General features: G+C 49.8%; 4 protein-coding genes across 20 annotated transcripts; 2 read left to right on the top strand and 2 right to left on the bottom strand.

The window, feature by feature from the left end:
* The first annotated feature begins 12,332 nt into the window (after window positions 1–12,332).
* SMIM29 (small integral membrane protein 29) lies at window positions 12,333–15,758 on the top strand. 5 transcript variants are annotated; one of them, XM_037000773.2, is made up of 5 exons: window positions 12,333–13,255; window positions 14,272–14,455; window positions 14,630–14,655; window positions 14,977–15,082; window positions 15,166–15,303. In XM_037000773.2, the coding sequence occupies exons 2-5, from the start codon at window positions 14,345–14,347 to the stop codon at window positions 15,211–15,213; spliced, it is 291 nt and encodes a 96-aa protein (XP_036856668.1). In that variant the 5' UTR covers window positions 12,333–13,255; window positions 14,272–14,344; the 3' UTR covers window positions 15,214–15,303. The 5 variants fall into 5 exon arrangements, with proteins under 5 accessions (XP_036856668.1, XP_017500021.1, XP_017500017.1 ...); XM_017644532.3 differs by having other exon boundaries at window positions 12,748–13,255; window positions 14,272–14,395; window positions 15,268–15,758; XM_017644528.3 differs by having other exon boundaries at window positions 12,869–13,255; window positions 15,268–15,758.
* Window positions 15,759–16,986: 1,228 nt separating this feature from the next.
* On the bottom strand, window positions 16,987–25,089 carry HMGA1 (high mobility group AT-hook 1). Of its 7 annotated transcripts, none has more exons than XM_037000751.2 (8): window positions 24,936–25,089; window positions 24,586–24,696; window positions 23,558–23,624; window positions 22,426–22,524; window positions 21,168–21,346; window positions 19,243–19,326; window positions 18,618–18,668; window positions 16,987–17,285 (listed from the first exon to the last, which is right to left on the bottom strand). In XM_037000751.2, the coding sequence occupies exons 5-8, from the start codon at window positions 21,300–21,302 to the stop codon at window positions 17,232–17,234; spliced, it is 324 nt and encodes a 107-aa protein (XP_036856646.1). In that variant the 5' UTR covers window positions 21,303–21,346; window positions 22,426–22,524; window positions 23,558–23,624; window positions 24,586–24,696; window positions 24,936–25,089; the 3' UTR covers window positions 16,987–17,231. The 7 variants fall into 7 exon arrangements, with proteins under 7 accessions (XP_036856646.1, XP_073080226.1, XP_036856645.1 ...); XM_073224125.1 differs by having other exon boundaries at window positions 23,558–23,657; XM_037000750.2 differs by lacking the exon at window positions 22,426–22,524.
* GRM4 (glutamate metabotropic receptor 4) lies at window positions 23,994–237,845 on the top strand. 7 transcript variants are annotated; one of them, XM_037000766.2, is made up of 12 exons: window positions 115,192–115,286; window positions 127,402–128,297; window positions 166,931–167,147; window positions 193,149–193,284; window positions 196,299–196,453; window positions 198,616–198,756; window positions 212,168–212,368; window positions 212,613–212,749; window positions 215,765–216,700; window positions 227,843–228,089; window positions 229,457–229,508; window positions 233,947–237,845. In XM_037000766.2, the coding sequence occupies exons 2-11, from the start codon at window positions 127,779–127,781 to the stop codon at window positions 229,504–229,506; spliced, it is 2,739 nt and encodes a 912-aa protein (XP_036856661.1). In that variant the 5' UTR covers window positions 115,192–115,286; window positions 127,402–127,778; the 3' UTR covers window positions 229,507–229,508; window positions 233,947–237,845. The 7 variants fall into 7 exon arrangements, with proteins under 7 accessions (XP_073080223.1, XP_036856663.1, XP_036856661.1 ...); XM_037000767.2 differs by lacking the exon at window positions 229,457–229,508 and having other exon boundaries at window positions 227,843–227,875; window positions 227,954–228,089; XM_073224122.1 differs by lacking the exons at window positions 115,192–115,286; window positions 229,457–229,508 and adding an exon at window positions 23,994–24,085.
* Window positions 40,916–41,592, bottom strand: DPRX (divergent-paired related homeobox). The gene is given in 2 exon segments (XM_073224304.1): window positions 40,916–41,109; window positions 41,112–41,592. Coding segments are annotated over 2 exon segments (675 nt in total).
* Window positions 237,846–284,074: the final 46,229 nt, after the last annotated feature.

Consider the following 284,074-nt stretch of genomic DNA (forward strand, 5'->3'; position numbering starts at 1 on the left):
TTAATGTAAAGTTACAGTAACTAAAACAACGTGGTAACTGGGAATAGCTAAGTAGAAAGAGAAATAAATTAAGAAATACAACAAGGGAGCAAGAAACAGACCTATGCATATGTTGGAATGTGGTAAAAGCCAGGCAACATGCACCTGAATGGGGAAAGGGTGGCTTCTTCAGTAAGTTGTGTTGGAACAATTGACTAGCCAAGAGGAAAAATATAAAATTAGATCCCTACTTCATACCATGCAAAAAAATTAATTCACAAATGTATAAAATGAGCCATAAAACTTTTAGAGGAAAATACAAAAGTAATACATCAAAGGTCACACGGGTAATAAATTGTAGTCAAAGTTGAAGGGTCTGACACCAGGACTGCTCTCACCCACACTTTAGAATGTAAGATGGACCAGAGAAAGCAGAAACTGAAGGTGAGGAGGTAGTGAATGAGGGCTAGATTTGCATCTGGTCCCCAAACACCTCACATGAAGGGTTGCCATGGAGGCAGAGGGAGGGACTTCCTCATGACGTATCACCATCACTAAGTCAATAGGTTGAGCACTGATGATGTACCAAGACACTGCCAGGTGTCTGTGTGAGCGGTATACCATCAGGAACTGAAAAAAGCACTGAAAGTGAAGAGGTGGTCCTGATACTTGGGTAGAAATATCTGTAAAAATGGTTATCCCATATCACCTCACACCAGTTAGGATGGCCAACATTGAAAAGAATAGGAACAAAAAACGCTGGCAAAGGTGTGAAGAAAGGGGACCCTCCTGCACTGTTGGTGCGAATGTAAACTAGTTTAACTGTTGCAGAAAGCAATATGGAGGTTCCTCAAGAAACTAAAAATAGAAATACCATTTGGCCCAGGAATTCCAATCCTAGGAATTGACCCAAAGAATATAATTTCTCAGATTCAAAAAGACCAAGAGGGGCATGGGGAGAGCTGTGCAACACAGAGAAGACAAGTAGTGATTCTACAGGATCTTACTACGCTGATGGACAGTGACTAATGGAGTTTGTGGGGGGGACTTGGTGATGGGGGGAGTCTAGTAAACATAACGTTCCTCGTGTAATTGTACATTAATGATACTAAAAAAAAAAAGACATATGCACCCCTATGTTTATCGCAGCAATATTTACAATAGCCAAGATATGGAAGCAACCCTAGTGTTCATCAGTAGATGGATAGATAAAGAAGATGTGGTACATGCACACAATGGAATACTATTCAGCCATAAACAAATCCTACCATTTGCAACAACATGGATGGAGCTGGAGGATATTGTGCTCAGTGAAATAAGTCAGGCGGAGAAAGACAAGTGCCAAATGATTTCCTCATTTGTGGAGTATAACAACGAAGCAAAACTGAAAGAACAAAACAGCAGCAGATTCAGACTCCAAGAAGGGACTAGCGGTTACCAAAGGGAGGGGTGAGGGAGGGTGGGTGGGGAGAGAGGGAGAAAGATATGAGGGGTATCATAATTAGTGCACACAGTGTGTGGGGGGTTATGGGGAAGGCAGTGTAGCACAGAGAAGACAGGTAGGGACTCTGTGGCATCTTAGTACACTGATAGACAGTGACTGCAGTGGGGTATGGGGGGACTCGGTAATAAGGGTGAATGTGTGAACCACATTGTTTTTCTTGTGAAACCTTCATAAAAGTATATATCAATGATACCTTAATAAAAAAAATGGTTATCCCACTCTGGCCACAAAACTATTGAGCCAGTGCCAGATGTAACTCCATGTCCATTAATGTCCACTCATTCATTCACCATTATTTACTCCATCGTTCTTGTCCCCATGTTCTTCCACTACAGCCCAGAATTAATTCCCAGCCCTGCAGTCATCCAACCATTACTATTCCCTCCTGTGCAAGAGCTGAGCCTGTCCAGAGAAAAGCACATGCCGTGAGGTCACCATGGGCTCACGCCTCCCCTCCACTAAGCGTCCACTGTTGCTCATCAATAGCCAGTGACTACCACATTGACAAGTCCAAAGGCCATTTGTCTTCTCATCTGATTTTACTAACTCTCCCTCCCCCATGGTGTCCCTGAAAGCACTGCTCCTACCTACAGCTTTCAGAGTGAAGTTTCAGCTCCTTAGAGGGGTACCAAGTATCTTGTGATTTGGCCCCTGCCTACCTCTGCAGACTTTTCTTGCCACGTGCATAGCCTTTCTTTTCCCCTAGCTTCATAGAACTTTTTGCACTTCTCCAAATGCATCAAATAGCACTGCACTACTTAAATTCACAGGTGTTATGCCCCACTGCAGGAAAGATCTCCAAGATGCTATCCCCTAGGCAGAATGTGCGACTCCTGCACATGCCTCCACTGTGAAAGCACCTTCTGAAGGCAGGGAGAATCTCTCTGTTCTTGGTATCCAACTCTCAGCTGGGTTCAGAACAGGTACCTAGGAACTGCAGGTTTGAGGGGGAGCCAAATGGCATTCGGGGAATGTCCACAAAGAATGCATGCCTAGTGTCCCCTGTTCTCTCATCACTCCTCTCCTCACCACACACCTTTCCCCAAACTGGAAGGAAGCAAATGCAGGACTGCCCTCAGGGACCTTTGCAGCAGGTGGAGGGGGCAGGGGAGCACCATAGTTAAAAGTCTCTTCCCTTTGGGTGTGAGGGTGATGTTCAACAGCACGGCACCCACGACCCATCGGAACAAACACCAATGGAGCCTGTCCCCCAAGGCCCCTTCCCCAGCTTTCTCTTCCTGCCTTTAGTTTGGGGGTGGGAGGGGAAGAAAAGAACGTGCTTTTTCAGGGGGAGGAAACTCCCAGTTCATACCACTCCCCTTATCGCTCAGCCCAGGATCCTGAGAACTTCCCCAGGGGCTACTAGAAAGCTGGTCACTTCCTGCCAGGCTCTGACACAGGCAAGGAAGCCAAGTGGAGGCTGAGAGTGGAGAAGGGAGGGACAGTTGGAGGGACCTGCAGACTGGGGGGTGGAGTGTAGGGGAATTTGTTTTCTTTGAGGAAACTTGATTTGAGGATGCTGAGTAGACTGACTGCAACAGCTAATATTTGACTCACTCGTGGTTTCCAGTTTACCAAGTACTGTCCCATCAGTTCAGACATTATCTTGAGCACTTACTGTCTGTACAGGGCCAGGGGCGAGGGCCTTGACCTTTCCAAGTACTTCTAGAGGCAGGTATTTTGATCCCCCCTTCATCGTTGGGGGAGTTGAATGAAGCCTGGAGATGATGAGGGCAAAGGGGAAAATAAGTTGGATGTGGGTCAGTTTCAGAGGGTGAGAGAAAGCGAGGGGGAGGCAAATACCTTGCAAGGCAGGCCTCTGGTGCTGAGTTCCCTCCTACCACCCCTTCCCTCTGCTGCATCTTTAGAACCACTTAGTCCCTCCCCACACGTTCCTTCAGGATATGCAGGCCCCACAGGGAACACCTCATGGGCCCCCAGCTGCTAGCCTTACCCTGACCTGCTTTGGAAGGAGGGTGAGCCTCCCCTTGGTTATAGAGAAATTACCTGTGTGGAAGGGGGCCACTGCAGGTTGGGGGCTTTGGGGAAAACCACCATGGAGGAACCTGGGCTAAGTCAGGGCTGGCAGGGGGCTGTGTTGGATTGTTCCTGGAACTCCTTGTACTACCCACAGTGACCCTTATGTGGAGGGAGCCCCAAAACAACAAAAGAGCTGGCCTTGCTCTGAGGCCCCATGCCTTACCTTCTCAGACCTCCAGTGACATCACAATGGCAGGAATGGGAGCCATGGGGCTCCTCTCTGCTTCAGCCTTAATGACCTGTACATCAGAATCCTGTGAGGGCCCAGGCTGACCCAGCTCCACTGGCCATGTCTCCTCAGAAGCTCTTCCTCCTCCCTCTTTCTGGAGCTGCTCCCCTGCTCTACCCTCTTGAAAGAGACTGGAGGAGGTTAAAGAACAACTGGAGTCCAGGTGCACCCCTATGTTTATCACAGCACTATTTACAATAGCCAAGAAATGGAAGCAACCTAAATGTCCATCAGCAGATGAATGGATAAAGAAGATGTGGTACATATACACAATGGAATATTACTCAGCCATAAGAAAAAAACAGATCCTACCATTTGCAACAACATGGTTGGAGCTAGAGGGTATTATGCTCAGTGAAATAAGCCAGGTGGAGAAAGACAAGTAGCAAATGATTTCATTCATATGTGGAGTATAAGAACAAAGAAAAGCTGAAGGAACAAAACAGCAGAATCACAGAACCCAAGAATGGACTAACGGTTACCAAAGGGAAAGGGACTGGGCAGGAGGGGTGGGAAGGGAGGGATAAGGGTGGGGAAAGAGAAAGAGGGCCTTATGATTAGCATGTATAATGTGGGGGGGGGGCATAGGGAGGGATGTGTAACACAGAGAAGACAAGTAGTGATTCTACAGCATCTTACTACACTGATGGACAGTGACTGTAATGGGGTTTGTGGGGGGCACTTGGTGAAGGGGGGAGTCTAGTAACCATAATGTTCTTCATGTAATTGTAGATTAATGATAATAAAATGAAAAAAAAAAAGAACAACTGGAGTCAAGGTGTGGAAGTGGGAAAACATAGGGGCTGCACACAGAGCACCAAGTAATTTCCAAAAAAATTAGTGAGAATATATAGGAGAAAGCCTGGAAGGAAGCACCCTCCAAAACTGGGATTACTCTTTTCTTCTTTGTGACTTTGTATACTTCCAACTCTTGATTGTAACTTATTTTTGCAATCAGAAAGAAAGTAGTCCTTTACACTTATGGAGCATTTTATTATTTACCTAACATTCATTGCATATGTTTTATTTCTTTCAATCAACAATAATATTATTTATGAGGTAGGTATTAGTTACATTTTGGATTTAGGGACTTTGAGATTCCGAGGTGTTGAGTGACTTAACTGAAGGCACAGAGTATGAGTCATGTGGTCAGGGCACTTTGGGTCAGGCTGGCAAGGTTGAGCCTATGCAATATGATGGTGGCCAACAAGATTCTGCTACAGTCTTGATTCCTCTTTGGGTGTCTCCCCTTCCAACCATGGGTGTTGGCCCATTGTCTCACCTGTCATTAACTCCATTAACTCATTGATAAAATATATACTGAGAATGCGATGGGTGCTCCATTATTTTAAAGGCATTCTTTATTCATTGTATTTTTTAAAGTTTTATTGAAATATAATTACAACAAGCTGCACATATTTAAAGTATACAATTTGATAAGACTTGATGTATGTGTTCATATGAAACTATCACAACCAAAGTAATAGGCTTATCCATCACCCCTAAACAGTTCTTTGTGTCTCTTTGTGATCCCTCCTGACCCTCACATCTTCATCCTCAAGCCAATACTAATCTCCTTTCTGTCACTATAGATTAATTTGCATTTCCCAGTTGTATAGAACATAGAATCATACATCATAAAATTTATATATGTTCTATGGTATTGATTCAAGTCGATAAATTTTGCATATAGATACTCAATTGTTCCAGCACCATTTGCTGAAAAAGCTATCCTTCTGTTCTTAGTTTGCTGAGTCCTTTTATCATGATGGGGTGACAAATTTTTGTCAGATGCTTTTCTCCATCTATTGAGATGATCATGTGGTAGTTTTCCTTTGTCCTATTCATGTGATGTATGACATTCATTTTCCTATGTTGAAACCCTTGCATTTGTAGGATAAATTCAATTTGGTCATGGTGCCAATTTTTCATGTGCCATTGGTTTGGTTTATGAGTACTTTGTTGATATCTATATTCATAAGGAATATCAGTCTATACTTTTCTAAAGGAATATTCCTCTGGCTTTGGTATCAGGATAATGCTGGCTTCGTAGAATACGTTAGAAAGTGTTCCCCTCCTCTTATTTTTTTGGGAGAGTTGGAATAAGGTTGTTCTTCTTTAAATGTTTGGTAGAATTGGCCAGTAAAGCCTTTAGGCTTGGATTTTCTTTGTTGGAAGATTTTGATTACAGATTACTGATCCAGTCTCCTTAGTTATTATAAGTCTGCTGAGAGTTTCTATTTCTTGAGTCAGTTTTGACAATTTCTGTGCTTTTATGAATTTATCCATTTCATTCAGACTATCTTGTTGGCATACAAGTATTCATGGCATTCTCTTATCATTTTTTAATTTCTTTAAATCAGTAGTAATGTTCCCACTTTCATGTCTGATTTTAGTTTATTTGTATCTCCTGCTTTTTAGTCTAACTAAGGTTTTGTCAGTTTTATCTTTTCAAAAAACCAACTTTGGTTTCATTGATTCTGTTTTTTTTTTTTTAATTCCCTATGTCATTTATCTCATGTGTTCTAATCTTTATTATTTCCTAAGCTCTACTGGCTTTGGGTTTAATTTGCTCTTTTTCTAACTCCTTTAGGTGTAAAGACATGTTAATTTAAGATCTTCTAATTTAATGCAGGCTTTTACAACTATAAATTTCCCTCTGAGTACTGCTTTTATACTCAGGGATGTAGATCCCACAAGTTTTGGCATGTCTTCTAATTTCCCTAGTCGTTTCTTCTTGGATCCATTCTTTTCCTTTATCTCTTATAACAGTTTTTGACTTAAAACCTGTTTTGTCTGAAATCAGCATCTCCCCCCTAGCTCTCCTTTGGTCACACTTTCCACTGAATATCTTTTTCCATCCTTTCACTTTCAACTTATTTGGGTCTTTGGATCTAAAGTGAGTCTCTTACAAGCAATATATACTTGGATTTTTTTCTTCAACATTTGGACCATTAAGTATAGAGTTCAGTGGCATTAAGTACATTGTGCAACCATCACCCATTTCCATCTCTGGAATTTTTTGTCTTCCCAAACTGAGTCTCCATACTCTTTAAGCAATAACTCTCCATTTCCCCTCACCCCACAGCCACTGGCAGCGGCCATTCTACTTTCTGTCTCTATGAATTTAAATACTCTAGGCAAGTTATAAAATGAAGTCATACAGTATTTGTCATTTTGTGACTGGTTTCTTTCATTTAGCATATCTTCAAGGTTCCATCCATTTCATGGATGTGTCAAAATTTCATTCCTTTTTAAGGCTGAATAATATTTCATTGTATGTGTACATGTACATATTTTGTTTATCCATTTATCTGTTGATGAGCACTTGGGTTCTTCTAACTTTTGACTGTTGTGAATAATGCTACTCGTAACATAAGTGTACAAATATCTGTTCAAGTTTCTGCTTTCAGTTTTTTGAGTATATACTCAGAAGTAGAATTACTAGGTCATATGGTAATTCTATTTTTAATTTTTGAGAACCTGCTGTACTTTTTTCTGTAGTAGCTGCACCATTTATATTCCCATTGTAGTACACAAGAATTCCCATTTCTCTACATTCTCACCAACATTTGTTATTTTGTTTTGTTTTGTTTTAAATAATAACCATTCTAAGTGTGTAAAGTGGTATCTCATTGTGATTTTGATTTGCATTTCTTTCATGTTTAGTCATGTTGAGCATCTTTTCATGTACCTACTGGCCATTTGTATATCTTTAGAAAAATGTCTATTCAAATTCTTAGATCACTTTATATCCATTCTGCCAATCTGTCTTGTGTGTGTGTGGTAAAATGTACACAAAATTTACCATTTTAACAATTTTTATGTATACAATTCAGTGGCATTGTACATTCATAATGTTGTGCAGTCATCACCAATATCTGTCTTTTAATGGGTAAGTTTAATCCATTTACATTTAAAGTGATTACTGATATTCAAGGACTTATTTTTACAATGGTGTTTTCTGTATGTCAGATCTCTTTTATTCCTTGATCCTTTCAATACTGCCCTCTTTTGTGTTTGATTTTTTTCCTATTGTACCATTTTGATTTCCTCTTCATTTCATTTTATGTATATTTTTTAGTTGTTTTCTTAGTGGTTATCATAGGGATTAGCTGATTTATCATCAGAAACCAGTACGATGATACATTTAAAGTACTGATGGGGGGGTGGGAGGGGACACAAAAAAACTGTCAACTAAGAATTCTATATACAGAAAAACGTCCTTCAATTAAGAAGTTAAAACATTCTCAGATAAGCAAAAACTCATGAAATTTGTTCCCAGTCGACCTGCCCTACAAGAATGTTAAAGGAAATCCTTCAGACTGAAAGAAAAAGGCACTAGATGATAACTCAAAATCACATAAAGAAAAAAGAACATGGAAAAGGTAACTACAAAGTAAATATAAAAAGTAGTAGTATTGTATTTTTGATATATAACTCATCTTTCTTGTTCTTACATGATTTAAAAGACAGATGCATGACACAGTAATTATAATCTATGTTAACATGCACTGCAATATATAAAGATAAATTCGTAACAATAACAACATAAAGGGGGAGTACAGAATTGGGTATGAAGAATTAATGTATACTATTGATGCTAAAATGGTATCAATTCAACTTAGATTGTTATAAATTTATCTGTTTATTCTTAAGTGCCCTGTTAATTTGTGTCTTTCCATGTATTCTCCATTTCAACTAAGTTGTTGAATTTATTGGTGTAAAGTTGTTCCTAATATTTCCCTACTGTTCTTTTATTATCTCTGGAATCTGTTGTGATGTTACCTCTCTCATTCCTGATATTGGTAATCTGTTATTTTCCTTTTTCCTGATTAGTCTGGCTAGAGGTTTATGTATTTTGTTGATCTTAAGAAGCAGTTTTTGGTTTCAATAGTTTTCTTTTTCTTTTTTCTATTTCATGGATTTCCACCTTGATGTTTATTACTTTCTTCTGCATATTTTGGTTTCAGGTAGAAGCTGAGGTCATTGACATGAGATCTTTTCATTTAGTGCTATAAATTTCTCTAATAGAGACATCCCACAAATTTTACAAATTGTTTTCATTTTCATTCAGTTCAAAACATTTATTATTCTTTGATCCAGAGGTGTATTATTCATTTTCTAGACATCTGGGGATTTTTCCAAGGATCTTTCTGTTACTGATTTCTAATAAAATTCCTGTGATCAGAGACTATGCTTTGTACATTTTATTGAGACTTGTCTTATATCTTGATAAATGTTCTATGTGCACTTGAAAATATGTATTCTGCTATTGTTAGGTGGAGTATTCTATAAATGTCAATCAGATCAAGTTGGCTGATAGTGTTGTTCAAGCCTACTATGTCCTGGCTGATTATTTGTCTACTTGTTTTATCAATTACTGAGAGAGTGGTATTGAAATTTCTGACTACAATTATGATTATTTTTTCTTGCAATTCTCTGTTTTGGTTTCATATATTTTGAAGTTGTCTTAACTGGGCCCATGAACATTTAGGATTATATCCTTGATTAAGTAACCCTGTTGTCATTATGAGCTGACCTTCGTTATCCCTGGTAATATTCCCTATTCTGAAATCAGTTTTGTCTGATACCATTATAAGCCTTCCCAGCTTTCTTATGACTAGTAAAACATGGTGTGCCTTCTTCCATCTTTTTGCTTTTAACCTGTTTAAGTCTTTATATTCAAAGTACATTTTTTGTGGGCAGCATATAACTGGGTCTTGCCTTTTTATCCACTCTGACAATCTCTGCCTTTTAACTGGGTTGTTTAGACTATTTACATTTAGTGTGATATAGTTAGATTTCAGCTTATCCTATTTGTTTTCTAGTTGTCTCATCTATTCTTTGCTCCCCTTTTCTTTTTTGTCTGCATTCTTGGGGATTACTTTAATATTTTTTATTTCACTTTGTCTCTTTCATTGCTTTATTAGCTGTAACTGTTGTTAGTTGCTTTAGGGTGTATAGTATATATATTTTTACCTTACCACTGTTCAACCTTTAGGTGATATTATACAACTTCAAGTGTATTTGAACCTTACAATAGTATATTCCCATTTCTTGTCCAGCTTTTATGTAATTGGTATAATACATTTTACTTTTATATATGTTAACTTTAATTCTTTGAAATTTGGGATTTGTTTTATGGTACAGAATACAGTCTATCTTGGTAAATGTTCTGGCTGGCAAACCCCACAATACATTATTGTTTTTTAAACACAATTACCTTTTTAAAAGATATAAGTAGTAAAAAATTATATATTTATTAATGTAGTTACCATTGCTAGATCTCTTCATTCATTTGGATAGGTCCATATTTTTATGTTATACCATTTTCTTTTTGCCTGAAGATCTTCCTTTAATATTTTTTGTAGTGCAGCTTTGCTAGTGGTAAGTTTTTTCAGTTTTTATATATCTGAAGATGTCTTTATTTCACCTGTTTTTGAAAGATATGTTGCCAAATATTCTAGATTGGGAGTTTTTCTTTCAGTGTTTTAAAGATACTGCTTCCCTGTCTTTTCATTTGTTTTGGGTCAAAATCTGATGTCATTCTTAACTTTGCTCCTCTGTACATAACACCTTTTAAGATTTTCTCTTTGCCACTGATTTTGAGCAATTTGAGTATGATGTGCCTTGGTGTGACTTTCTTCACATTTCTTGTGCCTCTTGGATCTGTGAGTTTATAGTCTTCATTAAATTTGGAAAGCTGTTGGCCATTACTATTCAAATATTTTGTCCCCTCCTTCTTTCCTCTCCATCTGGGCCTCTAATTACCCATAAATTAAGCCACTTGAAATTATCCCACAAATCAATGATGCTCTTGTAATTACGAGAAAAAAAAATCTAGTTTTTTAATTTCATTTTGAATAGTTTCTATTGCTATGCCTTCATGTTCACTTTTTTTTTCCTGCAATATCTAAGCTGTAATTAATCTCATCCAGTGTATTTTTCTCCTCAGATATTAGAGTTTTCATCTCTAGAAATTCAATTTGGGTTTTTTTTTTAATCTTCCTTGTCTCTCAACTTTTTGAGCACATGGTGGTTATAACTTTTAATGTCCTCTTTAGATCTAACATCTGTGTCATTTCAGGATCAAATTTCAATTGATTATTTCCTCTGTAGGTTGTGTTTTCCTGCTTCTTTGCCTGCCTATTTTTTATGGATACATTTTTTAATGGATGCCACTCAATCTGAATGTAACCTTGTTGAGGCTGGATATTTTGGCATTCCTACAAAATCCTCTTGAGCTTTATTCTGGAATGAATTTACATTACTTGTCAACAATTTGATCTATTCAAGTGTGGCTTTTATGATTTGTTTGGTGGGCCAGAGCAGGGCGACATAAGGATGAGCAAGGCATTAGTAGAGGTAGATACATAAGCCCAGCCACTTAACCATAGAAGCATGGATAAGGGGACAGTCAAAACTTGACCAGAGTGTCACAGTGCAGCCAGCCTCAGCCCTGCCCTATCTCTCTCCTTCCTGGGGTGGCAGTGGTACAAAGAGGGCTGGAATGTTCCCTGGGTGGGCTTCAGGATGCCCTCATGGAAACTGAAGTGTCCTTACAGGAACACACCCGGCTTAAATGCAGCCCTAGAGCTGCTGCCAGCACAGAGCTGTCCAGGTAGAGGGGCCCACATGTCTTCCCATTCTGCCTTCCTTTGCTAATCACACAAAGGGCCTTGGGAAGTCATCGCATTGCTCAGGACCTCAGCTGACTCATTTGTTAATTGGGGCCATCCTACCTGCCCTGCCCAGCTCAGAATGGTATTCTATCCTAAGAGTGATAGAAGTAAAAATATGCTGAGTTTCTGGCACTGAGACTCTGGCATTTCCCACACATTGGCCCAGCCAGTGAGACTACTAGGCTGGCTCCTAGAAGGCCCTCAAAACATGGTCAGAAGCCCTGAAGTTGGGGACAGAAGTCAGGTGTGTACACAGTCAAGGGGGCTTGTATTCTAACTCCTATCACTTGATCCCCACTTCCTTGCAAGATGAGGCAGGGGATGTGGCCTCTTCCCTCTGCCCTCAACTCTGATACAAGCCTGGGATGAGCAGTCTTCCTACTCTCCAGACTTCAAAGCCTGAAAATAAGAAATTGACCTGGAGCCTCCAGGTCTAGGAGTTTTCAGTCATTCCTTTCTCTTTATCTCTGATTCCCGATGACAGTCAGTGGTGGTGTCTGAAGCCAAGAGGCCAGGGTTTCCACCTGCCCCCTGGTTCCCAGTTGCGTCATCTGCAGCAGACCTGCCCTCATCCAACCTTCTCTGGAAGGACCTGAGGAAACTGACGCCAGACCAGAGCCCGTGGCTCAACCATGTCCATGCCATTAGCTGCTTCTGGCAAGAATTAGGTGACCCAGGTCATCCACGTATCTCCAGTAGCACCCTAGGACCCAGAAGGGCCTTAGCCTGCTTCAGCTGCCACAACCTTCACATTCTAAGGTAGCTTCCATCACCTGCCAGTCTGGAATTTTCCCAATTGCATGTAATTTTTGCACAGAGGAAGGTCTGGTACAAAACTATACACATCTATGTATAAGTACACACATAGTCAAGGTAATTGTAGGTTCACATACAATTATAAGAAATAATAAAGATTCCTTGTACACTTTGCCTACTTTGCCCAATGCTAACTTGCGCAAAACTAGTATAGTATCACAACCAGGATACTGACATTGGTAAACTCACCACTCTTAACTTCAGTTTCTCCAGGAGGTGTGCTACATTTTAATCATCACACCACGAAAGCGTCGACCCACTTGTGTGTACCTAGTTAGCAAGTTACCTGTGACCTAGGGGGACTTTAACGCAGGGCATGCTGTGTGCTAAGCTCCTTATCCATGTAATCATTTAATCTTCACAGCAGCCTGTTTTACAGGCGTTAAATACTGAGGCGCAGAGAAGGTGGATGGGCTGGTGGGCTGGTGGGCAGGTGGTCCAATGGCTGGGCAGGAGCTAACCCAGTCCTGCCAACTCTACTCTCTGAGCACAGCCCAGAAGGCCAATCTGCGCTAGGAGGCTTGGAGTGGAATCCTGTGGGCCGGAGGCCGGATCCTGCCGTGGAGGCTGGGACGGCCAGTTGCCACATGCCAGGGCTAAATGTTACGTCGTGGCTTGGCCCTTTACCTGGGTTCCAACCTTACGGGCAAAAGAGGACAACGCTGGGCCGGTTCCCGCAATCTGAGCCCTGGGGAACTCTGGGAAGCCGCGCGCGCCCCGCCTCCCCACGCGCTCTCCTCCCCCCGCTGTGCAGCCCTCTGCTGCCCCCTGCCGTCGCGAAATAGACCTTGCAACCCGGGCCGTCACTGCCACCGCACCGCCCGCCTCCAGATTTGCAACTCGGGAAGTCTCCGGGCAGGCCGCCTTCCACCACTGGATTGGCTGCACCCGAGCGCTGAGGCCCCGCCCATCTCCCCGGGTCCTTTGATCACGCGCCTGCTGGCTCTTCCGGGGCCCGGGAGCCAACGGAGGGCGTTCCTGCTCCGGCTGCAGCGGCGGGAGGTAAGGTATGGCCGGGTCGGATGGGCTGCGGAGTGCCTGCACGGGTCCACGCCTCGGGGTGCCGGGATTCCAAGATTTCCGAGCCCCCCAAGGTCCCCTCCCGCGACCCGAGCCTCACAGCACCGTGGGAACTACGTTCCGCCCGCTGTTGCGGGTCGGCATCCTAGGAGCGGCTTGACAGTCTGGGCATGTCCCCTAGACTGTGGGGCGCTTTGCATGTGACTAGCCAAGCCCGGTGCCACCACGGACACCGGGACAGGAGCTCATATTTTGCCCTCTGATGGAGACCTGGGCGAACTAGGTCAGGGACCTTGGATCTGCATGCAGCCGCCAGTGGACAATCTCCTTACATCTGTCGATGGGAACTGACTTTCTCCATCTTCGCCTGTCAGCCCAAGCCAGGAGGGGAGGGACCTGGGCGGAGCCCCGGGTGGCGATCAGAAGGTGACATCACCTCGATACAATACAGCCCTGCCCACTTGTGTGTACCTTGGCACGAGGCCAATGGGGGAGAAGGTGACCAGGCTACATACCTGCAGTGACACCAGGGACAAGGAGGGCACAGGGCTTATAGCCTGAAGTGTGGAGATTGTACCAGAACTGGGGCTGACTCCTCCAAATGCTCCTACCTCACCTCCTAGGCCACTGTGCAGGACCCGCATATGTTTACCTCAGGCAGCACAGTGCCCCAAGAAGTTGGGTAGGAGCTAGAAACCTGCACCTAACCTGTTTCCAGGAGTTGAGATCTGCACATGTTTGGCCAGCACCGGAGCTGGGCCCCACACTGATCTGGGGATAGGACCTGGGCAAGACTCAGGCCCTGGGTCTGAGCCTCCCCACAGTACCCTGTACATTCAGGATTTGCTGAGAGTCACTGGAGGCTTAAACCCAGCACATTGACATGGAAGATCCCTGTCCCGGTGTCTTAAGTTTCCATACATCACCAGCCTTTGGGTGTGACACAGAGGCTGGATGTCACCCTGGGTAAAATCAGTAATCTCTCTTCTCCTCCCCAGGGAGCCCAGTGGAGGCGCCCTCCCGAGGCACCGCTGCCCATGCTGACTACCTGGCTCTCCAGCGGCCGATGCCATGAGTAACACCACAGTGCCCAGTGCCCCCCAGACCAACAGTGACTCCATGGTGGGCTATGTGTTGGGGCCTTTCCTCCTCATCACCCTGGTCGGGGCAGTGGTGGCTGTGGTAAGGAGCCCCACATATACACTCACACCTTGGCTAAGGCAGGGCTGGGTGGGCCTGGCCCAGCCTGTGCATATCATCTCAGCGGTCCTGCTATTATGGGAGTGGATGGTGTAGAGGTGGGTCCCTCTTGCTTGTGGGCTCAGCAGCCTCCACAGTGCTGTGTCTCTGTTTCAGATAATGTATGTCCAGAAGAAAAAGCGGTGAGTGTCCTTCCCCCAGTCCTTTCCCCTGCATCGTTTAAATTTCTTCCCATAGGATCAGTTCTCTGCATACGTGATACTGCCTCAGCCATCTGTATAACAAGTCTGAAACTCTATACACACCCTCATTAGGTTTGCCTGCCCAGACCCAGCCTACCCACTGGAGAGAGGCCCATTATAGAACCAGGCATATGTTAGAACCCTGGTGTGCTCTGAAAAGCGCTCACTGGAGGTGGCCCTGCCTGGGGGAGTGGAGACAGGGTAGTCAGATGTTTGAAGGGAGTGGGCCTCCTGGCTTGAGCCCCCTACCGTGCTCCCCAGGGTGGACCGACTTCGCCATCACCTGCTGCCCATGTACAGCTATGACCCTGCAGAGGAGCTGCACGAGGCTGAGCAGGAGCTGCTCTCTGATGTGGGAGACCCCAAGGTGAGCACTCTGGGAACAGGGAGAATCAGCAGAGGCAGTTTTCCCTGTTCTCACCGTCACTCACCCAACACCTCCGCCCTCAGCCTCCTCATCTGGCAGTGACTAGAGTGCCGCACCTCCCCCAAGGCTGAGTGCACTCCCAGGGGCCAGAGCCCAGCCCTGAGCTCTCTCACCAAACCCCACAGGTGGTACACAGCTGGCAGAGTGGCTACCAGCACAAGCGGATACCCTTGCTGGATGTCAAGACGTGACCAGACCCCCTTGCCCTGGTCTTCAGAACCATGGGATTCTGGACTGCCCAGGGCCCTGTGGCCTGCTGCTTCCCTCCCGCTGCTCTCACCCAGCTTCTCTTCTGGGTACTGGGTCTCCCATCCCTCTTTCCACCCATCCCCAGAAGCTCCCTTCTCCTAGGCTCCTGCATAGCAGCCAGCCTCCAACATCAAAGCACCCCCCCACACACACCCTGGACCTTCAGCTTTGTGGAGTGAACCTACCTACACAGTCCCAGGCACAGGACAGGGGAAGGTGGCTGGGAGATGGACCTTTCCCTTTCCTCAGTCCCCTTTCTTAGCCCCTACTCCCCCACTCACTTTGCTTCAGAGCTGTTCCCACGGTGACAGGGCCTGATGTACAGTATTCAGTATACATATTTTATAAATAAAATGTTTTGTGGCTAGGGGTGTGGCTGATTTCTTCAAGAAGGGCCTGAATTACCTTCCCTTAAGCTGACTCCAAGTGCTTTTTCTCCCTCCCCCTCCAGGCAGAGCACCTCCAAAGTGGCCCCCTCCCGCTAGATCCTTGGTTTCCACCCTTACCTACCCCAGGCACCCACCACAGAAAGACTCAGGTCCAGAAAAGGATACTTTTTTTATTCAAGTAACTGCAAAAGGAAACCAGACAGGGGGGGCCCCAGGCTGGGACAAATAATGGCAACCTCCTCCCAGGCAGAATGGGGAGGTGACCCCTACACCCTAGACGGTTGACATAGGCCCCCCCTCACTCTGCTGCAGCATCCTAGGGGCAAGGCCCCACCTTCCCTGGGACTGGGGTAGTCGGTAACCCAGCCTGCTTTGCCCCAGGCCCCTTCCCCTAAGAGCATCTCTGAGGAGGAGGAATGGGCAGAACAGGAGGCAATGAGGATGAACGTTTGGCGCTGGTTAGCAGCAGCAATGACTGATGTCTAAGAATGGAAACATTGAACAAAAACAACACAACTGTCCAGAGGTAGTTTGTGAACAGAGGAAAGATGGAACCAGAACCTTGGGGGGTGGGGAGGAGCAGAAGGTTGGGAGTGGGCAAGGCTAGCTCCTTGTTGCTTGTGCCCCATGTGAGGAAAGGAGAAACAGGCCTAGAGGAAGCAGATAGGGTTGAGGAGTGGCGCCAGCCCACCTTGGGTGGCTACCACAAAGAACCTGGGCCTCCTGGCCTCACCTGGATAAAAGGATACTGCATTTCCATCATTGCAATAGATTTCCAGGCTGAGGGAAAGGTGGGCTGGAGCCCATTTAGAGCAGTAGGGGGCTCAAACACCTCCTGCCTTCCTTTCTTTGCTCCACAGAGGGGTGTCAACCTAGTGTGGGTATTAGGCAAGGTGGGGAAGGAAGGAAAGTGGGTGTGAGCCACACCTGGCAAGAGATGGGCTAGTTGGGAGCATACTGGGGCTAAACACCCCTCTCCATTGGCCACACCTGCTGCCAGTGGGGTTGGGGGAGGCATATCAGGACAAGATGGGGCTTGGACCCCTTTTAAGGCCAGGGGGCCCTCCTAGGCCCCTTAATGGGAAGCCAGGGGGAAGAGGAGGGGGGAGAAGAGACCCTCAAACCAAGAGCCCAGTCAGCAATGTCCCCACCACCAAGGGAATGGGGTGGCAATAGGTGCAGAGGGCGACTTGCCAGGAGGTCAGCTTTAACCTGGAGGGCAAGTGTGTGCACATGGAGGAGGCATCGCTGGAAATGGACCAAAGAGAAACTGCTCCCCACTGGCCCCGAGGGCCCTGCAGCAGTTGGTGTGCTGTGTAGTGTGGAGGTGAGGGCACAGGTGGGTGGTGGTGACGAGTGGGCCTGGGGGAAGGGGCGGGGGCAGTGGGAGCGGAGCTGTCCAGTCCCAGAAGGAAACTGCTCCTTGATGAGGGTGCAGGCGGCACGAGTGGTCACTGCTCCTCCTCTGAGGACTCCTGCGAGATGCCCTCTTCTTCCTCCTTCTCCTGCCAAGGAGTGGGGCCATCAGCAGGAGTGCCCACTGCCGACCCTTCCTCCTCTACCCGCCCTCCACCCTGAGTTGTTGGGGGCCATGGGGCACAAGGCCAGGCTCGCCCCCACCCCTCCCTGCAAGTCCTGGCTCTCCAGAAGGGGGATGAGTCAGGGCTGAGTGTGTGGGTGACTCAGCAACCTCCACAGCCCAGTTTCATTCATAAAAAAGAGTAATTTAAAGGGAGGGAAAAAAACCACACACATGCTGCTCTCACACTAAGCCAGGCCCCTTGGCCCCTGGGCTCATGGCTGGGGTACTGGGCAGAGCCCAGTGCAGTACTGAGCCCCAGGAAGTGACAGGCGCCTCACAGGGGAGGAGGGGAGAGGCCAGGAGAGGACATGGGAAGGCTGCAGGGTGCATGAGCACCGCCCTGGTGGGTACAGGGGAACCAGGTGGCCTTGGCCTGCAGGGGCAGCTGCTGGGTTGTGGAGTGAGCTGACCCCAGGCCAGGGCGGGGAGGAAAGGGAAGTGTGTGCCGCCGGGGCTCACTCACTGGGCGGGAATGTTGGGACACCACATGGGGCCCCCGTGCCAGGCACAAACTCCAAAACAACTTGTTTCCTGTTACTCACTCCTGGGGCCTGGCCAGCACCCCCTATCCCCCCTCACCCTGGTGGTGGCTCAGCTCGAGGAATGAAAGCCTCAGGGAGTTCAGGGAGCAGGTTGGGGGCAGGACAGGGCCAGGAGGAAGGCTGGGGTAGCCCTACTAGATAGAGTGCATCCCCCAGAGGCAGTCCCCTGAAGCAGCCCACCTACTTCCAACTATGAGCTCTTTGGAGGTCCAGAAGAGGATGCGGCCTCCCTGTGAGATCACAACTCAATGACTGCCCCTCCCTCCCCCCCACAAGCTGAGGTCCTTCGCTGTTGCTTCCTCCCTCCCCTCCCCAAGATCAAGGACAAACTTCACCCCTTCCCAGTGCGGCATCCTTTCCTAATTTGTATTAGGAAGGCAGACTAGATGACCTCCAAGTCTGCTCGGAAGTTCTGAATCTGTCCACAGGAAAGAGAGGTAGGGAACCCTTCCAACTAGGCCAAGGGGTCTTGTCTGGTTGTACCTGGGACCACTTATTTATCATGGACACAGCCCTTTAAAAGCCCTTAGCTAGATGCCAGAAGCCCGGGTGCTGCGCAAATCCCTTCCCCTCTATGCCTGAGTGAAGCTGGATGGCCCACCATAGAGCCATTTTTCCACAGTGGGTGCATAGAGCAGGGCTGCCCATTAACACCATCCCCAGACCCATTAACACCCGCAGAAAAGCCAAGCAGCCTCCACCCCTTCACCTACCAGTTTTTTGGGTCTGCCCCTCGGTTTCCTCTCTGGAGTTGTGGTGGTTTTCTAGATGGTCAGAGAAAAAAACCCCACTGAGTCAAAAATGTACCCAGTGGTGCTCATCCAATGCCCAGTGCCCCAGTTGGTGAGGGCAAGCAGGGAGGCAGGCCCACCCGAGTCCAGCTGGTGATGACTGGCTAGCCACACTGCGCCCCCCCAACATACACACACGCCCCCCACTCCCTCCTCCACCCATGACTCAGAGGATATGAGTCGTGTCTTAGAAAAAAATAAAAAACAAAACTTCTCTGACAGGCTGATGCCACTGTGAATTGGGCCTTCCCTGCTTATCCCACCCCCTCAAGGTCCAGGGGGCTGTGGAATAAACGCACACTCTCCACCCAGGGCCCTCCTCACTCTTCCCAGCTGCCTTTCTTCAGGCCACGGAAGCTGTATGTAGAACTTCTCACTTGATTTCCCCATTGTTCTGGGCAGAACGAAGGCTCCAGAAGTGAGCTATCAGTCATCACCCCACTTTCCCCAATTAGCGAAGACCCATCACTAGCTGTCTGCCAGGGGAATGGGCCACAGAATCAAGACAAGCCAGCCCCTTCCCAGACCTCCCCACCTCCAGCCTCACCCGAGTCTTGGCAGCGCCCTTGTTTTTGCTCCCCTTTGGTCGGCCCCGAGGTCTCTTCAGTGTTGGCACTTCACTGGGCTCCTTCTGCAAAGACAGATGGGCAATCAGGAACACAGATGCCACTTGTCCCACCCCTTTCACGAAACAGCCCTCTGCTCTTCACCCCACTGGGGTGAAGTCAGCAAGCCATCACTGCTCCCCAGGAACCCACAGGAGCCTTGGCAGGCAAACTGTCAGGATTCAAGCTCTTAGCTTGACCATCTCTAGCAAAGCCCTGCCCCTTGCTTCCCTGTGACAACAAAATGACTAGAGGCCGGAAGACCCCTGGGACAAGTGTCACAGGGTAGAAAGACACCATCAGGCAGCTCTGCCACTGATGAGCACTAAGATCTGGGGCAAGACATTTATTTAATGCTTGAGCCCGTTTCCGCATCTGTACATGGTGACAGGACTTACCTTGCAGGGTTATCATGAAAATTAAATGAAGAATGTTTAAGTGTCCAGCACAGGGCCATGACCATGGTCTACCCCCTCCAATGACACGCTGGTGACTACGGGGGATGCAGATGAGGGGAAAGGAACTCCCTCCCACAGAGGGAGCCTCCAGCCTCTACCTGCAAACTGGACTCTCCCTCCAGGCTGCCTCCCAGGGAGAATTATTATTCCCAGATTTCAGAACCCAAGATCCCTGCCATTGTTGCCACTGAAATTTTAGGAAGCCCGGGTAAGAATAAAAAGCTGCTGGATAACGCATAGAAGGTGGGCAATAAAGGCACCTCAACTACGGGTTTCCAGGGTGTGGCTGCCCATGAGCCCTTTATAACCCTGGTCCAATAAGCCTACACCCCTTCTCTGACACCCCCCACCACTGACCCCAGCTGACAGGGAAGGGAGGCAGCCAAGGAAACCAGACTAAGGGAAGGATGAGTCCCTCCACACACACTGTGGGTCCTGAAACAATCAGATGAATTGCACCCTCACTTGACTCTGCGTGGCTCACATCTCTTGAAGTCAGTACAGCCCACTCTCTCCCTCTCAGATGGGGAAAAGCCTGAGGCCTCACCTGTAATAGCCTGCCTACTGGTAAAGGTCAAGAGTGGACCTCAATTCCTCTCCCCTTCCCAGGAAAGGGAAGTGACTGGGAGTGAAGGGCCTTACCAGCAGCTGCCCCTCTGAGGGAAACCCAGGTCCTCTGCCACCTAACAGGTGCTGCACAGCCCAATAGGCCATGTTCCCTAGGGTGCCCACAGTGCCAAGCTGGCCTTCCGACCCCATGAGACCTGATGAGGGGACAGCACCAAGGTTCTGAGGGTCACTCTGCCACCAACTCTCTGCCACTTTCAACCTCTTGGGATTTCCTTTTACAGAGCCAGGAGCAAAGCACAGCCCAAGGCAACTAAGTGAGGACCAGGAACAGGTGCTGGCCCAGAATTTTTTGCTACTGGTCTGGGATGAGGAAGTACAGAAACGGACAGTAAGTATTTAGAAGCTTCTACAGTAAGTTGATAGTAATGTTATATGCAATGGATGTAACAAAATCCCCAGGCCTGTATGTATATATGTATTTCATGTTTCTGTAATTCACCTTTATTGCACTTTAGAAATGCACTGTCCATGATGGACTAGAAATAAAGGGTGGATGGTTTACCACAGTGTAAGCACTGGTCTGCAGGACCACAGGGTCCCTTCCTGCTTGTATTTGCTAGCATGGAGTTCTTCAGCGTCCACTTCTCTCCCAGAGCCTCAGTAGGAACTGACAGGGTCAGTGTGTGCAGGGTAGGTGGGCTTATCTGGAGAGGACACATACATACCGCACTCTGCATAATGATTCTGCACCCCTCATTCCTGTTTTCACCTGCTGAGATGCCTGTCACCTCCCTAGCCCAAAGGGATAAATAAACCAAGGCAAAGATTTTAACACCCACCTGACTCCCTACCAGCGCTGTCCCGGGACTCACCGGAGGCTGCTTGCGCGGCCTGCCCCGCCCTCGCTTCTCTGTGCCGTCCTTTTCCTGCTTGGAGGCCAAGGGCTGGCTGGACTTTGAGCTTGACTCGCTCATCTTCCCTTCTCTGTGGAGCAGGTGGAGGAGCAATGGCTAGGATGCTGGGAGGCGGCAGGAAAAAAATTGTTTTAAACGAAACATTCTGCTTCAGCCACCTCTGACCCCCTCACCACCCAAGCAGTGCAGGAAACTGCTTGTTCCCAGGGGAGCCCAGGTTTCCCACCCTGCCCGGGGTTGAGGGGGTGGTCTGCCCAGGCCCAGCACGCTGCCACAGGGCGGGGCTGGGCCGTTGGCCCTAATCAGCTCCTTATCTCCAGCTCAGAAGGGTTCTTTGTTGTCCAGCCACCCCCACAGGGCCCAGGACCAAGAGGCACAGCCAGCTCAGACCATGGCTCTGTGGGTGAGGTAAAGGTGTGGGTGTGGCAGAGGTCCTCACACTGCCAGGGGCCCATCCGTCCAGCCAGTTGCCCCTTCTCTTTAAGAGAAACCAAGGCTGGGTAGCTCACAGAGAGGAAAGGTAAGCAGAGAAAATGACACCTGACAGTCATGGGCATCGATCCCCAGCCCACCTCACCACAGTACTGCCTATCTGCCAAGGCCCAAGCTATAAGGGCCAACAGTGACAATCCACACCCACCACTGGGCCAGGGTTGGTGCCCACCCTCATCAGTTCTGCCCTTTGCTCCCTCCTTAAGTAAAGCCTCGGGGATTCAAAGATGGAGACAATTTGGGAAGGGGGAAGATGGCAGAAACTGCAACAGGTGAGGTGGGGAGGAAAAGGAACCCAAAGCTAAAAGGTGGGTCTCCTCTTTCCCTCACCCCCACCCTGCCCTGCTACAGTCAGCTGAGATCCTTCTCTTTGATGCCTGTTTACAGGAGTAGTAGAGATTTCTCTGAGATGGACCCTTCTAACAGAGGCTAGCCAGCCCCCTGGAGCCCAGGCAAGGACCGACCCTAAAAGCTTCTTGATTTTTTCCAGCATCTTCCCTCTTTTTAGAGGCCTGGTTGGGTTTCAAAACTCTCCAAATTTTAAGTTTTCCTAAAACCTCCTGCTCCAAGGAACACCTGCACCCTGTATTTCAGAGCCTCTTCTAGAGACTTACAAAGGACAATGAGGATCCCCCGGTCTCCATCCCTGTTCTCCCACTTATTGTCCCAAAGTTACAGACATAGACATGACCTGGGAGACCCAAAGCTCCACACATCCTTGGTAACCAATCCCTGGCTGTCCTTGGCAAAAGGTGGGCCCAAGTGGTTCCATTTCTGAAAGCCCATCAATCTGTAAAATGGGATAATGATAAGGTATCTGCCACAACTACCTGTCCAGACTGCTGCATGGATCAAACCAGACACATTAAAAATGCTTAAACAGTGGGAAATCTTAGGTCAAAACAAGGACCAGAACATTTGAAAATTTTCTTTCCCCTTTTCAGATTTTTAGACAATTTCCAATTCTAACCTAATAACAGAAAAAACACATTTTTGCAAACTTGTGACTTGGAGAGCCTGAGATACTATCCTCAAGCACTTAAGTGCTCCAGACCACAGGACTTTGGTAATTATTCTATTTTATATTTCAGACTGGAAGACCCTTTTATATAAGGTGGCTGGTGATTTATCCCACTCCATCATTAGTGGCTTGGCCTGTTCTGTAATTACAGCCAGTGATTAGAATCTTATATTATACCACAGGTTCCCCTTCAAACTAAACATCAAAATTAATCAGCTAAATGAGCGCTGACCTCACATGAGGTCTGCCAGAGGCGTCTTCAGAGAGGGTTCTAGCCGGTGGAAGCCAGCCCCTAATCCCAGAAAGCATGGGCCCAGCTTGCCTGGGGATCCTGGTGGGTCTCCCCAAAAGTTCTTGGATCATCTAGTGCTTCTCCCCACCTCTTGCTGTTGGGGACCCTGTAATAAGGCCTCTACAAACTGAATGAAGAAGGTCTGAGGCTCTCGCTGGTGAGACCAACAAATGCTTGTCTCTTCCACCTGTTTCTGAACATCGGTGAGGCCTTGCTTGGGGAAGCCAAGTTTAAGGCCCGACCTCAATCCTTCAGTTTGTAATAAGCCCTACTGGGCCTCAAGCTTGTCCCCTCCTTACACCGTGCATGCAACGTGTGCCCCAAAACTGCTTAAAGAACCTACAATAATGACCTTTAAAAATAATCACGCGGCTCCTTGTTTCAAAAAAAAAAAAGAAAAAGTAGCCCAGAGAGGCCTGGTGAGTTGCCCAAGGTCACACAGCAAGTTAGTGAGCAGGGAAGAATAGGTTCCTAGAACCTTGAAGCCCTCCACTTTGCTTGATAACCCACCTGGAGTCTGGTTAGGTCCCTGTCGCACCCTGCTCCAGACCCGACCGCAGGGTGACTCTGCAAGTGTCTGCGCCGGGCGGTTGCAGGTTAGCTGGCGGGACTAGGGGGCCAAGAGCACGCAGGGGGAGGGGCGCAAGCCGCTCCTACAGGCGCGGGAAACCAGTGCACCCCGACCGCATGCACCGCCACGCGGGTGCACCCGGCCCCACTTCCTGCCAGAGGGGGCACCCAAGCCCGCCTTGGGGCAGGAAACCTGGTGTGCGCGCGGGCGCGGGGGAGAGGAAGAAAGCCACCTCCCTCTTTGCCTTCCCCGCAAAATAAAGCCCCGGAAAAAAAAAAATAGAAACGGGGAGTTAAGGCGACTAGTTCCAACAGAGCCCAGCAAAGCAGAGAAACCAGTTTGAGGGGGCGGAGGGCAGGCCCGGCCCTGGGGGCTGAAGAAGCACGGGCCCGGCCAGAACTGGGGTCGGAGTGAAGACCTAAACCCAGGCCCGCGACTCGGCCTCATCTGCGGAGGGGGCAGCAAGAGTAAGGCCGAGCGGCGGTAGAGCCCAATTGCGGGGTTCCTGCCCATCCCCCTTACTTCTAGAACTTCCCTAGGCTGCGGGGAGCGCCCGATCCCCCACTCTCCCGCTGCGCCGCAGCCGGCTACTCTCCCCGTCCCCACGCCCCGGGCCCGGACTCGGGTTGGGGCGGGAGCAGTGGCCGCGCGAGGTGCACCGGGCTCTGCCGGGTGCACAACTCGCGCTCGCCGCAACCGCGCACCCCCTCCCCCACCGCGCGCCTTTCCCAGGTCCCCGCCCCCCGCAAGGCGCCCGCGGCGCGGGGGAAGGGGTGCGGACGCCCTCCCGGCTCTGCCGGGCCCCACTGCCCGCCCCCGCGCCGCGCGGCCCTCCCCTGCCGGCGGCTCGCACAGCCCGGCCTGGGAATAAAGCCGGAGGCGCGCGCTGCAGCCCCGAGCGGCGAGCAGGCGGGGGTGCGGGCGCCCCCTCCACCGCCGCGGGCCCCGGGCCCCGGGGACGACTCACCGCGAGCTCGGCCGCCGGCCTGCAGTGCGCGCTCCGGGCTGCCGGGACCGACGGTGCTGGGCGCTGAGGACCGGCCTGGCTCCGCCGCCGCCGCTGGTAGCAAATGCGGATCTGAAACCGGGAGAGAGCAGAGGCGCTCAGAGACCGCCGACGCCTCGTGCTCACCGCCCAGGCCCCCGCGGGTATTTATATGTCACATCCAGGCGGGGGGACAATAATATTCCCTCTCCCCCGGAGAATGGCGAGGGGCAGGAAGCTAGGCACGGCCCGTGCGCGGCCTCAATAAATAAATAATTTAATTAAATGATAGATATAAAAAGAAGAAGCCACCGGAGGGGCCGCGAACTCACGCCTTCTTGGAGCCGCGCCAGGTCCAGAAATAGCCCGGGCTCGGAGTCCCAATTAGAGGAGCGCAGCCCCGGCTCAGGGGAGCTTAAAAAGAGCGACCCAGGGGCAGGGGGGACGGGCCCGCCCGCGCCAGCCGTGTCACTGAGAGGGCGGAGCCATGCAAATGAGCCCGGGGATTTAAAAGGGCGGCCGTCCGCCAGCCGCCGCCGCCGGTCGGGTGGGTATTGCCTGCTGGCAGGGTCTTCTAGTTGCCGGGATCCTGGGGGCCTGGCTTGGGAACCCGAAGCGACGTCCCACTCCCCACTGTCCCGGGCCGGGAGACATAGGAAAGGTGCAGAGGGATCACCAAGGAGCTTTTCGCATCTGGGAGGGCATTCTTACTGCCGGGAATGGGGTTCTCCCGGAGTCACCTCTACGGGCCTTTTGGATGTGTAGGCCTGACCCCCACCCAGCGGGATGTGGGCGGGCGTTCGTGCCTGCTGGGGTCCTCGCGGGCGTGAGGGGGTGGAGAGAAACGCGCCTGTTAGGAGAATTCCGCGGCCTACCCGTCGCCCCCTTCGCCCAGTTACTCGGCTCACATGTTTCCCCTGGGCGGACAGGTGTCAGCATATGCATTTGAGTGCCAACCTGCGTGTGGCTGGCTGGTGAAATACAGGTCTTGTGAAATTAAAACGTGAAACTTGCGGAATTGTTTTAATTCATTAATGGCTGCGAGCGAACCATAAGGTGCTGCCTGCGCCTGCAAGCGAAACCAACGATGGGCTCGTTTGCAGGTAAACCGCAGGGAAAATTCATTCCTTAGGTGACCTGGACGGTATTTGGAGACGCGGTCCCACTTCGTGGCCTCCTCCGCTTTGACTTTAAAAAAAATAAGAAAACGTAAGCCAGTGGTTGCCTGGAAGCACTTTGAGGGCAGGGACCGAGTCTACGCACGCCACACCCGCCCAGCGCCTGGCTCAACAAAGACTTGTTGCACGACAGAGAAGGAAGCCAAAGTGGGATGATGGCGGGGAGGGCGGTGGAAGAAAGGGCGCTGTCGAGAGGCGCACCCTGCAGGCCGGGCCCGGGGCCTTCGCGGGCGCACCTTCCCGCCCCTGATCCCGAGGCGGCCTTCCACACCTCCCGTGATGCAGGGAATTGCAATGTGGCCCAGTGACACACGGCAGTGACTCATGTTTTTCTTAGCTCCCCTTCTTCCTTCCCGATCAGCCGAGGCCCCGGCCCAGCCCCCTCCTCAGGGGGCGAGCTGGCGGAGAATGGGGGACGCCAGGAAAACCCTGAGCCCAGAGTGGAGGCGGGGTGGGGAACCAGAGGGGCCGGGCCTCCTAGTTTCAGGAATGTCTCAGGAATGTTTCCGGTGGGGGTGGGGAGCAGAGCCGGGAGTGGGCCCAGCCCCCACCTAGGGCAGCGGGCTGGCGCTGGGGCCGGGGGCAGCACGTGCTCGGCCGGACTGGGGCGGGGCAGCCTGGGCGGGAAGGTGCTGGGGGCCTGAAGAGCGGGTTCTTAGAGGAGGGCGCGGGCCTGCGGACGGCCGGGCCAAGGGTGGGCCGTGAGCCTGCCTTCCGCGCGCTGGCTCCCCGCCCCGCGCCCAGGTGAAACGCTGTTCCCGAGAAGCCCCAGGCCGCCCCTGGAGGGGAGAAAAAGTCACCAAAGGGCGGCCTGGAGGGAGAGAACGGCGGAGGGGGAATACAAGGGAGCGGCTGTGAGAGGGGCGGCCTGCTCCTTTGTCTGGAGCGGGTGGGTGGGGGTGGGGCAGGGTGGAGGGCGCGCTGCTCCCCACATCTTTGTGCCCTGTGGGCTGAGCGCGCGCTTAGTAGGCCGCAAGTGGAGTTGGCCGGAAGGCGTTGGGTTGCTAACTTGAGAACCTTTGCAGCGTTGAGTGGAAGAAGGATCCTTCAGCTCCTACCCTACTCCCCTTAGGGCAAGACCCTTGCCAGCTATCCAGAGGCCCTACTTCTGGGCCAGGGTCAGCCCTCGCAGAGCCATGTGCCCCTTAGACACAGCCCTCCCCAAGGCCGCCTAGGTTTCCAGGCCTGAGCTCTGGGGCAGACTGCCAGGGAGGCATGGGGAGGGTCGTTATAGGCCCCTGCTCTGGACGCAGCTGACCTCAGGGCAGCTCTCCTTGCGCTGGTGTGGCCTGTGGCTGTCCCTGAAAAGGAGGTGGGGAAGGGAAAGAGACTTCTGCCTCTAAGTGGGCTTGGGAAAACTTGGTCAACTTTTTGGCCCACTTCTGACAGGCTTTCTTAATCTTATTTTTCCTACTCTTATTTTCCTCTTGTCCTGATTTCCTCACCGTCTTGTTTTTTACCTTGTATTATATGTGTATTTTTATAAACCACCTCAAACCTCTCTGGAAAGAGGCAGGTATAAAAAAATTTGTAGGCAAATACAGTAGCTTGTTCCTCTCCTGGATTACCCACGCCCTTGAAATCCAAATAATTCTACCCACTGACCCCCACCTCTGTGCTTTCTGGATTGCAAATGCCCTAAATTCATTTTTTTTCCTTTTTTCTTCTTTCAGTAAGTATTTACTAAGCAGAAGGATGAGTAGTAGGGAATAAAAAGATGAATAAGACATAGTCCTTGCCCCAGCAGATTTCACGTCTAAAAGCATCAGAACCAGGAAGACACCAGAGAAAGCTGAACAACAATTGGGGTGATGCCATGAGGCAAAAAGCATTCATTTGTGCATTATTTATTGAGGGCCTGCTATGTACCAAGAACTAGTCCAAACTCTTGGAGTACAATCAGTGAACAAGTCAAGTTCCTGGTACTCATGAAACTTAGACTAGGGAGTCAGATGCTTGAAGAGAGAGTTAGTAGGTGCTGTAAGGAGAAGAGGATGGGAGCTCTGAGTAGTCGGGGAAGTCCCCTGGAGGAGATGGGCTTGAGTAGACCTTGATGAGATTTGGATAGGTGGGTGCCTGGATGCAGGGCTATAGGCAGCAGGCAGGGAGAAGGAGTTGTTCTAGACCTGGGACATCAACCAGGCTGGTCAAGGCCTGCTTGGTACCAGGGAACTGAGCATGTCAGAACCAGTCTTCCCATAGGAAGCATTTTCTTACTGTCAGAGTTGGGTTACACAGTTTCCACAAGGACAACCCAGTGAACTTAAATGAACCCAACAGGAATGTTCAGGAAATCGGGAGTTTAGGTCAACTTTAGTCTTCAGGACAGCTGAAGGCTAAGCTCATTTTCATCTGGGCTGTTGAAGTTCTTCCTGATGTGTTAGTCCCTTTCCTGCCTTGCTAAGTGGAGCATCAGGAGCCTGACAGTCTCCCAGTTGTAGCTTGGAAATGGTAGAGGTTAGTTGGGGTGTCCTACAGCATTCCATGGGGATTCATGTCTCACTACAAATTTCTATTCAGCATATTTGCTTATCAGTTTCCCTCTTCTCAGTCAACTGCAGCTCTTGGAAGAGTAGAGGGCAGGGCCAGTGTGAAGGTTCCATTTAGTGGTTGGGTTAGTCAAGGTCTTCCAAAAAGCATAGGGATAAGGTCTGACAGTGTTCTGTGTGTCCAGCTCTATATGGAAAGTATAGATGGAAGGAGGTGAGCAGAAGAGAAAGAGAAATTGTTTAACCTCTTGCTCAAATCAGGATATTTTTAAGGGTAAACCTGTTACTGATGAAAGCTGTAATACAGAAAATGCACAGATCCTGTGTTCAGCTCTGCAGTTTTATTAGGTGAACATGTGTCACCAGCCACCCAGATCAAGAAATATTTCCAGCCCCCTCTATGTAACCACCATCCCAACTTACAGTGTTCTTCAGTTCCACCTTTTATGTGCATTGTTTGGGTGGAATCACATGTTTCATACTCTCCTGGGCTAATTTCCTTTGCTCAACATTATGGCTGAGATTCACCTGTGTTGTTGCGTGTGGCTGCAGAATGTTCATTCTCATTGCTGCATAGTTGTGTGATGTGAATGTACCACAGTTCATACATCCATTCTGTTGAAGGGCATTTGGGTAGTTTCTGGTTTGGGGCTATTATAAATAACGCTGCTGTGAATGTTCTAGCATATGTCTTGGTGAGTGGTTGTGCAAATTTCTGCTGGGTACACACCTAGGAGAGGAATTCCTGGATCATAGGATGTGTATGCCCAGCTATTACAGACAAGGAGGACACTTAAGAGTAAAAGGGAGTATTATTAGTAGTTATAACCAGACAGTGGACATGGACCTGACCTGGCCCATTTCAACTGGGATTGACCCAGGACCATATCAACCAGATTGACCCAGCCAAGCCAAATATAGGGTCATCCTGGGGCAATGTTTGCCCACTCTCCTAGAGAGTCACCCAGCTGCTAGTGCATCTGGTCATCTGGCACAATCAGGCCTAGACTGGGAGGAGGACCTCTTCTACTTGCAACTTTTGAGGGAAAACCTCTCCACTGAATAATAGGGCCCATGAGGCAGACACCTCTCTGCTGCGCTAACCTGAGCCAGTCACCCACCTGGCATGGCCCCAGGACACCATGGACTTGATCAGCCTCCTTCGTCAGGGCTGAAAGTTATAAAGCCCAGCTCCTCTTCAACCTTGGAAAAACCTGACTTGATGAGCACATACTAAATACATATGTGCTCTCAGGTCCCTTAACACCCCTACCAGGTTAGTAATGCTCTTCCCCCATTTTACAGGTGTTAAAACTGAAGCCCAGGGAGGTTAAATAGCTTGGGATTTTGCCCCCTTTCCCCTGCTATTCCCAGCCTTTGTGGGCATTCTGCCTTTCCCCAGCCTGGCCTTATAGATCCCTCCAGGCGCACTGGGGATGTGGCCTTAAGCTAGGTAAGCTACATCCCCTGTTTTCAAGGGGTGTACTTTGGGGTTGGGGGAGGGGAGACAGAGAAATATATGACAATTTCACAGTGTGGTACCTGCTGTGAGGGGGCTTGGGGAACAGAGGGCAGGGGCCCAGTGTGTGTGTGTGTGGAACATCCCAGGAGGCCCCAGAAACCGGCAGGTGGGACAGCATAGCATCTGATTTGGGAATGGGCTTGGGGCTGTGACAGACATGGTAAACTGGCGTTCAGCTCCATTCCCCACAGTTCTTTGAAGCTACAGTTTTGGATGTGAATTAGGTCCCACCAAAGACTGAAATTTAGAGGCAGGAAGCAAGAGAGGGAAGCAGGCTGAGTGGGCTGTGGAGACATGGGGCTTTCATAGCAGGTACAGCATCTATCTAGTCACCAGCTTCATAGGAGTCAAAAGGCAGATAAAGTGACAGAGGGACGTCCTGCCCCTGGATTACAGCTCGGCCCTTCAGGTGGGGTCTCCTGATTCCCCATCTCCCTGATCAGGACTGAGGCAGGCAGTTCAGTTGTATTGTTCCAGGATACCCAGCCTAGAGCCGGCTCCTCCAGTTCTTCCAACGGTTTTGTAACACCCGACTCCATTTTAAATCTCTTCCACCTAAAATAAGGAATGTCCTTCCTCTGCTCAAAATCCTCCAGGGGCTCCCATCTCACACAGAATAACAACCAAGACCTCACAGCGGCTCATAAGGTTCTGCAGTCTGCCCCGCTTCCCCCCAGCTCCATGTCATCTCCTACCTGTCGGATGTACATGCCATACCAGCCACACCAGCCTACTGGATGTTCTGCTGTTCTGCAGACCTGTCAGGCATGAACTCACCTCAGGGCCTTTGTACTTGCCACTCCCTCTGCCTGACATGCTCATCCCATAGAAAGCCTCAGGGTTTGCTCTCTCACTGCCTTCAGGTCCCTGTTCAATACCACCTGTACACATTATTTACAGTTACATGGCTCCCCTGTAATCCCTCGCTCACTTTACTGTGCTTTTTCCCCCCAGTATAGCATGTACTTCTAACATACTATATATAATTAGCTTTTCTACTAAACTATTATCAATAAAAGTGGTACATAGTGTCTCCTGTACGGTTCTCTCCACTAGGGGAGGGAATTTTATCTGTTGTGTTCACTGGGGTATCCCCAGGGTCTAGCACAGTGTCCAAGCTTTAAAAAATGTGTTGAATGAAGAATGATTAGCCAAAGTGATTTGTTATCAGCAAAGGCCAGGCTCCAGGGCATTGGGCTGGGGGTAGAGTATCTGTCTCCAAACCTCAAGGCACCGAAGGGCAAGGAGTCCAGCAGATCGTCATGTGGGAGGGAGAAGTTGGCCTGGCCTGAGACAGGGCTTCTGCACCTTAGAGAGACGCCTGGTTTTTGTCTCACTGTTAAAATCAGGATACCATCACCATCACGTGCTCTTTTGTGCACAGACTCATTTCTAGCAGGCATTACCTTTAGATTTGATAGTTTGCCCCCAGTCATGGGAATTTTTTTTTTTTTTTCCCTTGGTCTCAGGTTTAGTCAGGAGCTGCTGGTGGCCACCTAACAACCATTTTGGCCCTTTGGGGTGGACTGGCTGGGTTGCTTGTTGGTGACTGGGTGGTGGTGGCAGGTCACCAGTGTGCTCCAAGTGAGTTAAGACTTACACATTGCATGTAACAAAATAGTTTCCCTTTGGTCTAAAGAACTATCTGACCATATCCAGTGCTAGACTGCAGGTAAAAGGCCCCCAAACAGGAATGGCTGAAAACACATGCCCTTTAAAACTGTGCACACTATGAAAGCCCCATCCATGTGAGCCAGTGAAGGAAGTATTAGAGTGGTGACTATGGGCCTATGACCTGTTCTTTAGGGGCTGGGATGTGTTATGTCTGGTTTGAGACCCTAGGCTGGGTTTGTCTCCCCAGGCCACTTGAGGGAGTCCATGTCAGTTCATTAACCAGCTCAAGTCCGGTAGCTTTGGCCACTTGCTCCCATGTGCCTTTTGGGATAGGCCCCAAGGTTTCAGGTGATTTTCATATAGTTTCTGACTTCTTTTTCTCTTGTTTCTATTCCTTGCCTGCTTTCCAAGCTGAGTAAACAGTGGCCCATGGGGTCTTCAAGAGAGACTGTCCTCCACAATTAGCTGTGGGAAGGCTTCCTCTTACCCAAGTCTGGGCTGGTTCCTTCTGCGGCTCCAAGGGGGAGATGTGCCATGGGTCCCACAGTGCAGTCCCCACCCCTCCCCCCAGGCAGCCCTGGACTCTCACTCTGAACCTTTCTTAGGGTTGAGAATGTGGTCCTGGGGTCTCCATACTTACTGGAAGTGGGCAGGAGAAGGTGCTGCCTGCCTAATCCCAGAAGTCCGTGGGACGCCTGGACTGGACTCGCAGCACCACCGGCCGTGGGCCAGAGGGCAGAGACAGAAAGGAAAGCAGGGTGGAGGTCGAAGGGCGGGGGCCCGGGCTGAGGAGGTGGGCTGGGTGGGGGGAGGAGCCGACACCAGGCGGGGGATTTGCTGGAATCCTCCAGGGCTTTTGTTTTGTTCTCCACACCGGCGAGCCTCGCACCAGGACCTAAGGGGGCCTTGGTTCCCAGCAAAAGTTTGGTGAATGGGTGGATGAATGAGAGCGAAACGGGCTGGGGGAAGGGCGGAGGAAGTGGGTGGCTGGGGGAAGGGGAGAGAAGCGAAGTGGGGGATGGGAGGCCGCCCCTGGCGGGAGAGCGCGGGACGAGGAGGAGGAGGGAGGCGGGCGGGGCACGGAGAGCCTGCGAGTCGGGAATCTGGCTCGGAAGAGATGGCGGCGGGGAGGGCCCCAGCCGTCTCCTCCCCACCAACCTGGCTTAAACCTGCGCACCCATTCTCTAGGCCCTCCCCCAACCCCTAAATCCCAGGGGACCTAGATCCCCCAAGGCCTAGTCTCACTGAATTGAGTGGGCAGCTTCTTTGTCTTTACTTTCTTGGAGCCCAGCCACTATTGGGTAGATGGCCCCCTGGGACTAGAATACCTGAGTGACCCTGAGAGGTGGGTAGTGTCACTGATGACGAACGCTGGCTTGGACAGCCCCATTCCACCTGTCACCCCCACCCATCTCTGAGGTCTGGATGTTGGGGAGTACAGCTCCTGGCACCTGGGCAGCCGTGGAGGATCTAGGGCGGGTCTCTAGGGGTAGAGGGGTGAGCCAGTAAGCAGAAAACCCAGGGGCTTGCCCTGCTGGTAGCTGCCAGTGACTCCTGCGGAAAGCAATCGCGCTTGATGTGGGCAGTGCCAGGCAAGGGCCTGACAGCCAGGTTTCTGGGTCACTATACAGGGTGCCCTGCCAATTCCCAGGCCTTGGGAGTTGGGTGAGGAGGGGGCTGAATTCCAAGCTCAGACCTTGCCATTCCTCCTCTAGGCACTAATCCACCTGCTCGCATCCCCATTTCCAGCCTTCCTGGGGCCTGGGGCTCCCAAGGAAGGGCTGATTGTTGATCCCTGAACTTCCCTTGGGGTTGCGGGCCTGCCATAGTCTATCCGCCCTGGAGGTGCAGTGTGTAAAGATGATCCAGAAGTCCTCGGAGAGCAACCCTTTATCTTATGGCCCTGTCTCCACCCCCTGCTCCCTGGGCTCTCTCCACAGTCCTATAGTGTCATATTCTAGCAGTTTGCCCTTGTGGGAAGGGGCTTTGGGAGCAAGATGGCTTTTGTGGGCAGAAATCCCTTTCCTACTCCCAAAGAGGGACTTCACCTTGCCAGTATGGTGAGATTGGTACCTGGTGGTCCCCCACTTCAACATTGGCTTGAGTTCCACTAAAAACTAGCTTGGTCCCCTAGAAGTCTCCAATGCTTTTCTCTCAAGAGCTCAAATTATCCCTTATAGTCAGTAAAACTGAGGTCCAAACAGGTTAAATATTTTGCTATAGCAAGGGATAGAAAGGTTGGAAGATGGGAGGGCCTGGAAGTGGGAGGCTAGATTGCATGTTGGGGGTGGAGGGAATGTGACTCTGAGACTGGGAAGCGGTGCCCTGGCCACTGCTAGACAGCTGGAGGGGGTGTGGACAAAAATAACATTTAAGTATTTGGAGGGCATATTACTCCTATCCACACAGGAAGGATCATGTCCCATTTCCTAGATGAGGAAACTGGGGCTCAGCAAGGTCAGGTGACTTGCCGCGGCCAGTGACAGAGCTGGGACTCAGAATATCTTCAGGCCTCAATTCTCTGACTCCTGCCCCACCCCTACCCAACTCTCCGTACTCCCTTACCCTGCTCTACTTCTTTTTATTCCATAGCACTTATCTGACATCTACTCCCTGCTGCCTATTACATGGGGCCACTAGGCACGGAGTGGTGACTGAGTACTTAAAGTGTGGCAAGCGTGAATTGAGATGTGTTAGTACAAACTGCTCGCTGGATTTCCAAATCCTAGTACCAAATCCGAAAGCCCCTTCCGCAGATACTAGATACTAGATACTTCCGCAGTTACCAGATACTTTTTGTATATTGATTACATGTTGAAATGATAATATTTGGGCATACTGAATTAAATAAAATACATTATTAATTTCATGTATCCTTTTTACCATTTTAATATAGCTACCAGAAAATCTAACATGTGCCTCCCATGCTATTTCTACCAGACAGTGTCAGTCTAGATCATTCATTTATTGTTTATTGTCTCCCCCCACCCTTTACCCGAATGTCAGCTCTTGGAGGATAGGAGTCAACATGTTTTGTTCACAGTCAAATCCTAGGTTTTTAGAGCCTCGTGCTGGTTTTCATTTTAAGTGTTTAGTAAATATTTGTTTGACTTGAGCCCATCTGATTTCAGATCAATCTCAGAGGGTTAGGAGAATATCCTGTGGGAAGGGATCTTTCATTCCTGTAGGACCTCAAGTTGTCCTCTCCTGCCACTCCACAGGACTCCCCAAGGTGCCCCGGTCGACTTCCAAAGGCCCTTCTCAAACCCTTCGCCCACCGAGTGGGGGGAAATGGGTTTGGGGTCTGGATGCAAATGAACGATGCTGGGGCAGGGACCAGACGGTAAGGACGCTGGGGCCCTGGATAAGGCTCCTCGTCCTGCGCCACCCCGCCCCACAGCCCCTGTGCGCCCACCCTCCGGGAGTCGGCACCTGTGAGCGGGCCTGGAGGGCCCTCTGCCTGGGTGGGCCGGGGCTGTGCGTGCTGTCTGCGGGTAGGGTGTTGGGGGTGTGTCTGGCTCAGGCTCACACAAGGTCACTGTGTCAAAGGAGCGTTCCCAACACTTTCTCTTTCCCTGCGATTCTATTGAGGCTCCGAAAGCCCCTTCCGCAGGGACTTCCCTCCGCGCCTGACTCACGCTGCCTCCTGCGTGTGACTCAGGCCGGGCGCAGCGCCAGCCCTGCTCTCCCCGCCTCCCGGCCTTGCCCCCGAGCCTGCCGCAGGGGTGGAGGGACAGGCCGGCGACAGGAGGCGGAGCGTGCAGGGAAGGGGTGCCTGGGGCAGAGATGCAGGCGTAAGGGCCGCAGAGAGGGGTTGTGTGCGGGAGCAAACGGGATCCGAGGGCCACAGGGGTACAAAGAGAGTTGCAGAGAACCTGAGTTTGGGGGAGGGGTATGCAAAGTCCGAGAGCCATTTGTAGGAAGGGCTGAGAGAAATTAGACCGACTGAAAGAGGGAGACAAGAAGCCTCAGAGAATGGGAGGCGAGATAGATAACGTGCAGGAGGAGAGAGACACAGCAGAGAGTGAGCCAAAAGCCCTCCCGAAGGCCAAGGAAGAGACCAGTGACCAGTGAGAGGAAGGGAGGAGGCAGGAGCAGCCAGTCCCTCCAACACCTGGGGGACGGCCGCCTGCCCTGGGAGGCTGTGCTGAGGGACCATGGCCTCTGAGCCTTGCTGTCCTCTCCCAGCAACACCGTACCAGCTCTGTGAGAGCCGGCAATCTACTTCATGTCTCTGAGTCTCAATCTCCGCATCTGCATAATGGAAGGTGGTGGTGGTGGTGGCAAATAATACTGCTTCTTGGGTTTGTTAATCTCCTTCATCTGCCCCTCCCCCTGCCTATCCAGCCCTGCTCTGACCGCTCTGTGCCTGGGAGGCCGGCCTGTGCCGTGGAGACCCCTTGCCAAATAGCTTTCTGTTGGCAGCACCCACTGGAAGTCGATCTGATGGAAGGAGAGAAGTCTGGGCACTCCTTCCACTGCCCTGGCCCTGGTTTGGTCCCTGGTCTGGCTGCAGCTGTGTCCCTCCATGATAGCATCTTCCCTTGTTCTTTCAGCCCTGGGAGTCACAATGACTCTGGCCATTGCTGGTCCCAGTGCCACACCATCCCTTGTCCATTCCTTCACCCTGCCAGCCATTCTGTAAAGAACCCCTCTATTAAAGCCCCTTGAACCCCCTGGGTTGGGTTCCATTTCCCTCCAGGCCCTGACTGCTACACTGCAGGATGCTTGCTAAATGGTCAGCACATCACTGGGCAGCCAGTAAATCGTAGCTCTTATCATTATCCTGCACCTTCCTTCCAACGGCAGGGGGTGGGCAGGGATGATAACCCTCAGCAGAGTGATATGCAGCATTAAAAAGCACTTGGATGCCTATTAGGTCTTGAAATGACAGTCTGTGAAGCAGGTGTGGGGTTATTAGTTTCACTTATATGAGAAACATGAGGTTCATGCATATAAGAAGCAATATAGTACAGTAAGTCTTGACAGTGGGCTGTTTCCTGTGGGCAGGTGATAGGCCAGGTCAGGGAGGGGGCAGCTATGAATAACAATAATAAAAGCACTAGCTAAGATTGTGTTAGTGCTTCCCAAGCACCAGACACAGTTCTGATATAGTCTTATTGACTCATCTAATTCCTACAACAGCCCAGTGAGGTGGCTGCTATCCTTACTGCCATTCTACAGTTGGGGTAACTGAGGCACAGAGAGGTTGAGTAACTTCCAAGGCCACACAAGGCTGGGTTGGAACATAATCTGTCTCCAGATCTACCACTCTAAACATCTCTTAGGTACTCCCTTGGGTACCTTAGAGAGAGGCAAGCAGGGAGCACACCTGTATTCCAGGCAGAGGAGACAGGATACGCAGACCATTGGAGGGGAAAGAGCTTTTGTAGTGGATTTCAGAAATAACCAGCCATTCTGTAGCACTGGTATAGGGTAGGGAAAGGAAGCAGAATTGACAAGGGAGTAAATGGAAGGGGACGTTGGGGCACCCACCTGTCAGCCAGGGGCATGGACTTTATTCTGAAGGTAGCGGGGAGCCATGGAAAGTTTTTATCAGGGGTGAGACAGGTTGGTATTTAAGAAAGGATTGCTTTAAAATGCCAGGGAGGTAACTGCTTTTCTCCTATCAAATGACAAAGAGCTTTAAAATGGTTCTCCGTGCTGGCAATGTTTCAGTGCACTCAGTGCTCTCACAGGTAGCTGATGGGAATGAGTTGGGGTTGACCTTTCTGGAAAGCAGCTGAGCCACATGTAGTACCTGAGGAGGGCACAGCCCTTTGACCTGCTAATCACATTTCTAGGAACTTCTTCCCCGGCATAATTACAAAAGGGGTCAGAGATTTATGTCCCAGAATCTGAAATTCATTCCATCATTAATCATCATCATCATCATCATCATAGTAAAAGGAAATAATGTAAATGTCCAACAGGAGGAAATTGCTAAAACAAACTAAGGGTGAAGTACCATTGAATGTTTTATAGCAATTAATATAATTTTTTCAAAGAAAGTAAAGCATTCAGAAATGCTAAAGACTCCTAAAACTCTTAGAGATAATAACTGATTTCATTATGGCTACAAGATACAAGATTTACACAAAAAAATCAGCTGTATTTCCATATGTTAGCAATGAAGAAATGGAAATAAATTAAAAAGACATACTATTTATGATAGCTCCAGAAAGAAAGAGATACATGGGTATGAATCTAACAAGATAAATACAGGATGTCAATGCTGAAAACTATGAAAGGTTGGTCAAATAAATCAAAGATGTAAATAAATGGAGAAACATACCATGTTCATAGATGGGAAGACAGCATAGTAAAGATGTCATTTCTCTCCACACTGATTGTACTCATTTTCTAGGGCTGCTGTAACAAAATACAAACTGGGTGGCTTAAAACAGCAGAAATATATTGTCTCATTGTTCTGGAGGCTAGAGGTCTGAAATCAAGGTGTCAGCAGAGCCATGCTCTCTCTGAAGTCTTTAGGGGAGGATTTCTCCTTGCCTCTTTCAACCTCTGGTGATTTGCCCTCAATCCTTGGTGCTCCTTGGCTTGCAGCTGCAGCACTTCAGGGCAGGCTCTGTTGTCACATGGTGTCTTGTTTGTGTGTCTGAATCACTTATAAGGATTTCTGTTACATTGGATTAAGGACCCACCCTATTCCAGTATGACCTCACCTTAACTAATTACATCTACAATATCCCTATATCCAAATAAAGTCACATTCTGAGGTGATTTATTGGTCCCAGGACCTCAAAATATTTTTTTGGAAGACAATTCAACCCATAAAACTGATCTTTAGATTTAACATGATTCCAATAAAGTCCCAGCAGGAATTTTTATAGACATAGATGAACTGATTCTAAAATCTATATGCAAAGCCAAAGGAACTAGAATAACAAAAGCAACTTTGAAAAAGAATAATAAAGTGGGAGGAAGTATGTTATCTGGTTTTAGGACTTAAAACAACAGGATTTGCAACACTAATCAAGAGTGTGGTGCTGTCAGAGGAATAGACCTACAGATTAAAGAGAGTCCAGAAATAGACCCACGCAAATATGGCCAGTTGATTTTGACAAAGGTGCAAAAACAATTCAATGGAGTATGGATAGTTTTTTCAGCAAATGGTGCTGGACCAGCTGGATACCTATACACAAAAAAATTGAACCTAAACCTCACACATTACACTAAAATTAACTCAAAATTAATCATAGGTCTAAATGTAAAACCTAAAGCTATAAAATGTCTAGAAGAAAATATAGGAGAAAATCTTCAGTACCTGGGGTTAATCAAAGTTCTTGGGAAAAATAAAAACAACAACCCTGATCCGTGAAAGAAAAAAATTGATGTATCAGACTTTACCAGTTTATCAATTTCATCAACAGTGTCTGTGAAAGATACTGGTAAGAGAATGACCAGACAAGCTATAGGCTGAGAGACAATATATACAGATCACATATTTGACACAAGTTATTAAGTACAGCTCCATCTATAATTAACAAAAAGCAAAAGCAACTCAAATTAAGAGAGTGGATAAGTGAACTGTGGTTCATTTATGGAATACTACTCCACAATAAAAATAAACACGCTCTTCTAAATTGAAGTATAATTGACATACAATATCCTATTAGTTTCAGGTGTATATCATAGTGATTTGGTATTTTTATACATTACAAAATGATCCCCATGATAAATCTAGTTACTGTACAAAGTTATTACAATATTATTGACTAAATTCCCTATACTCTACATTACACCCTCATGACTTATTTGATTCTATAAAATTTGTACTGGAAATTTGTACTTATTAATCCCCTTCACCTATTTCACCCATTCACTGTTCCCCACTCTGGTAACCATCAATTTGTTCTCTACCTATGAGTCTGTTTCTGTTTTGTGTGTTCATTTGTTCTGTTTTTTTTGGATTCCTCATATAAGTGAAATTATATAGTACTTGCCTTTGTCTGACTTATTTCACTTAGCATGATACCTCAAGGGCTATCCATGTTGTCACAAATGGCAAGATTCCATTCCTTTTTATGGCTGAGTAATATTCCATTGTATATATACACATCTTTTTATACATTCATCTATTGATGGACACATGTTACTTTCATATCTTGGTAATTGTAAATAATGCTGCAGTGAACATAGGGGTGCATATATCTATTTGAATTGATGTTTTGATTTTTGTTTTATTTTTTTGAGGAACCTCCATACTGTTTCCATAGTAGCTGACCAGTTTACATTCCCACAAACAGTATATGAAGGTTCCCTTTTCTCCTCATCCTTGCCAACACTTGCTTTTTGTTTTTTTAATAATAGCCAATATGACAGCTATTAGGTGATACCTCACTGAGGTTTTTATTTGTATTTCCCTAATGATTAGTGATATTGAGCATCTTTTCATGTGCCTATTGGCCATATGTATGTCTTTGGGAAAATATCTATTCAATTCTTCTGCCCATATTTAAATAACTTTTTTATATTAAGTGTGTAAGTTATTTTTATATTTTGGCTATTAACCCCTTATCAGGTGTATGATTTGCAGATATCTTCTCACATTCAGTAGATTGCCTTTTAATTTTGTTAATGGTTTCTTTCACTGTGCAGAAGCTTTTTAGTTTGATGTAATCCTATTTGTTTATTTTAGCTTATGTTGAGGTGCGTTCCTTCTATATCCACTTTGTTGAGAGTTTTTATCATAAGTGAATGTTGAGTTTTCTCAAATGCTTTTTTATCCTCTGTTTTGTTAATGTTGTGTATCATGTTGATTGACTAACATATGTTGAACCATCCTTGCCTCCTTGGAATAAATACCACTTAATTGTGATTGTGATATATGATCCTTTTAATGTATTATTGAATTCGGCTTGCTAATATTTTGTTGAGAATTTTTTCATCTATGTTCTTCAGGGATATTGGTCTGTAATTCTTTCCTTTTTTTTTGGTGGTGTCTTTGTCTGATTTTGGTATCAGGGTAATGTTTGCCTAATAAAATGAGTTTGAAAGCATCCCTTCCTCTTCAATATTTCATAGTAATTTGAGAATAGCTCCTCTTTTTAAAAAAAACTTTTTCTCCAGCTTTATTGAGATATAATTGACACATAAAGTTGTATAAATTTAAGGTGTACAATGTGTCGATCTGATACATTTATGTGTTATAAGATGATTACCTCCTTACCTAATCCATCCTTTCATGTAATTGTTGTTCTTTGTGGTGTACATCACATGGCATTTCAGTCCTGTGTGTTCTAATGAACCTATATACCCAGGTAACTGTCATCTTAGGTAAGTCGTGAATCCTTCCTATGATTCAAATACATTGCTTAATGCCTCTCCACTCAAGCTACTGGTCTGCCTTTTGACACTACAGGTTAACTTTTTCTGCTCTAGGAATTCATATAAACAGAATCATTTAATGTGTAGTTTGTTTTCGTTGACTCAGTGCTCCTGAAATGCATGCATGTTGTGTACATCTTTTGCTTTCTTCCTGTGTGTTGTTAAAAAACATCCCTTCTATGGGAGTCATTACAAGTCATTGCTGTGTTATAGGACCTTGTGTCTGGCTTTTTGCTAAATTCTTTGTGGAGATGAAGAGCCAAAAGAATCAGAATTGAAGCTTGTGGAAAAACCTGGGATTCCCGGATGGGATGGAGGCGGTATATGTTAGGATCTTGACAACAGCCAAAATGGTCCCAACAGAATGGTCTGTGGGACCCTTAACGTTGGGGCAGATGCTGGGTTGGAAAGAAGGTGTTGGATGATCTGTAACCAGAGATGCAGGGTAGGCGCTGTTAAGGCATCTGGAAGGTGAATCCATGTTCTTCTTGAAGGAGCTGGTCTTGACTCCTGCCTCAGCTAATTGCTGTTGTTCAGCTTCTTGTTTTTGCTGAATATGCTTATATCTGCCCTTCTTGAGTTTTGCTCTATGATTCTTGAACCAAACCTGTAGTACTCTTGGGTGTATGTCCATTTGGGAGGCCATTTCTTTCTCAAGGCTGGAGGTGGGGTGTGGGTTCTTATTGAATGGAACCCTTAGATCTGCCAGTTGTTTCTCAGTAAATATTGTTCATTTCCTTTGTGGATGCTTCTGCTTTGCTGGTGTTAGCACCTCTGCATAGCTGCATCCACCACAGCACCCGAGCTGGTCTTCAGGGAGGCCCCCTGGGTCTGGCATCCTGTGATCTAGATGTGTTCCTGTGCTCTGGTGCAGTGACCAGAACTGCTCTTCTTGTTGGTACAATTGCATGAAGCTGTCTGGAGCTGGATTTTGGAGTTTTTAAAATTAGTGCTTCAATTTCATTACTTTTAATCAGATTTTCTATTTCTTGTGATTCAGTGTTGGAAGGTTGTGGAAAAAACCTGGGATTCCAGGATGGGATGGAGGCAGTATATGTTGGATCTTGACAGCAGCCAAGGAATTTATCCATTTATTCTAGGTTTTCCAATTTGTTGGCTCATAAAAGTAGTAGACTCTTATGATCCTCAGTATTTCTGTGATGTCAGTTGTTGACTTCTCTTTCATTTTTTATTTTATTTATTTGGGCCCTCTCTCTTTTTCCTTGATTAATCTGGCTAGATGTTTGTCGACTTTATCTTTTCATTGAACCAGATTTTAGTTTCATTGATATTTTCTTTGTTATTTTAGTCTCTCATTTATTTCCATTCTGACCTTTATTATTTCCTTCCTTCCACTAACTTTGGACTTTGTTCTTCTTTTTCTTGTTCTTTTAGGTGTAAAGTTTTCTAGTTCTTAAGAATATTTATTTAGATTTTTCTTGTATCTTGAGGTAGGACTTTATGACTATGAACTTCCCTCTTAGAACTAGAGGGAAGTTCATAGTGTCCCATAGATTTTGGAATGTTGTGTTTCCATTTTCATTTGTTTCAAGATATTTTTTAAAATTTCCACTTAGATTTCTTCAGTGACCAATTAGTTGTTTATTAGCATTAGTTTCCATTTGTTTGTGTATTTTCCCAGTTTTCTTCTTGTAATTAATTTCATATTATTGTGTTTGGTAAAAAGCTTGATATGATTTCAGTCTTCTTGAATTTATTGAGATTTGTTTTGTGACCTAACTTATGATCTATTCTGGAGAATGTTCCATGTATACCCGAGAAGAATGTGCATTCAGCAGTTTTTGGGTGAAATGTTCTTATATATCTATTAAGTCCATCTGGTCTACTGTGTTGTTTAAGACCAATATTTCCTTATTGATTTTCTGTCTGGATGATCTAGCTATTAATATAAGCATGGTCTTAAAGTCCCCTACTATTATTGCGTTTCTGTCAATTTATCCCTTTGTGTCTGTAAATATGATGCTTCTAAAGAATGAACTCTTGCTACACATAACCATGTGGTTGAAAGAAGCCAGTTTCAAAGGATACCTGTTGTATGGTGCAATTTACATAACATTCTAGGAAAGAGAACACAGTGGTGATGAGACAGATCAGTGGTTCCCAGGGCTTAGGGGTGGGGGAAGGTGAGTCTATAAGGGGATAGCAAGAGGCAGGTTTTTGGGGATGATGGAACTATTCTGAATTTTGACTGTCGTGGTTACAAGTACCTGTATATGTAAAATTCGTAGACCTGCACACCAAGAGTCACTATTACTGTGTGATAGTTTTAAAAACCAACTATATCCACTTAGACAACTATGTGATAAAGGAAGTACAGTACACTGCTAATGGGAGGATCTAGGTAGTGAGTATGAGTGGTCACTGAACAACTCTTAGTTTTGCTATCTTTTTGAAAATTTTCTTAATAAAATCTTGGGAAAAAAATATATCCAGAATGATCCTAAGCTTGTTTTTAAAATCTGTTTATTTATCTATCTACACATATTTGTGTAGGAAGAAACTAAAGGCATCATACCAATATATGAACAGTGGGAATCTCTCTGAGGATGAAATTCTGGGTGATTAAAATGATCTTTTTATATATTTCTTTATTTTTTATAACAACCACATATTATTTTATTTAAGGAGAGTATAGGCTATAGCTTATTTTAAATGTTTTTTTTTTCACTTACGCGTGCCATCCATGCTTATTTTAAAGTTCAAATGGTACAGAGATAACCCCACAGGACAAGTCCCTCATATTCACTCCCAACACTGTTAACATTCTGCATCTATCCTTAATCCTAAAATCAGGTTCATTTCTTTCATATTATGTCATTTTTAAAAAGTAAGCAGCCCAAACATATCCCATCTTTATTTTCCAATTACTACTACCTAATGATAAAAGTTTTATATTTACAAGGAAGAAAATGGCCTCTATACCATAGGTTCAAGGTACAGGACCTGCAGTGCAAAAAAGGTGTAGTAATTTTTCCTGATTCTAAGAAATGAGCCTCCTCAAAAGAGCTTGTCTCCTGGAAACATGAGATCACCCTTCTTTGTTATTTTAAAAGATATAACCATAAATATTTATTTCCTATTTCTTTGGAACTTAGATCAAAACTGGAATGCTCTTCTGTTGTGAGTTTGTGTGTTTGATCACCCCAGTTATGATTCCTCTTTGGGCCTCAGCTTTCTATGCTGTATTATTTTTATAATGAAGGACAAACAAAAGTAATAATAAAACCTGTTACTGGGCATCAGTGTGGAGGGGGCTGCAAAGACTGCTGGTTGTCTCACATGCCCTGTTTCCCCTTCTTCCTGAGTACTGAACTTCTATATTTTTAGCTTAGCACATAGTCATCCCCAAAAGGCCTTTTCCTTGTCTCTCTTGCTAGATGTGGTCGGTGGAAAATAAGCAAAAGGTTTTTAAAGGGAAGGGATGTTTTATTTTGCTCCAGTTACTCCTTTCTAATAGCTAGAATGTGGACATGATGGCTGGAGCACAGACAGCTGTTTTAGACCATGAGGAAACTTTTGGAATTTGCAAAATTCCAAAAGCAACAAGACAGAAAGATCCTGGGTTCCTGACACTGTGGTGTACCATGCTAACCCTAGGTGCCTGCCTCTGGATTTCTTAAATGTGAGAGAGAAATACACTTCGCAGGTATTTGGGGATTTTTGTTATTTGCAGCTCTATAAGAGGCAGGAGATCAGTGAGAAGGCTGTTTAAGTAACTGAAGGGAGAAACGATGAGGGTCCGAATTATGGCAAGAGGTAGATTTAAGAGACATTTGTCTGGGACATTCCAAGTTCCCATGTCTGAGGGACTTGAATGGGGCTGCTGATTGCATTGATCTGGAGTTCAGCAGAAAGGTCTGAACTGGGGAAAACATACACTGAGGGCAATGATGATGCCCATAATCACACAACCAGGAGAGGGGGGAGCCATGAGTGGGTATTAGTTATCTATGGATGAGTAAGAAATCACTCCAAAACTTAGTGAGTGGAAGTCAGGGGTCTATAATTCCTTAGCTGGGTAGTTCCAGCTTAGGGTCTGTCATGAGATTGCAGTGAAGTTGTTAACCAGGACGTCTCTCATCTGGCTTGATGGGGGCTGGAGGAGCTCATTCACATGGCTGCTGACCTGTGCCTCTAATAAGTTCCAGCAAGGGCAGTTGGGATGATTAAGAACAAAATTCTGTCTACAGGGCACATGGCCCCCAGTAAGTGCACATTAAATGTCAGCTGGTGGGAATAGGGTCAGAGAGACTGAGCTTCAAGGCCCTGCTCTGCCGCTTGTTGGCTGTGGTTCCTCAGCCTCCTCGGCCATGGGACAGGATGCTAATATCTTACAGGGTTGGTGTGAAGATCAAAAGGGAAAATACATGTAAAACACCTGAGCTGGTGCCTGATACATCACAATTGCCCCCAAAAAGCTTTATTGCACTTAATTTCGCTGCTCAGAATTCTCCAGGGGCTTCCATGCCTCCATCTAGCCTTGCCAGCTGATTTTGCAGCCCTCCCCCAGGGCCCGGCCTCAGTCTCTCTGCATCCCTGCTCCCTCCACTCACAGGCCTCCCATCAGCCCTTTCCTTCTGTTCCTCTCTTCCCAACGCCTTTTCTGGTGGGAGCGCCCAGTGGGCCTCGCCCTCCTCTGCATCTCTCAGGGCATGCCCTTCCCTTGTTCCTGTGCCTGGCATTGTGCTGGGCTCAGCCTTGTGGGTAGGGTTGGGGAAGAGCCACACTGGAACCATATCAGTGGTGGCAGTAGCTAACTCAGCTGAGATGGAGGGCCCCAGCGGGGCTAACTCTGCTGCCTGGGGCAGCCCTGGGGGGTTGGGGTGCTGCTCTGGAAAGGCTGCTGGGAGAAGTGAGCCTGAACTGAGAGGTGTGTGGTAACCTCTGCCCCCTCCAGAATGTCAAGCCAGCAGTGGGTGGCATTTGTGTCTTTTTCAACTGCACACTGTAGGTGCTTATAGTTGCTTTTGAATTTAATTGGGAGGATGGTCTTTTGAGGATTTGAGAAGTGATAAAGTCCCTGCCTTTCCTCAAATGCTCCTCACCACGTCAACGTGCTTGAAACCCCCTGCTCCCTCTCCCCCACAACACACATACCTTAGAATCATGTTTGGCTTATAAGCCAGTGTCTCCATAAAGCTCCCATTCCAATCTGCATCCAGCGTGTTTCGTGAGCAGGTAGCAGAGCAGCCCATCAGCCCCGAGGAGTTGATCTGACAAACCACCCATCATCCACAGTCCAAGTCACACTGTGAGACTATGGAGTGTGTCGCCTGGCTCTGCTCCTCCTCCGGGTCTCCCCCAGCTCCCAGGTCACCTCCTGGTGGTCCGGACTCCCCTCTGAGTAACTCCACCCCCAAAGTTGTGCAGCCTCCCCTTGTCAAAACTTACTCCTCTGAGGGCCATCCTCAGGACCCTGCTGGGGCTTCCCATGTGGCAAATGTGCAGCAGAATAAGCTCCCATAGGAGCCTTGAGGGGAAGTGGCCCCTGTCTCCATCCCTTTCCCCTATGTGTTACCCTAGAAGAAATGCAGGGGTCTGCCCCTCAAGTTTCTCCCATGGAATGTAGGAGCAGCTGTGCTGGAGCAGAGGTAGGTGGTGTCCCACGGCCACAGAGCTCAAAGCTGGGAGGGACCCCAATAAGCCAATGGTCTAGTCGTCTGCTGTTGGGCAGGCAACATATTATTATCCATGGTTTGGGGTGAGGAAAACCCCTAACTGAGCTATTTACCCCATCCCCCTGGATAAGTTCAGCTCTCTGTCATGGGAAAGCACTTCCCATCCAGGCTTTTGCACCAAATGGTCTTAAAAAAACTTCTAGGAGAGAGGGAGGTGTTCAGTACTGGAGCAAGGTTCAGGATGCCTCAACCTGAAACCTAACTCAAATGGCTTCAACAATGAAGAAATTTCTGCTCTCTTGTAACAAAGTGGCCAGAGGTGAAATGGTTTCAGGGCTGGGTAATTGAGTGGCTCAGTACCATCACCAAAGACTAAGGCTGTTTCAACTCTCATCTCTGCCGTGGCACGTCAGCCACGTTTTTCCTCATGTCACAATATGGCTGCCTGTCACCAAGCATTATGTTTAGATATGACAACATACAGTGAAAGAAGAGAAAAACTTTCCTGGAAGTTGCCAACAATTCATCTTCATGTCTTAGTGGCCATAATTATACTATTGCTCATTTAAAATCCAGTATTAGTGGTGTTAGAAGACAATTGACTCTCCATGGGTCTCTCATGTTTCTGTACATGTCTCAAGGAGGTTTTTGTAGTGAACAGCTTTAGAAGATGGTGTTTTCCTCCAGACCATAGGGCAGGTTTGTTTAGATCCCATTTTAAAAGATTCAGTTTCTCTAAGCTCAGGTTCCTCTCCTGTAACACAATGTGCTGCAATCACATGGCTATACCTCGCTGCAAAGGGGCCTGGGAAATGTAGTCTTTAGCCAGACAAGCATATGCTCAGCTGAAATTTCCCTTTCTATGGAAGAAGGAAGAATGGATATTGGGGTAATGGCATCTCTGCCATAGTTACTCCAAGGGTTCTGGTAGGAAGTCAGGAGGAATGGTGCTGGAGAGGCAACAATAGGGGCTGCACAGTAGGGTTGATGCCTTGGCCCCGTCTTACAGATGGGGAAATAAGTCCAGGTGCAGGCGGTGAAAGGACCAGGTCTGGAGCCCAAGTGTGCTGGCTTCCAACTCCAGGCTTCCCGGTCATTTCCCTGCCAGCACAGGTCAGGTGCTTGGGAGCCCTCTCTCCCCTGGCTTCCGTGAGTCCTCTCCCCTGCTGTTGGTCCTGTCTTTGGTCTCTCTTTTATCTCCTCCGGCACCTTCTCCTCCCAGCCTGTCGCTGCCGGAGCTCCCAGGCCCAGAGTTCCCACTCGCACCTGTGTGTGTTCACCTAACCTGTGCCCTTAGATAGCAACTCCTCATCATGACGCCCTCACTCTTGTCTTTTGAACCACTCTTTGTGCTCTGGACTTGTATATTCAGCTGTCCCCCAACACCCCCATTTGGAGGCACTACAATCCAAAACTGAACCCGTGATGTCACCCACAAATTTGCTTCCCTTCAACTCTGGTCGGTCTCAATACCACTCCACCCTCCAGCTAGTAGTCCTGGCATCTTTGATACCTTCCTCTATCTCCTCTAACACATCCACCCCACCTCCATGCCACTGCATCTGGATCATTGTTGAGACCTCCTCCTGCCTCCCTGAAGCCATCCTGGCTTGCCCCCAGCTATTCTTTGCCAACTTAATATGGAGTGCGACCACACTGTTCTTATTTTTAAAACCTTCAATGGATCACCGTTGCTTTCAGGACAAAGATCAAAATTCTTTTTGTGGTGTGACAGAGACACTTGCCCCTGTTCATTATCCGTTCTCTTGTTTAGAAAGAGAACCCTCTTTATAGCTGGGCACAAAGCCATTTAAATAAAGACTCTATTTCCCAGCCTCCTTTGTAGCTAGGTGAGACCAAGTGATTAAATCCTGACCAGTTGGATGGAGGTAGGTGTTGTGTTCTCTTGTGGGGCAGGGGGGCTTCTTTTACCCTTTCCTTTTTCCTGCTGACAAGAATGCAGACATGATGACTGACACCTAAGCAGCCATCTTGGACCATGAGGAAGAAGCCAATGCTGAGGTTGGTGGAGCAACAAGACAGAAGGGTCCTGGTCCCTGACACTGTGATGTCTACCTTTGCACTTTTCTTTGGAAAACAAAAGAAATGTGATCTAGGTTAAGTTACTTTTTTTGGGTTTTCTCAGCCCAACCAAATCTTGCCCCATTCACATGGTCCCTGCTGCCAAGCCTTAGCTTATGGCCCTTCTTTCTCATTCTACTGTAGCCAAAATGCTAGAGTTGAGTTTCTCCTACACACCTTGACTTGAAGCTCTGCCTTGACCCAGGGCCTTTGCACATACCCTCCTGTCTGCCTGGTGCACCCTCTTTCCCTGGCAATCTCCAGCTCACCTGTCAAGCCTCAGCTGGGATGTTGCTCACTCAGAGAAGCCTTCCCTGACTGCATACCTGGAATATTCAATGCCCAGAGCAGATAATGTTTTTTGGTGTTTTCTTTTTTAGGGAGAGCAAGGCAGAGGCTTTTATGTAGAGAGAAAGTGAGAGGACAGAGCTCCTGGCTCAGGCCAGGAGGAGACAAGAGAGTCCTGGGGTGGTGTGTTCTCTAGGGGTTTTATAGGCAGTTGAGAGACAAAGGGCTAGGGATGTACACTTGCTAAGGGCCCCAAAATGTTTATCTTTGAAGAGACATTAAGTTTCTTATTAGTCTTCCGGACTATTTACAAGAATTTTACTGCTCTGATTTCCTCCCAGGATAGCAGCTTCCTGGTCTGGGACCATATCACTCAAGACTGCCTGCTTTGATCCCAAGGTGGGCTGAGTTATTGTCTATTTGTTTAAGAGTGTGTTAAGAAAGTTACGTTTTAACAAATTAGGTTTTAAAATGCAATCTAATTTTCAAGATGGCATCCTTCCAGTTTTTGCTACATTGTTTTGGGCTTGCTTGCTACATTGCCCAGGTTGCAAATCATTCATTTAGGGCTGGAGGAAGAAAAGCAACACCTGGATAAAGTTAGAAAAATAAGCTGGGCCAGCAGGCTAAAGCAAATCTCACAATGGATTGATTATCTTGCTTTTTTTCTGGAGGACCTCACCCTACTCTGTCTAAGCCCAAGGTCTACAGATGTAGACCCTAGCTGCTGCTAAGGGAAAGGGGGCGATGACTGCTCTGGCTGCTTCATGCTGAGAGGGAACGAAGTAAGGAGTACAGTTAGGTCTCCATCAGTGGTTGGTCGAGGGGGCCTCGGAAGGTGGGCACTTTTATGTGGGGTTCCATTTCCATCACCATTTGCAGTTTTTATTTTATTTTTATTAATTTTATTATTATTATTATTATTTTGGTATCATTAATGTACAACTACATGAGGAACATTATGTTTACTAGACTCCCCCATCACCAAGTCCCCCTCACATACCCCATTACAGTCACTGTCCATCAGTGTAGCAAGATGCTGTAAAATCACTACTTGTTTTCTCTGTGTTGCACAGCCATCCCTGTGGCCCACCCCCACATCCCCACATTATACATGCTAATACTAATGCTCCCTTCCCCCCACCCCCTGCCCCCCCCCGACTCCCTGCCCTTATCCCTTCCTTTCCACCCATCCTCCCCAGTGAGTGAAATCATTTGATACTTGTCTTTTTCTGCCTGCCTTATTTCACTGAGCATAATACCCTCTAACTCCATCCATGTTGTTGCAAATGGTAGAATTTGTTTTCTTCTTATGGCTGAATAATATTCCATTGTGTATATGTACCACATCTTCTTTATCCATTCATGTACTGATGGACACTTAGGTTGCTTCCATTTCTTGGCTATTGTGAATAGTGCTGCGATAAACATGGGGGTGCACATGTCTTTTTCAAACTGGGCTGCTGCATTCTTAGGGTAAATTCCTAGGATTGGAATTCCTGGGTCAAATGATATTTCTATTTTTAGCTTTTTGAGGAACCTCCATACTGCTTTCCACAATGGTTGAACTAGTTTACATTCCCACCAGAAGTGTAGGAGGGTTCTCCTTTCTCCACAACCTCACCAACATTTGTTGTTGTTTGTCTTTTGGATGGTGGCAATCCTTACTGGTGTGAGGTGATATCTCATTGTGGTTTTAATTTGCATTTCTCTGATAACTAGTGATGTGGAGCATCTTTTCATGTGTCTGTTGGCCATCTGAATTTCTTCTTTGGAGAACTGTCTGTTCAGATCCTCTGCCCATTTTTTAATTGGATTATTTGCTTTTTGTTTGTTGAGGTACATGAGCTCTTTATATATTTTGGATGTCAACCCTTTATCGGATCTGTCATTTATGAATATATTCTCCCATACTGTAGGATGCTTTTTTGTTCTATTGGTGGTGTCCTTTGCTGTACAGAAGCTTTGCAGTTTGGTGTAGTCCCACTTGTTCATTTTGCTTTTGTTTCCCTTGCCCAGGGAGATATGTTCATGAAGAAGTTGCTCATGTTTATGTCCAAGAGATTTTTGCCTGGGTTTTTTTCTAAGAGTTTTATGGTTTCATGACATACATTCAGGTCTTTGATCTATTTCGAATTTACTTTTGTGTATGGGGTTAGACAGTGATCCAGTTTCATTTTCTTGCATGTAGCTTTCCAGTTTTGCCAACACCAGTTCTTGAAGAGGCTGTCATTTCCCCATTGTATGTCCATGGCTCCTTTATTGTATATTCATTGACCATATATGTTCGGATTAATATCTGGACTCTCTATCCTGTTCCACTGGTCTGTGGGTCTGTTCTTATGCCAGTACCAAATTGTCTTGATTACTGTGACTTTGTAGTAGAGCTTGAAGTTGGGGAGCGAGATCCCCCTGCTTTATTCTTCCTTCTCAGAATTGCTTTGTCTATTCAGGGTTCTTTGTGGTTCCATATGAATTTCAAAACTATTTGTTCCAGTTCGTTGAAGAATGCTGTTGCTATTTTGATAGGGATTGCATTGAATCTGTATATTGCTTTAGGCAGGATGGCCATTTTGACAATATTAATTCTTCCTAGCCAAGAGCATGGGATGAGTTTCCATTTGTTAGTGTCCTCTTTAATTTCTCTTAAGAGTGTCTTGTAGTTTTCAGGGTATAGGTCTTTAACTTCCGTGGTTAGGTTTATTCCTAGGTATTTTATTCTTTTTGATGCAGTTGTGAATGGAGTTGTTTTCCTGATTTCTCTTTCTGATAGCCCATCGTTAGTGTATAGGAAAGCAACAGATTTCTGTGTCTTAATTTTGTATCTTGCAACTTTGCTGAATTCCGTTATTAGTTCTAGTAGTTTTGGAGTGGAGCCTTAGGGTTTTTTATGTACAATATCATGTCATCAGCAAATAGTGACAGTTTGACTTCTTCTTTACCAATCTGGATGCCTTGTATTTCTTTGTTTTGTCTGATTACCATGGCTAGGACCTCCAGTACTATGTTGAATAACAGTGGGGAGAGTGGGCAACCCTGTCTTGTTCCTGATCTTAGATGAAAAGCTTTCAGCTTCTTGCTGTTAAGGATAATGTTGGCTATGGGTTTGTCATATATGGCCTTTATTATGTTGAGGTACCTGCCCTCTATACCCATTTGGTTGAGAGTTTTTATCATGAATGGATGTTGAATTTTGTAGAATGCTTTTTTAGTGTCTATGGAGATCATCATCCATTTGCAGTTTTATGGCTTCAAAAAGATTTAGAAAAACAGCTCCATATCGTAGTATTCCATGGGACTTCTGGGGCTGACATAGCTTGGACTTGCTTTCGGAGGGCCTGGAGTGAATCAGTGACATTTTATGAATAATTTGGAATATGCACATAATACACAACTTTAATTATAGCACAGGTCCCACCCTGTGCTGTTAAGATGTCTAGTGCCATTCTATTTTGTGTAACTGCTTGGTGCATTAGTTTAACTTTTAATGTTAAGGCCGTCTGAGTAAAATTGGTTAAGATTTGATATACCAAATTACATCTCCTAAACCAAGAGATGGTATAAAAATGGAGGCTAGGTGATCATACCAATGATAAACACTCCTAGTCCATTGATGTTGGAGGCTTGGGAAGATTGCAGGGTATGGAATATTTTTAACCCAACATCCTTTCAACTATGAAGAAGTTCAGTTACTACACTTATTTAGTTCACTCATTTTTAACAACCATGCTAGATTACTTACAAAACCTTCACTAAACATGTCAAAGCTAAGCCTCTCTTTAAGCATTTTTTCTTTTGAAAGATTTAAGCCAGGATGTATTGCAGAATAATAATTTGTCTCAGGGAGTCTAGTTTAAAAACCTCCCAATTTTTGAGGATAATGATGAACCCAATAAGTAGAATAGATTTCCAATAAAAGGATTTAATAAACCAGTTTTATGTTGATAGTAGTTCACAGGACTTTTGACCATTTTCCTTCCTTGTGGTAAAATTAATTTAGTTGCATAACCTTATTATATTGTATACTTCTCTCAGGGGCCAAGCCTCTCTAATCAGAGAGTTTGTATTGAGGCCAGGCTTGTGTGTACAAGATAAGGCACTTCTTTCAGGGTTTGGGGATCAAATTGCTCCCAGTTCCTCAGAATGCATGCCTGAGGCATGTCTGGCTTTAAACCTGAAGAGGAAGCTCCCACCTAAAGAGAAAGACAGATGTGTGACACCTGATCGACCTTTCTCTGTGAGGGTGTTGCCTCGCCTTGGAGCTTGGGTGACAGTGGTCAATCACCTCCTCTGTCGGGCCTACTGGACTTAACCACTCCTTACCGGCGTGGCCTGTACCCTGCCTTGATTTCCCTCTTGCTTTCCCAGTCAGCAAGAGTTGCCTCAGAGCTCTGGATTTAGTGGGACCTTACCAGTGTGCGCAGATAGTGTTTTTTTTAAATACCCTTCCTCTATATATTACTCTGAATAATATTCATGACATGAATAGTAATAGTGGCCAATAAAAAATGCAGTAAAAATGTCCTTTTATTGAATTTCCTATGTTTAATCATAATAAAAGATAAAGTAAACCAATGCTATAATATTAAGAAATTACAAAGTAATGGATGAATATTTTAATTAATTAATGTATTTTTTGGATAAAAGGGAAAAATGTATATCTACATCTATTGTAGTAATGAATGATAACATTACATATTCTACTTTTCAGCCTTCTGCAAATTTGTCAGTGACTTTGTCAAAATTGATCTTCACATATTTATGTTCAAGAAATAGCTTAGGCAGATTTGTCTATCCTCGATCATAATTGACCAAAGAATATTTTTTATTACTTTTTATGTGGAAATGCTTTTTTCACACATGAGGCAGTAGATACACAAATAGTTAGGAAGCCTTAAGAATAAATTTGGCAGAAATTCAGAAAAAAATCCGTTTCACATAAATACTGGAAATCATAGTACTGTCCATGTCTGTTTTCTCAGGATTGATTCTAGCAGCTTACGAATATTGTCCCTGTAAAAAAATTTTAAACAAATAACAACTTCAAGTGGTCACATAAAATTATGCTACCCATGTTTACTTTGAACCCACTGTTTAAATGAAGAACAGTAGAGCAGAGAATTGAGACCCAACATTCCTGTGAAGTGAGGGTGAATGATTCCATATCCACATGACCTCGGGTTGAGTGTTGAGTAGCCAGAGTGGCTAAATGATTGGGAATTCTCCCAATTAACTTCCAAGTAGAACATACTGATTCTTAAAGGATAAGTGATTAAAATGTGCTAATTTGAAGCTTATATGTATTTTATTAAAAGTCAATAGTAACTGAAACTGTTAAAGTCTTAAGCCAAGCAAAGAATTTGGTGGGGAGGACATTTTTTAGAATTGCTGGTAGGTGGTGATAATAAAAAGCAGACTGACTTTCAGTGGGTTCTTATTGTTTTAAAATGTGTTGCCGAGGACACCCCGTCTTGCCTGCATCAGGAGGGACACTCCCACTGCCCGGCCGCGTGCTCTGCAGGCCTTCCTTGGCACTGACTCCCTGCATTTCCCTTTGAGGCATTCAACTCAGTTCTGAGTGTGTCTGTGTCGTGACTTTTTGTTGTCTATTCACCGCTAGACTGTCTGCTCCCTGCGGGACATCACTGTCCTGCTCACGGCTGTCCTCAGCTCTCTTCCCCTGAGTACTGGTACCCACTAGGCCCTCAGTACACAGAATGAATGTAGGCCAAGAACCTGGTGCAGAGTCCATACTCAGTAAAGGTTACCTACAGTCACTATTATCTGCAGCACGTTTTCAGTCTGAAATGATACGAACGTTCGAAGGCCACCACATTCAACATCAGCAAAATGCTGCCTGAATTTCGAAGCATGAATTTTATCTTCCCCAACAGTCCCTCCTGGAGGGCAGCAGCCACATCTCATTCATCTGTTTGAGCCCCAACAGAAGGCTTGGCACAAAATAGTAGTTGATAAATATTCCATGACCAGAGCTTATTGAGCAGCATCCTCTACAAACCAGGAATTTTCTTTCCTGAAAATGATTTCTAACGGTCACAGCTCTCCAGAGTCACGATCCTCATTTTACAGATGAGGACAGTGAGACACAGCAAGCCTGGACGATCTGCCTAAGATCACACATCCTCTAGGCGCAGAAACGGCCCCACTCCAGGTCGCTTTCCTACAGCGGGTGTGTGGTGTGGGGGACGTGCCTCCAGCTCAAAGTCAGCACCGGGTGGGGGTGGGGGGGCCTATCCTCGGACGGAGCATCCTCTGGCTGCGGGAGCCTGGGCTTCAGGTTAGGCACGTGCCAGGTGCCTGGGATGGCTCCGGGCCAAGCACAATGTCAGCACCTCTGCCCTTCCACGGAGTTGCGGTGTCCAGATGCGGCGGGAGAGGCCTGGGGTGGGGGTGGGGGTGGTGGCAGACTTGAGCTCCAGGGCAAGGCATGGAATCCCTCCAGGCTGTGGAGAATGGCTGTTGAGAGGGGCAACCCCATAAATATTAGAAATATTGAGCAAGTCTGGTCCCGAGCTGGACAGAGGCAGAGCTCGATGGCAATGCTCACTATTTCTCCAACATGTTCTAGTCCCTCCAACCCTACCCTATTTACCATTCAGGAGGAGAAAGGGCCCCAACAGGCACTGCAGGGAGGGCACGCTGCAGAGCTGACGGGGGCACCACCAGGACCCCGGCACGCTGGTGCATCCAGCCTCCAGGTCGCCCTGGAACGGGGCTGTCCCTAGGCTTCCTCCACGAGGTCGTCCCGGTGGCAGCACCGCCTCCCCCAACTCCTGCCCTGCCCGCTGCCCACCACTCTGCTCCCGGGTGAACTCGGGACCGGGTGCGGACTGGGCGCAGAACGGGGATTGGGCCTGCGGCAGTGGGCGACTCGGAGCGCGAAGGAGAAGCGTGGCCCGGATGCGTCAGGGTTTAGGTGTCTCAGGCGGTGTTCTGGCGCCACCTTGTGGTTGTGATCGGCGTTGGCGCGCCTACTCTGAAAGGGACTGCTGGCGCCGGGCGCGTGGACTGGGGGCTGCCCAATTGAGGCTGTTGGGTTGTGATGCAGGGAGGGGCCCCTAATCCCTGTTTCTGGATGTGGAGGGAAAACCAAGGTTCTGAGGGCCCTGTTCTGACCAGGGAGGCAGAGGGGAGGGGAGGACCCTCGTTGGGGTACAGGAGGAGAAAAACAGCTCTGTATGCACATTATGGCTCTCTTGACCACGGGCTGAATCCCATAGCCTTTCCAAATGTTTAACTGTGGCCCAGGCGAGATAAGCTGGCATGGTGATGGCAGTGTCCACTTTCTCCTGATCACTGAGGATGTATCGGTGGGGAGAGCTGGGGTCACAGCTCAGGTCCGGGACCAGAACCCCAAGTGTGACTCTGGGACAGAGACAAGTTCCCTGGGCCAGCCTTGTTTACCTGTGGGACCTCTGGCCCCAAGGCAGCTTAGGTGTCAGCAATGCAGTGTCCGCCCATTGCCCTGAGACACCTCCGGGTCGCGCAGCCAGGGGTGGTGGGACAGCGGGGTGGGGAGCTGGGCCCTGGAGGACTCCGCAGGGCCCTCACCAGCTGCCCCGGCTGCTCTGGTCTGCTTGGAGGGAGGAGCAGTCTGGAAAGACCCTGAGGAGAGGGTGTGGGCATCTGTTCTGCAGGCTAAAGGCTCCCTGCCCCGGAAGTCGTTCCTCTAGCCCACCTCGCCGGCTGGACTTGCAGCCCCTGCCTCACACTTTCCATCCTAGTAGCACTCACCTGTGCTTCTTTGCACGCTGGCTTATGTGACCTCATGCCTTCTGGGCACACTCTTCTCTCCACTCTTTATTTCCTTCCTCAATCAAAAGAAAAACTTAGAAAAAAATTTCTCAGGCAGGATTTGTGTGTAAATTTGTATGAAATTTTAAAAATTAAAGAAAAATAATTGTCAGTCAGTATACAAACTGGGCAGAAGCCCAAGCCTAGCTGTGAGGAAAGGCCGTGTATTGCCGTCAGCAGAAGGCTTCCAGGGAAGTCCACCCAAGCAGAGCCTCTGGTCGTGGTCTGTCTTCAGCTTTCCCCAGAGGGGACACACCCTTCTGGAGGAGTCGCTGAGGAAGGTCATGGGTGAGCTCTGAAAACCTGGGGCTTCCTGCTGGTCTGTGGTGAGCCCTGCATCTGGGTGTCCAGCAGGAATGTGGGGAAGCAGGCTCTCCTGGATTTCTACTGCTCAGTTCCTAGTGGTCAATGCATAAGGTCCCCAGCAGTCCTGGGGGTCTGGGCATGAGGGGTGAGAGGAATCTCATTAGCAAATGATCATTAGCAGGTGGGAGTTGGGGGCAGGCCGCCCTTTTTTGTACATCATATTTTCTATTATCAGCACTTAATATTTTATCTAGGGAAGTAGAGACTCTGTTTTATTTATTGTAAAAGACAGCAGAGGTGTTTTGCTGTGGTCTGGCTGCCCTCTCTGCCTGATGCTCACTGTGACCCTGAGCTCTCCCATCTCCACACTTCCAGGCATCCCTTCCTCTGCTGTGGTGGACTTCCCTTTCCTGTATTCTACCTCATCTTTAGTTTACCCCTTCCTATTGGTGGAAAACATCCTCTAACTGAGAAGGGCTGATGGGAGGGAAACCTTTTAAAACAAGGCAGGTCCCCAAATGTATTTTAGCCTCACATTTGATTGCTAGTTTGGCTGGCAGTAAAAAGTGGGAGGTCACTTTTCTTCAGAATGTTGAAGCAATGATGCTTTGTCTTGTTTCTCATGTTGCTATTGAGCAGTCTGAAGTTATTCTAGCTCCTGACCCTTTGTAGGAAAGTGTGACCTATTTTTTCCCTCACCGGAAGATTGTAGGATATCTGTTTCTGAAATGTCATGGTGATGGGCTCTGGTGAGGGTCTATTTTTACCCACTGTATTGGCACCTGCTGGGCCATTTTAGTCTGGAGACTCCTGTCCTTCAGTTCAGAGAAATGTTCTTGAATGCTTGCTCTTTTTTTTTTTCTCAAAACAGCTTTATTGAGATATAATTCACATACCATGCAACACCCATTTAAAGCATTCAACTCAATGACTGACTTTTGTATATTCACAGAGTTGTGCAACCATCACCACAATCAATTTTTAGAACATTTTCATTACTCTGAAAAAGAAACCCCACACCTCTTACCTTTGACTGTCACCCTTCCTGTTTCCCCATTTTCTTCAGCTCCAGGGAACCACTGATCTACTTCCTGTTGTTACAGATTTGCTTATTCTGGACATTTCACAGAAATGGTACCATACAATATGTGGTCCTTTGTGTCTGGCTTTTTACAGTTGGCATATGTTTGTTTTCTAGGTTCATCATATTGTAGCATGAACTGGTATTTCATTTTTTCTTATGGCTGGATAGTATTCCATTACATGGATATGCAACATTTTATTTATCCATCTGTCATTTGAGGGACATTTGAGTTGTTTCCACTTTTTGAGTGAATAATTTTTGTCCTCCATTTTCTGTTTTTTTTCTGCTCTCTCCTTTGCATTTCCTGCAGTTTAAATGTTGACATTTCTGAATGGGCCTTCAATTTGGGTCAAAGGAGAAAAAAAACGGAGAAAGACGTTAAGCAGAGAGAAGGGGTAGCCTGCCCTCTTCTGTTTGGCAAAGACATGTGTTGACCATGAGTGGGCACAGGGGCCTCACAGAGTCCCACCCCACGGGTAAAGGGGTCCCCGCAGCACGAGGAGCTGGGGTTGGAAGGAACTGTCCAAGAAGGCACCCCTCTGGCAGGTGCCAGGTAGTGGGGAGACTCCCAAAGCACCCCTGAAGAAAGCTCACACATGCTCAGGACAGAGTAATGTCCTTTGGGACTACACGGTCTTAGCACACCATACTGTACCCATAAGGAGAAGAGACTTCCATCTCTTCTGCTCATTCCTCCCCGCTAATGCTCTGTTGGAACAGGAGGAACAGGGCTGTTCAAATGACAGGGGAAAGTCACTTGCTGACCACGGAGTCTCCCCTCCAGGGACTGGGACACTTGCTAGGTCCCTCTTCTTGCAGGCATCCTGCCCAGGTCACCTTGCAGCTCTTTTCTTGATTGGCCTGGGGATGGCAGGGAAGAAGGTAGTGGTCATGGGCAGGGGCCACTGAAAGGGAAAAGGCACAATGTTCTGTCTTTGCACGTGAGATCCCCCTCTGCCCATGGCCCTTTCACAGAGGCTCCTGGGTGGTTAGTGGAAGGGGTGGTAGCAGGCCTGTTTGCCTGGGGAGCAACTTGAGAACAAAGGGGCACTTCGCTCCTGAATTTCCCAGTTCTGTGGCTTTAGCTATAAGGAGAAAAAGGGAGGTCCCTCTTGACGGCCTAGGCCTCAAGCAGGGCTTCTCACTCTCCAAAATGTACGTAAGTCCCTGGGATCTTGCCTGAAATTTTGCATCTCTAACAGATTCCCAGATGATGCTAATGCTGCTGGTCTGTGGACCCCACTTTGAGAAGCAAAGCTTTAGGTAATATTGATGGGAGAGGCAGGGCACTCTGGGAAGAGCAGATATTATGTCAATTAATCCCCAAGATAAACAGGATAGAATTTCTTTCTCTCAAATATCGGTGAGACCAGAGGTGACCTGTCCAGGGCCGGTAGGTCAGCGCCACAATCATGAGGGACCCAGGTTCCTTCTCTTCTGTTGTTCTATCATCCTTAACATGAAGTTAAGGGTCACACAGCCACGGGGTGGCAAAACTGTGGGAACCCCGGTCTCCTGGCTCTAAGTCCCACATTCTCTGATTGACCCCATGTGACAAGAGATGGGTGGCCATCTGGGGTGTGCATCCACTAAGAGTATGCTGGGTGGGGTAGGTTTTCCAGCAGGAAACCAGGAGCAGGTAACCTCCAGGGATCCAGGCAGTGCTGGCAAGGCTTGTGGTCAGTTGGTGACAGTTGAGTCCTTGGGACCTTGGGGATAGGGTAATCAGAGAAACAGGGGTGGAAAATGGTGGCCTTTGTAATGTCTTGCTGCCACTCTCCCTGCTCTGCCTGGCATCTCTACATGATCGTAGTGGCCTTTGTTTTGCTTTGTGTTACAAATTTTGAAATATTTGAATCATTCAGAAAAGTAGAGAAAACGATATAATTACAACCCTCCAACAAGGTTATTTTCTTTAAAATATTTTGGCTTATTTTTTTAATCATAATTAATTTTTTTATTATCATTAATCTACAATTACATGAAGAACATTATGTTTACTAGGCTCCCCCCTTCACCAAATTCCCCCCACAAACCCCATTACAGTCACTGTCCATCAGCATAGTAAGATGCTGTAGAATCACTACTTGTCTTCTCTGTGTTACGCATCCCTCCCTATGCCCCCACCACATTATAAATGCTAATCGTAAGGCCCCCTTTCTTTTTCCCCGCCCTTATCCCTCCCTTCCCACCCATCCTCCCTAGTCCCTTTCCCTTTGGTAACTGTTAGTCCATTCTTGGGTTCTGTGATTCTGCTGCTGTTTTGTTCCTTCAGGTTTTCTTTGTTCTTATACTCCACATATGAATGAAATCATTTGCTACTTGTCTTTCTCCACCTGGCTTATTTCACTGAGCATAATACCCTCTAGCTCCATACATGTTGTTGCAAATGGTAGGATCTGTTTTTTTCTTATGGCTGAGTAATATTCCATTGTGTATATGTACCACATCTTCTTTATCCATTAATCTACTGATGGACACTTAGGTTGCTTCCATTTCTTGGCTATTGTAAATAGTGCTGTGATAAACATAGGGGTGCATCTGTCTTTTTCAAACTGGGCTGCTGCATTCTTAGGGTAAATTCCTACAAGTGGAATTCCTGGGTCAAATGCTATTTCTATTTTGAACTTTTTGAGGAACCTCCATACTGCTTTCCACAATGGTTGAACTAATTTGCATTCCCACCAGCTGTAGGAGGGTTCCCCTTTCTCCACAACCTTGCCAACATTTTTTGTTGTTTGTCTTTTGGATGGTAGCCATCCTTACTGGTGTGAGGTGATATCTCATTGTGGTTTTAATTTGCATTTCTCTGATGACAAGTGATGTGGAGCATCTTTTCATGTGTCTGTTGGCCATCTGAATTTCTTCTTTGGAGAACTGTCTGTTCAGCTCCTCTGCCCATTTTTTAATTGGATTATTTGCTTTTTATTTGTTAAGGTGCATGAGCTCTTTATATATTTTGGATGTCAACCCTTTATTGTATCTGTGATATATGAATATATTCTCCCATACACTAGGTACCTTTTTGTTTTACTGATGGTGTCCTTTGCTGTACAGAAGGTTTCCAGCTTGATATAGTCCCACTTGTTCATTTTTGCTTTTGTTTCCCTTGCCTGGGGAGATATGTTCATGAAGAAGTCACTCATGTTTATGTCCAAGAGATTTTTGCCTATGTTTTTTTCTAAGAGTTTTATGATTTCATGACATACATTCAGGTCTTTGATTCATTTCAAATTTACATTTGTGTATGGGGTTAGACAGTGATCCCATTTCATTCTCTTACATGTAGCTGTCCAGTTTTGCCAGCACCATCTGTTGAAGAGACTGTCATTTCCCCATTGTATGTCCATGGCTCCTTTATTGTGTATTACCATATATGTTTGGGTTAATGTCTGGAGTCTCTATTCTGTTCCACTGGTCTGTGGGTCTGTTCTTGTACCAGTACCAAATTATCTTGATTACTGTGGCTTTGTAGTATAGCTTGAAGTTGGGGAGTGAGATCCCCCCCACTTTATTCTTCCTTCTCAGGATTGCTTTGGCTATTCTGTGTCTTTGTTGTTTCCATATGAATTTTTGAACTATTTGTTCTAGTTCTTGAAGAATGTTGTTGGTAATTTGATAGGGATTGCATCAAATCTGTATATTGCTTTGGGAAGGATGGCCATTTTGATGATATTAATTCTTCCTAGCCAAGAGCATGGGATGAGTTTCCACTTGTTAGTGTCCTCTTTAATTTCTCTTTAGAGTGTCTTATAGTTTTCAGGGTATAGGTCTTTCACTTCCTTGGTTAGGTTTATTCCTAAGTATTTTATTCTTTTTGATGCAATGGTGAATGGAATTGTTTTCCTGATTTCTCTTTCTATTACTTCATCGTTAGTGTATAGGAAAGCCACAGATTTCTGTGTGTTAATTTTGTATCCTGCAACTTTGCTGTATTCCGATATCAGTTCTAATAGTTTTGGAGTGGAGTCTTTAAGGTTTTTAATGTACAATATCATGTCATCTGCAAATAGTGACAGTTTAACTTCTTCTTTACCAATCTGGATTCCTTGAATTTCTTTGTTTTGTTTAATTGCTGTGGCTAGGACGTCCTGTACTATGTTGAATAACAGTGGGGAGAGTGGGCATCCCTGTCTTGTTCCTGATCTCAGAGGAAAAGCTTTTAGCTTTTCACTGTTCAGTATGATGTTGGCTGTAGGTTTATCATATATGGCCTTTATTATGTTGAGGTACCTTCCCTCTATACCCATTTTATTGAGAGTTTTTATTATGAATGGGTGTTGAATTTTGTCAAATGCTTTTTCAGCATCTATGGAGATGATCATGTGGTTTTTGTCTTTCTTTTTGTTGATGTGGTGGATGATGTTGATGGATTTTCGAATGTTGTACTATCCTTGCATCCCTGGGATGAATCCCACTTGGTCATGGTGTATGATCCTTTTGATGTTTTTTTTAATTCAGTTTGCTAATATTTTGTTGAGTATTTTTACAACTACATTCATCAGGAATATTGGTCTGTAATTTTCTTTTTTGGTGGGGTCTTTGCCTGGTTTTGGCATTAGGGTGATGTTGGCTTCATAGAATGAGTTTGGGAGTATTCCCTCCTCTTCTATTTTTTGGAAAACTTTAAGGAGAATGGGTATTATATCTTCTCTGTATGTCTGATAAAATTCCGAGGTAAATCCATCTGGCCAGGGGGTTTTGTTCTTGGGTAGTTTTTTGATTACCGTTTCAATTTCTTTGCTGGTAATTGGTTTGTTTAGATTTTGTGTTTCTTCCTTGGTCAGTCTTGGAAGGTTGTATTTTTCTAGGAAGTTGTCCATTTCTTCTAGGTTTTCCAGCTTGTTAGCATATAGGTTTTTATAGTAGTCTCTAATAATTCTTTGTATTTCTGTTGGGTCCATTGTGATTTTTCCTTTCTCGTTTCTGATTCTGTTAATGTGTGTTGATTCTCTTTTTCTCTTAATAACTCTGGCTAGAGGCTTATCTATTTTGTTTATTTTCTTGAAGAACCAGCTCTTGGTTTCATTGATTTTTTTCTATTGTTTCATTCTTCTCAATTTTGTTTATTTCTTCTCTGATCTTTATTATGTCCCTCCTGCTGACTTTAGGCCTCATTTGTTCTTCTTTTTCCAATTTTGATAATTGTGATGTCAGACCATTCATTTGGGTTTGTTCTTCCTTCTTCAAGTGTGCCTGGATTGCTAAATACTTTCCTCTTAAGACTGCTTTCACTGTGTCCCACAGTAGTTGGGGCTTTGTGTTGTTGTTGTCATTTGTTTCCATATATTGCTGGATCTCCGTTTTAATTTGGTCATTGATCCATTGATTATTTAGGAGCATGTTGTTAAGCCTCCATGTGTTTGTGAGCCTTTTTGCTTTCTTTGTACAATTTATTTCTAGTTTTATACCTTTGTAGTCTGAAAAGTTGGTTGGTAGAATTTCAATCTTTTTGAATTTATTGAGGCTCTTTTTGTGGCCTAGTATGTGGTCTATTCTGGAGAATGTTCCATGTGCACTTGAGAAGAATGTGTATCCTGTTGCTTTTGGGTGTAGAGTTCTATAGATGTCTATTAGGTCCATCTGTTCTAGTGTGTTGTTCAGTGCCTCTGTGTCCTTACTTATTTTCTGTCTGGTGGATCTGTCCTTTGGAGTGAATGGTGTGTTGAAGTCTCCTAAAATGAATGCATTGCATTCTATGTCATCCTTTAGTTCTGTTAGTATTTGTTTCATATATGCTGGTGCTCCTGTGTTGGATGCATATATATTTATAATGGTTATATCCTCTTGTTGGACTGAGCCCTTTATCATTATGTAATGTCCTTTTTATCTCTTGTTACTTTCTTTGTTTTGAAGTCTATTTTGTCTGATACTAGTACTGCAACACCTGCTTTTTTCTCCCTATTGTTTGTATGAAATATCTTTTTCCATCCCTTGACGTTTAGTCTGTGCATGTCTTTGGGTTTGAGGTGAGTCTTTTGTAAGCAGCATATAGATGGGTCTTGTTTTTTTATCCATTCAGTGACTCTATGTCTTTTGATTGGTGCTTTCAGTCCATTTACATTTAGGGTGATTATCGATAGGTATGTACTTATTGCCATTTCAGGCTTTAGATTAGTGGTTACCAAAGGTTCCAGGTTACTTTCCTTACTATCTAAGAGTCTAACTTAACTCACTTAATATGCTGTTACAAACACAATCTAAAGGTTCTTTTCTATTTCTCCTCCTTTTTCTTCCTCCTTCTTTCTTTATATATTAGGTATCAAATTCTGTACTTTTTGTCTATCCCTTGATTGACTTTGGGGGTAGTTAATTTAATTTTGCATTTGCTTTGTAATTATCTGTTCTACTTTCTTTACCATGATTTCTTTACCTCTGGTGACAGCTATTCAACCTTAGGAACACTTCCATCTATACAGTCCCTCCAAAATACACTGTAGAGATGGTTTGTGGGAGGTAAATTCTCTCAGCTTTTGCTTATCTGGAAATTGTTTAATCCCTCCTTTAAATTTAGATGATAATCTTACTGGATAAAGTAATCTTGGTTCCAGGCCCTTCTGCTTCATGGCATTAAATACATCATGCCACTCCCTTCTGGCCTGTAAGGTTTCTGCTGAGAAGTCTGATGTTAGCCTGACGGGCTTTCCTTTGTATGTGATCATATTTCTGTCTCTGGCTGCTTTTAACAGTCTGTCCTTATCCTTGATCTTTTCCATTTTAATTACTATGTGTCTTGTGTTGTCTTCCTTGGGTCCCTTGTGTTGGGAGATCTGTGGATCTCCATGACCTGAGAGATTATCTCCTTCCTCAGATTGGCGAAGTTTTCAGCAACTACCTCCTCAAAGACACTTTCTATCCTTTTCTCTCTCTCTTCCTTCTGGTATCCCTATAATGCAAATATTGTTCCGCTTGGATTGGTCACACAGTTCTCTCAATATTCTTTCATTCTTAGAGATCCTTTTTTCTCTCTGTGCTTCAGCTTCTTTGTATTCCTCTTCTCTAGTTTCTATTTCAGTTATCGTCTCCTCCACTGTATCCAACCTGCTTTTTTTTTTTTTTTTGAGAGGGCATCTCTCATATTTATTAATCAAATGGTTGTTAACAACAATAAAATTCAGTATAGGGGGGTCAATGCTCAATGCACAATCATTAATCCATCTCAAGCCTAATTCTCGTCAGTCTCCAATCTTCTGAAGCATAACGAACAAGTTCTTACATGGTGAACGAATTCTTACATAGTGAATAAATTCTTACATGGTGAACAGTACAAGGGCATTTATCACAGAAACTTTCGGTTTTGATCATGCATTATGACCTATAAACAATCAGGTCAAATATGAATATTCGTTTGATTTTTGTACTTGATTTATATGTTGATCCCACATTTCTCCTATTATTATTATTATTATTTTTATTTTTAATAAAATGCTGAAGTGGTAGGTAGATGCAAGATAAAGGTAGAAAACATAGTTCAGTGCTGTAAGAGGGCAAATGTAGATGATCAGATGATCAGGTGTGTGCCTATGGACTAAGTATTAATCCAGGCTAGACAAGGGCAGCAAGACATCCACGGATGCAGAAGATTTCTCTCAAAGCAGGGGGGGTGAGGTTCTGTGCCTCACCTCTGTTGATCCCCAAATTCTCACCTGATGGCCCCCCTGCGACTGTGCCTGTCTTAGGTTGTTCCTCCCTTGAGGAATCTTACCCGTCTCTGGCTAACCAGTCATCTTCCGGGGCCATACAGGGAAATGTCAAGTTGGTAAGTGAGAGAGAAACCATATTGTTTGAAAAGGTTAGCTTTTTACTTCTTTGCAGATTTATGCCCTGTGGCTTCTATGCCCAGCACTTGTCTCGAGGTATCTTTACCACCTGGAGGAATTATGATACTCGGTAAATTCGATATGAGGCACGAATTCTATTTAAGGGTTGTAATTAGGAAGGAAGAAGAAAAACTATAGATGTAGCATATGAAGGAAACATGGGAGGATTGATTATTTCTTTGACATATCTTCTTGTATAGTACCTTAAGTATGTATAGGTTTTAAACTACTAACTAATTTGCACACACATATTAACATAATAGGAATACGGTGACATAAACAAAGCAAATCTATAATTACGATCCATCTCCAGTGAAGCCAAGAAAACCATTTAGGCACCCTAGGCATTTGTGAAAATTTATCTATGATATGATGGATATTGTCCAACTGTACTTGAACCATCAGACAAATTAAAGCAGCCCATTTCTGGGATCTGTTCACATCCCATATGTTCTTTTAACCATAGATAGTCTATAGTCATGAGATTTTGGAGTGCTACACCTTGCACCCCTCCCAACTCCTGGTTGAGTTCCAACAGTACAGATCCGGTCAAATTCATTGTCTCACTGTATGCACATGCCAGCCTAGACATCTCCCTCCTCATTCCTATGGCAGGTCCAGGAGACGGTGGGCTGGATGCAGCCACAACCGCAGCATCGTCCGGATACCTGTGGAGGCTTTTTGATGATCATTCCCCGGCACAAGTCCTCCCGAGAGTGCTGATGCCGGAAGCTCCTCCTCATATCGTATCTTAGTTCATTTTCTGGGTAGCCAAGCTAGGCCTTGATCTTCTGCATAGAAACAAACAGACCCTTTGCCCACACTTTGACATGCCCTCTAAACCACTGTGCAGAACTCATTGGAGGTCAGCACACAGTAACTGCTTTTTTTTTTTTTTTAATTCAGAGAAAGGAATATTATCAGAAAAGAGTACCTCCATAGCTGATCATCTGACACCCTTTAAGTGATCAACATTAAGGATATTTAAAGCATGCGTTGATCTTTGATTTACCAATAGTTTTATCCTATCAAGGAGTAATCCCCCTTTTCTTTCTTTCTTTCTTTCTTTCTTTCTTTCTTTCTTTTTTTTTTAATTTTTAATCTATACCTACATGAAGAATACTATGTTTACTATGCTCTCCCCTATTCTCAGGTCCCCCCTAACAACCACATTACGATTACTGTCCATCAGCTTAGCAAAATGTTGTAGAGTCACTACTTGTCCTCTCTGTGTTGTGCAGCCCACCCTCCCCTTTCTCCCTCCCCCCGATGCATGCTAATCTTAATACCCCCCTTCTTCTTCTCCCCCCCTTATCCCTCCCTGCCCACCCATCCTCCCCAGTTCCTTTCCCTTTGGTACCTGTTAGTCCATTTTTGGGTTCTGTAATTCCACTCCTGTTTTGTTCCTTCAGTTTTTCCTTTGTTCCTATACTCCTCAGATGAGTGAAATCATTTGGTATTTCTCTTTCTCCACTTGGCTTATTTCACTGAGCATAATACTCTCCAGCTCCATCCATGTTGCTGCAAATGGTTGGATTTTTCCACTTCTTATGGCTGAGTAGTATTCCATTGTGTATATGTACCACATCTTCTTTATCCATTCATCTACCGATGGACATTTAGGTTGCTTCCAATTCTTGGCTATTGTAAATAGTGCTGCGATAAACATAGGGGTGCATCTGTCTTTCTCAAACTTGATTGCTGCGTTCTTAGGGTAAATTCCTAGGAGTGGAATTCCTGGGTCAAATGGTAGGTCTGTTTTGAGCATTTTGACGCACCTCCATACTGCTTTCTACAATGGTTGAACTAATTTACATTCCCACCGGCAGTGTAGGAGGGTTCCCCTTTCTCCACAGCCTCGCCAACATTTGTTGTTGTTTGTCTTTTGGATGGCAGCTATCCTTACTGGTGTGAGGTGATACCTCATTGTAGTTTTAGTTTGCATTTCTCTGATAATTAGCAATGTGGAGCATCTTTTCATGTGTCTGTTGGCCATCTGTATTTCTTTTTTAGAGAACTGTCTGTTCAGTTCCTCTGCCCACTTTTTAATTGGGTTATTTGTTTTTTGTTTGTTGAGGCGTGTGAGCTCTTTATATATTCTGGACGTCAAGCCTTTATCGGATCTGTCATTTTCCAACATATTCTCCCATACTGTAGGGTTCCTTTTTGCTCTATTGATGGTATCTTTAGCTGTACAGAAGCTTTTCAGCTTAATGTAGTCCCACTTGCTCATTTTTGCTGTTGTTTTCCTTGCCCGGGGAGATATGTTCAAGAAGAGGTCACTCATGTTTATGTCTAAGAGGTTTTTGCCTATGTTTTTTTCCAAGAGTTTAATGGTTTCATGACTTACATTCAGGTCTTTGATCCATTTTGAGTTTACCTTTGTATATGGGGTTAGACAATGGTCCAGTTTCATTCTCCTACATGTAGCTGTCCAGTTTTGCCAGCACCATCTGTTGAAGAGACTGTCATTTTGCCATTGTATGTCCATGGCTCCTTTATCAAATATTAATTGACCATATATGTTTGGGTTAATTTCTGGAGTCTCTAATCTGTTCCACTGGTCTGTGGCTCTGTTCTTGTGCCAGTACCAAATTGTCTTGAGTACTATGGCTTTGTAGTAGAGCTTGAAGTCAGGGAGTGAGATCCCCCCTACTTTATTCTTCTTTTTCAGGATTGCTTTGGCTATTCGGGGTCTTTGGTGTTTCCATATGAATTTTTGAATTATTTGTTCCAGTTCATTGAAGAATGTTGCTGGTAATTTGAGAGGGATTGCATCAAATCTGTATATTGCTTTGGGCAGGATGGCCATTTTGACGATATTAATTCTTCCTAGCCATGAGCATGGGATGAGTTTCCATTTATTAGTGTCCCCTTTAATTTCTCTTAAGAGTGACTTGTAGTTTTCAGAGTATAAGTCTTTCACTTCTTTGATTAGGTTTATTCCTAGGTATTTTATTCTTTTTGATGCAATGGTGAATGGAATTGTGTTCCTGATTTCTCTTTCTATTGAGTCATTGTTAGTGTATAGGAAAGCCACAGATTTCTGTGTGTTAATTTTATATCCTGCAACTTTGCTGTATTCCGATATCAGTTCTAGTAGTTTTGGAGTGGAGTCTTTAGGGTTTTTTATGTACAGTATCATATCATCTGCAAATAGTGACAGTTTAACTTCTTTACCAATCTGGATTCCTTGTATTTCTTTGTTTTGTCTGATTGCCGTGGCTAGGACCTCCAGTACTATGTTAAATAACAGTGGGGAGAGTGGGCATCCCTGTCTGGTTCCCGATCTCAGAGGAAATGCTTTCAGCTTCTCGCTGTTCAGTATAATGTTGGCTGTGGGTTTATCATATATGGCCTTTATTATGTTGAGGTACTTGCCCTCTATTCCCATTTTGCTGAGAGTTTTTATCATGAATGGATGTTGAATTTTTTAAAACGCTTTTTCAGCATCTATGGAGATGATCATGTGGTTTTTGTCTTTCTTTTTGTTGATGTGATGGATGATGTTGATGGATTTTCGAATGTTGTACCATCCTTGCATCCCTGGGATGAATCCCACTTGGTCATGGTGTATGATCCTTTTGATGTATTTTTGAATTCAGTTTGCTAATATTTTGTTGAGTATTTCTACATCTACATTCATCAGGGATATTGGTCTGTAATTTTCTTTTTTGGTGGGGTCTTTGCCTGGTTTTGGTATTAGGGTGATGTTGGCCTTCGTAGAATGAGTTTGGGAGTATTCCCTCTTCTTCTATTTTTTGGAACACTTTGAGGAGAATGGGTATTATGTCTTCTCTGTGTGTCTGATAAAATTCCAAGGTAAATCCGTCCGGCCCCGGGGTTTTGTTCTTGGGTAGTTTTTTGATTACCGTTTCAATTTCTTTGCTCGTAATTGGTTTGTTTAACTTTTGTGTTTCTTCCTTGGTCAGTCTTGGGAGGTTGTATTTTTCTAGGAAGTTGTCCATTTCTTCTAGGTTTTCCAGCTTGTTGGCATATAGGTTTTAATAGTAGTCTTTAATAATTCTTTGTATTTTTGTGGAGTCTGTCGTGATTTTTCCATTCTTATTTCTGATTATGTTGATTTGTGTTGATTCTCTTTTTCTCTTAAAAAGTTGGGCTAGAGGCTTATCTATTTTGTTTATTTTCTCAAAGAACCGGCTCTTGGTTTCGTTGATTTTTGCTACTGTTTTATTCTTCTCAATTTTGTTTATTTCTTCTCTGATCTTTATTATGTCCCTCCTTCTGCTGACTTTAGGCCTCATTTGTTCTTCTTTTTCCAGTTTTGATAATTGTGATGTTAGACTATTCATTTGGGATTGTTCTTCCTTCTTCAAGTGTGCCTGGATTGCTATATACTTTCCTCTTAAGACTGCTTTCGCTGCGTCCCAGAGAAGTTGGGCCTTAGTGTTGTTGTTGTCATTTGTTTCTATATATTCCTTGATCTCTATTTTGATTTGTTCATTGATCCATTGATTATTTAGTAGCATGTTGTTAAGCCTCCATGTGTTTGTGAGCCTTTTTGTTTTCTTTGTAGAATTTATTTCTACTTTTATACCTTTGTGGTCTGAAAAATTGGTTGGTAGAATTTCAATATTTTGGATTTTGCTGAGGCTTTTTTTGTGGGCTAGTATGTGGTCTATTCAGCAGAATGTTCCATGTGCACTTGAGAAGAATGTATATCCTGTTGCTTTTGGATGTAGAGTTCTATAGATGTCTATTAGGTCCATCTGTTCTAGGGTGTTGTTCAGTGCCTCTGTGTCCTTACTTATTTTCTGCCCGGTGGATCTATCCTTCGGGGTGAGTGGTGTGTTGAAGTCTCCTACAATGAATGCATTGCAGTCTATTTCCCTCTTTAGTTCTGTTAGTATTTGCTTCACATATGCTGGTGCTCCTGTATTGGGTGCATATATATTTAGAATGGTTATATCCTCTTGTTGGACTGAGCCCTTTATCATTATGTAGTGTCCTTCTTTATCTCTTGTTACTTTCTTTGTTTTGAAGTCTATTTTGTCTGATATTAGTACTGCAACCCCTGCTTTCTTCTCACTGTTGTTTGCCTGAAGTATGTTTTTCCATCCCTTGACGTTTAGTCTGTGCATGTCTTTGGGTTTGAGGTGAGTCTTTTGTAAGCAGCATATAGATGGGTCTTGTTTTTTTATCCATTCAGTGACTCTATGTCTTTTGATTGGTGCATTAAGTCCATTTACATTTAGGGTGACTATTGAGAGATATGTACTTATTGCCATTGCAGGCTTTAGATTCGTGGTTACCAAAGGTTCAAGGTTAGCTTCTTTAGTATCTTACTGCCTAACTTAGCTGGCTTATTGAGCTGTTATATACACTGTCTGGAGATTCTTTTCTTCTCTCCCTTCTTATTCCTCCTCCTCCCTTCTTCATATGTTGTATGTTTTGTTCTGTGCTCTTTTTAGGGGTGCTCCCATCTAGAGCAGTCCCTGTAGGATGCCCTGTAGAGGTGGTTTGTGGAAGCAAATTCCCTCAGCTTTTGATTGTCTGGGAATTGTTTAATCCCGCCATCATATTTAAATGATAGTTGTGCTGGATACAGTATCCTTGGTTCAAGGCCCTTCTGTTTCATTGCATTAAGTATATCATGCCATTCTCTTCTGGCCTGTAGGGTTTCTGTCAAGAAGTCTGATGTTAGCCTGATGGGTTTTCCTTTATAGGTGACCTTTTTCTCTCTAGCTGCCTTTAAAACTCTTTCCTTGTCCTTGATCCTTGCCATTTTAATTACTATGTGTCTTGGTGTTGTTTTCCTAGGATCCTTTCTGTTGGGGGTTCTGTGTAATTCCATGGTCTGTTCGATTATTTCCTCCCCCAGTTTGGGGAAGTTTTCAGCAATTATTTCTTCAAAGAGACTTTCTATCCCTTTTCCTCTTTCTTCTTCTTCTGGTACCCCTGTAATATGAATATTATTCCTTTTGGTTTGGTCACATAGTTCTCTTAGTGTTGTTTCATTCCTGGAGATCCTTTTATCTCTCTCTATGTCAGCTTCTATACGTTCCTGTTCTCTGGCTTCTATTCCTTCAATGGCCTCTTGCATCTTATCCATTCTGCTTATAAATCCTTCCAGGGATTGTTTCACTTCTGTGATCTCCTTCCTGACATCTGTGATCTCCCTCTGGACTTCATCCCATTGCTCTTGCATTTTTCTCTGCATCTCTGTCAGCATGTTCATGATTTTTATTTTGAATTCTTTTTCAGGAGGACTGGTTAGGTCTGTCTCCTTCTCAGGTGTTGTCTCTGTGATCTTTGTCTGCCTGTAGTTTTGCCTTTTCATGGTGATAGAGATAGTTTGCAGAGCTGGTACAAGTGACCGCTGGAAGAGCTTCCCTTCTTGTTGGTTTGTGGCCTTCCTCTCCTGGGAGAATAGCGACCTCTAGTGGCTTGTGCTGGGCAGCTGTGTGCAGACAGGGCTTCTGCTTCCTGCCTGGCTGCTATGGGGTTTATCTCCGCTGTTGCTGTGGGCGTGGCCTGGCTGGGGCTGCTCCTCCAAAATGGTGGAGCCCTGTTGGAGGGGGAGCGGCTGGGAGGCTATTTATCTCCCTAAGGGGCCTCTGTGCTCCCTGCTGCCCAGGGGGTCCAACCTGCTTTTAATACCCTCCATCGTCCTCTTCAACGATTGGATCTCCAACCTGAATTCATTCCTGAGTTCTTGGATGTCTTTCCCTACCTCCATTAGAATTTTGATGATTTTTATTTTGAACTCCCTTTCAGGAAGAGTCACGAGGTCCATATCATTTAAATCTTTCTCGAGAGTTGTATTAATAATTTTACTCTGGACACGATTCCTTTGGCGTTTCATGTTTGTATATGGCGCCCTCTAGTGTCCAGAAGCTCTATTCTGGAGCTGCTGAGCCCCTGAAGCAATGTCCAGGGTCGCAGGGAAGCGGTACTGATGCCTGGGGGTAGGAAAGAGCTGTTCCCCACCTCCCGGCTGCTGTGCCTGTCTCCACTGCCTGAGCCAGTGGGCCGGTCACAGAGGTATAGGTTTTTGTCCCAGAGCAGCCGGATATGGATCCCTGCTTTCCACAAGTGGCTGGAATCCCAGTCTCCCCAGGAACTCTGCCTGTATTAACTTTCCAACCCGGTAGTCATGTGAGTCTCATGAAAGCACCATGAAATGTAGGTTTGTGCTCCCAGAGCAGATCTCCAGAGCTAGGTACTCAGTAGTCCCAAACCTTCCACTCCCTCCCTGCTCTATTTCTCTTCCTCCCACTGGTGAGCTGGGGTTGTGGAAGGGCTCGATCCTGCGGAGCCACTGCTCTGGTACGTTACCCCGTTTGCTGAGGTCTGCTCTTTTCTCCAGGTGTGTGCAGTCTGACACCATCCTCTTTCCTGTTGCTCTCTCAGGATTAGCTGGGCCAACTATATTTTCTAACTGTATCCAGTTTTAGGAGGAAGCCTGGTCTCTCCTCTCATGTGGCCATCTTTAATCTCTCTAATTATAATTTTTTTGAAGAGAAAAAAGTCACAGAAAGAACTAGAGCCCACACCTCTTTCTCCTTTCCCTGAACTATTTTTTTTCATTCCCAAACATGTTTTAAAACTCTTACAAATAGTTATAGATCCATAATAATGAATGTAATTATTTTATGTTCTAAAATTCTACATAAATGGTATCATAATATTACAGATCACTTGGCAAATTGTTTATTTCAACATTATGCTTTTGAGACTGTCAATGCTGATCTATGCAAATCTAATCCACTCACTGTAATTTCTGTGTGTCTTTTATTTTAGGAGGACCACAATTTACCCTCCTGCTAAGAATAGTTGCTTGTAATATTTCATGATTATGATCAACACCACAGAGAACTGTCTTGAAAATGTCTCCTTGGACATACACAGAGAGTTTATCTATAGTTGTCAGCCAGAAGTGGAAATTCTGGATCATAATGTTTATGCATCTTCAACTTTATTAAGAATTGTCTAATTGTTTTCCAAAGTGGTAGCACCAATTTGCACTCCCATGAACAAAGTATATGACTCCCATTTCTTCATGTGTTCCAATGAGGCATATTCATTTTTGCCAATCTGTTGGGTGTGAAATTGTATTTCATTCTTGCTTTAATTTGCATTTCCCTAATTACTAGTGAGACTAAATAGCTTTTCATGTGGATTGGTGGCCATGGGCAACATTTCTTCTCTGAAAGGCCTGTTCAGATCTTTTGCCTAGTTTTATTTTTGAGTTATTCATCTTTTTCTTACTGACGAATAGGAGCTCCGGATACATTTGTCAGTTACACTGATCATACAGCTCAGCACAGCTCTCTTTCATCCGATCCTGGACAGGGTCTGAGAACTAGTGCTGAGATGGATTATGTCTGCCCCAGGAGCAGGAGGGAAAGCCAGGAGGGCTTTGGGTTAAAGCTACAGTGTGGGAGCCCAGTTATTAGACTAGGGAAACTTCTCATTATTACTTATTACTAGTTATTAGACTGAGGAAACTCCATCACAGACACAAGGACCAGTAATGAGGCCTGAGCAGGTCTAGACAAGTCAGGTCAGCAGGTGAGGCCCTGGCCGCCCCTCAGTCCTATTTGAATCTTCCTGAGCGAACTCTGAGAAGCCTGTGGGGGCTTTGGTCCCCCTATAATTCCTCTAATTGAAGTGTAGGATATGTGTATCCTTCAGTAAGGGATATGTGTAGGAGAGAGTCACAACAGACATGTGCTGTATTTGTGGAAGGGGTAGTGCTGAGAATGATTTTACTACATCATACAGTGTCCTCTTGAAGAGCACCAGCGAAGAAATATCTTTCCCTTTTAGTATAGGAATAGTCAACTTTCTTTTGAATAACTCTTTTGTGTCTATGTTTTGGATCCTGTGATGTTGTGACTTCCATTTTGCCCTGGCTACCAGGAAACTCAGAGCCAAGTCCAGTGACCCCCTAGAGCAACAGGGTACAAGATAAGGCCATGTTGTGGGTGCTGAACTTATTCATGGTTTCACCTTATCTTTCCGGCCTTTATTTTTACTTTACCCCAATTTTGCCTCTTGTTTGATTTAAAAGATCTTATTTTGTGGGTACTTAAAATCCTTTGGAATGAGAAAAATTAACAATATTCCCCTCTTTTTGCCAGTATTGTCTTGGGGTATAATCAGGTCAGGGATTTGGAACGGGGCCGGAGCTGAGAGTGGGTGAAGGATAGGCCACTGGGAGAGCCTCAGAAAGAGAGGGGACAGGCCATTATACAGCAGTGGGACTGTTACCAAAACACCTGGGCTTGGAAAGTGTTGCATTTCTGTATTTTTTCAAAATAAAATTGGCTCAGAGCCACCACCTATCTGGCTGGTAGGACAATCAGTAACAGCTGTAATTGTATCTCTCTCTGCATTACTCTGGCTCATGTGAGAATCTTGTTTCCCTGGTCCTGGGAAAATGAGGGAAGGTCTGGGTTCTTGTCTTCGTCCCCTCTGCTGTGAGGCCTGGTTATTGTCCATGCATCAAGTACAGCCCTTCTGGGAGGTCCTCACAGGCTTGGGCTTGACTATGTAGCATGTGGCCATTGCTCGAAATGCCCTATTCTGTCCTGCCTTTTATTTCCATGACACACACGTTTGTTCTGGACTGTCTTCAAGGATGTTTGTATACTGAACAGTCTTAGAAGATACAATGTTTCTATAGCAGAGGGCAGGTTTGTTCACTGTTCAATATAATAATGTCTCTTTCCAGGGCAAAGGTTGGGCAGGTTGGCTTATAAGTTCCTTATAAAAAATTTGGCTTCCCTAAGCTTGGGCTCCTCAGCCGTGATGCAGACCCACTGTGTGCTTTGCATCCACCTGGCCTGCTGTACACCCCACCCGCCAAGGGACTTGTGGGCAGGAGGACCAATGCAGATGAGAGGCAGGCTGCCTGCTGTGCTGTGAGTAAGAAAGTCCTTTGTCTCTGGCCGGGAGCTTCCTGTCTTCTGCCAACACCTTTGAAACTGTGGCAGGTTACCTTGTTAGCTTGCTAGTGGGCAAATTCTCAGACTCTTCAGAGCCTTTCCTAGGGTCCTAATTAATGCAGTCTGTGGTGGCCCTTTGATGTGCCTTGTGGCTGCTCCAATATATTTAAAAAGTATTTTAAAATTGTGGTTTAAAACAAAAACATATAACATAAAAATTACCGTCTTAACTTTTTCCAGCATCCTTGGACCATACTCCCTAAGCTTGGAGAAGCCTGACTGTCCAAGGTAGAAGGCAGAAACCTACTTCCCAGTCTCCTTCCCAACTAGAGCACTGACTGACCAGCCTGGGCCCATCGGACACTCGAGAGAGGCTGCGATTCACAGGAAGACAGTGGTGGCCGGCGAGGAGGGTGCCGGCAGCCCCTTTCCGGAGAAGGCAGTGGCGAGTTAGTCTCTGGCCCCTGGGATGCGGTTGTGAGTGGCCGAGGCTCCGGCGCTCAGCTGGACTTTTTTGTCTTCATAATTTATTAATAATTGGAAAAGCTGTGTTGAAATGTTCTACTTTGATAATGGATCTTCTAACTTTTCTCTATTCTGTCCATATTTTGCTTCATATATTTGGAAGCTATCTAATTAGGTGTTTAGAGCTGTTTTATCTTTGAACCAATTTGACTGCCTGTATCCCTGATCATGGTTTTTTGTTTTTATCTTAAAACAGATCTTACCTGATATTAATAAAGGTATGCTAAATTATTTTGGGGAGATGTTAATACTTGACTGTTATATGCTTTTCCATCTTTTACTTTCAAACTTTCTGTGTCTCATGGCTTTGATGTGTCTTGTAAACAGTATGTACCAGGATTTTAAAAATCGCGTATGTAGCTTATCAGAGTGTACAGTTAGGCAATGTATTAACTTCCTTGAATAACGCAAGAAAGATCATAGAGCACTTTGATACTGGTCATCCTCTCCTGACTGACTTATTTTTGTTCTGTATTTTAGGTATGCATTTTTTGTTTTGCATACTCAAATTCCACCTTATTATTATTTTATATCATAGGGTTTGTTTGGGTTTCCGCGCATGTCCACCATTTGATTTGCTCACTATTTCTCATGCATTTCAGACTTTCCTTCTGGGCTCATTTTCCTTCCTCCTGAAGAACATCCTTAGTGTAGGTCTGATAGTGGGGTAATTCCCAGTTTGTCTTGTTTGGAACTTTTAAACAGTTATAATATATAACACATATATAGGAAAGTGCATAAGACAAAAGTGGACAGAATCTTTATAAAATGCACATGCAAGTGCTTTGTAAAATGCACAAACTTAACTATCCCTTAATGCTAATCATACCCTTGCTTTTCTTTATAGTTCTACCTACATGTACATCTAATAGAGATAATTTTACCTTTTTTATTTTTTTTATTTTGATATCATTAATGTACAATTACTTGAATAACATTATGGTTACTAGACTTCCCCTATTATCAAGTCCCCTCCACATACCCCATTACAGTCACTGTCCATCAGCACAGTAAGATGCTATAGAACCATCACTTGTCTTCGCTATATATCCTGCCTTTCCCATGTCCCCCACCCCAATACATTATGTGTGCTAATTGTAATGCCCCATTTCCCCCCTTGTCCCTCCCTTCCCACCCATCCTCCCCAGTCCCTTTCCCTTTGGTAACTGTTAGTCCATTTTTGGGTTCTATGAGCCTGCTGCTGTTTTGTTCCTTCAGTTTTTTTCTTTGTTCTTACACTCCACAGATGAGTGAAATCATTTGATACTTGTCTTTCTCTGCCTGGCTTATTTCACTGAGTATAATACCCTCTAGTTTTGCCTATTTTTGAACCTTGCACAGGTGGACTCACACTGCACGTACTCGTGTGTGTGTTTTTCTCTTAGCATTATGTTTGTACAGTTCTTCTAAGTCGTTGTAAGTTGCAATTCACTCATTTTATTGCTGCATTGTATTTGATTATGATTAAATAATCAAATGTATTTGGTTATTATATTTAATATGCCATAATTTATTTGTCTAGTCCCCTGCTGGGGAAGTCGCCTACTATCCCTGTGCTTCAGGTGCCTCACCTGTAAAATGGTACCCACCTCTTAGGGTGGCTGTGAAGATTAAATGAGCCAATACATGTAAAAGAGAACAGTGGCCAGGACCTGGGAGGCAATGTATATATATATACCTGCTATTATTATTACCCCAACTCCACTCCTACCTGCCCTTCCCCCTTCCCACCTAGGTCTGTATGAACAGGACTCTAGGAAATCCAGAGAAATCACTTGCATCAAGGGCCCAGAGGAGAGGCCCAGCTATGGGCAGGAACACTGGGAATTCCTCTTTGAGGGTGGGGGTACCTGGGGGAAGGGGAGTCTGGCATCGCATCCCCTGGCTGGACATCTACTTCCTCAGGGGCCAGGATGGTCTCCCCCCATGCTCACCTGAGTGGGAGAAAGGAGTGGGCAGAGGGTGGGAGGGGCGGGGGCAGCAGCAGGCAGGGCTGGGATGAGTGAGTCTCCCAAGTGGACCCTACAGGAGGGTCAGGGCCATTTTGCTGGTCTCCCCAAGGAGGACTGGCCTCTGGACAAGGGACTCTCAGCAACAGGAGCAGTGGGGTAGGACCAGGTGGGCATTGAGAGGTGGCAAATGGGTGGAGCCAACAAAGTGGCACTGCACAGGCAGGAGGCCCAACCAGGCTCCTGCAGCCCACATGCACCCGTGAGAGGCCCAGCTCACACACCGGCCACACAGAAGGGAGATGCTGACCCCCAAGGAAGTGACTGTGCTGGGAGTCAGTGAAACATAGAGTGCCCCCTACCCCCTCACTGGTGAGAGGCAGGAAGAGGGAGCATTTGATCAGCTGTGAAGTGGAGTTTAAGTGGGCACTAAATAGGATTGGGCTTTTTGGTATTTGAAAATCACTAGAAAATCACAAGATGGTGGGAAGGGATGAGAAAGGAAGGGAAAGAGAGACTGAGGGCTGGGCTGGGGGGAAAATGTGTTAGAGTCCCGCTGAGCTGAGCTGAGCTGAGCCTCAGGAACTGGTGACCAGCACAGCCTCCCCAACGGTGCCCATTTGGCAGGGGGCCCTCAGCGGGGGTGGCAGAGGAACCAGGGGATGAGCGGCCCCTGAGGTGAAGCTGAACCCCCTGCCCTTGCTGGACATGGCATGGTGACTGCTGATGTGGGACACAGTGTTTGCCTGGGCCCAGGACCCCACCCAGGAAGTCCTATCCTGGGGGCCTCTAGACGGAGCCAGCTGGGCACGTGGCTGTGTACCGACCCTCCTTCCCACCTGCCCTCTGTAGGGTCAGGATCAGGTCAGGGTCAGTTGACAGCAAAGGGGCCTTGGAGACGCAGAGGAACAAAGCCCCTGGACTTTCAGTGGAGGTGGGGGGCCCTGGCTGAGGACACCCATCAGAAGGCAGCGGTGTGATTCCCCTTCCCATTGCTTTCGTGAGGACTTTTAATTTAAGCCTCCAGTTTGCTGAGTGAATGAAGGTGGACCCTTTTCAGGAACTCTGTACATCTGGTGGAAAATGCTTCCAAAGACCACCTTCTGAGCCTCAGCTTCCTCACCTATAAATGGGTAATGAAAAGGTAGTTGTGAGGGATAATGAAATGGTGTAGGGGTCTAGCACAGTGCCTGGGACCCATTAGGTGCTAATATATGGCAGGTTGTTTTCTACTTCCTCCTTTCACACCTGCCCCCATTCCTAGCATCTTTATAAAGGAACTAGTAAAAGGAGGAAAGACTAAAAGGGGTGTGGGAGCGCCCTCTGCTGGCCAATGGTGGTCAGAGGCCAAGTTGGAAACTTCCAAGGCTGGAAGAAGGGCAGCACCCACCTTCCAAGAAACTGATCAGTCTCCCAGCATGGGGCCAGCTGACAGAACTGTCCCATGTACTATCCTGAGATCCTTCATGGGGAGGAGGGAGCAGCTTCCATCTCTGTAAGGAGGGGTATCATAGCCGCCCATGCACATCTGTAAAGAGCAGGGACACTGCCCCCAAACCCGGCACTTGCACTCTGAGGGGTTCCTGGCTGCTGACACTTGCTGCAGGTGTGGTTGGAGGAAGGGTGCTTAGGAGGTGAGGAAGGAAGCTCCAGGAAGGACTGGAACTCCAAGTCACCTGGTGTCTTGCCAATGGGTTTCAGCCCCAGGCGAGTTCACTATGGATTCAATGTGACCAAAGAAATGACAGGAGAATGTTCTTCGGGTGAAAGGATTATACCCAACTTTATTTCCATGGTGGCAGGTCAATCACTAGAATCCTGTCCACTCAGAATCCCACCTACTCAGCGTGAGTCTGCGTGCAGCAAGTCGGTCTCTGCCTCCGGGCCTCTCCACGCCCACAGCTGTCCCAGTCTCTGTCCTCGGCACTGCCACCACTCCAGTCTTGTCTCTGCTCTCCTGCAGCCGTGCCACTCAGTGTTGCCCAGAGTACTGGGAGGAGGTCTCCATACAGAGTCAATAACAACGCATTGCCCACACGTGCCCAGGGAGCTAGCCGACCAAGGCCAGGTGAGAATCCTGGCCACAGGTGCCTTCACTTCATCCACAGCGGGTCTCAGGCCTGCTGCTTCCCTCTCTGGTTGTTTTCTGCCCCATTGACTAGATGGCTCTGCCTCAGCCGCTGGGCATAACTGTTCTCAATTACAGTGTTCAACCTCCCACTCTATCCTTGGCAGCCCGGTGACAGAGAGATTTGCATTGCCACCTGACAGCTACTTTTCAGAGAGGTTGAGTGACTTGGCCCAGGCTAAGCTCTGTGATTGTCTCACCCCCACGGTCCCGGCTCCAAGGGCCATGTTTTTCATGCTGCCTCTTATGGAGGGCCTCCTCTCTGCTCATGGCCCACTGCCCACTGCCCACCCTGGACGTCAGCCCTGCTGAGTTACTCCTCCTAGCTGCTCAGTTTGTCTTCTGTCCTCTTTGCTTTGCAAACATGAGGACTTTGACTGGCAGGAAGAGAAACCCCTTTCAGTTGGAGCAGAGAGGAACTGTGGGTGGGAGCCGGGAGGCAGACAGCCAGGCTTCAGGAAGGGAGTTCATTTCTCCCTTCTTCTTCTGTATGGACATGTGGAATTTCCTTCCCACGCAGGCCACGGGGCTGTAAACATCCCATTTCAGGAGTTACAGGTCCAGGCACACTGTGACAGTCAACCTCTCTTTTTCTTTTGTCCACGTTCCTGGGAGAAAACTTTGGTCTGGGTGTAAGTCTGCTGGGGCAGGGGGCAGGTAAGACAGCCCCAGCGTACCCTCCACAACAGGCTTCTCCGAGATCTGGAAGGCTGAGCCCTTGGTGTCTGCCAGGCAGCTCCCACTCACCCCCTGCACCCAGCTGCCCTCACTCCATCTGGGCCTGAGGTTAGTGCTCCTCCTCTGGATTCCCAGGGTATCCTGGGTTCGTCCTGCACAGTGGACAATGTCTACTCAGAAACCCCCTTAGCTAGTGTCTTGCCAATGGGTTTCAGCCCCAGGCAAGTTCACTATGGATTCAGGGTGACCAAAGAAATAACAGTAGAATGTTCTTGGGGTGAAAAGAGTTATACCCAACTTTATTTCCATGGTGGCAGGTCAATCACTAGAATTCTGTCCGCTCAGAGTGAGTCTGCATGCAGCAAGCCAGTCTCTGCCTCTGGGCCTCTCTGCCTGCACAGCCGCCCTCTGTGCCTCTGTCCTCGGCACTGCCACCACTCCAGCCTCTGCTCTGCTCTCCTGCAGCCTTGCAGCCATGCCACCGTGTCGCCCAGAGTACTGGGCAGGGCTCTTTATATAGAAAGTCAATAATGATGCATTGCCCACATGTGTGTAGTGAGCTAGCCAACCAGGGCCAGGTGAGAATTTGTGGAACCTTCATTTTATCCACACCTAGGAATTTCCCCATAACATATATAGCAGCCACATTCTTATATGACCTCAAACCCCTGGCCAGAGTTGGCAGGTTTTGGAGGAGGCACCTGATCCAGATTGGGCCCATCAAATTACTTGAACCCTGGCCAGAGCTAACTGGATCCAGGCTGAGACTACAACCCTTCTTTGTGGATTTTTGAAGTTGGGGTCCATGCAGAAATCAATTGCTTTTTCATGTGAAAAACAGCAAGCATTCAAACTCAAAAGCTCTTGGAAGCCAGGTGGGTATGACACCTGTGGTTTCTTTCTTCCTTTTCAGGTGATATCCTGATTGTCTTTTGGGAAGTGCTCCCCTCTCCGCCCTGTGGTCTTTTAGGACTGGCAGACATAGAGGTGGGCCCATCAATGGGCTGGTCCAATCAGAGTCCCTCCATGGGTCTGGAGCTTGTGCCAAAACACAGAGGGAGCTGAGGTGGGGTGGGGGAAGGGCACTCAGTTGAGAGCTACACAGGGAGCTACATGGCCCCAAGATGGGGATCCCAAAGCCCCTACTTCCTATTCTATCCTCCCCGAGATCTGGTAAATCAACTGTGTTTTCTTCCATTTTTTTCCAATTCTAAGAGCCAGGAATTTCCAGTGAGTTCTGAGTTTCTTTCTGTTTTCCAAAGCCCATCCCACTCCCACTGTTTATTTTGAAAAAATTTTGAAGTTGCAAACCTGGAAGAACAATGCAATGACATTCCTACTCCCTTCACTTAGATTCACTACCTGGTAATATTTTGCCACATTTGTTTAAAAACACACTCAGATTTTCTTTTTCTTTCTGAATCATTTGCAAACAACACTTCATCCCCAAATCCTTCAGCAGATTCTCCTGAGAATAAGGACATCCTCCTCCAGAGCTATAACACCATTATCACATGATCCAGTTGTACAGAGTTGCTTACATTATGCATTGTTGCACAATGAATCACCTAAAAACTTAGTGGCTAGAAACAACAATTATTTTATTTTTTATCTTGGTTCTGTGGGTCAGCAAGTCTCAGTTGGGTGGCTGTCACTCAGGATGTCTCGTGTGGTTGTAGTCAGATGGTGGCTGAGGCCGGAGCCATCCAAGTTTTCCTTGTGCACACGGCTGGTGGTTGAGACTGCCTGTTGGCTGGAACTTCAGATGGAGCTGTAGGCCAGAACACCTTTGGGAGGCCTCTCCATGTGTCTTGGGCTTCCTTACAGCATGGTAGCTGGGTTCCAAGAGTCAGGGTCCCAAGTGGTAGGCAGTGGAAGCAGACAGGTTCTTCAGGCCTGGTCCCCCAAACTGCATGGCATCCCTTCCACCACATGCTATTGGTCAAGCACTCACCGAGCCCAGATTTAGGGGCAGGACAGAGCCCCATCTCTTGATTGGAGGAGTGTGAAAGAGTTTGAGGGCTATGTTTTAAAACTACCACACAAACCCATAAATTTAATATTGACACAATAATGTTACCTAAAACACAGTCTATATTTGTCTCAATAATTTAATTTATAATAATAATAATAATAATAATAATAATAATAATTATTATTATTATTTTTTGAGAGGGCATCTCTCATATTTATTGATCAAATGGTTGTTAAACAACAATAAAATTCTGTATAGGGAGGTCAATGCTCAAAGCACAATCATTAATCCATCTCAAGCCTAATTCTTGTCAGTCTCCAATCTTCTGAAGCATAATGAACAAGTTCTTACATGGTGAACGAATTCTTACATAGTGAATAAGTTCTTACATGGTGAACAGTACAAGGGCAGTCATCACAGAAACTTTCGGATTTGATCACGCATTATGAACTATAAACAATCAGGTCAAATATGAATATTCGTTTGATTTTTATACTTGATTTATATGTGGATCCCACATTTCTCCCTTTATTATTATTATTATTTTTATTTTTAATAAAATGCTGAAGTGGTAGGTAGATGCAAGATAAAGGTAGAAAACATAGTTTAGTGTTGTAAGAGAGCAATTGTAGATGATCATGTGTGTGCCTGTAGACTATGTGCTAATCCGAGCTAGACAAGGGCAATAAAACATCCACGGATGCAGAAGCTTTCTCTCAAAACAGGGGGGGGTGAGGTTCTAAGTTTCACCACTGTTGTTCCCTGGTTTCTCACCTGATGGCCCCCCTGCGACTGTGCCTGTCTTAGGTTGTTCCTCCCTTGAGGAATCTTACCCGTCTCTGGCTAAAAAGTCATCTTCCGGGGCCATACAGGGAAATGTAAAGTTGGTAAGTGAGAGAGAAGCCATATTGTTTGAAAAGGTTAGCTTTTCACTTCTTTGCAGATTTATGCCCTGTGGCTTCTATGCCCAGCACTTGTCTCGAGGTATCTTTACCACCTGGAGGAATTATGATGCTCGGTAAATTCGATATGAGGCACAAATTCTATTTAAGGGTTGTAGTTAGGAAGGAAGAAGAAAAGCTATAGATGTAGCATATGGAAGAAAACATGGGAGGATTGATTATTTCTTTGACATATCTTCTTGTAGAGTACCTTAAGCATGTGTAGGTTTTAAACTACTGACTAACTTGCACACACATATTAACATAATAGGAATACGGTGACATAAACAAAGCAAATCTATAATTACCAGCCATCTCCAGTGAAGCCAAGAAAACCAGTTAGGCACCCTAAGCATTTGTGAAAATTTGTCTATGATATGATGGATATTGTCCAACTGTACTTGAACAGTCTGAGAGAAATCAGACAAATTAAAGCAACCCATTTCTGGGATCTGTTCACATCCCATATGTTCTTTTAACTGTAGATAGTCTAGAGTTGAAAGATTTTGGAGCACTACAACTTGCACCCCTCCCAACTCCTGGTTGAGTTCCAACAGTACAGATCTGGTCAAATTCGTTGTCTCACTGTATGCACATGCCAGCCTAGACATCTCCCTCCTCATTCCAATGGCAAGTCCAGGAAATGGTGGGATAGACGCAGCCACAACTGCAGCATCGTCCGGATCCCTGTGGAGGCTTTTTGATAATCATCCCCCGGCACGAGTCCTCCAGAGAGTGCTGATGACGGAAGCTCCTCCTCATATCGTATCTTAGTTCATTTTCTGGGTATCCAAGCTAGGCCTTGATCTTCTGCATAAAAACAAACAGACCCTTTGCCCACACTTTGACATGCCCTCTATACCACTGTGTAGAACTCATTGGAGGTCAGCACAAGTAACTGCTTTTTTTAAATTTTATTAATTTTATTTTTGTAAATTTTTATTAAGAGAAAGGAATATTATCAGAAAAGAGTACCTCCATAGCCGATCATCTGACACCCTTTAAGTGATCAAAATTAAGGATATTTAAAGCATGCGTTAATCTTTGATTTACCAATAGTTTTATCTTATCAAGGAGTAATCCCCCTTTTCTTTCTTTCTTTTTTATTTATTTATTTATTTATTTATTTTTTAATCTTTAATCTACATTTACATGAAGAATACTATGTTTACTAGGCTGTCCCCTATACCAGGTCCCCCCTAAAAACCACATTACAGTCACTGTCCATCAGCAGAGCAAAATGTTGTAGAATCACTACTTGTCCTCTCTGTGTTGTACAGCCCTCCCTCCCCTTTCTCCCCCTCCCATGCATGCTAATCTTAATACCCCCTTTCTTCTCCCCCCCCCTTATCCTTCCCTGCCCACCCCTTCTCCCCAGTTCCTTTCCCTTTGGTACCTGTTAGTCCATTTTTGGATTCTGTAATTCTGCTGCTGTTTTGTTCCTTCAGTTTTTCCTTTGTTCTTATACTCCTCAGATGAGTGAAATCATTTGGTCTTTCTCTTTCTCCACTTGGCTTATTTCACTGAGCATAATACTCTCCAGCTCCATCCATGTTGCTGCAAATGGTTGGATTTTTCCACTTCTTATGGCTGAGTAGTATTCCATTGTGTATATGTACCACATCTTCTTTATCCATTCATCTACCGATGGACATTTAGGTTGCTTCCAATTCTTGGCTATTGTAAATAGTGCTGCGATAAACATAGGGGTGCATCTGTCTTTCTCAAACTTGATTGCTGCGTTCTTAGGGTAAATTCCTAGGAGTGGAATTCCTGGGTCAAATGGTAGGTCTGTTTTGAGCATTTTGATGAACCTCCATACTGCTTTCCACAATGGTTGAACTAATTTACATTCCCACCAGCAGTGTAGCAGGGTTCCCCTTTCTCCACAGCCTTGCCAACATTTGTTTTTGTTTGTCTTTTGGATGGCAGCCATCATTACTGGTGTGAGGTGATACGTCATTGTAGTTTTTTTTTTTTTTTTTTTTTTGAGAGGGCATCTCTCATATTTATTGATCAAATGATTGTTAACAACAATAAAATTCAGTATAGGGGGGTCAATGCTCAATGCACAATCATTAATCCATCTCAAGTCTAATTCTCGTCAGTCTCCAATCTTCTGAAGCATAATGAACAAGTTCTTACATGGTGAACGAATTCTTACATAGTGAATAAATTCTTACATGGTGAACAGTACAAGGGCATTCATCACAGAAACTTTCGGTTTTGATCACGCATTATGACCTATAAACAATCAGGTCAAATATGAATATTCATTTGATTTTTCTACTTGATTTATATGTTGATCCCACATTTCTCCCTTTATTATTATTATTATTTTAATTTCTAATAAAATGCTGAAGTGGTAGGTAGATGCAAGATAAAGGTAGAAAACATAGTTTAGTGCTGTAAGTGGGCAAATGTAGATGATCAGATGATCAGGTGTGTGCCTATGGACTAAGTATTAATCCAGGCTAGACAAGGGCAGCAAAACATCCACGGATGCAGAAGATTTCTCTCAAAGCAGGGGGGGTGAGGTTCTGAGCCTCACCTCTGTTGATCCCCAAATTCTCACCTGATGGTCCCCCTGCGACTGTGCCTGTCTTAGGTTGTTCCTCCCTTGAGGAATCTTACCCGTCTCTGGCTAACCAGTCATCTTCCGGGGCCATACAGGGAAATGTCAAGTTGGTAAGTGAGAGAGAAACCATATTGTTTGAAAAGGTTAGCTTTTTACTTCTTTGCAGATTTATGCCCTGTGGCTTCTATGCCCAGCACTTGTCTCGAGGTATCTTTACCACCTGGAGGAATTATGATACTCGGTAAATTCGATATGAGGCACGAATTCTATTTAAGGGTTGTAATTAGGAAGAAAGAAGAAAAGCTACAAATGTAGCATATGGAAGGAAACATAGGAGGATTGATTATTTCTTTGACATATCTTCTTGTATAGTACCTTAAGTATGTATAGGTTTTAAACTACTAACTAATTTGCACACACATATTAACATAATAGGAATATGGTGACATAAACAAAGCAAATCTATAATTACCATCCATCTCCAGTGAAGCCAAGAAAACCATTTAGGCACCCTAGGCATTTGTGAAAATTTGTCTATGATATGATGGATATTGTCCAACTGTACATGAACCATCTGAGAGAAATCAGACAAATTAAAGCAGCCCATTTCTGGGATCTGTTCACATCCCATATGTTCTTTTAACTGTAGATAGTCTATAGTCATAAGATTTTGGAGTGCTACACCTTGCACCCCTCCCAACTCCTGGTTGAGTTCCAACAGTACAGATCTGGTCAAATTCGTTGTCTCACTGTATGCACATGCCAGCCTAGACATCTCCCTCCTCATTCCTATGGCAGGTCCAGGAGACAGTGGGCTGGATGCAGCCACAACTGCAGCATCGTCTGGATCCCTGTGGAGGCTTTTTGAAGATCATCCCCTGGCACAAGTCCTCCCGAGAGTGCTGATGCCGGAAGCTCCTCCTCATATCGTATCTTAGTTCATTTTCTGGGTATCCAAGCTAGGCCTTGATCTTCTGCATAGAAACAAACAGACCCTTTGCCCACACTTTTTTTTTTTTTTTTTTTTTTGAGAGGGCATCTCTCATATTTATTGATCAAATGGTTGTTAACAACAATAAAATTCAGTATAGGGGGGTCAATGCTCAATGTACAATCATTAATCCATCTCAAGCCTAATTCTCGTCAGTCTCCAATCTTCTGAAGCATAACGAACAAGTTCTTACATGGTGAACGAATTCTTACAGAGTGAATAAATTCTTACATGGTGAACAGTACAAGGGCATTCATCACAGAAACTTTCGGTTTTGATCATGCAATATGACCTATAAACCATCAGGTCAAATATGAATATTCATTTGATTTTTGTACTTGATTTATATGTTGATCCCACATTTCTCCTATTATTATTATTATTTTTATTTTTAATAAAATGCTGAAGTGGTAGGTAGATGCAAGATAAAGGTAGAAAACATAGTTTAGTGCTGTAAGAAGGCAAATATAGATGATCAGATGATCAGGTGTGTGCCTATGGACTAAGTATTAATCCAGGCTAGACAAGGGCAGCAAGACATCCACGGATGCAGAAGATTTCTCTCAAAGCAGGGGGGGTGAGGTTCTGAGCCTCACCTCTGTTGATCCCCAAATTCTCACCTGATGGCCCCCCTGCGACTGTGCCTGTCTTAGGTTGTTCCTCCCTTGAGGAATCTTACCCGTCTCTGGCTAACCAGTCATCTTCCGGGGCCATACAGGGAAATGTAAAGTTGGTAAGTGAGAGAGAAGCCATATTGTTTGCAAAGGTTAGCTTTTTACTTCTTTGCAGATTTATGCCCTGTGGCTTCTATGCCCAGCACTTGTCTCGAGGTATCTTTACCACCTGGAGGAATTATGATACTCGGTAAATTCGATATGAGGCACGAATTCTATTTAAGGTTTGTAATTAGGAAGGAAGAAGAAAAGCTATAGATGTAGCATATGAAGGAAACTTGGGAGGATTGATTATTTCTTTGACATATCTTCTTGTATAGTACCTTAAGTATGTATAGGTTTTAAACTACTAACTAATTTGCACACACATATTAACATAATAGGAATACGGTGACATAAACAAAGCAAATCTATAATTACCAGCCATCTCCAGTGAAGCCAAGAAAACCATTTAGGCACCCTAGGCATTTGTGAAAATTTATCTATGATATGATGGATATTGTCCAACTGTACTTGAACCATCAGACAAATTAAAGCAGCCCATTTCTGGGATCTGTTCACATCCCATATGTTCTTTTAACCATAGATAGTCTATAGTCATGAGATTTTGGGGTGCTACAACTTGCACCCCTCCCAACTCCTGGTTGAGTTCCAACAGTACAGATCCAGTCAAATTTGTTGTCTCACTGTATGCACATGCCAGCCTAGACATCTCCCTCCTCCTTCTTATGGCAAGTCCAGGAGACGGTGGGCTGGATGCAGCCACAACCGCAGCATCGTCCGGATCCCTGTGGAGGCTTTTTGATGATCATCCCCCGGCACGAGTCCTCCAGAGAGTGCTGATGCCGGAAGCTCCTCCTCATATCGTATCTTAGTTCATTTTCTGGGTATCCAAGCTAGGCCTTGATCTTCTGCGTAGAAACAAACAGACCCTTTGCCCACACTTTGACATGCCCTCTATACCACTGTGCAGAACTCATTGGAGGTCAGCACACAGTAACTGCTTTTTTTTTTTTTTAATTAAGAGAAAGGAATATTATCAGAAAAGAGTACCTCCATAGCTGATCATCTGACACCCTTTAAGTGATCAACATTAAGGATATTTAAAGCATGCGTTGATCTTTGATTTACCAATAGTTTTATCCTGTTAAGGAGTAATCCCCCTTTTCTTTCTTTCTTTCTTTTTTTTTTTTAAATTTTTAATCTACACTTACCTGAAGAATACTATGTTTACTATGCTCTCCCCTATATCAGGTCCCCCCTAACAACCACATTACGGTTACTGTCCATCAGCTTAGCAAAATGTGGTAGAGTCACTACTTGTCCTCTCTGTGTTGTGCAGCCCACCCTCCCCTTTCTCCCTCCCCCCCATGCATGCTAATCTTAATACCCCCCTTCTTCTTCCCCCCCCTTATCCCTCCCTGCCCACCCATCCTCCCCAGTTCCTTTCCCTTTGGTACCTGTTAGTCCATTTTGGGGTTCTGTAATTCTGCTGCTGTTTTGTTCCTTCAGTTTTTCCTTTGTTCCTATACTCCTCAGATGAGTGAAATCATTTGGTATTTCTCTTTCTCCGCTTGGCTTATTTCACTGAGCATAATACTCTCCAGCTCCATCCATGTTGCTGCAAATGGTTGGATTTTTCCACTTCTTATGGCTGAGTAGTATTCCATTGTGTATATGTACCACATCTTCTTTATCCATTCATCTACAGATGGACATTTAGGTTGCTTCCAATTCTTGGCTATTGTAAATAGTGCTGCGATAAACATAGGAGTGCATCTGTCTTTCTCAAACTTGATTGCTGCGTTCTTAGGGTAAATTCCTAGGAGTGGAATTCCTGGGTCAAATGGTAGGTCTGTTTTGAGCATTTTGATGCACCTCCATACTGCTTTCCACAATGGTTGAACTAATTTACATTCCCACCAGCAGTGTAGCAGGGTTCCCCTTTCTCCACAGCCTCGCCAACATTTGTTGTTGTTTGTCTTTTGGATGGCAGCTATCCTTACTGGTGTGAGGTGATACCTCATTGTTGTTTTAATTTGCATTTCTCTGATAATTAGCGATGTGGAGCATCTTTTCATGTGTCTCTTGGCCATCTGTATTTCTTTTTTGGAGAACTGTCTGTTCAGTTCCTCTGCCCATTTTTTAATTGGGTTATTTGTTTTTTGTTTGTTGAGGCGTGTGAGCTCTTTATATATTCTGGACGTCAAGCCTTTATCAGATCTGTCATTTTCAAATATATTCTCCCATACTGTAGGGTTCCTTTTTGTTCTATTGATGGTGTCTTTCGCTGTACAGAAGCTTTTCAGCTTAATGTAGTCCCACTTGCTCATTTTTGCTGTTGTTTTCCTTGCCCGGGGAGATATGTTCAAGAAGAGATCACTCATGTTTATATCTAAGAGGTTTTTGCCTATGTTTTTTTCCAAGAGTTTAATGGTTTCGTGACTTACATTCAGGTCTTTGATCCATTTTGAGTTTACCTTTGTATATGGGGTTAGACAATGGTCCAGTTTCATTCTCCTACATGTAGCTGTCCAGTTTTGCCAGCACCATCTGTTGAAGAGACTGTCATTTTGCCATTGTATGTCCATGGCTCCTTTATCAAATATTAATTGACCATATATGTTTGGGTTAATTTCTGGGGTCTCTAATCTGTTCCACTGGTCTGTGGCTCTGTTCTTGTGCCAGTACCAAATTGTCTTGATTACTATGGCTTTGTAGTAGAGCTTGAAGTTGGGGAGTGAGATCCCCCCTACTTTATTCTTCTTTTTCAGGATTGCTTTGGCTATTCGGGGTCTTTGGTGTTTCCATATGAATTTTTGAATTATTTGTTCCAATTCATTGAAGAATGTTGCTGGTAATTTGAGAGGGATTGCATCAAATTTGTATATTGCTTTCGGCAGGATGGCCATTTTGACGATATTAATTCTTCCTAGCCATGAGCATGGGATGAGTTTCCATTTATTAGTGTCCCCTTTAATTTCTCTTAAGAGTGACTTGTAGTTTTCAGAGTATAAGTCTTTCACTTCCTTGGTTAGGTTTATTCCTAGGTATTTTATTCTTTTTGATGCAATGGTGAATGGAATTGTTTTCCTGATTTCTCTTTCTATTGATTCGTTGTTAGTGTATAGGAAAGCTACAGATTTCTGTGTGTTGATTTTGTATCCTGCAACTTTGCTGTATTCCGATATCAGTTCTAGTAGTTTTGGAGTGGAGTCTTTAGGGTTTTTTATGTACAGTATCATATCATCTGCAAATAGTGACAGTTTAACTTCTTCTTTACCAATCTGGATTCCTTGTATTTCTTTGTTTTGTCTGATTGCCGTGGCTAGGACCTCCAGTACTATGTTAAATAACAGTGGGGAGAGTGGGCATCCCTGTCTGGTTCCCGATCTCAGTGGAAATGCTTTCAGCTTCTCGCTGTTCAGTATAATGCTGGCTGTGGGTTTATCATATATGGCCTTTATTATGTTGAGGTACTTGCCCTCTATTCCCATTTTGCTGAGAGTTTTTATCATGAATGGATGTTGAATTTTGTCAAATGCTTTTTCAGCATCTATGGAGATGATCATGTGGTTTTTGTCTTTCTTTTTGTTGATGTGGTGGATGATGTTGATGGATTTTCGAATGTTGTACCATCCTTGCATCCCTGGGATGAACCCCACTTGGTCATGGTGTATGATCCTTTTGATATACTGTTGAATTCTGTTTGCTAATATTTTATTGAGTATTTTTGCATCTACATTCATCAGGGATATTGGTCTGTAATTTTCTTTTTTGGTGGGGTCTTTGCCTGGTTTTGGTATTAGGGTGATGTTGGCTTCATAGAATGAGTTTGGGAGTATTCCCTCTTCTTCTATTTTGTGGAACACTTTAAGGAGAATGGGTATTATGTCTTCTCTGTGTGTCTGATAAAATTCCGAGGTAAATCCGTCCGGCCCCGGGGTTTTGTTCTTGGGTAGTTTTTTGATTACTGTTTCAATTTCTTTGCTTGTAATTGGTTTGTTTAACTTTTGTGTTTCTTCCTTGGTCAGTCTTGGGAGGTTGTATTTTTCTAGGAAGTTGTCCATTTCTTCTAGGTTTTCCAGCTTGTTGGCATATAGGTTTTCATAGTAGTCTTTAATAATTCTTTGTATTTCTGTGGAGTCTGTCGTGATTTTTCCATTCTCATTTCTGATTATGTTGATTTGTGTTGACTCTCTTTTTCTCTTAATAAGTTGGGCTAGAGGCTTATCTATTTTGTTTATTTTCTCAAAGAACCAGCTCTTGGTTTCGTTGATTTTTGCTATTGTTTTATTCTTCTCAATTTTGTTTATTTCTTCTCTGATCTTTATTATGTCCCTCCTTCTGCTGACTTTAGGCCTCATTTGTTCTTCTTTTTCCAGTTTTAATAGTTGTGATGTTAGACTATTCATTTGGGATTGTTCTTCCTTCTTCAAGTGTGCTGGATTGCTATATACTTTCCTCTTAAGACTGCTTTCGCTGCATCCCACAGAAGTTGGGGCTTAGTGTTGTTGTTGTCATTTGTTTCTATATATTCCTTGATCTCTATTTTGATTTGTTCATTGATCCATTGATTATTTAGTAGCATGTTGTTAAGCCTCCATGTGTTTGTGAACCTTTTTGTTTTCTTTGTAGAATTTATTTCTACTTTCATACCTTTGTGGTCTGAAAAATTGGTTGGTAGAATTTCAATATTGTGGAATTTACTGAGGCTCTTTTTGTGAGCTAGTATGTGGTCTATTCTGGAGAATGTTCCATGTGCACTTGAGAAGAATGTATATCCTGTTGCTTTTGGATGTAAAGTTCTATAGATGTCTATTAGGTCCATCTGTTCTAGTGTGTTGTTCAGTGCCTGTGTGTCTTTATTTATTTTCTGCCCGGTGGATCTATCCTTTGGGGTGAGTGGTGTGTTGAAGTCTCCTACAATGAATGCATTGCAGTCTATTTCCCTCTTTAGTTCTGTTAGTATTTGCTTCACATATGCTGGTGCTCCTGTATTGGGTGCATATATATTTAGAATGGTTATATCCTCTTGTTGGACTAAGCCCTTTATCATTATGTAGTGTCCTTCTTTATCTCTTGTTACTTTCCTTGTTTTGAAGTCTATTTTGTCTGATATTAGTACTGCAACCCCTGCTTTCTTCTCACTGTTGTTTGCCTGAAATATGTTTTTCCATCCCTTGACTTTTAGTCTGTGCATGTCTTTGGGCTTGAGGTGAGTTTCTTGTAAGCAGCATATAGATGGGTCTTGCTTTTTTATCCATTCTATTACTCTATGTCTTTTGATTGGTGCATTAAGTCCATTTACATTTAGGGTGACTATTGAAAGATATGTACTTATTGCCATTGCAGGCTTTAGATTCGTGGTTACCAAAGGTTCAAGGTTAGCTTCTTTAGTATCTTACTGCCTAACTTAGCTCGCTTATTGAGCTGTTATATACACTGTCTGGAGAGTCTTTTCTTCTCTCCCTTCTTATTCCTCCTCCTCCATTCTTCATATGTTGTGTGTTTTGTTCTGTGCTCTTTTTAGGGGTGCTCCCATCTAGAGCAGTCCCTGTAGGATGCCCTGTAGAGGTGGTTTGTGGGAAGCAAATTCCCTCAGCTTTTGCTTGTCTGGGAATTGTTTGATCCCACCATCATATTTAAATGATAGTCGTGCTGGATACAGTATCCTTGGTTCAAGGCCCTTCTGTTTCATTGCATTAAGTATATCATGCCATTCTCTTCTGGCCTGTAGGGTTTCTGTCGAGAAGTCTGATGTTAGCCTGATTGGTTTTCCTTTATAGGTGACCTTTTTCTCTCTAGCTGCCTTTAAAACTCTTTCCTTGTCCTTGATCCTTGCCATTTTAATTATTATGTGTCTTGGTGTTGTCCTCCTTGGATCCTTTCTGTTGGGGGTTCTGTATAATTCCATGGTCTGTTCGATTATTTCCTCCCCCAGTTTGGGGAAGTTTTCAGCAATTATTTCTTCAAAGACACTTTCTATCCCTTTTCCTCTTTCTTCCTCTTCTGGTATCCCTATAATACGAATGTTTTTCCTTTTGTATTGGTCACATATTTCTCTTAGTGTTGTTTCATTCCTGGAGATCCTTTTATCTCTCTCTATGTCAGCTTCTATACGTTCCTGTTCTCTGGCTTCTATTCCTTCAATGGCCTCTTGCATCTTATCCATTCTGCTTATAAATCCTTCCAGGGATTGTTTCACTTCTGTGATCTCTTTTCTGACATCTGTGATCTCCTTCCGGACTTCATCCCACTGCTCTTGCATTTTTCTCTGCATCTCATCCCATTGCTCTTGCATTTTTTTCTGCATCTCTGTCAGCATGTTCATGATTTTTATTTTGAATTCTTTTTCAGGAAGACTGGTTAGGTCTGTCTCCTTCTCAGGTGTTGTCTCTGTGATCTTTGTCTGCCTGTAGTTTTGCCTTTTCATGGTGATAGAGATAGTTTGCAGAGCTGGTACAAGTGACCGCTGGAAGAGCTTCCCTTCTTGTTGGTTTGTAGCCTTTTCCTGGGAGAATAGCGACCTCTAGTGGCTTGTGCTGGGCAGCTGTGCGCAGACAGGGCTTCTGCTTCCTGCCCAGTTGCTTTGGGGTTTATCTCCGCTGTTGCTGTGGGCTTGGCCTGGCTGGGGCTGTTCCTCCAAAATGGTGGAGCCCCGTTGGAGGGGGAGCAGCCAGGAGACTATTTATCTCCGTAAGGGGCCTCTGTGCTCCCTGCTGCCCAGGGGGTTAGAGTGCCCAGAGATCCCCAGATTCCCTGCTTCTGGTCTAAGTGACCTGTCCTGCCCCTTTAAGATTTCCAAAAAGCACTCTCCAAACCAAAACAACAGCAGCAACAATGAGAGAGGGAACAGAAACAAAGAGAAAAAAAAAAAGGAAAAAAAAGGAAAAAACAAGCGATTTTTTTTTTTTTTTTTTTTTTTGTCCTCAGGTGCCGGTCCCAGGCACCCGCTCTCTGGTCCTGCTGCCCTGTCTCCCTAGCACCAGGGTCCCTGTCCTTTCAAGGCTTCCAAAAAGCACCCACCCACCGGTCCCGCAGGGAAGGAACGCTCAATATTCTTTGTCCTCAGGCACTGGTCCCACGCACCCGCTCACCAGTCCCGCCGCCCTGCCTCCCTAGCACCGGGGTCCCTGTCCCTTCAAGGCTTCCAAAAAGCACTCGCCAAAAAGAGAGAAAAAAAAGGGGAAAAACGCGCGATTTCTTCCGTCCTCAGGTGCTGGTCTCAGGCACCCACCCACCGGTCCCACAGGGAAAAATGCGGGATATTCTTTGTCCTCAGGTGCCGGTCCCAGGCACCCGCTCACCAGTCCCGCCGCCCTGCCTCCCTAGCACCGGGGTCCCTGTCCCTTTTAGGCTTCCAAAAAGCACTCGCAGAAAAGAGAGAAAAAAAAGGGGAAAAACGCGCGATTTCCTCTGTCCTCAAGTGCCGGTCTCAGGCACCCGCCCACCGGTCCCGCAGGGAAAAACGGGGGATATTCTTTGTCCTCAGGCGCCGGTCCCAGCCACCCGCTCACCAGTCCCGCCACCGTGCCTCCCTAGCACTGGGGTCCCCGTCCCTTCAAGACTTCCAAAAAGCGCTCGCCAAAAAGAGAAAAAAAAAAAAAGGGGAAAAACGCGCGACCTCCTCCGTCCTCAGGCACCGGTCTCAGGCACCCATCCCCAGGTCTCGCAGGGAGAAACGCGGGATATTCTTTGTCCTCCGGCGCCGTTCCCAGGCACCTCCTCACCGGTCCCGCCACCCTGCCTCCCCAGCAACGGGGGCCCGTCCCTCTAAGGCTTCCAAAAAGCGCTCGCCAAAAAAAAAAAAAAAAAAAAAAAAAACCGCTCCGGTTTCTCTCCACCCGCCGGGAGCCGGGGGGAGGGGCGCTCGGGTCCCGCCGGGCTGGGGCTTGTATCTTACCCCCTTCACAAGGCGCTGGGTTCTTGCAGGTGTGGATGTGGTCTGGATGTTGTCCTGTGTCCTGTGGTCTCTATTTTAGGAAGATTTTTCTTTGTTATATTTTCATAGCTCTATGTGTTTTTGGGAGTAGATTTCCACTGCTCTACTCACGCCGCCATCTTGGCTCCGCTTTCTTTTTGCCCACACTTTGACATGCCCTCTATACCACTGTGCAGAACTCATTGGAGGTCAGCACACAGTAACTGCTTTTTTTTTTTTTATTAACAGAAAGGAATATTATCAGAAAAGAGTACCTCCATAGCTGATCATCTGACACCCTTTAAGTGATCAACATTAAGGATATTTAAAGCATGCGTTGATCTTTGATTTACCAATAGTTTTATCCTATCAAGGAGTAATCCCCCTTTTCTTTCTTTCTTTCTTTCTTTTTTTTTTTTTTAATTTTTAATCTATACCTACATGAAGAATACTATGTTTACTATGCTCTCCCCTATTCTCAGGTCCCCCCTAACAACCACATTACGATTACTGTCCATCAGCTTAGCAAAATGTTGTAGAGTCACTACTTGTCCTCTCTGTGTTGTGCAGCCACCCTTCCCTTTCTCCCTCCCCCCGATGCATGCTAATCTTAATACCCCCCTTCTTCTTCTCCCCCCCTTATCCCTCCCTGCCCACCCATCCTCCCCAGTTCCTTTCCCTTTGGTACCTGTTAGTCCATTTTGGGGTTCTGTAATTCCACTCCTGTTTTGTTCCTTCAGTTTTTCCTTTGTTCCTATACTCCTCAGATGAGTGAAATCATTTGGTATTTCTCTTTCTCCACTTGGCTTATTTCACTGAGCATAATACTCTCCAGCTCCATCCATGTTGCTGCAAATGGTTGGATTTTTCCACTTCTTATGGCTGAGTAGTATTCCATTGTGTATATGTACCACATCTTCTTTATCCATTCATCTACCGATGGACATTTAGGTTGCTTCCAATTCTTGGCTATTGTAAATAGTGCTGCGATAAACATAGGGGTGCATCTGTCTTTCTCAAACTTGATTGCTGCGTTCTTAGGGTAAATTCCTAGGAGTGGAATTCCTGGGTCAAATGGTAGGTCTGTTTTGAGCATTTTGATGAACCTCCATACTGCTTTCTACAATGGTTGAACTAATTTACATTCCCACCAGCAGTGTAGGAGGGTTCCCCTTTCTCCACAGCCTCGCCAACATTTGTTGTTGTTTGTCTTTTGGATGGCAGCTATCCTTACTGGTGTGAGGTGATACCTCATTGTAGTTTTAGTTTGCATTTCTCTGATAATTAGCGATGTGGAGCATCTTTTCATGTGTCTGTTGGCCATCTGTATTTCTTTTTTAGAGAACTGTCTGTTCAGTTCCTCTGCCCACTTTTTAATTGGGTTATTTGTTTTTTGTTTGTTGAGGCGTGTGAGCTCTTTATATATTCTGGACGTCAAGCCTTTATCGGATCTGTCATTTTCCAACATATTCTCCCATACTGTAGGGTTCCTTTTTGTTCTATTGATGGTATCTTCTGCTGTACAGAAGCTTTTCAGCTTAATGTAGTCCCACTTGCTCATTTTTGCTGTTGTTTTCCTTGCCCGGGGAGATATGTTCAAGAAGAGGTCACTCATGTTTATGTCTAAGAGGTTTTTGCCTATGTTTTTTTCCAAGAGTTTAATGGTTTCATGACTTACATTCAGGTCTTTGATCCATTTTGAGTTTACCTTTGTATATGTGGTTAGACAATGGTCCAGTTTCATTCTCCTACATGTAGCTGTCCAGTTTTGCCAGCACCATCTGTTGAAGAGACTGTCATTTTGCCATTGTATGTCCATGGCTCCTTTATCAAATATTAATTGACCATATATGTTTGGGTTAATTTCTGGAGTCTCTAATCTGTTCCACTGGTCTGTGGCTCTGTTCTTGTGCCAGTACCAAATTGTCTTGATTACTATGGCTTTGTAGTAGAGCTTGAAGTCAGGGAGTGAGATCCCCCCTACTTTATTCTTCTTTTTCAGGATTGCTTTGGCTATTCGGGGTCTTTGGTGTTTCCATATGAATTTTTGAATTATTTGTTCCAGTTCATTGAAGAATGTTGCTGGTAATTTGAGAGGGATTGCATCAAATCTGTATATTGCTTTGGGCAGGATGGCCATTTTGACGATATTAATTCTTCCTAGCCATGAGCATGGGATGAGTTTCCATTTGTTAGTGTCCCCTTTAATTTCTCTTAAGAGTGACTTGTAGTTTTCAGGGTATAGCTCTTTCACTTCTTTGGTTAGGTTTATTCCTAGGTATTTTAATCTTTTTGATGCAATTGTGAATGGAATTGTTTTCTTGATTTCTCTTTTTATTGGTTCATTGTTAGTGTATAGGAAAGCTACAGATTTCTGTGTGTTAATTTTGTATCCTGCAACTTTGCTGTATTCCGATATCAGTTCTAGTAGTTTTGGAGTGGAGTCTTTAGGGTTTTTTATGTACAGTATCATATCATCTGCAAGTAGTGACAGTTTAACTTCTTCTTTACCAATCAGGAATCCTTGTATTTCTTTGTTTTGTCTGATTGTCGTGGCTAGGACCTCCAGTACTATGTTAAATCACAGTGGGGAGAGTGGGCATCCCTGTCTGGTTCCCGATCTCAGAGGAAATGAAAAGCTTCTCGCTGTTCAGTATAATGTTGGCTGTGGGTTTATCATATATGGCCTTTATTATGTTGAGGTACTTGCCCTCTATTCCCATTTTGCTGAGAGTTTTTATCATGAATGGATGTTGAATTTTGTCAAATGCTTTTTCAGCATCTATGGAGATGATCATGTGGTTTTTGTCTTTCTTTTTGTTGATGTGGTGGATGATGTTGGTGGATTTTCGAATGTTGTACCATCCTTGCATCCCTGGGATGAATCCCACTTGGTCATGGTGTATGATCCTTTTGATGTATTTTTGAATTCAGTTTGCTAATATTTTGTTGAGTATTTCTACATCTACATTCATCAGGGATATTGGTCTGTAATTTTCTTTTTTGGTGGGGTCTTTGCCTGGTTTTGGTATTAGGGTGATGTTGGCTTCATAGAATGAGTTTGAGAGTATTCCCTCCTCTTCTATTTTTTGGAACACTTTAAGGAGAATGGGTATTATGTCTTCTCTGTGTGTCTGATAAAATTCCGAGGTAAATCCGTCCGGCCCCGGGGTTTTGTTCTTGGGTAGTTTTTTGATTACCGTTTCAATTTCTTTGCTCGTAATTGGTTTGTTTAACTTTTGTGTTTCTTCCTTGTTCAGTCTTGGGAGGTTGTATTTTTCTAGGAAGTTGTCCATTTCTTCTAGGTTTTCCAGCTTGTTAGCATATAGGTTTTCAAAGTATTCTTTAATAATTCTTTGCATTTCTGTGTAGTCTCTTGTGATTTTTCCATTCTCATTTCTGATTATGTTGATTTGTGTTGATTCTCTATTTCTCTTAATTAGTTTGGCTAGAGGCTTATCTAGTTTGTTAATTTTCTCAAAGAACCAGCTCTTGGTTTCGTTGATTTTTGCTATTGTTTTATTCTTCTCAATTTTGTTTATTTCTTCTCTGATCTTTATTATGTCCCTCCTTCTGCTGACTTTAGGCCTCATTTGTTCTTCTTTTACCAGTTTCGATAATTGTGATGTTAGACTATTCATTTGGGATTGTTCTTCCTTCTTCAAGTGTGCCTGGATCGCTATATACTTTCCTCCTAATACTGCTTTCGCTGCATCCCACAGAAGTTGGGGCTTAGTGTTGTTGTTGTCATTTGTTTCTATATATTCCTTGATCTCTATTTTGATTTGTTCATTGATCCATTGATTATTTAGAAGCATGTTGTTAAGCCTCCATGTGTTTGTGAGCCTTTTTGTTTTCTTTGTAGAATTTATTTCTACTTTTATACCTTTGTGGTCTGAAAAATTGGTTGGTAGAATTTCAATATTTTGGAATTTACTGAGGCTCTTTTTGGGAGATAGTATGTGGTCTATTCAGCAGAATGTTCCATGTGCACTTGAGAAGAATGTATATCCTGTTGCTTTTGGATGTAGAGTTCTATTGATGTCTATTAGGTCCATCTGTTCTAGGGTGTTGTTCAGTGCCTGTGTGTCCTTACTTATTTTCTGCCTGGTGGATCTATCCTTTGCGGTGAGTGGTGTGTTGAAGTCTCCTACAATGAATGCATTGCAGTCTATTTCCCTCTTTAGTTCTTTTAGTATTTGTTTCACAAATGCTGGTGCTCCTGTATTGGGTGCATATATATTTAGAATGGTTATATCCTCTTGTTGGACTGAGCCCTTTATCATTATGTAGTGTCCTTCTTTATCTCTTGTTACTTTCCTTGTTTTGAAGTCTATTTTGTCTGATATTAGTACTGCAACCCCTGCTTTCTTCTCACTGTTGTTTGCCTGAAATATGTTTTTCCATCCCTTGACTTTTAGTCTGTGCATGTCTTTGGGCTTGAGGTGAGTTTCTTGTAAGCAGCATATAGATGGGTCTTGCTTTTTTATCCATTCTATTACTCTGTGTCTTTTGATTGGTGCATTAAGTCCATTTACATTTAGGGTGACTATTGAGAGATATGTACTTATTGCCATTGCAGGCTTTAGATTCGTGGTTACCAAAGATTCAAGGTTAGCTTCTTTAGTATCTTACTGTCTAACTTAGCTGGCTTATTGAGCTGTTATATACACTGTCTGGAGATTCTTTTCTTCTCTCCCTTCTTATTCCTCCTCCTCCCTTCTTCATATGTTGTGTGTTTTGTTCTGTGCTCTTTTTAGTGGTGCTCCCATCTAGAGCAGTCCCTGTAAGATGCCCTGTAGAGGTGGTTTGTGGGAAGCAAATTCCCTCAGCTTTTGCTTGTCTGGGAATTGTTTAATCCCGCCATCATATTTAAATGATAGTCGTGCTGGATACAGTATCCTTGGTTCAAGGCCCTTCTGTTTTATTGCATTAAATATATCATGCCATTCTCTTCTGGCCTGTAGGGTTTCTGTCGAGAAGTCTGATGTTAGCGTGATGGGTTTTCTTTTATAGGTGACCTTTTTCTCTCTAGCTGCCTGTAAAACTTTCCTTGTCCTTGATCTTTACCATTTTAATTATTATGTGTCTTGGTGTTGTCTTCCTTGGATCCTTTCTGTTGGGGGTTCTGTGTATTTCCGTGGTCTGTTCGATTATTTCCTCCCCCAGTTTGGAGAAGTTTTCAGCAGTTATTTCTTCAAAGAGACTTTATATCCCTTTTCCTCTTTCTTCTTCTTCTGGTACCCCTGTAATATGAATATTATTCCTTTTGGATTGGTCACATAGTTCTCTTACTGTTGTTTCGTTCCTGGAGATCCTTTTATCTCTCTCTCTGTCAGCTTCTATACGTTCCTGTTCTCTGGTTTCTGTTCCTTCAATGGTCTCTTGCATCTTATCCATTCTGCTTATAAATCCTTCCAGGGTTTGTTTCACTTCTGTGATCTCCTTCCTGACATCTGTGATCTCCCTCCGGACTTCATCCCATTGCTCTTGCATTTTTCTCTGCATCTCTGTCAGCATGTTCATGATTTTTATTTTGAATTCTTTTTCAGGAGGACTGGTTAGGTCTGTCTCCTTCTCAGGTGTTGTCTCTGTGATCTTTGTCTGCCTGTAGTTTTGCCTTTTCATGGTGATAGAGATAGTTTGCAGAGCTGGTACGAGTGACAGCTGGGAGAGCTTTCCTTCTTGTTGGTTTGTGGCCTTCCTCTCCTGGGAGAATAGCGACCTCTAGTGGCTTATGCTTGGCAGCTGTGTGCAGACAGGGCTTCTGCTACCTGCCTGGTTGCTATGGAGTTTATCTCTGCTGTTGCTGTGGGCCTGACCTGGCTGGGGCTGCTCCTCCAAAATGGTGGAGCCCCGTTGGAGGGGGAGAGGCCGGGAGGCTATTTATCTCTGTAAGGGGTCTCTGTGCTCCCTGTTGCCCGGGGGTTAGAGCGCCCAGAGATCCCCAGATTCCCTGCCTTTGGGCTAAGTGTCCTGTCCTGCCCCTTTAAGACTTCCAAAAAGCACTCTCCAAACCAAGACCACAACAGCAACAACGAAAGAGAGAAAAAAATAAATAAATAAATAATTTAAATTAAAAAAAAAGGGAAAAACGCGCGATTTTCTTTGTCCTCAGGCGCCGGTCTCAGGCACCCGCTCACCGGTCTTGCTGCCCTGTGTCCCTAGTATTTGGGTGCCTGTCACTTTAGGGCTTCCAAAAAGCATTCGCCAAAAAAAAAAAACAAAAAAAAAAGTCGCTCCTGTCTCTTTGTTCTCCGGCATCGTCCTCAGGCACCTGCTCACCGGTCCTGCTGCCCTGTTTCCCTAGTATCCAGGACCCCCGCATGCACTGTGTCTGTGCTCTGGTCCGGAATCCTGGGGCTGGGTGTTCAGCAGTCCTGGGCTCTCTCTCCCTCCCTGCTGACTCCTCTCCACCCGCCAGGAGCCGGGGGGAGGGGCGGTCGGGTCCCACCAGGCTGGGGCTTGTATCTTACCCCCTTCGCGAGGTGCTGGGTTCTCGCAGATGTGGATGTGGTCTGGATGTTGTCCTGTGTCCTCTGGTCTCTATTTTAGGAAGAGTTGTCTTTGTTATATTTTCATAGATGTATATGATTTTGGGAGGAGATTTCCGCTGCTCTACTCATGCCGCCATCCTGGCTCTGCCTCTAATTATTATTTTTTAAATATAAGATCCAGTCAAGTTTATGCACTGCATTTAGTAGTCATGATTCTTTGGCATCCTGGGACACTCCTCATGTATTTTGTCTTTCATGACATCATCTGAAGAGTCCAGTGTCTTGCAGAAAATATTCCAATCCATATTTATCTGATGGCTTCCTCATGAGTAGATTCAAGTTAAAACATTGTTGGTGAGAATACTACCTAGATGGTATTGTATACTTTATGCAGCACACATATACCAGTATGCAGCATCATACTGATGCTGAGCTGCATCACCTGGTTAAGGTGAGGTTCACCATTTCCCCCATGGTAAAAGTACCTTTCCTCTTTTTGTAGGTCCCAGGACTGACCATTCCAGGTCAACTTTTTAAATACTTGATAGGCCCTTTCAATATGTAGATCATTCTGTTTATTTCTAGAAAGTTTTCTTCTTTTGTGTGTGTGTGGGGTGCTATGCTTTTGTTTGATATTAATTCCCTTCTGTTTTGTTTTTCTTCTTTGGGCACTCCAATTTTGTGTATGTTGGATTATCTTTTCATTATCTTCTTTAACCACATTTTTTCTTTGACTTTTTTTTAACTGATTTTATTTTTGTTTTCTTGGCATATTTTGTTTTCTTTTAATTCCTTTTATGCTATGAATGCCTGTTATTATATTATCAGTTGAATTTAATTTCTCTTGGATAACTTAATCTTTATTTCTGAGATGACTTTTTACTCTTTTTCCAATTTCTTTCCTGATTTTTGTTAACTCCTGTTCTCTGCTTCTCATTTTTGGTCCATTTCTGTATGATGTTTTAAATTTTCTGATTTAAGCAAATGCTTCTTTAAAAATATCTAGTCTGGCCAGTTTGGAGTGTTGTGTTAAAGTTTTCCTCTACCTGGCAAAAAATGCCTGGCATTTTTTATCATTTTTAATTTTTTTCTTAGATTTGCATGGCTTTTGTCTGCTTTTTTCTGCTCAGGTTGAGATATCTATTTTCATTGATTGCCAATAACAGGTATTTGAGATTGGGTGAGAGGTTTGGGTGACTTAGTAGGTTTTTAAGTTCAGAAGTAATTTCTTCTGTTGGTAGAGTAAAGGGAAATTTAATAAACTGATGACACCCTTTTTGGCAGGGAGGGTTGATGTGTCTTTTGATTAGGTGATTCTCCTTTTTTCCATAAGACCCTTAACTCCCACAGCTTGCTCCCCCTTTCTATTACCCAGCATGCCTTGCAGAGGCACCTTTCCCTTCACAGTCACCCTCTCTCACCCAGAAGTGGTGACTTTTCAAGACAGCTACTCAGGTCCTGCAAATTCTCGAACACCTGCCTTTAAATTTCCACAGAAGCCAGCACTCTGATCCACTGGGTGTCAGACTTATTCACAGTATTTTTTCCAACAAAGCACAGCTCTCCTTCTGGGGGCAGTTTTATTTGTGTTCCTGTCTAGTCTCTTGCTGCACTCTTTTCTTTGGTTTGGAGTCTTCACCTCACCTTCTACTCCATGGGGTCCAGACTTTGTTCTGCTATTTTCAGTGTTTGTTTTTTTCCCTCAGCTTAGGTGTAGACTTAGGTTAGTATTCTGTTTCCTGCTTATGCTGAAAGCAGGGGGTATGAGTGGTTTTACTTACTCTTCTTGTTGTTCCGCATGGCTTTGGGAGGATGTGTGGAGAGAATTGGATTTGGGCAGCTGTTGTTATCGTAAGGGAACCTGGAACCCAGCTCAGGTCCGCTTACTGACTTGGCAGTGAACAAAAACAAGTTTCACACAAGTTGTCAGGTCAGTTCCTGTTATATTTTATTTTATTTTATTTTCCTTAAGCTGTCCTGGGTCATACTGTTGCTTGTAACCAAATAATCCTAGCTGCGACATCACCTGCTGCCTGGATGGAGCTGCATTGCAGGGAGAGGCAGATGTGATCTGGAGAGAGGGGACAGGAAAATCGGAGCCCTGGTTTCAAGCCACCCTGAGGCCCTGGGGGCGTTTCTGGAACTGGCCAGCTTCAAAATTCTGCATATTTACTAAAACTTTTACTGAAGCAAAAGACTTTCACGGAGCGCACACACGTCATTACCATCCAGACGAAGGACAGCACAAGCCCCTAGAAGCCCACTCATGTCCCTTTTGGTCACTGCCCCTCTCTCAAGGGTAACAAATAGTCTGACTTCTCTCATTATGGGTTATCTTGGACCTGTTTTTATTCTTTGTGGGAATGGAATCACAGAATCACACAGCATGATACTTGGGTCTGGTTTCTTTTGCTCAATATTATATCTGTGAATTTTGCCCATGTTGCTGTACAGATTCAGGATGTATTTGGACATGGATTTGACAGGACGTGGAGATCCATCCAGTGCCCTTGGGCAAACCACTTCACTTCTCCCAACTCGGTCCCTTCATTTACAAAATGAGACTGAGGATGCTAACTCCCAGCTGTTAGGGTGGCAGTTTCCATGCTGAGCTCCTTCAGAGGGCCTGGAACAGGGCTGAGGCGCTGGGGAGCCTTTTCCTTCCCTTTGTCAAGGACTGTGAGCCCCTGAGCTTGGCCAGCCCCACCTCTCTCAACCCACACACCCCTTGCCATTTGCACTTTCAAATTTGGAAACAGCTCTCTTCCAAAGTGCCCCCCCTGCCCCTGCTCTCCATTTGTCCCCTCAGTCCCCAGTCCTTGGGCCCCTGAGAGGATGTGGGTGTACTGTCAGTAAGAACACTGCATTAACAACAATGCATGATAGTGACAACCTTTTTCATTTGGACGGAGTCTTAGTTTGCACAGGCATGGCACAGGGGGTTTAATCCCACCTCTTTAAGCTCTCTGAACCTTTTTGAAGATGGGGACCACCCTATGCACCTCTCAGGGCTGTGGTGAGGAAGCCAGGGCCCTCCCACAGATTCCGATTAATTGGTTTGAGGTGCTCCTGGACACTGGGCGTTTTAAAAGCTCCCCAGGTGACTCTAATGTGCAGTAAGCTTGCCAACCACAGGCTTGGTACATAGTGGGAGCATTGGGAGGGAGGGGTGGCACTGGCTGGGAAGGCTGGGTGTGCAACTTCCTGTGGCTGGCGCCTCCTCGCTTTCCTTGCTCACCTCCTCATTGCATCCCTCCACCCCTTACTCTGCCTTCCACCCACCTAGGAATGCAGGACACCCCTCACCTGCCGCCTTTTGTCTCTAGTCAGACAGGGTCCCTCTGGATTTGGGGGGCATGAGAAGAGGACCCCCTCCCTCCCTGCTTGCAAAGCAGGTGAGCTGGGACCTGCACGAATCCGAGCACGAAGCAGCCCTGAAATAGACCCCTCGCCGCCCCCGCTGCCTCCTCCCGGAATCCGCTCAGGTGAAGAACAGCCCTTTCGATCCGGGTGTCTCTCTGGGTGTCGGAGGGAGGAGGCGCCGAGCCTTGCGAGCGGCGTAGACCCGGGCTTCGGTCCTGCTCAGTCCACGCAGACCCTCCCCCGGCCGGGCCAGAGCGTGCAGTGAGGGCGCTGGGCCACGGGGCGGCGCTAGTGGTCCGTGATGGCGCTCCCGGCCCCGCTGCTGGAAGGGAGGTCCTTTGCTGAGGCTCTCAGTCCCGTCTGTTCTCAGCCTGCAGCGCCTGGAGAGGTGGTTCTCCTTTTTTGATGGAGGTGGTGGAGTGGGGCCGAATGGGCCCCTCATCCTGAGGAAGCCGGGGCGGGAGGCTTCTCAGAGAAAAAAGTGGGCTCCCATCCCCACTCTCCTGATGCTTCTTTTTTGTCCCACACTTCCCACGTGCTTCCTGAGTTCTGCACTTGGGCAGAAGGAGGTCAGGACCACCTATCCACCTAACCATTCTTGTGTGTGTGCATCCATCTACCTACTCAGGCAGCAGGCTGGCCTGCATGAAGAGAGGGTAAAAGATGGTCCCTCCTAGTCCGGCGGAGGCAGAGCAGTGGACTGGAGGCCTGGGAATTCTGGGCTGGGAATAGAGTGGGGTTGGGGTGGGGAGGAATGGTGGGTGGTAACAGTTAAGCTGGGCCTTCTGGATGGACAAGAGGAGATCCGGCCACTCACACAGTGACAGGGAGAATGGCTGGTCCAGGCTCTAGGCATGAAGGGGGTGGGGAGGGAGGGAGAACAGGACCCCAGGCCAGGAGCTGCATGCACTGTCCCACCTGGCCATCCAGCCCAGCAGCCCTGTGAGGTGGGCTTTACCACCCCTCCTTATCAATTCGGAAACTGAGGTTGGAGAGATCATGTGACTTGTGGTCCTGCAGTGGGTGACTTGAGTGTCACAATTGGGGCTGAATGCAGGTGTGTTCTGCTCAGGAGGAAAAGACCCTAGACTTTAACCACAGAGCACATTAACCTGCAGTGTGGGGCCTGTCAGCTCACAGTCCTGTGCGCCTGACACTGGCCTCCCAGGAACGTATGGAGTCTTTCATGCCCATGGCATCTACTTTTGTGCCCTTGAGGTTCCTCCTGCTCTGTTCTCCACCCCCTCACACCAGCTCTTGGGAGAGGATCAGCTATCAGCCATGACCTCTGGAGTCTATGGGAAAAGACTTTGCCCTGGAAAGGTGTTTGGGGTCTGCCAGCAGATGGGGAAGAGCGGGCAGGGCCAAGCCAGTGCCGCTCCTTCTGTGGCTTCCAGAGGAGCTGGGGCTCAGGGGATAGTGCTCAGAGCTGGGGCTGTGCAGAGTGGGTACCAAGGACAGAAATACGACTGAGCTCTGCGGTGACACTTGTGTGCAGCCCTGGCTCCATGGGCCCCTCTCTGGGCCTCAGTCACTCATTGGTATGCTGAAGGGGTGGTGTGGATCCCTGAGGTAGTGTGGGCTGGGGAGAAGCCCAGGCATGGGGATGTAAGGGTGGCCTGGGTGCATGGAGCTGGAAGGCTGGGGAGCTTGGGTGCTCTGGGTTGGGTGTGCCACCCATTGCCTCCCCAGCCCTATTGAGAGGCCCCGTTTTCCCACACAGCCACTGCCCCATCCTGCTCCTGCCTGTCCCCCATGTCTGCAACTGTGGGGGCCTCATATCTCCCACCAGCTGGTTGGCAGTCTATTAATATTTCAGTTTGATGAATTAAAGATTCTTTCTACCCTCCTCCTTCTGATGTCCCAGGAGGGAATTAAAAGCACATCTGATCCAATCAAATGCCATTAAAATACATCCCACAAGGGTGGGAGCTGGCTGGTGTGGGCTTTTCTTTCCCAGCACCGCTTTGTCCTCTTTGGGGGCGGGTCTGGGTGAGGAGTCGGTCTTTGTGGAGTAGGTACAGGGAGCAAGAGAAGGCTGAGGGCAAGGAGGGCGGCAGGGGATGTTTGCACAAGGTCTGCTGCCTTAGAGGGGAGCAGCTTCCCCTTGTTGGCTCAGGGTTCTGGGATAGCTGAGTGTGTGGGGGTGTGGATGGCCTTCAGGCTGTGACTGCAGCCCCATGGACTGACCATGATCCCCTTTCCCCTCCATTACACGTTGGATGTTTTGTGGGTCAGCCAGCCTCCCTGGCTGGCTGTGCGCTGTGTTGACGATACCTCCGCAGTTGGAGACAGAAGCCCTGAAGATGGCACGAGTAGGATCCATGTTCCTTGAGTCTCTCCTAGTAGGAGGTCCTGGGTGTCATTTCTGGCTTTCTGTCCTGTCAGCCATCTGGGTCCCTTTAGGAGGGAGCAAATGCTGAGCTTCTTTCCAGCGTTATCCAGGAGGTTCCTAAACCAAGGATTGGGTTTGTGAGTGGGAGATTGACAGAGGGACCCGGCAGGATTTCCAGCCTAGCTGTCAATTGGTCAGCCAGGCTGCGTGGCCTTTGGCCTGTCCCAAGGGCCTGGGGCCCATCTGGAGGACATCTAGGGTCTAGTCACAGGATCCCTTATACTTGATAGCATTTCTTACTCCTGTTCTTTCCTTTCATCCCCAGAGCAGCCCTGGCAGCATCATGATCTACATTTGACAGCTGGGGACACTGAGAGTCAAAGTGGGGAAGTGGCATGGGACACATGCCTCTTAGAACAGCGGTGCTGTGGACAGCGCCTGCAGTCAGGAGGTTGGTGGAGTGTGTGATGGGGATCAGGAAGCATTGTGGTGGGGAGGTAAAAAGGCTGGTAAGGTCATGGAGGTTCCCCCCCCATTCTCTAGAAGGCACGGCAGGGGGTGGGGCAGGGTGAAGACAAGGAATTCCCTTTCTAGTTTGGGCCCCACGTCCTGCAGGCCTCTCCTGGCCACCTGTGCTTGTCACCTGGCTGCTCCCCCTGGCTTCCAAAGCCCTTTCACTCTGCAGAAGGAACTGAGGGAGCCTGCTGGCCACAGGCACGGGAGGGGCAGGAGGGCTTTTAAATATTAATTGTATTTTGACATCCGGGCTGTGGCATCCATCCCAGTGACATCTGGCTAGCATCTGACAGCCCCGGACATGTGGAGAAAGGGGTGATAAGTAGTCTTAAATTGCAGCGTGGCAAAGAAGCTGGAAAATCCTGGGTCTTAAGAAAGAAGAGGGAGGAAGAAAAGGGGTTGTGAGAAGGAGGAGAAAGTGGGAATCAAGGAGGAGAAAGGGAAGGCTTCTCTCTGTGGGCACCAGTCATTCATCTGTTTAACAAGAGAACATTTATTGGGCACTTACTGAGTACTTGGCACAGTCTGAGCCCGAGGAGGGTCAGGTGCCCAGTCTGGCTGTGTGCCCCACTCCCCCGCCTGGGCTATGAGCTCTTCTAAATCTTACTCCTCTGTCAGTGTCAAAGTTACACCTCCTGCCGCGGCCCTGACCTCCTGGCCTCAGCTGTCCAGCTCATCCAGGCTACCACCAGCTCCAGACAGCACCAGCGCCTTCCTTGCTGTCCCTTCCTCATATCCCCTCCATCCTCAGCCCTATGGATGGGGACACTGAGGCTGAGCAAAGGAAAGAGAAGCATCATCTCTCAGGCCAAGGAGCCCCAGAATGAATGGAAGGAGCAACTAAAGTTGACCTTGGACCACATCTCTCCCTTCACCTGTACCACCCACAGCCCCTCCCTGCCCACTCCCTGCCCACCCACTTGGAGAGCTTCCCCTTCTTACCAGCTGCCTTGGTCACCAGGTGGGCAGGAGAGACAGAGAGCCTAGCCTAGCCTTTAACCTTATCCTGCTTCTCCATTTTTGCGGGGTATGCCTGCAGCATGTGTTAAGTCTTCTCTAGCAAGATGGCACTGAATATGCCCTAAATCCTTACATACCTCTCCTGACTTCTGCATCTAGTCCCATGCACTTTGTTTTAGCAGGGCTATGTTACGCTCCTCTGTTCTGCCCACTCTCCTCCCTGCTTGCCAGGGAGGGAAGGTGTAGATACGACTGACCCTGCAAGGTTCTTAGTCCAAATGAGCTGATTATTACAGGAGCGTAGACCCTTATTAAAGACTCCTGGAGCCAGGTCTTTTTGGAATTTAGAAAGAATATGGCACAAATATTATATATTGTGCAATAACCCGAGGAGGCCTGAGGCAGTATCTCCAACACAAATATGCCGGCTCCTATTTCTGCAGCAAAACAGAGTATCTCCCACTAAGGGAGTTCAGACAGTGACCGTGACTCACTTTAACATTAGGTTTTGCAGCCAAATGAGTTCACAGAAAACTTACGGACAAACTTGCCATTTTTGGAGTGTTTTGGATTTTGGAATTGTATAATGGGGATTGTGGCTCCAAGCCACAGGGCTGAGAAAGTTCCGGGGGTATAGGAAGATTCCTGGAGGTTGGATCCATAGTGGCCTAAGAGGAGAGCAGATCCCGGAGTCCCTTATCTGCAAGTCCTCAGGGATGTCAGGAGGTGGTCACTCACACCTTGTCCCAGTCTGTCCCAGAGCTGGGCTTTGGGAATTTCAGAGTATCCATGCCCTTTAGAGTCAATATCTATGTGGGGCAAAGGAGAGGGTCTCCTGGGAGTCAGAGTAGGAATGACTTACACAGGGAGCCTTAACCCCAGGGACTAGCCCCTAACCCCAGCCTCCTCAACTCCTCAATGCCTGCAGGATGACTTACTACTTTCTGGAGAGCCTGGGGCCATTGCATTCTCTTGTAGTCAGCTCTTCATCCTGTGAATGTCCTGCAGGGGACAGTTATTGTTTAAACAAACTCTTCCAACAGAGACATTTCCATCTAATGGCCTGGTTTAGGGGAAACCAAAATTGAAACCCATCAGACACTGAGGCTGAGGCAGCAGCTGGGTCAACTTGACAGGGAGGCGATTTTTCAGGTGTTCCAGTCCTGCCAGGCACTTCCTGGGCCACAGCACCTTTGAGCTCACTTTGATATATTTCAACAAATTCAGGATTTTCAAAAAGACAATTGCTTTCTCCTATTAGAATTCTTTTTGAAATGGAGAAGTTATAACAGCTTGGTGGGTTTGTGTTGTCAACATAATAGGTAGGAAGGGGCAGGCGAGTTGTTTTCCTTTACCAGGGATGCCAGAATAGAAGCAGGAAGAAAGAATCTGCTGCAGCAGGAGGGAGCTAGGTCAGATCTCAGGATGAACTTCCAGCTCACAAAGGTAGAAATACAAGTGCAGGATTATTTGTATTATTATTTTCTCTGGGACTCCCTGCCTCTCTCTCTCTTTCCACAAGCCGCCTTGGCCCCAGTGCTGGGCTGGTGGCTCCTTTTCCTCTGGGTAAGTATTTGGGCACAGGACTGGTGGATTAGAATGCGCACACCCACATACATAGAGATACATTCAGATACACATACACAGACACATATATACACACATACACAGACATACAAACACACACACCTCAAAGAAATTCAGTTGGTGTTCTCTACTCTCAGGGAGCTGGAGGCATCCTGTGGAAAAAAGGGCTACAGAGCCACCTCTGTGGGAAAAGACTGATGAAAAGTAACCTCAAGGCCTCATGCAGCAAGGGCCCTGGCCTGGGGCAGCTGGTGCAAGGGCCAGCTTACCCCATTAGTGCAATCAGGCCAGCCTCCTTTAAAGGTTACAGAATGAGACCACACCCCAAATTCCAGCAATCTTAGAGAGACCTCACCCCAGCCCTTCCTTCTTCTCATTGACTGGGAAGCCAATATTCAGAGAGTCTGGGTGACACCCCCAAGTCACATAGTCTTAGCACCAAGGACTTGGCCTCATGCTTCCAGCCCTGTGTCCCTCCCCAATCCCAGGCTCCCTCCCCCCAGCTCAGAGCATGGCTCTGAGGAGTGGCACTGCTTGCTGAAGGGGGCAGTTTGGAATTCAGGCCCTTGCACCAGCTGCCCCAGGTCAGGACCCTTGCTGCATGAGGTCTTGAGGTTACTTTTCATCAGTGTTTTCCCACAGAGGTGGCTCTGTAGCCCTTGTTTCCACAGGATGCCTCCAGCTCCCTGAGAGTAGAGAACACCAACTGAATTTCTCTGAGGTGTGTGTGAGTTTGTATGTCTGTGTATGTGTATCTGAATGTATCTCTATGTATGTGGGTGTGTGCACACACCTGTGAATTTGTGTGTGTGAGTCTGTGTGCGTGTGTGTGTGTCTCCATGATAAGTCAGCAGCAAGTCAGCGAGAGAGAGCAGAGGGTGTCCTAGCTGGACCAAACTCGGGTTTACAGGTGCAGGCCGGATGGCTGATCTCTCTGGGGCTAGGAGGCCTGGAGGCCTGGGATGGCCCAGGATGACTGCTCTGAAGAGCTAGGCCTCAGCCTGAGAACCTTCAAACTGGACACAAACTCAGCCATCTGCCAGCCAACAGTGTTTCTTTTTTTAACCCCTGAAAAATATAGCCTGCCCAGCCTTCTGTGACACAGCTGGTGGGGGGTGGGATAATCATGGCCAGAGTGAAGGCAACACTGGAGGGCAGGGGGGCGGGAAGAATGACTGGGTTCATTTTGGCTTTCAATAAACTATGGCTCATTTATTTTCAGTTTCTTTCATTAATTCATTAATTCATTCAACAAAAGGATATTGAGGACTATATTCTGTATTAGGAATTGCAGTGGCTCCCCTTCTGGGCACCTAAACATAGGACTGTGAACACATTATTTCCTTCCTTTTTCATGACCACCAGTAGGGACAGTAGGGTCCAGGTGCTAGTCGTTATGGTACCTTGGCTTGAATCAGGCAAAGGACCCCCATTTTTAGGCAGACAGCCTCAAGAGGGACTGTCACTCATCAAGTCCAAGGCAGGATGAGCTCAAGCCTCTCAGCTATCCCTCAGCTGCGTGGCTTCTTGCACACCATCCCAGTAGCCCTGCTCTGAGGTCAGCATCAGGGTCCTTGTCCTATAGGTAGGAAACCGAGGGGCTCTCGGGGAGGACCCCGGCATGCTGCTCCCAAGGACACAGCCTCTCCAGGAGTGACTTGAGTTTCTGCACGCCCAGAGCAGTGCATACTTGGCTGAGCAGAGCTGCTGGACAGCAGAAGCCATCTCGGCCTTAGCTATGTCTCTATAAAATGTGCTGTGCTGAGGTGGGCATGGCCACGGGGAGCACTGCTCAAGGGCAGGGTGGTGTTCAGCCATTTTTGTGTATTTCCAGGTCTAGGGATGGAATAGGATCTCCATCAGTGCTGGTTTTGTTAAAAAAAAAAAAAGGCATGAATGAATGCATGATCTAGGCCCTTCCATCACAGACTTCAGTTTGGTAAATGAGACAAGTACTTGGGACCATTACATGTGACAGCAAAAAAGAGTTCATGCTCTGCCAATATTTATTCATTCACCCAACGTGCACTGAGCTTACACTACAGGCCAGACATGGTGCCAGGCTCTGAATGAACCATGGTGAACAAGATGTGATTCTGGCCTGGCATAGCCCAGAGCCCTGGAGGAGGGGGAGCCTGAGTGGGCCTTTGGGAAGGGGCAGGGACATTGGATAAGGGGTGTGGAGGAAGAAAGGGCAGACCAGTAAGGGGAAGGTCAGGCCTTGCTATGCCCGGGTGCCCCTCCCCCAGAGATTCCCCTGCCTATATGGGGGTTGTCTGTGGAAATGAAGGGTTGTATGTGGCGCGGTGCTGAGTCCCTCCAGGCCTGAGCACAGTTGAGCTGTGGCACTTTGCAAGGAGGACTGGGGTACTGATGGGGAGGGAGGCCACTGGATAGCCACTCTTTACCCTCAGCTCCCTGGCACTGTGCTGAGCACCCTTCCCAGGACAAGGACAGTCACACATCATAGCTCTAATTGAAGCTGCTTCTGCAGTCTGGGATGAAATGCTCTTGCAATCCTAAGAGGGCTGCATGGCTCCCTCCCCCTCTTCCTCCCCAGCCTGCTTCTAAGGCCATTCCTCTCCTGGGATTTTTCACAGTCACCCCACCACCCTAACCCCAGGAGGAGGGCTGGGCTCCAGCTTCTCCATGGCTGAAGGCTTCTTCCCCAGGCTCTCCAGCCTGCTCGCCTGGCCACCTGTTAAATTTTGCAAACTGGTGCTGGAGGGAGACCAGCAGGCTGTGGACCATGGGTTGAGGGTTCCCCTAGCCTGGTTGGGTTCTGGGGTAAAGAGATCCAGTGGAAGGGGTCCTATGACAGGCTGTGTGCCCAGGGACAAGTGAAATCCCCTCACTGGGCCTCAGTCTTTTCCCTCCACCCCTTCGTGTCATATGCTCAAACCAGGAGCAGTGGGGTGTGCAAATGAACATGCCACACGGGGGCACACGCCACGTGCCGTGCAGATGTGTAAGAAGTGGTCCCGCGGGTGGGGGTTTTACTGACCCACGGGGCGGGGAGGAGAGCAGTCCTTTTGCAGCACTGTGCTTTGCTGTTCTTCTCAGGGTGTGTGTTGGAGAGCTATGTTCCCTGACCCTCGACCTCTGTGGTGGTCGTGGTGGTTCTCCACCGCGTCCTGGGGTAGATGAGCGGCCACCCGCACCGGGAGAGGGGAGGAGAAGGGGGCTTCCAGGAGAGGGCGCCAGTGGGGCGTGGCGGGAGGGGAGGGTGCAGAGGGTGGCGGGGTGCTTAAAGCCCCAGCCTTCCGGCCGTGGAGGCGCGGGGTCTGGGGTGGTCTCCCAGGTGCTCCCTCTTAAAAGGCCGGCGGAAGCGCCGTGTGCTCGGCCCGCACTTGCCGCGCAAACTTGCCGGGCCGGGCTCGCGCTTCTCGAGTGCAGCAGCAGCAGCAGTGGGCGCGGGAGCCGAGCCGCTGCGGTCCGCTCGCCCCCTCGTGCTCCTGGGCGCCCCCGCCCGTCCCGCAGCCGCCCCTCTCCGCGTCCTCCTCGCTCTCCCGGTCTCTCGCTCCCTCTCGCGCGCGCTCTCATTTTTTTCTGCTGCCGCTTCTGCCGCTGCCGCGGCGCGGCCGGGCGCCCGCATCTCGGCCGGCTGCGCCAACTGCCCGGCTCCCGCCCCGCTCCCTTCCCTCCGGCGTGGACGCTGGGCTCCGCGGCGGCGCGAGCAGGGCTTGCTGCCGCTCCCCAGCGGGCTTGCTCGCTCTCGCTGGGGCAGACTCCGAACGCCGCGCGCCCGGCGGCGGCTTCGGCCGGGCGGCCGCCGGTTCATTCCCGCTGCGTCCGGGACTCCGGGAGGCTCCGCGCCCGGCTCGGTCCGCAGCGTCAGCGCCGCCCGCCGCGGCCCGGGCTCTGGGCACCGCGAGGACCCAGCGTCCGCCTTCTCTCTGCGCCCCCGGGGCAGGCGGGCGCGCTGCCGACCCCTCGCCACCTTTCAGACCTCCCCGGCGCGCGGTGAGTTGTGGCTCTCGGGGAACAGGCAAAGGGGACTGTACCCTCCGGCCTCTGGGGCGCGGGCTGCGGCGGGGACCCTGGGGCTCGGGGAGGTGGTCTCCGACGAACTCCGGCGCTCAGGGCGGCCGGAGGAGAGCCAGCGGACCAGAGCCTTCGGGGTTGGAGGGCGCGGGGCTGGGGGGAGTCTCCCCTCGGGGCTGGGGCCGGCTTTCCGAATGCCCCCCAAGGGAGGCAGTTGGGCAGCGGCTTTTTTGCGGGCCTGGGGGAAAGTGTCCCTGTGTATGGGGATTCTGAAGGCTATAGCGGCTGGGGGTCGTGCCAGCTCTCCGGCGGGGGCGACGGCATTAGCGCACCCCCTCTGCGGAGAGGCAGGGCAGGCAGGGGCTCGGGGCATTATGTGCATCCGTTTCTCGCCGCCTTCCGGCAGGAGGGCAGCGCCAGCTTCGCGCGCCTCGGCTCCTTTCCCAGGCCCCGCGTCCCGTTCCCTTAGCCACCCCAGAGCCACCTTCACCACCGGCCGGAGCCTGGCGCCGCCTTGGTGGCGGCTGCGGCGGGATGAGGCTGCGCCTCAGAGTCTGGGGTCTCTCCGTGGCCCTCCCTGGGACTTCAGGGTCAGGGGCTCCTCGGACCCTCTGGACCGACTCGCCTCGCGACTCTGATGAACCCGTGTAGGCGGCTGTGTGTGTGTGTGTGAGGGGTCCCCTCCGGGGTCGGGTTTCGGGTTTCCCAGGCTCTCGAGAGCTGGGAGCGCCCCCTCCCCGCGTGGGGGTGGGGCTCGGAGGTGGAGGCTCCGACTGAGAGAGGCGCCCCCGCACCGGGGCGGTCTCAGGCTGTTTGTGCTGAAATGGGGTGGCGTGGAGTCCTGAGGCCCGAAAGAACGTGTGAGCGCCCCCTGCCCCCAGGCGAAGAGTGACACCCCTGCCTTCAGACTTTCGGTTCTTCCCGGAGGAGAGTCCTTGCTTCTTTCTTCTTGTCACCATTCCTGCCTTTGGTGCAGGAGAAAGCTGCTTTGCGGGACTGAGCTGGGCTTGCCTAGAGGGGTACTTGAAACCACGTGTTTGTCAGAGCAGTGGTTAGTCTGCCCCTCTGTTTGTCTGGCAGAAAGCCCTCCGTGACGGGGGAGGGAGTATTGTGTGTATGTTCCCATCATAGTCCCCTCCTCCTCCATTCTGGGGTGAGAGTGGGGGCTCTGGGAAGGCAGGGTGGCCAGTGTGCTGAGAGTCTCCATATTGGGCACCCCATTCCCACAGCTTGCTACTAGCCTCACATCCATGGTGGAAGTGAAGAATGTCCCAATTCTCATGTCCCCACTCTGCCAGACTGTGGCCTGGGTGCACCCTGCTTTCTCCTGGATCCATATGGGATGCAGGGCCTCAGACCCTGGGCATGCGTGCTCAACTCCTCACAGGCCTCAGGTCCTAGGTGGTAGGAGAACCTCCATGAGCTGGTGAGGACCAGTGGGAGGCTTTCCTGAGGACCTTTCCAGAAGTTGAAGGGAGAATTCCCACAGAGGAGTCTGGAGGCTCCTGGGTGTGGTCACCCATTGGGCAGGGGACTTATCACCTCTTCTGGCAGGCATGTGGGCTAGTGGTTAAGAGCCCCTAGTGGCAAGAGCCCCTGAAGCAGGCCTGACGGCAGTGGAGAAAAACAATCAGAGCCCTGTCCCTCTCCCTGGCCTCCTAAAGGACCACTTCCTGGAGGGCCTCTCCAGCCCTTAGAGTCCTGGTCGTGGGATGGGGTGAAGGGCCTTTGGGGATGGTCCCCTGAGTCTCTGCTTAGCCCTGGATGGGCATGCCTGCCCACTTGTGAATCAGGTGACCACCATCTTCACCTGCCCCTAATTTTTGTCCTTTTAGCCATAAATTTCTCCCCACCTGTCAACACCTTCACACCTCTCAGGGACAAAAATACCAAAATGTTATCTCCCCCTGGGGTCTTAGTCACTTCAAGGGCTAACCCTCCCAGGGGTATTTGCATTTAAGAGAGAACCAGAGAAGAAGACAGCAATGTTTAATCCAAAGGAATGTTCCACCACTGGTGGATTTTCTGGAGAGAGATGTCTGGGATGGTGGGACTGGATTTGGAGGGGGTGGGAGAGTTGGGGGGGGATCCTGCCTGTCTCATAGAAGAGGTCCTGAGCAGGCAGAAGGGGAGGAGGAGGTGGAGCATGTCAGGAGTTGAGCTGTTTTCTTGGCCTCAGTGGCCTAGCATAGGCCGCTCCTCCCTTCTCCCCCACCTCATCCCCTTCACCAACTTGCGTCCCCTTCACCAACTTGCCTCTGGGTGCCTCATTCGGTTGGAGGCGTGACGTCCCCAGGAGGGAGTGCCTCGCACAGCCGCAGGCAGGCAGGCAGGCAGGCAGGCAGGCAGGCAGGCAGCCCGCCCGAGGGAGGTAGGTGAGAGAGTAGGTGAGCAGGCATGTGAGTGAGCTATGTGCTAGCCAGAAGGGTCAGGGGGCAGGCCCAAGCTGGAGGGACTCAGCAGCTCCACCTCCTTCCAACCTGTTGGGGCCCAGCCTTCAGGATGCTTGGCTATACCTGAACCCACCCTGGTGCAAGGGGACAGCTGGTAGGAAAAGATGCGACCAGGACCGACGGGTTTCTGAGCTTTATAATTATAGCCAATAGACACATCCTACCCCCAGACAAGTGTGGAGCCGGCAGCCCCTAATTACCACCCACTCCAAGACATCTGCCCACCCCTGCTGTCCTCCTCAGCCTAGAACCCAGCTTTCCAGTAGGCAGGCCCTGCTGGCAGCCTGGGCAGCTGAGCCTGCCGGCTGCTGGCTGGAAGGTTACCTCGCTTCTTCAGAGTGGTTGGTATCATTGTGCCTGACGAAGGTACAGGGCAGCTAGTACCTGGGCTCTGGCTCTGCCCTTGGTGCCTGTGGAACTGCTGGCTGTCCAGGCTGACCTGAGGGAGGAGGCTGAGGGGTTTCCCCTGGTGGGCAGTGCTCCTGGAGCCCAGGACACCAGCTTTCTGTTGCTCTCACCCAGCCTGGTGCCAGCTCTTGGAAAGAGCCGGGAGGGCTTGTTTTCATGTCAGCTCTGCCCTAGTTAGCAGGAAACTACCAAAAATTAATTTAGAGATTTCACTGCATTTGGCCATTGCAGAGTACAGGCTGCTTTTTCCCTCTGGGGAACTGTTTCTTTCCTGGATGTGTATTGTCTCTGGCCTCCCTCTGACCTCTCCCACCAGTCTCCCTGCTGCCTCCCAGCCCAACCCAAGGCTTGAGCTCCACGTTCCCAACTAGCTTCCCTCTCCCCACCAGTTCTGGAGTCAAGTGCTCGGGTGCTGCTGCCTCAGTGCCCCCACCTTACTGCCTGAGCCTGTTCCTGAAAGCGAGGTGTATAAATGGAACTTGCTTAGCGAAAATGATATCTACCCCACAGCCCCAGCCACCCCACCTCTAACCTGCAGGCCTGAGAGCCTCTTCCAGCCTGTCTGTGTTTCTCTTGGCTCTTTAGAAAAATGAGCACCACAAGGGTAGTAAAAATCACCCCTTAAATCCAGGCTGACGACTCCTGTCGAGGTGTTTTATTATTAACTTCACCATTTAGCAATCTCATGGCGGCAGTGAGGCATAAATATATGTGTATACACGTATATTAAATAAATTGGGGAATGCAGTACATAATGACATTATCTGGACCCCATTCAATTAAGGTAGATATTATCTGCTGTAATTGGGAAATGCCAGCCCATGCCATTTCAGGACTGAGCCGCACTGACGGGCTGGCTCTGGTGTCTAGTTGAGACTCCATGTTCTCCTGGAGAATGCACAGGCCTCTTGTTGGCTGTGACGAGTCCCCAGAGAGCTCAGCCAGCTGCTTGTCCTAGGCTGGGTCACCTGCGTCAGGACCAGAAGGTTTGGGTCCTGCCCTGTCCCCGACACTCAGCTCTCCCAACCACCCCTCTGCTCTTCAAGGGGACAGAAACCAGCCAGCTCCTGGACCTGTTTTCTGGTTGGGACCACGACTTCTAGTAAAAGATTGTCATTGCTACAAAGTTATTTTTAGATTTGAATATATGAAAAATAAAGACTGAGGACTTGACCTGGATTCTTAAGTTTCTGGCAAGTGACTGCTTCAGATGTCATTTCCCCTTCTCTGTTTCTGGCCTCAGTGTGGCCCAGCAATGCAAGTCTCAGCCACAACTGTGGTTATGTTCATGGGTGTGCAGGAGTTTGGCTGTTGACTCACTAAGCCAGTGGGCTCCAGCTTTCCAGGGCAGTGCTGGTGTTAGAGGATCTCTGATTTAAGGAGGGGTAGACAGGAAGAAGGAGGAGAGAGGAAGAAACAGCACTGGCAGCAAAGCCCACAATAGCAACAGCTGCAAACAAAGACACTTGTCCACTTGGGTCTTATGCCGGAAAACTGGGATGGTGGTAGCACATGAAGGAGGGGTGATTTGCGGGGGAAGGAGAGGCATGGTAGATTGGCACAGAAGTGGGGGCTGGTGGTTAGAGGAGATCTGGGCAAGCATGAGCTTAGTGTCTGGCCCCCTGGCTCTCAGAGAAGGGGAAGGTCAGGGCTGGGCATTTTCTGGGCTGAACTTGTGGAACCAAGGGCTGATGAACTGTGCCTGCTTTGCTTGCCAACTGATGTGTGCTGCTGTGGCCTTCACAAGTTGCTGCCCTTTTAGCCTGAAGTTTCTCTTGTCCTAAGTCCCTGCCTGTCACTGTGCTCAAAGTCTTCCAGTGGGCCCTCATTTCCTTGTCCATACTGCCCTGCTGGATCTTGTGCTCTGTACTCTCTCTGACCTCCTTTCCTGCCCCTCCCCCTTCTCACTGCCCTCCATTCACTTTGGCCTCCTTGCTGTTCCTTGCACAATGAATGCTAAGCAATGCCCACCTCAGGGCCTTTGCACTTGCTGTTCTTTCTGCCTGGCACATTTTTCTCCCAGAAATGTGGCTCATGGCTTTTTAAAATCTCTGCTCAAACGCCACCTTCTCAGTGAAGCTTCCTGCCCATATTTTTCTGAAAAAGTTCCTGTGGGTCATTCCTTATCTCCTTACCTGCCTTATTTTTCTTCAAAGTGCCTTGATTCCCTAAAGTGGCATGCATCTATGTGTAAGCACTTATTGTCTCTCCTGTGCCACCTCCACTGGGATGTTGGCACCAAAGGGCAGTGTTTGTGTGTTTCACTCCCGGTGGTTTCCTCAGTGCCCAGAGCAGATGCTGGCACAACAGTGGGTACTCAGCACATATTGGAATGGGCACAGCGAATAACAGTGGTTGTGGCAGAAGGGATTGTATTTCATGTGTGACCACACAAAAGGGTTGCAAGAATTCAGTGTGAGGTCTGAGTCCCACTCCATGGACCTGGAATACTGCTGCAGACCCCCTGCTCTGGGCTCTCAGTGGGGTGGCTGCTGTGCTGGCTCTGGGTAGGGACCTGGTGTTGCCTTGGTTATTGGGAATTTCCTGTGTCCTGAGCCTTGGACTAGGTATGGTGGATACAGAGATGAGAGTGGTGCTGTCCACATAGGCCTTCAATATGCTTCCGGGCTCATAAGTGCCAAATAACAATACAGAATGAGGGGCTTTATGGCAATAATTGTGGAGGAAGGAGGACACAGTAATGAATAATCAGGGCAGGCTTCTTGGAGGAGGATCTCAGTTGCTTCTTTTTTTGTTTTTTGAGAGGGCATCGCTCATATTTATTGATCAAATGGTTGTTAACAACAATAAAATTCTGTATAGGGGAGTCAATGCTGAATGCACAATCATTAATCCATCTCAAGCCTAATTCTCGTCAGTCTCCAATCTTCTGAAGCATAACGAACAAGTTCTTACATGGTGAACGAATTCTTACGTAGTGAATAAGTTCTTACATGGTGAACAGTACAAGGGCAGTCATCACAGAAACTTTCGGTTTTGATCACGCATTATGAACTATAAACAATCAGGTCAAATATGAATATTCATTTGATTTTTATACTTGATTTATATGTGGATCCCACATTTCTCCCTTTATTATTATTATTATTATTATTATTATTATTATTATTATTATTATTTTTAATAAAATGCTGAAGTGGTAGGTAGATGCAAGATAAAGGTAGAAAACAGTTTAGTGTTGTAAGAGAGCAATTGTAGATGATCATGTGTGTGCCTGTAGACTATGTGTTAATCCGAGCTAGACAAGGGCATTAAAACATCCACGGATGCAGAAGATTTCTCTCAAAACAGGGGGGGGTGAGGTTCTAAGCTTCACCACTGTTGATCCCCAATTTCTCACCTGATGGCCCCCCTGAGACTGTGCCTGTCTTAGGTTCTTCCTCCCTTGAGGAATCTTACCCGTCTCTGGCTAACCAGTCATCTTCCGGGGCCATACAGGGAAATGTCAAGTTGGTAAGTGAGAGAGAAGCCATATTGTTTGAAAAGGTTAGCTTTTTACTTCTTTGCAGATTTATGCCCTGCTCAGTTGCTTCTTAAAGGGTGAGCAGCACAGGGAGAAGCCTGGAGGGGACTGTAGGTTGGAGGAAGCTTGGGCAATTGATTTAAAGTTTTCCCTGCTTAGTTTCCATTGGCACCAAACTAAGGAAGTACTTCCTCCATTCTCCTTTCCTCTCCCTTCCACTCCTTTCCTTCCACATGTGTTTCTCCAGGGCCTGCCACATGCCCGGCACAGACTGGCTTCTGAATCAGGCCCTTGTTTTGGTGGATCAGGGAGGGGACAGCTTGTGAAGTGAGGTTGGGGTTTTTGAAACTGGAGGGTTCTTGATCCAGGCTGGTAAGCTGGCATGGCTTGGGGAAGGGAAGGGAAGGAGGTAAAGGGCCCAGACTGTCATGGTGCCCCAGTTCTTGCTCTTAGAACATGGCCCTGACTAGGTGAGTACCTGGGAGCAGGGCTGCTCTTTCTGTTGCTGTAGAAATAGGTTACCTGAGAGCAGGGTGTGGGAAGAGCCCAGGCATCATTCAGTCATGTCACGTCATGCATTCACTTCCCCAAGCACTGACTGGGGGTGCTAGCTACTACTGTGCCCGCCGAGGATGTTGAGCTGTCAAGGTGAGTATGACATGATCCCCTTAAGTTGGAGAGGGTTGTGCTGCTAGAGTTTGAGGGAGCTGATTGGTCACCCCCCTGTCCCCATGGACCGAGTCACACAGATGGAGATCAAACTATGGGCTTTGTTGCTGAAGCAGCTGGGATGGAATGCAGCTTCTGATTACCTACTCTGTGGGTTTAGGCCTTGTCCATTTGGGAGGAGACTGTCTAGCGAACCACACATCTGCCCAGCCAGTAGGGTATCCTGAGGGGGACGGAAGAGGGGGCCACAGAGGTGGCCGGCAGTCCAGCATCTGGGTCCCACACGGGTCCCCGTGGGTTTGGGGTGGTACAGGAAGGAGGGGAAGGCTAGAACCAGAGGACTCCCTGGGCTCTTGGCCAGGAGGTGGTGCCACTCTTGGCATCCTTCTGCTGCCCCTCTCTTGATGATGACACTATCTGTTCCAGCTTGGTGTCTTACTCAGCCCCCCTCCCTGACTGGTGAGGCCAGAGCTGTGCAGACCCCTGGCACAGAGGTGGATGGGAAACTGTCCTGTTCTCCCTCACTCTTCCCTTGAGGGAGCAGAGATGCCAGCCCCCTCTTGCATGGAAACGTGAGGAGTAGGCACAGAGGCATTTAAGTAGCTTAGGGATTCAAAACAGACTCTACTCATCCATCCACAATTCTCTGCTTTCCTGAGCACCTGGCAGCGTGGGGCCCAGCAGAGGCCAAGTTGAAGATGAGTAAGTGCTGGAGGGATCCTGGGAAAGCTGAGGAGAGCCAGAAGGTCAACAGGCATGGCTCAAAGAAGGCAGGAGACAGGGGACTGGGGACAGCCCCAGGCAGGCCTCTGGGTTAGCTTTTCCCCCGAGCCCTGAGGGGCTGGCCTTGTGGGGAACCACCTGAGCATCCACTTGGGAAGCAGGAGGTTGCTGCTCTGGCTGTGGACCCCACACCTGGGAGTGAAGCGCTGGCCCATCCCTTTTGCCTCTGCCCTTTATGTCAGGGTGTTGCGGAAAATGAAAGGAGCGCAGGAAAACTAAGAGTTTAGCAAATCAGTAGCTGCCTTCCTATCTGGTTGTTGCTTTGTGCTTTCTGGTTCTTCCTAGTTCAGGCCCTGGTCACAGAAGGAAGGATTTAAGTTGGATCCGAGCAAACCAGGGAGCCCTGTGCGCTGAGACTTGGAGGGGCCACTGAGGTAGGCAGGTTGGGGAGTTTCTCCAGGCAAACCCTCAGACTCAGAGACCCTCAGATGGTGGGGGTGGCAGGGCTGGTGGGGAAAGAGTAGACTGCACCTATCCCCCAGCTGCCCTCACATCTCTTTCCTTGGAGAGAATGTTCTGGCATGTGCTGTTGGGTGGTGAACTGTAGCCGTGTGGAGGTGACCACACTCTTCCCTATGCTCCGCATCCCTCCCAGCCTAGTCCTGTTCTCCCTTGGAGCCAAAGAATCTGGCAAGGGCTGGAGAGGGAAGTAAACACAGGGGCCAGGAGAGAATCAAGGACCAACGGCCTGGAGGAGAGACCCAGGAGCGGGGCAGGGCACCCTGACCTGGGCCTGCAGTCATGCTGTGCTCTCACCTGGGGAGTGTCCCAGGTTGGGCTTTCCTGACTGATTGGAATTGCAGGGTGGTCTAAGGCTCCATGCCTCCCTCCCAGCCCCGGTTTCCCATCCCCTGCATGTGGAGGCAGCTGGTGGGGCAGGAGGGGTGGACCTGCAGGCTCCCCCTCCTGCCACCCCCAGCCTCTGCTCTTGGTAGTTCTTTTCACTGGCAGGGTATTTTTACTTTCCTTGTTGCTGCTGCAGGATCAAAGGAAGGAGGGGAGGCTAAAAGAGGCGACAGTTTGCCGCTCTTTGGAAAAGCTCAGAAAAGGCAGGACTGATGGGACTGAGGGATGGAGTGGGACCTGTGGTAGGCAGGGGCTGGGACCCAGTCCCTGTGGAGGGAGGCCTGTGGTCAGTCTGGCCGGTTTGGGGCAAGACCTGAGTCCTTGGAGGCTTGATTTTTTTTTTTTTGGTATCATTAATCAACAATTACATGAAGAACATTATGTTTACTGGGCTCCCCCCTTCACCAAGTCTCCCCCACATACCCCTTCACAGTCACTGTCCATCAGCATAGTAAGATGCTGTAAAATCACTACTTGTCTTCTCTGCAGGAAAGCTGCCTCAGACCACCCTCACCCCTGAAGCCAGGATCGTTCTTAGGGCTGGTGATCAGTGCTTTGGGGAAGGCTGAAGAGTTGCTCAAATACAAGGGAGTGGGTGGCTATGCCCTGTATGTGAGTGGGTCTATCAGGTCTCTTTCCAAGGTAGCTGTGAGGAGAGAGAAGATGTGGAGTACTAGCTGCTGATGCCTGCCCCGTACCCCCCCACACATTATACATGCTAATTGTAATGCCCTTGGGGGCTTGATTTTAATCCTGCAAGTATGTGCCTTTCTCCTCAATGAGGCCTCCCTCCCCCATGCGGCCTTTGTCCTTCCCCAGGTATACTGGCATGTGTGTGCGCATACGCACATGTGCATGTGGTGTGGATGTGATAAGTATGATGTGTGTGTAAGGTATGTGTGTGTGGTGTGTATGGTATATGGGTTGTGTGTGTGTGTACATATGCTTATGTGTGCACACTGCTAGCCCAGAGCTGCTCAGGCTTCAAGTAGCGACTGGTGTTAAGCCCTCACGAAGGGTCCAGAAGCCTGAACAGGGCCTGGCTCTCAGAAGCTGCTGTGCTTTGGTCTCCAGCCTGAATCTGCCCTGCTGCAGCCTCGGCACACAGCCTGTCAGCGTGCCGAAAATCACTCCATTTGAGATTCAGGAAAACCAAGACTGAGCTTTCAGGATGATAGAACTGGGCAGGGCCTGAAGGACCCTCTGTGCCAGTGCAGTGGCACAGTCAGGGGCATGGGCTGAGAGCACATGGTAAGGATGTGGATGTCACTTGAGAGAATGTAAGCAGAGTACTTAGGACAGTGCCTGGCTCATAGGACTGTGTAGTCATTTGCTGTTATTTCTCCATGGCGTGCTGATGGCATTTGGACAAGTTGGGGCTTCATTGTGTGGGCTGTGCCACTCATGGCATCTCTGGTCCCTGCCTGGATGCAGGCTAGTAGGTAACTCCCTCCATGATTGTGACAACTGAAAATGCCCCTGCAGGGACAGGATGACCCCCAGGCTGGATCTTACTCCACCCTATCCATTTCACAGATTTTGAAACTGAGGACTTTGTAGGGGACATGCTTCACCTCCAGCAGGGTGTAGAACTGTGGGCTCTGTCTAAGGCTTCTCCAGTTTCTCTTTTCTGAATTGCCTAGGACAGGCATCAGCAGCTAGTACTCCACATCTTCTCTCTCCTCACAGCTACCTTGGAAAGAGACCTGATAGACCCACTCACATACAGGGCATAGCCACCCACTCCCTTGTATTTGAGCAACTCTTCAGCCTTCCCCAAAGCACTGATCACCAGCCCTAAGAATGATCCTGGCTTCAGGGGTGAGGGTGGTCTGAGGCAGCTTTCCTGCACACTTCCCCAGGGCTCTCTGAGTGTGATGTGCTCGCTTTAGGTCCTGACCCATCTTGACTTCCTGTGTGACTTTGGGAGAGTCACACAATGCCTCTGTCCTGTAGGTTCACCTGTAGAATGGGGCCAAGGAGAGTTAATAGTTGTATTCTTGGATTCTGAGGAGCTCATTGGGGAGGGAGCATTTTGATGAGGAGGTGAGATGTGAAGTGAGAGTCCAGAGGGTGCTTGCCAGAGCCCAGGAGCTAAGGCTGGACTCCGGGTGTTGCACTTCCCTCCCTCTTCCCCTCTCCTACCCCTCGAACCAGAGCAGTCAGGGCTTCTGTCGGGGGAATCATAGGTGGGATACAAGTGGCTCTGAGACCATAGTTTGGTCTTGATGGAGGGACCACATCTCTAGGGAAACCTCCCAATCCAAACACAAACTCTTCTTTCAAATGGCTAGGGAAACTGAGGCACAGAATGGGTGAGTATCTGACTGGTCTTCATTTGATAAACCCATGGGGAAGGGGGTCTGGGGATTAGGCCCCCAGCCAAGCCTGACTTAGCTTCCAGCCCTTCTCCCCATGGCCACCTAAGTTGAGGGGAGGGAGGTTGTTAGCTTGGAGCAGGGAGGCTGGGCAAGGGAGGAACCCCAGGGGAAATTAGTCCAAATTAGCAGTGAGAATGAGGGAGAGCTGGTGTTCTGTCCTCTACCCTTGCAGATAAATATTTAATCACAACAACAATAATAATGACAATGATCTTAATAATGTGCAGTAGCTCAGGCCAAAACTGAGCCCCACTCTCAGAGGGAAGAAGTGGAGGAGAGAAGGAGCAATGGAGAAACTGAGAGTTAAAGACCTGAAGACATAGGGAGGGTGCAGGAGGCCAAGCAAGCAGAAAGGAAAAGGAGACTTGCTTACCACTGGGTTGCCAGCTAGTTTCACCCTGTGCCTAGGGCCACTGGGCAGTGGAAATGTGAACCAGGAGGGTCTGCCTTGCACTCCCCGATCCAGGAGGAAGATCCCGAACCCTCACAGCCCCAGCTTCTCCCCGGCTTTCAGAGTGAGTGGCTCCCTGTCTGGTTTCTTCTCTAGGGGGCCTCATTGGCTTTCCTTGTTTCTGTATCTGCAAGTAGCCTAAGTGTCTCTGGTTCCAGAGCTGGGAAGGTGGGTTTTAGGTGGCATTCTGCTGCTCACTAGCTGTGTGATTTGGGCAACATGCTCTCCTGCCCTGGGCCTCAGTTTCCTCCTTTCTAACATGGGGTTGGGTCTGGTGGAATTGATTTCCTGCTATACCTTCACGTGGGTGAGGAAGGCCCCTCCTCTTCCCAAGCTCATTCCAGGCTGTTCCCTGGGGAATGTGCTGTCTAATGCCCGGGCTTTCTGATGGCACTGGGTTCAGGCCTTAAGAAATCTTCAAACATGACCTAATTTCTGCCTTAAGCTCTAACACTTGAGCAAAGTTGAGCAGCAGCTGGGAGGAGTCCAAGTTCAGGAGATCTGGGGAGTCTTTGCTGATATCCTCCAGCATCTTCTCTCAAGCACCTGATGAGAGATCAGAATAGCTAATGTCTTCTTTGGGCTTCTGTTGATTCTCTCTTTCTCTCTCCCTTCTAAGGTTGGTAGGAAGAGAGCATTGAAGCTGTTTTCTCCTTGATGCCAAGATACGCCAAGCTAGGAGGACTGTCTTCTTTTCATAGTCATCTGCCAAGAACAGGCCTGCAGGACGTGGGGACCAAGACCAGAGCTTTGCTGTGCTCCAGCCACTGTCTGCCGTCTGTGGGCATGGCCTGTGCTGGGAGCTGAGTACTGTCTGAGCAGCGAGGAGTACCAGCATGGTTCACCCCACTGGCTGCCCTCAGCCACCCCACTGCTGAAGCTACCCTGGAGAGACTTGTGGAGGCTGCTCTGCCCATGCTCACCCAGGCTGTGGGGCCAGGGGCCTGTCAAGGCTAGGAGTGGGGCCTGCCCTTCATGGGTCTCTAGGGATTTGAGATGCCTGGGAAGAGAGGCTGGGGCTGGTGGTGGGCCCGGCTGCCCCTTTGCCTGCTCCTCAGCCTTTATGGCCCCTGGGTTCCTTCCTCCCTGGGGAAGCCCAAGGGCCATCCCCACATGAATTCCATCCGCATAGATGGGGACATTACATTGGGAGGCCTGTTTCCAGTGCACGGCCGGGGCTCAGAGGGCAAGGCCTGTGGAGAACTCAAGAAGGAAAAGGGCATTCACCGGCTGGAGGCTATGCTCTTTGCTCTGGATCGCATCAACAATGACCCGGACCTGCTGCCCAATATCACGCTGGGCGCCCGCATTCTGGACACCTGCTCGAGGGACACCCATGCCCTTGAGCAGTCACTGACCTTTGTGCAGGCGCTCATCGAGAAGGATGGCACAGAGGTCCGCTGTGGCAGTGGCGGCCCACCCATTATCACCAAACCTGAACGTGTGGTGGGTGTCATTGGTGCTTCAGGGAGCTCGGTCTCTATCATGGTGGCCAACATCCTTCGCCTCTTCAAGGTTAGTGCCTGGCCGGTTGGCCCCAGAGGTGTCCTTCCACCATCTACAGCTCTCCACCTCCAGCGGGCCAGACCTGGCTAGCATCTTTCTCCTCTTCTTCATGCAGAGGAAGAGAGTTCTTTTCTGAGAGCAGTATCTAAGAATTTGGGCAGCCCTTTTAAAAAATTTATTTTCAGTTTCAATTTATTAGTTTCAGGGGTATGGGGCAGTCCTATGTTAAGAGCTTAATCTCAGCAGAGTGAAGGTGCCTGGGAGTAACCCGCTCCACGGTGCTGACCGTGGTGCTGAAACAGCACCTGCACCCTGGAGCTTTTGATAAACTCCTTTCATCTAGGGGGAATTCTGAACCCAGAGGGGAAAAGGAAGGGCTGCAAACATCAGAGGGAGGAGGAGATAGGCAGACAGATACATGGAAAGACAAACAGATGGGCATATAGAGATATAGGCAGATAGAAGAGTAGACAGATAGAATGGAAATATGAATGTTGGAGATTGCCAGGGAGAAAAAGCAAGACTTGTTTTGATGTTGTTTTCAAATAATCCCAGTTCCCGAGAAAGGTATGTTTTCTTCTGGTAGTTGAGAAAGCCCCATGTGGCCCTCCTGCTGCACCCCAAGATAATGGTTAGAAATTGTGTTCTGATACTTTGGTAGCGCATTGGGCTACTGAACCTGCAGAGATGGAGATGAGGATGGGAAGGGCTGGGGGGAAAGCCTGGAGTGAGTAGGCAGTCCCTAATTCTGTTGCTCTTGGCCCTGAACCAAGCTTCTCTAGCTCATTTCCTTCCTTCTGCCCTTCCTCCTTGCACACCTTTCTTCCTTTCCTTCTGGAATCCCTCCCTGCCCCCTCCTCGCTGCCTCCCTTCCTCTCTTCCTGGGGCAAGAGCTGCTGATTTGCAATTCAATTGGAGCCAAGTGCTTCGCTAAGCTGCTAAAACAACTGAAAGCTACCGGGTAGAGAGAAAAACATTACAAGCATTTTACCAATAATTATGTGCCTGCTCCTCTCTCAGCTTGCCATGTTTGCTCTGTGTATTTACGTGTATGTGCATGCATGTGCATATGTGTGTTTGTGTGTGTGTGTGTGTGTGTGTGTGTGTGTGTGTGAGGGGGGGGAGAGAGAGAGAGAGAGAGAGAGAGAGAGAGAAGTGGGGAAGGGAAAGTGAGGGAGAGGGAGAGTGAGAACAGGGTGAGGGCAGAGGAAAGGACGCACAGAGGAAGCCACTGGGTCCCTCCTTCACCCTGGTGTCAGATTCTCAGCCTTGGTGGGTGGCCCCTTCTCTCCTCAGACTTTCCAGAGTCAGACAGTGTGCTGAGAGAGGCTGTTTGGCCCCATGCAGGGTGAGGAGTGCTGAGTCTGGAACCCTCTCACCTGGACTCTTTCTGGAACTCACTTGCCAGGTCCCAGGATGCATCAGTACTTGGGGATGTTTCTCGGGGCTGGGGTAGAATGGGGGTGCAGTGAATGGTGCAGAAGGCCCCTATGTTGGGAAAGGGGTGGGTGGAAAAAAAAGGAGGCTAGAGCTGCCCTGTCACAGCATGGAGCAGGGTTGAAACTTGGCCTTCTGCAGGTCTGGGTCACACATTCACTTGTGCCATGTGGTCCTCGCCTATGGGTTTTCTTCTTGGAGTACTGGTTTCGCTTAATGACTGAGATGAAAACACTACTTTAATCAAAGCAAATTGATCCTTATGAAGGTTGCAAAATTCAGATGAAGCTTGAGACTTTACCCTTGCAGTGGACAATCTGAACAATCCCTGGTGGGCAGTGTTGCTGGTGGTCTTTCCTTGGTAGCTGGTTTGGGAATGGGTAGGCTGGTCTGGTATTCCCACCTGCCCAGTTTTGCAGTAAGGAGTGGAGACCAGACGGGACCTGGGCCAGGGCCAAGCCGTGGCTGGGACTAGCTGAGTCATCCCTTCAGCTTGCCTGTCCCAGGCCTGAGAGGTGAGCTGGGCTGTCCAGCAGAAGGGACAAGCCCTGGTCTGAGGAGGCCAGACCATGGGTGGAACTGCTGCAGTCTCCTTATCAGAGCTTTTTATTAAATACTTTTTGTGACTCTGGGTATAGTTGAAAGATGGTAAAAAAGCCTGGTTGGGCCCTGGGGCTATGACAGTGGTGAGGGTTCCTCCCCATCATCTCGCAGAGGGGAGCCAGTGCCCACTTTGTAGGGAGGTCGAGAGGATCAGAAGTGCTGAGAGGTATCACTTGACACAAGGGAAAGGTGCCAAGAATGGTCCCTGTCAGCATTAGGCCTTTTAGCACGTCCTTGGAAACATGGCTACTTGGGGGTGAAGTGCTCAGTGCCCCACATGGGAGTGGGCTGTGGCTTCTGTGCTAACCTCTCCCAGGATGGAGAAGGTCTCTGGTGGGGTGAGGGGGCCCTCACCTACCTAAGGACTCACAGGTCCTCTTCCTTTTCCTTTGCCCACCTAGTGACATATGACTGTGGCAGTGACCTCTGTTTTGTCTGTGCCTGCTCAGATTACAGAGAGATGAGTGGGTTGGGACAGGGGGTCAGGAGTCCCCAGGCTGCACAGAGAGCAGGGCAGGCTGGGAGACAGAGGCTTGGGGAGGACAGAAGGAGTGGGGGGCAGAGGGGACATGTTGGGAAAGAGAAGGGAGGGACAGGGGCGTGGGGAGAGAGCCAGAGGGAGACAGCTGGCTGTGGTCTGCATTCCCTGGGTCCCTTCTAACAGTGTTAATGTTCCAGGCTGGTGACAAGAGGGCTCCTCAATAATTAAACTAATAGAAACGAGAGGCTGGGTGAGAAATTTAGAAGCCATTTACAGAGGCAAAAAGGTTGAACTTTGATGAGGGAGGTCAGGAGTGGGACCTTAGGCAGGAGTGCATGAGGGAGGGGCCCCTTGGGGTGCCTCTGGTAGCTGCTCTATTAGGTTTCTATTTCAAAGGGCACCACTGAGGCCCTGGCCAGACTCCTCTTTCTCCCTCAAGGCTGTCATCAGGGCCTGCTGGGAACTTCTAGCAGGTGCTGTGATTACAGCTCTCCTTCCTCCAAGAGGGTGGGTTTCCTGTATACACAGAAGAGTTCTGGGCCTGGGGGTGCTGGGCGTGACTTCCTGCCTCGAGGAGACTGATGGAGTACAGTTAGGGCCAGGGTGTGAGCAGAACTCACGACTCTCAGAGCTGGAAGGGGCGAACTTCCCATCCTACATATGTGGAAAACTGAGCCCTGATTAAGTGACAGAGCAGGGCTGGGAGTTAGGTCCCCTGCTTCCAGGCCTGACTCCTTCCAGACTGCCTGTCCAAATAAACGGGGTTGGAAGTGGGACTTGAACCCAGGCCTTCACTGGGTACTGGAAGTCCTGACTGGGGAAGTCATGGGGCTGACAGCTTATATCCCTTACTTCTTTGCTCTTGTTCCCTTCATCCTCATGTTGGTTCCATTCTCCTAGGACAGGGGATATTGATGAATGTAAAGACTGCCTTTTGGAGGAGATGCTAATCTCAGTGGATGTGACCTGTGCAATATGATGTTTTGGGGACAGTCCAGGTTTTGGAACAGGTCAGGCCTGGGGTTGAATTTTTGTTCCATTAGTACCTCATCTCCGCATACCATGCCAGTCATTTACACCATAGTATGAACAAGCTGATAAGATTTTTTTTTTTCCCCTGAGAGCAGCCATTGTTGGGAGAAAGAACATACAAGTGCCCTGGAAGGAAGCAGTTTACAAATCCTGGACTTGTAAGAGCTCAGATGGACCCAGAAATCTTTCATTGAGTCCCTCATTCATTATGCAGTAGAGAAAAAAACTGAGGCTCAGAGAAGGGGAGACTACATAACATGGTGGTTAAAAATTTGGATGCTGGAGCTAGATAGCCTTTGCCACCTTGGCAAATTGTTTAGCCTATTTGTGCCTCAGTCTCCTCATTTGTAAAATGGGGATTAATGGTCTCATATGCTACGTGTGGGCATTAAGAGTTAAGGTCTAGAAAAGGCCTAGCACAGTGCCTGGCACATAGTCAGCCCACAGGAAATGTCATTGCACAGCTTGTAGCTGGGCCTTAAATCAGCATGGGAGACTCCATTGATGCAGAAGAGGCTGGAGCAGGTGGGCAGTGACAGACGGTGACCTTTGAGGCTGATCCTGGAGAGGCCCCACCATCTGCTGGGCCTCTTGTGTTTTCCTGCAGTGTTGAGACAGAGCAGCCAACTTAACTTTCAGAATGAGCGTTTTCTTGCTGTTACAACAGTGGAGCACAGGAAGGAGTGGGGGATAAGGTGGATGGGACAACAGCCAGCAGACAGGTGCCCCAGCTTCCCAGGAGAGGCCAGGCAGGGACACTGGTGAGCCTCATTAGCCCTTCTGTGCACCACCCCCAGCCTGGCCTTACGATTCTTTTGACCCAAGACGGACTCTAAGTGCTATAAAGGTTTGTGGCTGCTTCTAGAGAAAGCTGCCTGCCTGGTGCTTGGTTTGTCTCCCCCTCAAGTGCCTAGCCCAGGGCTCCTGGGGAAACTTTGTGGCTTAGATAACACCAGATAGTCTGTTGAGGATGTGGCTTTTATGTCTTCAAAGGTTTTCACTTTACAACCAGGAGGAACTTTTGAGAAAGTCCACCCACTTGCCCATCTACCCTGAAGACAGCTCTGCTCTTCCAGTACCCAGGCCAACAAACTTAGGGGTGTTTTTGACCACCTTCTTTCTGCTATCAGCAAACCTTGCAGGCTTTCCTTTCAGAACGTTTCCTGGAGATGACCCAGGTCTCTCATCCAGACCACTGCAGAAGCCTTCTCTCTCCTTTCCCTGCTTCTAAACGGGCCTCTCCATAGCCAAAATGTTTGCTCAGCAGCCAAAGCTGTCTTTCTAAAAGTGAAATTGTATCTGCTCACTCCCAGCTTAAGCCTTTTATTGCTCTTAGATGAAAATGTAGATCCCCAAACACCTTGCCTGTCTGAGAGGCCCTGTGCTACTTGGCATCCTGGACCACATCCTCTGTCTCTCTGGGTGCACTCTACACATTCATACTGTTTCTTTATGTTCTATGATGACACTGTGCTGTTTTTCCCACCATAGGACCTTTGCACCAGCACTTATTCTCCCCTGACTCTTTGAGGCTGGGTCCTTCCCATTCAACCTTAAAAGCTTAAATATACTCTGTTCAGAGAAGCACCCTCCACACCCCCATCCCCCGACCCTCCCAGTTATTATTCTGTCTTGTTTTCCTATCTTTCCCATCATAGTCCTCATCACAGTTGGCAGTCATGTCCATGTTTTATTCTATTTACTGTTGACTTCCCCCTCTAGGTCAAGGGTTAGCAAGCTACAGCCCATGAGCCAGTCTGCCTGTTTTTATACAGCCCAGAACTAAGAATGGTCTTGGTGTTTTAAATGGTTAAAAAAAAAACATCATGACACAGGAAAATTACATGACATTCAAATATCTGTGTCCCTAAGTAAAGTTTTATGGGCATATACCCCTCCTGTTCACTTATGTATTGCCTGTGGCTACTCTCCAGCTACCTCAGAATTGAGTAGATGAGACAGAGACCTCAGCTGACTCCTGCTAGGATCTCAGCTGCCTCCTTAGGACCCCCAGCTGATGCCAGTCCTATAGAAGGTCCTCAGGAAATCTTGGCCAAGAGGACTTGTGCAGAGTGAGGTATCTGCAACCTCCCAGTGCCCCCAAACTCTGTGGCAACAGCAGGGTAGCCATGGGCTCAGAGCCCTGTGGGAATGAGTATAGTTGGGCCCATCTTACCGTTGGGTCAAGCCAGTGCCCAGCACTTTGGTGACCCCAGGACCACCTGGATGTGTTTCTGCCCCTCAGATACTTCGAGCTCCTCATTGACCTATGAAATTCCTTTCACCTGAAGCTTTGTGCCCTATTAGAGGGCATCCCCATGTTTCATTTTAGAGATTTGTCCTTACAGGGCTTGCTCAATAAACATTTGGGGGTAAATAAGGGACCCTCTGGAAAAGGTGGCTGAGATGGTGTGGGTAAAATTGCAGTATTTCCAGTATCTCTTGCCTGGCCTTAGTGCATCTCCATATCAATAGGTGATTACAGGGGGGTGGAACTGTGAGGTCATATCTGGACCAGAGAGGTTGGTTGGGCTGTTTTTGTAGCTGGTCTCAAAAGAGACAGTCAGGAGAGAGTTGGGCCAGCAGAAGTGGATGACTGCTTCTAAGCAGTAAATGGATTTCTCCCACTTTATTTCTCCCTTTGACTAATTTCAGCTTCAAAGGTAATTTACCCCAGGCTGGGAACATATTTTCCCCCCAGAATTACAGATGAAATAATCACAACATTTACATAGCATATATCCAATGCCAGGGTCTGTCCTAGCAACCCCGAGGAGTAGGTGCACAATTTTTATCCCCATTTTACAGATGGAGAACTGAGGCACAGAAAAGCTAAGCAGTTTGCCCAAGGTCACATAGTAAATGGTAGAGCTGGGATACAAACATAGGTTGTTTGGCCCTGGATCTACCCTTTTCACCACTCTGTTGTCCTATTTCTTGGCCACCAGATAGACTTGTTTGAGACCTGGCCTGATATTCGCTGTGTGGCCTTTCTGTCCCTCGGTTTACTCATCTGTAAAATGGGCATGATGATACTTACCTGGCAGATGAATAATGCATGTAAGTCCCTTAGTAGGTGTTAGAGATGCTGATGTTAACAGAACTGGTTTGATAGATGTTAGTGTTTGTGGGGTGTTGGGCATCTGGGGCTGGGGGAGGAGCAGAAGAAGTTTTGCTGTGGGTAGTGAGTCTTGCTGAGGGTGACTGTCAAGGGCTGTTCTCCCCAGGTGAGGACCATGTATAACCCTCTGCTTTTCCAGTGTTGGTCTTTCCCCCAAACCCCAGGTGTCCCTTTGTAGTGAGCGTCTGGGAAGGGGGACCTCAAGATGCAGGGTCAGGCCTGAGTGCACAGTGATTGGAGAGGGAGGTGGGTGGGGGGAACCTGGCACCAGGAAGCAGCAGCCCGATGGTAGGTTTAGACTCCCCCAGACTACTCTGTTGCCAATTCTTTCTGTGCCCTCTGCCTTCTATCCAAACCACCTGAATATTGTCCTTGGTGGAGGGGGTTCCCCCTAATATGATACAAAGGTGGTAAGAGGATCTGTAAGTCCTTCCTGGTGATGGGGCTGTGGGGGTAGAAGTTGCATTGTTCCAATGGTTCCTAAGTCTGGCAGCTCATCACATTCACTTGGGGCATTTACTGGAGCACCCATTCCTGGACCTCCAGCGGGCTGATGAGACTGGGGCCAGGTCTATGTTTGGATACCTGCTGGGCGGCTTGGCTGGCCGCCTGACCAGAATGCTCGAAGTTCTCTTATTCCCATCCCACCTGCCTTCTCCAGGGAGCGCCCCACCCACCCTATAGCTCTCTCAAGGGCACTTCCTTGGAGGTGCGCCCTGGGGTTGCAGAACATCTTTGAATATAGGAGGTCTGGGAGTGCAAGCATTTCAGCTGCTGTTGGACTGGCAAACAGGTTCATTATTGTGAAATTAAAAGGAGGGAGTGGAGGCTTTTGGGGGCCTCTGGGAAGACTTCCCAGAAATGCCCTGGAGGAAGGCCTGGTGGGCTTTTGGAGCTGAGGTATTAGCTGACAGGGCCCCTGAGCAAGGTGTGTAACATTGCGGAGGTGCTGAGGTGGGGCTGAGCCTAGGAGGCTCAAGGTTCTGACTCGTGGCTTCCCGTTCTCTCTCCTGCCTGAATCTGAGCTTGCCCACCTCTGAAAATCCATCCATCCATTCATTCACTCTCTGAAATTGTATTGAATATCTCCTCTGGGCCCAGCACTGCTAGAGCAATGGTTCTCCATCTGTGCACATTAGGATCACCTGGGGAATTATAAAAAATTTGGTACCTGAGCCCTACCCCAGGAATTCAGGTTTAACTGGTCTGAGGTGGGGGCATGGGCTCCCCAGGTGGTACCGTATGTAACCTAGGTGGAGAATCAGTGCTCTGAGCAACTTTAAAAAAAAATTTTTTTTAATTAAGGTATTATTGATATACACTCTTATGAAGGTTTCACATGGAAAAACAATGCGGTTACTACATTTACCCATATTACCAATTCCCCACCCTTACTCCAATGCAGGCACTGTCCATCGGTGTAGTAAGATGCCACAGATTCTGAGCAACTTTTTAAAGCAGGAAACAAAACAGATGAAAGCCTTGCCCTGGTGCACTTCCTTGTTTGTTGGAGAAGGCAAGGAGTAAGCAGATAAAACACACACATAAATACACACATAATGCTGGGGTTGGGGACACAGTTCCCTGAAGAACAAAGCAGGCAAATGACTGTGGAGCCATGGTGGGTGGGGGTGCCAATTTAGATGGGATGATTGGAGTGGCCCTTTGAAGAGGGCACATTTGAGCAAAACTTGAAATAGAGTGAAGGGGGTTGCCCTGTGGTTTTCTGGAGGAAGTGTTTCAGATAGAGAGGAAACAGCAAGTGCAAAGGCTCTGGGGCAGGACCGTGCTAGGCTGTTGACCCAGGAGCTCAAGAGGAGGACCGAGACAGCCCTGGGTGGCAGGGGGAGGAGACCAAGGGGGCTCCAAACCCCATATCCTACTCCTTCTTGCTGTAAAAGTTGTTGTGAGAGGAGGGTCAACAGGATTCTATCTCTGGGCCTCTCAGGACCTTAGTTCCCTCACAGACTGACTCCTCTCCTCTACCCAATGGCCTTCCTACAGGAGCTCAGGCCCAGTAGTCAGGCTAGTCATGGTATTGCTACAGCCACCAGTGGCCTTTCTGGTTGTCTTTCCATTGCACTCCCATCTGCCTGGGCCCTGCACTTTCCCTAATCACGTGCTGTGCTTTCCAATGCCAACCTCCAAGGGCCTTTGCCTGTGCCATGGCCTCCTGCTGGAATGCCCTTCTTGATGTCTTATGGGCAGGGTCAGACACCTTCAAGCCCTGACTCAAATTCCAAGACTTTCCTGATCCTTCAAGGACTGAGATGATCCTGAGGTAAGTGAGGCCTTTTGTGTGGCACTCATGGGTCTCCCTGAAGTCCATGGGCACATTGAAGGTAGGATTGGGCTAGACCTCTCTTGGTCATCCTCCAACCCTCAGTGCCTGGCCCAGAGACAGACAGACAGACAGACAGACAGACAGACAGACAGACAGACAAACAAACAAACAAATCAGGGAGCCTGCCAGTCTTGGGACCAGGTGTGGGATGGCTTCGTGAACTGTGTATGCGGTGGCGGTGACGCTCCCACTTTCTGAAGGGTTAGGTTCACTCACCCGCTGCTGCTGGGCCCTCAGTGAGAAGCTATGTGCTTCTCAGGTTCCTCCCAGTGTATTAAGCTAGCATTTTTATGACCCAGAATGTTGGAAATGAAAAGAAGGCAAATTCTACTTTATATTCCAATTGACCTTTCAGCTTGCCACTTGCTTGGGGGCACCCAGGCCTGGGTGAGGTGATGAGATGCAGGTCCAGGCCTGGCTCCTCAGCCCCAGGGGGCAGCGGCAGAGAGTCAGAGAGTCAGGCAGGGTCCGGAGTTATGCTGGGGGAGGGCATCAAGGACAGCCTTGATCTGCTTCTTCCTCTCCTCTGTCCCCAGCCCCCTGCCTCATTCTGTCTATGGCTTTCTCTATTTCCCTTTCATGCCCTCGCCCCCCTTCTTTCTTTCTCCTGGCTCCTTTTGGACTTTCTCTGGTTGTGTCTGGGCCTCATTCTGGGGGATGTGGGGGGCCCCTTAGTTAAGGCCAGGAGGCGGAAGTGGCTGACAGGCTGACCTGTTCTTGGCCAAGTGTGCCCCAGCCTTAGATCCACTTTGGCCACGTACCTGCCTTACACCTAGATTATGGCCATCCGTGTCTCAGTACTGGGCACTTCCTGGTGGGTACCTAGCCCACCCAGGCCCCCTCCCCTGCCTCAGGGTGCTCCCCACATAGCCCCAGAAATTTCCTCTTGAAAGCGTAGCCTGGCAGTGGGCAGGTGCTGCTCTGAGCTGTGCTTTCCTCACCTGCGGGATGACGTGGGCTGGCTCTGCACATTCCCCAGGGCTGTGGGGAGATCAGGCCAGTCTCAGGGTGGGAACCTGCTGCAAAAAGGGACAATCCTGGCTCTGCCCCCTCCTGACTGTGTGACCTTGGGCAGGTTCCGGAACCTCTCTGAGCCCAATTTCCAGATCTATAAAATGGGTGGATAGTTGTGAGTGTTAAGTGGGGCAATGTAAAGTGACTAGCACAGTGTCTAGCACATAGTAGGTACTCAAGAAACAGTAGCTGTTGTGAAGCATGCCCATGTGTGAGGAGGAGGCTGGATTCTACTCACTGTCCTCTTTCTTCATTTCTTCATTTTTTGACTTGAGTCCTCCCAGGGCTCAGTTTCTCTCTGAGGTGCCCCAGGGTGACCCAGGATGTGTGAAGTTCTGCCCAGCTCTGCTCCTGGCCTCCAGGAGGTCACTGCCTGTTCTCCACCCTTCTCCAGGGGCCTACGGGGAATTTAAAATTCAAGGCTGCTAAAATATCCTGGAGTGGGAGCAGCCCACTGATCACTACCTCCGTTCAGAGGGGCCCTGATAGGCCTCTGGTGTTCTGTGTTAGGGCTGTGGAGCAGAGCAAGGCAGCCCTTGCCTCATCCTCCATCCTCGGGGCTGTGGTTTAGGGCCAGGACAGGCAGCACTGACCTCTGGCGGGCTGCTGGCCGGGGTGGGGGTGTGTGTATTCAGTGCTGCTCCCGGACCTCACATGCCTCTCCTTCCAAGCTCAGGTCTGAGAGCTGTCAGGGAAGTCTAGAGCAAAATTCAGCCCTCAGGAATGAATTTGGGGTGTGAGACCCCTAGGGGAGTATTGAGGTTTGGGCCCTGGGGGCAGGGGTATGTGAGGGGGTGTGGCTTCCACGGCCAGGTGTGTTGGAGGGGAGATGGAGGGGAGATGGATGGGAGGTGGGGTGCACACAGCTTTCACAAACAAGCCTTTGATTTTATTAAAGATGCAGGGCATCTTCCGTGTGAGTTTGATGGGAAGGGGTTTCCTCTCTTTCACAAAGCATCATGTATTTTAATAATGAACTGTTTCAAGCATATGAAAAATTATAGAGATTAATACAATACACTGTCTTGTACCCACCACCTGGCTTGGTCAGATATTGATATTTTGCTCTGATAGTGCCAAAATCTGTTTTCATTTTAAGAAAGAAAGTGTTGCAGATATAGTCAGAGGCCCTACATGGCCTCCTTGTGCTGCTCCTCTGCCGCCTCCTCAGAGGCATCCACTGCCCTGCCTTGTAATGGGTTGTTTTCAATTCCTTGAATTCCTGTGCACTTAAAAGAAAAACACACATACACACACACACACACACACACACACACATACACACATGTATATACACATACATATATATTCCCTTACATAATATTTAGTTTTGTATGTTTTAAGCTTGATAAAAGCGGGATCATGTGTACTCTGCAGCTCACTGCTCAGCACACCTTGCTTCCTAGCCTGCCTGCTTCCTGTCCTTTGCCATGAGGCCCTCCCACTGGCAGCCCCCACCCGCTCCCCACCCGGTGCACTTACTTGTTCATTTGGTCACTTATGCAAGTTCCCTGATGACCTTTCTGGTTGGCTAATGGTGCTGTGTGCCAGTGCCTCCTTGTGGGCTCTGTAGCATTTCTCGAGGGTCCCACCCTGCAGTCTCAGCTAGTTGTCCTCCTACAGGAAGCCTTGCAGGCTCACGGGGAATGAGCCTCCCGAACTTTCCCAGAGGCTGCCATGTTTCTCTCCACATTCTGTGCAGGGACACTGGTCTCCCATTGGAATCCCCTGGGACCATCTTTAAACAAAGGTTTTCCCCAGACGCCTGGGCCTAAGCCAGCCCTGCTAAGGAGACTGAGGATATGGAGTCGTACTTCATCGAGCTCCCTGTGGCTTTGTGGACCTGCATGTGCCTGTGCCCCTCCTGGCTCTGCCACTCACTTGCTGTGTGACTTTGGGTGAATTGCTGGATCTCTTTGAGCCTGGGTGTCCTCATCTATAAGATAGGGATGACAATAACAGTGAGGACTCAGTCAGGACTGGCTTACCTCCCCTGGGCTCAGCTTGGTGCTTCTGAGGCCCGTGGTAACGCTCAGGGTCGCCATAGCCCAGTGGGCTCTGGCCTCATCCAGAGGAGGCATATGCTTCCTTGGCTCCATCTGTGAAGTCAGGCTCAGAGTCACTGTTTTGCTCAGCAGACCTCGCAGACCCCTGCTCTGTGCAGACAGTGCTGTGCTTTAGAAACACAGGATAGAGGCAAGGACCCTGTGTTCAGGGGTCAAATGGTCAGGAATTTAATGAGAGGGAGATGAGGGCTCTGCTCTGGGTGGGTGGGTTGCCCCTAACCAGCCTGAAGGGGCCAGGGAAGGCTTCCTATAGGAGGACAATTGGCTGAGACTCAACAGCTAGGACACAATTAGCTCTGTGAAGGGGGCAGCAGCTGGCAGGGGAGGGCACTCCAGGTGGAGGGGCAGTGAGTGCATCCCCATCAGTGATGGTGAGAGGGAGCGAGAGCACCTGGTGAGTCATGTGGGGGGTGTTTTTCCCATTTCTGAGGTGCTGCTGGGACTCGGGGTGACAGCAGGAGATGGGCCTGACACAGGTATCTGCCTCCCTAACAGTGGTCGCTTCTGACTGCGGGGTCTCAGGGTGCATCTGGAAGGGGCTTTATGGGAAGCCTGAAGTGTGAGAAAATGCTAAGTGCCTTATAAGTACTTTGATTATTCTAAATTGCTTAAGTGGTTTCTAAGATGGGCCTAAGTATTCTGGTGACACAGACACAAAAATCAATTAGGAAAGTACAACAAACCCAACAAGGGAAGGGCAGCTGTCACCTGCCTTCCCGCCCCCAGGCCCACCTGGGCCCATTGCAGGGAGGGACCCCTCCTCTCTCCCGACATCAGGCCTGGAGCCCCCAGCCCTGTGCTGGGTCTCCTGGCCTTGAGTCAGGGCTGCTCAAGCATTTTGCAGGGTGGCAGAGAGGGAGAGCATGTGAAGAAGGGCGAGAGTGGGGGCAGCATCAGGGGGAGAGGGTACGAGGGGGCACCGAGAGGGTCTCCTGCTCCTTCCTAAGTGAGCTTTCTATTCAGTGGCCCTGTTGGGGACCTGGAGCCGCCTAGGCATGGCATTCTTTTCAATGACAGCCTTATGTTTGAATGCATAATACATTCCCATCGGTATGCCGAAGGACAGACCGCAGCCCCTGCCTCTCCTGGAGGCAGCCATTGCTCCCTGTGCCACCTTTAAAGGAGCTCTCAAGCCTGGGCACGTGCTCTCCCCACCATATTCACATGAGGCACCATGACTGGCGTGGTGGCCTCACAGTGTGTTCCTGGGGACTGTTCTCCGTGAGCGGGTCAGACCCCTGTCCTTTGTATGGCCACATGTTATTCCCTGCTTCCAGTCTCCTTGTGATGGACCCTTAGGTGGTTCTTGATCTTGTGCTTTTATAAACACAGCCACAAAGGACAACTTGGCACATCAGCCACCTTGCATGTCTCTGTAGGGTAAATTCCTCCGAGTACTGGCAGAGGGCAAGTGGGTTTGTAATCATTTGCTCTCCGGCCAGCAGTGGGTGAGGGCTGGATGCAGAGGTGCCCTGAGGGTGGCCTCTGCCTCTGCTGCCAGCTGGGCCAGATGGGAGGCCTGTGGCCCATGCAGACCTGGCCTCCATGCCACCTTGTGCAGGGGATTGCAGGCAGCAGGGCTGAGCATGACCCGGGGCCCCAATCCTCCACACAGGAACTGCCCAGAGGAGCGGATGAGCCCCCCTTCACTGTGAGTCCCTGTACGGTGGGGTGGGGGAGGGGCAGCCCCAGGCCTCCTTGCAGGTCTGGCAGGAGCAGGAGGCCCCTGCTGCATCCAGGAGGCCCTGGGTTGCTGGGCCTCCATCCCACACCTGTCCTGGGAAGGTGCTGAGAACTGGGGGCTGGAGGTGGGGCACAGGGGAGGGGTGTCCATCACTGGCTGGCTTGGCTGCCCACCCATCCCTCCACCCCTGCCCCGACCCTGCTCCCATTGTTCGGTGTTTCTCACTGGGTCTTGCCTCTCCTCAAGGATGGGGTGGGGCTGGCCCTTTACCTCCTGCAGCTCTTCAAGGAATGCTTCTGTTCGGGCCTGCGCCTTACGCTCATTCCTCACTCCAGGCCTTTGCTCAGTCTTCTCTGTGGGGAGTGCCTTCTCTTCTTTTCTAACCAGACTTGGGACCTTGACAAAATCACTGAGACTATCTGCCCCTCAGTTTTCTCATCTGTAAAATGCATCTAGACCTAATTTTACTGGATACTTTTTGAGGGTGAGGAAGGAGCTTTCCCACTTCTTGGAGGGCTGCAAAACTCTTCTTTTGGGGGACTTGAAACTATTCTTGTTTTCCATGTGAACTTGGTCTTAAGTATCAAGGAATCCACTGCCTCATTTCTCCTACCCCAAGGTACACAGTGAGATGAGAGATTGAAAAACCTTGTCATCTGGAGCCCATTGTACACATTCATGTAAACTTTGCATGATTCACCAAGCTGCCTTTGACATGGCTCCCTTACTGAAACCTCTCCCACATCCAGCCTCAGACCTCCTCCTCTGGGGCCCTTCCTGTCCATACCGGTCCTCAGCTGCCTCTGTGTAGTTCCCTATAGTCCATGCTGCCCACTGAGTTTTTTTACCTGGTCTAGTCTCCCCAGAGAGAGGGGGAAAGAGAGGAGGAGAGGGAGACAGGGAGGGAAAGAGGGAGGGAGGCAGAGAGAGGAAGAGATACATATTGAGAGGGACACACACACACACACACAGACGGTGGCATGGGGGGAGACAGAGATTCTGAAGTTAGGGACCATGTCATACATTTATTTGTGGGTTCCACAGACTCTAGAGGGATGAGTCAAAAATTTTTTTAACAGGTATCGATGTGAACAAAAAAGATCTGTTCCTAAAACATCCGGTGCAGCCTACTGGAAATTAGGCAGCAGGGATCTGACTGAACAGTGAACATACCCTATGTCATGAGTGGCTTTTGTTCAAGTTTGTACAGTGGTATTTGGCAGTGTTTCTCGAGGATCTACTACAGGACCCCAATTTTGCTACTGAAGGAAGAAGTGGCTTTTTCCTTAGCTTTTGTTTGGTTTCCTATCCAGTTAAAATGTGTATATTACACGGACAGCTTGGGGCTCAGCATATGAATATGGCCCACAGTTTTGGGGACTGTGAGGTGCTTGCTGTAGGTGGCTTCTGAGCAGTTCTTAGAAACTGTGATGGGCCTTAGGGCCTGGTGGAGAATGGGAATAGGTAACTCTGGTCAACCACAACAGCTCACAATTTACAACCTTTTACAGCCACTTCTTGATCATTCCACACAGCAGGTCCTATAAAGTGGTTGGGACAGATGCCCTATTTTACAGATGAGGAAACAGAGGCCCAGAGAAGTTAGTGTGTGGGAGGCAACTTGGCTAGTTAGAATTAGAGGCGGGCTTAGAGTAGACTCTCTGCCCCAGTGCTCAGTCCCCTACACACACCTGGACGTCCTGGGCAGGTCTTTTGAGCCCAGCAGCTATTGGTGCAGGAGCAGGTGGGTGGTGCTGAGGGAGGTTTGTGGGCCGGAGTCACACCTGTTCTCCCTCTGCCCTGTTGGATGTGGGAGATCAGCCTTGGGTCCCTGTGTGTGAGTGTGGCGTGCTGTCCCCTGACTCCTTGGTAGTGCTGTTAGACAAGCCAACATGTTCATTGCAGATTTGGAAGAAAACAGAAGAGCATAAAGAAGCAAATGAAAATTGGCCCCTCTCCCACCATCCAGAGTGACAAACCTGATATGTTTGTGTATTTCTTTCTAGTCTTTCCTCTGTGTAATTTATGAAGTTGAGACCATAACATCTATGTGGTTTTGTAGCCAGCTTTTGTCCACCAGACTACCATTGGGAGCATTTTCCAATATCCTTAAATAGTCTTTGAAACATTGTGTTTAATGGCTATATAATCACCCATTGGGGGGCCCTCTCATCTTTTATGGGCCACGTCTCACTGGTGGCTGGTGGGGTGTGAGGTTTCCAGGTGGCTTTCTTAGCCATGTCTGTGCATTTCTTCTAGTGGGCTCTCTCTCCACGAGGAGATGTGACAACAGAGGCTCTGGTGTTGGGGAGTGGACAGCAGGAGGTGGGAGGTCCCTACCTAATTGGAGTGGTTATCCTGGGAGAGACAGGTGCTCAGGTGAGCTCTGCATGAGGGTGGGTGGGGAGGTGGACATGGCAGGTGGAGCGTAGGAGGCAGAGCCAGAGGTCCTCAGTGATGCTGTGGGTGTGGGACATGCAGGCTGAGAGAGACATGCTCAGCTGAACTGCATTCATAGGGTTGGGGGACTGTGGCTTTACTTTAGTCCTATTAAGGCTAAAAACCCTCAAAGCCCTAGAAATTAAGTTCAGGGATTCCAATGTGGTGTGGTGGTTGAGGGAAGGGATGGTCAGGGGGCCAGGCTGGCAGGAAGGGATATGCCATTTGCTGTGGACAGGTGGCATGCATGATAGGAGGGGTCCTGGGAGAAGGAGGCAGAAGCCCCTGGGCTCCCAGGGTGGTGGCGCCTACACAGCCCATCCCCCTGCCTGCACTCACTGCCCCCAGCCTTGGCCCCTGCCACTTCCTCTCCAGTTCTCTGGGGCCACTCTAAACCCCTGGTGTCCAATCTGCTGAATATTCCCTCAGCCCCTGAAAAATGCTCTCTCCACCTTTCCTTTACATTAAAAAAAAAATTGAAGTATAACTTACACTTCATGAGCTTTTATAAATGTGTGTGCCTATATGAGCATCAAGATATAGAGCATTTTCAGTACCCTATAACCTGGAGCCCCACCTAGTCAATTTCCCTCCCTCTCCAAGGCTTTATCACTAGCCTGCCTTCTAAAAGCATAGATTAGTTTTGCCTGGCTTTGAGTTTCACATAAATGGAATCATACAATAAGTCTTTTTGTGTCTGGCTTCTTTCATTCATGCTGTGAGATTCATCCACGTGGTTGGGTGTATTGGTATTGCTCTTTTTCATCGCTCTGTACTATTCCACTGGGTGATTGTTTGCATAGCTCATCATTTTCCCATTCTACTCCTGCTGCACATCTGGGCAGAACCGGCGTTTGGCTATTATAAATAAAGCTACTCTGAACATTTGAGTACCTGCCTTGTAGTGGATGTAAGTGCTCACTTCACACACACATACAGAACTGCTGGCTCCTAGGCTCCATGAACGGTAAGCTCTGGGAGGCTCTGCCAAACATTTCCCCAAAAGGATTATTATACTTTTTGCCACCTTCCCTTGCTTTGGAAATTCCTCCTGTACTTCAAGGTCCTTCTCAAATGCCACCTCTCCCTTCATCCTGATGGATAACAACGCCGGTCACTTGGGTGTCAGCTCTGCAAGGCCGGGTTGTGTCTCTCTTCTTCACTGCTCTATCTCCTGGCCTGGAACATAGTGGGTACTTAAAACAAACGGTTGAACTTACGTGCCTAACACCACATCAGGAGTTTCACATTATCTAATGTAAGTCACCAGCTAGGAAGTCAGTACTACAGGTGAGGAAGCTGAGGCTTATCCAGAAAGCAGCAGAGGCCTGCAGCACTGCCTCTCCCCGAAGCCTGTGCTCATTCCACAGTTCTCAGTGGCATGTGTTTGGAATTTCTTGCTCTTTTTCAGCTCGCCCACTTTGATTTCACTCAGCCTCATATTCTAGTCTGGGGGTTGTTGAATTAAATCTTGTGGGTGACCTAGTTAGCTTGTGACCCAGCTGGCTCCTGAAGGATCCGTCATTTCTTTCTTCACCCTGAGTCTATGCCCTATAATCAGGGATTTCCAGCTTGGGATAGGGATGGTAAGACCACAGAAACCCACTTGTGTGAAATTAAAGCCCTCTTCTGGCATGGCCGACATTTGTACCTCATTTTTATCTTTTCAAAATTGCTTCCCATTGATTGTGACAATCCCTGGAGGTCACAGCCTGGACATCACCATTTGCATTTTCTGAGTGCAGAACATGGAGCCCAAGGAGGGCATGTGATCAGAATTGTCATGGAGCCTGGAGAAGAGCTTGAACCCCTGAGCTCTATCCATGGGCTATAAAGTGTCTTAGAGGGGCTGGTAGCTGATGGCGAGGGAGTTAGGCTCAGAACCCAGCAGGACTTGTCCCAGGGCCGCTCTGAGAAGCTGGAAAGGCTCTTTCAGGTCATCAATGTACTAAATGGTCTTTTGGAGCCCTGAAAGGTTTGCTAGGTGTCTCAGGGGCAGCCTCCAGGTTGGAGTTCACCACAGAACCCCTAGAGGAGGCTGGGGGGCAGGGCATGGGCCCTGTTCACGGTTCTGAAACAGGGCTTTGCTGTTGGGAGGCAGGGGAGGCGGGGGCATGTGTTGGCCTTCAGGATGCTTATGGCTTCCCAGGAGGTGTATCATGCCAGTTTTGGTGGGAGCTGGGCATGTGGTCGGGCAGACGGTGCAGTTGCCTTGATATTTTAATTGAAGCCTGGAGACACGGTTGCTCTCTCTACTGTGCTAACAATGTACTGGATAAATAATTCAGCAGTGGCTGTGTTGTGCCTGCTGTCCTCACTCAAGGGGGTGGTCACATGTGTGCTCACACATGCAAGCTGCCTGGTGGGCCAGGAGTTGCTATTATGGGCTGGTGGCTGGACTAGAGGCAGTGTATTGCCATTTGAACAGGGCCCTGACCATGTCTCAACCCTGATGAATCTGTTTCCTCACGGGCAACCCCTGAGGAGAGGTTAGTGGAATGTGGGGCCAGCTGCTCCTGTGTGCTGCAATTAAGTGGCACTTAAAGGTCCGTTTGTCCTCAGACCAGCCTGAAATGCCAGCAACATGAAGGAAAGGCCCCTCTTAATGGGCACTCTCTCTGGGCTGTGTTTGAACTGGTTCCATTTGATTCAGCAAATATTTATGGAGCTCCAAGTTTGTGCAAGATACTGGAGCAGGTGGTGGGGATGGGAGAGATTGCTAGAGTGAATAAATCTGGGTCCTTCCTGGATGGGGAGGTGTTGCAGGTGGGTGATTTGTTACAGCTCAAGTTGGGGTGTAGAAAGGCTGCAGCAGAGGTACAGGTGAGGGCCTGGGGGGCTCAGAGGAAGGAGAGGTCAGGTCCAACAGGGCATGTATGGGCTGGTTGCCTGGAGGAGGTGGTCAGTGTCCTGTAGGCAGAGAAGGAGCCATGACAGTGCTCTAGGTGGAAAGGGCAGGTATGGCTGGGACTTCAGGCATATCTGATATGCGTGTAACAGGGCTTGTGGAATGGGGGAACCAGGTGGTGGATAAGTGGAGAGAGCACTGGGAGGGATGGGGGGCTCAGGCCAAGTGTGGACTTGATCTGGTAGGTTAGCGCCTAATCGTATTTGGGGATTAGAAATACTCTTTTGGGTGTGGAGTGGAAGGTTGGTTGAAGGCTGAAGCCTGAGGCTGGGAGAGTGATTAGGAGACTGGAGGAACAGTTCAGACTGGAGGTGCTAGTGGTCTGAATGATGGCCTTAAGCATAGTGTCATTCATTCATTCACAGATGAAATGGTGAATCAGACACTGGTCTAGGCTAGGAATATGGCAATGAATAAAAACACTTACAATCCTTGCCCACATGGAGCTGACTTTCTAGAGGGGGAGAAAGACAGTAAACAAGATAAGCAACAATTCAAGTGGAGACAGGTGCTGTGAAGGAAAATTGCATAGGGTCAGGGGTTTTGAGAGTGGTAGAGGAAGGGAAGGACTTTTTAAAACAAGATGGTTAGGGAAGGGCCATTTGAATATAGACCCAGGCAAGTAAGGAAGGGAACCAAGTGGCCTGATGGTATTTTGGGTGGAGGCACAGCCAGTGCCAAGGCCCTGCAGCAGGAACATTCTTGGCTCAACTAAGGAAAAGTAGAAGACTGTTCAGAGAGGAGAGTAAGAGGTGGCAGGGGCTGGAACTCCTGGGTCCTGGACAGAATAACTGTTCATTCCAGGTATAACGGGCAGCCTTTAGAGGGTTTTAAGCAGAGAGTGGTAGAATCAGATTTATGGTTTAAAAGGAACTTTCTTGCTGCCCTGTGTAGACTGGATTTGTAGTATTGTCAATGGCAGGCCAGAAGGAATTTGTGAGAACCCTCCGACCTCCACCCCTCTCCTTTCCTCCCCTCCTTCCTTAGCTTCCCCTTCAGCCCCTTCCCACCAAGAGGCTGGGGCCAGTATGGTGTTCCCAACTGAAACCTCCCTGGGTACCAGTGTGTCCGTACTTGGGGAGATGCTCATATTCTCCACCTTCCCCGCCCAGGCCTTGTCCCACAAAGAAGCTGGTTGAGTCCACAGATCCCATCAGATAATGCCCAGCTGTAGGAACCTCCCTGTATCCAGTCTCGGGAGGGTGGCTGAGTTAACTGCCATTCATATTTTTGGCAGAGAGCTGATGTTGAGACCCAAGCTGGGACTGCACTAACTGAGGGGCTCCTTCTGGAGAAACCCCTCTGATGGGCATCTGGGAATCAGGGATCTGCTATGGTCCTCTGGCACAGCAGAGCTGTAAGTGGGAAAGACACTGCCTCCCCAGGGTGGGGGAGAGGATGAAAAGAAAGGGCCTGTTTAATTTAATTCCATGTTTTATCATTCATTGGATAAATAACCTTCATTAAGATGGAAAGTGGGGCGATGGACAGGGAGAAGTTTGATTAATTTTGAGCTGGTTTCTCATTTGTTAATTTCCTCCCAGTTCAGCAGGATTATTAAAACAAATTATTGCCCCTTCTCCCTCCACCCTGGGCTGGAGCCTGGCTTGGCTCACTGGGAATATCCTGCCCGCACTTCCACTACAGTTATATAGGTGCAATTTGGGGTAAGGGAGGAGGCCTCCCCACCTTAGGGTCTCCATGCAAGGCTCCCATTTCTTACTGGTGGGTATTCATATCCCTGCAGCCTCATGGAAGATCTGGATAGCCGGGAAGTGGAGCCCTGGGGGACTGGCCAGGCATCGTCCCCCAGCAGTGGCGTTACAGGGGTGAGCTTGTGCCTGGGGTGAGGGGCAGCTCTGACAGCTCCATCCATGGTATCCAAGAGGGCAGGACAGGCGGGCAGGCACGGAAGACCGGCACACAGCCCCTGGGTTGTCCCAAGCTGGCTCTCAGTCCCTTGGCCCTCCTCCACCCCCAGTTCCTTCAGACCCTTTTCCAGCCCCTCCCCTCTCCCCACCTGAAGCTCTGCCCCTGCCCTGCTGGCTGTCCCACTGGCTGGATCCAGCCCTGCAGAAAAACTGCCCCTTGCTGGGTGTTAATGGGGGATGTCAGGTCACCACTCCCCTACCCACTGGTGGGTAGGAAGGAGTTCCAGCTGCTTAATGGGCAGCTGGGCAGGGTGGTGACACTGGGAGGGTATGAACACTCTTTTGTGTTCCCCCAAATGCATTGTGAATGCACCTTGGCCAGTCTTGACTGTACCAGAGTGTGTTTGTGTGCACATGGGTGCCGTTGGGTGTATTTATCTCTGTGAACCACCGAGTGTGAGTGTACCTGTATGTTTAGGAACATCTGTGTGGGACTCGGAGTGTCCCCCAGGTACAGTGTGAGCTGCTGTTCCCGAATGCGAGCGTGGTCTCTCTGATGTTCTGTTTGCACCTGTGTACCTAAGTGTGCTTCCTTGTCTCGGAGCATGCTGTGGGTCTCTTAAGTGTGTTTGTGTGTGTAACTCAGATGTACTTCTCTGTGTGTGTGTGTACCTGGATGTATGTGGAGTGGCCGTGGGTGAGCACTAGATGTATGTGTGTGTGAGGGGCGTGTGTGAGCCTTCCTAGGGCATCCTTGTGGCACATGCATGTGTGCAGTTACTTTGATTCAGAGGGACTGACTTTGAGCCTGCTGGGTCCTGGCAGGGCTACATCGTCACATGTGTGTGTGTGTGTGTGTGTGTGTGTGTTTCTTCCTTCCTGGCCCTGCCACCATCCACTGATCTTCTGGAGCATGACACTGGATTATCTGGAGCTGTCCACCTGTCCTTGGCAGCCCCAAGGGTGATTGTGTGGAGAGCTATATCCACTTGGCTCCTTGCAGCCTGTGGGCACAGGGTCCCCCTGGGGAGAGACCATTCCCTAGGGACTCCTGACTCTCCCCACCCCAACCCCCAGCCCAGCCAGCAGGGCCTTCCTGCTGTCTTCTCCACCTCCAGGCCTGAACTGGAGGAAGGGACTGGGGGTAGGAGAACAGCCAGGCAGACAGATGGCCCTGCAGTCTGGGCCAGGGGAGGGACACCACCTTGACCTCTTCCACCTTGACCAGGGGGCCTTAGCTGCTCTGGCTCACAGGCTGAAGGGGCTGCCAATCCTATGAGGCACAGCCAAGAGACTGGGCCAGGCACTTACTCAAAGAGAGACATATTGTGTAAAATCACAGTGAGAAATTTAATATATGAAATGGGGAGGGGATAGGGAGTGGAGTGGGGCTGCTTTAGATGAGCTGTTCAGAGACAACTTCTCTGAGAAGGTGACGTCTGATCAGAGGCAGGAATGGAGTGGAAGAATATGCTCCACGGCTCTGTGGGGAAAAGCCAGCCAGGCAGAGGGCACCGCAGGAGCAACGGCCAAGGGGCCAGACAGTGCTCAAGGGCTCAGGGACCTTGAAGGAGGCCAGTGGGGCTGGAGGGAAGGCAACGGGGAGGGGCTGATAAGAGCTGAGGTCAGTGAAGCACACGCCCCACACTGGGCCTGGGCTTTCCTTTGAAGCAGGGGTTGGTATGGGGGTATTTGGGGCAGGAAGTGATGTGATGTTTTAATGCGGTGGTCCTGCCTGTGTGTGATCCACTGTTAGGGTAGGTAGGGGTGCAAATGTAGTAGAGAGCCTAGGAGCCTGTGGGGTCTCTAAGCTGAGGGCACAGCCTGGATCTGTGGTTCCAGATACCAGACCTAGAAGCACACGAGAGTGACAGGGTGGCATATTTCAGCTCAGAGTCCCGAAAAGCCTGGCAGGTGCTGGAGCTGGAACAGCTGCCTTGTGAAGGGGTGAGCTGCCTGTCACAGGAGGTAGGCAGCAGAGCTCGGAGGCCCTGTGAGGGATGCTGGAAGGGGCAGTCTCACCCTCGTTGTCCAAGAGTCTATGGTTAAAGGCTCCCTCTTCTAATAATATGGGTGAGTTTGAGCATAATCTTTCTTTGATCCCAGCGATGGGGATATGGACCCTGAAGCAGGTGTTGGGTAGACACTTGGGGACTTGGGCCAGGCTTTGGGTTCCTCTGAACTTACCCTGCAAGTGCACGCTCTCTGCTGGCAGTAGGGGGGGCCTGCTTGTGCCCGGCTGCACTGGGTGGCAGGACTCCACTCCAGGCTTCACTACCAGAGGCTGTTCCCTGGGGACTGGCTGAGGCCTGAGCTAATGGGCTGAGCTTTCTTTGTCAGCCCCTGGCCTTTAGAGAGATTCTGGGACAGAGGCCTGAGTGGGTGGGACAGGGTGGAAGAGACCAAGACCACTCGGGGCTTCCCTCTCCGAGTGAAGTATCAGCTCAGATCACCAGTTGTTGCAAGTTGGACATGTGGGGCTGGAACAAGGAAAGCATGGGGTCATCTGCTGCCTGTCCCCTCATTGTCTGGGCAGGACCCAGACATTCTGGTGGCTCTCGCCGTGGGCTCAGAGGGAGGCCTGGCAGCAGGGGAGAAGGATTTCTGCTTCTGGCATTGGTGAGCCTGGGTTTCAATCAGTAGTGGAGCGAACAAGGGCAGATGACTTCTCTCCCAGCCTCTGAGTCGTTGCCTATAAAATGCAATAGTAACATCTACTTTGAAGAGTAGTTAGCAGCAAATTAAGTGAGCTGATGGGGAATACAGTATTGTGCGTAGTCTGGGAGCAGACCTGAGATGAAGGTGGCAGGCCGTCTCCCTGGGGGTTGGCTTCAGGATGCACAGCGAGGAGCAGAAGTGAGAAGAAGGTGTCTTAAGGAGCAGGTTACCTCAGTGGGTGACTGGGCCCTGTCCCACCAGGGACTGCTGGGAGGCTGTGTAGAGCAGGCCCTTAATGCGGGGTAGGATCTGTGCCATTCCCCACCATGTCCCAATGCAGGTGGAATATGGCTGAATCAAACATTTGGAGTTTGCTCAGAAGGTGGGAAGAAGCAAAGAGGTCTGGGGAGACATCCAGCCCAGATTAACAACCTGCTGTCCTTTGGGAGCAACTGGGGCCTTCCAGGTTGGAGGCCAAACTCCTGGGCTGAGAACCACAAGAGGCAGCCACTGCGGAATTGGAGGGTCTCAGAGGTGATTCCATCCATTCCTTACTTCTGTAGGGAGGTATAGCATGATGGCAGGCAGAGCCCAGCTGAGAGGGTTCAAATCTAGGCTTGGCCACTTACCAGATACATATCTTTGGGTAAGTAATTTAACTTCTGGGCCTCAGGTCCTTACCTGTAAAGTAGGCTAAATGCTAGTACCTCTGTCTATGACAGGTTTCTAGTGAGGATGAAATAAATTAATGCATATGCAGTGCTGAGAACATGGCCTGGCACATAGTAAGTGCTCAATAAATGTAAGCTATTATTATAGCTGTTGTTTTGATTATTAGATGAGAAACCTGGAGCACAGGATGGAAGAGGGTTCAGTTTGAGTTGAGAGTTAGTGACAGACAAAAGAGTTCAGGTTCTTCCCATCATGGCAAGCTCACAGAGCTGTGGAGGGTGATGGCATTGGATGTGAGAGGCAGGGGTGGCCTTCTGCTTCCTCCTCACTCTTCCTATAGCACTGGGGCAGGCATCATGGAGAGCCCCCAGGAGACCAATCATCTTGAAGGAATGGGCTTGGTTCGGTGGGGTAATGGGCAGCCAGCCCTGGAGAACCTGTTTGCTTATCTCCTGGCTCCAGGCCCTTGTTTGGTATTTGGTGGGCTCAGAGATGAGGGAAGGGCTCATCAAGTGTTTGTCACAAGGAGGGAGACCCTTGGGAGCTGGAAGTCTTGTGGAGAGAGTCACACTTCTCTGCATCTCCACAGACATCCCCTGGCCCAGGCTGCCCTCACCTCTCACCTGGACCAATGCAGTAGCCTTCCCACTACACCTGGGTTCCCATCTTGCCTCCTATATCTGTTTCTGTACAGCCATGTCTCATGCTGTATTCTCCCATCTTCTCTGTTTCTGCTTTTCCCTGAACCTCCTGGCCACAGGGCCTTTGCACCTGCTGTCTCTTCTGTCAGGGATGCTCTTCCCTTTTCTCTTCACCTGGGTTTCACTTACCCATTCTTCAGGTGTCAGCTTACTGCCCCTCCTAAGGGAGGTTTCCTTGGATGCCCTGGCCAGATCTAGGCCCTTATCTCAGGCTCCCATAGGCCCCCAGCCTCTTCTTCCCAGCACATCTCAGAGATTGTGATTATGTGTGTTGGTGGGCATGTCTGGTTAGAGACATCTCCCCCACTGGACTCAGCTCCATGAGGACAGGCTTTGTCTGCTTTTGTTCCCTACAGTGTCCCAGTGCCTGCCATGGTGCTGGGCACATAGTGAGTGCTTAGTATGTGTATTTTGAATAAATGCATTATGGGGTGGGAGGCCCATATCACCATCACCCTTGCCAGGGGCCAGAAACTCTTATTTTGCAGCAGAGATTGGGCTTGCATAGCAAACACCCGCTAAGAGGGATCCCTGGGGTGGAAACTGCACCAAGTGGACATGCACATGGGCCCCTTCCTGAGGGTGCTAATGAGAGATGGGACAGGGCAAGAGGCTGCCAGTGCCTGAGGATGGCAGTGGGGGCAGCCAGGAATTGGAGAAGCCCTTGGCAGGTGGCAGTGTCCCCTGCAGGCTGGGTGCTCAGCAGCCAGCTCAGCCCCAGAGCCCTACCACAGGAGGTGCTTGGGTCAGTGGAGTGGGCACAGGAGAGCTAAGCTCTGGGAGTGGCCAGCTACCCACCATGTGGTCTTGGCTAAATTGTTGCCACTTGGCCTATCTGCTCCTCAGTTTCCTTAACTGGACCAGGTCAGAGGTTTTCAAATTCTTTCTTTGGAAGTAGATACATCTGCCAACAGAATCTTGTAGAGAAACCCATTTATGAGAGTCAGGTAAAAGCAGACTGCCGCCCTGGCTTATCTGTTCATTCACTGATCATTCGTATTTGCAGAGGCTGCAAAATGAGGGTTTTGGCACCAGGCACTGTCCAAAGTCCTGAAGAGATGGCAGTGAGCAAGGCAGAGAAAAACCTGTCTTCCCCCATGGGACTGACATTCCAGTGGGGAGGCAGATGATCAGGAAGTCACATAAAGGAAATGTGTGTTATCACAGGTGGTGATAAGTATGAACAGCCAGTACAAAGGTCCTGAGGTGGGTTCCTGCCTCGTGGGTTGGGAGAGCTGGCATACAGCTGGAGTGGCTGGAACAGAATGAGCAACGGGGAGGACAGTGGGAGGTGAGGTAAGGCCAAGCAGGCAGATTGTGTAGGGCCTAGTGAGCTGCCGAAAGATGCTCGTTTTTACTTAGGCTGAGATGGGAGACTCATGAAGAGAGGAGGGATGTGATCTGATTTGGGGTTCAAATGGGTCCTTGGGCTGCCATGTGGGGTGGGGAGTGGACTGTGTCATGTATGGGAATAGGTGGTAAGTGTGGGAGGTGGGAGACCATTTAGGGGGCTGCTGCAATAGTCCAGGCCAGAGATGCTGGAGCTGTGGCCCATAGTAGGAGCAGTGGCAGAGGTGAGCCGTGCTTGGATTCTGGATCTTATTTCAAGGTAAAGGCAACGATATTTGCTGATAAATCAGGTTTGGATCATGAGAGAAAGAGTTGTCAAGGGAGCATCTGACAATTTGGCCTGAGTAGAGTTACCTGCTGGGAAGGACTCTGGGAGAATCTGGGGGTCCCATTATATGGTCAAGGGGAGCAGGCAGTGGGCGGGACCCTGGAGTTCAGGGGTGCATCACCAGGCCATAGGTGGCCTAGGAGTGAGTGGAGGGGGGACGGGCAACTGAGAGGCGGGTCGCCAGTATGCTGTCACCAGGGGAGGGTGGGTGAGGAGAGGTCTCCTGCGAGGAGGAAGGGGATCAAGGGCCTGAGCAGCTACGTGCAGGGACTCGTGGCCAAATGCTGCTGCCTGGGGTCAAGTGCCGTGAGGACTGGCTGAGAGCCCCCAGACTATGACCTGACTCCCATGCCTAGGGATCACCTGCCCTGCCTGCTTCGTGCCACCTCCCCCCAGCTGGTTTTGGCTCTCTCTCCTCCCCTGCCCAGGGCACAGGCCCCCTTTCCCCAGGAGAAGCCCCCTGCTTTTCCAATGGGGCCTCTGCCCTGCCAGCCTGGCTCTGGCCTGGGCTATGATATAAATTACATGGAGTGATGGTGATGTGACTTTTATCGGCTCATGTGTTCAATAATGTTAATACATCCCATTATGTCCCATCATATTAATACAGAGCCATATATTACATGCGGTGCAGCACATTAACTTGACTTGGGAGAGTACTGGGCAGGCACTGTGGCTCATTTTCTTTCAGCCTGGCTACACCCCCATTGCTGGTACTCAGTGTGGGCGAGGTGGTCAGCAGGATAAGGGCGTAATTACAGGGCCCCAGGAGTGCCCAAGTCCCTGAGGTCATCCCAGCCCCAGCCCTGCCTCCCATGCTTGTGTGTGGGTCAGTCAGTTCCGTAGAAGAGGCTTTTGGACATCACTCCCATGCTGGACAGGCCCTCTCTCTGTTCTTCCCTTGTGAGTCCAGTAGGGCAGGGGTCATTAAGCCACCATTGAACAGATGTGGAAACTGAGGCTCAGAGATGTGAAGCGGCATGCTCAGGGGTGTGGTGGGGAAAGCAAGGACTCTTGACTCCCCAACTTGGCTGCTTTCCAGGTGTGGGGATGGGGTGGGCAAAGGGTAGGAGGCTGGGAATGAACATGGAGTGCATGCAGGGCTGAGGTCAAGGGTGAGAGCACTCAGGTGCTACAGTCAGACAGACCTGGGTTCAAATCCCACTTGGCCACTAGCTGTGTGGATTTGGTTTCCATATTTCCCTGGGTGGAGTAGGTGTTCATTAAGCCACAGCTCCTGGTGCTGCTGGGATTACTACCAACATCTGCACAGCCTCTTGTCCCCCTACCCGGCTCTCAAGATGCCGACCCTGGATCACCCATTTCATTTGCCCAGTCTCTGCTTGGCATGGCCCCTGGGGTCCTGTAGTCACCCTGGCTGGCCCCAAGCCCCCTCCCTGCCCCTTGAACACTTGGACATGGTCTAGAGCCCAGTGCCATCCAGCTCCCTGGCCCACAGGCAGCGCTGTGGCACAGGAGACAGCCCAGTTTTGCCATCAGATGGGCTTGGATGCAACTCCTAGCCCCAGTGCTGGGTGACCCGAGGCATGTTCTCTGGCTCTTCTAACTGCAGCTTCTCGTGAAAGTCAGGGCTGAGGCTTCCTGTCTCAGGCTATAGTAAGAATTAGCAGGAGAGGCTGTATTAGCTAACTGCTGTGCCCGGTATGCATGAAAGGGGTATAATAATGGCTCCTAGCATCTTGGACATTTGCTTCTGTCTTTCTGAGCTCTGATATCCATTCTCCATGTGCTTCCTCCCAGGGATGCTGACAGAGCCAGGCTCTTACCACTATGCCCATTTGACAGATGAGGAAACTGAGATGCACAGGGGAGGTAACCTGCCCACAGTCATGCAGTGAAGCAGTGGGCAGAGGTTGTGGCAGCCTGCTGCTCACCTCCAGGAATGTGAACCTTGAGCCCTTCTCAGGAAAGGGGGCGCAGGTACAGTGGCCCCCTGGAGCACTCCTAGGGCCCTGGCCCTTGCTCCCTGGGCCCCTGCACTCCTCTGGCCCCCTCCCCCAACATGTATCACTCTTGACAAGGTTATGGAGTCAGCATGTAAAACCTGCAAAAGTGAGTGTAATTTATTGATCTACATTTTGCTTATGAAATAGGACAAGTGCTGATCTGAGGATCTTGTTTGCTCTCACCCTTGCATGGCCATCCGAGCTCTCTTCTGCGGTAATTCCTTTGAGCCTGCATCAGAACTGCCTCCTTTGTCAGCCCTGCCGAGGCTCTCCACTCCGCACCCTCTATTCTTCTCCAGCCTTGTGCCTTACCGGCCCACTTTTTTTCCTGGGCTCCTAAGAAAACATGTAATGTTTCAAAGGGCGAGACATGGGACTGAATAAAGCGCTTTTTGGGGAGATATTTGTTCAAAGGCCTGTTGCCTGCATCTGTCTGGTTCCCTCCTGAAAAACATAATTCAACACAGGCCTGGAAATTAATCCAAGTGTCCACTTATTCTCCTGATAAGAGGCTGGGTGGGCCCCAGGGAAAGGGAGACAGGAGGTGGGCATGGGATGGTCTCCTAACAATTGCCTTCTAGGTGACGCTGTGAAATTGGGGACAGGGTGGAACAGCCAGCAAGTGAGGGACACTGGAGGGAGGATCCTGCTGAGTCCTAGGGAGGGAGAGCCTCAGAGCATCTTCCCATACCAGGCACTGCCATGGAGTGGCCGGCTCGTGGTAGAGTAGTGCCACTGGCTTGTCTAGGCCAAGTGTCAGACCACGAGAGAAACAGAACTCAGCCGCTGACCAGCTCTGTGACCTTGACAAGGCCCGAAGGCCTTAGTTTCCTCACCTGTCTTGGCGTCCATGACACTGGAGCTTGTCTTCATGCTGGCTGTGGGGGGGGAATGCAGTGGCCCCTTTGTTTTTTACCTGCCCTGTGCCAAGTACTGTACCTGGCATCTGATGACACAGTGGGGAATTTAAAAAAATGCCCTTGAATTTGTGGAGCTGACATTTTAAGGTGAGACAGACAAAAAAGGAAATAAGTAAGTAAATATAGTGCATGCTAGAAAGTGATCATTGTTATAGGGAAAATCAAGCAGAGGAGGTGGAGATGGGGCACAGGGAGAGAAGAGGAGTTAGTATTAGACAGGGTGGTTGGAAAGGCCTTCCTGAGAAGATGAGATTTGAGCAGTCCTAAAGGCAAGGACTTGAGGGAGTAAGCCACATACATGGGGGAAGAGCATTCAGGCAGAGGGAACAGCCAATGCAGAGGCCCTGAGGCAGAGTGCCTGGCATGTTCAAGGTACAGCAAGGAGGCTGGTGGGACTGGAGCCTTGTGAGTGAGGCCAAGATAGGAGTAGTTGGAGACAAGGTCAGAGGTAATATGTGGAAAATGCTTTGTTAAAATGCCAAGTGCTGATAACTTTGACAGACTGCCCTGAGCTGAGCTGAAAGGGAATTTTATTAGTGCTGGGAGGGTCTCCCAAAGGGGGGCTGGTGCATGCATTTTGCAAGAAGAGGGAAAGCCTGTTATCTCTCCTGTCTGCTGCCCACTTCAGATCAAGTCCTTCCACTGTAAGATGATAGGAGCTTTTCTCAAACTGTTTCCCCATTCTGATGCCAGGAGAAAAAGGGGTTGCTTGTGTGTGACACCTGCTGTGAGTGTGGGCAATGGGTAACAGTCCTGGCAAGGGGCCCTGACCGGGCTGGGAGGGTACTGGTGGCAGGGGGGTGTGCCTGTGTGTCCAGACTGTGCCTGGGGCCTTGGGAAGAAAGGTCAGTGGCCCTGAGCCTCTCTTTGGCAGCCATGGGTGGGGTTGGTAATCCAAATTAAAAGTTTGAATCTAAAAGGCTTGATAATGGAGTTTCTAATTAAATCAATTTCATCTCATTTGGGAGACAGAGGTTTGCATATGATAAGCGTGAAATTAATAATTATGTTTAGAAGTAAGCCGTTGCTCAAAGCAGAGCCATTGGCACAACCCTCTGGGGCCCTTGGCCCCCACCCCTGCCTGATCCTTTGAGTAGGAGACAGATGGGCTGCTTTGACCCGTGGTGTGACAGCCAGGAGTGGAGGTGGGGACTGAGCATGGACAGGAAGCAGGCCGGCTCTCCCACTGCTGCCTGAGGGCCCTACCCCACAAGAGATGTGGGCAGCCCTCCTTGCCCTGGGCTGTCAGCATTACCCTCAGATCTGTGTGTGTGTGTGTGTGTGTGTGTGTGTGTGTGTGTGTGTGTGTGTGCGCGCTTGCATGTGTACATGGGTGCTTGCTGTGTAAGGGGGAGGCTGAGGTTTACATGATGGTAGCATGGGCTGTCCAGTTAGTCCCCTCTGGGCAAGTTTTATTCTCTTTCAAGAAGGCATTTGCCAGCTAGAAGACTCTGGTGTCCACTTCTCAGTTGCGCTGGGAAATGCTGTCGGCCATGGTATGGGAAGAAAGGGCCTATGTGAGGCAGAGGAGGGCCAGAGCCACCCAGTTTCTAGGCCTGGGGTGGGGGAGAGCCGGGGAGGCTGAAGGCCCTGGGTGGTGGAGGCTGGCTGGCTCAGCTCACCGGCAGAGGGCTGAGTCAGGGCTTGCCTGGGCAGCCGGCAGACTGATCGATTGCACGGGGGCATAGGCCGGCTGGCCCTGGGCCAGGCAGGGGCACATGGCCAGGCCCCTGAGTGACTGGCCAGAGTCGGTGGCTGGTCTGTGCCCGCAGAGTAGAGTAATGAGATCTGATTAATGAGGGTGTCCTGAAGTGGGCAGCCCAGGCATCCTGACCTGAATTCCCAGAGGGTCTTGGGGAAGAGGCTTGTGGCCACCAAACATCCTTGTGGGTGTAGAGGAAGGCCCCAGTGTGTGGCCCTGGAGGAGGTCCTGGGGCAGGTGGCAGATAGCCCTATCTGGGGCCCATCCTAAACCTTCTGAAGACCACCCAGATGCCAGCCCAGTGCCCTGCCCAGGGCATCCTGTACCCCTCCTCCCAGGTCACTTTTCAGGCCTTCTCTGTTACTGGTAATTGGTGGGAGGATGGGCATGACCATAAGGGTCTGGGTGTGTGAGGCCTCCCTGGGACTGTCCTGAGCTGTAGGTCACTTTTGCCTTCTGCTCTTGAACCCCAAGATGCCTGTCAGGTGGGCCTGATCAGGCTGAGGGTGGGGGCCACTGGTGCCCCCTCCAAATGCTGGGTCCTGCCCACTGCCCCATTGCTGAGTCCCTGGTCTTTCACTGTGACCACCCTTCCCAGCCACCGTGAAGGCCCATTAATCTTATGCCCCCCTCTTTGCACCACCCCATTTCCCTTCTTCAATCTGTCCACACCCTCATCCCATACTGCCAGCCTCTGCTCTCCCTGCAGCCCCCATGCGAGGCCCCCAGTAAATACCTTGTTGCCCCAAACCCTACCCAACAGCCTGGAGACCGGTCACTGTGAGGATCCCCAGGCTGGTTCTCTGAAGGTGGGTCACTGAAATCTGCGTCCTCAGCACCTGGCCAAGAGGAGGTGCTTGGTGCTCCATGAGGGTGTGTGGAGCACCTACTGTGTGCCCAGCTCTCAGGGAGACACACTCCTACTCTGTTCCTCCCGAGGCCCCGCAGAGTGGGGAAGGGATGATTGGCGACACCTCTGGCTCTTTCTGGGCACTATGTCTCTGAAGCAAAGACCCCTTGGGAGAGAGTACGTGGCTCAGCTGGTGAGGGTGTTGGGGGTGCGGGACAGTGACCCAGCCCTGACTGTGCAGGCCAGGCCTTTGGACGCTGGTCTTCCATCCTGTCGCCAGCTCTCTGAACCACACATTCCTGCCTGGGCAGCTTTCATGTACCTGAATCCTGGCTGCCTTTTATCTGCGATGAAAACAGCTCATGCTGAGAGCCGGGCGGTGGAGGCCTCAAGTAACCAGGATAGAATGGCAAGGAGCAGGCGCCAACTCCAGGGTCTGCCCAGCCCCATGCAGGGTCTCCTGCTTTCCTGGTGAGAGGGGCTACAGCCAGGCAGGTTGGGGTCCCAAGGTCTGCCTGGGCCTTGGCCTGGGCTGGTGGCCAGAGGTGGCTGCAGGATCCCAGCCTCAGTTTGTGGCTGCCTGGCCTGGCTTGTGCATGGATCAGAAAGAGCAGTGTCAGCTCCAAGGCTGGAGGCCGGGACTCAGGGATGCAGAGCAGCTCCATCTGTGCTTTGCTTCTGATATCTCTTTTGAAACTCAGAGCACGCTTTCATCTCTCTGAGCCTCAGTTTCCTCATCCACAAAATGGGCACAGTGGTCCTAGGCTTGCCTCTCTCTCTGATAATAATAGCTCGCATTTGCTGTGGCCCCCTGTTGTGAGCACTTTGCGTGTACTAGCTCACGCAGTCTCTCTGCCGGTACCGTGACTACTTGATAAGGGAGGAAACCGAACCCCAAGAAGCTGCTCCCTTGCTTAAGGTTTCATAGCTAGATGGCAGGCTGGCTCTAGAGCTGTAATTTTTCCCATTTTGCAGCTGGAAACTTACGTGCTGTGCCAGGCATTAGGGAAGAGGAAGGAAAGGGAGGTGCTTTTAAACACTCACACTCACAGGAAGAGGGTTGGAGTTTCTGTCAGGCGGCCCAGAGGTACCCACAGTGATGGCCTTACATCCAGCCACTTGGCTGGGATGCCACTGGCCTTATGAAGGTCAGGGTGGGGGTTTCATCCCTGACTGCTCAGAAAAGCTTTGAACAGTGCATCCTCCTTCAGGGGACTGTGCCCTGGGTGCTCTGAGGTACTCACCTGCCTCCAGTTACTGCTGTTTTCTCTGCATGGTGCGGAACACCGACCGCTGCTCTCAGGGGGTCCCCAGATTCAGCTAGTTTGGGAGTCAGTGACCCAGAGCTAGAGCTGTGGGCACCCTGGGGCCCCACCTGTGTGCCAGCCAGGGTCCCCCTACCTGGGCAGGTGCGTAGAGCTGCCGGTCAGGTCTGGGGCAGCCTGAGAACAGGTTCAGGTTCTATACACACACACACAGACACACACATGTGCATGGACACATGCCTGTACATGCTTATGCACACATGCACAAATGTGTATGGGCCTTTGCACTAGCTGCTGCCTTTGCTTGAAATGCCCTTGCTCAAATACACATGTGCCTCCCTCTGTCTCCTTGGAGTTTTCACTCATGCGTTACCTTGGCAGAGGGCTTCCCTGGCCGCTCTCTCTAACAGTTCCCTGCTTTTCCCCTTGTATTTTCTCCTGAACTCTTATCCCCATCTAACAGCTCCCTATCACCTTTCCACTGCTTGCCTGTCTAGACTGGGAGCCCCACTAGGAAAGTGCCCACCTGTCTATCCCCAGTGCTCAGAACTATGCCTGGCAGGCCATCAGCGCTCAGTGATTGTCAGTAGGAGGAATAAATAAGTGAATGAATGTGCTGTGCACTTGTGTGCTCAGGGCGCATGCTCTGGCACGTGCTCACGTGTGTGTGCATACACACACACACACACACACACACACACACACACACACACACACACACACAGATGCACTTGGCATTCATCTTCGTTGTTGCTCAAGCCCTGAAGCAGCTTTTGTCTTTCCCCACATGGCATGGACTTCCTTGTCACTCCAGAAGCCAGAGAGTGAGAGAGGTTTATTCATGCACTTCCTTCCCACTTCCTTCATCCCTTCTGTAAGTGCCAGGCTCTACTGGCTGCCAGCTGCAGACACACTGTGTGTCACCCAGGGATCCCACCTGCCCCCTTCCTAGGTTGTCCTCCAGGATGTAGTGGTTGGGGGTAGGATGAGTCCCGGACCCCTCAGCATATCCCTTGCCAAGCACGACATGGGCACCTAGAATGCTTGTTGACTTGACAAGTAGACGAAGCATCCTAACCTGGAGGACATGCCTGGTACCCGTGGAGCAGTCCTACTTGGGGCTGTGGTGTTCTGGAGAATGAGAGCTCAGGAGGGCTGCCTGGACGAGGTGGCACATGAGCTGGGCCTTGATGCACTGGGAAGATTTGGGCATGGGGAGATGATTAATGCGTTCTGTGGGCAGGTGAAGACAGGCAGAGAGGAAGAGAAAAAGACAGACAGATGGACCGAAAGTAGGACACTGGTTGGTCAGATGCCCCTGGAATCTAGGTCCTTGCCTGGCACACGGCAGGTGCTCAGAGTGCTGGGTGATGGGACGGAGGGAGCCAGGGAGGCAGAGAGGTGAAGGCACAGCATACAGGGTGGGGCGGGCCCTTTGCCTTGCCAGTGTGAAAGGCGAGGAACCTTCCCTGAGGAGAATGGCAATGGGCCCCCCCAGAGGTCCCCAACTCTGCTGGGCTGCAGAGACATTAGAGCCCCACTGGCCAGGCTGTCACAGCCATGCTGCCCATGGGGTCCCCAGGTTGGTCCCTGCCTCTCCCCGGTCCCCTGCAGGCTGGGAGGGGACTGGGGAGAAGGAGAGCCTTGGAGGCCTGCCAGCATTCTGAGGAGTCGGTGTCCCCACCCCCCAGAACATAGGATGGCTGTGCTGGGAGAGAGCCCTGATAGGGGATGGGGGCAACGGGGGAGGCTGGAGGGGCCCTAGGCGGTCAGGAACCAGAGAGAGGGCCAAGAGAAAGTGTGAAGGGCCTGAGAATGACTTGCTAGGAAAGCTCACCTTTTGAGTGCTTCCTGCCTGCCAGGTGCTGTGCTGAGCACGTCCTGTGAGGGCCCCCTGGTGACCCTCACCACCTTGTGAGACTGGGATTGTAATTTTTCCCATTTTGCAGCTGAGGAACCTGAGGCCTGGGAGGTGAAGTAACTTGCCCAAGGTTTCCCAGCCGGTGGAAGTGGGATCTGAATCTGAGCCAGGTAGCTCCCAGATCTGCTTGAAACTATTCGCCCAGGCAACTCGGGAGGGCCTGTTGCTGAGGAGGGAGCCGAGGGGTGGGCAGGAGACGCTGGCAGAGGGGACATGTAAGAGGATGCTGGTTATCCCTAGGACCCTTTTCTGGAGGTCATGCCTTCTCCTCCAATCGTCTCCAGGCTGGGGGCTTGTTCCTGGGTCCTAGGGATCGCTGGAGGCGGAGCAGGGGCCTTTCCTGAGCTCCTGAAGTCAGGCTGGGGCCCTGCTGCAGGCTGACACCATATCCTGCAGGAACCCCGCGCTTGACGCTCCTGCCCTTTATGGGAACAGCTTGCAGAGGGGCACGGGCGGGCTGGGGCTGAGGACTGCTGTCCGAGGCTGGGCTCAGTGGGGACGGGCTCTGGTCCTGATACCCAGACATCTCTGTCCATCTGCTGTCCCTGATTCTGCTCCTGAACTAGGGGAGAGGCGGGGCGGAAGGTGGCGGGGAAGGAGGAATGAGGGGTGAGTGAGAAGTCACCTGCCCGTCCGCCCATGTGAATGGCTCTGTCCAGTCCCACTCTGTCCCCTGCCCCTCTGCTGTGTGTGGCCCTTTTGACTCCCGGCACTATGTTGGGAGAAAACATTGGAAGAGGAGACAGGCTGCTTTTAATTAGGAAGATAGTGGATTCCTGGGGGTGCGATTAGCACTCTCTGCTGAGAGCCAGGCAGAGAGGGAGGCCTGCAAACAAACCAAGAAGCTGTCTTGTCTTTCCTGGGGGCTTTGCCGTGAAGGCAGGCCGCACCCTGCCCTGGCAGTCTCCTCCTTCTCCAGCTCCAGCAGCAAATTCAGGGCACTTCTGTTCAGAGCGATGACCCAGGGATGTCATTTACTTTGTTTTGTTTACTATTAAAAAGTTTTAAAAATATGGATATTTTGGGTCTGTACAAAAGCACAGCAGAGTGGTCGGTGAGCCCCCGTGGCCATGCCACTCAGCAGCTGTCTGCTCTCAGCCAGTGTTACTGACTTTTCCACACGCTCCTACCAAGATCCTTTTGGAGCAAGCCTCAGACGTCATCATAGCACTTCATCCTGAAAAATTTCCATCTGAGCTCTAAAACAGTAGGTCTCAACTGGGGACAATTCTGCCCCCTAGGGGACATTTGGCAATGTCTAGAGACACTTTTGGTTGTCACAGCTGGGGAAAGGGTATGCTACTGGCATCTAGTGGGTAGGGTATGGGATGCTGCTTAACACCCTAGAGCACACAGGACAGCCCCAAACAATTAAACCCCCCAAAGTGTTAATAGTGCTCAGACTGAGAAACCCTGCCCCAAGAGATAGGAACCCTTAAAGACCAACCAGCCAACCTACCTCATACATACCACCATTATCAGGCCTTAAAAATAACAACTATCAAACATCCAATCAGAGTCCACATTTGAGAGTCCATATTTCCATGCTAAGTGCACTCTGAAGCAGAGAGGACTGGGCTAATTTTCAGGCACAGGCAGGAGAGGGGACAAGTGTGGTTTGTTTTCTAGACAGGTGCTATATTTGCATGATTCTACAGGCAAAGCATATAAAGGGTCTAAGTGAAAGGTTCCTGCCTGGTCCTGTCCCCAGCCACCTGGTTCCTTCCGAGCTGTTTTGTTTTGGAGTAGCATGAGTATACACTGAGCCTCATACAGTGAGGCGGGTGTCGCTTGCACACAGGTCTGCAGCTTGCTGCTCAGTTGCTGTTGTGTTTCCTGTATGTCTTGGAGAGCTGTCCAGAGCAGAGCACAGAAAGCTGCCTTGTTCTTTTGCACAGCTGCATAGTATACCTTGGCTAACTATAGCTTCTTTCACTGGGATGTTTCCAAAGTTTTGCAATTAGCTGGTGCCATGGTGAATAACAGTGGAGATTGCCGGGGCAGTACATAGTACTTACCATTTTACAAGGACCACAAGAACTACAGAAAGAGGGCTTGGCAATTAATGTGTAGCTGCTCAGCAGATCCAGAAAACCAATCATCTGGGGGGCATTGCAGGGGCTGAGCCAGGCCATACCCTTTCCTAATGGGCATCCTCAGTGGAAGATGGGTGCCACTGTCCCTGGGAATAGAAAAGCTGTAGACATAGGCTAGGTGGGCAAACACTTGTCCAGGGGATGTCCCCAGTCTTCTTGCCCTGGAACATTTCTCACCCTCAGTTTGCCACAGAAACTGAAGTGCTGGCCACAAGTATTTTTGGCCAGGACCGAATCTTAATGATTTCTTATGTCAAATATAATCTTAGATTTGACATCAGCCCAGATCAGTATGCCCGCCTCTTTACCTGCCACCCTGGACAACTGAGAGCAGGGCAGAGGGCATGTGTGTAGGTATGGAGCACAGTGGGGATATAGAGCATATGGCACAACCAGCCCTGGGGAGTCAGGAAGGGGAGGACCCTGTGAGGAGGGCAGTGGGGATGTGGGTAAGCATGGGTTGTGGGGGGCCCAGGTGGGAGCAGGAAGCTGCTGTACAGCTGAGAGAGCTGGGGCTCAGGGCAGGAGCCTGGAGTCTGCCTTTGAGGCCTCCCAGCCCTGTGTGCCAGGCTGCATGTACCCCAGGCCACTGAGATAGGGTCTTCCCTGTGGCTCTGCCCTCTGACCTGCCCTCTGGCCTCCTGGGATTCCCTCCAAGGGGCAGGCCCGGGCTGTGGGGAGCAGCTGGGACCTGGGCTCTGTCTCCTCTGGGCTGGACCAGAGGAGGGAGCCTGAGCCCTGAGGGAGCTATGGGGACAGGGTCTGCCGGGTGGTGACATGAGGGGCTGCCTGGGGAAAGGAGATGGACCAAATGACCCCTCAGGGCCCCTCTGAAAATACCTCCTCCCCACTCCATCCCCAGGCTGAACTGTTTCACCCACTGGGGGATTTTCTCCAGCTGGCATCTCCCAGCTCTTTTTGTGAATTGAGGCCCAAGAGGCTCTTGGAAGTGGGGAGGGCATGGGTGGGGTAGGGTCAGGGGAGAGCTGAGTGGAGGCAGGAGGCGTCGGGTCCCTGGGCTGCTGTGGGCTGGGACCTGTCTAGCTCGTGTCACAGGGTTTCCCCCAGATGAGAAGAGGCAGTATCTGTGGGAAGGGCTGGGGGGTCCCAAGGCTGTGGGGACAGGAAGGAGATTGGTGTACAGGGGAATGGTGCTGGCTGGGCAAGGTGGGGGTGTCAGCCACCCCCATCAGCAGCCCCTCTCACCCCCAGATCCCCCAGATCAGCTACGCCTCCACAGCCCCTGACCTGAGTGACAACAGCCGCTACGACTTCTTCTCCCGCGTGGTACCCTCGGATACGTACCAGGCCCAGGCCATGGTGGACATCGTCCGCGCCCTCAAGTGGAATTACGTGTCCACGCTGGCCTCAGAGGGCAGCTACGGTGAGAGCGGCGTGGAGGCCTTCATCCAGAAGTCCCGGGAGGATGGTGAGTCAGGCACCTGCCTGCAGGGTCCTGCAGGGTCCTGCTCGGGGACTGGGGGATGTCACAGCATAGTGGCCGAGCACTGCCCTAGAGCCTCCCCCAGCATCTTGTGGGCTCTGCCTGCCCTGGGCCATTCCCCTCATGGGCCTCCGACTTTCCCCGGAGCACTGGGTGGCCAGGTGACTCCTGGGGGCAGGGCAGATGCGAATGACTTCCGACATGGGGACTGTCAGTATTCCTGGGGTGGGAGCCAGTGGAACAGCTGCTATTCTCAGGCAGAGATGGGGAGAAGAGGGTGTGGATGGAGGTGGCCTTGTTTAAGGAGGTTTCAGGGACCCAGGGGGCTCATAGACCCAGGGGACAAGTGGCTAGCCAGCAGGTTCTTGGAGCAAGGCTTGTTTGAAGGATTGGGAATTTGGAATCGCTAAAATTGAGCTGTGTGGTGGGAGTGAGGGGCAGGGGCTGCAGAGTCACATTTCGCACGGGCAGGCTGGGCTGGTTCTGGCTTCAGTGAGTAGGTGCCTCCCATTCCAGATCTGGGGAACTGTAGGAAAGTGATTTTCTCCCCTCTAGTTTCCCCCACTTACCACAGGCCACCTTTCCCCCATTAAGCTCACTGCATTCCCTTAATTGTCCTCAGAAGCTCTAGAGATAAAGCTTTAGGTTTTAGCAAGTAGTAAGGGGCTAACATAACAAAAGTCAGCACCTTGGCAGGCCCAAAGCCCGGGTCACTGAGTGGGTCTTTCTGACAGCTGTGCTGAGGGCTGCCCCCTGGGTTGGGGGAGCTTTGCTAAGAGGGTTGGCTCACCGAGGGCTCTGAGGCCGCCAGACGGCACCTGCCCTGTGTGGGTGTGGGGAGAAGCAGGGAGGCCCTCCCCATCCTGACGACCTACCTCCCCACAGAGTGGGCCCCTCGCCCTCCTCCCTACCTCCCCCAAGGCTTGTCTCTAAATAGCTCACTGTGGTGCCCTGGACTCTGGGGGACAGCGTCTATGTATTTATAACTGTATAACTCAGGATTCTAATTGCTTTTCCTAAGGACCACAGAGTGTCCAGAGGCTGGCACTGGTAACACCCTGTGGGCATAATCCTGCTATAAATCTCAGATAAACCCCTTTAATTGTATGGCTGAAGCAGCTCTGGTGCCTGTAACCAGGTGGAGAGGGCGGCAGGGCGGTGGTGGTGGGGCCGCGCTGACTGTTGGCTACCACTGGGGGCCTTGCCCTGCTGTGGCCCCTGGGCCTGGAGTGGGGAAGCCGTGGGGGATGGGACCCCACTCCCACCTCCAGGCAGGTTCCCAGCAGCAGGCTGCCCACATGTCCTTTCCTCCTGTGCTCGGACACTGCCCCCTCTCCCTGGACTGGCCCCACTCTCCCTGCTCTGCTGGTCCTCTCCTCCTCAATGGCTCGCACTCTTCCCCAAACAAGCCCACCACCTTTCTGTTTAAGGTGCAACCTCTGCAGGATTTGGGGACAAGGTGCTGGATGAGGGCAGGGACAGAAGGTCCAGAGTTTTAATGTTCAGTGGTGTTCAGTCTGCTGTCAGGAACCTAGAAGCCACTCCAGCCACTCCCTCTCCATGGTCCCAGCACGTGCAGAGTACCAGTTTTACACCTCTTGTCCTGGGTCATCCTTCCTACCCTCTGAGGTAGCTTCCCCTATTTTAAAGGGAGGAAGTTGAGGCACAGAGAGGCCAAATAATAACTGGTACCAGGTCACACAGCAAGTTAAAGATAGAGAAGGGGTTTGAAGCCAGGCAGCCTAGCTCCAAGAGTAGAGGTCTTGACTGCTTTAGTATTCTTGTCACTCTGTCACTCTGTCTCCTACTGCATTAACTGAGACCCACATGGACCAGCCCTGTGCAAGGGTTGGTATATGACAGTCACACACATATAGCCTGGAGGGACACACGCTGACATGTTAGGAGCAGGAGAGGCATGGGATTGAAGTGAGGTCTGGTGACTGTGCTTTAGCTGAAGCTAAGACTATATGGTTTGATTTTTACACAAACAGCTAATCAGGCATTTGAGTAGTTAGAAAATGTAAAGGCTTCTAAGACTTTTTCAAAGTCTTAGAAAAACGAGAGAACTAACTACTCTGCCAGGGCCTCCAGCTTGGGGCACTCCTGGCCTGGTAAAGTGCCCCTCAGGGTGCCCCTGCCCCCTCGCTCCATCCCACCACTGAGGGCCTGGCCTCCCCCATCCCCACACTGCCCCTGCTATCCACCTGCGGGCTGGGCAGCCCTGGGTCCTGGTGGGCCCTACGTTTGGGTATGGGCAGCTCAGTCTCCCGGCCCTGCCCACTAAATTAAATTTGATTTGGAGGAACGTGTTGAGGGGGTGAAAAGAGGAGAGGGAAAGGTGCGCTGCAGCTGGCCAAATTGAAATCAGAATTGAGCGGCCTGTAGAAGGAGGCCGTTGTACCTTGTAGCCTAATCCGCATGAAAGATTAAAGGTGTCTTTATATTTATATTATATATATTTATATTATATTATAAATTATATATATTATATTTTTTATATATAATTATATATAATTATATAAATTATATATATATATATATATAAATTATATATAATTATATATAATTATATATATATAAATTAAATATATATATAAATTATATATAAATATATAATTATATAAATTATATATAAATTATATATATATATATTATAAATTATATATATATATTATAAATTATATAAATTATATATATAAATAAAATATTATATATTATATTATAAATATATAATATATTTATATTATATATATGCCGTATATTGTATTGATTTGTCCTCTGAAGTATAAATCATCTGTGTGTTGCTCAGAGGAGTGCCAGGGAGCAGGGCAGAGGGGAGGGCATGCTTGCCAGGATGAGGCTGTACATGAGAGCCATGGTGAGCTCGGCCGGCAAGTTCTGGCTGCCTACTGTGCGCTGGGTTCTGGGTCCTTCAGGGCAGCATAATTATGCCCAACTTATAGATGAGGAAACTGAGGCCACAGGGAGTAGGTCACTTTCCTGATGCCGCAACCAGAATGTGGAGGAGCTGGGACTGGAACCCAGCTGTGTCCTCTCCTCTGGGTGGGGAGCTCCTGGGTGACAGCCAGCACAGATCAGGCCATTGACTTAGGACTTAAAGAAAGCCCTGGCACTGGTTTTCCCAGCCCCCATCATTGTGTCCTCCCACTCCAATTGCTCACTTAGGTAGCATATGCCCCGGGCCATCCTGTGGCCCTTGACTGAGCCCTGCTTGTGCCAGGCACCCTCCCTGCATTTTCATGAATCCTGGTGACAACCGTGTGGGCTCTGTGTTTTGGTCCTCATTTTATAGCTAGGGGGACTGAGGCCTAGGGGTGAGGTAGCTGGCCCATGCTCACACAGCAAGGTGTTGTAGTAGGACCCGGAGCCAGGCTGTCGGACTCAGGCCTGTCTAACCCAAGCTCTCCATCTTCCAGCTCACTCACAGAGGTAGCCGCACATGGTTAGTGGACAGGCCCTGGCAGACACACCTGGACCCCGGCTCGGCCAAGTACTGGCTGAGGGATCCTGGGAGAGTCCCTCTGTCTCTCTAGGTTTTGGTTTCTTCATCTGCGCTATGGGGATAAATCTGGCTGTTATCAGAAGGAAACATGCTCCTCGCTCATCCTCATGGAGGTGAGAGCTCGTGGACGCACATTGGAGGGCTGTTATCAGGGGTCCAGCTTCCTGGGCCTCAGCCATTCCTGGTGTTTGGCCATTCCTGGGGAGGTATGGGGACTGCTGGAAGGCCTGAGGGGGCTGTGTGGGGCCCTGACCGAGGCTGCAGGTCCAGAGAAGACAGGGCTAAGGACAAAAACCACAGGCCAGCCTGGGTCTTACAGGATAGCTGGTCTGGTGGTGACAGGACAGCTAGCAGAGCTCCAAAGGCAGCCAGGACAGGACTCGGGTGTGTGGGGAAGGTGCACATATGTGATTTTCTGGATGCATGACCAGCAGGCCTGCCTCAGTAGGGGTGTCCGTGGTCGGGCCCATGTGCATGTGTGCACTTGTGTGAGGAGTCTGGTTCATCTCCCATCTGGGTGCACGTGCAGCCAGGACGCTCTCTTCCCTGCAGGCTGAGGCTGCACGACAGGCTGGGATTAGGCATGTAGAGCAGGCCTGCCTGGGCGCCTAGGAGAATGTGAGTGAGTCACCCTGGGAAGGAGAGACAGGCTGGAGGGGGCAGCACAGACCCGGTCCAGTCTTCAGTGCCTCCCATCACTGTCCTAGCCACTTTCAGGGGTTGGGGTCTAGAGTATATACTTTTATAACCCCACAGTCTTTCCATCTCTGTGGGAACCCATGTGAGCCTCAATTTGCTTGCACTCTGTGCTGCATTTCACAGATGAGGAAAATCAAGGCTCAGGGAAGTTAAGGGGCCTGCCTAAGGTCACACAGAAGTGTCAAGTATCAGGGTCAGGGCTCCTGTGTGGGTGAGGGTAGAATGGGTGATACTAGGTAACATTTATGGAGCCCTCCTGTGGACCAGACCTTGTTTTATGTGTTTCTTCATATGTGTTAACTCGTTTAGCTTTCAAGACAACTCTATTACACGGATGGGAAAACAAGCTCAGAGAGGTTAAGTAACTCCCCTAAAGCCACACAGCTGGAAAAATAGCAGGAGTGGAATTTGACCCAGCTGATGATTTCCTCACCTCTGGTGCATATAACAGGAAGGACACAGGTCAGCTCCTGGCAGGGGCCTCTCCAGGGAGTCATCCAAGGAGTTTGGATCTGGTCCTCTTTGGGTGTGATTCCAGGACCCCAGGTACATCCAGGCCTGTGTTCCTAGGGCAGGAACAAATGGCCTCTTTGGGTGTGGCAGGAAGCAGCATGGGGACCTCAGGCCTGCTTCTTGGAGGATGTTCTGTACCTTGCACAGTAGGAAATTCCAAAGCCTCATCTCCCCGCTGCGTCCCTGTGTCCCCTATTGATATTCCAGAGATGCTGGTGAGTCAAGCTGCTGCTGGTCTGACCTCTGGCTCCAACTCCCAGGGCTGAGTGGCAGACTTGCATTTAGATGGCCCCCATCAGTGCAGCAGCCTGGTAGTGCAGCTACTGGCAGGGCTGGCATCCAGAGGCCTGAGGCTGTGGCACCTCCTCATCGCACTGGTTACATGACCTCTCTGGACTCAGCTTCTCTGGCTGCAAACAGAATGCTCCCCTTCTGGAGGCTCCAAGGTGATAAGGGAGGAGCTTGGCCAGCTGGAGGGGCCAGTACTGCTCATGTTCCTGGGAGACCAGAGAGAAGAGATTTGCTCCAGGGCACCCCCAGGATCCAGAAACTCCTAAGGGTGGACACTTAGAGGGCCTGCTCCCCTTTCTGCTTCCTCCCCCTAATCTCCTGACCTTATCTACTTCCACTGCCCCTCCATCTCTCTGCTCCTCCTATTCTAGCTACTCTACTAACACTCTGGGCACAAGCCTACCTCAGGGCCTTTGCACTGGCTGGTCCTGCTACCTGGAAAGCTCTTTCTTTGGCTATCCATGTGGCCTGCATACTCTGTGCATTCAGGTGTCTTCCCAGTGTCCCCTCTTCAGAGAGGTCTCTCTGATCACTGTATCTAAAATAACTCTTTCTCCAGCCCATTACTCTTCATTCTCTGTTCCCCACTCTGTTTTTCTTCATAGCACTTGACAAGTAAAATTTTATTTGTTTATGGTCCACAGGGGCAGAGACTTTTTTGCCTGTTTTGTTCTCTGCTACATCCCCAGCCTCTAGCACAGTTCCTGGCACTATAAGCAATAGCAGTTGCTTGGTAAGTGTTTGTGGAATGGATGATTGATTGTGAATTCTAGTCACCACTACTCACTTCTTCAGCTCCTTTCCCATGCCTGGGCCTGAGAGGTTGCTCTCCAGCCTGCAGAAGGGCAGATTGAGGCTGAGAGTGTAGGCACTCGGGGGTGAGGTTAGGCTGCCCTGGGACCCCAGCCTCCTCCCCCCCTGAGCTCCCTGGCTGTCCCTCACCCCGTGCTGACTCACTGAGGACAGAAATCCTTCCCTGGAGGCAGAGGCAGGGATGTGAGTTCTCGGGGCCTCTGTGGCAGGTCAGGCTAAGGTGTGGGGGTTCTGCTCCTGTCATTCTCACTAGCTGCCTGCCTTGGGGTGTGGCAGCTGAGGTGCTGCCTGTCCTGAGGGCAGGGTGGAGAAGAGGCTCAGTTCAAGTCTCCCAGCTGGCCTGAGCTTCCCGGATTTATTTCACACACCACTGGGTTCCCAGCCCCTGTGTGAGGAGAGGAGATAGCTAGCTCTCAACGCGTGTGGGAAGAGCAGGTCACAGCCAGACCAGGCACCCTTCCCTGTACGCGGTTGGTGCTCTGCAGTTTGCCTGAGTGAGTGGAAGAAGGGATAGGATGGTGCATCTGTTGAAGTGAAGAGATGCACTCCAGGGCTGCAGGGGCCCAGCAACAGCCTAGCAGGGCTGGGAGGAGGAGAAGAGTACGTGGGCAAGTGCAGAGGGACAAAAGGGCACGGCAGGTGGGGAAACAGTATGAGCAAGAGCCTAGAGGTAGGAGAAGACGAGGCAGATGGGGCCCTGGTGGGGGGCCTGGCCTGGTCCTTGTGGCCATGGGGTGAGGACGGGTGTGGTATGGAGCTGAGCAGAGTTTCTTTTAGGCCAATCCTGTATTTTAACATTTTTTGGCCACTGGGGTTGTGCCTTCTTGCTGGAGGGAGTGTATTGGTGCGCACCATCCCCGCCTGCCTTGTCCCACTTGCTTGGGGCCCCGGGGGTCCTCTCTGCCCATCAGGGCTCTGTGCCAAGGCCCCTCCTCCCTGCCCCAGTGACACTCACCCCGGTGTCAAACTTAACCCCTGGGCTTACTTGGCTCTGGGATCCTCAAGGCTGAGGAGGGACAGGCTATGCTCAGCTCTGTGCCCCTTGTCCTCCCTTATACATAGTGGGGCCTCAATAGATGTTTGCAGAATGAAGAAATGAGTGATTAGATGACTAGCCGTTCACCCTGGGGCATCACTGCTCTTCTGGGGCTCCTCCTCTTGTCTGTAACTGTCGGTGCCTTGGCTTCTTAAGGAGCAGCTCTGATGTCCTGTGGGCTGTGACTTCACAGTCTGTGGCCCCCGACTCCAGGCATCCTCATGAGCAAAGGCTTATGTGACGGCAGCTGTGCTTCACAATTCTGACCCCTCTGGAAACACCCTTAGGCATTTGCCAGAGACTGTTTATTTTGGGTGCTTCTCTCAGAGGAGAGCTGAAAAATGAAACATCCCTCAAGGCCTAAAGAAGTGGGTGTCAGGGGGTGATACTTCAGGGCTTGGTCTTTGGTTCTAGGATGACTGGGGCCAATTGCATGGGGACAGAGCCTGGAGCATGCAACCTTCTCACCCCAAGCAGATAAAATGTGGTTGAAATTAGCTGGGGGGGTTGGCGGAGCTGGAAGCAGAGAGGCTTCCTGCCACTGGCATCAGCTTGGTTTATGTGAGTGTTTGGCTTATAGCGTCTTCTCGGGGTGATCTCTGCATTCTCCCTCCAGCTCCCTCCTGGAGTCATAGCCCAGGAATCCAGCAGCCAGAGCCCACATGCCCTGCCATTTCTCTAAGGATGTAGGAGGGAAGAGGGTCCTGCTCCTCAGCCAGTCCCCACCGTTCCTGCTTATCAAACAGGCTACCCTGAACTTGGAACTCATCGAATCTTCTGCTCCTCTGTTCTGCTGCTCGTCACTCTATCGAGGGTAGAAATTAAGTGGACCTGGCATGGGTACCCCCTGCTGAACCACAAGGCCCACCCCATGCCAGCTGGGTTTCCTGGCTGGTGCTTGGAGATTGGCAAGGTGTTGGTGTCAGTGTGAGTGCCTGGTGACTGCCAGGTCAATCTCTGTCCTGCTGTAAAGATGAACCCTGAGCTTGCCTGGGCTGCCCAGGGGATTTCGCCTGTCCACTCTGATTTCTCTGCCTCTTTGGCCTTTGGCAAGGTGCTGGCACTTCTTGATTTTGTGACTCTCCTGGGTTGGGTGTCATCTGGCCACTTCTCCTGTTCTCTCTAACTTGTCTCTGATGTGCTCACCCAGCCTGTCATGACAGGAGCATACTCCCATCTGAGTTTGCCTCTCAGCTTGACAGGAATGACAGGAGGAAAGAAGACATTAGATACCAAGCCCTTTTTGCTTTAAATTACCTTCCCTTCCCTCTTGGACAAGAAACAACATTTTCTTTCACTGGCCTCCTTTGTGAAACATGTTGGAAGATTTCTTGGGGTTTGAAAAATTTCCCTCTGCTGGGTGCAACCCTTTCGTTGCTTTGGCCTTCCGAATCCTGTCCTTTTCTGGATGATGCAGTAGAGTGGAGGGGCTAAGAGTCCAGATGCTGGCTCTGCCGTGAGCTGTGTCGCCTTGAACAGTCACTTAAGGTCCCAGGGCCTCAGTTTCCACCTTGTGAAGTGGGGATATTAACAGTGTCTCCCTTATAGGTTACTGCAAGCAATAAATGAGTTAATACATATCAAGTACTTGGCATAGTCTGCACCCTGCACTGAGCACCAAGCTGCCAGTGGTGTCAGTTGTCCTATTATTAATCAGAGTGGGTCTTGGGGCCCAGTTCTAGCCTTGGCTCTGTGTCAGGGTGGCTCTGTAATGCTGGGCTGGTTGCTTTGCCTCTCTGAGCCTCAGCTTTATCCCAATGTGAAGGTCAGGGGTCGGGGACCTCTGAGGTCCCCCTGACATGGGTCTTTACATCTCTCACCCATCTCTCTTGTATTTTCTATCTGTCCTCACCACATGGAGGTCTGGGCACCATGGGGTTGGCCTCTGGCTTCTAATGTGCCCATTGTTCTTGGGTGCAGACCTGATCCAGAGTAGCCACATCAGCAACAACTTATTTCCTCAGCCCCTTCAGCCTCTTTTGTTTCTTCAACTCTGATCCTTTGGATAAATAAATCTTTAAACCTGGTTTGAACCCCATTTTCTTCCCTTGTCATTGTTTCTTTCTCCTTCCTTTGCGAGAGCCTCTTTACTGGAGGTACATTGGGTTCTGTCCTCCCAGGCTCCCAGGACAGGGGATCCCTTCTGATTTCTTCCTCTTTGTTAAAGAGCAAGTGGTGAAGGCCTTTCCCCACCTGCGGCTCCCCAGCCCAGCTTCCGGCCTTGACCTCCAGGAAACCCTCTTCACCTGTTTGCTGACTGCTGGACTTGAGCCTGTTTCCCTATGTGAGGTGGGGTTCCCAGCTCTCCATGTCCCCCATGCTGAGCTGCTCGGCAATGTCCTTAAAGCCAGCCCTGTCCCCTCTTTTCCCTACAGCTCTGGAAGGACTCTGTGAGCTCAATCTTTTCTTCCCTCTTCGCCCTGAGGCTTCTTCCTTCAGGCTGGCATGGGGCTGCTGAGTGTCCTGGCTTGGCTCCTGGTCTGATCCTCATCCCTTACTCCTGTGTGACCCTAGGCAAGTCACTTTCCCTCCCTGAGTCTCCAGCTCTTCATCCACAAGATCAGGAGGGGGCTGTGTGCCTTCTTCAAAGGGCTTGTGCACACAGACACACGGAGGGATGCCCACAGCCATTTTTGCCTTGTCATTCTATGTCCACCCACCCTGCCTCCTCCCAGAGCCTTTGGGCCCCAACAGGCCTGCTCCGTCCTCTTACTCTGCTTTAGTCTTCACAGCAGTGCCCATGAGCCCAGTGTAAAGTTGTATCCTATAGTGATGCGATACACTCACTATCACTGGCTAGGCTGGTGTGAAGACCCCTGAACCTCCTATTGTTTTAATACACATGTTTCCAGAGAACGTCTCATTAACTATCCTCACAGAAGCTGCAGGCCCTGGCCCCAGCCTTGGCCCCTGCACAACCACCCTGAGAATTGTCCCCATTTTACAGAGAAGGTGACTATGGCCCAGACCACCCAAGGGCTTGCTAGGCTCTCTCTGTTTGGTGGCAGGGCTGGGGTTTGCACTTAAGTCTTTGCAACTCCGGAGGTTGAGGGAAGGAAGGTGGAACTGTCCTTTCAATGAGGTATTTGAGTCCTTTTACCTGGCCTTCTCCAGGGACATGCTGGGGGTCTGTCAGATGAATGGACCTGGGAGCACCACCACTACAAAGGCCAGATGTTCTGCTCAGGGCCTGGGAAGCAAGAGGTGAAGCGGCACCTGAGGTGGGGAACGTGTGTATATGGTGTGTGTGGGGGGGAGGGTGGGTCAGGAGTCACCAATCATGGTGGCCGTGTATGAGCCTGTGAGAGGCCCTGTCTAAAAGTGGGTATACAGGCCCCAGAGTTGAGAGGTGCACATCCCCTGGTGGTGGGGGTCACTCCTCCAGGGCTGGGTCCCCTCATGCTCCTGGGGTTTTCAAGGACTCACAAAGACAGAATCCAGGCCTCTAAATCACACAGAGCCTGCTCTGTGGGGCTGTAGCTGGTAAGGAGGGGAGTGGGGGCATTTCTTTCTTCCGCTCTTCAGCCCTTTCATTCCTTGCCTCTGTGCAGCAATTCATTCACTTGCTGAATAAATATTTATTGAGTACCTACTGTGTGCCAGACATTGACCCAAGACACTGGTAATACAGCAGTGGACTAAACATATGAAGATCCCTGGCCTGTGTGTTATGTTTGGGGAGAGGGCCAGAGGCAGCTTACAGTAAGCAAGTACATACATCATTATGTGATATAATTTTAGGTAGGCATTGCTGTGAGTAAGACTACAGCAGCATGAGTGGACACAGCAGGGCAGGTAGGGGAGACTGTTTCATACGAGGTGGTCAGGGAAGGCCTTCTTGCAGAGGTGACACTGGGCAGAGCCCCAAATGCAGTGAAGGAGTGAGGCATATGGACATCTGTGAGAAGAGTGCCCCAGGCAGAGGAATCAAGTACAAAGGCTCTGAGGTAGGAGCCTGCCTGGCCTTTGGGGAATAGCCAAGAGGCAGGAGCAGAATGAGTGAGGGGGAGAGAAGTAGGACAGGAAGGGGAAGATTCCTTGTGGCCCACTGTGAGGGCTTTGGTTTTGCTCTGAGTGGGAGCAAAATGGGAGCCACTGGAGGGTTGCGAACAGAGGAGGGATGTGAACAGATTTGGGTTTCTAGGCTCTCTCTGGCTATTGTGTGGGGAATAGACTGTGGGGTGAGGCAGGAAGGCCTGTGAGGGATGATGGCTTGGACTGGGGACTGGGGTGGTGAGAAGGGACAGATACGGGGTGTATTTTGAAACCCCAGCTTGCAGGACTTGCTCCTAGGTTGCATGTGGACCGAGGGCAGGGGGTTGCCCAGGCACTCTGGGCTTCAGCACCACGGACAGCAGCACTCTCCTCAGTGCCAGACATTCCTGGAAGCCCAGGTTCACTCTGGTTCCCAGCAAACTGCCAGTTCTCTATCAGTTACAATGAATCCACATCAGTAAAGTGTAGGTCCCTTCCCTTCAATTTTGTTATCAAGTTCTTTTTTAGCCAAATTCATGGCACTGTTGTGAATAATTTTTGTACTGAGGCAGGTCTGAATGCAGTTACATAGCTGGGATGAGAAGTTTGGAAGCAGTTGTCTCCAAAAATCTCAGCATCTGGCCAAACTGTTGTTGCAGGGAGGGGGAGGCCAGGGTGGGAATGGTGGGAAGAGGAGCATCCTTGAGGAAGAGGTGAGCAGTGGAGAGTCTTGAGGAATGGGTGGACCTGTCCTGGAAGAGTGGGGGGGTGTTCTGGATAGGGGAGCTGCATGATGCAATTTGTTCATGATGTCTTCCTTGGGAGAGTGAGGGGGAGACAGGATTCCTGAAAGAGCAGCAGACTGACATGAGGGGTGAGCAGAGCACTGCCACGGACTTGCTTGGGCTTGTCTTTGGGCAAGCCACTGCTCTTCTTGGCTCTTGGTTTCAGCATCTATAAAATGGGGAAAATTGTAGCCCCTACTTTGCTGGTTATTGTAAGAATGACAGAAATGGTGAATTAGCCATAGAAAAGACTGAATAGGGCTGGAGGGGTTGAGGGGCTGCCTCTGAGGCCTCAGACCCCAAGGGGCAAGGGTGAGCACTTGGCCCCTTCCTGGTTGGGCTTCTCCCGTTTCCTATCATGACTGTCCTCCTCTTTCTCCCGACTTGCACAGAGCATTGTATCTGTGCCCCATTTTGCTGTAGACAGCATGATCATATGGATATTCTATGTAAATTCTCATTTTTAATGAGGCAGAAGGAGAGCTAACGACCATCTTACAGAAGTCTTGGGGCCCTGGGGAGGCCTTGGGATTGGGGGGAGGAAGCAGGACAAGCAAGAGGAGAGAAGAGGGAGGGGGGAGAATGAAAGCGTGGGTGACGTAGCCAGGGCTGTGGAGTGGGAGGCGAAGCAGGGGCCCTGGTTAGCATCTCCTCGAGCCTGCCCTGCCTGCCCCATTTTACAGATGGGGAAACAGGCTCAGAGAGAGGAGGTAACTTGCCAGTTACCCCAGAAAAGTTTGAAAGGCAGATGGGAGGGAGAAGATGGGCTGAAGAAAGTGAAGGTGGAGGCAGCTGGGACTAACTTCTGGTTTGTGGGGCTCAGTTTCAGTTTCCTTACCTATAAAATGGCTATAATTACCTAAGATGTGGGCTGACTGGAAGAAGTTAATGAGAAAACATGTGAGTACTGAATGAACATTGAGGGACTATGGAATAATGGAGGAGTGTATGTGTGCGTGTGTGTGTGTGCATGAAAGAGAGAGATTGGAGACAGAGGACGGGGCAGGGAGTGAGTGGGGGAAGATAAGAGATGAAGGCAAAGGGACAGGAGCTGAAGAAGGGGCCAAGAGACCTTCTGGATGATAGGCCAGCTCATAATTAATTTGCTCATTTATTCATTTATTTATTCATTCTTCATTCCTCAGTATCTGTCGTCTACTTCATAGATGGGTGTCAGCTCCATGAGGGCAGGATTCTTGTCTGTCCTATTAATGGCTACACCGACAGCATCTAGGACAGCGCCTGGCACTGGGGAGTGTTCAGTAAATTGCTGCTGAATCAGTGAGTGCCCTGTGGCCAGCAGTGGCCATCTCCCTGGAGTTCAGAGGCTGGAGGGTGCAGAGGCAGCTAATCCAGTCATTTCCATTCCTGTGCTAAGTGCAGTGGTGGAGACATTGGGTCGTTGTACACACCCAGGGCAGGAGCCTGGGGACACCTGCGAAGGCTTCCTAGAGGAGTGGGCCATGAGCCGAATCATCAGGAATGCAGGGCCCTGACTTGAGGAAGGGGTGGCCTGGGGAGGGAAACTAGGTGCAAAGGCAGAGATAAAAGTCAGAGCAAAGGCCTGGAGAGAGGGAAACCCTGGGGTGTGGTGGGACTACAGGTGCTGTCAGAAGTATGGAGTGATGGGAGACGAGACTACAGGGCCAGGCCTGGGCTGGGGGCGGCAAAAGCCACTGAAGGTGTGAGGGAGGGGAGTGACAGGGTGGGACTGGGGTTTTGGTGGAGAGCTGAGGGGCCAGGTGGACAGGCTGTGGTTCACGTGCAGGTGTTGGGCTCTAGGAGCGCACAGTGGGTTGGGCCTGAGGGGTCAGCTGGCTGCAGCCAGGTGAGGCTGAACCTGCCTCAGGGGCACTGAGCCAGCCTGGAGAGGGGCTGGGGCAGCATCTGTGTGAGTGGCACATGCTGCACTGCCTTAGACAGATCACTGCCCATTGCTGCACCCTGGTTTAGATTGGAAAGGAGCATCTGGTGTGCGGAAGGGGTCGCTGAGCACCCCTCCCTAGCTCCCTCCACCGGGATGCCCTCCTGAGGCTGCTCAAGGCTGTTCCCAGGATCCAGGCTGGAGCCCCCTCCATCCCTTCCAGATCTGGCCAAGCAGGCCCCCATGCAGTGGGGTCCCAAGGCTTTCCCTGAAAAAGAAGGGGAACCTTTGAAGCAGTGTTTTAGGTGGGGTGAGCATATACCTGGGCCTCAGCTCCTGACCTTTGCCCATCAGCTCCCACTAACCCAAGTCCCAGGTAGCCCAGTGCTCTAAGAAGCCTCTCAGAGCACACTGGGCCAGGCCGGTGTCCACTGCCCTCCTCACTGCGGGAGACCACCACCCTGCCACTGTCCCTCACCAAGGCCGATTAAGGAAGTACCCTCCCATGCCCCATCTGAGTCCCCCTGCCCAGGCATGGGGTAGCAGGCCCATTTTCTGGCTGAAGAAGCTGAGCTCTGGTGGGGTAAATGAATTGCCCAGGACATCCAGTGCCAGACTGGCCCCAGCCCCCAGCTCTCTGCATGTCCTGCTCTGCCATTGAGAGGGTCAGCTTGGTGGAGCCAGAGCTGCGCTCTTTGCCATCCCCCCGCTGCCTGGCCTGCAGAGGAGGGGGCTGTGGGCTGGTGCCGGAGGGCGTCCAGGAGGACTTCATTACCCAGTGCCTGCTGGTGGTGGGTTGGGGGTGCTGAGCCCGCCGCCGGCAGGGAGACATGCTTGGCCTGCCTGGGTAATTACATCTCAACATTTCATTTTGCTTGTCGGTTTCTACTTCCTGGGGATGTGGGCTCCTAAATATTTCATCCTGGCCTGCAGCTCCCTGTTCCTCTCTGGCCAAACCACAGGGCTGTCTGTTGGCCCCTAACCCTGGCCCATCCCTGCCTGACTGAGCCTTGGTTCCTACTGTGGGGTGGAGCTGACCAGAGGTCATCTTCTCCATGCCCCTGCCCCACGCAGGGTCTCCACCACCAGCCCAGTGCTGGCTCCTCTTCCTGAGGGGTCTGTGGTGAAGAGGCCAGGAGGACAACATTGTTGGAAAGTAGGTTCAGTTCAACCAACATTGACTGAGCACCTACTGTGTGTCTAGCACTCTCCTGGAAACTGGTGAGTTAGAAATGAGAAAACACAGCCTCCCCTTGAAGGGGCTTATGGGCAGTGACAGAAACTGACCATAATATTATAATAATAGGAAATACCAAGTACTTAACGTGCCAGGCACTGTTATATGCACCTTACATTTATTAACTCACTTATTTGTCACACTGTTATAAGATTAGACCCCGAAAGGTAAGTAACTTGTCCAAAGTCATAGCTAAGAAATGGCAGAGCTGGGATCTGAATCCGGCAGCCTGGCTCCAGCCCTCATGCCCTGAGCATGAGAGGAAGGATCTGGCTTGTTTTGTGGGGAAAGAGGAGGAGAAATTGAGCCCCTGGGTGGGGTTGGGCAGGTGGTGAAACAGGAAGGGTATTTCTGGCTGAGGGACCAGCAAAGGCTAAAGGGTGGGAAAATGTGAACAGAGAAAGTGGTCCCACTATGGCAGAGTGTGGGCTGTCAGGCTGGGCGTGGGCTGGGGAGCTGTTATGTGGCCTCACCCCCAGGTGTGTCACTGGAGCGGGGCTCTTGTTCTGTAAGCGGCTCCTTGGCAGAGGACTCTTGAGCTAACACTCAGTAGTCCTGCGTCGGCTACCAGCTGGCTCCTGCCTTGTGTAAGCCTTGGGCAGATTCTCTTTCCTCCCTGAACCAAATCTGAGAATGGGTGTGATTCCTTCAGGAGAGGAACACAGGGCATTGCCACAGAGAGCAGTGGGGAAGATGAGGCCTGGGGGGATGGGCTGTGGCAGGGGTCTCCTGGGGAGTCTTGGGGTGGGGTGGGCTAGGAACCAGCTATCTCTCTGGCCGTGCCCCCTTCAGTCCCCTCCCGCTGCCACCTGCCTCCAAGTGCTGTAGCTTCCCTTCCTATTTTTTTCCTGCCTTTCTTGCTGCAAAGGTGTTTTGCCTAAATGGGTTTGTGTTAAGATATTAGATCGATCACTCAGCAAATTTCCCTCTGCTCAGAGCTGAGCACCATGAATAATGCAGCTCTGAACAGCGCTGCCACTGCCTAGCAGCCTCCGGGGAGGGGCCCTGTAACACTCAGCTCAGGGGCTCTGAGCCCCACAGTTGCCCTGACTGGTCCCTCAAAGCCTGAGCCTCCTTCCCCAAAATGCCCTGTCCACAGGTGATCCTTTTAATCCTCAAACAGCCCCACATGCCAGGGGAGGGGGTTGGGGTAATGCCATCCCGTTTTATAGATGCAGAAAAGGAGGTTCAGAGACGTTGGGCAAAGTGGCTTTTATCACAAAGCAAGTAAGTGACTGAGATGGGACACGGGCCCTGCTTGTGCCCGGGCTGAGTCACACCAGGCCAGATCTTGATTGCCTGCGCCCCCTGTACCCTGGATCCAGCCCAGTTCTCCACTGGGGCAGGGCTAGGTGTGAGTGGAGGGCCTGGTGGCAGAGGGAGATTTCAGGGGAAGGACAGGACTTGGCCTCAGTGGGGGCCTGCTGAGGCTGCTCGGTGAGTAGTTATTGGATGACACAGGTGCTGTGCCCCTCTATCCAGTCACTAACCGCCCCCACCCCCGACTAGCCCACTCCTGAACCGGTGGCAAAGGGGAGGTGTTAATGGTGCCAAGCTGTGGTCAGGCTGGCCTGGTGGCTCCATGGAGGTGTGGACACGTGACCTGTGCACCGGTATGCACAGCTTGTGGCTGTGTGACTATGCGTAGGATGTGACTGTGGGAGGTTGGGTGTGGTGAGCATGGCTGTGTGAGGCACTGTGGTTACTGTGTGAGCTTGTGTGGCTGTGGCTGTGGGGTTGTATGTATGTGGGGGCAGTGGGCTGTGCATTTGTGCCTGTGTGTGGCCATGTGCATGTCTTGGTGGCTGTGAAGCTATGCGGGATTGTTCCCGGGTTCATGCCCATGATGGGCTGGCTGTGTGTCTCCATGTGAGGGCTTATGACTGTGAGATTGTGTGAGGTTGTGGTGGTGTGTGGTATGTGATCCCAGAGGGCTTGTGTTGCTATGTGTATGTTTGGGGGACTTGGAGTGGTGGTGCAGAGGTGCTGAGATGGTCAGGGATGGAAGCATGTGTACTGTGCCCTGGACAGTCCCTGGGCCTCTAAGCCATGGCCCTGGGTTCTTCCCAGCATCCTGTCCCCAGGGACAGTTTCTCAGTTTAGCCTGTTCCCCAGGTCCCCAGAATATACCTGCCCTGAGCCGAGCTGGGGGGTGAGGTCCCTGTCCTCCCAGCTCCTGCCCTTCTGCTCAAGTAGCCCTGACTCCCCAGAGGAATTGGCCCCAAGGTGCCAAGGCCATCACTGACCCCACTGAATCTGACCCTCGCTCCAGATCCACCAGGTGGAGTTTAAGTCCTTGCTCATTTTGCCAATGGAAAGCCTGATGCTTAGAGAGGCTAAGTAACTTGTCCAAAGTCATACAGCCAGGAAACAGTGAAGCCAGCACCCTCATCCTCAGGCAGGAGGGACAGGGAAGCTGAACATAGCTGCAATTTCATGCTTTGCACAAATCTTTGATGAAATACATTAGGGAGACAGGCAGGAAATCTTGGTGGCTGTCTTCCCCCTCACTGTCCCTTGGTCTCTGAGTCTTCCTGGCTCCAGTCAAATCTCTCTCAGAGGGCCCCCTGCCTCCAGTGGGCTGGGGTTGCCCTGGATACAGCAGGAGGATGAAATTCTTTCATGCCCTTCTCTACTGGTCCAGCTGTGTTCAGACCCTGGGCCCTTGAGGACTTGCCAGTTGCATGGCTGTCATATACTTTTCTCCATTTGTTGTTCCTTTATATGCATATGTCCTGAGTGCTCATAGCACGGAATTTGCATCCTGATGGAGAAGGAAAATTCTAAAAGCAGGCAGGACTGAGAGAGATGTCCAAGTGTGCTTGATGCCCAGCTCACGTGTGTGCATGAAGCTCACAAGTGAGTCCTACAAGGGCAGACACAGTGCATGGGTTATTTTTGTAGACCAGAGCCTGGCATGAAGTAGGTACCAGTCACAAAGTGGGTGCCCAGCACCTGTGCACACAGACATCTAGCATTCGGTGTGACCAGGTGGTTGCTCAGAGGGGAAGTAACAGGGGCTGCAGGGCTCAGGAGTCTCCTAAAGGAGGTGGGAGGGTTTGAGCAGGTGCAGGCAATGACCTGGGATTCCAGGAGAGCCTCTGCCCATGCCCGTGCTAGCAGGTCCTGCCATGCTGCCCAGTCCATCCCTGCCAGCCAGGCCCTCCAGGGCTCATCCATCCAGGATTTGTGGGTCACTGCCTGTCCTGAGCAGGTCAGCCTGCATGCTAAGCAGAAAGGCAGACACCAAGGAGAGACTCGAGGCCCAGCGGGGAAAAGGCTGCAACGGAGAGCCCACGGGTCACTCACCAGCCCCATCTGGGGGCACTCCTGGCTGAGGAGCAGCCTCTGCAAAGGCCTATTGGGTAAGCAGATGTGGTTGGAAGGCAGATTCTGGTAGGGGCCAGGGTGCGGCTGGATGTTGCAGACCCGAGGAGGAGATGTAGGCCTGGAGTGTCACACACATGCACACACACACATACAGAGAGCCACTGAGGGTTGTAGGCAGGGAGCCATGTGTCAGGCGGAGTTGTACTTCAGAGAGAGGTTGGAGTAGAGACTGGCTGGTGGGGAGTAGAGCTGGGAGCATGGCTGTGAACCAGAGCCCTCAAGCACCAGGCCCCAAGCTCCTTGTGGAGGCTGAGACCCAGCTGGAGCCAGAGCTAGTTAGGGGCCAGGCCCGCCCCTCACTGTCCCCCGTGGCCCTGCTCACCTGGAATGGCTGTAGGTTAGGGGCTCAGGTCGGGGCACCTTCCTGACCTCGGAACACCCTTCCAGCCCCTTCTTGGAATCTGCTACACAGCCCCATCTACTATGACAGGGCTTCCCTCCCAGTTGAAAATTGAAGTAGCACCATGTTAGTCACTGACCCCTCTGAGTTAGCTCCCTTTCCTGAGAGCAGATCCCGGCGGCCTGGCTTTGGAGTGGGAAGAAAGGAGGACAGTGTGTGTATGTGTGTGTGTGTGTGTGTGTGTGTCCAGGGTGTGTGTGTGTGTGTGTGTGTGTGTCCAGGGTAACTCCCAGCCTCCCTATGCCTTCCCCCAACTCTCTGCCTAGGGTAGCCTGGGGGGTCCCCCCTTAGGTGGTACAACTCCCCCTTTTCCCTCCATATTGCAATTTCCTGCCTTCACATTTTACCATAATGTAGATTTTTCTACTTGATTTCCTAGGATTTGTCTTTTCATTGTTTTTCTCCCTTTTTAAATTAAAAAAGACAAATAAAAAAAAAAGGAAAAAGAGCACAGGAGCCCACTTCTCTGGGGCCTCTTGAGACTGTTCCCAGGGACTGTGACTGAGAGGCTGGATCTGCTGCACCCCCTGCATGGTTCAGCCCCCGGGGAGTTCTCCCTGTCTGGAGGAGGGTTTTGCTCCCTCCTAGTCTGGAGCCCAGTGCCCAGGGTGCTGCTTGGGCAGAGTGCCAGCCCAGGGCCCTGGATGTTGGAGCAAGAGAGAGTGGGTGCCGAGGTCCCCAGGAGCTGTGGATGCAGTGCCCTCTCTGTCACTCTGCCCCGAGGGGCTCACACTTTATCTGCCCTGTTCCTTCACTCCTTGGTGGGTCCAATCCTTGCCTCAGGGCCTGTCAAGAGTAAGTCCCCTGGTGAGTGAGAGAGTGAAAGAGGGAGGGGGAGAGGGATGCCCAAGCCTGGTGGACGCAGCTGAGAGCCCAGGGGAGGGACAGGGTAGCCCAGGTCCCCTGCCTGCCCCCTATATGGGGTGGGCATGGGCAAAGCAGGCTGCTCTGGTGGGAGGCCTCTTCTTTCTGTCTGACCAGGGTGGGCACAGCCCAGAAGAGGGGGCATTGTGAAGGCAGGGGATCTGGGTCTGCCTGGAGAGAGGGCCTGGAAGGATAGGGGGAGGATGTATTCAGACAGGTGGGGTGCAGAGAGTCTGCTAGGGGGTGGAGGGAGGTACAGGGAAGAGGAGGAAGCTGAGCACAGGTGCAGTGACCCCAAACCTTAGTTCACTGGGGCGTCAGGAGACACCTGCAGGTGGGAACCAGCCAACAGACTCCCCCTCAGAGTCCCTCAGTGCCTTTAGCTTTCGTACCCAAGCCCTCAAACAGCTTCCAGGGTGTCTGTGCTGCTGGAGGGAGCTGGGCACAGACAATGCCAGGCAGTGGAGGACAGAAAAACGCAGTCATTTCAGCAGTGAGGGTGGGATTTAAAAGTCCAGAGTGTTTTCAGTTCCTGCTCTCAGGCAAGGCAGCGCTCAGGAAAGTCAGAGCAGAGCCTAAATCAAGCCCAGCCGGTACTGTTTGTCCTTTAGGATGAAACTGAATGAGGGGATGATGGAGCCCCTGCCTCCTGCCTCCACATCACCCTGCCCCCTTCCTCTTTTGCCCTGCTGCCAAAATGCTTTTTATCACTCCACCCTTGGTGTAAGGTACACAGGAGTAGGGCTCTGCCCTCACTGCTGCATCCCAGCATCTAAACCACGCCAGGCACAGGACAGATGCTTAGTAAACATTTGTTGACTCAATGTAGGGAATGGTAGCATGGGAGACTGGGTGTGTTGCTGAATGCCTGGTGTGTGAAGTGTGCAGTGGGCCTCGCACCCCGGGGACCTTCTTGGGCTAAGGCCCACTCCTGCTGGCCAGGGGCATTGTGCCCTCACGCTTCTCCTCAGGCTGATTCTCTCTCCTGGGCCTGCTTCCCCAGCTAGACTATGAACTCTCAAGGAAGGGGTCTTATTTGCTGTCATTTCTTAAGGACAGATTGTGCCAGGAACTGAGCAGGGCTCTTGAATGAATGAGTGAGCAAATGAGCGAATGAACACGCAGACCTGGCCCTATCCTTGGGGAGTGCCGTTGGAGGCACACACGGACTTGTAGACATCAGTGAGACCTGGAGAACACTGGGAAAGGTCACCAGACTGCAAATGGAAAGGGCACAGAGACCGCCAAATACAACAGGAAACCAGTATCAAATTTCACTAGTGGAGTCTCCATGTCAGTCAAGTCAGGGCAGGTGCCTGGAGCCTGTGGGGGGTGCAGGGTTCCAGCTCACACCAGGGGTGGGCTGGCCAGGTAAAAGCCCTCAGGAGTAGGGAAGATTTCAGGAGTTAGATGGCTGGGAGAAGGGCAGCCCCAGGCGGGCTCCCCACAGGCCTCCCTCCAGGGCACTGTGGGTGCCACTGGGCTGGGAATGGCTGAACAGTCCCATTTCACAGATGAACAAGGGGCTGCTTGGGTGTTCCCTGGTGCGTTCTGCTTAGGCAGCACACATGAGCACCGGAACGCCTTCAGTATCGCCAGTGACCAAAGGTTTTGTAGGGCTTGGGTTCTAGGGCCCGCATTTATCAAGCATTTACATTTTGTCATATTTCCTCCTTTTCTTTTTTTTAAGAAGTAATCTTTGTTATATGGGGTCTTTAAATCCTACATAAATGGCACATATCATGCTGTAATTTGCTTTTTCAGTCAACTTTGTTTCCAGAATTTTATCATGCTGATACAAGAGAGCTGTTTTACTCATCTTAACTACGTAATATTCCATCATACAAACACACCACAGTTTATCCATTCTTCTGTTATAAAATACTGGGGTGATTTCCATTGTTCTGCTGTCTCAAACAGTGCTGCAGTGAACATCTTTGTGTACATCTCCTTGTGCCACGTGTAAGTTTCTCTGGGAAGGAACGTGGAAGGGGACACGCTGGCTCGTGGGCAGTCAGCCTACTCAACTTTCTTAGATGCCACCACGTGGTCTCTAAAACACTCCAGTGGACACCCCTTGATCACATGGTCCTGCTCTCTTGTAGCAGAGGGGGGCTTCGAAGGATGGGAGCAAGGACCAATCAGTTTTGGCAGGAGGGCTGGCGCAGGGCAGGGCAGGCTTGGGGCCACCACTGTTCCGGGTGGGCTGGGCCCTCAGTGCAGGGCCTCCAGGGGGCAGGGGCTGAGAGTCTGGAATCTGAGAGAGGTGGGCCCAGGGACTCACCATGGTGCTTAATCTGGTGGCTCTCCTTACACTGTGATGGTGCAGGTGGGAAGCAGGTGGAGGGCTGGCCCGGATCTGAACCTCCTGATGCAGTGGTGAGGGCCTCATCTGGAGGTGGGCTGTGCCTGGCAGCTGTGTGCCCCTGGTCAAAACACTGCCCCCCTCTGGCCTCAGTCTCCTCAGTTTCCTGAACAGCTTGGCCAGGAGTTCTAGGTACCCCCTACCCTCATGTGCTTGGCAAGTGCTTGGGCTTCGTGCCCCTGGCCCTTGGAGTGGAGGCCTGGCTCGGTGGGCAGCAGAGCTTGCAGTTTGCCCATGGCAGTGGCGTGCTTGGCTGGGTGTGGAGTGAGGGGCTTGCCAAGGGGGACCCAGGAGGGTCAAGGGGGCCATGGGGAACCCCAGATCCCTGTGTGCCCTCTCCTCTATGATGCTGTGCCTGGAGCCTGGGAGAGGTGGAAGGTTCCAGCCTCTGCCCAAAGATAGGTAGTGGCTTGTTCTTGCTACTCAGGTTTAATTTGATTATATTTACTATCAGTATGAACTCATGGTTCTTATTTTATCCAATGAGAGAGACAGTGGGAGAAAGCAGTAGAGGTTTGGAAAGGACCTGGGTATTCAAATCACTTCCTGGTGGGAAGGGTGCCTCTGCGAGTACTAGTCATGGTCTCCACAGTGATGGAGCTGCAGCCGCAGGGCCTGGATGTGGTAGGGCTGGTGGGCTGGGTGTGTGGCCTGGGGTCTTTCCATATGTGGGGAGCGGCACCAGGAGACGGGGGTTATCAGAGACCCAGCAACTTGCGCCTTCCCCTTCTCTGCCCAAGAGAGGCTCTGGACTAGGACCTGATGGCATTGCTGCTGACCTGCTGTGTGACCTTCTGACTACTTAGCACTGCTGAGCCTCAGTCCTCATCTGTGAGATGGGATTGTTAGCATTTGCCCCAGAGGGTATGAGGATTCATTGAGTGCCAGGCATGCAGTGGGCACTTCAGTAAGTGCTGGTGCCCCCCGAGTCTCTGACTGCACAGGGGCCAGGAAGGCAGTTGAGGCAGGTGCTGTTCCACACCACTGGCACCTGGTGTCACCCCAGGAGATCCCCCAGTGAGCCAGTCCCTTATTCCCGGCTCTGGGGCCCCTGAGTGGCCTTGCTGACAACTGGACAGTGATGCAAAGGGGCTCTGTGCGCACTGGTTTCTAACCCTGAGGGTAGTGATGCCAGGGGCACGCCATGTGCCCAGACATACCAGGGGTTGCACATGTCCCCTTGACTCCACACCCACCCCTTCCCCACATGGCTTCAGTCATGATGCACTGAACAGGCTAAAGGGGTGGACTTGGGAGCCAGATGGCCTGCGTTCTAACCCCGACTCAGCCCCTGACTTTCTATGTGACCTTAGGAGAGATTGCTTAACCTCTCTGTGCCTCAGTTTCCTCATCTTTGAATTGGAGATTTGCTGATACAGACCTCAGATGAGTGAATCCATGTAGGATTTGCAGAATAATACTTAACATGTAGAAGATGCTCCATAAGGGTTCACTAGTGTTACTGAGCTTTGCATAGCCCCCTCAAACCTGCTCCAGTCCCCGCCTTCTCTAGTGGTTACCAGAACATCTCACCCTGCTCAGACCATGCTCTCATCTCAAGAACTCTGTGACTCACTCACATGCTAGCTGCCAGACCTGTGGGTCACCTGATTCTTCTTTCACCAGCAAAATAAAGCATGAAAGCCTTGTCTTGGGGGTCAGATAGGACCACCCCATGGAATTCTTAGGGGAGCACTGCCCAGAAACCTCTCTTACTTAACCTGAGAGGTTCTCCCTGTTGAAGAACAATGACCTCCCATCCCTGCCTCCCTGCACCCTGCATGCCACACCCCCTGGCCCCCTCCTCCCTCCTGGAGCCAGGGGTCTCTTCCTTATCCCTCTCCTTAAGCCGCCTCCTCCTGTCCATCTGTCTCCCAGATGGGGGGAGAAATGTTGCAATTGGCCCACTTTCTAACTGGAAATGAACCATATGGAGGTTTTAGCTGGGAGCTGAACGTCTGCCTGGCTGCCAATAGTGCAGGGCCAGTGCCAAGGCCTGCAGACTAGCTCCCCCTGGGTCTCTCTGTGACCTGGGACTAGAGGGTGCCCAGACCTGCCCAAGGACCCTTGCTTCTTCTTTCCCTTTACCATGAGCTCTTGATAACCATGCTTTTTTCCAGTGCTTGGGACTTCTTTGGGTGTCTTAGGAGAGATTTGAGGAGCTTGGCATGCCTAGAAGAGGCAGAAAGTCAGGGAGGTGGGTACTGGCCTGGGGGGTGGGGACGGAGGGCCCTGGCTGCCTTGTCTGCTATAGAGAACCACCTACTTCCTGGGGACTGGGATGTGAGAGTGTGTGTGTGTCTCATGCTCCAGGCCTAGCAGGTGCCTGACACAAAGAAGCCCCCCTTCTAGTGAGTGTACTTTGTTCTCCCCAGAATGCCTCACCACCTGGCTGCTTATGCCTCTTCTCTCTAAGACTCAGCTCAGGGACACTGCCTCTGGATTGCCCTCCCTGGTCTCCACCTTCCTGTCTATGGATAGAGGCCCCTCCTTGGGTGGAGCTGGGTGTTGGCACCACTCCCCACAGGGCAAGGGGCCTGTACTCTGAGCCCCTTGCAGACAAGGTCCTTACACAGAGGTGCATGGAGTCTGTGCAGAAAGAAGCCCCAGGTAGCTCTGGCATGTGTCAAGGGGTCATTTGGAGGCTCAGGGGTGCCCAGAGGTGGTAGCCAGGTGCCCAGTCAAGGTGGCTGGTTTGAGGCATTGGCTGGGTCCCAAAGGGATCCTCTTTGGGGTGGAAGTAGGCTGAGACCATTGAGTGGGACCCAGAGGAAGGTCTTAGATAAAGGGTCTGGCCTTATTAAGAATAATCCCTCATGCTTTTCCATCAGCTGAGCCCTGACTGAGCCACGAGAGGCTCTGGGGGTCTTATGCCCTAGAGGCTCCCTACTCTGCACCCTAGAAGGGCAGGGAACTGGGTGGCTTTGAGCAAGCCAATTCTCTTTTCTGAGCTTTAGTTTTCTCATCTGTCAGATGTGGTGGATAATAGCAACAGTGATCTACAAGCGCTTTTGTACCAGGACATCTGGTGGGATTTAAGTACTTGAATGACACCTGTCCCCTGTCAACACTGGAGAGACACAGCGGAGCTGGGAACTGAGTGAAATCCCAAGTGCTCCTGGGTTTCTATGAGCCACACAGCCTGAGTGTGAATTGGCCCCGTAGTGTATGACTGCATCCTGGATGCTCCCACAGGCTTGGGGACTGGGCTTCTTGCAGGGAAATGGGCTTGTCATCTCCTCCAGCCTGGTCTGCAGTGGGCCAGAGGAGAGGCAGGAGGGCTCCCAAAGACCTGCTGACCCATTCAGAGCTCCTCCGCTCACACCACCTGAAGCCCTTCCATTAGAATGGCCTTTCTGGGCTATCTGGAGATCCCTGCTGGAGAGCTGACCACAAATAAGAAGGGGAAGTGGTGTCAAGACACCCTGCAGGACCAGGGCATATGATGGGAGCTGGGAGAGCCCCCACATGGAGGGCCCTGCAAGTGTCTGGAAAGAAACCTGGGAAGATCTGGACTGTAGCTGTGGCTGGGTTTGCAGCGTCTGCCCAGGATGTGGAAGTACAAGTCAGCAGCCATGCGTGCTGCTCTTACCAAGGGGCCTGGGGAGAGGTGTGTATGGTTGTGGATATGGGGGATACTAATGGCCCAGGGTGGGCGATTTGTTCTCATCTCAGATTTATTCCTCCAAAAAAACCTTATGAAGTGGCTACAATGAAAGTAACTGTTTACTTAAGCACTTAACTATGTGCCATATACTATTAAATTTATATGCACTAACTCACTTAGCTTTATAACTAGAGGTAAGCAGTATTACTATCTTTATAGCTGTAGTTGAGGCACAGAGAGGTTCAGTAACTACCGTGAGGTCACCCAGCAGTAAATAGCAGAGACAAAATTTGAAACCAGGCAGTCTGGCCCCTAAACATGTTGTTGTATTGCCTCTTGCTAGCAGCCTGTTTTATATATGGAGAAACTAAGGCTCAGAGAACTTAAGTGACATGTCTAGGTCACCCAGCTGGTGAGTGAGGGACCCAAAATTTACACTGTGGCTGTTTTGACCATACAGCCTGGGCCTAGAGATGGGGACCCGGGGGTTAGGCGTCAGGTTGGGGCAGCTAGGATGGCCCCCAGCCTTGGTCTCCTGGAGTGAGGGTGTGTTGGGGGATGAGGGGGAGAGAGACTTGTGCTCCCCTGCCCACCCCAGGTTGACTGGTGCCCTTCCTGCAGGGGGCGTGTGCATTGCTCAGTCGGTGAAGATACCACGGGAGCCCAAGACAGGAGAGTTCGACAAGATCATCCGGCGCCTCCTGGAAACCTCGAACGCCAGGGCGGTCATCATCTTTGCCAATGAGGACGACATCAGGTGAGGGCAGGCAGCAGCAGGGGGTGGGTGGGAGCCAGGCATGGGAGAGGCACAGGTCCTGGGATCCAGGGGGCAGGGGTGGGTGTGTGGGCTGGGAGACCCCTCAGTCTGGGGCACAGGTTGTTGCTAATGGGCACCTTTCCTGTCCCCCTCCCTGTTTCCTACATCCATTCTGCTAACGGGGGATGGTAAGCTGGTGCTTTAACGGAGTCTAAGGGTGTGGGTTTTGGGCCAGAGCACCTAGGTTCTGATCCTGCTCTCCCTCCTACGAGCTGTGAGACCTCAGGCAAGTTTCTCAACCACTCTGGACCTCTTTTCTGCTTAAAAAAGTAAAGGAGCTAATGATGCCTGCCTGATTATGTTGTTTGAGAAGTGAATACAGGAATGTGCACAGAGGGATTAGAGCGGTCTGGCATGCAGGAGGTGCCCAGTACATTTCAGCCCCTCCCTCCTTTCTTTGCTGAGCTCCAGAGTAGTAGGAAGAGGCCCGGGCTATGGCTGCGGCCCTGGCTTGGGAGCACACTCACTGGGCGGTGTCCTCCCCTCCCTGGGCCTCAGTCTGCGTCTGAAGAGGGAGCAACAGGGGGCCAGGACCATGCCATGCAGAAAGCCTAGGCCGGCCCACCTCTCTGCACAGCTGCCTCTGCGGCCTGAGTCAGAAACTTGGGTGCACTTAAAAGCTCCCCTCCTATGCCACTTCCTTTCTTCCTACCTTTTCCCTTGCTACTACCTGAGACTGGCCACCAGGGCCAAGATGGGCCCGGCCCCTGCAATTCCCCAGTCTGATGGGGAGGAGACAGCCCTGCCCTCGGGGAGCCCCAGTCTGAGGGGAGACAGCCCTGCTCAGAGCCTGAGGGGAGGCACACGTGGCATCTACAGAGTACAGAGGTAGACAGCGGACGTGGTCCTACCCTGCCTCCTCCCTCAGGTAGCTGGCCTGAAGAGTCCGGGTGTCTGTACCCTCAGGCCTCCCCTGTCCACCTGCCCCTCCAGGGCTGCCTGTCCTCCAACACCCCTGTGGCTCCCTCCCTATTGCTAACCAACAGTCACCCTGGGTCCTATTCTTTTCAACACTTTTTCCCACCTCGTAAAGACCCCATCCAGGACTCCTGAGTTGCAACAGGTAGATTTCCTCCAGGAGACATTGCCAGGTCCTTGCAGGGATGGAGGGAAAGTTTTAGAAGATCATTAAGGCCTCAGAAGACAACAGGACCTCTGATGGGGGTGTCTCAGGCAGGGCAGTGAGAAAGGGGAGGGGAGTCCTCAGAGTCCATCCGATGTCCTCCCAGTGAGCACAGAGGCTGTTCCAGACCCCCTCAAAGCTTACAGACCCCCCTCATTATGTCTCAGGTCAGCCCTGTTGCTGAGAGGTCAGCCAGCTCCTGGTGGGAGGGCTCCTTCTGAGTTCTTTTCCTCACGTATGTCACCAGGCCCTGCCCTTCTGGCCCCCACCCCCACCCCAAAGCCTGGCGCTCTCAGATCCCACCATCCTCCCCACCCCCAATATGTATCTGCTCCAGGCCTCCTCCTGCTCAGCTCAGACGGACCCATACACCAGGAGGCACTGGGGAAGGGAGGTCTTAGGCTGACTTCCTGACTCCTGGAGGGAATGAGCAGCCACAGGAAGTGTGGGGTTGGGGTTGGGGTGGGGGGCAGTGGTTGGCATTTCTGGAAATCCACACGCATTTTCAGAAGCAACCAGAACTAAAAATGAACCCAGGTGACTTTGCAGGGATGGAGGGTTGGGAGCTCTGGCCATCTCTAGCTGGCCGCATGCAGGCAGGTATTAATATGGATGTGGGTGTGGGTTCTGAGAGCAGCCCCAGAAGTGTGTCCTGGGGGCTGCGGCAGATTAAGGGCGCAGGAATGAGAATCAGGAGATGAGGGAGGATGGAAGGGTGGGTGCTGGGCCTGGAGACATGTTTCTCCCTGGCAGCCCCAGGCTGTCCTGCCCCAGCTGGCCACCTCCAGCACGGGCCCAAGAGTCACCCCCAAGCCCTGGAGTCTGTACTCTGGCCTCATTCATGGGAGGGGCCTGGCCAGTTTCTAGTATTGCAGCCTCTCATTTGCGGTGTGGTCTTGAGCAAATTGCTTGCCTCCACTATGCTCTAGTCTTGTCCCAAGGAAGGAGGTGGGTTGGGGAATTCTACCCAGCCCTCCCTGTTTTTCTCCTCCTAGAGGAGAGGTCTTTGAGGGGCCTCTTAGTTCATGCATCTGTTCAGCATTGACTGAGTAAGTCCTGTGGGCTTGGCCCTGTGCTGGGCTCTAGGGTCCCTGATTAGAGTGGGGCTGCTATCAAATAGGATGGAACGGGGCAAGCACCTGGCTGTCCCTTAACCTTCCATCTATCCAGGAGGGTATGGGGAATAGCATTTTGAAGGACCTGGACTTTGGCACAGAAGGAGATGGGATGGGGAGGGGGCACTGCTGGTGAGGAGCAGTGAATGCAGAGGGTAAGGGTGTAGAGGGGAGTGTGTGTGTCTCACAGTGGATAGAAATGTTAGAAAGGGCCAAGGGGTATGAGTTTGAGATTAGGGCCAGTGTGGCATGAACCTGAGAGGACAGGACTGGGCAGATGTAGTTTTGGGGGCCTGAATCAGACATGGAGCAGGTATAGAACTAGGGAAACAGGTGTGGTCTTTGCAGGGACAGATGTGGCCCTAGGGGATAGGAGTGAGTCTGGGAAAGCCCACTAGGCCTGTAAGCAGTGTGGTCCAGGGACAGGCAGCACCCAGGAGTACAGGTGTGGATGAGAGGGGTAGCCATGGGCCCATGGACAGGTGTGGGCTAGGGGTGGTACAGGCATGGGTGCCAGGGCAGCTCTGTGCCCTGGGCTCTTGTGGGTCAGGGATGGGGGATTCAGGCATAGTCTGGGGAACAGGCCTGGACTGTGAGGGGGACAGGTGTGTGCCTGGCAGAGGCAGTCAGCCCAGGGCCCACTAACAGGTGTGGCCGGGGTCGGGGCAGTTGTGGGGGCAGACACGGCTAGGCTGGGCTGGTGTGTGTTCCCACAGGCGTGTGCTAGAGGCCGCACGGAAGGCCAACCAGACAGGCCACTTCTTCTGGATGGGCTCGGACAGCTGGGGCTCCAAGAGTGCACCTGTGCTGCACCTAGAGGAGGTAGCTGAGGGCGCCGTCACCATCCTCCCCAAGAGGATGTCCGTGCGAGGTAGGCCCAGCAGGCACATACCTACCATGTGCCCAGCACCCTCACCTCCCAGCCCTGTCAGTTGTCTCTGCTGTTCCTTCTTATTGTTCCCCTACTCCCTTCTGCTCCTGCTCCTCATTTTCCTTCAACCTGTCTTTCTCCTTTCTTGGTCCAGTCTCTGTGCTGACATTCTGGGCTGGGAGGCCTTTCTGGCCTCCCAGGATTCACACCCAGGTTCACACCCAGATGCAGGGCCTCTCTTCCTCCCTTCTCAGATATTTTTTGGTGTGGAGACGAATAGCACATGCAGGAGGCCCATTTCTCAAGGCCTCTCCTCCATTCCCGTGTACTCCCATCCCTTCTCCCAGATTAGGACTGAAGAAGCAAGGCTTTGTCATGCCTCTGCCAGGAGGGGGCCAGGAGCTGCCAGCAGGTGACAGGAAGAGGGTGCTGTGCCTTGGGGCAGGGTCCTCTGCAGAGCCTGCTGGGTCTGGCAGGTCCTGGGTGATGTTGGGGTTGGGCCTACCCTGCCCAGCATCCCTTCCTCTTGTGGCAGAACTGAGTCACCCTGGGTAGGAACAAACTGCTCTGGCCAGAACCTTGCTGTGAGTGAGGCGTGAAGTTCCCATTAGTGGCCCTTATTTGGTAGGGACCTTACTGTCCTCACCATGGGGGAGGCAGGCTCCTAGGGCTCCCCTGCCCTGGCTCTGTTCCATAGAATCCAGCGCTGATGGAGCAGGAAAGGCTTGCAGACATCTGCCTGCACTGAACTGTCCAACAGACTGAGGCCCTGAGCAGGGAAGGCGCTGCTCAAGGTCACACAGCAGTGTCCTCTATTGACCCTGAGGCAGACGGAGCACAGCCAGCAGAAGGTGCCACATTGTCCCTCGTGGCCCAAGCCAGAATAAACATAAAATAACAATAAATGTAGGAATTAGTACCTGGAAATGCCAGGCTCCTTACAGAATCGCCTTTAGTTTCCCTCAACCCTGTAAGACAGTTTTATCCACATTTAGTAGATGGATATATTTAAGGCTCAGAGAGATGGTGACATAATGGTGGTAGGAAGTGACATATGGTGCTCTTAAGTAGCAGAGCTGGGATTTAAACCCAGGACTAGCCTGACAAGTCCCTTATCTCTCTAGGACATTAGAGAAGTCTTTAGAGCAGTGGTTCTTATCTCAGGGTGATTTTGACCTCCAGGGGACAGTTGGCAATGGCGTTTTTGGTTGTAGCAGTTGGGGAGAGATGCTCCCAGCATCAGGAGGGTAGAGGCCAGGGCTGCCACTTAAATTTGTGCAATGTGCAGGACACTCCCCCTCAACAAAACATGTCAGTGGTGCCAAAGTAAACCCTGCTCCTGACCACTGCCCCAACGATGCCAGCGTTTCTTCCACAGCTTTGACAAGACAGTCACTGAGCCTCTACTTGGACCATGCTGTGGTCAGGAAGCTCACCACTTGGGATTTCAGGCCCCATGGGATTTCAGGCCTTCTGGTCTGTCCCAAGCAGTTTGGCCAACTGTGCACATTACATGGAACAGTCATCAGTGCATAAGGGGCACTGGGAGGACAGAGAAGGCATTATTCACTGCCAGCCTGCCTGCCCTGGGATGGGGTTTTCTGGGCTTGGAGCAGAGTTGATGAGTCTCTTGGAGCATGTGGAGTAGGAGGCTGTGTCTGTCAGCGATGGGGAAGTTCCTGGACTTGAAGGGAGAAGACTGAGGTCCTGGACTTGCTGTATATCTGGGTCATCCCTGCCTGTTCATGACCCCTCTCCTCTTCAGAACCAGAGAGCTCAGGTGCTCGCAGATTTGGGCAGCCCCCACCAGCCTCTGTCTAACCTCAGGACCCCCAAATGGCTCCTTCTCAAAGAGGCCCAATGTTAGCATTTTGGTGGTTAAAAGAGCGGAAACCTCCTCATCATGTACTACTCTTCCATAAAGGCAGCAGCTGTAAGATTACACATGCTCCCCCTGGGACTTAATACAGCTCTTTTCATTTTGAATGATATAAACGCTCCACATTTTGTTTTTTCTGGCTGAGCCCCGCATTGGCGGATGCACTCCCTCCTCCCTCCCCTTGCCTGGGCCCTCTCTAAGCCCTCGGGAAGCCCGAAGGGCTGGGGTCAGGTGGGGAAGAGCTGGCAGGGCACGAGGCCCTGACCTCCTGGTTCCCTGCCAGGCTTTGACCGCTACTTCTCCAGCCGCACGCTGGACAACAACCGGCGCAACATCTGGTTTGCCGAGTTCTGGGAGGACAACTTCCATTGCAAGCTGAGCCGACACGCGCTCAAGAAGGGCAGCCACGTCAAGAAGTGCACCAGTGAGCAGGCGCGCGGGGCGGGGCCTGGGACGAGCCGCAGGAGGGCCTTAGGGGGCGGGGCCAGGGTGGGCCCTGAGGCTGTGGGGCTGTGGGGCTGCCTGGTGGGAGTGGGGAGCAGGCTGAGGGCGCCCAGTATGGGGGGGTCTGGGGAAAGGCCCGTATGGCAGGGTCTGGGTTGGGAGTGGGCCTGCACCTTAGGGGGCAGCTGGGAGGCTGAGGGGTCGCGGCCCAAGGGGGTGGGCCCAGGACCATACAGGGCCCTACTCCAGGCTTTTGGGTGGGAGGATTTAGGGTCAAGGAAATTGCTGTACTTTCCTGGATGGTAAGTCATCCTGAGTGGAGGAAGGGGCTCCTGGGTCTTGGCAGAGGAGCGGTCCCTTGGGGGTTCATCTGGACGTCCCCAGGAGGAGCCACAGAACTGCCCCAGCTGCCCTGTGTGGTTGTCCTGAGGCTCACCGGTCTGAGCACTTTACAGAAACCATCTTTGACTCCTTGTGGTCTCCTCAGTCACTCAACAAACACCAGTTTGATTCCCAGGACATGCCTGGCCCTGTTCTAAGCCCTGTGTCTATAGTAGTGAGAGTTAAAAATCTCTTGGAGTTTTTATCCTAATGGGGAGACACAATAAACAAGATTAATATGTGAACAATGGATCATATCAGAAAGAAAACATGAAGTAGAGACAAATAAAATGAAGAAAGAAGATGGATTTCTGCAAAGGTAACATTTGAGCAGGGTCCTGAATAGAATGGAATGAGCACTGGAGGGTGGGACAATGGGTCCACTTTACAGATTGGAAAAGAGGCTCTGGGAAGGTAAGTGAGGGAGCTGAGCTCCCATAGATGGAACGTGGTAGAGCAGGATTTGTCCCCAGGTCTGAGCCCTAGGCTCTGGCCCCCTAGGGTAGTCGTGGTGCATCCCATTTGTACACACTGGGATGTGGGTCCTTGTGTGCTCTTGGTCTGGGTAGCTCTGCAGCAGGATACCCCCTCAGTGATAGTGGGGGCACCTTGGGTGGCCCTCAATGTGAGTGATGCCTGTGCAAGGATGATGCACTCCCTTTTATATTATCCTGGACTCATTGGTGAAGCTTGAGCAGTGGGCCAGATGAACAAGGGCCACTGGATCAGCTGCAGGGACATGCTGTATGGAGTCTTTGCAGTGGGGAGGCCCACTAGGGCCAAGGGAGAAGGGATCATGATGAGGTGGGTGGGCAGGTGGGGAGCATGCTGCCCTTTGGGGGCCATGGCCCACTGGAGATTGTGGCCACTTAGGACCATGAGTATCCCCTGGGGGGACAGCAGGCAAGCTCATATGTGGGTGTAAGTGACAGTGTGTGTGCATACACTGGTGTGTGTGACTACGGATGTGCATGAGTCAGTATATCTAAGGGTGAAGGGGTGTGTATATGTTACGTGGGGGCTTCTGTTTTTAGGTGAACTAATAACCATAAATGCCGCTGTTTATTGTGCATCTGCTGTGTTCCAGACACTTTAAGGGCATCATCTCATTTCATTGTCACAACTTTGGAGATTTTTATGATCTCCATATCCTAGAAGATTATATGGAGAGTCACAAAGGCCAGACAAGATGCCCAAGGCTGCACAGTGGTTGCCCTCATCGGGCAGAAATGACAGCGGAGGTATAAGAGGTGCAGCAGGCCGGGGTGCAGGAGGCTGAGCCCTGCTGGGGAGGGTGACTGTGCAGCCTGTTTTCTCCTTTTCTCCTGGCATCATTATTGACAGCATCCCTTTTATTTTCAGAAGTGCCCAGTGGGGATGGAAAATTGTACCTCCATCCTGGTTATAGGTCACCAGATCTGATTTGAGAGGGGGATAGGTGAGACTGGAAGTGGGGCAGTATGGATGACTGGGGCATCCTGGCCCCAGTGTCTAACCCACCAAGGGCAATGGGCTTTCTGGAATCACCTCTTGGTCTGCAAGGGGCAGGATGGGAGAAGGCCTTGGTTAGCCCCTGTAGGCTCTGTCCAGACTCCCAAGCCTTGGGTCAGGATTTGCAAGTGTTTCCCACCTGGCCAGTGAGCTGGGAGAGGGACACCCTCTGTAGCAGACTTAAGGAGGTGTTTGGACTCACTGTCAGAGCAGGTGGAGGAGGGAGAGCTAGAGCAGGATTTGAAAGAGTGCAGAGCTTCTTTCTGAGCCTAAGGCAAGCTCTGTGACCTCTCTGGGCCTTTGCTTTCTCATCTGAGAAATGGGATTGATGGTGAAGCCAGCCCAGAACGTGTCTCGGGATGAAGTGAGAAAGCTTTCATGGAGGAACTTTGTGGACTATGAAATGGTGGCTCCCAAGCCTGGCTGTGTATTAGAATCACCTGGGAGCTTTTAAAACTGTACCAGTATCCCCATCCCCAGACCCACGTAATCAGAACCTCAGTGGTGGGGCCTGGGCCCTGGAGGTATTTAAAGCTCCCCAGGTAATGTGTGGGAGCAGTCGTTCCCAAGTCTTGTTCACCTTGAATCACCTGGGGTCTTTTTTTTTTTTACTGTTAAAGATTTATTGCAGTAATACAATAAAAGTTTAGAAAACATTTGTATGACTTCAACTGATTGGGAAGTGGCAGAGCAATGGGAAATCCCTGCAACACAACACTGCAAAAAGAACACAAATTCTTTTAACAACAGCGTGCCACTGAATGCTCTTCACCTGGGGTCTTTTAAAATTACTGATGCCTGACTCCCACCCCCAGACATTCTGATTGAATTGCTACTGGGTGTAACCTGGGCATCAGGACTTTTAAAAAAGTGCCCCAGGTGATTCTACTGTGCAGCAAAATGTAGGAACTCCTGGCTCAGAGGAGAAGTAGTGAGGGGAGGGAGGAAGACACGCACCCCAGGCAGGGGGAGGGCGTGAGCAGAGGGGCAGAGGCTGGAAGGCACACAGGGTCCCGAGGAGGAGGGCAAGGACAGCCCCTGACAGTTAACCTGGCTCCTTGCTGCATTTGGACCGCAGCAGAGGCTGGTACGAGTCCCTGTGTGGCCCCAAGTCAGGCACTGTGAGCCCGTCCATCTTGGGTGAGGTGAGCAGGGGAGGAGCTGCTGGGAATGTCTGTGGGACCTGAGACCCACCCGGGGTGAGGGGAGGCAGCTCTGGCTTCCCACACCCCTGCCCCGGTTTGAGCTGAGCCCTCCCTTAGGCCAGGAGGGCTGGGGTGACCCCCACCCCCACCCCCGTCTGAGTGCTGGCTCTGGGCCCACACCGGGGTATGGGTGGCAGAGGAAGGACTTACCCTGCAGTCTGGATCTGACTGCCTCCTCCCTGCTGTGTGACCTCAGACTAGTTATTTAACCTTTCTGAGTCTCAGAAGCTTGTCTAGAAGAGAGAAGACAGCACCCATCTTAGTGGGTTGTTGTGAGGATTGGAGGTGAAGTATATGAAGAGGCTGTCTGAAAAGTGATGCATATGGTAGGTGCTGATACAGTGTTGATGTAGGGAGAGGGAGAGATGAGATCTCCAGGCAGCTGGGTAATTTAAGAACCCAAGTCTGTCAGTGCTGATGCTGTCAACTGCAGGATCCCAGATGAGGGAGGGCACCCTCCTGAGGGGGGATGGTATAGGCTGTCACACGTGTTGCATCCATTTCACAGAAAGGGACGCTGAGGCAATGTTAAACCATGATAGTGCTGGAGAATCGGCAGAACTGAATTCACACCCAGGCAGCCTGGCTCTACAGCTGGTGGCCTGCTTCTCCTGCTTCCGTTCCTTCCACTCTGCCTGACCCCTCACTTTTGTCCCCCGCCAGCATAGCCTGGCTCTGTATTGAGCTCCCCAACTCTGTTTCCAGAGCCTGGCTTCCTGCTCTCTTGTAGGATGCCTGCCCCATCAGCACTGGCCCCTCCGGGCTGTCAGATACAACAGGGGCCTCTGCCTGTTCTAGTCCCACAGGCTGCTCCTGGCGGGCGCCAATCCCTCAGCACCACTAGCCTGCCAGACGGCAGAGCAGGGGGCTGCTGCGACCAAAGTCTCTGAAAATCAGTAGATGCTGGCAGCTGGGGATTGGCTGGTGTGTCTCCAGGTAGCAAGGGTGAGGGGGTGTGGGTGGGGTACCCGTTCTTTCTCAAGCAGACAGCTGTGAGAGTCCTGCAGACCTGGGTGTGAAACCTGGTTCTGCCACTTTGCAGCAGTGTGATTGTGGGTAGATCACTTTGCCTCTTCTTCGGGCCTCAGTTTCCTCATCTGTAGAATGGGAATCCTATCACCCCCTTCCATCCCTCCCCAGCAGAGCTGCCTCCCGCATGATTTTCCGGAGAGGGCTTGGAGGTGGTCTGCAGGAAGTACTTGCAGATTGCCCATGGATTGCCCCACACCTGAGCGAGGTAAGGGTCACTGAGCAAGAAGTCTCTGCAGCTGTCAAGGCCCACAGGAAGGCAGTGCCTGCCTCTCTCCTCCTCTCCTGGCCCCTTCCCTGGGAGCCTGCAGAATGGGGTTTGGGAATTAAAGTCATAAACAAGACAGATGTGGCATCCGTCTTTTTGACAGCACTGCCAGCCAGGTGATGGCTGAGCGGAGGAAGGCCCGGTTTATGAGGAGATAGGAGAAATTTACTGTCTGTTGCTTGCGGGGGCTGGCAGCTCTGAGAGGGATGGCAGCTGCACGGCAGCTGGGGGTGTATGGGGAGATGCCGATCACCCAGCCTAGGCTAATAGCAGTAACTACAACAATAACAGCTAATATTTATATAGCATTTATCACTTATCAAGCTTTGTTATAATGTTTTGAGTTTAACCTTCACAGCAACCCATTTTACAGATGAGGGAACTGAGGCACAGAGCCGTTAAAGACTTGCCCAAGGTCACAAGGTAGTAAGTAGCAGAGCTAGGGTTTGAATCTGACCATCTGGCTGCAGAGATGTCTTGCCTCAGACTAGCTGATGTTCTAGCCCCAGGGCTCTCCTCTTCCAGCCTGGCTTTGAAGGATATTCCCAACTCCACATTTCCAAAGGAACCTGAGCAAGCATCCTTTCTGGAGAAAGGAAGGAAGACCAACATTTGGAGTCACATACTATGTGCTAGGGTGTTCCACCTGTTAGAGGAAATCACATTTACTCAAGCCATCAGCTGCATGGTGGCCGGAGGGACCCTCGACCCTTCTGTCAGGGATGCTTCTTGCCTGTTCAACTGGCATTTACGAAGAGGCTGATAGTGTGCCTCACCCTGTGCTGGACTCTGTGAGGGACAGACCTCCCTGGGGAGCTCCTGCTGTAGGTGGGAGACAATGCAGCCTGGCAGACATGGTGAATGGTGGGGTAGCCCCAGGAAGCCTCTTGGGAGGGAACTTGAGGGTGCTGGGAGACCAGGGAAGCTGTGCTTTTAAATCACGAGGTCAGAAGTCGTCACTGAGAAGGTGAGACTTGAGCAAAGACCTATATGCAGAGAGAGAGAGAGTGAGCCATGTGGACACTTGGAAAGAGCATGTCAGGTAGAGGGCACAGCATGTACAAAGGCCCTGAGGTAGGCACATACCACACAGGTCTGGGAGAGCAGTGAGGAAGCCCAGTGGTTAAGGCAGAGAGAGCAAGAGGTAGATGAGGTCAGGGAGGTGGGGCAAGTGGTATAGACCACGTGGGCCCAGTAGGCAATGTGTAAGGACTTAATTTTTTATGCAGAAAGAGACAAAGCCATTGCAGGGTTTGAAAGAGGACTGATGTGATCCAACTTCTCTTCTCACAGGCTCACTCTGGCTGCTGCCTGGAGGAGGTAGGGTGAGGGTAGACCGGGAGACTGGTGAGGAGGCTGGGGCTGTAGTTCAGGTGGGAGGAATGGGCATGTGCAGGAGGGTGGTGACTATGGAGGTGGTGAGAAGGGGTCAGATTCTTTATATTTTTCAGTGGCCACAGTTTGCTGAAGGATTTCAGGTCAGAGAAAGAGGACAGGACATCGAGGATGACTGTAAGGTTCCTAGCCATGCCCTGAGATGTGGGGACGAGGGTCAGGCTGGCAGTCAGGAGCTCAGGTTAGGATGCGTGGAGAGCGAGCTGCCTGTCAGGCACCGTGCACTGGGGGGAGCGGGAGCTGAAGTGGAGAGAGGCCCCGCTGGCCTTGTAATCCTGGGAGTTGTCAGCATACAGATGGGACTGGGAGCACCACAGGGAGTGAGTGTAGTTCCAGGTCTACGGACTGTGCCCTGCATGCAGGATGTGGGCGAGGGGTTAGCTGACAAGGGCTGAGAAGGGTCAGCCAGGGAGACGGGAGGAAAACCAGAGCATGGGGTCCGGGCACATGATGTCGAGGGACCACGTAGGATGAGGACTGAGAATGGAGCCTCAGACTTCGTAACATGGAGGTTCTTTGGAGAGTTGGGTGTAAAACCCTGACGAGTTGGTCAGAAATGGAGGGGAGAGATTGATGATGGTTGAGGAGGTTTGTTAGGAATGAGGGAAGAAAGAGGAAAGTGAGCTGGGGGAGCAGTGGGGTCAAAAGAGGGTTCTGTTTGTTTAAATGGGAGAAATTACAGTTGTATGTCCTATTGATGGAAAGATCTGGAGTGGGATACTGATGCTGCTGGAAGGCCGAGGGACCTGGCTGGGTGAGGAGGGAGAGGGGACCTCCACCGGGGGAAGTGCTGATGGTGGTTTTGACCCCCAGGGCTGCCTCCACCCCCAAGGCCTCCCCGCCGTGATTCTGGCCCTCGTTCTACCCTGTCTAGGAAGCTAAGGCCAGGCTCCCAGGCTTAGGTGCACGGGCCTCAGAGCAAGCGAGGGGCAGAGAATGCTCCTCCCAGGAGCTGGCCTGTGCAGGCGCCAGCTGCGGCCTCTGCTGCAGGGATCGCTGTCCTCTGCGGTCCCCGGTGCCAGCCTCATTTCACAGACATGGGGACCAAGGCCCAGAGATCCTAGGCAGCTTGCCAGGCCTGCAAGAGGCTGAATGGGGAGGTTTACGCTGCTTCCATCTGGCTGTGACACACATGTCCTGTTTCTCAAACTGGGTTCTGTGGACATCTGGGGACAGATTCCTGAGGCTGGATTTTCAGGAACCCAGGAATTCCATGACAATTCTTGAACTTTGTATTTTCATTCAGTGGCCATCCAGAAGTGATCTTTACCAATTGCAAAGACACAACTTCTCTGCTGCTGTGATCATGTGCAATTGGAATTCATTGTCAGAGCCAGGTGTCAGTATTTTCACCCTGGGTTTGTATTCTTGAGGGTCTACAAGAATTGTTTTTCTTCTGAAGGGGCCTGTGGCTGGCTCCAGGTTGAGGAGCCCTGGGCTAGATCCCCACAGAGCTCTCAGCCAGAAAGGGAACAGCTGAGGGAGTCAGGGGCCCACCCCTGCTGGGCAAGTTACTTCTCCTCACCCGAGGTAGTGATCCCTCAAGACACCTGGGCTGGTTCAGCGTTCTTTGAGACAGGAGTTGGCCAACAGCTGGGGCCAAGTTTGGGGGAACAGACCTAGGAATGGAGGGGACCAGGCTGAATAGTTTCGAGATACCCCAGACTGGAGAGCAGGTGCTGTGATGGGGGTCAGAAATTCAAGGGAAGGGGCCGGCAGAACAGTGGCATGGGGCTGAAGAACAAGAGTGTGATCTGGAAGAGGGAGAGCCAACCACGTGACTTCAGGGGATGCCAGGCAGAAGGGGCAGAGGGTGGGCGCTGGAGCTTCGCCTTGAGAGCAGGACTCCGTGGGCCCTCAGGTGGACGTGTTTCAGGGAGGTGACAGAATGGCCCCACCACAGGCGGCCAGGCAGTTGGGAAATGGCCAGGAGGCACAGTGGGGCAGCTTTCTCCCCCACCTGTGTACCAGCGGGTGAGCTGACCTGGGCCCCTGTTACGCTCATCTCATGTGCCGGGCTGCAGACAGGATGGAGGGGAGGCCTTGGGCTGGGTGAGGAATTACCGGGACATGAGTGACAGGGAGGAAAGGGAAACCTGAGGCTTCTAGAGCACTCTGTGTACAAGGCATGATGCTGTGTGTTTTATGTCTATCTCCTTGAATCCTCATGCTGGCCCTCCAGGTAGGTATTATTACCCTGGATTTACATCTGAGGAGTGTGAATTTTACTTGACCTGGATCATATAGCTGTCCATGGCAGAGTCAGGAGTCTGGGTCAGCTGTGTCTGCTAGGCAGACTGCACCAGACAGCTGTCTGTGGGAGGGGTTCTGGCCCCTCTTATCCTACTCCCCAGAAGCTTGCCCCAAAGATGAAAAATGTATTTTGCTTTGTTTTTATGTAAATGCAAATTTTCATATGTGTAGATGTGTGTGGCATGCACATATAACTATGCTGGATTCCACGCATGAACCTGGACCTGTGAATGCAGACACTGCTGGTGTTCCTGGGTCCCCTTGGGGCTCACCATCCATCTTTGCCAATGGAGTCAATAGCCTTGGGAACAGCCCTCAGCCTAAGTCTGGCATAAACTGGGGTATTTGTCCCTACAGATGGGACAACCCTGAGGCATATCTACGCAGTCTCCCCAGCAGGACTGAGCCCTGAACTTGGTAGTAGCTGAATGCCCACATGCTGTATGAGCGTTGTGCCAGTTGTATAGCTGTATATATATTATATGTGTTTATATGTACACTTGTGTTGATATGTTTGCGCATGGCTGTGTGTATAGACCTCTGTATACACATGTAAATGCAGGGAGGGTTGTGTGTTGGTACTCTGCATGTGTGGATGTGAAAATGTGTGAGTATATAGTGGTTGATTTTTGTATACCTTTATGTGAGGGAGTGACTTGAAGAATGTGTGTGTGTGCGTGCACGGAGGACTCAGGAGGATTGTGGCAGGGTGGGGTGAGTTGTAGAGAGATGATGCAGGGAGACAAGGAGGAACTCTGATTATTTCAACCTTGAAAACTCACTTCAGTTACAATTTACAACCAGCAGACAAAGGCTGCAGTCATCATAGTAACCATAGCTGCAGAGTTTTGATGGATAAAATCCTCTCCCAATGGTACCCTGGCTGGCGGTCACCCATAGCAGAGCCAAATGCATCTCTGGCTCACTGTACCCCAGGACACAATTAGGACATCTTCAAACTGTTGCTGCTGTCATTGCTGCCACGTGTCTGGAGTTTATCTCCTCTAGTCACTCTCAGAAATGTGTGTTTCGCTTCCTTCCAGAATTGTGGTACCCCTGCCTAGGCCTGGGAGTCCTGCCCACCCACAAGATGGGGTTTTCTGACCCCCTTTCCCTTTACAGCCACCACCTCCTCTCAGCCATGCAGACAGGGATCCTTAATATCTGGTTAAGCCTGGCCAGACTGTTGGGGTAAGTCCTGGGCTCCAGAGAAGGGGAAAGGAGGCAGGTCAAGAGCTGGGTGGATTGAGAAGGGGAGGGACAATTCAGGATGGCGGAAACTCTTTTGGAGCCATAGAGATCCAGGTTCAAATCCCAGCTCTGCCATTTACTGGCCAGGCCAATCCCCGGGTATGTATGATTACCTGCTAGGGGCCAGGATTCCTGTGAGACTCTGGGTACATCACTCAGTCACCTGCAAACCTCAGTTACCTCCTCTGTGAGGAGGGCCAGTCCAGCTGACCTCCCAGAGCCTTGGTGGAAGACAAAATGCCAGGCATGTGAAGGCACTCAGTGAGCGCCAGCCACCCTGTAGGGCTATTTGCTGAGGAATCGGGGAGTGTGTGCAGGGCTGTGCAGGTTATGGGCACAGCTTCATACATTCAGGAAAGAGCAGCTTGTCCTTATTCAAGTTGTGTTTGATTCCTGCCTTCGTAGCCCCATAATCTGAGTACATTTGGGCTCTGTCATTGTTGCCTCCTGTGGGGCTCAGCGGAAGGGTGCTTGGGGCTTGAGGGGTATGCATGTGTGTGTGTGTGTGTGTGTGTGTGTGTGTGTGTGGAGGACATTCTTGAAGCCTGGGCAGCCTTATAAATAGAGGTCCTCTGCAGGTCACCTCACCACACCCATTTTCTCATCTGTAACTGGGGCTAGACTTGAGACAAAAGTCAAGGGTGTGAAAGTGTGTTGAGCAGTCTCGAAAAGTCTGTGACTGGCACTGTGACAACTCTGGGGGAGAGATTCTGGAGTGGCAGCACTCATGGGCTGCTGACAGGCCCCAGGACCCCAGAGTCCTGACCATGGGGGCCGCCCCAGGCAGAGGCAGGCTCCCCTGTTGAGGGTGCTTCTCGGGGTCATCCTCCTTCCAGGGTCGGTGCAGGCGGCTTTGTGAGCCCAGTGCCAGCCCGAGTGGCCCAGGGATGGATGCCTCTTCAACTGGACCCGCCGAGGAGGGACTCCTGGGGAGATGGGGAGAGCAGAGGCTGGGAGCAGCTCAGTCGGAAGGTGCAGCCAGGGTCCATCACCCACGTGTCCTTGGCCTTGGGAGGGAGCTGCCTCCTCTGCAGTGGCCACAGCCCTCCCTCCACCCTGGTTAATAATTTAGTTTCTCATCCATATGAAATGAGGGTGTGATGGGAGCTGTGGGGGAGTTGAGTGCATTGTTTGCTCTTCAGGCTGCAGAGAGCAGGACCTAGGGGCTGGCAGGGGGTGGGGGCAGGGCAAGGGGGGCTCCAGGTGACCCTGCCCCAGCCCCCTGTGTCACCCCTTGGACTTGGAATTCTCTCCCGGCTCTCAGAACCTTGTGATGAGAAGCACTGGACAAGAGGGCAGGCTGGTGAAGCTGGAGAAGTTGCCTTTCATGTTCTTTCCTGTCTCATTTGAGCCTTGGCCTAGAAATAGGCCTGTAAGCAAAGCTCTGTGGCCCAGAAGCAATGCAGCAACTCAGCAGGGTGGGACTTATACCTGATTGTACCCTGGGGTGTTTAACACACTTTTGTAGCACTCGGAAAGCTCCAGGCCTCTCTCTATGACCTGTTGTGAACATTAGTCCATTAATCGTCACAGGGACCTATCCCACGAGGTAAGTCCCACCATTATCCTCATTTTGCAGGTGAAGAAACAAGCCTGGGGGATGAAGTGACAGGTCCAAGGTCACACAGCTGGAGCTGGTGGCCTGGGGTTCTGGCCTAGACAGTCTGGACCTAGAGCCCAGGCTCCTGCAAATGCAGTGCAGTGATAGTGGGTCGTGAGGGGCTTGGCTGGCCATGAGGGCCACGTGGGTAGCCGCAAAGCCCATCCCGTCTCCAGCCCTGAGGCCACACTGGAGAAGTTGTGGACTCTGGCCTGACTGAACTTTGTCCCCAGAGCCAACTGAACATTTGCTCCCCAACTGTCAGATCTTGAGTACTTGATCTGACAGTACTTGAGTACCTGACCCTTGACCTCTAACCCTGAGGTTGGGGTAATGAATCAGGTTCTACCCTTGATCACAGGGTGTTAGGGGCCAAGGGAGGGATATGAAATGTGCCACCAGCTTTGTGGGAGCCCTGGGTAGGCAGGGCACAGTGGCCATCCACTGGCTAAAAATGCAGGAACCTGAGGGAAGAGCTGAGGACTCCTGGGACCTCAGATCAAGTGCAGTCCAGGATGGAGGGCAGGGGAAGGGGCTGTTGCCAGGAGGCCTGGCCGGGTGGCCTGGGGCTTCCCTCTCCCGGCCTCAGTTTTCCTATCTGTAAAATGACAGAATTGGAGCAGATGATCCCTATGGTCCTGCCGTCCCCAGCACTGTGTCCCATGGTTTCTAGTATCCACTCAGCAATCTGTGAGTATCTGCCCTGAGCTAGGCTGAGAATGGAGTGGAGTTCCAGCCACAGGGCCAGCTGAGTGACCTGGATAACTGAGGGGTGACAGATGCCACAGGCTGGTCTTCTGCACATCCTGATGGGGTGGCGACTATCTTTCTAGGTGTGAGGGGATTAAATGGTGGATCAGACCCCAGGGATAGCAGTGTGTTCCCCTGTATCCTGTGTCTGCCTCTGAGGTATCCAAAGCAGGGGGATGGACGCAGTGACCTCTGAAGTACCCAGGAGAGCAGGACCTGGTGCCAGCCCATCCCAGTGTGGAGACTACACAACAGGTGTGGGAGGCCCATGGCCCACTGAGTACAGATGCTCTGCCCTGCCCTCTAGCAGGGAGGCATGGTGTGTTGGGTGGGGCTTATGAGGGTGACTTCTGTGTCTTGGCCTTGTGGAAAGAGGCTGCAGGCCATGCTGTGTGAGGGGCTGTGGCCTCAGGAGGGGTCAGGCTCCTCTAGTGCTCTTCTCATCCTCTCCCTTCCTCCACCCAGGGTCCTCCTGCCCCCAGATCCCCTCTCCCTTCCTCCCCTCCCCTCCCCACACTCCTGTCTCACAAGCTGGCTCTTGTCATAGTGTGGTGCACAGGCTTGGCACAGGGGTGCCTGGGTTCAGTTCCAGCTCTGCATGGTTCTGGAACATCACTGAGCTTTTCTGTGCCTCAGTTTCTTCATCTCTATAATGGGGACAATTACTCCCCTCATAAATTGTTGTGAGAATTCCTTCAGTCAATATACAAAAAGGGCTTGGAACAGTCCCTGGCACAGTGCAGGTTCTCAGTAGCTCTGGTCTGCTCTGGACCAGGAACTTCTGTTGCACACCTCAGAAACCCACCATTCTGCCTACTTAGCACAGTAGCAACATGGATTAGTCACCTCCTCTGTACCAAGTGTTTTCTGTGCCTCATCTCATTTAAGCCTCACAGTACCTCTGAGGCAGGATTGTGGTCCCATCTTGCTGAGAGGACACCAAAGAGCTTGCATGGGGCCCAGAATGGAGGGTTCAGGTGTACCCAGAGCCCAGGGGGTGGGGATGGGGGGCCAGAGCTCCAAGGCCACAGTGCCCTGGGAAGCCCCTGCAGTTTGCAGTAAGAAGGTGGTAGGTGTGGGCCCCCCATTTTGCAAAAGCTCACTAGCCCTGAAAAATGTGGGGTTGGTCACTGAGGTCGGGGAGGAGTGGGTGGGATGATGGGGACTTCTGGTGTCTGGGTGAATGGCAGCCACTGAGGGCATCAGGAAGCCTGGATACCTGTAGCCAGTCTCTCACCCTCTCTGAGCCTCAGTTTCTCTACCTGGACCCTGTGGTGAGACAGCATCCCTGGCTGGAGTGGCTGCCCATGGGTGAGTTGCTGTAGGGCTCTACTGCCTCACTGACAGGCATAGCTTGAGGCCTGGCGATTTCTGGGCCAGTGCCAAGGCCAGCCACTCCCAGGATTATTAGTCCAGGCCAAGCTGGGGTGGGCAGGCAAGCACTGCAGCCTCAGGGAGCCCTTTGGCTCACTGCCTTCCAAGGGGGACAGTGGTAAGGAGGCCTGCCCTGGCTGTTCTGGGGCCTTGGAGCCCAGGGCGCAGTGGCACAGTGGTGAGGGCAATGGACTTTCTCCTTCACCCTTCAGGACTCTCCCCCAGATGCCTCCACAAGACCACCTCCTGGGGTGAGGGAGCAGGCGTCAGGAGGTCTAGCTGTGCACAGATGGGCTGTGCCTTCTCCCTGGCCTCGGGGCTGCTCTGGTTCCCACCGTCTGGTCTGTGAGGGTGTAGGCCCCAGGGCACCCCCACTCTTGGTGTTTCATTGCAGACCGGGAGCGCATTGGGCAGGACTCAGCCTATGAGCAGGAGGGGAAGGTGCAGTTTGTGATTGACGCCGTGTATGCCATGGGCCATGCTCTGCACGCCATGCACCGTGATCTGTGTCCGGGCCGCGTGGGCCTCTGCCTGCGCATGGACCCTGTGGATGGCACCCAGCTGCTCAAATACATTCGCAGCGTCAACTTCTCAGGTGGGGCACAGTGTGGGGCACCACCCAACTTGGCTGCCCTGGGCCATGCAGCCAGTGGAGGGGTCCTGGGGCTCCATGGGGTGGGAGGGAGGTCTCTTCAGATGTTTCCAAGGTTAAAACTACCCCAGATGTTCCAAGCAGGGGCCCTCCAGAGGTGTCTCTGCCCAGGGCTGATGACTCTCCCTGCCTCTGGGTAAACACTCAGCAAAGAAACTGAATGTGTGCCATGCACTGGCCCCCACAGGCATCGCAGGGAACCCCGTGACCTTCAATGAGAATGGGGATGCACCTGGGCGCTATGACATCTACCAATACCAGTTGCGCAATGGCTCTGCCGAGTACAAGGTCATCGGCTCCTGGACTGACCACCTGTACCTCAGAGTAAGTGGCTGGCAGGGGGCCCTGGCAGGGCTGGAGAGAGTCACCCATGCCATCCCTCCCCCTGGAGGGGAGGTCAAGCCCAGGCAGCTGCTGACTAGCCCCTGGGCTTGCTGCTGCCCAGCCGGGGTGTCCTTATGTGCCCCAGCCCAGACCTCGGAGGGCCCAGAGGCTCCCCTAAACGGGAGGGCAGCTGGACTTCTGTTGCCATTGTCCTCCCGCCCTTTCCCTCCGCCTGGGGCCTTCCTGCTGCTGCCTGCTTGCAGGGGAAGACTCCGGACAGACTATTCACACTCAAGTGAAATGGCTCCCAAGGTGTGGTAGGTGTGGGGAAGTAAGGCGCAGGGGTGGGGGCCATGTTCGGACAAGGGAAGATGATGTCTTAAGGGCAAAGCACAGTCAGATGGTGGGGTCTCTGGCCAGTGTAGGGAGCTATTGAGAGTTTTTACTCCAGCACCATCAAAGTACATTAGGAGGCCATCATTTTTCTGAGTATCATCGTGGGGTGGATATCTCCTGGGTCGTCCTAGCCAGTTTCCAAGCTCACAGTTGTCCCAGGGATGTGGTGGCCTCAGTGTCCTCCGCTGTGGGCAGAGCCATGTTTTTGGAGAGGAAGCACTTGTGGTTCATTCCCCAAGGAAATGTCTGTGGACTTGGGCCTTACCTTGCAAGGTGAAGGGGTGAACCATGCTTGAGGTGGGTACAGAGTGACAACTAGAGGGACAGAGAGACTTCGGAGGCCCAGGCCCATGTCTGGCCTCAGCTGTCTTTGTTCCAGATACTGGGAGAGTTGTTGCTGTCATGTCCCTGCTGTCCCTTTAATAATCTCTTCCAGCCTGAGCTCCCTGAGCTCTTCAAAGCGCTTTCTGCTCATGATCTCATTTAGTCCTGACAATCTCCTAAATCAGAGGAAGTATCTTGGAAACCCAGCCTGAGGGCTGTTCTGAAGACCGCAGGGCTTGGCACACCCAGAGCCCCTTCCTGTAGTCATGCTCCTCGGGTTGCAGAGTGGAGACAGACAGACCCGGGTGGGTGGGAGCACCTGGCGAGGTGGGACAATACCTCAGACAGAGGTGCTGTGGCCCTTGGTGCGGTGCGTGGATTGGGGGCAGGGGAGGGCTCAGTTCCCTAGAAGCAGCAGCTGCTGGTCCTTACTGAGCTCCCACGGTGGACAGCTACTGTTCTCAGCATATGCCCTTGCTGTGAGGACAGCCCTGGGAGGCAGGCCCTGTTACTGCCCCATTCCACACATGTGGGAGGTGAAGGCAAAGTTTGTGGGTATGGGGTGGCAATGGACTCCTCCCCTTCCCAGTGATACAAGACCCGTCTGCCAGCATGGATTTGGGGGACATGGGGAGGAGGGACTGGACCTCCACCATCATCCTTCCCCACTGTCTCCTGAACGCCCGGTTTGGGCTGCGTTGTGGAGGCTACGGAGCAGGCAAGGCTCGTGGTGGGGTGTGAGGAAAAGACCTCGCCCTGCCTGTCATTATCTTCTTCCAGGGTCTGACAGCCAGGTGGCCTCTCATGGCCCATGCCAGGATCTTTCTGCTTCTTCATAGATTCCACAGAGATGCACTTGGCTCCCACTGGGTGCCAGCTCTGTGCTGGGGGCTGGAACTGCAGCAGGGAAACAAACACAAGGCCTCTGCCTTTGTGGGGCTGACATGCTGGGGAAATATAAAGAATTTCCATTATGACATCTAAATGGAAGCCACAAGAAGTAACAGGGCAAAGTGGCTTCATATCTGATATCATTCGATCAGGTGGGAAAACGAAGGCTCAGAGAAGTTGAGGTGTTTGCTCAAGGGCACACAGCCAGCCAGCAACAGAATTGTGAATCCAGGTTTTAACGACATTCACTGTTCTTCCCACTGAGCCGCAGTATTCCAAACACCCACTGCCATCTGTGGTCTCACAGCTCCGATGCACAGGGACTGCCCGACCTCATCATTCCTGCGGGTTGGCGGCACAGGTCATTGCTGTGCTCTTTGGCTTCTAGGGGGCCACACAGCCCTGTTGTGCCCAGAGCCACAGAACAAGCTGCTTCCTTGAGGTTTTTCTTCCCACCTACCATGAGGCCTTCTTTGGATTCACCACCCACCCTCTCCACCCCACCCTTTTCCTCCGCTCAGAAGCCCTCCCCTTGGGCCCAAAATCAACTGGCTATTCTTTCTCTAGCAGGGGTAACCCAGCACAAAGGGCCACTTTATTTAGAACAGATGCTTTGAATATGGCTCCCAAGTGTTGTCAAGCTTCCTTTTGCCCAGTGCCTGGAGTTCTTTTGGGCCTCTTGCTTACTTCCCAGACTTCTGTAAACACATTCCACAGGGCATGTTGGAGCCGACACTCATGCGGCTCCACTGCACACAGCAGTTGTGTCTTCAGACATGTAACGGTGACTAGCAGTAATTTAGTGCAAGACATAAAGAAACACTAACTCCTGGGCACACGTTAGGTGTCCTGATCAAACCTTTGTTCATTGCTCTCTGATGAACCCAACTCCCTGTGCTGCCAGGGGGAGGCCCTGTGGGCTGAGCCGGAGGGCATCACATGTCCCACCCCAGTGTGCATGTGGAGCACCTGCGGGGTTTTGCTAAAACGCAGATTCCGAGTTGGTACATCTGGGGTGGGCCATTATTTCCAGCAGGCTCCTGGGCGAGGCAGCTGCTCCTGGTCTGGGGGCCCCTGTGAGCAGCAAGGCCCTGAAGTTGGGAGTCAAGGACTCCTGAGCTCGCTCTGCTCTGTTCTGTGACCTTGGGTTGTCACTGCTGCTCTCTGGGCTGTTATGCCCCTTGAGGATTTTGGCTCTGATCAGGATTCCCTGTAGGTCAGCTGTGCCTGAATCATGCCAAGAGAACTTATTTAACCTGCTGTTAGATTCGGCAGGTCCTGGTGGGGTCTGGGCAGCTGGATTTTAGCCGTCTAACCAGGTGATTCAGGTGTGGACTACAGGGTGCCAGCCAGTGGGGCTGGTGGCATCCCCTGAGGCCTGCGCCTCTGTGCTGTCATTGCCAGATAGAGCGGATGCATTGGCCAGGGAGTGGGCAGCAGCTGCCTCGCTCCATCTGCAGCCTGCCCTGCCAGCCGGGTGAGCGGAAGAAGACAGTGAAGGGCATGCCGTGCTGCTGGCACTGTGAGCCCTGCACAGGGTACCAGTACCAGGTGGACCGCTACACCTGTAAGACATGTCCCTATGACATGCGGCCCACAGAGAACCGCACGGGCTGCCGGCCCATCCCCATCATCAAGCTTGAGTGGGACTCGCCCTGGGCCGTATTCCCCCTCTTCCTGGCTGTGGTGGGCATCGCTGCCACACTCTTCGTGGTGGTCACCTTCGTGCGCTACAACGACACACCCATCGTCAAGGCCTCGGGCCGCGAGCTGAGCTACGTGCTGCTGGCGGGCATCTTCCTGTGCTATACCACCACCTTCCTCATGATCGCTGAGCCTGATCTGGGTACCTGCTCTCTGCGCCGCATCTTCCTGGGGCTGGGCATGAGCATCAGCTATGCTGCCCTGCTCACCAAGACCAACCGCATCTACCGCATCTTTGAGCAGGGCAAGCGGTCAGTCAGTGCCCCGCGCTTCATCAGCCCCGCCTCACAACTGGCCATCACCTTCAGCCTCATCTCCCTGCAGCTGCTGGGCATCTGTGTGTGGTTTGTGGTGGATCCCTCCCACTCGGTGGTGGACTTCCAGGATCAGCGGACGCTCGACCCCCGCTTCGCCAGGGGCGTGCTCAAGTGCGACATCTCAGATCTGTCGCTCATCTGTCTGCTGGGCTACAGCATGTTGCTCATGGTCACGTGCACTGTGTACGCCATCAAGACACGCGGCGTGCCGGAGACCTTCAACGAGGCCAAGCCCATCGGTTTCACCATGTACACCACCTGCATCGTCTGGCTGGCCTTCATCCCCATCTTCTTTGGCACCTCGCAGTCGGCAGACAAGGTGAGTGGCCGGGGCTGGGGGGCGGTGGGGCTGATGAGCAGGCAGCCCCCGAGGCTGTTGGCCTCTAGCCCTGCTCCAGAAATGCTTCTTTCCTGCCTCATTCTGGTTTCTCTCCCTGCGGCAAGTTTGTTCTCCAGGTTCTGGCCTCTCTCCACCCCTGCTTCCTCTCCCTCTCCTTGGCCTCCTCTGTCTCATCTCCTCCCCGGCTCCCTTCGCCTCCCCCCACCCCCCACCCTCCTGTTCCTCCTTCCGTACTCCTCTTCTCCTTCCCTGTCTCCCATCCCACCTTTCTTCTTCCCATTACCTTCCCTCCTGACCCATTCCTCCCACTCCCTTCTATTGCCTTGGGTGCTGCACCCATTTTTTTCCAGACTGTCCTCTCCCTGACCCCTCTTCCCTGCTCAGCCATCTTCCATTTTTCTGATCACTCCTCTCCCCCTCCTCTGCCCACCCCTCTTGCTGCCCTCAAAGGACCCCCATGGGTCCCTGAGGTGGGAGATGTGTCAGGCCCTCCCTCTCTCCCTGGCCCCGAGCTACCCCAGAGCCAGGAGCCTGGGGTCAGCCGTACCAGCTGAGGGGGCAGGGGCTGCCCAGGGGGCTGCCTCCTGCTGGTCCTGGCAGACTGTCCTGTTGGCCTGGCCTGAGAGGCCCTGTGGACTCTGCCCACATCCAAGCCCTTGCACTGCCTGGGTTCTGGGGGAGGTTTTCACTGAAGGATGGGAGTCACTGAAGTCAGAGGCCAGGGACGGAGGATTGTGGAGACAGAGGACCACAGCGCCTGATCTGAGCTCTATCTAATTGTGGGAACCTTGGCAAGCCAGCTGGCTGCTCTGCCTCAGATTCTTCATCAGTAAATTGGGGCCATGATCCTTCCCCTGAAGTCCTTGCAGGTGTAGCAATCATATGACATGATGGGTGTAAAAGCGGTTTCCCCACTCTAAGGCGGCTGGAGCTGAGGAATCCAGAGGAGGGCGTTGGGGGGACAAGGTCAGAGAGGTGACAGGGCAGAAGTCTCAGGGCTCAGAGGCTGCGTGAGGGATGCTGGTTTTTACCGTGGGTCAGAAGTGAGCCACTGTGGGGCTCTGAGCAGTAAGTACACCTTCTGGGGTAGGTCAGGGGGTCCTTCTGGCTGCTGGGTGGAGCCCTGAGGAAGGCGACCAGGAGCAGGATGGTGGGTATGGAGACGACTAAGATCCCAACCAGAGCGACTGGCAGCAGGAGTGATAAGGGGGGACCTGGATGTGTCTGGAGGCAGGCTGGCTGGATTTCCAATGGTTTCCACATGGGGTGAGAAATGCAGAGGGGAGTCAAGGGTAACCCCCTGGTCTTTGGTGTGAGGGTCAGAGGGAAGGAGTGTCTGTGCTCTGAGGTGGGGAAGATGTAGAGGAGCCTGAGGGGAGTGGAGACCAGGAGGTCCTGTGGACGTGCTAAGCTGGGGATGCCCATTAGATATCTCAGCACGGCTGTTGAGTCAGCGGTTGAATATGTGAGTCTGGAGTTCAGGGCGAGGGCTGGGCTGGAGACTAACTGGGGAGAGGCATCAGCCCAGGGGTGGCACTTAAAGCCACGAACCCAGGCTTGAGCTCCTGGGGATGCTTTCCTTTCAGTGAGGCGCTTACCAAAGCCACGACAGATGGGGTGCTTGACAGGTGCCAGGTACTTTGCCCAACAGCCAGCAGGCTCCACAGCAGTGGACGGGAGCAGATACCACCATTGCCATTTACAGTTGAGGACACAGAGGTACAGAGAGGCAGTGCCTGAGGTCACACAGCCTGTGGGTGGCGTGGCTCACCTTGACCCTGCTCTGCCTCACTCAGGAGCCCCAGCTCAGGCCACATTGCTCCCTGAAGCTCTGGGACCCCTCCCCTGCCCCGGAGCTTCCTTGGTAGGTACCACCTCTTCTCCAGCAGCTCCCCAAGAGCAGGATCTGTGCCCTGTGCTCTGAATCGCTTGGGTGTGGCCCAGGGAGGCCTGTCTTCCCATAGTGCTCTGGGGGTGGTTCTGGGAAGCAGACCTTGGGGCTGGCAGTGCGTGTCCTGACATCGGCGATCAGGCCTGGCTCCCAGGGCGTTCCATACACACACCTGAGCCAAAGCAGCCACTGGGTCCAGCTCGCACTGTGAGCCCAGTCTCCAGCCCTCACTGGGCCTAGGACGCCCTTCCTGCTGAGGGCAGGGGCAGGCAGAGGCCCCCACGCCCTGCAGCACCCAGGGGGGCCACAGAGCAAGCAGGGGAGGCTGCCCCACACTCCAGGAAGCCGACAGCTGAAGAAATTACCCTTAACAATACCAGGGGCCCCTTCCCTGGTCTCCTCAGGGAGGAAAGGTGCACAGCCAGGAGGCCCACAGCATGATGGTTAAGCCCCTTGCTCTGCCTTCTCATAATTTCCTCTGGCTGCCTGTTGGCCCACTGCTCCCTATGGGGGTCTCTCATCCCAGGGTATTAGACCCTCTCACCTACAGATGCTGGAGCCCAGCCCTCCCTCTCAGCCCCTGTCTCTCTAGCTGACCCTGCCTGCCTCTGATTTCTCCCCTTTTTTTTTTTTTTTTTTGAGAGGGCATCTCTCATATTTATTGATCAAATGGTTGTTAACAACAATAAAATTCAGTATAGGGGGGTCAACGCTCAATGTACAATCATTAATCCATCTCAAGCCTAATTCTCGTCAGTCTCCAATCTTCTGAAGCATAATGAACAAGTTCTTACATGGTGAACGAATTCTTACAGAGTGAATAAATTCTTACATGGTGAACAGTACAAGGGCAGTCATCACAGAAACTTTCGGTTTTGATCATGCAATATGACCTATAAACAATCAGGTCAAATATGAATATTCATTTGATTTTTGTACTTGATTTATATGTTGATCCCACATTTCTCCTATTATTATTATTATTTTTATTTTTAATAAAATGCTGAAGTGGTAGGTACATGCAAGATAAAGGTAGAAAACATAGTTTAGTGCTGTAAGAAGGCAAATGTAGATGATCAGATGATCAGGTGTGTGCCTATGGACTAAGTATTAATCCAGGCTAGAAAAGGGCAGCAAGACATCCACGGATGCAGAAAATTTCTCTCAAAACAGGGGGGGTGAGGTTCTGAGCCTCACCTCTGTTGATCCCCAAATTCTCACCTGATGGCCCCCCTGCGACTGTGCCTGTCTTAGGTTGTTCCTCCCTTGAGGAATCTTACCCGTCTCTGGCTAACCAGTCATCTTCTGGGGCCATACAGGGAAATGTAAAGTTGGTAAGTGAGAGAGAAGCCATATTGTTTGCAAAGGTTAGCTTTTTACTTCTTTGCAGATTTATGCCCTGTGGCTTCTATGCCCAGCACTTGTCTCGAGGTATCTTTACCACCTGGAGGAATTATGATACTCGGTAAATTCGATCTGAGGCACGAATTCTATTTAAGGGTTGTAATTAGGAAGGAAGAAGAAAAGCTATAGATGTAGCATATGAAGGAAACTTGGGAGGATTGATTATTTCTTTGACATATCTTCTTGTATAGTACGTTAAGTATGTATAGGTTTTAAACTACTAACTAATTTGCACACACATATTAACATAATAGGAATACGGTGACATAAACAAAGCAAATCTATAATTACCATCCATCTCCAGTGAAGCCAAGAAAACCAGTTAGGCACCCTAGGCATTTGTGAAAATTTATCTATGATATGATGGATATTGTCCAACTGTACTTGAACCATCAGACAAATTAAAGCAGCCCATTTCTGGGATCTGTTCACATCCCATATGTTCTTTTAACCATAGATAGTCTATAGTCATGAGATTTTGGGGTGCTACAACTTGCACCCCTCCCAACTCCTGGTTGAGTTCCAACAGTACAGATCCGGTCAAATTCGTTGTCTCACTGTATGCACATGCCAGCCTAGACATCTCCCTCCTCATTCTTATGGCAAGTCCAGGAGACAGTGGGCTGGATGCAGCCACAACCGCAGCATCGTCCGGATCCCTGTGGAGGCTTTTTGATGATCATCCCCCGGCACAAGTCCTCCAGAGAGTGCTGATGCCGGAAGCTCCTCCTCATATCGTATCTTAGTTCATTTTCTGGGTATCCAAGCTAGGCCTTGATCTTCTGCATAGAAACAAAGAGACCCTTTGCCCACACTTTGACATGCCCTCTATACCACTGTGCAGAACTCATTGGAGGTCAGCACACAGTAACTGCTTTTTTTTTTTTTTTTTTAATTAAGAGAAAGGAATATTATCAGAAAAGAGTACCTCCATAGCTGATCATCTGACACCCTTTAAGTGATCAACATTAAGGATATTTAAAGCATGCGTTGATCTTTGATTTACCAATAGTTTTATCCTGTTAAGGAGTAATCCCCCTTTTCTTTCTTTCTTTCTTTTTTTTTTTTTTTTTTTTAAATTTTTAATCTACACTTACATGAAGAATACTATGTTAACTATGCTCTCCCCGATATCAGGTCCCCCCTAACAACCACATTACGGTTACTGTCCATCAGCTTAGCAAAATGTTGTAGAGTCACTACTTGTCCTCTCTGTGTTGTGCAGCCCACCCTCCCCTTGTTCCCTCCCCCCCATGCATGCTAATCTTAATACCCCCCTTCTTCTTCCCCCCTCTTATCCCTCCCTGCCCACCCATCCTCCCAGTTCCTTTCCCTTTGGTACCTGTTAGTCCATTTTTGGGTTCTGTAATTCCACTGCTGTTTTGTTCCTTCAGTTTTTCCTTTGTTCCTATACTCCTCAGATGAGTGACATCATTTGGTATTTCTCTTTCTCCGCTTGGCTTATTTCACTGAGCACAATACTCTCCAGCTCCATCCATGTTGCTGCAAATGGTTGGATTTTTCCACTTCTTATGGCTGAGTAGTATTCCATTGTGTATATGTACCACATCTTCTTTATCCATTCATCTACCGATGGACATTTAGGTTGCTTCCAATTCTTGGCTATTGTAAATAGTGCTGCGATAAACATAGGAGTGCATCTGTCTTTCTCAAACTTGATTGCTGCGTTCTTAGGGTAAATTCCTAGGAGTGGAATTCCTGGGTCAAATGGTAGGTCTGTTTTGAGCATTTTGATGAACCTCCATACTGCTTTCCACAATGGTTGAACTAATTTACATTCCCACCAGCAGTGTAGGAGGGTTCCCCTTTCTCCACAGCCTCGCCAACATTTGTTGTTGTTTGTCTTTTGGATGGCAGCTATCCTTACTGGTGTGAGGTGATACCTCATTGTAGTTTTAATTTGCATTTCTCTGATAATTAGCGATGTGGAGCATCTTTTCATGTGTCTCTTGGCCATCTGTATTTCTTTTTTGGAGAACTGTCTGTTCAGTTCCTCTGCCCATTTTTTAATTGGGTTATTTGTTTTTTGTTTGTTGAGGCGTGTGAGCTCTTTATATATTCTGGACGTCAAGCCTTTATCGGATCTGTCATTTTCAAATATATTCTCCCATACTGTAGGGTTCCTTTTTGTTCTATTGATGGTGTCTTTCGCTGTACAGAAGCTTTTCAGCTTAATGTAGTCCCACTTGCTCATTTTTGCTGTTGTTTTCCTTGCCCGGGGAGATATGTTCAAGAAGAGATCACTCATGTTTATGTCTAAGAGGTTTTTGCCTATGTTTTTTTCCAAGAGTTTAATGGTTTCATGACTTACATTCAGGTCTTTGATCCATTTTGAGTTTACCTTTGTATATGGGGTTAGACAATGGTCCAGTTTCATTCTCCTACATGTAGCTGTCCAGTTTTGCCAGCACCATCTGTTGAAGAGACTGTCATTTTGCCATTGTATGTCCATGGCTCCTTTATCAAATATTAATTGACCATATATGTTTGGGTTAATTTCTGGGGTCTCTAATCTGTTCCACTGGTCTGTGGCTCTGTTATTGTGCCAGTACCAAATTGTCTTGATTACTATGGCTTTGTAGTAGAGCTTGAAGTTGGGGAGTGAGATCCCCCCTACTTTATTCTTCTTTTTCAGGATTGCTTTGGCTATTCGGGGTCTTTGGTGTTTCCATATGAATTTTTGAATTATTTGTTCCAATTCATTGAAGAATGTTGCTGGTAATTTGAGAGGGATTGCATCGAATCTGTATATTGCTTTGGGCAGGATGGCCATTTTGACGATATTAATTCTTCCTAGCCATGAGCATGGGAAGAGTTTCCATTTATTAGTGTCCCCTTTAATTTCTCTTAAGAGTGACTTGTAGTTTTCAGAGTATAAGTCTTTCACTTCTTTGGTTAGGTTTATTCCTAGGTATTTTATTCTTTTTGATGCAATGGTGAATGGAATTGTTTTCCTGATTTCTCTTTCTATTGATTCGTTGTTAGTGTATAGGAAAGCTACAGATTTCTGTGTGTTAATTTTGTATCCTGCAACTTTGCTGTATTCCGATATCAGTTCTAGTAGTTTTGGAGTGGAGTCTTTAGGGTTTTTTATGTACAGTATCATATCATCTGCAAATAGTGACAGTTTAACTTCTTCTTTACCAATCTGGATTCCTTGTATTTCTTTGTTTTGTCTGATTGCCATGGCTAGGACCTCCAGTACTATGTTAAATAACAGTGGGGAGAGTGGGCATCCCTGTCTGGTTCCCGATCTCAGTGGAAATGCTTTCAGCTTCTCGCTGTTCAGTATAATGCTGGCTGTGGGTTTATCATATATGGCCTTTATTATGTTGAGGTACTTGCCCTCTATTCCCATTTTGCTGAGAGTTTTTATCATGAATGGATGTTGAATTTTGTCAAATGCTTTTTCAGCATCTATGGAGATGATCATGTGGTTTTTGTCTTTCTTTTTGTTGATGTGGTGGATGATGTTGATGGATTTTCGAATGTTGTACCATCCTTGCATCCCTGGGATGAACCCCACTTGGTCATGGTGTATGATCCTTTTGATATACTGTTGAATTCTGTTTGCTAATATTTTATTGAGTATTTTTGCATCTACATTCATCAGGGATATTGGTCTGTAATTTTCTTTTTTGGTGGGGTCTTTTCCTGGTTTTGGTATTAGGGTGATGTTGGCTTCATAGAATGAGTTTGGGAGTATTCCCTCTTCTTCTATTTTGTGGAACACTTTAAGGAGAATGGGTATTATGTCTTCTCTGTGTGTCTGATAAAATTCCGAGGTATGATTTCTCCCCTTTTTAAGAGCTCCCCTCAGCAGGGATTATGAAAAGGAGCCTCTGAGATGATCTCTTCTGAGGCACAGAGAAGGGCAGCGACTTGTCCAGGGCTACACAGCAGGCTGGCCTCACATCCGTGTGTGACCATAAGACGCCACTTTGGCCCTGAGGGCATGGCACTTGGGATGTGCCCCTCCCTTTTTTGTGCTTCTGAATGAGGAGGGAGTAGAGGGCATGAGCTCTGAAGTCCCTGCCAGTTCCGACCACCTGGCTTCTTGGAGGCTTAGGCAGCCTCGGGGCTGTATTTGTGCTCTGTCACATCAGTGCTATAAAATGCCCCAGTGGAAGCTGCAGGTCTGGCTGTCCGTGGTGTGTGTATGGAGTGGGGTGGGGCTTTTGTGGGGAGCTGTTTGTGCATACTGACGTAGGTGTGCCTTTTGGTGCATGATGAGTGGTGGATGGGCGGTGTGTATATGTGTGCGTGTGTGTGGGTGTGTGCATGCAGACTGAGTGGAAATGGGCAGGGGTGTGGGCCAAGGGGCTCATGGGTGCTGGTATGTGAGCTCGCTCACAGATTAGGTGTGTGTGCCCAGCAGTGTATGTACAACTGTGTATTGTGTTCAGGCATGTGTGCAACTGTGTATATGTGTACCTGGGTGTGTGAAGGGGGTTGTGCATGTGTGAGCCCTGGTGTGTCTGAGTGTGGCTCTGAGCTCAGGTGTGATGTGTGAGTGCAGAGATGCATGTGTGTACAGGTGTATGTGTTGGGCATGGTGTGTGCACACACACTGGCAGGTGTTCAGCTGTGCCCGTTCCCAGGGTGCAGATGCTGGCACAGAGTGAAGCTGTCTGTGCTGCTCCAGTGAGCAGTCACATGGATTTCCCAGCATTAGCCCGGATTTCCAGGGCTTACCACTGCGGCCATGTGGCATTACCCTGCCACCAGAGCGCAGTTTCTCCACTGTGTGGGTTACTGCTGAGCTAGGCTTGGGTGGGACCTGGTCGCAGAGACTGAAGTTCATTTGCCTGGTTTGTACATATCCTGTACCACCTGGGTTGGCTTGGGCAGAAGCACGGAGCAGACAGAACTCCTCAGTGGCCCCCACCAGGACCCCCTGCCCCTGCACCTGCTAGGCCTCACACAAAAACAGAAAATTCACCCATCTCCACAGCAGCTCTTTTCTGTGCTCTCTGCCCCACCCCAGGGGGACCTGTCCTCCCCCACCAAATGCAGCTCTGACATCTCCCTCTGGGAGGCAGTGACCCGTGAGGCTAACATAGGATTCCTTGCCGAGGATGGAACGCAGCAAGGGCCTGCCCAAATGGGAGAGGAGTGGTGGCAGTCCAGGCACCTCCTACTGGGAGGTGGTGAACTCACACCCTCAAGGCTGCCTCTCTCCGGCCTGCCTTTGAGACCTGCATCCATGCCTGGGTCCCATCCCTTAAGGGTGCTTGCTGGGTCCTGGAGGTTCTAGAGGACCGTTGCTTCTCTGATAGGGTCAGGCTACCTCCTCCTGGTGACGACACACACCTCCAAACGGGGCTCCAGAGCAACACGCGATCCAGTAGTTGAGTGGAGCAAGGAGACCCTGGAGCAAGGAGAGGGTCTGGCGGTGGGGGTGTAGTCCCACTTATGCTTGCACAGGGCCGGCTGCCCCCAGCCTAGGGATAGCTAGAAGATACCCTAGGCCCCATGCTGCGGGGGTCCCAGGAGATGGGGAGCAGCTTTGCTCAGGTTTGATTTGTTTATACCCCTGCCTGCTTATTTTTTTGCAGAAAGCCTCCTAGATGGAAAAGCAAAATAGAACAGGACACTGAGGATCATGCTCGTTCCTGTGCTCAGAGCTGGCTCCAGTTTTCAGGGCCCTGTGCAAAATGAAAACGAAGGCCCCTTGCTCAAAAATTATTCAGGATTCAACACGGCAGCGGCAGGGTATTAAGTCAAGCCTGCATGCCCATGGGGCTGACTTTGCCTGTGTTAGTGGAGGGGGCTCAGCATCCTATGGTGAGTCAGGGCAGAGTGAAGTCTGGAACACTGGGCTGTGTCCACTGCAGGGCTCACTCTCTCTAGAGATGGGGTCTATCCCTGGTCCCACCACCTCCATAGAGTCTAACTGTACCCTTCCCGCCATCAACAAGGTGGGCTAAAGGGCCTAAGATGGGTCTCTAACTTAGAAACACAATCTCTAAACCCAAGAACCCCCAGTGTGAAAGCAGAGACTGTCCCTGCCCTCAGGGAACCCCCCAATCTAATGAGGGAGACATACCCTGTCCCCAGGGAACTTCCAGGCCAATGATAAAGACATGGTAATGAGCCTGTTCTTGATTTGCCCAGACCTCCACTATTTCCTCCAAGGGTCTCTTACGGTACTCTGGAGCCTGTGACCCTGTCCTGCTTCTGCCCTGGCCACCAGCCTCATCTCAGCCAGCACCCTCCTACTGGCTGTTCATGACCTCTCCTGTCCATAGCTGGGAGGCAGCTCTGTGCCCCTGGTGAGAGTGTGGATTGCCTGTGAGGACTGGGGAATAACTGTCTGTGTCTGGAGGGAGGGAGCTCCCTGGGGAACAGGCTCCCAGCTCCCTGCACCTGTGACATGTTCTGAATGTTGGCAAATTAAACAGCCTCTCCACACTCCCAGCCTCCCTCCCCCTGGCATTGCAAGTTCACGTGCCTTCACAGTCTGTGCTTGGGTAGCCTCATGGTTTGGGAGAAGTAGGTGCTATCATCCATTGCACTGATGAGAAAACTGGGCACCAGAGGGGGGAATCAGACTCCCCCAGGGTCACACACCTCTCTCCTTTCAGACCCTTGAGCTTCTCCAGCCCCTCTGCCAAAGGTAAGAAATCCTGTGAAGGGTGGCTGGAATAAAGGCCTTCAGGTCCAGGTCATGAGGCACTTAAGGAGAGGAGCAAGAGATGGGGAAGGATGTGAGAATGGGAAGCACGGCCCCTACCCTTAGGGGACTATCAGACGAGGCCAGGTCTCCAGTGACCGCAAGAAGCAAGTTCAGACCCATGGGCCCCACTGCTGGGCTGGGTATAAGGAATGAAGGTGTCTTGGGAGTTTGGATAGAGCTGGGGGTCAGGGAGAACTTCCTGGAGGAGGTGGCACATCGGCCAGGCCCCAGGGGAGGGGGCCCAGCCCTGGAAACTGCCGATTTAAGGAGCAGAGTGTTTCCTGCCTTCCCCATGCCCAGACCTGGGGGTCCCACCCTGGCTAAGGGGAACCAGAGGAGCAGCTTTGGCCTGGAGCACTGGGAAGGAGGGAGGAGGTGGGGAGTGGATGCCAGGCAGGCGGTGGGAATTGTTAGGTCCTGCCTGGAAGGCCCCACTATTGAAGAATGGATTATCCGACACCCAGATTAATGGACTTTCATTTTGCTAAGCATCTGTCACCGTTAGTGCTGGTTAGTGAGTGTGAAATAAGCTTTGACTGTCCTGCCACAGTGCGCTGGGCTGGGCGCTGTGGATCCCGTGCCAGTGGCCTGCTCTGCATAGTCACTGAATGGGGGTCTGGTCAGGGGGCTGTGGCTGGCCACTGGGAGTTACTACAAGGCACCAACAGATGTTCACCTCACTCCCAGCCTTGTGCAGGAGGCTGCTCCTGAGGAGGGTCAGCTGTGGCCCCCTGAGGCCCCTCCTCAGGTACCTCCCCCTTACAGCATATAGCAGTGGGAAGCCTTCTATGCACATGCCATGTGCCAGATGTGTTTCACATACCTTTACCACTTACTGAGTCATTTCGTCCTCTCAACAGCCCTAGGAGGTGAGAGCTATGATTATTACGCCTATGTTTAGGTGAGGAAACTGAGGCACAGGGCTGGGACTGGTCCAAGATCACACAGCTAAAAGTGGTGTTGCAGGAAGTGAATCTGGGGATTCTGGTCTAAAGTACCACGACTCCCTTCTTCCTGAAGCCAGTGGGACCCAGGGCACGGCCCTGGGGACCATCCCAGCTGGGTCTGTCTCTGGGGTCAGGCCTGGGCGGAGCCCACTCTGACACCTCCCACGACCCACCCCCAGCTGTACATCCAGACCACGACGCTGACCATCTCGGTGAGTCTGAGCGCCTCGGTGTCCCTGGGGATGCTCTACATGCCCAAGGTCTACATCATCCTCTTCCACCCGGAGCAGAACGTGCCCAAGCGCAAGCGCAGCCTCAAAGCCGTCGTCACCGCTGCCACCATGTCTAACAAGTTCACCCAGAAGGGCAGCTTCCGGCCCAACGGGGAGGCCAAGTCTGAGCTCTGCGAGAACCTGGAGGCCCCTGGTGAGTGCCTGGCCCCCTCCCACTCCAGCTGGGCCTCTCAGGCCCCGCCTCCTCCTCCGAGAGGGCCAGCCCCAGATCCCTGCCCTGGGCACCTCCTCCCCAAGCCAGGTCTGCTGGGGACACTGGGAGAAACCTGAGGTGCCAGGACAGCTTCCCTCCACCCAGGCAGTCCTGGTACTGGGGAGAGAACCCAGGGCACACACACCTGGGCCTGTGCCCTTCCAGGTCCTCTGGAAGAAGGGGTTGTCTAGTGGTCTCCTGCTCTCTGGCCTTTTGGTAACCCGGGCGCTGAGGCCCTGGTGCTATCCCAGCTGTCCCCTAGCAGAGTCCTAAGAGATGGGGACTCAGAATGTGGGTACCCCCCTTACCCTCAAAGAGTAAGAAGGGGTGGGGTGGGGCAGAGGGCCTCCAGAGGATGCAGCTCTCAGGTAGCAGGGGTTCCCCAAAGGATTGTCCAGGGAGACCCTGGCAGTGGAGGGTCCTGCTTTGATGGGGATGTGGTGGGGGGGAGGCAGGAAGGGACAGGCCCAAGGTCCAGGCCTGGGCAGAGCAGGTTCCTCAGGGCTGGAACGCGCACGGGAGGGAGCAGGGCCACGCTCTTTGCCGACTTCTCTGGTCCCCCTGAAGCTCTGAGTGAGGAGAAGAGACAGGCAAAGGTAGGGGGGGTACAGCTCAGGCCTTGGGGACCAGTATTAATGGTGATCATCTCTCGGATCCTGACTGTGCCACCCTTACCATGTACGTTTTCATTTTAGCAGCAACCTTGAAAGGCAGGTAATTTTATCATCTGTGTGGTACAGATGAGGAAAGGGAGGCCTGGAAGAGCGAGGGACTCCCGGGTCACACGGCCTGCAGCTGCAGGGCCAGGCCTGCTTTCCACTGTGGTATCCCACAGCATGCTGCCACCTGGGACGGAGGCCTCTGCCCTGGGGTGAGCCATAGGGCCTCCTGTGTAGGGGGTGGGCCTCCCTGGGGCCTGCTTCCAGCTGCTCCAGGGTGGGGGAGATCGTGGGGTCACTGTGGTCACCCCGGCCCCGCTGGAGACCTGGATCTCCCCCCTGGATCTCCTGTAAACTCCCAGGTTGATTAAACAACAGCTCTCCTGCCTTCCCCTTTCCTGGATGTCCTGGGGGGCATCCCCCCCTGGGGGGGGATGTTGGTAGGGGAGGAGGGGCGAGAGTTTCAGATCCTGGTGGACCCAGGAGGTAGCACTTTGCTGCTTCCCTCTGCTCCTGGGGGAAAGGCCAGAAGTCAATGGCAGCAGGAGGGATGCAGGCTAGACTATAGGGAGGCCCAGAGCACAGGCTGCAGAGAGGAGGCCCTTTGTCATCCACCCAGAGAACAGGGATTTTTTTTTTACTTTTCAGAGCCCTCTCCCCTGTTGAGTGATCTTCACAGCAGTCTTGTGAAGGACTAGAGGTAGGCTAGAGGTTTGATTCCCTGCTGAAGCCCAGGGAGGGTGAGTGACTCTGCTGAGGCCACACAGCACTGGCCCCAGACAGTATCTTTCCCTTGACCCTGACTTCTTACGGCTTCCCTGTCTCTGGGGCCCTCATTCTCTGTGTGGAGCAGCATACCTGGCTTCTGATACCCCCACCTCCTGTGGCTGATTCCCCGATGGCTGTGGTGCTCCACTTCCCCCCATCCCACAAATGACCTCTGGTTCTGTCTGGTCCTGCTCCTCCTCCCAGAGCACTGGCTTCCCTGTACCTACAGTCCTAGGGCTCCCTTCAGATGCCACCTGGGCCCTCCACTCTGAGATGGGAAAGGTCAGATTCTGTGGGTGCCAAATAGGACTCCTCACCTCTGATCTTTTGTGTCTAGATCTACAGAAACCCCAAATGCAGCCTCTAACCAGGCCCTTCTGTCCTGAGCAGAGACCTCTCCCTGCTTCCTGCCCTCTGCCCCACACTCCTGACTTCGTTCTCTTTCCCATGGAGACATATCCTTCCTGTGCCCCATCCCTCGAGGCCCTCCTCTGCTGGTGGAGGAGCAGGTGTGTCCAAAGGAGCCAGAGCTAGTGGGGCATTAATCCTCCAGAGGCTACAGGTGTCTACCCGGAGATAATACTCTGACCCCAAAGGGTGACACTCATGGTGTCACAGGCCAGAGGGGACCACGGAGGGTGAGGCCTTCACAGAGAGCTCTGATAGTACCTCACCGACATTGCTGCCTCTGCTCTGCTCAGGCTGGTCACCTGGGCACAGGGGACAGGCAACAATTACCCGCCTTGCCGGACAAGGAGGGGTGTGGAGCACGGTGAGGGGAGGCCGAGCACTCCCCGCTCCCTGCTCCCTGCAAGGAAGGGTGAGCGCTGCCCACTACCCCTGCCCCTTGTGGTAGGGGTGGGGAGGGGGCAGAGGCCAGGGCTCCTTGCCCTCATTGTCTCTCAGCTCAGTGCCAGTAGGGGTGATGTGAGTGCCAGGTGGGAGCCAGGTGATTTATTTGGTGATGCCAGACTGAGGGGCTGTGAGCAGGAGGAGTGGGGAGGTGGCACTCTTGTGGAGCAGGGACATTTTTCACTCTGTCACTGGCAGGCCACCTATCTTTAAACAAACAACAGAATAAATAATTCAGGGGCCCAATTGCAGGCAGATTGGGTGCAGAGACATGGGGCAACAAATGGGGGCTGTCAGCTTGTGCCTGCCACTGCCAGCTAATTATTATCTGAGGTGGTGGAGACAGCAAGGACCTGTCATCATCAGAGGGTGGGTTCGGGGCCCTCCACCACACCCCTCAGCTCTCTCCCAGTACTGAGGGTGCCTCCAGAGCGTCGCCCTCCCGTCCTGTCCTCATCGCTGCAGTTATTGCAGCCCTGCCCTTCGCCCACCACTTGGAAGCGTTCATAGTATTTTCATCCATCCTATGGCTGAGAGCCAGCCAAGCGTCTGTTATCATTCCATTTTATAGATAAGGGAATTGAGACTCTGGGAGATTCAAATTGTTGGGAGGGCCACTTGGCAGCTGCTGACATCCCCGATACTGGTGAGGGCAGGACTGGACCCCAAGTCTCCTTACTCCTGGCCAGAACTCTTCCTTTTGAGCCTCACAGTTTTGACCCCTGGGGGCTGGGGCAGACAGGGTGAGACTGAGGCTCTGCTGAGGGACTTGGGGGCCCTGGGCTTGTAGCTGAGGACTGAATGCACCTCCAGGTTCAGGAACCTATGCACTGGATGGAGACAGCTCCCGTCTTAGAGGGGCTCCAGGGGCCCAGCTGTCCCTCGTGTCCCTGTCACTCGCATTCCCCATTTGGTGCCCCGCAGCCGCCCTCAGGTACCCATTTCCCTGCAGTCAGTGGAGGTTCTGCTGCCACTGTGGCTGAGGCTTTCCTTTACCTCTGAGCCAGAGCTGCTGACGGGTTTATAGTTTGGGAAACTCAGTTTTATCAGTTCACCCAGGGGGTGATGGGTCCTGAGGGAACTGATTCTCAGCAGCCTGGCTGGCAGGTGCGGGTGTAATTCACGGAGCCAGCTGCCAGCTCTTTTTCTGACCCTGAGGGAGAGGGTAGGGTAGAGATGTGGGGTGGGGGAAGCCCCTTGGGAAAAGAAGTCTAGGCAAAAAGGGTCACCCCTCTCGTGTTTTAGGCAGGGAAACTGAGGCCTCGCAGGGCAGGGAAGGAACTGCCTGAGGTCACAGAGCGAGTTAGAGGCTCCTGTCTTCAACATGCTGATCTGCATGCCCTCCCACCTTTGTGGCACCTGCCATCTGGGGTCCCAGCCTCCCATCTGTCACCCAGCTCCTTTCCCCAAGTGTGCCCCAGCCTAGGCCCGTCCTGGACCCTGCCCCTTCAAAACTGACCCACCTATGGTCCTCTTCTCTTGGTCATCCAGCACCCTGGAGGGACATGGGTCATTTTAGCAATGAAAATGGGAATTCTTTGCACACTGCAAGGTTCTGTGCTCTGTTCTGGATGTATGGGCACCATTCCGTTAGCACCTATCTGGTGCTAAAACTTGAAACTTCCTGGCCATGCTTGTTTCTCTCTGCTTGGATATTTCTGCTGACAGGGAGCTCAGCTGCAACATAAGGCCACCCACTGGTCTCTCGATTCTGGCCAGGGGAAGGTTCTTCTGGTGGATCGCCTGCACTCTGCTTGGTGCCTCCCCACTGGCCCACGGGGTGCCTCAAACAAGTCGGCTCCTTCCCATACTAGATGGACCCCCTAAGAGTTGGGCGCAGCAATCCTGCCTGTGTTAGTGGCCTTCTGGTTATGCTGCTATGACAAAGAGGCCCCAGAACAGAGTGGCTCAAAAAAGATGCTTGTTTCTCTCTGACATAGTAGTACACAGTGAGTGGGCGGCAGTTGAGACCCTGGTTCCTTCTATCTTGTTGCTGCATCAGCTCCCAGAGGGTTGTCCCCGTCCTCATGGCTGAGGTTGGTTTGCTCTCAATGTCTTTTCTGCCCACAGAAGGCAAAAGAGTAAAGTAGAGGAGAAACAGTCTGTTTTAATCAAACAGTATGGAAGTTGCATGCAGTCCTTCCTCTCATATGTCATTAGCAGGAATGTCATCACACAGGGCCACGCTTAGCCGCAAAGGAGTCTGGGAGAGGTAGACCTTCACTTGGCAGTCGTGAGCACAGTGAAAACAAGGAAAGAGGTTTATGGGGAAGAGTGTGCAGCCCACCACACTGCTCCCCTCACTGTCCTCTTCTGCAGGCCAGATGGCTGAGTCTGGCAGATGCACCTCCTTTCCTGAGCAGACAGGATTCTGACGGGGCATCAGGGCAGCTGGCAACAAAGGGCACCATGATTGTCTCCTGTCCAACCTCCTCTCTCCACCCCAACAGGCCCGCTCCCACCCCAGGCTGTAATTCTGCCCTTGCTTACTCTCCACTGAGCTGTCCCTATTCACCAAAGGAGACTGTGAAATTTGGCAGGACAGGACAAAATCAAGGACCTGGCCAGGCTCCTTGCCTCTCTGGCCTCAGTTCCTTATTTTTCATATGGTGGTGGCACTTCTCTGGCCTCCTCACGAGGCTGCTGTGTGGCCTGAGCCCCAGCCAGGTGGAGGTGGAGGGAAGCTCACGCTGTCCAAGAGAGCTGATGCTGTCACCCAGCTCTGGGTGGTGGGAGGGCCTCAGGGAGGCCATGGCTGGGCAGGTGGGGGTACCCGGACATGCAGCCCTGGTCCCAGTGGTGGCTGAGCAAGGGCCAGGGGGATGGGTGCAGGCTCATCCTGAGGCAGGCTCAGACTGAGGCTACAGGGACACCCAGAAATGGGGAGGGTGGCTCACAGAGGTCTGGAGGGACCCAAAGGACTTCCATGTTCCTTGGGTGTGGGAAGAGGGCCGAGTAAGTCATACATCTTAATTTCTAGCCTTCGAGACCCCTCTCTGGTTGCATTACATGTTTCCTCTGCCCCATTCCCCATTCCCTTCTCCTCGGCTGCTGGTCCAGTCTGTTCATGTCTGTTTGTCCAGAATCTGTGCTGTTGAACTTTGGACAGACTTCCCTTTGATGGTACTTTGAGGTTATATGTCACAAATAAAAAGGATTCCCCTGAAGTGTGGTGGAGTCAGGCGGTGGCAGGGGCTTTGGTGGGGAGACCCTTAGAGAGGGTGCTGTGGGGGGGAGAGTGCTCAGGGGAGGGGGACATATCCAGAGTGACAAAGGGCACTCAGGTGAGCAGTGCTGCCCCAGCACAGGTGTGGAGGTGGGAAGGACGTGTCAGAGTTGGCTGCTCTGGGAGTGGGGGAGCAGTGGGGAAGGTGGGGCTGGTGCACGGTTTGGGGAACATGGACTGCTCAGTTCAGGGGTCTGGATTTGAGACCTTGGGCAGCGCAGGGACGGTGGGAAGGGGAGTGTGAAGAAGCCAGCTCCTGACTTCAGGGTGCCCCTGGTCTCTTTCCCTCCAGCGCTGGCCAGCAAACAGACGTACGTCACCTATACCAACCATGCGATCTAGCCAGGCCTTTGGAGCCGAAGAGGAGGAGGAGGAACCGAGACCCTGTGGATGGTGCGTCAGGCCAGGGCTGCTCCCAGGGGCCCAGCAGATGTCCTGCCTGCCATGGGTGCCCACAGCTGTGGCTTGGTGCTGAGGATAGCAGAGTCCCCGGTGTTCACTGCTGGGTAGCCTGGGCAAGCCAGGCAAGGTGACAGGAGAGGACAAGGGGATGGGGCAGCTTCAGTCCATCCCAAGGGCTTGTGTCTTGAGCTGTGGCCCCTCCTGGCCCCAAGCCACGGGAGCTCAGGCTACGTGGGCCCCAGTGCTGGCTCCCTGCTCCTTCCACCTCTGCCTGTCCCACTGGTGACTTCTGTGGTCTGTCGTCATCCCTGTGTTCATTTTCTCTTTCCTCCTTGTGTCACCTTTTCTCTGTGGGTCTCTGGTGTTGGTGCGCTCTCCCTTTTTTTCTTCTCTCTGCCTCTGCCTCTTCTCCCTCCCGCGCTCTCTCCCTGTTGCTCCTGTTTTTCTCTTGGGTTCCACTGGGTCTTGCTTGTGCATTTTCTTTCCTGTCTTTAGCCCCCTCTTCGCCTTCATTTGTGTCCAGCCTTTGCTCTCCTGTCCCTGCCACCCTTTCCCAGTTCACCAAATCTTACATGTTACAAAAGAGAAAAAAGGGAAAAAAATCAAAACACAAAAAAGCCAAAACAAAAACAAATCTCAAGTGTGTTCCAAAGTGCTGCGTCCTCCTGGTGGCCTCTGTGTGTGTCCCTGTGGCCCGCAGCCTGCCCGCCTGCCCCCACCCATCTGCTGTGTGTCCTGCCTGCCTGCCCCTCCTGCCGATGACATGGAGTTCAGTGCTTGGGTGTCTGGTGATGGTTATTGATGACAATGTCTAGCGCATGATTGTTTTTATACCAAGAACATTTCTAATAAAAATAAACACATGGTTTTGCACCCTGGCTCCACATCCACTGAGGGTCCTGCAGTGAGACTGTAGGCTTAACCTGAAGCCAGGAGGCCTGGAGTTAAAGGGAAGGAGGAACTGCATGATGGAGACAGGGCTTGGGGACGGAGGAGGCTGCTTCCTAGGCTGGCCTTGGGTTGGGGGCGTGGAGAGGCCTTGGGGAGAGAGGGGCCAGGACATTGCAGCAGATTCCAGAAATTAGCCCTGATGGTTCCCCAAGTGAGGGGGTGCATTCCTGTCCCCTGCTCTGCAGGACCTGGAGATGGTGCCATTTCTGCCCTGCTTCTCCTCAGGCTCACATGCCTCTCATCTGGGACTCCAAACTCCTGCCCCATAACCGGAGCCTCTCCTCTCCATCTAGCCAGGAAACTCTTCTCTTGACACATAAGCTTCCAGGCTCCTAACACCCACAGCCCTCCCCTCCTGCCTGTCCTCCAGGTCGCGGGTGCTAAGGTGATGTGTGTCTGTCCAGGAGATTGGGGTGCTGCGTGTGTCCATGAGTGCCAGCAGCCACATGGATGTGTGTGTGGCTCCCCAACCCTGTGTGCATGTCTGTGCTGGCTGTGTGTCAGCGTGTGCTCTGGCACCTCCATCTGCATGGTTATCTGTCTCGTGTGAGTGTCCATCTGTTTAGGCCCAGGTCTGGGTAAGCCCACATTGCACCCACATCATGAGGATGACTGTCCTGGGCCAGGGGCAAGGGCACAAGTGTGGATTCACAGCAAGTTGGGAAGTAAGCAGCATTGGGGCTGGGCCCTGCTGGGGGTAATTATGGAGCCAGAGACACAATGAGGCCACATGCAGCAGCTGGAGCCCAGGCTTCCTGTGCGGGTCCTTCCTGCCCTGCCCCACACCCCTCCCACTTCCTGGCCAGCTGACTGGGGTGTGGGGCAGGTTAGCCAAGGGCCTGTAGGGCCCCGGCCTGGGAGCCAGGCAGGGGTTGGGCATGGGTGTGTGTGTAGAGGGGAGGTTGTGGGCATCACATAGTGCCCTGTGTCAGTGCCCCTTGGTAAGACCATCTCACTCCCTGGAGGAGGGCTGGTCTCACACACACCTAAGCTCAGGAATATTCTCCCTGGAGGGTCTGGTGAGGCTGTACGTGTGTACAGCACCTATTATATGCTCAAATATATGTGTAAGGGAAGGAGGGGGGCACAAGGGTGTCTGTACGATCATCATCTTGCCTTTGCAGGATGGTCCCTAAGACAGCCACCCAGAACAGATTCTATGCAGTGCCCCAGCTTAATCAGGCAAAACCAGGTTGTCAACTAAGGATGTTTACCAGAAGCTTCCAGGGCAGAGAGAGAGAGAGAGAGAGAGAGAGAGAGAGAGAGAGAGAGAGAGTGTGTGTGTGTGTGTGTGTGTGTGTGTGTGTGTGTCGGTGAGGGGTGGGGCTGAATATAGAAGGGCCTGCCTGCTGCTTCTCTTAGGGCATCCCCAGCCTGGGCACCTTGTCCTGTCTCTGGCCCATTTCCCCTCAAGGTGACTGCTCTGAGGCCCACGGCTAGGCAGACACCTGGCCTGAAAGAAACCTGAAACCCAAGGGTCTGATGCTCAGCCCAGGACTTTCCCAGGTGCCCCTACCCTCACATCTGTGGAGCCCTCGATTTTGGGGGGATCATCTTCCTTCCAAGGGGGGTGCTGTCCCCTCTGCTTCTCTCAGCACTGGGACAGGGCAGTGGGGGGGCCAAGTCAGCCTTCAAGGCTGCCTGGGGTAGGAAGAGGCTCAGACCCCCAGGCATCCCTGATGCTTGACCTAGGCCAGCCTGCCTGGGGCTCCCAGAAGGGGCAGGTGGGAGGGGCACCCTGGCCCTGCCTCCAGAGGGCTACCAGTCAGATGGAGGGGACAGACCCCACCTCCAGGATTGTCTTGTCTGAGGGGAAAAACACAGCCTTGCCCCCAGGAAGCTTCCAGTCTGGTAGGGGAGACACAACCCTCAGGAGCCAAACAGTTTAGAAGTCTGACCCCAAAAGCCGCATGACTGTGGAAATGGGGTGGGATAAGTGGGGAAGGCTCGAGTGGGGTGTGGATTCCACACCGCTGAGTGTGGGGAACTAAGAAGTGTGCAGGCTCCAGGGGATGGCTGGAGAGGAGGGACCAGTGCCCAGCAAGGCTTCTGGAGGACAGACCTGCCTCATGGTGTGGGGAGGCGGGCACCACCCATCATCTAGAAGGCACAGCCTGGGCGGCCAGGGCGGAGGTGGGCCCGGGTGGGACCTGCTCTGACCCATGTGGTGGGGAAGACCCTGGGCCAGCTGGCTGCTCCCCTTCGCTCTCATCCCAAATTACTGATTCCCTGGGCTCCTATGGGATAGGATGCTCAGTATCTCAGAGTTTTAGATTTCAGTAAGATGGAGAGTTTCAGGGTCCCTGGCTCCCTGGACAGAGAGCTGGGGACTCCTGAGACATTTGCAAGAGGAGTGAGGGGGTGTCCACAGGATCTGTGCTCATCCCTCCCTTGGGGCTTCATCCCCAAAGAGAGGCCTGGGGTGCTATCAGTGTCAGCACCCCCAGAGGTCTCCTTAAGGGTGGAGGGGAGGCTCTACCCCCACCAGAACTTTTAGATCATATGTTGGGCCCCTCTCCACAAGATCGGATCTGAGGCTCTAGGGGTGGGGCCACGCCGAGTATGCCTTATAAGCTCCCCAGGGGACCCACTGCAAGCCAGTGGGCTAGGTAAATTGGTAGCTTTCAACCCATTTTAGTGACAGAATGCTTTCCTTAAATCAGTACCTACAGAACTTGCCAGGAAAGCAGGCCCCTCTCCAGACCTGCTGAACCGGAAGCTGTGAGGTAGGGTCCCCAGCTCCATTTTACAGGCCTTCCCGGTCCCTCTGTGCGGCAAGCCCAAGTTTGAGAACCACTGCCTATAACTAACTGTGCTGAAGGGACAGCGCGTGACTGACATGTGTTTGGAGGGCGGGTGGGCGGGATTCAGGCCTAAGGTTACTGAGGACCAGGGTGGGACAGGGTGGCAAGAGTTCCTGGGATGTTGGGTGCGCAGTGTGAGTGCCAGGAAAGTCCCAGAAAAACTAGACAAACTGGCCACCCTGTCAGTCCCGCCTTCTTTACTCATGCATTCCATAGTATCAAGTGCCTGTCTCTGGCCAGGCCACAGTTGGTCAGTGGTGGATGAGACAGGTGTGGGACCCGAGCTTGGGGTTTCTGCAGCCAAGAGGGACCAACATCCATAAGAGCTTGTCCAGGCTCAGAGCCAACACTGGGCGGCCATCAGCCCTGGGCAAGAGCCCACTAAGCTACCAGGCGGGCTGGGCACACAGGACTCCCTTTGGACTCCTAGAACCTTGGGGACTCAGCTGCAGCTGGTTCGCAGTTCCAACGTCCTGATTTCTCCCACCCTGGCTTCTCAGAGGCACAGGGGCCTGGAGACTGGCCTATTAGCACCACAGGAGGGGCCCTCACACCACCTCCCCTCCAGGCCCAGGGAGGGGCCCTCAGGAGCCCACAGGGAGGCGCTGAGCTTCCAGGGGTCTCTGCAGCTCATCTGCAGCCTGAGGACAGGCCACAGGCCCTTTCTTTTAGATGCTCTCACTGTGGCCCTGCTCCTTCCCCTCAGCCTGGGCCTTTACCTGCCTACTGACCATAGAGGGGAGACTAAGGCAGTCCCCCTGACACCTAGAGCTCCTCTCTGCCCTCCTGCCTACCCTGTGCTGCTCTGGCTGCCCCACAGGGCTTGGCTTGGTACAGGAGCTTCCCAGGGCTTGGCCCTCTCTGCAGATACCCTGGCACCAAATGGCACCTGGCACCAAAATCTCACTTCAGTTGGCAAAAGCAGCAATTAGCATCGAATGAGGCTTCTTGCTTTATTTTTAGGTAACCTCCAAGGCCCTGCCTGTGTAATTCAGCCTGCCATTGCTCCTCAGATAATTAAAGCATGTCACCATAATTTGCCTTTTTTTTTTTTATAAAGCCAGTAATTATGTTTTTATTGCAAGTGAGGGGGGAAAGAGGAGGAAAAGAAAACAAAGAGAGGTGAAGTTGGGGCAGAATATGGGGCTTGGCCCTCTCAGCCAGCATCCTCTTCTCCCTTGGCAGAACCAGGAGGCCCCATTTGGGGTCCTCAGCACTTCCTGCCCCGGTCTCCTCCTCGCTGGTGCCACTGCTGGCACTTCTGGGGTCCCCCTCCTCCAGGCTTGGTTGGGAGGGCTTCCTGTTCTCCTTTCCTTATAAAATCATCCCCAGCATGCCTCAGAGCATTCTGGAAGGGGGTGGGGCTGAAACCAGAGTTGATGATTCTTGAACTGCACCAGGGCACCTGGGAGTTCTTTATACTATTCTCCTGTTACATACGTTTGAAGATTTCCACAATAAAAAAGTTGAATAAAACTTCCCTCCTGGAAGGGGTCTGCTGAGTTTAGCACCTGGTATCTGTTCTCAGGGGTACTTGCGACTTGATGCTCTTTCTAACTATGAGGTGAAGGGCCATCCTTATGCACCAAGAACTGCATTTCAGTCATTATTTTGGTGCTGGTGAGAGGTGGTGGGCAATCCTTGCTGGGCTTCTGAAATTGCTCTCCAAGCCTGCACGCCATGCTGGGCACAGACAGGGCAACTGCCCACATTGTTCCAGGGCCCACTGTCCCTGCCATCTTCCCAGCTGCCACCTACACTACTGAAATCCTACCGTTAAAACCTCAGGTTTTTGGGCCAAAGCACGTTCTCCCAAAACACATCAGTCGGTTGGCAACCATACTGGAGTCAGGTATCAAGACGCTAGCTGCCCTGAAGGTGTGGAATGGGGGAGTTCCAGATTACCTTAAGTGGCAAGCAGTGCCTCCACCACGTTTTGAATACCCCCTCACCCCAGACATATTACACGCATTCCTTCATCTTCCTGCCAGATCGTCAGCCCCATCAGCGCAGACATTGAGGTTCGTTTGATTACAGCTGCATCTCCAGGCCTAGAACAGTACCTGGTGCAAAGCAAGGCATATGATACATATTTGTACAATAAATGAATTGGGGGAAGGGGGCTGGGCTGGTGGCCTAGCGGGACCTATCTAGCTGTCTGCCCCCTCTACACACCCTCAGGGCTCAGCTCTATCTCTGAGTCCCTGCCCAAGCCCAGTGGGTCATTTCTTGCGGCTTCCCAGGTTCTTCCCTAGAGACCTGAGGAGAGCATGGGGGTAGCATGCTGGTCATTGGGGGGGGGGGGTGCTGACCCCCACCTCAGCCCAGAAGTACAGGCACTCTGGAGTTGCAGTCAGGAGACCTGGATTCTAGGAAAGGCCCTGCCACTAACTTGGTTTGCCTTTGGGCGAGTTGCTTCTCCTCTCTGGGCCTCAAGTTTCTTCATCTGGAAAATGAAGGATTGAGCTCTGAGCCCTCGGAGTCTGGGTAAGCAGCCAGCATTCCAGCAGTACAGAAAGGGGAGGTGAGGGCAAAGAAAAGTCTTTTGGAACCAGTTGCTATGGCAACAGTGCACACACTAAGGGGTGGGGGAGGGGCTTGGGTAGATGCAAATCAGGCCCTTCCTTTGGCTTCCCCAGTCCCGTTTTCTGTGGTGGGAGGAAAAGGCTATATTAATATTGCAGGACAGTGGAAGAGGATGGAGAAAGGGTAGGGGTTTCAGGGGACCAGTCCGTGGTGGCCTGACAGCCCTGCACTCCACAACAGTGCGATGTTTGGATTAGATGTTTAAGATGGGTTAGCCCAAGGACCATCCACTGTCCCCTCTCCCCCTCACTAGAGCAGGGGAGGAAACGGAGGCTCAGAGATTCAAGAGGTTTGTTCAAATTTGAGAGGCCTCAGAATGATCCTCCCCACAACCAGCCTAACTAACCTAGGAAGTTCAGGCAACACGATTTTCATCAGGCCCAGTAAACACTCTCTCTGGGAAACATTCCCTTCCGAGGTTGCACTGGGAAAGCAGGAGCAGAGCCTGGGAAGAAGGACCTGCCTGCCCACCCAGTCCATGGAGGTGGCAGCTGTGCCTGGCACTGCGGGCATAGGCAGGGGGTGGGGGTTGAACACAGAGGCCCTGGGGTCAGAGCTCTGCCTTTGCTCTCTGCCAGGTCTCTGTGACTTGGGCACCCGACTCTCTCGCAGCAATGAGAACTTCAGTTTCTACATCTGTGAAACACAGATAATAACATCTACTGAAGATAACTTTAAGTCTACAGAAGCATGGTAAGGACACAGGAGGTCACGAAGGGACAAGCCTGCCTTATGCCTTAGCTGCCTCTCCCTCCAGGACAGCAGGTTCTCCTCTTCTTCCTCTACCCTGCTCACCACTCTCTCTGGTTATGGGCTTTTCTTCCACCCACTGCTCAAAGGCTGGGGCTCTCTCTGGAGCTGTCCATTCAGTTTTCTTCTCCCAGCTTGAAAGTTCCATGGGTTCGCTCATCCAGACTCAGTGCTTTCCCAAGACCCAGTGTCCTCCTCTACATTTCCCAGTCTTCTTTGCCATTAGTTTGAGGCCATGTGGCCAGTTCTGGCCAATGAGCTGTGGGGAGGACAATCTGTCTAGACAGAGGCACCAGTGTCCCTCCTCCAGGCTGCTCTTCTCTGACTGTGGCAACCTTGGAAGTCATGTACCGAGATGGAGGGCACCTGGGGAGGAGAGCCTCTGCCAACTCACCAAGAACTTCGTAATAACAAGAAATCAACTTCCTTTTTGCTAAGGTTGGAAGTTCATTTGGGGATTTATTTGTTTCTAACAGCTTTTCCTATTTTGGCTAATATATCATCAGATAACTGCTAAATTGATATATCTCTCCCAGCCTCCAAATCTCCTACTGTGTACCACTGGCTACTCAAGAATCATCCATGGTAGAACCACAGTCTTCTAAATTTCTTCTTCCTCGTTCCCCATTTTTGTGATCTGCCTTCCCATCTCTCATCAGTGGCAAAGTCTCCACCATTCTCTGCCCTCTCCTCCATGCCCTCACCACCTCTGGACTGCCCTTGCCACCCAGGGTGGTGGGCACAGTCTCCCAGCTCTTCCCAGCCTCCACCTTTATCTCAGTTCTTAAAACATGCTGCCCTCTGTCTTCTGGCTTCCCAGGAGAAGTCTGCCATCATCCTTATCTTTATCCCTTTGCACATAATGTCTCTTTCCTCTGGCTGCTTTTAAGGCTTTCTCCTTCTCACTGGTTTTAAGCAATTTGACTATGACATGCTTGGGTGGGGCATTCCTCCAGATTTCTTGTACTTCGGTTTTTTTGTTGAGTTTCTTGGATCTGTGAGTTTACAATTTTCATTATATTTGGAAAATTTTTGGCTGTTATTTCTTCAAAACTGTTTCTGTCTTCCCGACTATTTTCTTTCCTTCAGAAATTTCTGTACACATATATCATGCCACACAGTTGTCCTGTAACTTACAGAGGCTCTGTTCTTTCATTTTGGGTATTTTTTCTCTTTGTGTTTCATTTTGTATAATTTCTGTTGCTACGTCTTCAAGTTCACTAATCTGTTCTTCTTCGATATCTAATCTGATGTTAATTGTATTCAGTGTGCTTTAATCTGGGCACCCTAGCTTTCATCTCTAGAAGGTTGATCAGGTCTTTTTCTGTATCTTCTGTATCTCTAGTCAGATGTTCAGTTTTTCCTCCAGCTTCTTGAGCATATGGAATACAGTTATAATAACTATTTGAATATCCTTGTCTACTAATTCCACCATCTGTGTCATTTCTGGATTGGTTTCAATTAATTGATTTTTCTTCTCATTATGGCATACATTCCCCTCCTTCTTTGTATACCTGGTAATTTCTTATTGGATGCCAGATATTGTGAATTTAGTTAAAAATAGCCAGAACTTCATAGAGTTCTGCTTATTTTTTTATACATATAAATATTCTTGAGCTTTTTCCAGAATGTGGTTAAGTCACTTGGAAACTGTTTGATCCTTTCAGGTCTTGCTTTCAAGCTTTGTTACACAGAACCAGAGCAGAATTTATTCAGGGCTCATTTGCCCCGTTCGTGAAGCAAAACCTTTCTGAGTCCTCTAGCCCACACCTTGTGAACTACGTTTTCTGCTCCAGCTGGTAGATCATGTGTGAGTGGTTATGTTCCCTCTGAGCAGCCTCAGGAACCTGATCAGTATTCAGCTGAGTACTCAAGGAGGGACTCTCTGGGGTTCTCTCCTCTCTGGCCTCTGACCTGTGAACTCTGACCCACCTTGCCTCTCTGGACTCCCATTCTGTCTCCCCAACTATGGGAGACTCGGCTTTGCCTGAATCCCCTCTCCCTGTGTCAGAGCCTGGAAGCTTTCTCCGGAATTACATGGGACAACTGCAGGGCTCACCTCGTTTGTTTCCCACATCTCAGGGATCATTGTAATTAGTCGCTTAGTGTCCAGTGTTTGAGAACCATGGCTTCATGTATTTTGTCCTTTTTGTTGTTGATGTTGCAGACAGGAAGGTAGATCTGGTCCCTGCTGTTTCATTTTGGCTGGAGTGAAAATGTCCTCCTGTCTTTCTAAGATGCAAATCTGCTCAGGCCATTTCCTGCTCATTTCCATCGAGGTTCCTTGGTGGCCTTGGCCTAATAACAAAAAGGGTTAACTCAGTGCCAGATGCTGTTCTAAGTTCAACAGGCACTGAATTGTTTCATCTTCACAACAACCTGAATGAGGGAAGTACTGTTTTTGTTTTCATTTTACAGAGGGAGACACCAAGGCTCAAAGAAGTTAACTAACTTTCTCAGGTGCACACAGTCAGGAGGTGGTAGAGCAGGGATTGGAACCCAGGCAGTCCAGCTCCAGTGCTTGCCCTTAGCCTCCATTCCCACTGTCTAAAACACTCTAGTGGGCTTCCGCCCCCAGCATTCATTTCTCCATTCAATTGTTTTTCAAGCACTGCTGTGTGCCCAGGCCCACTGCTAATTACTAGAGATGTGCAGCGACTAGCTTGAAGAAACACTTGTGAAATCATGGGGAAGTGGAGAGTAGTACCATGCACCAGAAGCTCAGAGAAGGGGTCTCTGAGTCTATTTCCTGAAGTAGTAATGCCTGAGTTGACCCTAAAGGATGCGAGGTTTGTAAGGTGGAGTCATGAGGAAAGGGACAGAGGTGATACGCAACATATTGGGAGGAAGATGGAGATGATCACTCCAGGGTAGAGATGAATCTGGAGAGGTGGGCAAGGGTGAGGGGAAAAGGGCTTGTGAACTTTTCCCAGTGGCCTAGGCTTTCTTCTAAGGAGGGAGTGACCTGGTCAGAGCTGCAAGCTGGGACCTTTGTGGATGATGGGTTGAAAGGGCCTGGCCTGGAGGATGGGAGGCCTGTTACGAGGCTACTGCCGTGGGTCTGGTAAGAGGTAAAAACCTAGAGAGGAGGAGTTGGTTAGATGAGGGGAAAGAGTTGAGGATGAGCCTGGCTTGGATGATTGGATGGCGGAGCTGGCAGAAAGGGAGAGTGAAGACTTGTGTTATGGGGTTATATCTTTAAAAGGAGTGGGCGTGCTCTCCATTTAATGTTTTTCCCATTTCTCTTGCTGGGATGCAGATATGATGGCAGGAGCTGGAGCAGCCACCTTGAACTCAGAGATTGAAGCCAAGTTTAAGGGATGGCAGAGCCACATTATAACCTAGGAGCACCCAACTCTGGACTGTTATATGTGGGAGAACTCAATTTCTATGTTGTTAAAGCCTTTGTATTTTGCAGTTTCTGTAGTAATAGGTTAGCATATACTTGGACTAACCTACTTATATTCCACTGATTCTCCACTATGCTGTTTTGAACTTTCTACCCCCACTGTCTTGACTTTTGCCTACATTTGGTCCCTGTGCCAGAAGTGCCATCCCTTCTGGTGCCTCCATCTGCAAACTAGTTGGCCAATAGACACTATCAGGACAAGATTCTACCTTGGCATTCTTTCCTCTGGGACCAGTCCTTCTGATCCTTCTGCTGTGCCTCTACTGTATTACACTTATGTTTTCTTGGCCATTTCTGCATCCAAGACCACAAACATCTCAGGGGCTAGCTGTGTCTCATTCATCTTTTTGTGGCCAGTGTCTCCTAGTGTGAACTCAGTCAATGGTTGAATAATTCTATGAAGCAGGCACAGAGAGCTCATCACGGGGCGGCTGGGAGCTCAGCCTTGACCCCTAAATTCTCCCTCTCTTCCAGTGTGTCAGCAAATCCTGCTGGCTGCTTTTAGGATGTCTCAAAATCCAACTGCTTCTTCCCACCTGGTGTAGACTTCCATTCCATTACACTTGGCCTGGGTTATGTAGCTGTCTGCCTAAGTGGGCCCCCTCACTCTGTCCCCTGTGCTGCAGCCAGAGGTGAAAATATCAATCATCAGATTCTTTCACACTCCTGCTTAAAACCCTCCAGATTTCCCAGCACACTCAAAATAGACCTCAGACCTCTGGCCACACCTGGGAGACTGAGCTGGGGAGAGGAGGCCTTGGCGTTTTTCCTGCCTCATTTCCTTCCTTTCTTCCCCGCTCTCACTGCTGCCATGTGGGCCTCCTCACTCTTGCCAAGAACTCTGGAGGCTGATCTTCTAATGCAGAACCTTCTGTCCCCCTAACTCAGGCACACCTCACTGACCTAAGGCGTCCTCACAGAGAGGCATGACCAGTCCACCCCTCACACAGCACCCCCGTGCTGCAGTCACCGACCTATTTCATTTTCCTCAGTCTTATCACTCCCTGGTGTCGCACAATACGTTGTGTCCCTCCCCCAGGAAAACAGAAGTACTGAGGGCAGGCACTTCACTCTGTTTTCTACTGAACGTTGAATGCTTGAAACAGTGCCCAGCACATGGAAAATGTTCTATAAATATTTATCAAATGAATGGATGAAAGAATGGAGCGAATGACCTTGGAAATCTAGGGGCTGTGAGGCCGGCAGAAACCTTATTTTGTTTTCTCCAGGGAGAAATCAGCAGGGGGCTGCAGGCAATGAGGGTTTCTGGAGGTATAAAAGTAAGGGCTTTGGAAGGCTCCCTTTGCTTTTTCCTCATCCTAGGCTGGGCCCTGTAGTTACAAACAAGGAGTGAGAGCCCACGTCTGGGAAACTATAAGTCACCACAAATCCAAGTACAGACGCTGCAGTTTTGTGAGGTTAAGTGCACTGTTAAGTCATGTAAAATTGGGAGCTTCTCTAGCCCTGCTGTGCCCTTGAAGCATTAGAGAGATGTTTTCCCTAAATGTGCCTTCAGAAGAACTGTGGCTGTCCCAACGTGGTGTCACTTTGAGGTTGAAAAACCCAGACTCTAGGAAATATATGCCAAGTTATTACGATTGCCTTGCCTAGACCTAGAAGGCAGGCCTCATTCATTAATTCATTCAAGTCAGTACTGAGTGCCTCCTGTGGGCCAGGCACTGAATGCCAGAGGGGACAAGACTAACAGAGACTCCAAGGAATGGGATGAATATTCCCACTGCAGGAAATGCTTGGGCCTTGGGCTGGAGGAGGAAAGGCTACTTTTGGAGGCTGTGGGTCAGGGAGGTGAAGAGACCTGGAGATTCAGGGAGGATGGAGGTCATAGAATCAGGCTTTGGCCTCATGGAATCAGGCCCGGGCCATGAGAGGGGGGACTTGGGGGGTTGGGGAGTCCCAAGAGTCACTGCTGCTGGTGGGCATGTCATACCCTCTCAGGACTCTCAACTGTTTCCTAAACTGTTAGTAACATCCTCAGGGCTTCCAGAGGCATGGAGAGGGGATGAAACAAAGAAGGCAGTTACCAGATGGTGAGAGGTGGGGCAGAGCTACAAAAGCTAGAGGTGGATGCAGGCAAGAGTGACAAGTGGATATTCTGAGAAATCTCCCACCACAGGACCCCAGAAGTGCCCCATAAAATAGGCAACTATTCTTTTAAATGCATGACTATATTTGCTGAGTCACTTAAACTGGGAGCTTCTCTAGGCTGGCTGTGCCCTTAAAATATTAGAGAAATTTTTTCCCGAAATGTATGTTTAGATCAAGCTTGTTAACTGTGTTAATGGCTCTGCTTGTAGAATGAATGAATGAATGAAAGGAAAACCTTTAGGATATCAAACATAAAGAGGATTCCAGAAGCCGGAGTGTTAGGGAGCTCTACAGCTAGGGAAAGACCTCAGGTCATTTGCATATATATCTCCATGACCTAGATCAGAGTTTCTCAGCAACAGCACTAATAGCATTTTGGGACAAAACTTTTTTTTTTGAGGGGGGCTGCCCTGTGCCTTGTAGGATATTTGTCAGTGACCTTGGCCTCTACCCACTAGATGCCAATAACCACTCCCTGCTCCAGTTGTGAAGACCAGAAATGCTTCCTGGAGGACAAAGTTATCTAGGTCCAGAAACAAAGGCTTAGAGGCTTGGGTGCTAAGGGCCCTAGAAGGAAAAAGGAGATAGACTGTGGGCACTCATGGTAGCGAGGTGTCATTGAGACCTCTACAAAAACCAGGGCTCTCAGAGGCTACTTTTTTTTTTTTTGGGGAAAGACAGAGAAAAAAATCCATCTAGTGGCTAAGAGAAATAAGAATAATATTTGTCTATTTCAGTCTGTGCTCTAGGTAGAAAGAAAAGCCCTTAAGTTTATAACTACACATTTGCCCACACAGAGGGTTAGGGTCAACATTTATAGTACCTGTGTGTTTCAGAAAACTCCAAGTAGTAAAATTAATTTCAAGTGTGTTGTTAGCACCTGGAAGAAGCAAAAGCAAATTCTCTTGGGAGGGACAATTCCTCAATTCCTGCTGTACCCAGTAACCATAAATAGAGCCCAGTTAAGCTCGAGTTTACAGTAAAAAATTAAAAAACACACAAGGAAATAATCAGTCATGAGTGAGTCAGTAGAAACAACAAATGACAGAATTAGACCTTTAAGACTTCAGATATTGGAATGATCAGATCTGGAATATTAAATGTTAAAACATAAAATGTTAAAAATTAAAATGTTTAGAGAAATAAAGATGCTACCAGGAAACCAGACAAGTATGAAAATGAACAAACAGACTCAGAAGTGAAAATGATAATGTTGACATTTAAAGCCCAATGGATGGGTTGAACAGCAAATTAGATACAGTTGAAGAGATAGTTAGTGAACTGGAAAATCGATTTGAAGAAATCATAATCATAATGTAGCATGTAGAGAAAAATATGAACAAAAGAAAAAAAGAGGTAGGATATAGAATGAAGAATTTAACAAATGCCATCTAGGAATTCCACAGGAGATAATTGAGAGAGTTTGGGGAGGCAACATGTAATGATTTGTTCATTAGGAATTTTCCAGAAATGATAAAAAAGATAAATCCTGGGGAGGAAGCATGAAGAATTCAAGCAGAGTAAATAAGGAGAAACCCAGACCTAGAAACATTGTAGTGAAACTAGAAATCTAAAGAGAAGATCTTAAAAGTAGCCAAATAGAAAAAGTCAGATTACAAATCACCCCAGGATGGAACTGTGAGACATGAATACTTGTTCTCAAGACACCTAAAATTACCTAGGGAAGGAGAAGTGCTGGACTACTGTCAGCATGAGCAGGTAGGACCTCAGACCATTACTGTTAAAATAGTAAAAGAAATATGATCTTAAGAGTTCCCTCCAGCTGGGCCTGGTGGTTTCAGAGTCCAGTGTGTGTCGATGTGTGATGGAGGTCTGGCCTTTAGTCTGTGGAGGTTATAGAAGTAACCTGGCTTTAGAGATGAGAGGGCTATCTCTTGAACACTGCCTGGACACAGTCTGGAAAATGACTCCCTGCCCTCCAGGCCTGTTTGGGGCCACTGCCCTCAGGGGTCTCTGAAGGACACTATGGGCCACCTTCCCAATCAGCAAAGGCTTCCTGGAAGAGGTGATGGGCTGTAAGAGGGAGCTGGGCATAATGGAATATGGGAAAGGAGAGGTGGGTCTTAGGTGTGTGGAGGAAAACAGTGGAGGGCAGGAGAGGGCAGAGAAGGCTGAGGGGAAACCCAAGGACTGCCTCTATTTTTGGGTGAGTGCATCCTCCTCCCCACCCTCCCATACATACATGACCCCTCCTACATACTTGCTATGAATTTCTCACCAAACAAGCTTCATTAATCGTCTAATAACCAGATTAATTAAGGATGCTGAAAGTAAACAGCAAGAAGGTAATTTGCTCCTGATTACTGTGTAATTGTGGGAGGATGAACTCATTTGCATATGCAAAGAAGGCTTTCCATACACAGGGAATGACAATAGAGAGAAGTAATTGTGTCTCTGACCTGCACCCCTGCATCTTTCTCTTCCACTTCCTGCCTCCTCCAGTCCCCTTCTTAACCTCTCTTGCAAGCTGACTGAGAGGCCAGCCTGCGTTCCACCCACAGCTGTGCCATTCCAACCCCAGGCTTCTAAGCCCTCTGGTCCCCATGGGCTGCTCAACTCCGTTCCCTCCCAGTGAGATGGGTCTCACAAAACAAGGACTGGGGATTTTAGCCTTGCTCTCTGCTTGAGTGATCTTGGCAACACGCCTCCCCAGCCTCAATTTCCTTAGCTGTAATAAAGTGGGCTCACACACCCACTCTCTATAGTCCTTAAGAGGACTAAGCTAACAGTGAGTGAAGGAGCCTTTTTTAAATCGTAAAGCTGGACCAAATCTTGCAGGGCACTACTTTTTACCAGAGCCTGGGATTTGCTGAGTTTGTGTCTTCAAGGAAGGGCCCTTTAAAATTCTGCCTCATCCAGGAAGCCTTCCTGGATTGTGCCCTTCACAGGAACTGATTTCTCTCTGGGGCCATATAGGAGCTCATTTCTGTACAGAGCTGGCTCACTAAATCCCCGTACCCTGGAGCCTGGGGAGCAGTAAAGGGTCCATGGTACTCCCCCCCACAACCACCACCAACGCTGGGCTCAGCCTTGGGGAATACCACGGCGCGACCTCTTCGGAGAGCTCATGAATCCTCCGAACCCTCCCAGAACAAACGTGCACACCGGGGCAGGGGAGTCGGCGGGGTGGGGGACGGCCCTCAGCTGAACTGCATCCCAAACTTTATTTCAACTCGCCACCCACTTGCTGAGCCGGTTGTGGTAATTGTGCAGCCCTTGGAACCCAGCAACCTTGGGTTTGAGAGGCCACGGTGTGCAGGATTCGAATCCCTCTGCCCCCTCCTAGCTGTGAGACCCTGGACTGATCACTTGCAAGTGGGGAGGCCTTGTCCTCTGGATTTTATGTCCTAATGCCTGACACACAGTGTAAGTACTTGTAAATACTTATCAATACTTGTTGAATATTCAGAGCTGAAAGAGGAGCTCCACATGCTAGCATGGTGGAAATTGGAGAACAGGCCAGCTTGGCTTTTGGGTCTGAATCCTATTTCCACCACTGCTACCATGTGGCCCTGGGCGTGTGGTTAACATCTCTGTGCCTCTGCTACCTCATCTGTAAAACGGAGACAATCAGTGGACCCCATAGCATTGGTGTGGGAACTAAAAGATTCAAGTATATAAAGTGTTTCAAACCCAGAGAGAGTCTTCAAAATGCATCAGCTCTTACTCCTCAGACCTCACCTGGTGATTTTGTGGAAGGGGAGGAGGAGGGGCCTTGCCCCCCAGCTTGCCCCTCCTTTACCCTCTGTCCTCTGAGAGCAGCCCCAGCCCAGGAGCTCCTGGCCTCCTGCCTGCAGCTTCTCTCTGGGGAAAGGACACCTGTGTGGGCAATCAGGCCACCTCTTGTTACCAGTCCATGGCCACTTTCTGGTCTCTGGCCTCCCCAGCTGTCATCCTCTCAGCCCCAGGTCCCCTCAGTTCTGCCCTCAGGCCACTCAGTGCCTCTGAAGCCTCTTGCCTTTGCTCTGGCCCCCACAGAAACCCATAGTGGACCAGTGGGGCTGGGATGGGGCATGAAGGGCCCGGCCTGGGTTTTGGGTGAAGCGCATTTTGAACTGGGGTGCCCAGGTCATCAGCAAGCACCACTGATTTTGTGAGGCCTAGCCTGGCACAGCAACAAACCAGTGTTCCTCTTGAAAAAAACTGCCTTTGGAGGTTCAGGAAGGTGTTTAGGTCTCAGGGGCTCCCCAGGCTGGTTGGGGCTCCCCTAGGCTCATCTCAGCAAGTGGGCCCCCCACACCTTGCCTCAACAGGATAGTCAGCTCCTTACACACACACACCACACACACACACCCAACACACACACGGGACCAGCCCCTCTGGTCAAAAGCTGGATGAATCCCCTTCTGCTGTCACCTCCTCTCTTCACCCCTCCTTCCCTCTAGTGCCCATTATAGGACCAGGCTTTTTGGAGGCACAAAGGTGTTGAGATGGGCAGAGAGGCCTCAGACTTGAGAGAGTGGAGGGCTGGTTGTCGCTGACCCGTGTGACATGGACACTTCCGCACCCAGTGGTTCTAACGGATTTGGAGACCTGGCTTGGAGTCCAGGGTCCACTCTTGGGCAAGCTAGTTCACTTTTCCAGGTCTCAGTTTTCCTGCCAGTAAAGTGGGGATGTGAATGGCAGCATTAATAGATAACGATTGCTGTCATGAAGTGTCATTGCAAAGATCAAATGAGGTCCTGAAAACTTTTTTACACTGGTTCCGTCTTCCCTCCTCCCCTGGGAGGTTAGAACTAGGGCTCCTTCAGTTGTGTGTCTGCAGAGCCCAGCAAACACTAGGTGCTCCATAAACGTGGGTGGATTTGAAAAATCAGAGGCTCCAGGGAGCCCAGGCCTGAACATCCGTGGGAGACAGACAGAAGCCAAGATGTTTGACCCAAAGGAGAGGCTGGTAGAGAGGGATTATAAACAGGAGTAAAGAGAATGTCAAGAAAATCATGTAAATGTAAATCATCAAATACAAATATAAACACCTGTCAAAGCCTTCAACTTATTATTTAAAGTGGCAGCCAATAAGATTTTGCAACTGGTTCAAAGGAGAATCCCAAGAGCAGATCCATATATGGGCCACCAGGGAACAAATCTACAAATAGATGAGAAATTGGTCAATATCCATAGGTCAACAATCATCTGCACCCTTATCATACAAAATCATTTGCATTTCTATGGAAAAGAATCATTTGCTTTACCATCAGCTCTGTACACCTTACAGAGTTGTAGCAACTGCTCAGAGGTAATGAAAGCATCAGATAACCTGTGGTTGTGCAATAAGAAACTTAGGAGTCTTCTCTCATTTCAAAGTTTTTCACTGTTCATGGTGGGAATGAGAAGTGGACTGAGGAAAGGCCCAAAGGCAGGGCTTAAGGCTCATGAAAGGCACATGCTTCACCCCCTTTCAGATCCCCTGGGCTTGCTAACCTCCCTGGGGTTTGGGGCCTTGTGGGGGAAGAGCCTGAGCCCCGGGCAGCCTCAGCATCCATAGCTTCTCTTTCCTTTCATTATTTTTAAAATTGTGATAAAACAAACAGTAAAGTGCGCTAATATGAAGTCTACAGCCTGATTAATTTTACACACATATACACCAATGTAGCCATTACTCAGATCAATTATGGCACATTTCCAGAACTTCAGAGGGTCCTTCATGTCCATAACTTCCACAATTCTGCCACCATGGATTAGTTTTGCTTGTTTTTGAGCTTAAGATAAATGAAATCACATGGTATAGCAGTCCCCCCTTACCTGCAGGAGGTATGTTCCAAGACCCCAGTGGATACCTGAAACCACAGATAGTGAACCCTGTGTATTCTGATTTTTCCTATACATTCTTTGATAAAGTTTAATTTAAAAATTAGGCACAGTAAGAGATTAACAATAACTAATAATAAAATAATAAAATAAAACTAAAAACAATGATAGCAATATACCGTAATAAAAGTTATATGAATGTGGTCTCTCTCTCTCTGTCTGAAAATACCTTATGGTACTGTACTCACCCTCTTGTGATGATGGGAGATAATAAAATGCCTGCATGATGAGATGAAGTGAGGTGAATATAGCATAGCATTAAGCTATTATTGAACTTCAAACAATACAGAAGGAGGATCATCTGCTTCCAGACCACGGTTGACTGCAGGTAACTGAAATTAAACAAAGCCAAGGGTAAAGGCAATTCCTGCATGTACACAAAAGATACCTTTGTGTCTGGATTATATCAGTCAGTACCACATTGTGAGATTCATCCCTGTTATTGTATATGCATCAGTAGTTTGCTCCTTTCCACTGCTGAGTCGTATTCCACCAAACAATTATACCACAATGTGTTTATTCTTTCCCCTTTTGATAGACATTTAAGTTCTTTCCAGTTTGGGGCTGTTCTGAATAAAGCTGTTATGAACACTCTTGCATATATCTTTGTGTAAATATATGTTTTTATTTATCTCTAGACAATGCCTAGGATTGGAACTGCTGGGTCTTAAGTTTGACATATGCTTAGGTTTAAGAGATGGAGCCAAAGAATGGTCCAAAGTGGTTGTGCCAATTTACATTCCCACCAGCGGCGTAGAAGAGTTCCAGTTGCTCCACATTTTCACCAATGCTTGGTGCTGTCAGTTTGGTTTTTTTTTCTTAATTTTATCCATTCTGGTAAGCATCTGGTGGTATCTCATTTTGGTTTTAATTTGCATTTCCTGATGATTAGGGTTGCTGAGCACTTTTTCATAGCTTATTGAATATATGGACATCTTCTCTATGAGGTACCTGATGAAGTCTTTCAGTGATTTTTTAATTGGGTTGTTTTTCTTTACATTTTGTAAGAAATATTTATATATTCTGCATATGAGTCCTTTGTCCAATATATGTGCAGGCAGATAGCTTCTTTCACTCTGTGACTTGCCTTTTCACTCTTTTTGTGGTTGTCTTTTGATGAACAGATGTCTTAAATTTCAGTGAAATCCATTGTTCCCTTTATATTAGTGTTATTTGTGTTATGTTTAAGAAATCTTTGCCTAGCCCAAGGTTGTGAGAATGTTCTCATATTTTTGTCTAGCAGCTTTATTGTTTTGCTGTTCACATTTAGATCTATGATCCATTTAGGATTAGGTTTTGTTTATAATATGAGGTAGGAGTTAAGCTTCTTTTTTTCTGTATGATCCAATTGATCCAACTGTTCCAGCAACACTTATTGAAAAGATAATCCTTTTTCCACTGAATTACAATGGTGGTGTTGGGGAGGACAAATTTTCATTCTACCCTTGTAGGTTCTTTGGCTGGTCTAATAATTAAATTAACCCAAGACAGATTAATAGGAGAAAAATTTAATTTCATATGTATGGAATTATGGGAGTCCCATACAAATGTGAGACCCAAAGGCAAATCGGGTCTAGGGGACTTATATACTATCCTGAGCTAAGGAATAGGCCAGTAGTAGCTCTCTTTCTGAGCCAGGCACCCTAGCTAAATTCTTTTAGGTCATCAATGGAGAGGTAAAATATTTTCTAGAGTCAGCTGGATCTTGATTGCCTTCAGCTCAAAATAATCCACGTGCCAAAGGAGCACATTTTGGAGTCATTCTGCCCCCCTTCAGTGTCTTTGTCGTAAATCAATTGATCATATATGTGTAGGTCTATTCTAGATTTCCTTTATTCTTTTATATTGGTCTATTTGTCTACCCTTAAATGAATAGTGGTGTCTTAATTGCTGTAGCTTTATAGGAAGTTTGAAAACCAGGTAGTTTGAGTCACTCAGCTTTGTTCTTCTCTGTGATTACCTTGGCTGCTTTAGGTCTTTTGCATTTTCATATACATTTTAGGAAAGTGTTGTCAATTTCCACAAAATCCTGCTGGGATTTTGATTGGGATTGTGCTGAATCTATAGATCATTTTGGGGAGAACTGATGCTCTACCAATGTCATGCCTTCTAGTCTAGGAGCATTGTATGTCTCTCCATTTATGAACGTCTTCCTTAATTTCTCCTGGTGTCCTGGCTTCTCTTTAAAGCCCCACAGCATTCTGGCACTTGGTGGGACTTAACTTCCATCCTTCCAACTGCTGTAGCTCTAAGAGTTTGTTGTCTGGATGCAGCCTTTCAAGGGATACCCAGGTAAGAGGTCCTGAGAGAGGGTGGGGCCAGGTGGAGAGATATAAGGAGGGAAGGGGGCAGTCCAGGACCCCAGCCACAGTCCTGACCACTGAACACCCACCTTGAGGAAAATCTGTTCTATGGGAGATCTCTGGGCTTGGCAATTTCTCAGAGCAGTCATTTAACCTCAGCTTTCTTACCCGTGCAATGGGAGTGTGGGCTTATTGTGAAATAGCACTTGCAAGGAGTGGAGAATATACATCACAGGGCACTTAGTAGGTGCTCAGTAAATGATATTGGTGTTTGTTTTTGCCCTCAAGGGAAGACTGCTGCCACCAATGTGGACATAGAACCAGGAAAGAGCAGGCTCATGCCCACCTCCCTCAAGGCAGGCCGACTTCCCTTATAAGGGCAAACTGACAGTATGCCTTAGTAATCAGAGAGATGGGAAAAGAAAGATGATATCTGTCCAGAAAGTTTTAATAGATAATGGAGGCCTGGCCCAAGAGGCTCACTGACTTTATCCTCCTTTCCTTATCACCAGACTTTTCATTCTTTCGGTACACTTGTGTTTTATTCCATCCATCCAGCTCCCAGGCCTTGTCACTGCAGTGCCCTCTGCCTTGGGCCTCCCTGGCTGCTGGGGGTCAAATGCCTACCGGCTGAGCCCCTGGACCACAAGCCCTGGGCTCTGCCAATTCAGCTCAGCCCACTGGCTGCGGCTGGGGTTGGGATGACCTCCAGCTGGTGCCCCCAAAGAGGTCATGCTGGCCCTTCCCAGGCGGGCCACCACTCCACCTGGGCAGGCCTCAGGTCTTGGCTTCAAGTGCTAAAGGGAACTAATTAAGCTGTTGGCAACTCTTGCTTTATTTCCTAATCACTGACTTTGTGCTGACAGAAGCAGTTTTTTTCCAGATTATTCTTTAAGGGGGCAAACCCTTTTCCTACTGAACATTTTAAATACAATTACATGGAAGAGAGTGATTTTAAAATACACTTTACGTAGCACTTTCCTTTTTACTTAAAAAACACTGCTATAGCACTTGTCATGGGCCAAGAACCTTACAGATATCTCATTTAGCCCTGGCACTAACCCTGTTATTATCATCCCCACTTTATAGATGAGAGGCACCTAAGATAATTAACTTGCCCGTAGCAGGGCACAGCCGGGATTCAAGCCTGGGCAGCCTGGCTCCATAGCTTGATGGTTCACCTCTATCCCTGGTGGCTTGCTTGGGAAACACCATTCTTGGGCAGCTGGCCTCAGAAAGAAGTCATTTTAGGAGTATCTGAGGCTTTCCCTCCTGCCAAAGAGGTCTTTAGCCACAAGCTCCAAGCCCTTAGCAGGGCCTCTAATTAACCAGCTGCTCCTAGAGGCTGGGGGCAGGGCACTACCTGCAAGGTCTCCTCCTTCCTCCCACACCCGGACACTAAGAAGTTGCCTGAGGGTGGGCAGGAGTAGGACTTACCCCTGTTCAGTTGCCAGCCCACAGGATCCAGGCTGGGAAGCCTGTTACAGGCAGTCAGATATTGTGGCATTTGAGTAAGAAACTAGGGGACTTTGCATGCAAATAAGGCAGTGCTCTGGATTCCTGGCATCGTGCAGCTTGTGTGGCTACCTGTCAAAGAGGGAGGACAGCCAGGGCCGGCAGAGGGAGTCCAGGGTCTCGAGTTGGAGGACTCAAAGGAAGGAGGTCCCAGGGTAGCCTCCTTGACTAGCTTCTCTTGAACTTGGTCCAACATTGTCCTTCTCCAAGATGCTTCAGAGTGAGAGGTAGGGAGACACCTAGGTCTTGGTCCAAGCTTTAGCATTCAGATGTACACCAAGTGCTAAGTAGACTCCAACCACAGACTCTTTGCACTTGCTGTCACTTCTGCCTGGACCACCCTTTCCCCAGATACCCACATGGTTCACCCTTTCACTTCTTTGTACTCTCTGCTCAAAATCCATCTTCTCAGACCACATCATCTGAATAGCACACACTCTCCAGGTCTCTACCTTCTGGCTTTGCTTTTTCTTCATAACTACTATGGTAACATTATATGTATCTGTTGCTTTTATATTTATTGCCTGTCTCTTCCCCACAAGACTATAAGCTCTATGAGGACAGAGAATTTTGATACTTGTTCATTACTGTGTTCTTAGAGCCTTGAACATGTTGGACATAGTTTGTGCTCAGTAAATATTTGTTGAATGATTGACTGGGGAGCGTTGTCAGGCTGGACGTGCCACCCTGTGTGTCTATGCCTCCATCTCCTCATCTCTATAAAGGGGAGAGAGTGGCTGTTCTCCTATCTGACCAGGAGTGTCTATAGCTATCAGAGAAGGCTACATTATGCTGCAGTAACAAAGAAGCCAGAACCTCAGTGCTGAGCTCTGATGTCCCTGGTCTTCCCAATCCCATCCTTCAGGATGTTTCATGTGTTTTTTACCATCCTCACGATAAGGAAATGCTGAAAGGGTAATGAGGTAGCAACACACCATCAGACTTTCTAGATCAGTCACATCTGTAGGTTGCGAGTTCTTGGATTTGGTCCTGGCCTCACCAACCCCACCCCAATCTGGCAGCCAGAAACGGAATCCCAACCAATTGTCCCACCAAAGTCTTTACACCTTGGCTTCTAACAGCTGTGTTCTCTTTTAAAGGAAGCATTGAGACAGACTGTTACTAGCAGGGTGAAAACCCATGTTGATGGCTGAATAGTTAACAATGAACTTAGGGCCTAATAGGAAAGATGGCCACCCAGGAGCAGGAAGACTTCTCCCCTGCCACGCACACACAAATTGCTCACGACTCATGGGGACCCCACCTTAAAGCCACGAGTTGCAACACACAGAGATAAATGAGGGGTGGAGCAAAACCTATGCAAGATGGGCACACAGAGAAGGGGTTCCTCACCCCCTGGGCAGGGGTTCACCTGAAGGAGGGGTGCCTGGGCTGAAGCTCAAATGATAGAGGCTGGTGAGGGTGGGGAAGCTTCATCAGGCACAGGAAGAGGGGAGGGGCATGGAGGGGAGGCAGAGAGACTGGGACTTTGGAGCAGTGCCTTCAGCAGTGACCTGAGGATTGAGCAAAGCTTCCCTACAAACCTGCTGGGGGAAAATCAATACCTGGTTGGTTTTGAACTTGGTCCAACATTGTCCTTCTCCAAGATGCTTCAGAGTGCTGGGGGAAAATCAATACCTGGTTGGGTCTCCACACTGCACCTGAATATCATGTTCAGAAACTCTGAACAAAGCAGGCTTCTCAAACCTCGCTGGACAGGATGTGAAGCTACCACAGCTTCCATGGAGGGGAATTTGGTGATGTCTTCCAAAATTAAAAATGTCTTCTTTTCCCATCCCCAGCACACCACACCTCCCTCCCTGAGGGCCTGAGTCCCCGGGCAGCTCTGTTCTTTTCAACCTCTGATGGGGTGGACGCCCTCCCCTGGAAACCAGCCTCTCCTGCTTTAGCAAGCGCCAGTTCCTTTGCATGGCTTCAAGGCCCTGGGCTCCCTCCTCCCTCTGTGGCCTCCTGTCCCTCTGCTTCTTGCCTGCAGGCTCTGCCCCACCAACCACACCGGCCTGTGCCCTCCCCTCTCTGGACTGAGCCCCCTCCCAACCACCTCCAGCCTTTAACTGTGCCGCCTACTCAGCCTGGAGTGCCACCCCCATTCTCCACCTGCCAAAAAGCCCTGCTCAAGACCTCACCAAGAGGTCCCCTCCCCGAGAACCCGCTCCCAGAGCCTCTTCTCTGAGGAGTGGGTCACCAGGAGAGCCGACTGGAAAAGGTGTCAAGAAAGTCCACGGGCTAGGAGCCTAAAAAAAAAGATCTGACAAGAAACCAAGGGGAGTAAAGGAGGGCACTCCCAGCCCAGTTATCCTGAAGTCCAGGGGGTAGAGTGGAGGGATAACTGTGTTACTGAGAAGGATCTGCTGGTTTTGTAAGGCCCTGAGGTGGTAGGAAGGTTCTAGAACCGGGGGTAGTGGTACCTCATGGAGAATGGGGTCTGGGGGAGGGAGGGGATGGAAGCTGATGGGACTCAGTGAGCAGGTGCAGTGTGAGGGGCAGCTGGGAGGCTGCGGGGTGTTGAGGTGATGTTCAGGGGGTTCTCTAGGAGGGCTGCCTCCTTTGATTGCCTGGGCCAGCCTGGGGGACAGGTTTGATCCAGGGGTTTCTGTTCGTCAAGGATCAAACAGCACACAGAACAAGCTGGCGTTTGGATAAGACAAAGACTGTTGTGTACATAGAATGTTTGCACATGCCCAGACTATTGCCAGTGCTGTGCACCAGCAGCTGTGAGGATTTGGTGGCTAGAGGATGGGAAGGGAGCAAGGGGGACCTTTTTAAAGAAATATTTCATCATGAAAATTTCCAAAAGCATATAGAAAAGTTGAAAGAGTTGGACAGAGGGCACCCATCTATTCACCACCCAGATTCTAAATTAACATTTCACTGGATTTGCTTTATCTCACATCTCTCCATCCATCTTATTTTTGGATGCATGTTGAAGTAAGTTGCAGATATCAACATACTTCACCCCCAAACACTTCAGCATGCACATCATTAACTAGAGCTCAATATTTGTTTACAGTTCTTTTTTATGTTTGTTTAGAGATGCTTGAAGATAATATTTACATAAAGTGGAATGCACAATCTTAAGTAGATCATACCTAGAGATCTGAAAAATGTATACACCTGTGTAATTTACCATCTATCAAGATATAAAACATTACATCACTCCAGAAAGCTCCCTTGTGTCCCTTCCCAGAGAATCTCCACCAGAGACTCTTTGTCATACATCTTTTGTACTGGTGCTCACCAACAGCCTTCTCCCCTTGAACATGTGGCTGCCCAGGGAAGATTACATTTCCCAGTCTTCCTTGCAGCTTGATGTGGCTACATGATTAAGTTCTGGTCTATGGAGGGTAAGTAGAAGCATCATGTGGCAGCTTCTAGAAACCAGCCTGAAAAGACTTCATCTTCCCCACCTTCTTCTGGCTGCCTGGTGCAGCTATCAAGGCCACCGTGTTGGACCACAGAGCATGCCCGCTGGGATGGTGGAGCAGTGAGCTGGAAGGAGCCTGGGTACCTGAACTCTTCATGGAACAGCAATGCCCTGGGTTGTTTATTCCCGGCCGTTCATGTGAGAGAGAAATAAACATCTACTTTGTTCAGCCATTGTTAAATGACAGCTTTTGCTACAATCAAACCTAGTCTTAATGACAAACTTCTGTGCCTTTTAAATGTGGTACTATGTTCATGTATTATCTATCCAAAAAAGTAAATTGACATACAAGATTAAATGCAAAGACTGCTGTGATGACTGCTACCTGCCCTTCCTACCCCAGCCGGAGAGTGTCCAAGTGGCAGCTGATTCTTTAGCTATGACTGGGGAGGGATGTCATGTAGCAGAGGCCCAAATTAGCAGTGGCTTAAACAAGATAGAAGTGTATTTCTCTACATGTAAAAATCGGAGCCATCCAGTATCGCCGATTTGTGAGCCAGCTCCCACTCCCCCAACATTCTGTATCAGGGCGGTAGCCACTGCTCCTGAACACAAAGCATGGGCATTGCATCTCACACCTGAGGTGGTCATGGGAATTGGTGCCTTCCTGGAAATGTAGGTACACCCTAGTCCACTGTGGTAAAACCCCTGACACCTGCCCACACCCTGGGCAGAGACATCTCCTGCCCAAGGCAGAACCTTCCAAATGTGGGAGGCTCCCGCCATTGGACATCTCAGGGCCGGACCAGTTCCCCAACCTGTGCTTGTGGACAAGCTCCAAGCCGTCGTCTCTGTCTGCAGACAACCTGTTCAGTCCCCCAGGGTCCTCCTCCCAGGGCCTGAGGATTTGGAGGTGAATTCTCCTTATCCGGCCCTGCAGCAGGTTATCGACCAGCCTCCTTCCCTCTTGCTGACATCCGGAGACATTCACATGCCAAATCTTAATCTTCTCAGGCCATCCTCACTTCTAGCTGTCGGACTTTGCCTGCTGCCCTCTCAGCCTTATGCTCTGATTTCAGCTGTCAAGGTCCCCCCACCCCCACCCCAACCAAGTCATAGCAGTCTGAGCTGTGGCTGCCTGCTTTCTTTCTGGGGTGCAAAACTGTCCTTTAAAAATCACTGTTGGATTTGGGACTGTCCTTAGCCCAGCAACAATAATGATTTTAGTAGTAATAGGAATAATAATAATAAAATAATAATGATTACAGTTATTGCCTTGTAAATACCAACTAGGTGTCAGATGCTCTCCTTATGTTTTCCTAAGGCAGGGATTGTTTGCTCCTATTTTATAGATGAAGAATCTAAGGCTCACCAGTGCTAATAGACACTCCCCAGGGTTAGAACCCAGGTTCAAAGGGTTCTGCTGCTCTACAGCTATGTCCTCCCCAAAGTCAGGAAAGTGTCTTGGCGTCCAGGCCAGCTCAGCCACTCCCCCACTGTGTTGCCATGGGCAAAGCCCTTAACCATGCCAGCCTCGGTTTCTTTACCTGTAAATGGGAGGGAGGGTGCATGGGGCTCAGGGACATGACATGTGTGACTTGTCTGTCTCCTGGCTCTCTAAGATAGGGACCCCTCAGGGCCTGGCCCCCTTGCCGGGGACCCCAGGACCTTAGTGCTGCCATATTGGTCAGTTACTAGTGCTTCTGTTGATAGACACACCTTGGGGGGACCAAGGGTGGGAAACGGGGGTGTCATAGGGGTTCCTTACAGTGGGATGGAGGTGGGAACATGGAAGTGAGAACAGGGAGGGGTGTGGGATGGAACAGAGATCCGAAGAAGCTGGGGATGACAGGAAATAGGAGGCAGAGTGCAGGGGAGGGTTTTAGAGTAGGGCAGAGGTCTGGGGCAGTCCTGGAGAGGCGACCCTGGGTGGCTTCGCCCAGGACAGGAGGAGACCCAGGGGACCAAGACATTAGCGTTTGGCTCCCGTGTGAGCTGCTCTTTGCTAGAGGGCTCCCTGGTCCTGGCTGGTTCCGGGTCACGTCTGTCCCCTCTACTTTGCACCCTTCAGGTCTGCCCACTCCTTCTGAGCCTGAGCCCTGCCCTTCTCAGACTTCCAGAACCTTCTCTGACATGGTTCTGACCCCAGTGCTTACCCAGTGCTCACTCCTGCAGCAACTCACCCCCTTAGGGAGTCTTTCTGCCACCTCAGACCCCTCCCGTCCCTCTGGCCCTGCCAGCATTGTGCGTGGAGGTGGGGGTGTGCAGTGGACGACAGGGGAATCTAGGGCAGTGAATTACAGATAAACCTGTCAACCATCGGGTGCAGCCTTTGGGGCTGGGGGTGGGTGGCAACTTGGAGAGCAAACTCTAGGTTGTTTACCCACTGGAGCGTCTCTGGGTGGTTATTTACTTTTCTTTGATTCTGGGAGGGGGAGAAAATGAGCCCTGGGACTCCAGGGGCCTCAGGAAACAGGAGAGGCATCTGTGTGTTAACTGATTCTGTCAGCCTGCTCTGCACCTCCAGGAGGCGACGGTCATGTGCTGCGGGTCTGGGGAGGTCCCAGCACTGGCGAGCCAAAGGGAGACGCAGAGGTCAGTGGGGCCATACCACTGCCTACCACCCCATGTCCAGATGAAGAGACAGTGGTCCAGAGAGGGGAGGTTACTCCTCTGAAGTCACACAGCTCAACCCAAGTAGGACCTGTCCACAGGGCCCAGGGTCCAGGATTGGGAGAAGAAGCATAGTGAGAAGGCATTTCTGGGTGATGGGTTGGGGCACTTTAGCCACTGGGCACTTACGGCCAGACTGGGCACTGCTGCCGGAACTCTGCAGCCGTCCTCCAGTTGATCTGGCAGCTCTGGTGCGCAGGATCCTGGCAGACCTGGACTCGAGCCCCTGGCAGGCCCTTAACTATTTGGGGTCTCTTTCTCTGACTGCAGCATAGGGATGCAGATGCCCGCTGGATGGCTCAAGGGGTGACTGGGAGGTTCACATGTATTGATGGAGCTCCTGTAGAATTTGAAGAGCTGAGCAGAAATGAAGAATGTAATCATTTCCCAGCCTTGTTTCTGGAGGTTGGCATGATTCTCTTTTAACAGAAATGTGGTAAGTGAGGCCCCACTCTGTGCCTCAGTCCCCTCACCTGTGAAATGGGTATGATAAAAGAAGTTTGTTTGAGGGCAATGAATTAGTACCGTGAGGTTCACAGTGAGTGCTCAGCAGTGTTGACTGTCACTCTGTGCATGTTTGCTGGTTTCCATTTCTGTGCCAAGGACCTGGGACAAGATTATACAGGCCGGCCTCCAGGGGCTCAGCTCTCAAGGCGTGGACCCAAGACCCTTTCAGAGGGGCCACGAGGTTGAAACTATTTTTATAGTAATAGTAAAAGGGCTATTTGCATTTTCACTGTGCTAATATTTGCAACTGATGGCCCCACAACCATGGTGCTTAAAAGTGCTGGTGTCTTCACACAATTCTAGGTGGTGGCAGCAAGTGGTGCCTGAAATCATGCTGTTCTTCACAGCCAAACACTTGCTGGAGAGAAAAAGGCAGTTTAGGGGAGGAAAAATTTTCCCTGCTTAGTTGTTTGGCCGATTTAATGATTAAATTCAACATAAGGCAGATTAACAGGAGAAAGCAAATTTAATTTTGTATTACAGGAGATCAGGAAAAACATGAGACTCGAAGTAGCCAAGGCAGGCAGCTTTTATACCTTTTAGACAAAGAAACAATAAATTTGTGGATAATTGACAAGACAAAGAAGTTTGGGCTTGGGGAAGCAAATTAATGAATAAGTAACAGGGTTTGTTCGTACAACTGTCTCAGCCCTGAACTTCCTGTCTCTGGTGATAAGGGTGTCTCCCTACCTCCTGGTGCAGGGAGCATACCTTTGACAAGGGAGACTTATTTTCCATTTTCAGGGGGACAGGGGAGGGTCACAGTGTCCTTCTTGTACCAGCTGTTTCCCAAGGAACTTTGATTCAAAAAAATCAATATGCTAAAGTGGCATATTTTGGGGCAGCCTGCTCTGGACCCCATCATCAAGTTCACTAGGAATGTCCTTGATGAGCTGATAAAGGTCATTAACTTTATTAAATCCCTGTCCTTGAGTACACATCTTGTTAATATTCTGTGTGATAAAATGAGAAGTACATATAAAGCATTTCTGCTGCATCCTGAAGTACAGTAATTGTCTCAAAGCATAGCACTTCTGTGATTGTTTGAGTTGTAAGCTGAAAAAGCCCTTTTTTTCAAACGGCACCATTTTTTACTTGGAAAAAAATATATAGACAGACTGTACTTATTTTTCTTGGATATTTGATATCCACTTTCTTGAAAATGAATGCAGTGAGCATGTTGCTTCAAGGAAAAATAACTGACAGTATTTGTTGCCAATGATAAGATTTGAGTTTTCAAGCAAAAATTTGAATTTCTGACCACTTTTATCTGCAACTATGAGCTTGACAGCTTCCCAATACTTAAAGATTTTAATTTCCAAATGGCCACCATGGTGTTACAAAATATTACATGGGTAAAAGATCCAAAGTGCAGGATAGACCCATGGATCATAATGTAACAGAATATGAAGTTTGTTGATAAGGCTTTAGATCCCAGACTTCCACTAACCCTTAAGAATCCACCACATGTGGAAGTTTGGTGTAATATGAGAGAAGAAAGCCCACAATAATGGAAAAGGCTTCTAGAATTATCCTTTTTCCAACCCCAGATCTGGGGGAGGCCAGATTTTCTTTATCTACTTCAACCAAAACAGCATATTGAGGAAATTGTATGTAGAAGCAGATATGAGAGTCCATCTGTCTTCTATTGAGCCAGAAATTTAAAGAAATTTGCAAAAATGTGAGACAATGCTACTCTTCTCTCTTTTGTTTCCAAAAATAGTTATCTTTCACAAAACTGTATTACTTATGTTAACATGTAATTTTATATGCATTTTATTTTTAAATGAGTAATAAATAGATACTTAATTTTTTCAGTTTTAATTTCTAATATGGTAAAATTGATAAATTCACATAAACAAAAGTTCTTTGGGGTCCTAAATAAATTTTAAGAATGTAAAGGGGTCCTGACACCAGAAAGTTTGAGAACTAGTAATCTAGCATATGTGGGGTGGGAAGGAGCAAAAAAGTTATACCCAGAGAGGTAAGTGCTAATGTCAGCCTGAACAGCTAGGGAAGAAGGTATAGTGACTGTTGGATGGTGGGAGGGAACCCAGGAGGACTCCCAGGAGGAGGTGTCCTTAGAATGCCGCTCAATGTGGCTGGTAGGAAATTGTCTAGGTTACTGGAATAGAGAGGCTGGTATGAGGAATCTCCAAAACAGCAGGGAGATTGCAAGAAACCCATGTGAAGGGTTAACTGAGATCAAAACCTCTGAACAATGATTTGAGCTGCTTCCCCAAAACCAAACACTCAGGCCTTTACATACTCCTCCCTCACCCCAACTCTAGGGGCCCATGTCCACATGTGCCCAGTGCAGCCAGATCCAGGTGCCCCCAGCATGGCTCCTCCCTCTGACCCCTAGCGGAGAGGCCTATGGGACACCTTGGTCAGAACTGGGCCATTTGCCAGGACTATGTCCTGTCCATGCCTCACCCTCCAGGCTGCCGTGCCAGGGCCACCACAGGGCCTGCCCTCCTCCTCTCACCGTCCCCCTTCCCAGAGGCTTTATCAGTTTCTAGCTCCCAGCTCTAGATCCCGCAGCAGTAGTGGCCTTGGCACCAGGATGGGGCCCCTTGTCTCTTGTCAGTGGGGCTGGTCAGGTTACCAGCAAGAAATCTAGAAGGGTACTCAGGCTGCCCGAGGGTGGAGGCGGCAAAAGGAAGAAATTCAGTGCCACCTGCATGTCACGCATTCATGCTCTCCTCTCTCCGACCTCCCCCTTGGCTCTGGGAGCCAGGACTCCCCAGGCAGGACCACCTACTCCCCTGCTCCCCGCTCCCCTCTTCTGAATGCTGCCTTCAGCTCCCACCGCTCCACTCAAGTCCCTTTAATAAGTGGGGAGCTCACCCTTGGATAATCTGCACCCCACTTGGCCTTTGTGCAGTGTTACTTACCTCCCCACCAGCTACTCCGCGGGGTACTCCCTTGGGCTTCCGCCCACCTTTCTGGCCCCCCACAGTGCCTCACCTTTGTTGACTCCCCACCCTCTGGTTGTCTAATGCCCCAGGGACCACCCTTGACCCTGTATCGGACAGGGACACTGGCGGGGGCAAGGAGGGAAGGCTTAACTGATCCCAGCATTTTGTTTTTCTCATATAACAAGAAGTTTGGAGGGAGCATCCAGGGCTGGCCCACCTGCCCATGCATGGTACATGGTCACCTTTAGCTGCAAAAGAGGCTTGGGAGGGTGAGTTTGGTTTTTTTGGTGTGACATTGTGATTTATAATAAGAAATATATATTTGGTCTTTGTCCCAGTTTCTGGCACAAAGCTCTGAAAACCCTTGGAACTTCTAAGCAATGAGTGCTCTAAAGGTGTCTTTTGTTACCTTAATGAGGTGATTTTGGGATCCCACCAGGGTATGGGGGCTGGTTGCCAGGGGAACAAACCACGTGATTAGAGGGTTGAAACTTTCAGTCTCACCCCCCTGACCTCTGGGGAGGGGAGGGGGGCTGGAGACTGAGTTCTATTACCAATCCCAATGATTTAATCAATTATGCCTATGCAGTGAAGCCTCCATAAAAACACAAAAGGAAAGGGCCAGAGAGCTTCCAGGTTGATGAACACATGGAGATTTGGGGGAGAGCGGTGCAGTCAGAGGGCAGGGAAGCTCTGTGCCCTTTCCCTGCACCTTGGCCTGTGCATCTCTTGCATCTGCTGTTCCTGAGTTACATCCTTTTACAGTAAACTGGTCATCTAGCAGGTAAAATGTTTCTCTGAGTTCTGTGAGCAAATTAATCAAACCCAAGGAGGGGATTGTGGGAACCTCTGATTTATGGCTGTTGGGACAGACACACAGGTGACACCTGGACTTGAGATAGGCGTCTGATGTGGGGGTAGTCTTGTGGGTCTGAGCTCTCAGTCCTGTGGGATCTGACGCTATTTCCAGGCAGACAGTGTCAGAACTGGGTTAAACTGTAGGACACCCACTAGTGTCGCAGAATTGCTTGGTGTGGAGAAAAACACCACATTGGTGTTAGTGTCAGAATTGCATTTGGGCACAAAGTGGACAGTGGATGGGCAACTAGCCCCAATGGGCACAAACACCTTCTCTTGGAGTTCTCTTCTGTGCCCCCCTTCATGCTGATGCCTCCTAAGTTGGTTTGAAACACAAGCTTTTCTTGGGCTCCTGCTCAGTAATTCCAACTGCCTGGTCCGGTTTTACCTTAAAACCACAGGTCCTAAACCCAAGCACCCAATATGAGTTTCTCTTCCTAGGTCAATAGCCCTGTGGTTCTCTTGGTCATCCAAAATGGAAAGAGTAGCTGCCTTTCTCTCTTCCCCCACATCCAATGCTTCTGCCCCCACAGTTCCTCCCAGGGCGGCCGGCCCTAGCCCTGATTCTCCCACGGGCCTTCCAAGCTCCCTGTGCCTGACCTCTGCCTCTAGCCTCCCAGCCCTCTGTGCCTGGCCAGATCTGTCTAGGACTCACATCTATCTGCTCATAGTGCTTCCTGATGCTCTGGGTCCCCATCATCTGGCCCAGCCCACTCTCTGGCCTCATAGCTCATCTATGGTCTGATCCTCCACATCTTTGAACCCTCCAGGAGCAGGTACATGTCTGTGCACATGTCCACACACTCGTGTGCACATGCTTCAGCATACCCTGCTCTGCTCCAGCCTAGGTGGGCCGCTCACTATCCTCACTCCAAGAACACCTCTTAAAACTGTCTAGCCTTTATAGTTTACCTATGCTGTGCCCATTTTGGGTAATGCCTTTCCCGCTCAGTCCTAGTTCAGATATTTTGGTTGCAAAGAACAGAGACACACTCAAGTTACCCTAATCAAAGGGGCAGTGAAGGGAACACTTGGCCTGGTGCTGGAGGCCCATGAGGTGGTGGGGACTAGGGACTGGCCCTTGGTAAGTATTTCCTGTCCTGGGTGGGGCCCCTCCACCGCCTGGGCACAATCTGCTTTTCTTGCATCACCCGCTGGTGTCCTGCCCACCCTTATGCACAGCACGTGCTGCCCCACACCTTTGAAGCCACCCTGCCTGTCAGGGCCTCTCCTAGTCCTTTCCTTGCCCCTCCCTCACTGCTAACTGCTCTGTCCACTACACTGTGGTCAAGCTCCTGAGCAGATTCCAGGCCAAGCCATAGGTCAAGGCAACCTCTGTCACTGGTGCCTGCTCTGTCCACTCAGGGGAGGTCATCTGACCTCCCAAAGGGGCTGGGGTGGAGCCATGGGGGCAGGGGTGGTGACCCCCTGCTCTCCTGCATCCATCTCCCCAAGTCTTCTGCTCTGTCAAGACCTACCTCAATTCTCGTTGTTTTTCCTGGGCCTGGCATGGGGGCTGGCTTGGAAAGAAGGTCGGTAGCAGGACAATGGAAAGAAGAGATGGGCCAGAGCTTGCCAGCAGCGGGCATGGAAACCTCCCCATGTCCAGCCATGTCAGAGGTGGGCTGCATAAGAGGAATCCTGGGGCAAGAGGGAGGAAGCATTGACAGGGCACCCCCCCAACCCGACCCCTTCACTATCTTCATTACCTGCTGCCCTCTGGGCTGCTGAGTTTGTGAGCCTTGCTGTCCTCACACGATCTTTTTACAGAGGACACTGAGACCCATGGATGGTGAACGTTCAGAGACAGTCACGCCAGGACCTCTGACTCTCACGGGGAGGGCTCCCAGCTACCTGCTTCCTTGCCTGTCCACCCCAGGGCTTGCTGGTCTTCTCTATCCCAGGAACACTGACACTCTGACCAGGCCCTTTTTTCCTCTTCCCAGCAAGCTTAGGACAGAATCTAGTAAATAACATGCTGCCCATCAATCAGAGGTCACTGGGGCCAGGGCCAATCGATGGCCACAGAGAGCTGGGCAGGCAGGTAATGAAGTACCAGCTCCTTGGCGTGGGCACGGCTGGCCCTGAGATTTAATCCCTTTGTCTCCTCAACAAAGCACCAGCTTGGGTGACAGGGAAGACAGATGAGGCACTGAGGCCAGTGGGTGGGAGTGGGGGTGGGGGTGGGGGATGTGGAGCTGGCAAAGTTCACTGTGGGCACAGGTCCTTAGCTCCCATGATGGCCTCCTGGGCAGGCTTCCCTTAGGAACTCCCTAGAGGAACCCCACTCCCCACTTCACCCCACCCTACCCACCCTACAGAGCACATGCCACACCATGTATCTATCCCTGTAGGTACAGGCTGTCTGTCCCTCTAAAATGAGGGTGCTTTGCAGGCAGGGAAGGACACTGAAAACTAACCATTATTGAACCCTTGGTGCATGCTAGCTCAGAGTAATTTTATTCAGTCCTCACAGTAATCTAGCTTGATAAATATTATTATGCCCATTCTATAGATAAGGACAGAGGCTCAGAGAGGAAGAGATGTTCAACAGTTAGAGCTGCCCCATGATGGACCAGACCAAGCAGCCTCACAAGGTGGTGAGTTCACCATCATTTTGGGTATTCAAGTGGAAGCTGAGGGCTAACTATTGGGCGGGCAGCTATGGAGGAATTCCTGCACAAGGTGGGATTTAAGCTACATAGTCCTGGGGACCTTCCCAACTTTGAGCCCATATGAGTCTTTGGGAAACAAGAATAAACCAGGTTTTGGGGTCAGGGCCCTTGGCCCCAGGTGGAGCGACCAATAAGTGAGACGTGGCTGCAAAGCCATGGCTTCTAAACCATGTCTGTAGACCCCTACGGGTACTCTGGAGATAGTGCTGAGTCAACAAATGTTTGACTCAAGCTCATTTTCAATATCGTTTTTATGATAAAATAGTACTTAAAAACAAATGTAGGCTGGCGATTATATTATACAACTTTTCCACCTATTCAAAATCACCAAAAAGGTTGCTTTGAGTGGGTCTGGAGCTAAAGATTCTCCTGCATCTATATTTAATTGAAGAGTATTACAAAGAGGGAAAGTGCAAGAAACAAAAAAACCCTCTTTTAACTCTCAATTACATATCTGTATGAATAAATAATAGGGTACAGTGCAAACAAAATGTGAAAACAGGTTGGAGCTGAGGACAGAAACTGTCACACATAATCCCCTTACTTCTATCTTACATTCAACCAAACAGCCTTGTTCTCATCTTATCTAATCTCATTATAATTGTTCTCTCTTATTACAATAAGAATACGGCATACATGTGAACATATCAAGTGCATTTGTACTAACAAAATATGACTTTTACCTGTTTTGCACATTGTGATTTCTCTGAGATTTCATTTGAGAAAAGAGCTGTGCTGTTGAAAATGCTGGGATGTCTCGGGGGCAGAGTAAGCCAGGCTGCCACTCCCAGGCTCTTGCCAAGCAAGGTGCGGGGTTTATAGCCCCTGCCTCTCCTTACACACAGGCCACAGACCCAGTGAGCCTGGCCCTTGGCTCTAGGCAATGCCACCCACGGGGGCACCTGACCCTGAGCCCCCATCCATGGCCACAGCTGGGGAGGAGCCTGACCCATGCACTGTGGGCGCAGGAATAACAGGGGCAGCTGAAGCATTCTGGCTGGTTCTTCCCTCAGAGGGGGGTCTCAGGGAGAGGCAGTGGAAGTGTTGGGGAAGCTCAGGCACCTTCAGAGAAGGCTGTGTGTAGGTGCCTGACACAGGGGCCATGTAGGTGGAAATAATACAGGAGCAGAAGCCACAGGTCAGACAAAAGTACACAAAGGTGGCAAGGTCCTCCCCTGGGGGCAGAGGGACTGGTGGGCAGGAGCTGGTTTCCATCTATGTGGGAAATGCATCCATCTGCTCTGTGCTCTGATAGAGGCTGTGGCTATCCCAGGCTTCCGAACTGTCTTCCCTTTTAGAATTCCCTTCAGGGAACTGTCAGGCTTTAAGGCTATTTATGGGACCACAGAGATGCCTGTCAGCCTCACTTCTATCATCTCTGTCTGCCTACCAACTCTCTGACCTGGACATGGAAAGAGGCCTGACCAGCAAGACTCAAGGCCCCCTTTCCAAAGAGCCCCCAGGATGGCCCTGATTAAGTGAAGATTTGGGGGCCAAAATGCCAACCTCATCTCTTAGCACTCCCTCCTTCTCCCCTGCCCCATTAGCAACCCCAGTACTAGGTCTGCCTCTCCAACACCCCAAGAACACTCCTAACTCAGGGCCTTTGCAGTTACTATGTCCTCCAATTGGAAGTTGCCTCCTGCAAAGCTCTGCACAGTGGGCTGCTCTCAGCCTCAGGTCTCAGCTCAGATGTCACCTCCCCAGATGCCTCCCCTGACCACCTCATCCAGTGTAGCCACTCCCTGCCCCATCACCACCCATTCCATCACTTGAATTCTCTTTTCTTCCGAGCTCACATCATGTTTTCTGTAGTTATCTTGTTTACTTGTTTCTCCACACGAGAATGTCAGGACCTTGTTGTCTTGTTCACTACTGTGTCCCCAGCTCCTAGTACTGTGCCTGGCACATGGTAGGCACTCAACAGATGTTTGTGGAATCAAGGAGCTCAGAGCTTTGGAGTTGTGCATGCTTCTCAGGGATAATTCCTTGAGAGATAGGTGACTTTATTCTTAAGCACAGAAGCTTGGAGACTTGAATGGGAATATGGAGAAAGGGGCAGAATGGCTGAGTGGACAGGAAGGCCTTTCTTTGTAGGGCTAGTGGGAGTTCTGTGGTATGTGAAGACATACAAGCTGCTCTGGGGGAAAGCCAGCTGGAAGGCGGAAGGTTCTAGGTCTCCATGAGGTGAATGAAAGAAGCCAGGGCCAGGGTCACAGAGGAGGGGAGAAGACAAGGTCCTGTCTCTGGCTGTCATCATACTCCCCTTCCCCCAGGAAGGCCCAAGCTGGCTACTTAGCTGAGGGATAGGGGGAAAGAGAAATGCAGGGAGGAAATAAAAAGAAAAATTTTAAGATTTCAAAATATCATCCAGCCACATTATTATCAGTGGACTTGGCTAACACTCAGGTTTGCATTTCTCAGAACCCATGGGGAACTTTCCTTAAGAGGTCTCCACTCCACAGAAGATGGGACCATGGACTCTGCCTGGGATCCTGGAGGGTTTCTGAAGGAAGGGGGGCATTGTACTTAAGGGACCACATGAGCAAACATGAGCAAGCATGAGGGACTGCCAGGAGGAGGTGTCTAGATAGATGTGGCTGCCCTGGAGGAACCTGAGGGTAGGGAAGGAAGGGCAGAAGGACAGCGGGCCACCAGGATGCCAAGGCTTTGCCAGCTGATGAGAGGTTTTGGGGCTCATGCCTGGGTGCCCCCAGGGGCCTGGGAGGTGTGGGATGCCAGGGTTAAGAGGGGCTGACAGAAATTTGTTTCCCTCATCCCTCCCCTCTTCAAACATAGCTGTCCTTTCATCTGAGCCCGCCCTGCTCACCTCCCTACTTCTAATCTCATTTAGTACAGCAATTAAATTTTAAAGGCCCATCAGCAGGGTCCCTAGCATGCCAGGTTCTTCCCAGACAGAATTATTTAATAGACTGGATGGCAACTCTGCAGGCTCTGGCTGAGGCTGCAGACCCACTGAGGCAGAAAATTAATGAGCACGGCGACCGCTCCCGCCGCCCTCTTGTGGTGGGCCTGGCCTGCCTTTGCTTGCTGGCTCCTGCCTTTGGAGGAGACGGCAGGAACATTTTCCTGGGAAGGGGGCATTGCAGTTTGTGGGAGGACGGACAGGAAATCCTCAGGGACTTGGCAACCATCTTGGATTTGGGAGGTGGTCTGGAAGCCCCTTTCTGCCACTTGTTAGCTGAGTGGGATGGGATAGTTTACTTAAACTCTTGGGCCTCAGTCCACTTACCTGTGTAATGGGGTCATAGTGAGGCTCCCAGAGGTGATATGTGTAAAACACTTGGTATGATAACTAGCCCACAAGAGGAACTCAATAGACAAGAGTTCCTTCCCTCTGCCTCGCAAATCATCAGGCTCCTGTGTTGGGGTCGGGGGCCACCTGGAGGGGGGTAGGGAGGAGGAAGGGGTGAGTGGGGAATGCTAATAATAGCAACCAGGTAGCTCCTGACTCACTGGGCCTGTAAGGACTGAAGGCTGACTGGAATGAGTGTGTGGCATCAGGAAGAGAGGCTCCTACCTCCGTCTCTGTGCGCAGGAATCTCACTGCCGGAGTGCTGTTGGGCAGGTCACTCAGCCTCTTGGGCCTCAGTTTCCTCGCCCTGAGCACCATGGGTCGTGAGCTGACAGGGCTGAGCCCCTGGCAGAGCAGGAGGTGCCTGATGATTCTGCTGGTCTCACCCACAGTGTGCCTGGCGGCCCCCAGGGGCCCCTGCAGCGGGGAGGAGCAGCTGGGGAGGGGCAGGGGGCACCAAGAGAGGGGAGACACACTGCCCAGGAAATGAGAAATGCGGGGGTGGGGATGGGGACAAGGGCCTGGCCTGATGTCTTCCTGAGTCCCTGGCTGCTTCCGGGGCAGTGGCTCACCCCCTGGCTCCCTCCTCACCCTATTCCACCCATTGCCTTCCTTGGTGGGTGGTGGGCATGGCATGAGAAGAAGAAGGGTGAGAGGGACTGGTCTGTAGGAGGAAATGCTGACCTGGGATCCCATAGTCATCTAAGAGGTATGGATTGATGACCTTCTCTGTGTCAGCACTGCTGTAGGTGCTGGGCACAGCAGGGCACAGCAAAATCGCATCCTCACAGAGCCCATGTTAATCAAAGGCTTGGATGAGCACTGCGGATGCAGAGGGGACAGCGGGTGAGCAGGGGCAATAGAGGGGGTGCTGCTTTTCACAGGGGGCCGTTGGGAGGGCCTCTCTGAGAAGGAGACATCTTGGCAGAGCCCTGAAGCAAGCAAGGGAGCCACGTGGCTATCTGGGGGCAGCGCATGGGCTAGGGGCAGCCAGTGCCAAGGCCCTGAGGTGGCAGGGAGGCTGGTCTGTTTGAGCAGCAAAGGGGCTGAGTAAGTGGCAGTGCAGGGCTTGTGGGGAAGTCTGGGGGCATGAGGTCAGGATGTGAGGGCACAGGCATTATGCAGGCGATGAGTTTCACTCCAAGAAATGGAGGGCTGGGGAGGGTCTGAGCAGGAGAGGGACAGCATCTGCCAAGGTTTTACCAGGGTTTCTGTGGCTTCCGAGGGGAAATTGAGTGTAGAAGGCAAAGAAGCCGGGAACAGTGAGGAGAGTACCAGTCCAGGTGGGAGGTGATGGGGTCCGGGATCAGGGTGTGGACAGTGGAGGTGACAGAAGGGCTGGGATTCTGGATATGTTTTGAGAGTGGAACCAAGTGGAAGCACAGACTTTGGGCTGAGTCCCGGGCAATCTGCCTTCCTCAGGCATCTGGCAGGCCTCCCACCCAGCACCTTCCCCTCCCTCAGTGCCTTGATTCGCAGGCGTTTGCATGGCTCCTCTGCTCCTTCCAAGAACCTTCAGGGGCCTTCTGGAAGCAGCCCAGGTTCTGGGGAGAATCTCCCACGTTCATTACCCAGCCCAGGCCTCCCTGTTCCCCGCTGCACACCCAGGGGTCTGAAGCCTTAAGTGGGGCTGGGAGGAAGGCTCTGCCCCCTCCCACGGCTGAAGGAGAGGATCTGAGTGATTTCTGCCACAGTGGGAGATCCTGCAGGCAGTAGCGAATGGCCCTGCAAGGTGGAGGCAGGAGTAAGGGGCAGTCAGAATGAGGAGGTGCAACCCTGGAGGAAGGTGCCCTCGAAGGCCCTCCTCACCCCCAAACTGCAGCTGGGGCACCCCCTAGCCTGACTGCCCACAGCCTGGGGTGCCTCCACCTCCAGTTTGGCTCCCAGACTGCACCCGCTTGCCTCCTCCAGGGCGGAGGGGTTGGGGACTGTCAGGGGCTGCAAGGTGAAGCCCGGGAGGGCCAACGCGCTGAAATCCAGCCAACTGCCTGGTGTGCTCAAGCCTGCCATTTTCTGTGCTTTTCTGCACCCTGGAGAATTATGTAAAGAGAGATCAGTCTCGTTTTCCTTTTTACTCACAAAAGAATGAACAAAAAGGTTTCCAGATTGCTTCCAAATTGGGGGCTTAGCTTCAAGCCCCCTGTGCAGAGGTGGGCACCCTTCCCAGCTGTCCCCACATAGGCTATTGAGGAACAGGGAGGTGGGGCAGTGCCCCCAGCAAGACCTGAGGCCATCCCTCAGGCCTCTGGAACCATGTTGAAATTCAGATTTTCCAGCAGCTGTACCTCCTACCTTAGTGGCCTTTGGGTGAGGACGTGTATCTGCACTCATCAGCCCTCACCCCGCTCCCCTCGAGCATACTCCCATTTTGGTGTTTTTGAGGAGCACACATTTGAAGACCACCAGGTGAGGGGTGGGTTCTGAGCATTCCTTTAAAACCTGCATTTTAAACTCACAATCCTTGAGAACCATGAAAAGGCCAGGGGCAGTTGGGGCAGAGGAGGGGTGAACGGGGATAGGCTGGGGTACAGCAGTGCACAAATTCGGCTGCAGAGAAGCAGAAGGAAGCACACACAGAGAAGGGGACTCAACAAAGGCCCTGAGGCAGGACAGCCTGTGCGTTCAGAGAACTGAGTACAGGCTCCTGCGCTTGGGACACAGAGTGAAGCATTGCTGCTAGGACGTGAGGCTGGCAGGTGGGCTAACGACCCTGTCAGCCAGGAGTTCAGCTTTTGTCCAAGACTACTGGGAAGCCATTAAAGATTTTCAGGAGGAGAGTAACAGTGGTCAAGTTAAAGAATTTATTTTAAATTAACATAGAGTAAAATTGACTTCTTGGGGGTGTACAGTTCTGTGAGTTTTAACACATGTATAGATTGGTGTAACCACCATGGCAATCAGGATACTGAACAATTCCATCAGCTGCAAAACTCCTTGTCCTGGCCCTTTATCATCCCACCTTCCACCCAACCCTAGCAACCACTGATCTGTTCTCCATTGCTATAGTTTTGCCTTTTCTAGGGTGTCATATGCATGCAGTCTTATAGGACATAACCTTTTGAGATTGGCTTCTGTCATTTGGTATACTGCCTTTGAGATTTATCCAAGTTGTTGCATGCATACTAGTAGTCCCTTTTTAGGGCTGAGTAGTATTCCATTGAGTGTTGCACCAGTTTGCTTATCCCTTAACTTATTAAAGGATATTAGGGTTGTTCTCAGTTTTGGGGGCTTAGAACATAGCAGCTGTAAACATTCATTTATAGTTTTTTGGGTGAAACTATATTTCTCTAAGGCAAACATCCAGGACTGGGGTGGCTGGATCATGTGATACTTGTGTATTTCACTTTTTTTGGAAAGTGCTGAACTCTTTTCCGAAGTGGCTGTGTAATCTGCATCTGCACCAGCAAGGTGTGAGAGCTCCATTTGCTGTGGGTCCTTGCCTGCAACAGGTGTTTTCTATTTCAGCTATTCTGTAGGTGTGTGGTGGCATCTCTTGTGTTATATGCTTTTCTTTAGTGACAACGATGTTGAGCATCTTTTCATGTGCCTATTTGGCATATAAATCCTCTTTGGTGAACTTATCTATGAAAGTCTTTTGCTCATTTTGAAACTTGGTTTTCTTTTCACTAATGAGTTTTGAGAGTTCTTCTTATGTTTTAGATACAAGTCAGATCTGACATTCTTCCCAGTCTGTAGAGTGTCTTCTTGTTCTCTTAATAGCTAGCTCCTTTAACAGAGCAAAAGTTTTACATGTTGATTTAGTCCACTTCATCAATTTTTTTCTTTTATGACTTGTACTTTTGTTGTCGTGTCTAAGAACAATGCCTAATTCCAGGTTGGGAAGACTTTTCCTTTGCCCTCAAAAAGTTTTATTGTTTTACATTTAGCATTTAGATTTATGATTCACTCTGAGTTTAGTTTTGTATAGATTGTGATGTTTAGGTTGAGTATTATTTTTTTTGCATAGAGATGTCCACTTGTTCCAACACCTTGTTGAAAAGTCTAGCCTTCCTCCATTGTCTTGAACCTTTGTCAAAAGTCAAGTGACTATATTTGTGTGGGTCTATTTTTTGAGCTCTCTATTCTGTTCTATTGACACATGTATCTATCCCTTACTAATACCACCCTGTCTTTATTATTGCAGCTTTATCAAGTCTTAAAATTGGGTAATGTGACTCATCTTTTTTTTTTCAAAATTGCTTTGGTTATTCTAGTTCCATTGTCTTCCCATATAAATTTTAGCATCAGCTTGCTTATAGCTACAAAAAAACCTCACTGGGATTTTGATTGAAAAGAATTGACATTTAACTACATTATGTCTTCCAATTCACGAACAGGATAGGTCTTTCCATTTATTTAGGTCTTGTTTGATTTCTTTCATGAGCATTGGTTGTTTTCAGCATACAGACACTGCACACGTTTTGTTATATTAATGCCTAAGTATTTCAGTTGGGAGAACTATTATAAATGGTAGTGTTTGTTAAAATTTTTGGCTTCCAAATGTTCATTGCTAAAAATATGATTGATTTTTGTGTGCAATCTTATATTCTGCAACCTTGCTAAACTCATCCATTAATTCTTTTTCCATTCTTTTACTATTAACTATGTTGTAAAGTGGATTTCTTTATAGACAGCAGAGTGTCGAACCCTGTTAGCTTTTTATTCATTCTGATAAAGTCTGATTTTTAATTGGTATGGCTAGATCATTCACATTTTATGTAATTATTGATGTTTGGATTACAGCTTCTATTTTATGATTTCATTTCCATTTGTTCTCTCTTGTTATTAGGTCCCCTGTTTCTCCCTTTCTGCTTCCTTTTGGATTATTTGACACTTTTTCTATATTCTATTTTAGTTTACTTACTGAGTTTTTCAAGCTGTATCGTCTTGTGTCTATATTTTTAACCTGAGAAATGCTGAGTAGTTTCTGTTTTCCTTCATTTTCACAAAGTTTCTTGAGACAGTACAAACTGCCTCATAAGTTTAACAAATAATCTGTCAAGATTCTTATTTTTTAGCCTTCTCAGAGAAACATAAGCTACCACTTGAAAGCACACTGTGTTACTTTGCTATCTGCCTGCCTTTGAGGAACTAGATCTACCTGGATTGCTCTGAGCTAGAGAAAGGTGCTCTGCTTAAAAGCTATGTGGACTCCATGTAAGAATTTATTCACTATAGAATTCGTTCACCATGTAAGAACTTGTTCGTTATGCTTCAGAAGATTGGAGACTGATGAGAATTAGACTTGAGATGGATTAATGATTGTACATTGAACATTGACCCCCCTATACTGAATTTTATTGTTGTTAACAACCATTTGATCAATAAATATGAGAGATGCCCTCTCAAAAAAAAAAAAAAAAAAAAAAAAGCTATGTGAACTTTCTCCTGACTTCGGCACCCTATTTCACAGATGTTGGCTTCTGCACATCCTGAAGATTTTCCTCAGGATCTTCGCCCTGGGAATTAGGGATCTGATGTCTGCTCTGTCTTTGGATTTCTGGGGACCCTATAAAAAATCTCTTCATTTTTTTCCATTCTTACAGAATCATAAGTTGACTGCATTTTCTCTAGTCCAACAATGATAAACCTCTTCCCTTCAGAAATATGAAGTTATAAACTTTTTCATTGTTAGAGAAATATAGTAAAAGCTAGTATATTCACATTGTCAACAGAAACACCATTAGCCAACACTTCTTCATTCTCACACAGTGTAAGGTAATTGAATCAGAGCCAGAAGAGCCTCTAGAGATCACTTAGAATAGCCCCTCATTGTACAGACGAGGAAACCAGAGCAGAGAGACATACAGTGATCTGCTCGTGCCCAACGAGGTGTGAGGGAGACTGGGCAGACCCGCGTGTCCCTGGCACTCAGTCCTGTGTGCTTTCCAGATTCCAGGTTCACGTTCATGTGCTCTTAAGATATTTTATGGTGGTGACTCTGAAGAACCATATGGTCTCAAAGTGCCGAACTCAGCCTTAGTGTTATATTGTTATAATCCTTGTGAATAGTGATGTTAAGTGTGGTACATATGATAATTTGACTAATCTGAATATTTAGTTGAATGGAACATTTCATTTTCCAGGCACGCCTGGCACATAGTAGGCACTCAGTAAAATAGTAGCTGATTTAAGTTGGTGCCACTAACAGAATTTTCTGTACTTACATTTTTTTTCCTGAAAAAGAAAAATTGTATTATTTTCAAAACTTAAGGTTTAATTAATACCTTACATTATATTGGTTTCAGGTATATAACATATTGATTCTATATTTGTATGTATAGAGAAATGATCATCACAATAAGTCTAGTTACATTCATCACCACACATACAGATTTTTTTCTTGTGATGAGAACTTTTAAAATCTACTCTCTTAGCAACTTTCAGATATACAATGCACTGTTATTAACTATAGTCACCATATTGCACATTATATGTACCTTTTTCCAAGTGGTGGATCTAATGATTACAATATACATACTTACACTTCACAGTCTGCTCAGCAAACTTTGAACAAGGTCATGAGGCCACAGGATGGGGATGCAGGGAGATCTGTTAGGGTAAGGATGGCTGGACTTAGCAAATAAAAATACAAGATGATCCTTGAAAATTTTCAGAGATTTCATGGAATTTTAACTAGAAAAGAACATTAAAAAGATACATGATGTTGAGTTACATTTGAATTTCAAATAACCAATGAATAATTGTTTAGTATATCCCATGCAATCTTTGGGATATACTTCATATTAAAAAAATAATTATTTATCGGCAATTAATTGGGCATCCTGATGATCCTACTTAAGATGCTATTTTGAGTGAAGGTGCCCAGGACTAGGTGTGGTGGTCATGAGATAGGTACAAGTAGACTGATCAAAAAACGATTTAGGAGGTAAAATCTAGAAGACTTGGTGACAGAACTGGTCGTGGAGGTGAGGGAGAGAGGAGTCAAGGATGACCCCACGGTGGCATGTGACCTTGTCCTCACTGGACGGAGACTCTGGCCGAGATCAGAACCCGGGGGGAGTGGGCTGAGGCTGTAGTGAGGTGTGTGGTTGTACTGGTTCTGTATCTGCAGCCTCCAGGTAGGGGTAAGAGGCAGGTGACTGGATATCTGGGTGTCAGCTTGGCGGAGGGGTCTGGGCTGGACAGGCACAGATGCAGAAGTCTGGGAGCTCTGGCAGATCCCCAGAAGGGGAGGACGTGTGTGAGGGGGAGGACCTGGGGCCCTGCCCGACGAGCCCGGCACATCGCGGCCATGCTGAGGAGGAGCCCTTGGCACAAGAGGCTGAGCAGGGAGGAGGGAAACCAGCAGAGAGTGCGCCAGGGTGTAGGGAGTGGGCAGTGGTGCCCAACACACCGGAGAGGTGGAGCAAGGAGTTCTGGAAGCCAGAGGAAGTGGGGCTGAAGGGTGTTTAATTTTCCCTTCTGGCAGGAGAGACTTGAGCCAGTTTAAATGTGAACAATCCAGAAGAGAGAGAATAAGTGAACAGGAGGAGGGTGGTGGCTGGATTGTGGTGGATTCTCCAGAAAATGGGAGAAATTATGCTGCAGAGGTGGGTGGGGGGCAAGTGTGACTTTGGCTGGGAGGAGGGATCCCTTCGCCATTACCTAACAACAGGGACTGGCTCACTGTGCTTTCCTGAAAGTAGAGCCTGAGGCAAGACTTGGTGCAAGTTAAGCTCCAAGTTTAATTTGCTGACAAGTTTATTTGGGAGGTGACCCCAGGAAATACAAATAAAGGAGTGGAAGGAATGAGGGAAAGGAAGAGGAAAAGCCAAGGTGGGCAGGATCCCTGGGCTAGTTGCCTCTGTGGGCAGTGGGAGGTCCGTCATACTGGGACCCTCTGAGGAACCACAGAATGCATTTAGCATCATCCCTCAGAAGGACATTTATCTGCCTGCTGCCATCTTCCACAGAGGAGGTTGCCCCTGGGGTATTAACCCCTATTCCTCTGCTCTGCTGAGTCTGCAGGCTGCAGGGGTCCCACCGTGGCCCCTCCACAAAAGAGAGCATGGTGGACCTGAGGTGGGATGCTTCAGCCCGGGGAAGAGTCTACACAGCTGTGGCTGGGATCCCAGAAGGGCTGACGGAGGTGGAGCAGGGCACTCAAGTCATTATTATAGGGACGCCTGGCCAGTGAGGAGGCAGAATGGGGAGGGGTGACAGGGGTTCCCCTCTACTGGTTTTTTGGGGGGTAGGAAAAAGGAGGTGCTGTATTGAGGGTGGAAGGTGGTGGTGGAAAGGTCAAGGGACAGAGGGCATGGAACAATGGACCTGTTTGTTGTAGAAGAGGTCAGAGTAGGTGGATCCAGGCAGGTGGATTTGAGGGCAACGTGAGTGAGGCTGGTGGGGTGGGGGTCTTCCACTGCAGCCTAGAAGGGCCCCCAAGATCTGGCCTCAGTTCCTCCCTGTCCTCATGTCCTTCCATCTTCCTTCTCACTCCCCCTGCTCCGGCCACATTGGTGTCCTCACTGTCCCTGGGACCCACCAAGCATTCCTGCCTTTGCACTGGCTGTTCCTTCTATGTGGAAATTCCCACCCCCACACCATCAGGGCTCCCTCCTCACCTCCCCCAGGCCTCTGCTCCACTGTCCCCTTATCAGACAGGTGCTCCTGATGGCCTGGCATGAGACAGCACCATTGTCATTCTCTGTCCCCTGACCTGCTGTAGCTTGTTGTCTTAGCATCGATCAGCATACGGTATGTGCGTGCTCGCCCGCATGGTTGTCATCCCCCTCCTTTGGCCCACTGTACTCCTTGAGGCCGGCATTTGTGTCTGGTTGGGTCCCAGCTGTATGGCAGGCGTCTGCTCAGCACATGCTGCTGAATGAATGAGCCAGGGGACTGAGGTCCAGAGAGGGGGAGTGAAATAGGCGCCCCAGGGCTCAGCGTGCCCCTGCTGCCCCAGGAAGCTCTGTGCTGGGTGCTGACGAGACCAGGTTCCAGAGAGGCGGACAGGCAGAGCCACTGCTCTGACAGAGGCCCTCAGGGCTGTGGGCACAGGGTGAGGCTTCCTGGACTAGGTGGCACCTGAGTTCTGAAGGTGACAGGAGTTAGCTGGATGAAGAACTGGGGAAAGAACATTCTGGCAGCAGAACCTGTGTAGAGCTACAGAGATGAAACAGGCTCTTTCTGTGAACTGAACAAATAGTGGGGTGTCAGGGTGGGGATTGAAAGGGGGAGGGACAGGACAGCGTGGCTTTTGATGATTTCTAGATACACAGGCAGGGGCTGGATCAGGAAGTGCTTTGTGCACTGGGCTACATGGGCTTGGAATTTATAACTTAAGCTGCAGGGAGCCCCTGAAGTGCTATAAAGAGGTGAAGGACATGATCGGATTTGTAATTTAGAAGATCCTGGTGGCTGCTGTGCAGAGGAGGAGAGGCTTGAAAGCTGGGAGTCCAGTTAGAAGCTATTACAGTCAGTCATCCAGGCTGAGAGGGGAACCCAAACCCAGGGGATGGCAGTGAGGAAAGGCGTGTGGGAGACTGCCAGCGGCCGCGAGGGATCCTGTCCAGGTGATCACGTCTGAACGTAGCACTGCTGGGAAGGGACGTGCATGTGCTGGGGTGCATGGTGGCAAAAACAGAAACCCCAGGCCAGGCAGCCAGGTGGAGAGCAGGGCGGCTACACAGTTTGTGCGGCCCAGTGGGGTACATTGTTGAAAAACCCTCATAACTTTCAAGGCGGTGACAGCGGAGGGTTAAACCAAGCGTGGGCCCTGGTGGCTGCGCAGGCCGCACACCTGCGAAGCCAGCCCGGGCAGGGGCAGCTGGGGCTCACAGAGCTGGGCAGAAGACTCAAAGTCCAGGAGAGTCAAGGGTGCTGCCCAGCCCCTGGCCTCAAGGCAGCGGCATCAAGAAACTGAAATGCTCACGGGACCCCGAACCACCATCAACCCTCCGGTTTTTACCGAAGAGGAAGGTGTGGATCGTCACAGCAGAAACAGGGGCAGGCACATCTAGTTAGGGAAGCAGCGCCTAGATGGTCATGAGGAGAGGCTGTGGTACCCAGAGCGCCATCTCCGGCTGCCCCAGGCACCTGGAAGGACATCCTGCTCTACTCCCCTTCATGCTGGAATCCCTTCTGCGGCAGGCGTAGGTTTGGCCCTTTGAGCAGAGCCTGTATGTGCTGGAGATGAGGGGTGACGTCCCCCCACCATCCACACCATGCAGATGCCAGCCATCCCCCAGGTATGCCAGAGGTCAGCACCTGACGCCGTCCTCCCAGAGGCTCCAGGTCTTCCGAGAGGTAGCCAGCCCCTGTACAGGCTCCTTGGTGTCAGCTTTTCAGCCCCCGCCTTCTGCTGAAAGAGCTCATTCTTTACCATCTGAGTGTCAGAAAAGCCAACTCACCGGGGATTAGCCAATAAAAGGGCTTTTTTGGTTTGGGTTTTTTTTTTTTTTAACTTAACACCAATACTTCCAGCATATGTGCAGGCATATTTCTGAGGGGTTTACACATAATAACTCACTTTTATCCCCATAACAGCCCTGTGAGGTAGGTCTTCTTCTCCTCCTCCTTCTCCTTCCTCCTTTTGGTTAATTTTGCAAATGAGGAGGTTGAAGTACCTTGTGTAAGGTCATAAACTCTCTTAACAAGGCGTCAGGAGGTTGGAGAGATCCAGGGTAGGTACAGTGCTCAGTATGCTATCGTGGACCTCATTTCTGCTTGTCATTCCACTCAGCTGTTCTGTTGTGTCAGCCGTGTTTCTCCTCACAGTCACAAGGTGGCTATCATGTCATATACTCACACCATAGAATCCAAAAGCTGGAAAAGAGGGATCCTCTCTTAGTATGTCTCTCATTTTATCAGGGAGTAAAATCTTTCCCATAGTCCTTACTGCAAATTTCTCTTTATGACAAAATTGGGTCACATGCCCATCTTTAAACCAATCACTGGCAAAAGGGAACAATGGGCTTGCTGTGATTGGCTTTGACAATTATGTGTGGTCCAGGGGAGGAGCCTCCCTTCCCTAAGCCCTCACATTGGAAGATGGGGTGTGTCTGCTGTGTGTGGGTCACAGTTTTTCTCAAAGGGTCAAACCCTTTTGCTTTCCAATATTTTTGAAACCATCAGAGGAAATCAAATGAGTGCTTAGCAGTAAAAAATGGCTTCTTCACAGGCATGAGTGGCTGACATATCTGGGGAAAAGTAAGTCAGAGTAGTTTTGCTGCAGCAGGAGGCTTTTGGGTCAGGAGAAAGCAGGGCAAATGATGGAAGGCAGGCTGCAGGGAGACTGGGGAGGGTTCTGCTGGTGGCCTGGGACTTTGTTTTGGGCAACAGGGAGCCAAGGAGTGATTCTGAGTGAGGGAGGGTGAGGTGTGATGGGCTCAAGGAGCTCACTGACTGCCCTGGAGAAGCCTTGGAGAGGGGCAGGGTGGCCGTGTGGCAGGGGGCAGGGAGGTGAGGGGGCAGTGTCACCTCTTC

This window comes from Manis javanica, chromosome 16, assembly GCF_040802235.1.
Source record: "Manis javanica isolate MJ-LG chromosome 16, MJ_LKY, whole genome shotgun sequence".
NCBI lineage: Eukaryota > Metazoa > Chordata > Mammalia > Pholidota > Manidae > Manis > Manis javanica.

Coding starts and splice junctions, on each gene's coding strand:
- SMIM29 (XM_017644528.3), top strand. CDS start 14,345: ATGAGTAACACCACAGTGCCCAGTGCCCCCCAGACCAACAGTGACTCC. Junction 14,456..14,629: donor TCGGGGCAGTGGTGGCTGTG/GTAAGGAGCCCC, acceptor TCTCTGTTTCAG/ATAATGTATGTCCAGAAGAA. Junction 14,656..14,976: donor TATGTCCAGAAGAAAAAGCG/GTGAGTGTCCTT, acceptor CGTGCTCCCCAG/GGTGGACCGACTTCGCCATC.
- GRM4 (XM_073224122.1), top strand. CDS start 127,779: ATGCCTGGGAAGAGAGGCTGGGGCTGGTGGTGGGCCCGGCTGCCCCTT. Junction 212,750..215,764: donor CTGACCACCTGTACCTCAGA/GTAAGTGGCTGG, acceptor TGTCATTGCCAG/ATAGAGCGGATGCATTGGCC. Junction 228,090..233,946: donor CGAGAACCTGGAGGCCCCTG/GTGAGTGCCTGG, acceptor CTTTCCCTCCAG/CGCTGGCCAGCAAACAGACG.
- HMGA1 (XM_037000749.2), bottom strand. CDS start 21,302: ATGAGCGAGTCAAGCTCAAAGTCCAGCCAGCCCTTGGCCTCCAAGCAG. Junction 18,669..19,242: donor AGGGCGCTGCCAAGACTCGG/GTGAGGCTGGAG, acceptor CTGACCATCTAG/AAAACCACCACAACTCCAGA. Junction 17,286..18,617: donor GGGGCAGACCCAAAAAACTG/GTAGGTGAAGGG, acceptor ACTCCTTGGCAG/GAGAAGGAGGAAGAAGAGGG.